At 41.8% G+C, this 248884-nt stretch overlaps 11 protein-coding genes and 2 long non-coding RNA genes across 47 annotated transcripts; 4 read left to right on the top strand and 9 right to left on the bottom strand.

Annotated features, from left to right (window-relative positions):
* The first annotated feature begins 4183 nt into the window (after positions 1–4183).
* On the top strand, positions 4184–10221 carry RPF1 (ribosome production factor 1 homolog). Its single transcript, XM_037403737.1, has 9 exons — positions 4184–4400; positions 4505–4561; positions 5571–5651; positions 6064–6159; positions 6833–6986; positions 7580–7662; positions 8533–8714; positions 8792–8918; positions 9790–10221. Exons 1-9 carry the CDS (start codon positions 4233–4235, stop codon positions 9829–9831), a joined length of 990 nt encoding a protein of 329 aa, XP_037259634.1. The 5' UTR covers positions 4184–4232; the 3' UTR covers positions 9832–10221.
* A 958-nt stretch (positions 10222–11179) lies between these two features.
* On the bottom strand, positions 11180–15029 carry GNG5 (G protein subunit gamma 5). The gene is made up of 3 exons (XM_037403738.1): positions 14818–15029; positions 13597–13752; positions 11180–11423 (listed from the first exon to the last, which is right to left on the bottom strand). Exons 1-2 carry the CDS (start codon positions 14896–14898, stop codon positions 13627–13629), a joined length of 207 nt encoding a protein of 68 aa, XP_037259635.1. The 5' UTR covers positions 14899–15029; the 3' UTR covers positions 11180–11423; positions 13597–13626.
* An 85-nt stretch (positions 15030–15114) lies between these two features.
* On the top strand, positions 15115–34303 carry SPATA1 (spermatogenesis associated 1). Its single transcript, XM_037403734.1, has 13 exons — positions 15115–16458; positions 17333–17439; positions 20978–21095; positions 23576–23629; positions 23728–24058; positions 24173–24421; positions 26106–26232; positions 26383–26428; positions 27414–27522; positions 28335–28460; positions 30287–30456; positions 32380–32478; positions 33309–34303. Exons 1-13 carry the CDS (start codon positions 16423–16425, stop codon positions 33411–33413), a joined length of 1677 nt encoding a protein of 558 aa, XP_037259631.1. The 5' UTR covers positions 15115–16422; the 3' UTR covers positions 33414–34303.
* A 3-nt stretch (positions 34304–34306) lies between these two features.
* On the bottom strand, positions 34307–41451 carry CTBS (chitobiase). The gene is made up of 8 exons (XM_037403736.1): positions 41305–41451; positions 40940–41078; positions 39757–39965; positions 38983–39154; positions 38320–38417; positions 37449–37610; positions 36230–36453; positions 34307–34625 (listed from the first exon to the last, which is right to left on the bottom strand). Exons 1-7 carry the CDS (start codon positions 41434–41436, stop codon positions 36244–36246), a joined length of 1122 nt encoding a protein of 373 aa, XP_037259633.1. The 5' UTR covers positions 41437–41451; the 3' UTR covers positions 34307–34625; positions 36230–36243.
* A 163-nt stretch (positions 41452–41614) lies between these two features.
* LOC119155496 (vitellogenin-2-like) lies at positions 41615–64853 on the bottom strand. Its single transcript, XM_037404254.1, has 35 exons — positions 64814–64853; positions 64432–64452; positions 64095–64246; positions 62070–62321; positions 61757–61918; positions 61455–61603; positions 60888–61038; positions 60624–60781; positions 60378–60543; positions 59755–59880; positions 58494–58712; positions 57863–58080; positions 57653–57750; positions 57105–57229; positions 56335–56436; positions 55611–55730; positions 55322–55511; positions 54901–54994; positions 53983–54168; positions 53630–53774; positions 52658–52886; positions 52394–52569; positions 51837–52142; positions 51441–51488; positions 51196–51282; positions 49443–49655; positions 49193–49335; positions 47716–47854; positions 46883–47018; positions 45544–45730; positions 44127–44218; positions 43549–43646; positions 43309–43468; positions 42032–42193; positions 41615–41898 (listed from the first exon to the last, which is right to left on the bottom strand). Exons 1-35 carry the CDS (start codon positions 64851–64853, stop codon positions 41783–41785), a joined length of 5166 nt encoding a protein of 1721 aa, XP_037260151.1. The 3' UTR covers positions 41615–41782.
* Positions 64854–68874: 4021 nt separating this feature from the next.
* On the bottom strand, positions 68875–92413 carry LOC119155580 (vitellogenin-2-like). The gene is made up of 35 exons (XM_037404393.1): positions 92344–92413; positions 92208–92228; positions 91951–92102; positions 90251–90502; positions 89633–89794; positions 89397–89545; positions 88662–88812; positions 88382–88539; positions 88123–88288; positions 87118–87243; positions 86544–86762; positions 85368–85585; positions 85111–85208; positions 84688–84812; positions 84476–84577; positions 83686–83805; positions 83410–83599; positions 81548–81641; positions 81251–81436; positions 80566–80710; positions 80222–80444; positions 79956–80131; positions 78945–79580; positions 78410–78460; positions 77399–77488; positions 76131–76343; positions 75900–76042; positions 75356–75494; positions 74700–74835; positions 74067–74253; positions 73648–73739; positions 72511–72608; positions 71609–71768; positions 70075–70236; positions 68875–69210 (listed from the first exon to the last, which is right to left on the bottom strand). The coding sequence occupies exons 1-35, from the start codon at positions 92411–92413 to the stop codon at positions 69092–69094; spliced, it is 5529 nt and encodes a 1842-aa protein (XP_037260290.1). The 3' UTR covers positions 68875–69091.
* A 4325-nt stretch (positions 92414–96738) lies between these two features.
* On the bottom strand, positions 96739–123257 carry LOC119155625 (SSX family member 2 interacting protein). Of its 14 annotated transcripts, XM_037404487.1 has the most exons (16): positions 122160–122373; positions 120877–120980; positions 117075–117175; positions 113645–113778; positions 112746–112912; positions 112288–112488; positions 110534–110644; positions 109214–109349; positions 107952–108027; positions 107706–107877; positions 104461–104608; positions 102859–102995; positions 102266–102439; positions 99926–100037; positions 97841–97940; positions 96739–97621 (listed from the first exon to the last, which is right to left on the bottom strand). In XM_037404487.1, exons 4-16 carry the CDS (start codon positions 113685–113687, stop codon positions 97540–97542), a joined length of 1659 nt encoding a protein of 552 aa, XP_037260384.1. In that variant the 5' UTR covers positions 113688–113778; positions 117075–117175; positions 120877–120980; positions 122160–122373; the 3' UTR covers positions 96739–97539. The 14 variants fall into 14 exon arrangements, with proteins under 14 accessions (XP_037260384.1, XP_037260387.1, XP_037260385.1 ...); XM_037404490.1 differs by lacking the exons at positions 120877–120980; positions 122160–122373 and adding an exon at positions 122605–122729; XM_037404488.1 differs by lacking the exon at positions 120877–120980.
* Positions 110622–125535, top strand: LOC119155627. The gene is made up of 3 exons (XR_005106774.1): positions 110622–112086; positions 117687–117698; positions 125523–125535. It is a non-coding gene; the product is annotated as an uncharacterized LOC119155627 (long non-coding RNA).
* A 28813-nt stretch (positions 125536–154348) lies between these two features.
* Positions 154349–175641, bottom strand: LPAR3 (lysophosphatidic acid receptor 3). The gene is made up of 4 exons (XM_037403808.1): positions 174720–175641; positions 166189–166710; positions 162747–163504; positions 154349–155114 (listed from the first exon to the last, which is right to left on the bottom strand). Exons 3-4 carry the CDS (start codon positions 163480–163482, stop codon positions 154765–154767), a joined length of 1086 nt encoding a protein of 361 aa, XP_037259705.1. The 5' UTR covers positions 163483–163504; positions 166189–166710; positions 174720–175641; the 3' UTR covers positions 154349–154764.
* A 130-nt stretch (positions 175642–175771) lies between these two features.
* MCOLN2 (mucolipin TRP cation channel 2) lies at positions 175772–197631 on the bottom strand. Of its 7 annotated transcripts, none has more exons than XM_037403800.1 (15): positions 197477–197536; positions 195019–195104; positions 194005–194164; positions 191825–191998; positions 188091–188235; positions 187456–187543; positions 187215–187311; positions 186681–186780; positions 185023–185138; positions 183517–183666; positions 182092–182193; positions 181850–181972; positions 179023–179229; positions 177554–177669; positions 175772–176148 (listed from the first exon to the last, which is right to left on the bottom strand). In XM_037403800.1, the coding sequence occupies exons 2-15, from the start codon at positions 195084–195086 to the stop codon at positions 176013–176015; spliced, it is 1782 nt and encodes a 593-aa protein (XP_037259697.1). In that variant the 5' UTR covers positions 195087–195104; positions 197477–197536; the 3' UTR covers positions 175772–176012. The 7 variants fall into 7 exon arrangements, with proteins under 7 accessions (XP_037259697.1, XP_037259698.1, XP_037259704.1 ...); XM_037403805.1 differs by lacking the exon at positions 175772–176148 and adding an exon at positions 176215–176322 and having other exon boundaries at positions 197477–197495; XM_037403801.1 differs by lacking the exon at positions 195019–195104 and having other exon boundaries at positions 197477–197631.
* A 3498-nt stretch (positions 197632–201129) lies between these two features.
* MCOLN3 (mucolipin TRP cation channel 3) lies at positions 201130–216353 on the bottom strand. Of its 9 annotated transcripts, none has more exons than XM_037403922.1 (14): positions 216140–216353; positions 214271–214357; positions 213462–213718; positions 211611–211778; positions 210916–211069; positions 210358–210442; positions 210181–210277; positions 209476–209575; positions 207373–207485; positions 207143–207292; positions 205086–205187; positions 204852–204974; positions 204115–204321; positions 201130–203807 (listed from the first exon to the last, which is right to left on the bottom strand). In XM_037403922.1, exons 2-14 carry the CDS (start codon positions 214320–214322, stop codon positions 203661–203663), a joined length of 1755 nt encoding a protein of 584 aa, XP_037259819.1. In that variant the 5' UTR covers positions 214323–214357; positions 216140–216353; the 3' UTR covers positions 201130–203660. The 9 variants fall into 9 exon arrangements, with proteins under 9 accessions (XP_037259819.1, XP_037259820.1, XP_037259818.1 ...); XM_037403923.1 differs by lacking the exon at positions 216140–216353 and adding an exon at positions 215421–216126; XM_037403921.1 differs by lacking the exon at positions 216140–216353 and adding an exon at positions 215015–215256.
* An 82-nt stretch (positions 216354–216435) lies between these two features.
* On the top strand, positions 216436–245699 carry DNAI3 (dynein axonemal intermediate chain 3). Of its 7 annotated transcripts, XM_037404591.1 has the most exons (23): positions 216438–216594; positions 222347–222478; positions 223824–223862; positions 227812–227993; positions 228507–228611; positions 229469–229618; positions 231094–231293; positions 231572–231688; positions 232394–232584; positions 233519–233643; positions 233743–233832; positions 234272–234361; positions 235072–235200; positions 237145–237218; positions 238592–238739; positions 239518–239605; positions 240553–240683; positions 241493–241556; positions 241961–242091; positions 242902–243106; positions 243537–243628; positions 244736–244869; positions 245456–245559. In XM_037404591.1, the coding sequence occupies exons 2-23, from the start codon at positions 222361–222363 to the stop codon at positions 245460–245462; spliced, it is 2610 nt and encodes an 869-aa protein (XP_037260488.1). In that variant the 5' UTR covers positions 216438–216594; positions 222347–222360; the 3' UTR covers positions 245463–245559. The 7 variants fall into 7 exon arrangements, with proteins under 7 accessions (XP_037260491.1, XP_037260487.1, XP_037260485.1 ...); XM_037404590.1 differs by lacking the exon at positions 244736–244869 and having other exon boundaries at positions 216437–216594; positions 245456–245699; XM_037404588.1 differs by lacking the exon at positions 245456–245559 and having other exon boundaries at positions 216437–216594; positions 244736–245437.
* On the bottom strand, positions 220173–231617 carry LOC119155673. Of its 2 annotated transcripts, none has more exons than XR_005106794.1 (3): positions 231547–231617; positions 229416–229478; positions 220173–221936 (listed from the first exon to the last, which is right to left on the bottom strand). It is a non-coding gene; the product is annotated as an uncharacterized LOC119155673 (long non-coding RNA). The 2 variants fall into 2 exon arrangements; XR_005106795.1 differs by lacking the exon at positions 220173–221936 and adding an exon at positions 222489–223554.
* Positions 245700–248884: the final 3185 nt, after the last annotated feature.

The following is a 248884-nucleotide window of genomic DNA, read 5'->3' on the forward strand; positions in this document are numbered from 1 at the left end:
TGGGCTCAAACACAGATTCCCCTGCCACACAGAGCGTCTCCTGCCACGCTCTGAATATTCCACCCTGGTGAGACCACGTTACCCTTTCTTCACTGTGCAAAAAGCCCAACAGAGCATCAGCCAGCAGTGTAAAAGGAACCAGACTCTTTAGCCCAGTGATGAGGGCACACACCTGAAGACTGAACCTGGTTACAATCGAGTCTCTACAGCTTGTTTCTGCTTTGCTGTGTAATTCTTTAAAGTAAACCACAGGGAAAGCATTGGGACCAGGCCAGGAATCCAACAGTCGTTACTTTCAGGAAGAGTGTGTCCCAGCCACTAGCTATTTGGTCCAGCATCTTCTTTATCTTATTCTGCACACAGCATTAGCTTCAGTCGGAAGAATTAAGACAGTTCTCACCTCTGAAAAACCTGCAGGCTTGCGGCTTGATTGTTCCATTGAAAGGGAAGCTGTTATTCTCAATCTCCAGAAGCTGGAAAGTCCTGTCTTCTGTATCAAATGTGAGTGCTTTAACTTTTGAACTACCAGTTAAGGAAACCTACTATCACTAACTACAGGGACTGCACAGTTAGTGCTGTCAGTCCCTGAGAATGCCTACCAGAGAGAGGCTGCAAGCAAGACTGTGAAGAATGTTTATTTTGAAGGGCCTGGTAAGGTTCTGACATGATCAAAGCTGTACTAACTGCTCTGCAGTCCCAAGGCTGAGGTGCTTACAGGCATAAAAAACCCCAGACCTTTGGGGTACAACTTTGGTATCTACACAGCGCCATGAAGGGATGGGAGACCTAGCTTTGAATGCAAGAATAAGAAGAGTACACTTGCCTCAGTTCAGCAGTCTGCTCCTGCCAGTTAGCCCTCCTGGGCGGCTCAGCAAAGGATGCCTGCTGCAGCTGCATGCATCCATACTGCAAGGCCCCAACTTGTATTTCTGCTCCACATTGCCTTGTGCTGCTTAAATGTGTGAGCTTCTCTGACTTAGCTTGCCTACCAGCATATAGCACTAACCTTTCAACAGTTTGGAGATATTTTTCACCGCCAGCAGAGTTCAGAGGGCTTAGGGATCCTGCAGAAGGTTTTGAGAGACATCAGTGTGGACCTGCACAAAGCTAAGCCTTGAGGGAAACTTGAGACACCTCACTTCTTACTCATGTTCTGTTGTGGACCTCGTGCGCCTTGGATTTCCCTTCTCCTCTCCAGGTTTTAGATGCATGACAATACTATCTCCAAGTGTTTTAAATTGGGGGCTTTTCTCCTAGAGGAAAACAGCCAGTTTTCCCTTGTCCTCTACTCTACTAACACACCAAGAATCCTTAGAACTCAGACATTACTTTACAGAAACTGTGCTCACGAATCTTGTGATCTTTACATGACTATATTACCGATTGGTGGTTATCCGTTTTAACAACAACCACAAAGAATTCTGGCACACTGATTCTGAGGGGAAATTGCTTTGCATGTTAACAAGACAACGTAACTACAGTCAAAATGAATCCATTTTAAAAACACATACAACAGCTTTTTTGGTTTTTCCAAGGGAAAATCAGTATTCCGTAGGAAGAAAGAAAGAAGCCTGTAAGGCTTATCTGTCTTTCTTTGGTTTGGAGCGCTGCATTTTCTGGGGCATTTTTTTTTCAGTGTAACAAAAGACAAGTAGTATGTCCTCTCTACCTTCAGGTAATGAAATTAAGAAAAAGAACCAGGACAAATAGGAAAATTGTTGGTTATTATATTAAAAAAAAAACCAACCAAAAAACCAAAGCAAACCAACTAAGAATTCTGTTTCTAATAAATTCTTAAATCCAGAGGCAGCTTCTCCTCTTTTCTTGTCTCCTTCCATAAATATTTTCGAACTTAATTTCCTTTCCCCGGATGAATTTTTGTCCTTTCCACTTAATCACAAAGTAATTTTCAGTTGTTTAAAATGGCAGAAAAGCAAAAAACCCCAAATGCTCATTGATACCACCCAAAATAATGCTTCCACTACCACAGCTGGGCCAGTGGTAATTTACAGAAAGGTTTCCTCCAAAATTCCTTAGTGCTGACATGGAATAAATGTCTTCATTCATCACTCTCCAGTGGAGAACTTACATGTTGGTTTACGCAGATCAAAGCTACTGGTGTTTTCTGTTTGGGTTTTTGTTGTTGTTGTTTTTTTTAACCAAGCAGCTTCTTCCAAAAGACGTTTCCTAGCAATGCTACATTAGCTGTAAAAAAAAAAAAAAAGAGTATCCTGGTCAAAATATTATTTGCACAGAACAGAGTTCATAGCTAAAATCAGCAAAAGACCCTGGTATTTTTTATAAAGAAATTCAACTAATACTATGCATGCATTTATTAGCTGGGCCTTCTCTTGAAGTTATAATTGTACCTTGTTAGTGATCTTATTTTTACCAAGTCCACGATGTGTTTCTGGTGTCTTTTTATTGCCCCTCCCCTGCCCTAGGAAGTTCTTGTATTATTGTGCATCATTATTTTGTTCCTGTCAGTCCTTGGAAGAAAAGTCTTTGAGTAATGTTAGGAGGTTGTCCTCCCTCTTGCTGGGAGGGAGAAAGATAATTCCACACATAAGCATTCAGTGAGCTTCACACAATTATGCTGCACATCAGTTTGCAATGATCCCAGCAAAACCACTGTTGCAAACTGGAACTACAAATAACTTAGAACTCCCTATTAGCTCTGCCAACAGCAGTGATGAAAATCTCTGCTAATGACTTTTAGAGATACACTTGCAATCTCTGATGTTTGAATCAGCTAGTGAAATGAAGTTACAGAAAGTCCTTGGTTAACATATTCTCAACTAATCCCCCAAACTTTAATTACCATGGAAACTACTTATCCTTAAGGCACTCAGGGTAGCTGAATATTTTCTCATGACAAAAATTGGAGTAAGGCCAGAAAATATAGGATTGTGCATAATGAGCCTTTGATCATTCATTTACATCTGTGTTAAGTAGAAATAACCTCAGTGAAGCAAGTTGTGTTACTGAGTCCAATTCATTTATAGGACAGAAGCTGGTTTGAGACACTGTCTAGCTCAGGTTATTTCTAGATTTTTTTCCATTATTTTCATGCATTTATGTTAACACATTTCTTTATTCACTTTTCTAGGAAGAGAAACTTAGGAATGCAAAATAGTATTTGTATATAAAAATAGTAGACATATTCCAAGCTTTGAGACAATCTTTGGGAGAAATGGAATGAATCAGTCCCACTGAGGCTCAGCATTTTGCAGTCTCAGATTAAAAATACTTCAAATGTAGCCCAGGCCCCCTAGAATCCCCGAGTACTCAATTTCTATGAAACAGAGTATAGTCTTCATGCTGCAGCAAAGCTGGCATATGTCTAAACCAGCAAATCAGCTCAGGAACAGAAAACTTCATTTCTAGCTTTACAGAAATTACATCTCTTTTAATTGGTTGTAGGGGTTCTCATTTCATCTTAACCTAAGTTTTGACCGGCTTTAATGGAATGGAAGGGATTTTCAGGAACATTACCATCAAAAAACCCCTATGGTTCCTTTTAAGCAGGTGCTCCCCACAGCTTAACTCCCTGAGCAAGTATCTGAATGTGAACGTGCACATGGGAAAATACTGCTGGGTCCGGTGTTACTATCATTGCTGTAAATCCATTGGCGTGTGATGTTTGTCCAAAGCTGCACATTTGGGTACTGTTAACCCTGATTATAAGTTACACACGGTGGTAATCTGTATCGCTCTCATCTTATCTGAAGGTCTGTAGCCTGCTGAGCAAGTAGCTTAGCCACTTCGCAGGTCCCCGCACCGCACAACAGGCTGTGCCGGTCGCCCCGCCGGGCGCACCCCTCACGGCCGCGGCCAGCGCCGGGCTCCGCGCCCCTGCGCCGGCGGTGGACGGTGCTGGGCCCTTCCGTGACTCGCCATACAACCACCGCCGCCAAGGCCCTGCCGCCTCTCGGCGCACCGAGCGCTGCGGCACTCGGCTCACAAGGCCTGCTTGCTGCCAACGGCCTCCCCGCAGCCGCCCCGAGGCGCGGAGCCGCCCCGCCAGCCCGCTCCCCCGGCCCCGCCCCCGGCCCGCGGCCCCGCCCCCCGGCCCGCTCCCCCCGGCCGCCCCGCCCCCGCCCCGCCCGGCCGCCGGCCCCGCCCATGCGCGGCAGGAGCCCGTGCCGGCGGCGCAGGCGCAGCGCCCGCTCTCCCGGCAGGCGGGGCCGGAGGTCAAGGGTGAGGGGTCAGCTCCTGCCTGGCGCGGCGGCATGGCCGGCGGCGGTGGCGGCAGCGGCCCGGTGGGCTCTGCGGCGGGGGATGGAGCGCTGCCGGCCCCAGAGCGGGTTCTCTTCCCGCCTACCTTCAGCGTGTCCGAGATCAAGAACAAGCAGCGGCGGCACTTCATGTTCCTTCGCTGGAAGCAGCAGCAGAGGAAGGTGGGGGAGGGCCCTCCGCGGCGGCCGCTACCGGCAGGCGAGGGGGTGCGGGGGCCGGCCGGGCGGCGGGTCTAGCTAACGGATGGCTCTCTCTTTCCCACTAGGAGAAACTGGCCGCCAAGAAGAAGCGGAGAAAGGAGCGAGAAGCCCTCGGAGACAAAGTAAGGGCCCCGGCGGCAGCGTGCGGCGGCCCCGTGCGGTGGCGAGGCCGAGGCGCCGCCGGCAGCGGGGAGAGCCCGCCCTGCCGGGGTGCTGCAGCGCAGCCCGGGCGGGGGGCCCTTCCGTGTCGTGAGTGAAGCGGTTTCTCCGCAAACCTCGGTGAAGTGGAGCAGTGGCTGGGTGCTCGTTGGCCGTTGGGAGCCTTCAGCGGCACGGTGTTGTGTAGCGGCGTCCAGCCGCCGAGCTTAGACACCTTGTGGGTGCTGCGTTAAATGACGCCGTAACGGGGCAGCGTGAGTTTTAAGCTAACAATGGCATAAAAGCAGGCCCTTCCTGAAAACTGTCCTCTGTCCAATGTAAGTGCTGTGTTGAGGTTATTGGGATTTATACTCAGATGAGTAATTTCTGAGAAATTCAGACAATTGGATCTGACCAAACCTTGCCCAGACCAGTTGCCTTCTTGTTTCCAAGCCTAGCTGTGAACAAACATTTTCCTTCTTTTCCTGAACTGTTTCAAAAGCACATTAATAGTTGAAGACAGTTCTGAGTTCCTTTATTATCATAATCTCACAAGAGTAGTGTAAGTCAGCAGGGTAAACATAGGCTATTAGTTGTTAGGTTGTAGATGTCAAGGCTAAATTGTGTTGCTGTTGAAAGTGTAGCTTCTTTATTCCATGGAAGAGAAGTGGATAGGTAGTTCCCCTCTTTTTTCTTTTTTTTTTTTTGTTTGCTTGTTTTGTTTTGGAACCCCATTTCTTAATTGGACTGAAATTAAGTGGTGTCATTCTTCTAGTGATGCTTCTTGTCCATGTGATGCTCTCTGGTGTCCCAATACCCATGCATACTTTTAATCAAGGTGATATTGTAACTTCTTTTTTAAAAGCTAGCCTGAAATAAATAATACTTCAGTTCTGTGAAGGAATATACACAGTATCATGGTAGTATGAATACATTTCCCAATATACTTAAAAATTGCATGAGTGTTGTATGTTATAAATCTGTTTATTTTAGGCACCTCCAAAAGCCGTACCAAAGACTATTGAAAATCAGAGAGTGTATGACGAAACAACTGTAGATCCCAATGATGAAGAGGTAACTGCTGAATTTCTACACATGCTGTTGTTAACCCTTTTTCCCCCCCCCCCCAAGAAGGGACATAAAATGGATTCGTGAAACTTAACATTCACCACTTATGTTAAGGTATTGATGAATTATGTTTTACATGAGATGGACTCACAAAGAGGTGATGTCATCCTTTCATTATCTGCATTAGATAATTGCCTTTTGCATTACTGTTATTGATAGTAAAATCTGCCAATGTTCATCACACTAGATTCTTAAAAATGTAGAAACCACCTGTCTTGTGATTATTAATTATAGGATAGAACTTGTGAATTGGAATTTTTCCTACTCAAGCCATTTTTATCAGAATTTAGATCAGATGAAACGTTTGTTCTTCAATTATTTCATATATGGTAGATTAACAAGACTTCTGTTCTTCCAGGTTGCTTTTGATGAAGCAACTGATGAATTTGCACCATACTTCAACAGACAGACAGTTCCCAAGATTCTTATTACAACATCAGACAGGCCTCGCGGAGTACGTATATTTTACTTGGAGAGTTCTGAGCAGTCAACTGGTTATAAGATACCGAGGTTTTCGTATTATGATTGGTAAATCAAAGCTGAAAATAATAGCTTTCACATGGCTTTTTTCTGCTGTTGTATTTAGTGAACTGTCAATAACTTTGTGTAAGTATGTAATCTGTTAGTGTCTCAAGCACTGTTTGTTTCCTTCATAGCAAAAACCAACCTCATGCATATATTCTTGTATGCAAATGATTGTGTTACCGAACTGGGGAGGTGACCAACTTTTGTGAAAACCATAAAAGAAGTGGTTTTAAAAATAGGAAAAAGTACACAGCAAACAGTTTACCTGGAAACTCAGACATTAGTACCTGAAGTAATAGTTTAAAATGTTACAAGCTTTTTGTAAACCAATGTCCTTAATGAGTCTGGAGGTTATGCTTGTAGAATTTTCCTGCTTTTCTATGATTGAGGGAGGGGAAAAAATCCTTTTAAAAAAAAAAAACAAAAAAGTCCCTGGTGTGCTGCAGTCTTTAATGCAGATAGTTTTGGGTTTTTTTCATTGGTTGTACTGGAAGTAATATATCATCAGGGAGTGCAGTTGGAACGAGCAACCCTCCATCCCCCTAATACTTGAATTTGGCACTGTATTTACTGAACTGTAATTTTACTCACCTGTTTTGCAGAGAACAGTGAGATTCTGTGAACAGTTGGCTACTGTTATACCCAACTCGCATGTCTACTATCGAAGAGGACTGGCTTTGAAAAGAATTATTCCACAGTGTATTGCAAGGGACTTTACGGATTTAATTGTCATTAATGAAGATCGCAAAATACCAAGTATCCTTTGTGTATTTATTAAAGTAGATATACTGGCTCTGGACCTATTGGGGAAAGAAAGTAATTCTGTGGTGTGCATCAAAGATCTACTTTATTCTGGATTTTTTCTCTTTACTGTGCAGCTTACAGCGTAACTATAGAGTTAAAAATCACTGGGCCAACTTGAATATCTGATGGCTAATGGAACTTGGAATTATTGAAAAAAGCGTTGGCTTTTTTTTTAGTTTGTAATATATGGGTAAACATTGTTATTATTTCAGTAAATTTAATGGTTTGATTAATTAACAAGTTCTTCTGACCAGGAAGTCCCATTTAGTTTTGCTGACTAGATAAAATATTACTAATTAATAACTGAGAAAGCTATAGAAGGTAACTTAGGTTAGCTATGGAAACTAAATTTAGTGGACATACTTCAGGACACTAGTTAACCAGTTTATGAATGTATGTTCAAAAATATAATGAAACTTTGTAAATCGGGCATAGATTGTGGCTGTAACACGCTAATGTAATATTGCAATTCACAGAAGATGTTGCTCTGTGAATTACAGGTTGAATTTTACCAGCTTTTTTTTTTTTTTTAACTTGGTGAACAGATGGTCTGGTTTTAAGTCATCTGCCTGATGGTCCAACTGCTCATTTTAGAATGAGTAGTGTCCGTTTGCGTAAAGAAATAAAGGTGAGACTCCAACAAAATTTATTAACCCCCTCCCCCCAAGGGGTAAGTCTGTTGATGTATGATAAATACATTCAGTCTACTTGAACTGTCAAAACTGGTTGCATTTTTGTATGATTCAGCTGATAGTGTACAGGTGTTTTTTTTCATAAGCTAACAGGAGGCCAAAGACTAGTATATTCTGCCTCCATAAGCAGCATATTTCCATTTTCATAGTTATTTGCTGAATTTAACTGTCTGCCAAGTATTTTTATAGTCGTGCCAATAAATAGCAGTTGATAACCTACATCAGTAGGGAATTCCCAATGTACAGCATACACGCAACAGGGTATATAAAAATCAGCAGTATAAAAGATATCAATAGATATAGTTCCTAGTCTTGAATAAAACCTAGTTTTTCTTAATTCTTACAGCCCTGTTACCTCTTCTGTAGTAAAATGGATTTTGTTTTCTCTTATGAAATAAGTAATTTTTAAACTTAATCTGTTTTTATTGAAGAAGAATCCCTTACGCTCTTAGTTAGTATTAGTATAGAGAGAAGACTCCTGTGACAGGTAGACTGCATTATTTGCTATAACAGGTGCTGCCAGGAGTGGGAATTGGTGCAGGAGAGAGGAAATGTAAAATTATTTATTTGTGCTTTTTCAGTTTATGTTGTTGAACCAAGGATCCTTATGTTACCAGCTGCTCCTTCACTTGTGTATGAACTTAAGTTGTGAAAAAATAATTCGAGCATGTTATCACTGTGTTTAAAAGAAACTGGCTCTGCTTGTCTTCCCTCTACTTTATTTCAAACTCTTTCTTTGATAATGTATTAAAATTCTTTTGCGTTTGATCTATTTTTTGCATTTTTACCTATTACTTTCATTTCAGCGAAGAGGGAAAGACCCCACAGAACACGTACCCGAAGTAATCCTGAATAATTTCACAACGCGACTTGGCCATTCTATTGGTCGCATGTTTGCTGCTCTCTTCCCACATGATCCTCAGTTCATTGGAAGACAAGTAGCTACATTTCACAATCAGCGAGACTACATCTTTTTCAGATTCCACAGGTGACATTTTCCACAAAACTTACAAATGAGAGGGGTTTTGTAACTTACTTCCTAATTATTTTTTTTCCTTGCCCAAGATATATCTTCAAGAGTGAAAAGAAAGTGGGAATTCAAGAACTTGGACCGCGTTTTACATTAAAGCTGAGGTCTCTTCAAAAAGGAACCTTTGATTCCAAATTTGGAGAATATGAATGGATTCATAAGGTAGGTCTAATAAGAATAGCCCTGCTTGGGAAGGGAGAATAAATCTGACATGAAATGTAACTGCAAATCTTCACCTAAAAAGTGGTATAAATGCAGTTCTCAATACAGAAGTGTTTAACTGAAATATTTAGAGGTATATTTTAAGAAATACGCAAAGCAGAAGCATTCTGCTACATTGCAAGTCAAAAATAGCAAGGATGATGAATATCAATATATCATGACTACTTATTTGCAGAATGTAATTTCTTTAGCATATACAGATATAACCAAATGTGAGAAATATTCCCTTGATATAAGCTACTCTTGGAAGCCTAGTAAACTTGACTAGAGCTATTTTTGTGCAAGAATCATAATGTAAAAATGATTAAGCTATTGACGCAAATGTCACTTCTTAATAGTGAATGGGAAGTAACACTGACCTCTGCACATGTTTCAATGTGTTTCATTTTGAAAAGAAATGGAAGTGTTTCGAATGAAAGGAATGTTACTTGAGGCAGTGATGAATTACTTTCCCAGTCATTTTTACCATGGAATTGCAGTTGATTGGCAAAACTTAGTAGTGAGTATCCAAGCTACACCAGAAGGAAAATTCTAATACTCTTGGTGTAGTCCATGAAAAAGATAATCTTGTTTGTTTTAAAGACAGTTAAGTCTACTCTGAGTAGACAGAGAACTGCTACATGTTCTTTAGTTCTAAATCACTAATCTCTAACTCTTGAACCTTGTTAGTCTTGAAAAGCTGACTATAGAGTCAACTACACAGCAACTGTGACATGTCGCTGCCTACCCTACTATGAATTGGAGCGGTCATCCTTGTTTGTATTCTGTTGCACAAATTTGCTGATAAATAATTTTTTCTTCTAAATTTCAGCGTCGAGAAATGGACACAAGCAGAAGAAAATTTCACTTATAAGGGACAGTTATCTGCAAATTGCTGGTGACCAGAAATGTAACTGCATTGAACTATGGATTATCTTGGACTCCTAACTAATGATAACGATACTGAACAGTATCTATCTACAGAAAAACAAACTGCAAACATTAAAACTTTCTACAGAAGCAGATCAAGTAGGATGCATCTTTCTTCCTAATTTTGTAGCTAAATCCAACATCACAAGGATGTGCCCCTTCTTCCAGTTTAGCAGGAGAAACTATGGCAATGTCAGAGAAGCCTGTAATTCAGTTATCACCAAGTATTTGCCATAAATATAGCACAACAGCAGATAAATTCCACTTTGCGACATCAAAGACAGTGTTTTGGTTAAAGATATTCTTAAAATAAAGTATTTTGTTATACAGCTCTTTTTTTCTGTGAAGCAGTTAAACCCAGGTGTCTTCCATTAATCATGTAAGACATAAATATTTTAAATCTCTTTCTAATTTATGGTATGCGGTTCCCTAACAGTATGGTGATAAAAATAGTCTCCTATCTAGAGAGCATTGAGAAGGTTGTATGCAATCCAGGAAGTCTGTGGTATTTTGTTTCATTAACATCTTGCATAAAACAGCCATGTTGCTGAAGTTAGAAAAATATGCTTGACTCCTACAGGTATCTCTTATGTGAATGTTGTGTTTGGAAGAGGTATATACCAAAAGCAGTTAAAAAGAAATAAACACCAATGAGAGAGAATTCATAAGGCCAGTTTACAGGAAGTACATGAAGCTATCATCTTATCTGAAACCGCTGCTCAGTTGAACAGGTGAGGTCTTTGAGCAGGGGTTTTCCCATTAGAATCTTTAAAATGCTTCTTCAGCCTCAGCTGTACTCAAGTTGGTATTACCTGCAGAATAAAATACCATTCTGCCTTAAGTTTGCACATTCACTGGCATCTGAAAAAGCTAAGTTTTCCTTGTTTTCCTTTCTTTTCATATGCTTTTTCACATTTACCTAAAGAGTAGGATGGTTCATAGAGTAAGTCATCTACTAGGATAGATTTACTCTTTAAGATAAAGAGTAATTCAGTTACTCTTTGTCTTTATTTGATGCCTATGATACAGAACAGCTGTATAGTTTAATTCTAAACTAACAGCCAAAAAAATGTTTTCCTGTTCTATTTTTATGATGCTTCGAAGTATAGTATTGATGAAGCCTCATTGTTCTGTAAGCCTACCAACCCCAGGAAAACTTTGCAGCAGCACAGAATATTTAAAGTTAGACTCTTGTATATGCTTTCCAGCTGCTGCAGAGTGAGGCAGTAACGGGTGAGGTGTCAAGATACCCAGAAGTTAATCAGCTTATTATAGTAATTTCAAGACCAGGCTAACTCAAGACACTTTTATTTTTTGCTTGGCATATAAAACTGATTCCCTTATGAAACAGAAGTACTGTAACTAGCATACAGTTCATTTGGAGAGGTAGATGGTAAGAGGTTTGACGACAGTAGCAATTTTATAGTTAGATTTGGCACATTAAAGCTAAGCTTTTGTACAGACTTCAAACCAGGCCACTCCTTGAGGCACTCTGCCCATACACACATCAGCAGCTAGGAAAAGATGCTAAAAGGTCTGAAAAACAAACAAAAAAATGTAGTTAGAAAAGTATCAACGCTAAATGAATCAACTGTATGTCTAAGAACATGTACTTCAGAGTATGCCATGGACAGCTATTTAGGAAAAAAAAAAGCCTTTCTACAGCTGTTTTGTAGAACTACTAGTTTATAAAATAAGCTTTCAAAACCATTAAGCTATCACCAAGGGTGCAAGAAGATAATCAAAGCCATTACAAAAGAACTGAAGCATAGCAATTTGACTTCCAGGAGACACAACGTGAAAGGACAGAAAAAGTTGTGCCCAGTCACTTGGTGCCTACAGAAGTATCCGGCATTTACTTTGTCTTTGAAAAGCAGGGAGAGTCTGTGTAACTTAAGAAATTACACTTCCTCTTTACTCCACAGAGGTGGTGCTGACTGCAAACATCAAGTCTGTTGGCTCACTGTGAAAACACCGGGATTACAAATAAGAAATTGCCTATTTTGAGGAAGTGCTTGCAAGGGATACAGTGAAGGAAAAATTTTCCATATAGGTAGTATAACTAAAGCTGCTGTTCTAGCGACTCTTGCCTGTAACGGCAGCAGAAACAAGTGCCCCTTCCAAAATCAAAGAAAGGAAAGATAAAGGCTGTAACTGAGAAAGAAAAATACTAAGCCTTTTATGCCCTGTGTGGGCCCATGCTCATGTGAGATGGAGGAAACGTTATTTCCTGACATCCGCACCCAGGAATTATTAGATCTTGGCAAACCTCAGTGAGGAACTGTATGTGTCACCGATTAAAGTACAGTTTATTTGGCTTTTTATAGGTTATCAGCCTAATGCTTACAGATTAACTGGTTTCTTCCTTGAATTACTGCTCAAAGCTGAAGCTACAGTAGTGTGGACACAAGTCAGTGTCCAAGAATATCTTTTAATACACAACAGAAATAACTTCAAAAGATACAGGAACTCGAAAGCACATTTCAGTTACACTGCTGCAATTCATTGATCAAAACAATGGGGGAAGTGGTTTTGCTTGTTATAAAGTTACTGTTACTACTCTGTCTTCACTAGCATGAACCACTTTGTTTATACCCCAACCTTTTGGAAGCTTTCTACAGGCTGCTTGAGGGCAGGACGATTTTAACAACTCAGTCTGACTGTGGTCCTCCTTCTATAAAGCTGCCTAAATAACACAATTTAATCTAGCAAACTACAATTCTTTGGGTGATGTAAGTCAGCTACAAACCCAGAATTCCTCAAGGTTAAGCCTTGCTATGAGGTTTCTAAGGATTGTGAACTATGGGTAACTATGTATCAGGTGCTTTGAAATGTATATGCTTTCACCCCCAATGGATCAAAGTCAAGGGGCAATGGGGAGGAGGGACACAGTAAAATTATTATGTATTTACTGCGGGCAAAATATCAAGTTACTGTGACTGTCAGTCTTGGTAAGACTACTGTGGATCTAAAGCTCACCTTTCTAAATAGGTTAGCCTAAAATCTAATTACCAGAATTTTCAAGGAATGCCAGATTAGCGGTCTTCTTAGTGACAGCAGTAGGGCTAATGAAACCATAGAAGTTTTGGAATGAAAATCCAAAGGAGTATTCAGCTGCTTCTAGTTAATTTAAACTGCTACCCATGTAGTAGCTTATTTGAGTGAGTATGGGCCCTGATACAATTCTTGGACTACATACTTTTTTCTTTTGGTTTAGAGGGCGTGTGGACAGTGCTCTTGGAGACCACCACTAACCTATCTTTGGAAGTGCTCTTTAAAAATGTAAGAACAAAAGTCTGCTTTATCTGCCACAATCAGGATTCACCACGTGTGATGTCAGGCATGCAATCCTACGTGGAAAAAAAGGGCATTAATACTCTTACACAGAAGGAAGATACAGCAGCATTACTGTACAACCAGGTTAGTCCAAATAGCAGGTCAGTAGTAGCTGGTACCACTACTACTTTGCTGCACCAACAGAAACTGGCAAAAGCCCTGCAACAGCTAAATGCTGCTCATAATACTTACGAACAGCATGTGTCCAGTACAGAGCTACAACCAGAGGAAGGGCCCAAAATGGGGATCTAGACCAACACCAGCTGCAGAAGTCAGATGTCTCTTCGGAATACTTTTAATACAGGGCAGTCCCATTTAAAGCCAGCTATTTTTAATGACAGAACAGTTTATGAACAGTAATTCAAGAACTTACCACTGAAAGATACTGAAGTAGTTCACATAATTACAAAAATGAACAAACTTTCTGGGGTCTGAATGGATTTGTACTTGATGATACTCCTGTCAGTAGGGGATCATGCTGTGCATTCTGCAGGCAGAACTGCTTCAAGTCTGCTGCAGCCTGAGAAACCTGGTCATAATAAAAGTTGGCATTAGAATTCACTGAACAGTCTTTATTGAGGATGTAACTACAGCAAACAGTATAAAGCACACTGCTAAATGATTCTGCAATACAGCTTACATAGATTGTATACAACAGTTTCATTGCAATTTTTTGGTTTCTTAAAAGAGAAGAAATTGTGGATACTAGAGTAAGAATTTGTTTGGAAAGTTTTCATGTTAAACTTAAAAGCCTGAAGGGCGAGGGATGAGCAACATCTTGGAAATGGCTTTGTTAAATGTAAGATTCTTGCTCTAGCATGAATCATTTAAAAATGCAGCCTGTTGTTTAAGATGCTCTACTGAACTGAGCTGGCATTTTATCTCCCTTTGGATAGCCATACTTATGAGGTGATAGCACACGGGGGGTGGGGTGGGGTGTTGGCAGGCTGTACCGACCTAGAAACAGAACAGTAAAAAATGCTTCGTCTTTTATTTGCTGCAACTCTGAACGCATAAAAACCGAACGCTCAAAGATTCAGAAAGTTGCGTCTTCCCTGGCATCCCGTACCCGCAGTTTGCCGAGTCTCTCTGGCTGGACCGGGCGCGCCCTCGCCCCGAGAGCGCCCCAGCGGCACCCGGCGGGCAGCGTCCCCATTTCCCAGCGCCAGGCCCAGGCCCGCCGCGGCAACCTGCTGCGCCCCCGGCCCGGCGGCCCCTCCAGCAGCCCGGCGGCAGGAGCCGCTCCCGGGGTGAGGGGTGAGGGAGCGCGGGGCGCAGCCGTCCCCCGGGGTCCCCGAGCGGCGGCAGGAAGCCAGGACGGGCCGGACCGGGCCCCGGGGAGGCGACGGGACGGGACGCAGCTGCGCAGCCGCCCCGGGGTCGGCTCAGCCGGGGAGGCCCGACGGAGCCCCGGGGTAAAGCCCGGGAGCGGGACGCCAGCGCCAAGGAGGGTCGCTGGGGCGGGGCTGCTCGGAGCTGGCGGTCCCGGCCCCTGACCCGCCGGGCGGCCTCCGAGGAGCGCGGCGGGGCGCCGTCCCCGGGGCGCTGTAATGGCGGCGCGTCCGCCCCGTCCCGTCCCGTCCCCGCTTCTCACCTTGACGCGAGTCACGCTGGCCTCCAGGCGCAGCTGCTGCACCACCTTCTTCATGGCCGCCACGTTGGAGGAGCCCGACATGGCGGGAGCGGTGGCGGCCACGGCAAGCGGCGCCACACCCAGCCCCAACTTCCCGGCGCGTCCCGAACTCCCCGGCCCGCCGGCGCCTGCGCAACCGGGGCCGGGGCCGCCGCGGAAGGCGCTGCGGGGCGGGCGGCGGGGCCGGGCCCCCAGCGCGGCTGCCCCCTCGCCGGCGGGTGTGGGTGCCCGCGAAGGGGGGGGCGCCGGGAAGCACAGAGATGAGGCACACACACACACACACCCGCCATTTAACTACAGAGCGAGTTAAAAGAGAAGGCGATGTGAAGACCCAGGTGGCAAATCATGGTGGTTGTATCCAGCAGGTTACTAGTCTGGAGGTTACCTTGAGGTGTAATGAATGAAGTTACTAACTTTGCTCTTGCCAGCGTGTTGGGGCCTCGGCTGCGGGCTGGAGGCGATGGGTGTTTGCTGCAGGGAGCGTCTGCGCGGGAATGACAAGAGCATGAAGCCCCAGGGCGGGGGGCTGCCATGCTGTAACACGAAGTGCAACATCCCATGGGCATGCAGGGGCTAGTGGGAAAAACCTGTGCCGTGATCTGCTGCAGCCTTGGCTGGGAATAACTGGAGAAGCAGTGGGATGTTACGGTCGGGTCATGCGTGAGAGCTCGTTGTGGTGGATTTGTGAAAAGGCCAGTAAAGACGCGCGCCATTTTAAGTAGGCACCTCCCACTGAGGCGAGGTTCTACCGCAGGGAGCCAGGGCAAGGCCTGGGAGGCACCTGGGAGGGCTGGTCACTTGTGCTGGTGCAGAGGTAAATCAGGTGTGGCAGAGGTAGGGGGAGAGCTGCCAAGGTGACCAGGAGGGCAGTGAGGGCGTTTGGCCACCTGGAAGCCGGAATGGGGTTTGTAACCTGTGAGGTGCTGGAAGAGCCTTCAAAGTGGGAGCGCTGAGGAAAGGCACAAGGTCAGGGCAGAGCCATGGTTTGTAGTTGATGAAAGGATTTTTCTGATGTGGTCACCCAGCGCTGTGGGGTTTCCTTGGAATGCTGCGTTTGGCCAGCACGGTGTGCCGTGTGTGTGGCTGGGCTTGGCACAGCAGCTGTCCCTTTATCAGAGACAAACCCAGGCCCTGCAAGGGTCCCCTTTGGTGGGATTTAGGTCTGCGTCTTTAGGAAAACAGTACAATTGTGTAGAAAGTGACAGACAACCCAAGTATTTCATGAAAGGGGGGAAAATGTTAAGAGGGAATACTCCAGGGTAGACCTTTCGGAGGTGCAGGGCTGTGACTTAGCAGTTCCCCAGTTACTTAGGTGATACTGGCTTGCGTGGAAGGTGTGGCTGAGTCTGTTTGTCTGCAATAAGCTGGAAGCTTTCTGCCTCAGCACAGAAACAACCTTTCCCATTTTCACCAACGGAAAGAACAGTAAATGAAAATAAAGGGTGTTAATGGATAACTCCTCTCGTAACAGATTATCATGAAACTCATTCTTAAATAAATGTTTTGATCAAAAAGAAAGTTAGAAACTCCACCTGGCATTCACTGTGATCAAGTACAGGGACCAAGATGTCGTTCAGTCAAATGAGACCTCGAACATCACAGGTGAGAAATTTTTTACTTTTCCATAAAGACTTTTTAGATTTCACAAATAAAAAATATTAAAATAAGTGACACTGTACCATTTCTAGGGGACCTGAGGGGGAAAAAATGTGCTTTCAACATAGTATATATAGAAAGCATTCTTTTCTAGTTAATATTTAGTAACTCAACAATTGCAGAATTATTTAATATGGTTTATTTGCATGGTTTCTAGTTTTAGAGAAGTGTATCATCCTTGACAATACCATCTGATTTTCATTAAATATATCAAGACCTAGACATTAACAGTCCCACAACTACCACAGGTTTGAACACTAAGTGAGTCTTGCTCAGAGCAGTCTTAGTTACCCTTTTTGCAGACATCAAAAGGAGCATTTCTGTGCTTCCAAGGTAGCTAATATTATTAACAACTGTCAGAAATACTTTGAGGTTTTTTTTCTTGCTGGCAAGGTCAAGTCCTCGTGCTGTTTATATCAAGCTTTCAGTGCTTTGCATCTTTTGTCAGATGAACAATGGTAGGATTTCAGCTGAAGTATTCTTGTAACCATGACGCGCTCCAGAGTATGTTTTTGGTAAGCTCAGCCCGTTGCTGTCACAGTGACATACAGCAGTAGCACAGGCTCTCTTTTCTCCCATTTCCATTGTTTCACTTTTTCTATTGTGACTTATTTTAATGCTGTCAGCTAGCATTTGATCACAAATTGCTCTACTCATTGATTTTCTCACTATCTAGTCATTGTCAGATAGAGCTGCATTCTTCTAGTCCATGTGCTATCAAAGAAGCCATTTCTGCCCCTAGAAATTCGAAGCCTGCCTAAACAAAACAAAGCATATAGAAGAGGGTATCTACAGCTATGATCATCTGTTCTTTATTTAGTTGGTGGAGCTCCATGTTTTTTATGTCCCAGAAGAAGTGTGGAACTTCAAGCTGAATACAGTTCCTGTAGCTCTTACTAGCAAATTCATCTCAGCTGGGTTTATAAGGTGAGTATAGTCTTAGGCTTCATGTAGGTGTAAGGTCCTCTCCATTGTCCTTCAGTCATTTAGTTCAGCTGTTGCTCTACAGAATGCAATTACATCTGTCAGAGGAGACTTGTTCTCTAATAATTTCTGGAGGGTAAGTGGTGCCGATGGCTAGCATTATGCTTATTTGGACTGTGTCAAGCTCAGCTGCATTGCAGCCCACGGTGTAGGCCATTGAAACACTTTCAGAGCAGTGCTAGTATTTCTGCGGAATAATTTTATGTTGTAAAATCACAGTCTTGTATTTTTTCTGTCTCCTTGAGCCTCGTTATCAAAGTCTTGAATTCTTTTCAGCAGCGGGCCAGCTTCAGGGCAGTGTGGCTTGATGAAGATGGGATAGCCTGTCAGTTCCCAGGAACAGGGATATGTCAGTCTGAGCTCTCTCAGTCCAAAGAAGGAGCTTAAGCCATGTTTCTCAAGGGGAAGCATTACAGCCCATACAACCACCAACATATCTTCCTTCTTCTTCAGTCGTATTTCTGAAAGGTTGCCCACAACACCATGTGCTATATTTGCTCTCCAGTAGCTACTTAGAAGACTTACTGAAAGAATACCTCAGTTCGTAGTCCTAGGCCCAAACCTGGCACAGAGTTTCTGTTTTAATCTTTCGTAACTTTGAAAGTTTGTTTTATACTCCTAAACACTTTACTTACAAAACCTGTATGTATATAGTGTGGTAAGAAATTGAAGAAAAATCAAATAATGTAAAGATGCATATTGAAACAGCTTTTATGTACACCTTGTCTGCTCCTGTGCAAAACCTGTCAGCTTAGCTTAAACTGCAGGGTATATGGGTTTTAACTAATATAAACTTAGGCTTATATTGTCCATTTAGGACAGTATATTGCACCGCTGAAAAGACTGACAGCAGTAGAGGCATATAGGGCAGAATGTATTCATTCTTGCAGGTTCTTTTGTTGAAAGGCTGCTCAAAACCAGAGGAAATAAGTGCATGTATCTGTTCTGTTTGCTATTCTAGTCTCCAGCAGAGGTGCAAAATACATGGATGGAGTGGGAACTAGATCATTTCATGCGATTGGACATCTGTCACCGCCTGCTCTTCTCTAGTTTATTTCACTAAGTCTCAATTCTGATGCGTCAACTTAAATTAGGATTCTCATTGATTTCAGTGGGTTTATATCTGTCTGGGTATTTGTTGCTTGCTAATGAGTCTTAAATAATTGCTAATTAACTATTCTATGGGTACTACACAATGCTGCGGTACGTTAGCATTACAAATAACTAACTAGCACCCGGCCAGTGTACCAGTCTTTAAAAAACAAAAAATGTTTTTAAAAATGTCTTATTATAATCCAGGAGGGGGAACAGCAGACTTGCTGGTACTAATGCTGTTTGGCCGTTGTTGATAGCACTGTCCAGTCAGCTTGACAATCCTAGTACTGTCTGAGTCAGCTTAACAAAGGATTCCTAGGTCTAAGTACAGGCTGCTTCCATTAATCATGAATTACAGGGAAATATTAAGTGTGTAATTATTTATGGCCCTGAGTTCTTGTTCCCATGAGCTTGATTTCTCAGCCTCTGTGATCTTTTATTTATTCCTCATTCCTCACCACAGAAGTCATACTTGTGTTATTTCTAGATGAGATGGCTGCAGTGAACTCTAGTTTGCATTGCTTTTAAAGGAGCACCCTGAAGCAAATGACTGTGATATGACTAGTCTTCTGCTAGCCAGTGGCTGCAAGTAAGAAATATAATACTATATGTTCCTAGAAGCTGCACTGGCAAATAATTTTTAGATAAATTCCTGTCCTATGTCTCAGGTTCTGTATACCCAGATACTTTTCTTCCAGGATACCCTGTAGTTGCCTCAATGTTTTCCCTACTGTTTATAAATGTCTTAGATTCAGTTTTCCTTTGCTGGTTTGGACAGACTTTATCAGTGAAGTATGTGCAGTGTTAGAACTGCCTCTGAAAGAGCTTGCATTTATTGTGTTTTAGAAGACCATTCAAAAGGTATATCTTCTCTGAGACATCAGCTTGAAGTAATGATACTGAATGAGAGGTCTTAGAGTTATAGATCATCTCACTTCTCACATAAGACCTTGGAAGGATGAGTATTGAATTATGTATCCAACTTTCATGTATTTCTTTATACATTTGAAATAGATGACATTAGGGCTAATATTTGCAGCAAGCGTGGGCCAAAAGTAGCTGGGGAAGAAATAAACAGTAGCAGAATCTACAGGGACCAAGCAGTGTAACCTGGATGTGTCCGCTCTGCAGACTTTGGCTTCCTCGGCTGCATGCCTGTGCTCCAAGGCAGATTTATGATCTTCAGGAGGGTCCTCAAAGTCCAGGGTGTTTGAAATAATGTGAGGGAAGCACTGTATCCCACTGAAGTACTGTGTTTATGAAATGAAACTGATGGTGTTTTTACACACCTGCAATGTGAAATGAAGGTATATAGGGGTGTTTGAAAGTGCAAACGAACCCTGAAAGGTTGATGTTGAAGACCTGTCCAGGGCGAAGGAATGGCACGTTCCTGTCTATACTGCTTACTGAGAATGGCACATGCTATCCCCCAAGCTGTGTCTGTGCATTGCTTGAAGGGTGATAGCTGCCTGGGTAGCTATCGTGCTAGGTCCTGCTAAGTAGTATACTGACACTTAATCAGCATGGGTGATTAACAGTCTCAGGCCTGAATTTGTTCCCCGGTTTATTCGGCATGGCAGCATAGGAGGAATTAGAATTGTTTATGCTGTGCTGCAGAGCTTTTATGTGCCTCTTGCACATTTGGTTTTATTCTGCAGAGATGCTTTTTATTCTACAGTGATTTTTATCTCATTACTAAGCTCATTACTTTAATATTTGCATGGTTTTCAGTAGTACGTTAAATGATGCAATTCATATTTGCATCAGCTCTCTCATCCTCAAACTATGGTGGAAGTGTTCACTCTGCAGCATTTGTTTTTTGATTTAAAATACATTTGCATGTATGCATGCACATACCCAACTGTAAATTTGTGTTGGAGAAGACAAAATCCAAGGAATGTGCCTGCTACTTGAAGTGGATGGTGGTGAAGTCTCATCTAGCCCATAGTGCTTGAATGGATATGTTCTACAGTCCTGGACCAGCCCTGTGAAACCTTGTCACCTATGTGGAAATGCATGACTGTAGTTTCCAATGTTTTTGTTATTCATCTGCAGATGAGCAAGAGCATTCTGAAGGATTCGTTTTCAAATTTCAGCTACTTCCACATTCTTCCTTTGTATGGGGTTCCTAAAATATAAATATTGCTAGTTAATGTAATGACAGCCCTTGTAATACAGTCTACCATAACGTGATACAATGTTCTGACTTTACCATACCAAGACTCTCTGGCCTGTATGTAATTAGGTTCAGTTCTAGGACATAATTTCCAATTTTTGTTATTCTCTCCACGCAAGCCAGCATGTATGTAGCATTATCTTCCCCCTCTTACTAACTAGCCATCATTATTTGATCTTACAGATGTATTAATGAATAACAACATTCTAGGGTGTCTCCTCACATCACATTAAGAGTGCTGCGGGAGAGGCTGGGAGAGTACCTGGGTGGAGTTGCAGTTGCAGATAAATTCAAATTTCTAAAATGCATTGGGAAAAGACTAGCAGTGGTAAGTTAATTATTTTTTTTTTATTGCTATTCTGCTTTATCATGTAAACTGCAGATTTCATTCCTGCAGATTAGATAGTATCAAATAAAAGATGACTTTAGGAGCTCTGTTAGCATTTGTTTTTAAACACGCTGGAGCATAAGCTCTTGTCAGAGCACATCTACTTCCCCAAATAAAAAGGCACAGTTGGACAGGTATATTAGGAACATCCTTTAAAGTATCACATGTAATTAGTTGCCATCCAGTGAAAAGATGCTAGTTTTGATAAGTCAAATGATTAAATATGACAAGTCTGGTTGCATGAAAAAAAAATATATATTCCCCTAAGGTCATTATTCCCAGTACATGGTTAGGGAATATGGCAATTGAAGAATTTGCAATGGAAGCTGAGTAAGTCAGAGTTCCTCTAACGGTTCCCACTGTGACCTGCCCAAGAACCTGTAACAAATCAGTCTCTGAATGAGAACTTCTCTGGATGTACATCTGTGTTCCACTAATTAGCCCAGTAATACAGCCTAAGATGTACGTAATCAAAAACCTACATCTCTGAATCATAACTGTTCCTCACATTGGTTCCTTGTATATTTATATCTTACAAACTATAGCTAAAGATTAAAGAAACTTGAAAATCAGTCCAACTGAAAGTTTGTTCTTGTAGTACACAAAGACTTAAATCATGTACATAAGCATAGAATACTTTTGTCTCTCATTTCACCTGTTCCTCATGGATTTGGAAATTAATTACAAGCTGGAAATTTGATGTCGTTCTTTATTTGCAGTGGAGTTATCACTAAAATTACTCACACAGAAGACTAAAATAAATACTAAGTAATATGCAAAAACTAGGTAGAAAAACATGCAGAAAAACTTGAAGACTTTGACACAATCTAAATCTGAAAATGTGTGTGTCTTCGAAGAATTCAGGCCTTTTTAACTGGATGATAATAAGTAAGATGGTATATTTTCTGAATATACAGATAGTTTTGAGGTAAATGGAGGAATTTTCCAGCTTCCTTTAGAATGTCATCAAATTAATAAAACATTTGACTTCAAGTGGAATTAAAAATATCGGTAGATACAAGTGAAAATATGTAGTGGCAAATTAAAGATATAATTTTAATTTGGGGTATTTACTATTGCTTGATGTTTATAACAAAGTGTAAAGCAATAAACCAAATAACTGATTTATTTGTTGTTTAGGGTCATGGTAACCTCATGAATTACATTTCCATGATCAAATATTTGTTGAGTGGAGGGGGGGGGGTTCCACCCCGTCTTCTGTTTCACAACAGTGACAATGTAAGCAGCACTGAGAGCTGTACCCTACTTGCAAGTAAGGGTCTTGAATGTGATTTTAGTTTGTTTATTTTTCAGTTAATTTGCTCTTCCTTTTCTTGCATATAGCCCATGTCTCTGACAGTGAATCAGTGGCACTGCCCAGCCATTACTGAGAATAGAATTTGGCCCCATGTTTAGTTCAATTTCATTATTTAAGTGTAAGCTAAGATTTATTTTTTTTCCTGTCAGAGCACATCTTTCAAATAAACAATGCTTATCTTGGACTTTGTTTTTAGATGACTTAAACTCTGAAAGTATATATCACACAAAGACTATTAGGATAAACAATAAATACAGAAGACATAGGAGAGTAATTGTCGCGACGGAGGGAAGACACAGTCACTCAATATGAGTGATCAGCAGACTTCGTTTATTGTCTCTTACAGTCACCTTTTATGCCTTCTTATAATTAGCTCATACATATTACAAAAGTTAAGCTCATTATTGGTTAGTTGCCTAAATACCAAGCCCGCCCCTAGTTTCTCTTCTGTAGTTTTCTGTTCCCACCTGCAACATTCTTTTCCCACCAAAATCTTCCTCTTACTGTGTAACAAGGACAGCCAAAGACAGTGTATTTTGCTTTACTTCAGATAAGCTGAGAGCGATGTGCATTTTTGTCCAGCCAGCTGGACTATGTCTATGTGACCCTTTTCAGCTAGTCAGTTATCCACAAGTAATAGGTATTTTCTTTTTATATACATTAATTATTTTGCAGTATTCTGTGAGGCGAATAGAAAAGATTTACGTAAGAATCAGCATTTCTATTCAGATTCAGCTTAAAGCAACTTTTGGTAAAGAAAGTCAAAGACTTTCTTCTGCTGTGACTGTTGGATCATGTCCTTTGAACCATAACATAAAGTGCAAAGGATAAAAAAAAAAGAATTATTCAGTATATCCATGTACTCGTGTGGGTCTGATTGAAATTTTTGAAACATAGACAAAATAAAGTTTCAGTGCCATGTTAGAAAACAGGATAGTAGTCTATGTTTCTTCTTCCCCATGAGGCCACTACAAAAGATAGTGCTGGTTATGAAAAAACATAGTATGTAAAAGTGGTGATAGAACACAGAAATTAAGTGATATGCAACATTATTGATAAAAAATTATTTTATTGGTTATGCTTCCATTCTTTATCTTCCGAGGTGAAAGCAAAGCAAGAAACAGAACTGGAACTGAAGTCATTTGTTCCTCCTTACGTATGTATTGAATGGCTTTTAAGGCATAATTTTCAGAAACTTTTTACATTTTACATTTCCTCTTTTGTCCTGTCTGATGAATATGCTGCATATTATAGGCACTTTATCCTGAATTATATTTATTACCTGGAGTGGAATACTTTGAAGATGTTTATCCGTTATCAGCATCAACTCAACAAAGACATCACTTTAATGGAGAAGCTAATAGTTTTAGTTATGGATCAAGGTTATCCAGTCTTCCTCAACCAAAACCTGAAAAAAGCAAACAATTTTTAGAAAGTATACAGAACAGTTACCAGCTAGAAAATCAGGAAGTGCACAGATCTGTGGAACGGGGGGAGAAAAAACCTGTTCCAGTTTTGCACACAAAACATAAGCAAGATCATAACAACAGGATTCAAGAAAAACTAATACAGTTTAGAGAAAAAGGTTAGTTTAACCAATGTACTGCAGGAGGATGATGGAGGAGGAGAGGAATAAATATTATGGTTAAAATTTACAATAAAATAATATTTCTCTTTTCTAATATCAATTACTATGCAGATCAAAATGGATCCAATGGATCTCTCTTCACACCAAGTCATTCAAATCCTGCAGACCGGGAGTCTGGAAAGAGTGATATAGTATTACAGACCGCTCAGCAAAATCATCTCAGCCAAGATCAAGGAGAGCGTAACACTCCTGAGTGGAATGAGAAAGCCAAACGAACCACTCCCACTCTTCATGTAAACCTCAGTGATGAACAAGGCCAGAATAACCAAACACCCCCAAATCACGTTAAATATCAAAAGGGTACAACTGTTCATTGTCATCTTTTTGCTAAAGAATGCATTTTAGAAAGTTGGCAGAGTAAAGCTAAGTTTTAAGAAATTTAAAGCATGAGTTGGAATATTGCTGTCAAAACAGTATTCTAATTTCTTTAATAATGATGATGTATTTCAAACAGCTGTAGTTTCACTTTGGATTAGTCCTTTATCACTGTGTACTGATATAAGGAAACACTTTACTATAGTTGACACACTTGTCTAATCTTATTTATATGAAAAAAATTACGAAGCAGCTACTGTAAAGATGTACGATAATGATCTCATAATTCAACAGCAATTTTAAATGAAAAAAATCTTGTTATCAGTATATCAGGGAAGCATTTATTCACTTACACTTCCGTTGTCATCTTATCCATGGCTACATTACTACTGAAGAGGAAATGTTTCCTCCCCTCCCTCCCATATAGTGTTTATTTATATGCATTCCTAAAACTGAGAGGTGAAAGAACTCTTTGAACAGGCTACAGTGAAAATACTACAAAAGTATTAACTAGAGAACAGTTCTTTGCAAAATAGAAAATGTTGTTTGGAAGAGATCTATTAACTGCTATTTCCTTTAAAATGGAGCGTCTTATGGATACTGAGGGCCATTAAATCCCCAAATGGTTATATAATGGTATATAATAGAATGTTAACATTCTTCTATTTTTAGTGATCACCAATAAAGAAATGACTGACATATTTAAGTTTGAGTGACTACTGCTGTATTTTCATCAAGATTATAATGTAAATTGGTTTTCAGGAAATAATTTTGAAAGACAAGTCTTAATATTTGAGTAGAATTTTGTAGTTAATGTAAAAAAGGTGACCTTTATCCTATTGCAAATTTTTAATGAGTAATTATTAAATAAGGCAATATTCTATTTTTCATCGGTATGGGCACCTTACAGATTTAATTAGAATGATTTTCTGGATATCCAGCACTTTGAGGAAGAAAACAAAATTCAGATAGTGTGTTCTTTGAGATGTGCCTGGAGAATGTATTAGAAAAGGCTTTCGTAGATGACTTTTCAGTAATTTCATTTTTCAGTCATAATATATCAAAACCAGCTTTATCCCTCCATCGTCATGTTAACTGATACTAAGTATGAGACTTCTTAATATACAAATATATATGTAAATAACTGAAAATTTTCCATAACTTGATTTTGAATTATGAAGATTGTAGGATTTTGTACTAGCAAAGGTAAAGTCTGTCAGCAATTTTCTTTTGAAATATTTATTGTACATATTTTAAAGCAGATAACATTTATTCATTAACATTTAAATGCAAAACATTTTGTTCTCCCTTTCTTGCTAGCTCCAGTTTGTAGGGGATCTTCAGTTTCTGAAAGACAGAAAGTGTTACATACAGAATTAGTTTAGGGAAGATGAAATAATTAAGTGGTTTCTTTATCTGTGATAATGTTTCTTGTAGTAATTGCCAGAATTCGTTAGGTACAAATTCTCAAAACAGATATCTTTTTTGTTTTTCACTTCATTTCTTTTTCTGTTATTTATACATTTCTAAGCCCCAGAGGTATCATTATTTATTGAATCGATTCACTGAATTTCTAATACATGTTGGAAAGTCCAGGCATTGACAGTCAAAACAGCTTGAATTTTGAGAGTGTAATCTATATTTTTTAATCATCGCTGTCCTTTCACAGAACTAACAAACATGGAAAATAATGACCACCAGAAAGATACTGAACTAAGAAGAGACAGAATACAGGGTTCTGGAATTATTAAAATAATGGAAGACCAAACCACAGAATATGCACACAAAAAACAAAGGTTAGTAAATAATGATTCTACTAAAATAACAGATAATATCAATGCATACTTAGAAAATTATTTTACAGACTTCAACTATATGAAAGAAAATGGGGGAAAAACCAATTTCATTACATTAATTTTCACTTACTGCTTTGATTTTATCTCTAGTTTCCAGCAATACAGAACTAACAAGTCTATAGATGATCCTGATGAGGTATGTTTTTAAAGATAAAATATTCCTAGTAATATTGAGCAATAAACATAGTCCTCCAGATAGAAATATTCTTATTTTATAAGACAGGTAACTCATTAGGAATATGAAATACTCAAATGTAGACTTGAGAGCAATTGAGAAAAGTTAATTTATGCACTGCTACTTAGCAGATTTACTAATGAAAAATCAACTATATTTGTAAACAATTAAATCATCGAAGTTATACCTCTGGTTATAATTCAACAGAAACTACAGTTTCAGTCTCAGTCTTACTAATGTTACCTGAATTCTGTCTACAGTTTCTTGACAGTAACATTTTATCGGTTTTGTCTGTGACGTTTTTATAGTTCTGTATTTCCTATAGGACAAATTTGTCTTTCAAGCCAAGCAAAACTTCTGATAAAAACTATAAAATCCTTTAAGACATAGATATGATATAGTCATAGTATTAGATTAAGAACATGTTTAGGAAAACTCAGCACCCACGTGCAATTGTACAGTGTAACAGCCATCACTATTAACTGTGAGCCTTTGAGCTCTTGTGCAGAAGTGGTTGTAGTGGAGTCTTATGAAAATAATAATGGAATGGAAACTCTGCTATTGTAAATTTTAGTTCAGACTTTGGCAGTCCAGGCTTTGTAAGCAATGAGCCAGGTGGCAGTTTTAAGGCCCGTTATTTCTAGTGTTGCATGGGTGTGTCAGTAACTTGTGGGGTTATAGGCATGAACAAGAACATTAGGAACAGTCTACATTTTTGCCTGTATGTTCTCTGTGATGTAAGGGTTCAGTGTTATGATTTTATTTGCAGAGGTCCAGCTGTTTGTAATTTGGCAATCATTTGTGCTGGTAACAGAATAAAAAAGCTTATATGCAGAATTCAAATTCAGCCCTCCCATTCACTCAGGCCACTTTCAGGGTATATGTCTTATGTAACTATTGAGGATTATGGGTTATGTCCTTATAGTTGTATCTTTTGATTCTATAGGCAGATGAAAACAAGAAAAATCATCTTACTTGTCCAAAAGAATATATTTCACCTCCTAGTCCACCTTTTTTGGCACTTCCTATGATTCCAGCTCAGGTTCCTGCAACAAGTGAGTATATGACTCCAAAAAGTTGCAGTGAAATGAATGGTTAATCAAGACTGAATAGTTAATCAAGACAGAAATACCTACTTTATAAAATATTTTGTACATACATTCATTGACAGTATTGTTACAAATCTTAATTTGTGGCTGGAAAATTCCAGGCATTTATAAATGCATGGGCTATTCATGGAACATGGCAGGTTCCCAGTGCTAGAAAACCCAGATTGTGGACTTGGGGATGGAAGGAGAAAAGGAGGGAGATGGGATGAAATACTGCAGGCTCAAGTGAGAATGTAGCAAAGAAAGCCGCTAGAAGTATTGCTGAGGATCCTCTACTGTGGTGGAGGGGAACAGTGAGAAAGTGAGTGATTGACCCATTGATGCACTCTAGTGAAAGTCTGAGATGCTATCCTCCCTATGACAGCAAGATTTTGCCACAGTTTATATCACGAAGTATTTTGAGCAGGAAATAATCTTTGGGAGGCTTTTTTGGCTTCCTGTGGCAAGAGTTTTCAATGTATGAAGTGTATACATATCTTGAATATATAGTGTTAGTGATACATTGTCTAGACATATAAGAGGGTGTTTACTTGTTTGTATGTATGTGTGTCTGGATGCATGCTGGATTTCTCACTTTTTCCCAATGCACCAGCCATTTTGAAAAGTTAGAGATAGTTTATTAGAATAAAATCATTTCCACTGCCTGTTCTGACAGGGCTTTTGGCATGATTTGTGATGGGTGCATTACAAAAATCTTGATTGATCCTTCCTATTTACAGTATCCAAATGCTTGCTAAACACAATTATAATTTCTTTAGAAAACGGGATGGTAGAACAATTGCAACAAATGAAGAAAGACAGAAGGCACATGGAAAAAACTAGAGAAGAGCTGATGAAAAAAGCTAAAAGGTTACTGGAACAAAATAAGCTGAGGAGATACCACGGTACACTTTTATTATGGAATTTGGAATGATTGAGAAATGACACTGAAACCAATGTGAAAAACTTTGTCTCCTTGTCAGTGAGCTTAATTACAGAGAGAGCAGTTTGCTAACCCGTAGCTCCGAGAAGGCTCATCTGTATAACAGCGTGCTGAAAAGGTTCAAGGTTGCAGCGTTTCCTTCCAGTTTTTTTGTGGCAGTCTTACAAAGCTAAAAATAGCCTGTTTTTTATAAACCTTTCAGGTTGTGCCCCATGTACATACAGTGCCCAGAGAGCTACCGCAGGTCGCTTTGCTGTTAGAGGCCCAGGGCAGCTGCCATATTCTAAGCCTACCTTTAGCTGGTGCTTGACAGAGGTTTTCGGTGTGGCGATAGGGGTTCTAGTTAAATTGCCAGCGTAATACTTTTTGTTCCTCCTGTCTAATGGTATTAAGCTTATGGCATGCAATTTACAAGCCTGTCATGACAAGCTTGACAACCCTTGTTTTTTAACAAGGAAAAAATCTCATTGAAATCCCACTCAAATTTTCTTCATAAAATTATTTTCAGGTTTATACTTAAACTATCCTCCCGAGTCACATTCCAGTTATAGAGATGAGGTTTAATCACTGGTGTTTGAAGAGCGTTCTCTTCGTACTTAAATACAGCTAAATCTCTAGGAGTCTCAACTGTTATTTGCAGCTTTGTAGAAAGAAGACAAGCCAATTCTTCCAGTTATTCTCTAAGGACATGGCTACGCTGCATTCTGCAGCATGGCGAGGCTGCATTTTAAAAAGACCAAACCTGGGTACTTGAAGCAGTGAATCTGTACTAGCATGGAGCTGCAAGGCAGGATAATTTGCCTTGCTGAGATAAGCCCTAAATGGCTCCTGTGTTGTCTTAAATTATGGTATCCAATTAGGTAAAGTTTATTTCACAAGGATTCAAACAGCTTCTGCAGGTTCTTTAAGGAATGTCTTTATCTATGAATTATTTTTATCAGACCTGTACATTTTCTTAAGTAAGTGCATTTGTAAACATTTCTTCACAAGTTATGAAGGGACGAGCATATTCTGTAGGGACAGCAATGCAGTCTTTATTTAATATCCTCCAAAGATTGCCATGCTGACAGCCATTCTCGGTTACATACTGTATAGTCCTCCAACACCTAGGTTCTTTTGGGTAAGTTTCTGAGAAGCAGTTGTCCTGATTTCCTAAAATGTGCCTTGAAAGAAGGGATCATTTAAAACACTTTGCAGACGAGTGGACAGATGTATGTGGCCATAAGACCGCCACACCAGCCAGGGCGGATTTATGGGCCAGTTGTTGATAGCACATTAACAACGTAGGAGGAATCATATTTAAGTGTAAAGGTAAATAGCCGTTTCCCATAATCTTGGGACTTCTGTACAAAACTCAGCTGTTCAGAATCTTTGGCCCTGCAGAGCTCAAGTTTTGCGTAAATCTACAGTGCTAAATATTCTGCTACAGTAAAGCAGCGGACTTCAGACTGGTGGGCATACCAGTCTTTGCAGGTCTGGAGCACTTACAGTGCAGGTGAATGACAGCCAGGCTGAATGAAATTTTTGTTTTGGACCTTGTGTTGTATCTTGGTGGGCATACAAAGCCTCTTGTTGCAGGTGATTGCGTGAAAATTCAGTTGCATTTGTAGTGAATGTCATTTTAATGGAGATTTTTCACTAAGTGCTTTTTTAAAAGAAACCTACTGCCATGTTTTAATGTGTGCATTGGCCAACTTAATCTTGTGAGATCAGTTGGTCATTACTGTATTCAACAGACTTTACCATAAGGTGAAAAAGACCAAACGGTATTACTGTTTTCCTTTGTAGTTCGTGAGGAATGGAAAAAGAAGTACTTTGAAACTAAGAAAGCTACGGTTTCACTGGAAGATGCTTTAAACAAACTGCGACGAGATGTAGAGCTTTATCACCAGAAATTACTCTTGCAATTGAGAGCCAGAGATAGCCGGAAACAACCAAGCAACGTGACAAACTCCAAGGTATTTGTTTGTATTATTTAATCTCTTTTTTTTACACAGCTTGGGTTTTTTTAAAGTAACAAATTTGTCACCAAAAAAATGATGACTTGTAAACTAGCTTTAACAGCCAAATATCTTGTAATGATCTGAAGTATAAAATTCCTTCAGCCCATTCTTTTCAAAAAGACTGAAGAAGTGCTTGAGTCTTTGTCTTTGTATAATACCTTCTCATAACAAAAGCCCCTTTTGTTCAGTATGATTAATGAATTTTTCAGTTCTATATTGTTCTCATCATCCCAAATTTGACATACAGCTGTAATGAATTCTAGTTTGGAGGACAAGAAATGTGTCTGAGCCTTTTGGGGTGGTTGCACATCAACTATTGTGCAACTGTAAGTCTCACATTATGCTGTTGGTGTCAAATCAGAGAGGAATTAAAAAAAAGAAAAGAGAAAAGGAGGAAACACCTCTCCCAATAATTATATATGCTAATTTTATTAATATGTTAATGGAAGCAAGTCTGTTGGCAAATCTGGAGCTAGACTAGGAAGAATAATTGTCCCTTTCTTGTATCTGAAAGGTGGGAGAGTGTACGTACAATCTAGAAGTGTATATTATATACAAACGTGTATTATTTGAGCTATCTTAATATAAATATCTACAATATAAAAATATTAATAAGGTTGGTATTACATTATATTACAAGCTATATTTAGGTGTGTTATTCCTCCTTTTGGGAGGGGTATCAGTTGGGGTTTTTTAGGTCTCTCTGGCTAGACACCAAGAAGCCTTATGTGAACAGATATGCACAGCTTAACATGCATACGGCAGTTACTTATTGGCTAGCACACACAGAAGATAGCTAAGATTTAATGAGCTTTTAGACTAAGGATAAGTATGCTCGCCACCCCTTGTAAGCAACGTGCTGGCCAGGGAGGCGTCAGTCAGGTAGGAAGAGTCAGGCGTTGGGGAACAGATCCCGCTGTCACTGGTTTCCCATCTTCCACCAGCTTTGTCCTCACTGGTGACTCAGCCCAATGACAGGGTGATTCCTCGGTAGCCCCCACCTAGTCTGACAGCACTGCCAGGTTTTTTTCTGCATGACCGTGTACCTTTCATGCTTTCTCAGTGGTCTGTGCCACGGTTACATGGCTGTGCAGTGGCAGAGCTGGGAATTCGACCCCTGTACGCAGGCAGCTACATCGCTGGGTGGGGAGAAGCTTACAGCAGGAGCTCAGAGATGAGAGGCTACAGATACTAATGACTCCTTGTATGGGCAACTTTATCACATAATTTGCTTCAGCTAGCACTTTAATAGCATTTTTAAAGGCTTGGAACATCAAGAAACTACCATGTACACCCCCACCCCTCAGCGTTACAGACTTGAGGGGGCCATGGCTTACACAAGCGGAGTTTCAGAACCTATATTTTGAAAGTAGAAATTTTACTTTTACAGGTTAATTCAAAGATAGGCCCACCCACAGCTATGGCTGAAGTGACGTGCTGTATGACCAGGAGATTATCTGCCCTAAACATTACATGAGTGTAGCAATCTCATCAGTAAATGTTACTGTGACAGAGTGATGCTAGGCCTGTGAAGGAAAAAAAGTCCGATTTGAAGTATGCCTTTTTATTATAAGTGGGGAGTAGCCATAAAATATAATTGCAAAACAGTGTGCTGTGACTTGGGAGATCTGATCTGGAGCTGAACTTCCCAAAGCAGCAGGGAGTGGAAAAAACTCTGCACCCAGCTGAAGGGCGCTGCCCTCTCTGGGAGAGGAGACTGCTCATAGATGAGAGACAGCCCAGTGCACATCAAGGACTGGGAAAAAAGCAGGGGAGTTAAGAGTTTAGAGGATTTTTTTCTGAGTGGTGAAGTAACACCCAATGAATAAAGAGGTGCGCTAATGCCACTCTTTAAAGTTTTGTTGTTTTTTCATACAGAATTACACAATCATACGGATTACTACAGTGCAGCATGAACTCGATCAACTGAGAAAGAAGGTGGATGATACAAAAATGAAACTCATAACAGAAATTAAGGTACTCTGCCTTTTAATTAAAACAGTTAAAACATTACTATGTGTAAAAAGCTTAGATCTTCTCAAACATTAGATGATGTAAATACTTGCTAAACAAACAGCTCTTGTTTTATGCTGTTAAGTTTTATGGTGTTAGTTGTCACAACTTTATCACTTGAGCCAAATTACTCCAGAACACTAGGGTATTAGATGATTTTGAACGCATTTCAAGCAACTTAGATTTTTCAAGGTACTATATAAGCTAAGCTTCACAATCTCATAAAATTCCCATTTCACTCAAAAGGTAATTGAAGGAACATACTTGGTGAGGCACTGATCAGTCGTAGACCATGGCTAAGGAAAAAAAATGGTATAAAAAGGAAAAAAAAAAAACTTTTTAAACAGATGGCCATCTTAATCTGCTTTATTCCATACCAGTGCTGCCTGTGGCTCCCGTTCGAAGGACAATGATAGTATAGGCCTTCGCATTGGATAGCTTTTCAGCTCTGAATACTTGGAACAGGAGTCCTCCACATTACAGAAATTGCCCATGCCCCTGTTTACTGGGTAATTTAGGGTGGATGTACTCGCTACACCTCCTCCATTGTATAACAAGGAATGGAAAGAACAATGTATTTCATACCTGTCTCTTAAAACCACCAAGGCAAAGTACAGGAGAAAGTAGTGCTAGAATTAGGCTATCTAATTAGACGTGTAAAATTTTACAGATGAAAAGATATATCCTTTATTCAGCCATCCTGTATAAAATTCAACCTTAGTTATATAAACCTATATGCATTTCAACTCCAAAACTTTCTTAAATTGCAATTCCTTAAATTACTTGTTCTGCAGATGAGAAAGCAGGCAGCAGCTGATTTACAAGCACTGAGGGCGGAACTGACACAGAAGAAGATTCATTCAGCTTTAGTTCTCCAGTCCAGAAAATCAAGAATTTAACAGGATGGTGTGACTTCAATATCTGTAAAGTCTACAGGAGCTCTTTAATGTATGTAGAAGATCAGAATTTCATAGCATTTGTTTGAGTGCCCTTGAAGTTACCTTGTAAAAAGACATCAACTATATAAATGTTGTGGAATTTGTATACTAGGCTACTGAGGTACTGCAGCTCACTTCTTTTTAAATCTCACTATGAGATCAGTCAGCTACTTAAACATAGTTTAACCTAGTAATGTGCCTGAAACAAAGGTAAGTTATTTTAAAAGTGCAAATTAGTGAATTGTGTAATATCAGATTGGTGTGCTGATGTCCTTTCATCAACAAAATACCTGCTAAGCAAATAAACCTATTAATCTGTAATCCCCTGTTCTTATTTTCAGGCACACACACTAAATTTTTTGGAAAGTTATTACATTACATCTTCTGTAGAACTATAGCAATTTACTGTTTGTAATGTACAGAACTTCACCTATTTACTGAAGTATATTTTTGTCATTATATGTCTTATCTATAAATTACCAATGTATTATTACCATATTATTAAGAAGTATGAACAAAATCTCAGATAATCTCACCTTATTTCATGTCTAGCTGGTTTTGTTCCCTCTATTACCAGGAAAGCCACGTGAACATTAACATTCTTCTGCATTAAGTGAAAGAGGCAAGCTTTGTCTTCGACAAGCAGTAATGATGATACTGCTCCAACCTACAGTATTGTATATTCTGTTCTTTAAGTTCAAGCTCATGCATGTGCTTAGATAATACTCCTTCTGAAAGAGTAATCAGAAACCTCTTCTTGATAGTAACTTTTTTCTAGCTCTCCTCTTTGCCTCTTTGCAGTACCACATGTTATGTGAAGCAGAACAATAACATGCCAGGAATTAGTCAGCTAAAAAGTTGACAAGGCTGTATTTATTACTGGAAGTGAAACACTCATGGGAAATCAAAAATAAGGTAAAATAATTATGCAACTCTCCAAAGGACTAACTTCCAAATGTCTTGAGTCAAACCACCCATTATCCAATTTGTTTTCTTAAAGATAGGATTTAACAAAAAATTAGTGTTTTTTAACAAAGTATTAGCTAAAATATCAAATGAATTATTAAAACTACAGCTGCTTTTACTCAGTTCAGGATTGGATCCTACATCCTGTATTTCAGAACTGTGTCTTAAGACACAGGAGCAGGCAACTAGTTACCGGAATATCTGAAGCTAAAAAAGAAAAAAGAAAAAAAGCAACGCATAATTCTTGACTGCTACAGGACAGAGTTTTATAATAAAGTCATGTGGCCTTCAGTTAAGATTTTGTAAGTCAGGTCATCCACACCAGAAGACCTCTCAATTTCACAAGTATCTTATTTCACAGTATTTTAGCATAGTAATGCAAATTCTGAAGTACCTGTATGTCAAATTTATCAGTTTATCCTAAAACCTACGGATCAGAGTTTTAGTGAAAAGCCCTCTGATTTTCCAAGGGATTTTTTTTCTTTATGTGAGAGCAGTAGGCTTAACTTCTGCTTTCCATCACCTGCCGTATCAAGCAGTCAGACACTCATATTTAGTCTTCCAGTCACCTCCTCAGCAGCCATTATGGTAGTGCTGCTATTCTGTGGTGTTTTCCTGGTAACTATTTAGCAAGAGAAAAAAACAAACCAAACAGAAAAAAAACCCTCATAACTGACTACATATATCTAATTAAATAAATTGTTTAATTAATGGAGTCACTTAAGCAGGACGCAGTTGCGCTTTAATTTGATTGTGAAACAGTTCTGAGAAGCAGCGTGGGCTGTAAGCTGTGGAACAAGTAAAGCATAAACAGACAACACTGTTTACCAACCTTAGTGAAGACAGCATCTTATTTAACAAACACTCCTGTAAACACCAGTCAATCCTTCCATCACTACAGCTATTTTTAAAAAGTTACACAGTTTCTGTAGGCAAATTATTGTACGAAAAATAGAACTGGAAAGAAAAATATAACTACGTATTATTTCAGAGGCAGCACCACATAAAAACAAACAGCAGGCTACTGAATGAACCTTAAAGTATGTGGAAAAAGACATACGCAGTTCATTAAATAAGCCTCTGAGTTCTAATTTTTTGGTTTGAAATGGAAGAAAACATCATCCAAATCCTTTCCATATTAATGCTCCTTCTTCACGATAAGGTCTAAGATTTTTGGCTTTTGAAAGTAAGGAATTTACGTGATACATAAACACAATGAAACTGGAGTTTACTGAATATTCCTCTCTAACAAGTCTGACAGAAATCTTACTGGCAACAACTACATGTTACATAATTTCTTCAATGTATGAAATATTTTAATCTTCAGAAGAGTAACCAAGTATGAGCACAAGTTTCACCAAGCCGTGTGTAAGCAACAATCTAGCTCTCCAGTGTTTAACCTGATTCAAGAGTGACTTAGCTGAAATACAGGTTGGGGTGGGAAGTCAGAAAGCTGAGACTGCACCGTCAGACACCCGAACGAATACTGGCTGCACCAGGCAGCCCAGCCTTAGCAAAGGATCGGTATGAGATGGCCCCTGTAAATCCACCACTTGGTGTTACTTGTTACCAGATACACACTGCGTTCAAGCTTTAACCAACTTAGCGTAGTTGTGAAAAATGAAAAAGATGAGCAGTCTTTTAAAAAAAAAAGCTGCTGAAGCAACATTGGAACTTTTTGAAGAACAAAAAATATGGCTTTGCATATACAAAGTAAGAAGATGAATTTGGCTAGCTCTCCAAGTTTTGTAACCGTGGTATATTTATGTAAGTCAAAATCTATGATAGTATAAGCTATAATAAAAAATTACCAATTTTCATCAATCTAAATCAAGGGTTCACGTAGTTCTTCCGGGGTCAGGGCTTGCCACATGGCTTCAGTTTGTTGTTCTGCTACAGTTTCCCTGGAATAGTCAAGACTATTTCCATTCCACATGCCAATGCCCCTTAGACCTCGGTTCTTCACATATGCTGCTTTTAGAGAGATGCTGCGGGGATCATCATACCATACTTGGTGGAAGTGACCAAGAGAATCCTAGAAAAACATTTAAACACTAGCATCAGTATCTACCTATCTATATAAACATGACACATTAAATTTCATTGAGTTTTGATTACATGTTCTGTTGAATGCAGTGAGAAGTACAATTAAAAATCTATGTAGATTTACGTAATACTTTCCTGATTTACAAATTATTTTTCACATGGGACAATTAAAATTTTTAAGCCACCTACTTGGCTATTTTTTCACTTGTGGAATCTAAGTTATAAAACACATTTTATAAAACGTTTTAACTGAAGTTAGATGAAAAGACTTTGCTAGTTTGTCCTTCAATAATTTTTTAAAACACAGCTAAAATCTCAGATACACTAACCTAACAGGTGAATTTCATTAGAGATTTTTTTCAGCAATGAAGAGTTTTAGAGGAGGTAATAACATTTTGTCAAATTCTTGTTGCTTTGACCTGATGATTGCTTGCAACACCTTTTAAGCATCTACATGTGAAATTTAAAATTATGTCTAAAGAAACAAGATGAAATGCATACACAGAGCTGTTCATGTAGGCACAATAATTAATGGACTCTTTCACTATGTCTGTGTAAAAACCAATTGCAGACGAGAGTATGCATGCAAGCCACTGGGTTAGAAAAACTTACGAGCATTTTCAGAATCTGTTTTAGTTTAAATCTGTCATCAACTCATAAAAGTAACTATAATAGTGAAGCATGGAGCTATAGGATTTCTTTGTGTCAAAACATCCTTTGTGACATGATACAGTCTCTTAAGAAAAGCGCGAAATAATGAAGATCTTTATTACTACTGTAGGCTTCAGTCACTGCACCCCTCTTTCAGACTAGAAATTCAAGACAGGGAAATCCAGCCATCCTTTACTACACACACACACACACACACACACACGAAAAGAAGTAAAAACCATAAATGGAAGAATCTAAACCCTGAAAACTTTCTCATCAAAAAACTATGGTTCATGAACACTTACTCCACAACATGATGATAGAGACACTTACCTTGTATTCATAAAATGGAGACTTCTGTACCTCATCCCAGAGCACCCCTGAAAGAGAACTGTTCACCTGCTTCATGATTGCTCCATAGGGGACCTGGTGCCCTGCAGCATCACTGCAAGGAGCCCCACGGAAAGGTATTTTGGAAAGAGAACAAACATGATCCTGGAAAAAAAAGCAGAAGGCATGAGTTTCACTTTATATAGATTTATAGAACTCTAAAATGGCAATACAGCCAAGAACAAAGTCACAAAAGGCACTAGGGTTTCAAAAATCCCAAATCTTCAAGTATCTGTGGTATACATACGATTTGTAGACAGAAGTAAAGTAAAACAGTTAAATTTTATTCACTCTGTATTAATACAGGATTTGACATCATATATGACGGACATCATGCAATTTATAACATTGTCTTGTCTTTTCCACTTTTAATTTACTCTTACATTTTCTGTAAGTATAATGTTGTTTAAGACTCCATTGCTTATCCGTAAGCTGCTATACTTTTTAACAGTCATAGTTTCACTGTGGTTTGTTGCACCTAGTCTTTAAGCAGTGAGCTTAGTGATGGTGTTGAGAAGACAGATTACAAGTGTGGACATCATCTCTTCTTGTAACACCTATAGCTCTTTAGTCAGATATGCCAATTGGGTATCATGGGGTTCAAGTTGCCTAGGGAGAGATAAAATGCCTCATTTGGTAACACACAGTTATCAGCCAAGCAGAAGTCTCTGTCTTGAGTCTCAGCTTTATGTTCTTCTGCATCAGACAGACCACAGTATTTCCTAATCCAAGAACAGGATCACCAAAAATCTAGCTGTCTCTTTCCAAGGAAAAAATGAACAGTACAATTGCTAATGACTAATCTTCAACTTACCTCAGATAGGTTTTGGCAGACATAGTCGTAGCCATACCAGGGGACGCCCATCACAAGCTTCTTAGGATCAATGCCCATAGTAATGTACTCTTCATAAGCTAGTTTTGAAGGAAATAAAAATTAAGATACATTATTGCATTTTCCCCATGCTTTTTATTCTTACAACTAATCTAGAGCCAGAGCCGCCAATACAGAACTTGCATGATGCCCAGACAGAAGTGAAGGTACAAGCTCTTCTTTACCTCCCACCTACATACTCCTAGTCTTGCTCTATTCAGATCCTAGTAACTGCTCTAGTTGCTCACACTTAAAACCAGCTGCCCACAGCAGCAGTTCAGAAGAATGAGAGAAATGTTTCAGATTCTTTGCAAGCCCAGGCAAATACCATTGCTTTGGCTGCTGTTCGTTATTCTGAAAGTGTTCTTCCCAATAGTAGGGGCTAGACAATTAAGTTACAAGTAACAATACACAACTACTAAAGGTCTATCTGTAGTGTCATAAGGATCCGGGATAGTATTTTCACATCAGGACAACCACGTATCTGAACACACTTGAAAGCCTTAATACAACCAACAAACTTGTCTAAGAAAAGGCAATCTTTTCTATCTATTCATGTGAACAAATGGAAATGTTCTGACTCCTGGGCAGGCGTTTTGTCCTCACCAGCTAAAGTCTGCAGGTAAGGAGCATTGGCTTTCGCAATACAGTCTGTCCAGATCTGGCTCTGTTCATCATAGGACATCACAAATAAGAAGTCACAGGCATGTGCAATCCCAGTGTAGTTGTAGCACCTTCTATCTATGCATGCCGGAGACCAAGCCACATCAAATGTTACCTGAAGGAAAAATGCACAACTTTTAGTAGTGTGTATGGCACTTAGGCGCCCTTGTTTTCTCTTTAAGAAAAGCTTACTTTTAAAGACAGTATTTCCCAAATGCTGCACCGCATTTAACATAGAGCGATACAAATGAACTGATAAACATTGAACAGTGAGTGCCCTTACTAGTGAATACAAAACACCGAAGAAATTAAAATATAACACGAAAAGCATCTGATCGAAAATATGAAGCATGATGCAAATCCTTAAAACTTTAGTGATGGGTTTACCAAAACATTGTCAAGCTTTTGCACCAGAAGGCTCTATTTGCCCTACTTTAAAAGACTTACTAAGCCATACTAATAACTGCCAGCTCACAACAAGGCAGTACCATTGTATCTACAAATCTCAGCAAAACATTTCTTCCATTTAAATTAACAGAGATCAAAAAGAATGATTCTTATGATAGCATATCATAGCTAACATTCATAATTAAGCATGCATGAAAATATCATGCTTTAGATCTGCACAAATTTTTTCATATTCATATGCTAAACAGCATTCTTGAAACTCCTTGCATTTCATAAAGTTAGTATTTGTATAAAGTACATTATTACTACCTGTGATCCTGGTATTTCTCTGTGAAAAGCATCTGTAGTTTCTTTGACAAGCTCTGTTAATGCATAATACTCGGGGGAGGTTTCATTCACTTCTTGCTCTATATCTATGTTAATTCCATCCATATACTGGTTTTTTGCAAGGTCCACCTGTTGGGATATCCATGCCGCTCTTTTAGCAGGATCAACAATTTCCTTAAGAGGTACATCACCTAGAGAAGAGGCCTTGAAGAGTCAGCATGTATTTGCACCACAGTAATAGTAAGGAGGAAAGGTTTGCCTTTACTAAACTAACAAACAGAACCACAAAATAAAAAGCCTCCACATCCATACTGGTAAAATACAAAGGAGTTAATTTTTTTTCCCCCAAGTGTAATTTTGAGAACCCACCCCAGAAGAGATTACCAAGCTTCCTTAGACAGCAATGTTTAAAATTAGAGTTCCTTTGGGATTTTTTTCTGTAATTTTAATCTCCTTACTTCTACGTAGTATTCTTTTAGCCACTGTAAACTATCATGCTTGAAATAAACGTACCTTCAGTATTTCCACAGAGCCAGAGAGACTGTCTCGCTGTTCCGATAAACATAACTGTTACGCTTAACCTTTGTGCTTTCCACATTGTGGTCCTGGATTCTGTTTATGCCTCAACAGAGCCGAACCCTGATTAGATCACATAAGCTGTAAGGGACTTTGTCTTTCTAATCAGCATTTGTGCCTGCACAGAGGTCGCCAGTACTCATGTTTTAAAATTCAGCCATTTCCTAATACAGAGGGATTGACTGAAGTGGAAAGTACTGAAAATTACTGGAAGTCCCTTCCCCTACCCCATCTTTTGGGTACTTTGCCAGAATGCAGACTCAAATAGGCATCTTCTACAGGACCTTCCATTCCTCCCTGCTCCTCCACAGCTGTGACGTTCCCCGTTACAGGACTTCTATTAGGTATCACCCGAATGGTTTTGTTACTTCTGTGGCAGAAGCCACTGCTGCTTTTCAATACCCTGCATACCAGCAGGTGCAAAAGGCCAAGGCATTACAGTCCTGTGTGCTTTATTCCCTAATTAATCCTCTTACTCATTTTGATACTGGGCATACAGGCAAATGTGAAGTGTCAAGGTGTTACAGCGCTCTGTGTGTGTTCTTATCCGTGGTACCCCACAAACGCCCACGGGCTCACACGAACCGACCTTTCAGGACCACCCTGGCGCCTCTGGAGTGCGCCTGGCACACCAGCTCGGGGTCGTACTTCCCGAAAGCTGCCACCGTGGTGACTTTCGACCAGTCGTAGGATTTCCAGGCATCCGTTCCCACATCGAACACGAAGACCTGGAAAAGGGGTAACAAGCACCCTCGTTAGCTCCGAGCGACTCCCGCCCCCCTGCCTCTGGGAAAGGGGCCCTGCCCGCGCTGCCCGGCGCTCCGACAGCCGCCACGGCCGGCACCGGGCTGGGCCCCGGTAACGCAGGCAAATGAAACCCGCCGGCGGCGCCGCGCCTCCCCCCGGGCCGCTCTCCCCAGGCCCCGCGGCCCAGCGCCGCCGCGGGACGCGCACCTCGAAGCCGCCGGTGCCCGTGACGGGGTGGCAGAGGCGCGGGTCCCGGCAGGGGCACGCAGCGGCGGCCGGGCCGCCCAGCAGCTGCAGCAGCCCGAGCGGCAGCAGCCACCGGCCCCACGGCCACCCCATGGCGCGCCGCCGCCTCCGAGCGGGGCCGGCCGGGCCGGGCCTGAGCTCCGCCCGCAGCGGCGCCCGGGCAGGCGGTGTCGGGCGGGGCGGCCAGCGGGGCCCAGCGTAGGGGAGCCGGTTGGTCGGAGAGACACGATCGTGACCGACTGCTTTTACAGAGCAACGGTTTATTAAAGGGCCAAGCCCGGCGAGGGGTGCCCAGAATTATTTTCGAGATCTGCAGAAGAACTAGAGAAGAACGATGGCCTGGAGGGAACGGGGCCTCCTCCTCAGTGTCCCAGCCCACCCGGCCACCGGTGGCAGCCAGGGGCGAGCGGGCCCGGTGAAGCGGGTGTCATGGCAGGCATCACGGCGGGCATGACTGCCGCTGGCAGGAGCACGCGGTGTGAGCGGGAACCGTGCTCACGATGTCCTCTGATTTCTGGCCCAGCCTAGCCTGCCCTTCCAGGCTGAGAGCAGAGTCTGTGAAGCAGAAAGAAGAGGTCGTGTGATGTATATTTTCCATACATACATTCCGCCAGCCCCGCGGCTTCCCACAGAAGTGCAGCCAGACATGGCGGCCGTGCTGGGCGCAGGTATCCCTCTGCAGACTCACCGGGCGGGACGCAGTGGAAGCCCACGGAGACGGGAACAGCCGTGGTTGCTGAACAGCCTTCCACGCAGCGTAGAACCGGCTCCACAGAGAAGCATTTTGCTGCCGCCTTCTCAAACGCAACAGGCTTCTCGATATTGACAGATTTACGCTGCAGCTTGCAAGCTACAAAAATGGATTCTCTTAAAGCACCTACAGAATTCACGTGAATAACTTTTTTGACTTAGTTTGCAGAATAAGCAGCAGCTAAGACCAATGGATGCACCAAGTGACACAGGCTACGTGGATTAATTAGCCAATTTGATTGAAGTCTATTTTCTGCCAATGGCTTAGGCTGTGGGAAAGTCAGGCATGTGGGAAACAGTTCCAAGGACAGAGGCTTGCCAGATAGGACCTAGGTAGAACATAGTGTCCAAATCCAGAAAAGATGCACGTGAAAACCTTGCTCAGCTGATACTCAACTTTACCCAAACTATGACGACACTTCACCTGGGGGCAGTAGCGGCACCTAGACATCCATGTATCCGCTTCTGTGCTGTGCCTAGCATCACATCTGGTTTGCCATGGCTGAGTAGCTTAGTTCTTAAGCCTCAGTGATCCAGGTTTTGCTAGACCAGTTACCCCAGGGGAGCTTGATCTACGACTGTATTATAAAAATACCACCACATGTCCAGAGGGTCGGTTTCCACACAAAAGGAGGTGCACCCCAATGTTACCAATACATTCATGTTGCTTTTATATAGGACCCAGATGGTAAGAACAACCATTCCCAGGCTGAAAGTTTCAGAGGAAGTCCATCTTCAGACTGAGGAAAATAAACCGGGTATTTCCCACCTCAGATGCCCTCCACTTTGATAGCCAGGGCTAGTTTTTAAATTTTTTTCTGGGAAACTAAAAGTCTGGAAATGATAGAATGGAAATAAAGAATGAAACTATTAAGGATGACATAAAATGTCTTTTTCCAACAGTCAAACTACCTACTTTTCATACTAACTTATCATCTTAGGGAGTTTTAAGTTTATAATTTTATCTGGAAGACACAAACTTCAGGTAACTACATAGTGTGTAAGAAGCTGATATAAAAATGTAACAAACCTAGAATCTGCAGTGAAATACCAAACTCAGGAAAGCCAGATTTATTTTTTTTTTCAGCCTATGACCACTAATCACAGAAACGGTGAAAAATAAGATGATTGTGCTACAATTAATGTAACTCATCTATTCGTGTGACCAATTAATTCGTCACAGGCAAAGACATTAATATGTTAGAATCTTAGTACCTCCAGCACAGGGGTCTTCTGAGATGATCCAGGACTGACCAAAACTCACTGCATCTTTAGCTAAATATCCACTGGGCATTTGATATTCCCTTTCCTTCTCAGCATCATATTTTCCACATATACCACATGTTTTTCCAGCCATCCAGAAGGAAACCCGAATCTTTGAAGAAGCAAAGAAAAGACGCACTTAAATGTTTTTCTTCTCAAAATAAAAACACTGAAAATAGTTTTAAAAAATACCTCAAGACTATGCCCGTCATAATATAGTTTATCTATGCCATAATCAGGGGCTTTTAGTGACAGGCCTTCCTTTTCGCTGCTGATCAGCATGCTTGCATCTGCAACAAAAAAAGCAAAAAAGGGATTTCTTTTAAAAGGAACTTAATGTTTTAGTGTCCAACCTGAATCACTTGTTAAATTGCTGGGTACTTAATGCAGGCTGTAATTTATCTTGAAAGAGGTGGGGGAAATGAAAAAGATCATACTATTCCCTGGCCTAGAACAAGACAAAGCCCTGCGACAAGGGTGGCCGTGGCCAGGGGACATCCAGATGCTCGTTCTGTGGGTCTCTGTGATCAGCACAAGAAACCACAGCCCTGCATTATTTGGTTTGCACAAAGACATGCAGGATCAGCGTCTCTTTCTCTGCTCAGCTTTCTTGCAACCCCCTATGAAAGCTAGCATGAAGGTATGTTAAAATCACCTAATTGTTTCTCAAATTATGGTGATCTTTATCTTGAGAGGTGTTTGCAGGATCACATCCTCTCCTTCTTCAAAAGGTCAGGAAAGATTAAAAAAAATGTAAAGATAAGTCTTACCAGAATTAGATGTGTATGGAACATCTGTTGGGGCTTGAACACCATTAATCTTCAACTGGATGAGTCCATTGGAAACATACATGTCAACCTCGCTGTAAGTAAAGGAAATGAGTATAAACAAATGTTTGTCCTTTGCCCTACTCAGCTCAAAATTTCAAGTCCTGGTAGAAACAACACTGCAGGATGCTTATATCATTTTCGCATGAGACACCTGCTACTCTTTGGGAGGAAGATTGCGAGCGCCCAGGGAAGTGTGCCGGGAGGACTGCTCACAAAACATCTTTCCCTGGCTTTACTCATCTCTGAGTGTCTGCTTGTGGCCACAGTTCAGGCAGGAAGATACCAGGCTATAGGGACCCTTGCTGTGGAACAATGTAATTGCTATTACATTTGCATAAATTGAAAGTGCTTTACATTTCAAAGGAAGATTGGATTCCCTACGGTGGTTCTCTTACAGCCTGAATAGTCTGTGTATTGTAGTGTTTTCTTCAGAGCAGTGTTTGCTCTAATGAAGAAATATGAAGCTCAAGCACATCAAAAGCACTTCCATGCAGTTGTGTGAAATGATTAGGAATGATACAGTGACGAGGAATGTCTTTATCACAAAAGATACAGCCTATAAAACAAGTATCCTTCGGTTCTTCCACAAAACACATGCAGGGAATGCTAGTTTCTCTCTCTTTTTCTAACGTTATGGCATGGCACAGTCAGGCACACAATTTTCAGAACTAAATAATTACCTGTAATGAAACCTTACAGATCAAAGTCCATTTGTGCACTTTGAAGAATACTCCCTACAATGATTTTGGTATGCATAATCCCGTACATCTTCGAGTATAAAACTATACTTTTAAAGAAGAACCTATGATGGCAGAGGCGATTGCTCCAAGATGAAACAATGTGTGTCTTAAATGAATTTCATATAGATTAGAACATTATGCACCAACTAAAAGTATGACTTAAGAGAGTGCCTCTAATCTGGGATAAGTAATTCCCTTTTCAGCTGTGTCCACTTCTCAACATCTCTGCTGAGATGATTTTGGGTGCTAATTAGTTCTAATTATTAGCTTAGCGTAGGAGGCCAGACTAAATTATTACAGTAGTCACTTGTGGATTTATAGTTTATGTGTCTACCTAATTACAAAGAACTGAAATGAGATGGTTAAATGCTAACAAATTAATGAAGAATTTTGGGCAATAAAGACTTTAGGTTACTGTGAACCTCAGATATATTTCAGAAGCACTTTTGAAAGACAAAGTCCCAAATCCCAGTGACACTCCTAGAAATCTTTCCATTGACACTGTTAATTTTTGCGTGCGTCTTACGCTAGCACTAACTTGCCCTAACAATCTGGTCTTCACAATTATAGCATATTCAGCTTGACATCTATTTTTCATTAAGTTTGCAATTACTTACTGGTTGGCGAGTCTGACATTTATTGCTGTAAGGTCAGCAGACTCTTCAAGTCTTTTCGTCATCACCAGGAATTTCAGTTCTGAACTACAGTCCTGTACCAAGACATGGTAACAATTTGCAGGCATTGAATAGTTAAATGTAACGCCATTGAAGGTTGTGAACGTGTTCTGGAAAACTGAACAACGAGCTAAAAAAAAACCCAAACAAAACCAATCAGTCAAAAGCAAGCCTTTTGTACTTTATATAAGACAGTTATTCTATTTTAGATTTGTAATTAAAAAAAAAAACCCAAATATTTTCTGGTTTTACCTATTCTCACGTAAAAGCAAAATGATTCCTTCAGATGAAAAAAGGGATTTGTAGTAATACAAAACAAAACTTTGCCAGTCCCCAGACATCAGTGCAACCCACTCATGATTCAGTCTCTGTGTTAGATAAATTCTGCTCACAGCTGGTGCTGGTGCAACTGTTTGTGGCCTTTTTGCTTTTGTAACTTTGTTGTAGTCAAAAGTATTTCTCAAATGTTGTTAATGATTCACATATTGACACCGGAGGAGATTCACTAAAATGCTGCTGCCTTTATTGAGTCATAACAAGGATTAGAAATAGTTAGAAGATGGGAGGAAAAAAAGCCACACTAGAATAAACTTCTCCTTTTTCACTGTAATGGTATTTTGATGGAAATCCTACCAGCTCTGATTAGAAATTATTTTACAGCAATTTTAACTAATATGGACTAGTTTTGGTGTTTACCAAAGAAATACACAGTTATGATATTAGCCCACTGACTTCAAGCAAAACGTGACTCCTTAACCCAGGATTACATAAAGCTTTTCCATTTAAAATTTACCCTAAGTAAGTATAATGGGATTAGCTCTTAATACAGCATTAATGAAACAATAATCCCTTCAAGTGCAGGATTTTAAATTAATGGGTATACTTTATACTTTTGTATCTGTTCTAGCTTCTACATAACAGCACTAATCAAGCAGAGCAGCCCAAATCTGAGATCACTTGGATGTCCCTCTCACTAATTTTGTAATGTTTTTTTCTTCACGAGCAACCTGTGCAGTGATCCTGAAATGGATGCATTTGAGAATGGATGCATTTGGAATCACTATTTGGCATGGAACTGAGTATTTAATCTTATTGATAAGTTTCCTTTGCTTTACATCTTTGTAGCCTCACAGATTTTCATACAGATGGGTTTATTTCTATCTGAAATCACCACACATTTTCTAAGTGAATGTAAAACAATTTCAAGTTATGTCCAAAGTATAAATCTTATTTCCAAAATCTGCAAGTCAACCAATGCTTGTGTAAACAGTTAATTGCTGACCTTCAATGTTTTCAATGATTGAAATTCTTGCTTGGGAAAAGACATTCCAGTCAGGGGGCGGCAGTGTTGAAATCGACCTGCTTGGACTTGAAGGGAATGGTAGGGGAAGCCTGATGGCTCGGTCGTAAATGGTGAGCTGAAAAGCAGTCAGAAAACAAACATGAATGTAAATGCAAAATACAGTGCAGAGATGAGAGATCATTTCCCTTTAATGTTCAAAGAGGACTGTACTGACTGATCCAGGGCTAGGTCAGAGCTAAAAAGAAGTCCTCTGGCTACAGCATGAAATAGCTCTACTGTTTGATGCATCTGCAACCTATAGAATAGCAGTGCTATAAATGAAGTTTGACATCCACCAGTTTGTAACCTTTTGGGGAGTTGTACATCACATCTGATCTCAATGCAAACAGTTTGCTTACCTGAGATGCCCACCCTCTCCTTGCCTATACATTGAGGGCTGCTATTGGGCTGTCATGCTTCTCTACAGCCTGGTTTTACTATCTTCCAGGATGCAGGAAAACCTATTATCTCCCTGAAGATTTGGGGAGGACTGGTCTTTTTAATAAGTTATTGTTAATGTGCCACCAATCATGATGGTTGTTTTGTAATCTGTTTCTTATTTTGTGTGTTTGCATGCTACATGAGAAAGAGAAATGTGTTGTAAGATATTTTCGTAATGGAACCAACTGTGTGAATGTAATATCTTTGTGGTGGGAGCTTCTTTATCTTTTAATAAATAAAAAAATCAAAAAATCAGTGGGTTAAAAAAGCTGTTAACCTTCGGTTTCATAAGCACTGAATGCCCCAGGATAAAAGATAATGGAAATAGTTACCTCGGGTACCTTGAGGACTACATCACAGGTTCTTGGAGATGTCAGAGCCATAACCAAGGTTGCCTGGCGAGAGGGACCATGCTGTTGCCTTTGGGAGTACCCAAGCACATAGGCAGCTCCTGGAAGAAACGAGTAGAACCTGGAAAAGGAAGGTATTAAAATGATCTGTCTTTGAAAACATTGCTTATTATTTGTTCAGGCAAAAATACCCCCATAAAGCAGTATGCATTCTGTGTCAGCCATGTTTTGTGTCAGGGTTTGCTAACACAAACCTTATGTGTTGTGTATGGGAGGAGGGACAAGCAGATTTTAACTGTTAGTGGGTTAAACAGTCTTCAGAAGACTGGATGACAGTGATATGAGAAGAAAAGTATATCCAACTTGTTTTAAATACATTCAGAGTCAAAAATAGGCACCAAGTACATAAAAACTGGAATACTAACATGCTGAAAAATAGATGACCGTGTATTAATGTGTGAGCCCTGCAGCGGTAACTTTTAGTAAGGATCCTTCACCCACTAAGAATGATTTGGCAGAGGCATCTCAATGATTTGGTTCCCTTACAGGCTTGGGACTCAAATAGAGAAATACAGAAAATATTCCTTTGAAAAAAGGCATAGTCTCAGAGCAGAAGAGAGGCGAGTTCTGTGGCGGTGCTCCAGGATAGCCAATTGGATGTTTTCATCCCCTCTAATAAGGGCAGATTAACAGCACTTCAGGTAATTCAATCTAATATAAAAAAGTTTTCCTCTTCAGTATACGTTTGTCAACCTGTGTGCCTTTAATGTGAAAGCTTGTGTGCCATGCATATTTAGATAATTGAGTTGCTGTATGCGTCTCTATTTTGTAGCACTATGGAAAAAGATTAGTCTTTGATATGCAATCAGTATGGTATTCTGGGCAAATGCATGTGTGAGTACAGGCTCTGTTGTATTCATTCATACATTGCACATGTATGGATAGACACATAAGTGAATGAATCCAGCAGTTACAGTTTTCTTACACTAAGTGTCACACAACATTTGCTATTTAGTGTGCAATAAGCCTTATGGGAAGTATTTGTATCATCTTCTTCCGAAGCCGGAGGCAAGGTGCCTACATTAGGAAATTCTTTTCCCTGTACAGTCAATAGAGACAGTCCTTCAGAGAATCAAGGTTAAGCTTCTGCCGTGAGCCTCCATCAGTTAGGAAGCATTGGGAGACCAGTTTCCTAATTCAGGCACTTTCAATTAAAAGTCTACAACAGATTAGTTGAATCCCATCAACCCCTTTGTTTCAAGCAGGTTTCCTGCCAACTAAAATGCACTATGCTTTGAGGGAGTAAATACACAGAGAAAACAGACACGTGTAATCTGATTTTATAATATGATACCAATTAAGGGAAATTCTTCCAGCTCAGAAGTTGCAGAACTGAATCTATAACTATCTAGAGCATTGACACAGGTGAATTTTTCAAAAATTAAAGTTAAAATCTCACCATTTTGCAGTTGTTCGGACCAGTGAAGGTACTTTTGGCCACTCCAGCTTCATCTGCATAGCTGGATAAGCAGCAAATTGCCCTGTTGCAATCTGAAGAGCAATCCGGTAGTCCTGGCAATCTTTACCCCATTTAAGAGAACCCTAGTAGAGGGGAATATATATATATATATATATATTCTTTTTTATAAAACATAGTTAAGATCATTAAATTTCATTTACTTTTGAGCTCATCGTTATTTTAAACTCACCGATACTTCATGGGAATTTATTACTGAAGCATCAGCACAGAGTTTCCATCTACTTGATCCTGTGATGCTTGAAACAAACATCTGCATCCTCGATCTCATGGGTTGTGTGTCAGTGTACAGCACAAGCTGTAATCCTGTCGGCTGCTCGTTTCTGTGGATGGCACGAAGGACTGCAGCCAGCATCGGTGGCTTGCTGTCTCCCAAGAATTTAGGCTTAAGTCAGTAGAAGGGAAGTAGAGACCAAAGGCATAAACAAAGCATTAAAATTACTCTATTAAAATGACAGATAAAAAGTATTTGTAAAGGAAAAGTTTCATTCAGAAGGTCTTTTTACATGACTTATGGGATAGCATCATAGATTGTTGCTTGATCTATTCGGTTCATATGCAGTTTTGCCATAGTCTTTCAAGGGTGCTGTCGTGACCTATGCAAGTAAAACAGTACTGCTGGGAAGCTTTTTGTAAAGTAATTTCAGTGTAACACAGGGAAGTGTGGAGCAGGACCCTACTGCAGAAAGAACCAGTATCACCCAGCTCAGCGCTGCTCTCCTACCAACCTGTAGTTTAGCTAGTAGTCTTTTTGATAAAATTTGTGTAACCACCTGTTTGAAACGGTGATAATTTGTATTGACGGAGGGACCTGTTCAGTGCAGGCCAAAACGTGGTACTTGCACAAGGAGCAGCACGTGCCCCCCCCATTCAAATTCAGGACCTGGTGCCCGGTGCTACCCGAGCCGTGGGGCAGGAGTCCCCACTGGGCCAGGGGGGAGCTGCCAGTGGGGTGAGATGTGGGACAGCAGGTCCCCCCTGTGCTGCTAAGTCCGGGTGACAGAGACTCACGGAAGGATCAGGTGAGACAGGGCTGGCGGCTTAGGGGGAATGGGGAAAGAGCAAGACTGTGGCTGAGGAGGGTGTGTGGGGTGAGAGCATTGGGGGAGACTGAGAGGGGTTCAGGGAAGTAGTAATGTGAAAAGATGGAAAAGAGAGGTGAATTCAAGTTACACAGAAGTGTGTGGGGGAGAAGGTAGATCTCGTTGCCTTTTTTCCCCACAAGCTACTTGCACTATCAGCTGGAAGCTGCTGGTGCAGAGGGGGTGCCCCAGCAAAGCAAGGTTTACTGTTTTGTAGGCATGTAGGTCACTGTGTGAAACGTGTGACATTTGCTTTGATAACATCTGCTCCAGATTCCATAATTCTTACAACCGTTCTTACAGAAGGATGAGGCACCATTAACTAACTATGTACCATGCTGTCCTTCCTGAATAAACACCGGGATTGCTCTCAAAGCTGAAGCTTTACTGCAAAATCAAGGTCTTTTCAAAGGCCTTGTACGGTCCTGCTAACATGAACAGAAGTACATGGCAGTGAAAACATAACGAACAAAAGTGGTAGAGTCTGAAATTTTCAGAGATATGCAATAAAAAAAATACCTGAAACCAGTTTCTGATCAAGCACATCAGCACTTCTAAAGTGTTCTCATTTTTATAGTGAATTGGTTATTGAGTAACACAAAGTTCAACATATACGGCAATACATTCCAGTTTCATTAAAAAACGTAGCCTGTATTGAGTGAATATAAAAAAAACATTCAACGGCCTTCCAACGTGCTCACCTCTATAAAACAGGAAACAATTTTCATTCTATATCATTACCTAATATGCTAAATCACTATATTTTTCCTACTCTGTTATAATAATACAATAACTGGAAATCCAAAGTAAATTATTTTATTTCTCGTAGATTATGATGCTCACCTGAGACATGGCTCTAGAGATGCCTTCATCACTAGCTGAAGAAGAGGAGAGGCTGATGCTGCTGTTCAGGACTTCTCTTCCTGGGCCCTGCAAAAGCAGAGAAACACCTTGAAGCAAGTTGTTTACCATTGGAAGTTGCAGAATTAATTTCTCATATTCTTACTCTCAGAGAACTAAGCTCTAAGTGCAGCAAAGCTAGTGAGAGCAGTTGTAGGCCCTGCTCACCGTATAAGCAGTAAATGTACCTGTTTGTCTGCTGGCTTGAACCAAAACTGGTAAACAGGTGGATTTCCCTGTGAAAACAGCATGTAAGAAGACCTAAGAGAAGGCAAAGAACTAACTTTTGACAAATGCATTAAAAAAAAATAATCAGTATTGAGTATGGAAAGAAGGCAAAACAAAATAAAATTCTTAAAACATTTTAAACCGAAATCCTCCGAAATGTGAAATGCTTCAGAGAACCAACGAGGTTAAAAAGGGGAAAAAGCTCTGCTAAGCGGTTACCTTGTCTGTCCTGCAGCAAACAGCCACCCTTAACAGTCTGGTTTTCTTTCATTGGTCCATACTCTATGGGTACAATGTCCTGATGCACAAAAATGTTCACTACAAGAAATATTGAAAGGTCCAGCGTGGGGAATTACCTGTTGGTTGGAATATTCACTGTCCCCACTGCAGTGCTGGGCTCCAGAGCGGTCTCCTCTGCTGCTGCTGCAGATGTTACTGCTAGCAGAGCTGACACTGCTGCTGCTGCCACGCTTCTTCCCAGATTGCCTTATTTCATCTTTCTTGTGTTCATTTCCAGGCTTTTTACCATCAACAGATGAAGCAGTGGAAGAGGAGGATGAACTGGAGAGGGGGTGTGCACTGGGCTCTGCCCAGACATTTGTCACTGCAGGCTTGTCGTTTCTGTGAATACGTTTCTTACGGCGCCGTGTTTTATTTGCGACCTCCAAAAACAGTTCAAAGCATTATGAATTCATAGCTTGTTCTGTTACATTTCTCTGGGTGTCAGACAAGCTGCTCACCACAGGCTTTCAATGAAATACAATTTCCCAGCCCTGCACACTGCGCCAGAACTCACCTAGACCCATTCCTCCCAGCTGGAATCCCTGCTTACCCACCCCAGTTTTCCACACTGGAAATGCTTGCCTTCATTTATAGGAAAGTATTTCCCTCTCTGATGCTCAGAGTCTCTTACCTGAAACACATTTTCAATGCCTAGAATCTTCTTCAGTTTAGCTTGAATGTCCTTGTACAGAGATGTCTTATCCTCTTCCTTAGACCCTGAGGTTGGTCCATCAGTTATTTTGGAAGCTGCTTTGGATCCTGCCTGAACCTCCAGCTGTATTTTGTCGATGTCAGCATCTGTATTAACTGAAGTCAAGATACTTAGATTGCAGGGTTGTTCTGCTTGAGCAGACTTCACAGAGATTGACCGAAAAGCTTGTTGTCATGACTGTACCTGGCTTCAAAATTATTTTGGCTTCAAGTTCTCCAACTAATTTGTGCAGGTAGGTATTTCTTAAGAAAGCAGAACTTCGTGACTTTAGGCTGAGACAAGCAGAACATCCCAAACTCTCAAATTTTCCACAGAAGAGGTGTGTGTAAGATCTTCCTCCTACACTGTAGTGATGTGCCTCTTCTGAACCTTGCTGGTATCCTTTGGATATCACACTAGGAGTATTGCTTTGCTACATTAAACAAAAATATGGCAAATAAAGGTATTTTCTACAAAAAAATTGTCACAGCTCCTAAAGTCTTTCCTCCTATTAATGAAGAGAATGATGACAGTCCTGTTTAAAATTAGAGATCTAAGCATGGGACGTGGTGCTGTGTGGAAGAGGGCTGCTTTCCTGCCCAACTTTTCCCAGGCAGTGTTTCACAAACACGCTTCCCAACGAGAACCTGCCGGGCTCTTTGAGGGGCTATCCTTCTGCATCAGTGTTGGGTTACTAGCCCTCCTGTTGCAAGCCAACCTAGCCTTCCCACCCAAGCCTCAGAAGCTGAAGAGCACATAAGAGAACGGGCTTCTGCGATCCGCTGCAGGGATTACCTCAGGATTTGGAAGAAAAACATATACCCTGCCCAAGAGCCATCTTTTCCGCACGGCTCTGGCTTGGGGGGGGAGGGATATTGTTCAAAGGATATGAATTTCACACACCCTCCCTATGACTGTAAATATACAGGAAGACATGCTGCCAAAGCAACCCTACCTGCGTGAGATGGTCATTCACAGTCTGCTCACTCTCATCATGTCTTGAACCCACGGGGACTTACGTTAGGCTTGGTTTGGGGTACGCGAGGCACCCGTTGAATCCCACAGTTTGTGTGCCTGTGACCTGGCTAGCCAGCGGCTGTGCTGGGGGGTCAGCCCCTGCGAGGAGCTCTCTGTTCGCTACCTGTCTGCAGTACAGATGGCGAGAGGCCTCCTTACCTTCCAGCTGCCAGGTCCCGAGGCTCTTTCTAATGGCTGAAATGGCTGGTCGGAGGTACTTGGTACTTCTTCTTTGGGGAGAAGCTGGGATTTCTTTTCGGAATCTACTTCTCCCATGTTCCTTGAAATAGCATAAACTTCAGTCCTGTAGAAGCGATAAATGTGACACAAGTAATGCCTTCCGATTTTGCTTACCTGTCTTTGCTGGTGCAAAAAAAGACAGAACTAAGCTTTATCTAGTTGCTGAAGTATGGCAGACCCTAACAAGGAGATGTATGTCTATGATTTTATAACGGGAAGCTCATGAACAGTAGTAACACCTAACAAGCAAAATGCAACAAGCTCTTCTGTACCTCACAGCTGCGAGCTCAACCTCCTGATCGCAGGGAAGCATTTCCATTTTCAAATTTTTCTCTTTCATATTTATCCTGGCATCAAAATTCATTGTAGTGTTGGCACTGAACTCTGCATGAAATTCAAGACCACTTTGAAAATATTGTGTATTAATCCCCATCATTGCAATCACATGAAAATACGCCCTAAAAGAGTGGAAACAAAAACATGCATAATCACAGATTAATATGCACATATTTAACTTTGAAATGCAAAATTACGTTTTCACACTGTTCTGTTTCTTTTAAGAGCCACTACTGATGGATGAAGAGATGTAGCACAACAGGATAAAAAATGCTGAAGTGCCCCTGGAAAAGGTGAAGGGATTTATCTGATGAACAAAGCTAACGTGGACTTTCTCACTGCTTTGTCACCAATATATTGCTTGAGGACAAGCTAATGCTAGAATTTTCTAGCTTCAGATTTTCCTAGGTTATCATTATCATTGTTATCATTGTTATTATTATCGTTATTAGTACTTTTGCAGATCCAGAAGCGTTTCCCTTTTTCCCCCGAAATCCCCCCAGCTTGTGCCAGGTGGTGATGGGATTCTATGTTGAACTTGTAAAAACCTGTTCATAAGCAAACACATCTTCACAGCTCAGTGTCTTTAGTCACTGAACAGATACAAACGCAAGCATTTTCAGCAATGGCAGAACAGCACAGCACCCTGTAGGATACAGCACGCATTGCTGTTCGCAGGGTCGTAAAGCATCAGGTGACTGCGTCGCTTTCTCACAGCTTCACTGCTCTGGACTAGCACAGCCGTCCCAAACCTGGGGCAAGTAAGACCCCTATATGGCAACATGCAATCACGTATCTATTTCAAATATAAATATAAATGCTTGTGTGTAAGTGAAAATATATGTAATTTTTACTTTGGCTTGATGTCAGCATGAATATCCATGTTGGTTTCCAACAACTGTGAAGGTCTAAAATTGTCAGATAATGGTGGTGATATCTGTATATTCACTGCAAAAGACAGGAATTATATGAACAGAGAAACAATAAATGCTGGCAATACAATGTTTTCAGTAAGCACAGTAGTTAACACACAGGCAGTGCTTCTGCATTTTGAAATACTTTATGTGTTTATTTAAAGATTGCTACTCCAAATGAATTATACAAATATGTCTGAGGTAGAACGTGCTAATTCTCAAACCATTTGGAGGTAGCTGAACACTGATGTTTCCACATTACAAGAGCATTTTTCAAGATTATAGAGGGATTTAATTTCAGCAGAGGGATTGGACCCCCAGTTATTGTGGGGAACCGCTAGGTCTGGAGTCCCAAGCTCACCGTTGGCGGCAGCCTGGGCCAGCGCAGTGCCACACAGGCTGAGCTCCAGTGGCACACCCACCACCGTGGGGACAACGTGCCGCAGCTCACCCACCAGCACCGGCAGGATCCACTGGCCTGAAACACCTTGCTGGACCTCTTCCACCACTTTTTTCACCATTGGCTGCCAGTTTGACGATCCAGTTAGACTCTGAAAACAGAGAAATAGGTTATGTGATTATGTGAGAAGAGACAGGGAGGGGAAATTATTCAGCACCACAGACAGAAAAGACAACAGCCTTGTCAGTACCGTCATGGTCTGCTGAATGGCATCTTTATCAATGTCAACAAAAGCGATCTCTTGGCCCAGTACTTTGGCATAAATGGACACCAGAGGGTCTTCGGGAGGCAGTTCCTTCCATCCCAGAAGCTGTGGTGTTAAGGAGAGACGGAGAGAAAGGGAAGAAGCAGATAGTGTCACGTAAAATACAGTAATGTATTAGCAAAGTGCAGATCCCATCTGAATGATGCTAGCCATGGTTGCTTAGCCAAAAAACAAACAGACGTCTTACAGGTCTGAACCTATGTGGCCTTTCTTATGCTGCATAACTGACTTCAGTGGGAGGTTCCCCACATAAGGATGAGGTAAGAACTTGGTGATTTCTGCTACTGGAGTGGGTGACACGCTAGGACTCATGAACAAAAATCTTAGTCGATAATAATTTTAAAAGAGAAGACCAATCACATACCGTGTTTTAACAGACATTTTATAATGTGAATTTTGGTTCCCTATCACCATCATCATCATTTCTTGTACTGTACATTAAGGGCTAAAACATGTTGAGTGAAAAGGTGGCATCTGTTGACAGCGTTAAGTACAGTACAAGTACATTTTTCCACAACCAAACAGGAAGACTGACTCCTTGCTCACTGAAGCATCAAAGGGATGGCTTGGTGGGTGGGTGGGCTATGCGGCCCGAGAGCTAGCAGGACTGCGTATTGCAAACAGATCAGAAGGGTGTGTAGAGACATACCGTTTTACCGAGCTCCTTCAGCGTCTTGTATGTATCATATTCAGCAAAGGGAATATTCTGCTTCCTGATCAGCTGGGTCAGGCTTTGTGACCAGACACCCACCTGCAGGAAACGGAGGCAGCTGTTACAGCCCGAGTACAAGAGAGCCCAGGAAAACCTTTGTACCCCTTGTCACGCTCACTAAGGCCACTCTAAATACATACTGGATGAAGCCATTGCACTTATAAGGCTACGTCTACCTGGCAGATGGCTGCAGGCTATGGCTGCAGATGCTGAGAATGTGCTAAACCAGCTTTGAATTAGTCAGCAGGGATAATTCTAGGCAGCACGGAGCTCAGCCCAGGCTGCAAAGCTTGCCCGAGATTCTGAGTAAATACCTGCATGCTGTTACATGGGGCTTCACACTGCCCTGGCTGCAGTGCTGGCTGAAATTTAATTTCAGATGCTACTTCCCTGTACTTATGCAAAATACCAGAGATGCTGTGTGACTTAGGCAAGCAGATGAATGTACTGCTGAGCAAGCTTTCCTCTACTCTTCTACATTTTTGTGCCTATAGTGCGTGTGTTCAATGATGAATGTATGTGTCAAGAAGCCCAAATAAAAGAAGCCGCCTATGTAAAATCATAATCATTATCTAAATTTTCTCTTCCACATCCGCCCTCACAGTCAGAGATGGAGTTAAACACTACATCACAGTCCAAATGTCTTAACAAGTAATACTATCTGTAGCTGGCTTGCACCTAGCTAGCCGTTTTAGATAAATACTTACCTCGATAATATCTGTTGCAGTATCTGCATAATATCCTCTCACTTTTGTGATTATATCAGATGGAAATGCAGTGCTGGGACTGTTCATTAGATAGACCCTCCAAATGGCACCAGCCTGATGTTCAGCTGTCACAGGAATGAAAAGCAGCAGAGGTTTTGGTTAGGGTCTCTGAGGTGCCTGGTGCATGTAAGCAACCTCAGGTATGTGCTATAGATCACAAGAGGTTCTGCCAGGATTCAGTCCCATAAGTCTTCAAGTTTGCAACCTCAAGAGGAGAACTTTGTTCTAGGACAGAGTCAACATGACCACAGCAACTGGAGGAGGAGGCCTAAATCCACGTGCAAGCTCCGCTTTCCCCACCAGATACCCAGAGAGTGGTAGAACATCCTCAGGGGGTTTTGCATGTTAGGATGCTCTTGTGCTTTTTCTGTTTCAGGAGTGCACTAAACTCGCAGCCTGTGATTGGATTTTGGATGAAGATCACTGAATGGAATAGAGGCATTTGGCTACGTAAGGTGAAGCGGTGAACCAGGGCACCTGGTACTCACAGGAATAATCTCCGATGTGAATGACCTTGCTGTAACGATAGCTCAGCTTGTCAAGCCTGGGGCTCAGTAGTTTAATGGCAATGTTGCAGGCAGCAGATCTGAGTAATGAAGAGTTACAACCGTATGAAGATAGTTGAGTGCGACCAAATTCTTAGAAAACTGCAAGGAAAAAAATTTGCTACTAAAGAATGTGCTTCTTCCTCTACTTACAGATTATAGAGCTGTGGGATCCTGCCCACTGCCAAAGCCTTCATGTGTGAATACGTGAAACTGGCTACTTGTAAGCTGGGCTCTGTCAGCAGCGAGCTGGCCATCGCCGTTACGGCTGGAAGACCAGGCTTCGTTTCAAAGAGGACAACACAAGCCACCATTCGGACTTTAGGAGCAAGAGTGATGTCCATAAAGACCTGGAGGGCGATGTCTCTTACCTAGAGGAGGAAGATACGACCTGTGAGTACCTCACAGCTTCTCAGTGAGAAGTGGCTCCTAAACTGTGCACGCGTGACCTGCGGTGAATAGGGAACAAAACCCTAAACAGAGACTTGAGCGTGGGACCCACCACCGAAAATTAAGATATCTGTGGGCACACAGTGGATGGGGCTGGAAGAAACAGCCATTAGTAATGGTCCCAGTGTCACAGCGACTAAAGCAACCTCTTTCCCAGGATATCAGCAAGGATGGGGTGATGTCAGGAGTTTTCAGTGTGAGCAAGAGGAAGACCAGCAACTGAGAAATCTGCCCAGAGCTGCTAATGTTACCCGATAGCTTTTATATTCCCGATCATGAAGTCAACCCAAACCATACCCTCTAAGACATTTCTTTAAATAATGATTTCAGTTACTTTTTTAGGGTCTTTTCTGGCAATTTTCCTCAAGGCCAGCACAGCATCAGCATGAATTCTGTTTGGTAATGAAGCGGCAGCCGGGGAAAATGTGGGCAAAAACTTCAGGATGTGTTTGGTACTGGCCAGCTCTCCTGCATTGCCAATGGCTTTCAGGGCCAAGGCCATGTCTTTGGCATCATCTTTGCTGGTGGCTTCAGTAGCAAGGTCATGGAGTGGCTGAAAACAGAGCAGATTGTGTTAATCTTGTAATAAGGCCTAAAATATGTAAAAATGCATAAAAATATGCATTGCCATAGCAAGCAAAACAACTACTGATGCAAAACCCAGAATAAAGCTATTCAGAATTTTCTTCCAGGAAAAATCTCACCATAGTTATCAGGATGCCAAATGTGGAACATACAAGCAAACTTGATTTTCTCCTTACACAGTGCTGTAGTTGATTTTGAATTGTGCCTGAGCACAGGAGATAATCCTGGGTGGATGCCTGTACCTGGGAGTCTGTTGCAAGTTCCAGAGCAGCCCCGAGCCGACGCGGGGTTCGGTCATTCCCTGGGACACCCCCACTAGCCCTTGCAGCCTGCAGCCCCCAGCGGCTGCGGGGCAGCAGTATTGCACTTGCATATTTTTCACTTCCTATAGCAACAGCAAGCTTACTTAAACAGTTTTGCTGTTCTGAGAAGACAAATTACCATTCTAGCGGCTTGGGTTTGTTTCAGTCTTTTGGGGAAGATTCAAGCACGTCAAAGGCCAGCAGGCCATCTCAGTGCTGTGGTCCTTCTGAGCGAGGAGCCAGAGCTGCACAGCCGAAGGACAACGTCCTGAGTATTTCTGACAGTTATAAGCAGTTTTGGAAGCCCTAACCTGTGACACACCTACAGCTTTGCCTGTATTCACACCTTAGTGCCTTTTTAATATTGTTAAGTACACTCTATCTAGTGTAAAAGTAGAGAGAGGAGTCATAATGATTTTGCTTTAATCCTGAATTTGTTATGCCTAAACTAGTTTCAGGATGTTTACAGGATCCATTATCACCATGGGCTTCTACCACTTCCATTTGAAATTCTGAACTGCTAAGATCAGATTTTTCAAAGGCATCGGCTCGGTGTTTCATTCTGTCTTTGCAATTTTACAGACAATCACAGCTAAGAGCGAGGCATGCGAACAGCAAGTTACCCAATTGCCAGCATTATGAGAGCTAAATTAGAGGCTTTTGAAAAATTACCTCACTCTTTATAAATACAGAAAGAGAGACACCTACCCGAAGAAGTTCATTTGGACAGAGTGAAGTCTGAGCACAGTATTTATTTACCATGCTACCATATCCCAGGTAAACAATTATCCGATGCATTGGTGCTTTCTGGATTTGGGGACAGGTCAGAAAAGTCTGCAGAAGAAAGAAGCAGCAGTCTTTAATGTTTCTAGTAATTAGAGCTGGTATTTAGTGAAAATTACATTTGAGAAATAAATAGATAAAATTGCTTTGGATTTTTCCTAAATGTTTTCAGAAGTTAACCCAAATGTTAGTCACTCAGCTACAATAAAAGTGAGTAGACTCGCTCCAATTATACTCTATGCACTTTAGAATTTGGGTACATGATACTCTTTTCTTGAGTTTGTCTATTTGTTTTTTAAAAGGTAATTTTGGCAAAAATAAATAAATAGCCATTTCTTAAGATTTGTGGGTTTTAACATCAAATACCAAAACCATTAAAAAATACTGGCAACAAGTGGTTGGGAACATTTTCTGAAGCGTTCCCCAGTTCTGTTAATACCTTTTACAAATTTTGAAGAATATGTGTTGCATCTTTCACTTATAATCCGTTGATTTCACCTTTAAAAAGGAGTGAGAGGGAAATAGAAAGAAGGATGATCTGTACTCACTGAGGCAACTTCTAGGGTTTGTTTGTTGGGTGTAACGAAATGGAAGGCGAGAGAGAGAGCCGCAGATGCTTCCCAGATGTTCAGCTGCTCATCGTGAATTTTTTGCTTCAGGAACCTGAACGTGTCAGTAGCTCCAGCAGCACAGATGGCGCTGAGGAACCAGTGTCTGCCAGGGAGAGGAGGATTCATTATCCCCATTTCCCAGTATGCCTCCGATCAGAAATCCTGGCTGAAGGGAACAGTTACCTGTAGGGAAGGTCGCTGGCAAACTGCACCCACAAAGATTCAATGTGATCGAGGGTCGCTACACGAAAAAGCTGGACCATTTGTAAGAACTTGACTGAAGCTTCTTTAGTGGCTCCTTCTTCATTATCCTGAACTAGTTGCCGCAGTGTTTCTGTTAACTGTGGGAAAGATCAGAGAGCTGGAAGGATTCATGTCTAAAATAATTGTGATGACTTATTAACCTTATAAATAATGAAAAAAGTATGAGAAGTAAGCCTCTAATACCTGTAAATCTGGATTTTTAATCCTTATTAGAGGAACCGGCATCTGGAGTAGCTCTCCTGAGAAATGATAACGGAGACTCCCCTGGTTTTGCAGCTGAGTTTTTGGTGCACTGACAGGAGCCCTTTTAATGTCGACCAAAGACAGTTCTTGTCTTCAAGGGAAAGAACAAAATGCGTCACTAGCCTCGAACGTCACCGTGTGCGTGGACGCTTATAGCGGCTGCTGCGGGCTGAGCATTGACCACAGAAGAATCGTGCCCTTCTCTGTTCATGCATTGCATAGAATTATCTGGAAATGTCATAGGACTGGCGAGAGCTTTCATTAGAGTTTGCCAAAGTCTCTGAGAAGTTGGACAAATGTTACAGGTGGCCCAGCAAAGCCCCCAAAGAGCAGGGCATCAGACCTGGCTGTGCATCCCGAGGGATACACTGTGCTTTGGCCCTTTGCACCCCGCAGGCCAGATGCTTCTTGTTAACTCACAAATCGACAGTAAATATGTTTCTGGCATCTCCTGCTGGCTCTGATAATCACAGCCACGCTAAGGACGTGCACCAGGGAAGTGCCTACCTTGCCTCCATCACTGCTGCCCCGTCAGGCTCATTGAAGGGAGAGATGTGGTACACCTGCTCGGATGTAGCAGACGTCATCAAGGTCCCGCTGCCATCATACTTCATCTTGTAAGTGAACATCACCGTGCCCCTAATGTTTCTGGCTTTCTAGAAGTGCAAAGAGACCCATTCAGAAAGACAAAGGAGTGGTAGTAAATTAGCACAGACAAGTCAAATTCCCTGCTAGCATCAGCGCAACACGTGAGTGTTCAGCAGTGGCTTATGCCCAAGCGTGGCAGCAGGTCACTGTGCTGCTCATACCAGGGGGCAGGTGGGGCAGGGGCGGATGTATGCCATTCCCATGTTCTTCACTGCTTTCTCCTGGCAGTTTGTCAGGTCCTTGCTTTTGGAAACGGTAACACGGTTATTCTTGCTGTCATCCTGGATAATGTATCTGGTTTGGCAGATGCCTTCAATCCCAGCCTGTGAGCGTTGATTAAACACAATGAACTTTCCACTTGAAACAGGAATAAACAGGTCAAAGAAAATTGCCTGGGAAGTGTATGTACAGGCAAGTTACTCTAAGACAGTAAAATGAGAATAACAATGAAATCCGAATGGAAAAAAAACAAACCTCCTGGAGTTCATACACATTTTGTGACTTTTTGATGGTCATCTGCATCATGTTCAGAATCCCTCTCACTAGATTAGTGCAGAGGATGGGACAGTCCCCAGGGGTGAAAATAGTTCCAACCCTTCCTGCAGCATATTCAAACTTAAAGGCTTGGCTGAAGCACGCAGCGATTGTCTCTGTGAGCCTCGAAGATGGAGTGAAGGGGTCCGTGGGCCAGAAGCCATTGTATTCCTCCAGCTTTGGGGATCGAATCTGTGAATAAAGTTAGGAAAAACGTTCATCCTATTCACTGTCAGTTTGAAATAGTGCAATAACAGGGAAACTGGGCACTTCCAAACCATGGCAGGATACAAGCCACTTGTCCAACACTGCAGAAAATGTTTTCCTCCCCAGGTTCCTGTGCTGGGCCTGGGAAGCATCCTTGAAAGTGCATTTTCCATGAAGGATTTGTGCCAGAGAAATAAGATTGTGCAAGCAACATTCAAAACTTCAGCAAGTCTGGTGAAGCCTGCTAGGTGAGCGAAACACTGCCTGCCAGCAGTCTGTACAGAAAGAACACTCACCCGGTTTCCCCAGGTGTCTGGTGAGATCTCCCTTCATCCTGCAAGGCAGCTGAGCCGCTGTTCAAGCTGCCTGCCTAAGCACACGGGGACTATTTTGGCTCCTGCTCCAAGTCCAGCACATCCCAGCACGCCAAAGCTGCGGCCCAGCTGATGGGGAAGGAGAGGTGACCGCAGGACCTCACGCAGGAGGTGGCCCCGTGGGATGTGATGTCTCTCTGGAAGCAGCTGTCATCATTTTGAGCTTACCAAGCTGTAAAGCTTGTGCCCAAGTCCTTGACTGCTACCTAGTGGGAAACACGTGCCTGCATGCATGTGCCTATCTAGCCACATACACGCACCCCCCTGCACACAGAAGTACGTGTTGCTGTGTGTTCTCTGCAGGGGAATGGTGTGGGTTCAGTGCTCTGTTTTATTTTAGGCATTTATAATCAATGCTGTAAGGGTGACTTGCCTCTTGTCACATTTCCTCAGATTAAATCCTACTCAAGACTATCATCTGCAATTGCTGAAGTTACAGCAGCTCTAGCAAGGTTACACAGAGCCTGCAATTGCAGCAGTGCGTAAAGCTTGATAACAAGCACTCCTTCACGCTGTTTCAGGAATATATGCACACTTACACAGATCTGAGTAAACTTCTAGGATGAACGCTAAGGGTACCTCTTACAGCTTTCTCCCCACGTGGTGTCTTCTAGATCCCTTTTCTGTGGTCTTTCGTTCCATGCCAGTATTTTAAGCTGTTTGATTTAGTCTTTTCAGTGAGTAACAGCGCTTCCAGATTTGATATCATTATGCTAAGCACAAGCATTACCTTTGGAATTCTTCACGTTTGAATTAACGCCTATGTGAAGAATATCAAAAGGAAGATAGTGGAGACAGATGGGACTTTCTCATGCGATAGGTGAATTCCAGCACCGAGCTTTTCTTAGGCTACGGACCAGGTTGAAAAACTGGGTATTACATGCTTGAATTCTTATTTTCATACTCAAGCTTAGCATAGGAAAACTACCTTAAGGACATTTCTTTAAAGAACCTAAGGAGACGAACCTAAGGCAGCTTTAGTCAAGGGGGCTCAAGTGCTGATGGCAGCAGAGCCAGAGCAGGTCCAGCTCCCCAGCTGAAGGCGTGGGCTGCGGGGAAGCCTGTGCTGCTGTCTGTAGGTCACAGCTGGTGGCTCAAAGCAGTTTGGCTGCAGCTACAGACACTCCAGTGGCGCCCTTGGCTTTCCCCCAGCACAGCTCGGGGGCTTGGGGCGCAAAGCCCAGCACCTATGCCCGCACTGGGGAAACCATCCCTGCCCAAGCAAGGCTGCTTGCTCTGACGTGGGGTCATCTCAGCACCGTGAAGGGCCCCAAGCGTTCGTGTGAGCTCTCATCACTCTTACTTATTTTGCCAGCCGGGAGGTATGAATTGAGTGCCTGAGGCTGCATGGCGTGGGTGGGTTCCCACACCCACGGCGATTTACCTGGAGAAGATGGATGCTGCGAGACACGTGGCTGATCTCCAGCTTGCAGGTCAGCCTCAGCCCTGCCATTGCCAGGCCCCTGCCGGGCAGCCCGTGCAGGATGAAGCTCTCGTAGCCATACAGGTAGGTTTTCCCGGTATGAAAAATGGGGTCTATTTAAAAAAATATAAGAGAAACACCTGCTTTGCTATGACTGTTGCAATGTTATTCACAAGAACCATCCCAGCAAAGAAGGGTGAGGCTGCTACTGCTGCAAAGGAGGCACAAGCAGTGGGCAAGGCACGGCCGCAGGGAAGGGCAGCGTGGGAGCTGCTCGTTGGGGTGGGAGCGCACTTACCGAGGTCCTGCCTCTGGCCCCCTGTGTGGGAAGAAAGAGAAGGATGCGTGAGAACCCCCCCCACATCTGTGGATCCCTTCATTTATTATTCATTTATTCAGTGTGCTAATGGTTGGCAAACAACTAGTAATGGGCTGCTGGGGCGCACCCCACACCCCCACAACTCCAAGCCCCCACCAGCCCTGCTCACTAGCTGCAGCTTGCTGGGCTTTATCCCTGCTGCCAAGCTAGGCACAGAAATCCAATAGTTTACAGCCAAAGTCATAAAAGAGCCTCAGCAAATTAAGCTGTAAATATCCCTGACAGGCCCTGAGGAGATGCAGTTTGCTTCGGACCGCCGTGGCCATCGTGGCTCAGCAGTGCTGGTAGAGCTTCAACTTACCCACGAGGGCGAGCACCAGGGCCAGGATGAGTCCCTTCATGCTAAAAGTGACTGAAGACTGCAGGGGAAAATGAGCAGCTTTTATAGAAGAATTATTAACAGGCACAGTGAATTTTGTTGAGTTGTCAACTTTTTATCAACCACTCAAACCCTCTGAGGGAGAGGGCGTCAAGGACAAGGTGCTGGCTGTTATTGCTGAGCCAAAAACATCACACACTTTTGTTCTCACTTCACCAACTGAACATACTGAAAGTACCTTTTGAAACAAGTGCTCAGAAGTATTAAAATATTGTTAAAGCCAAAATATTTATTAAGAAAAACTACTGATTATCCTTATCCGCTGGAAGCACCCAGTGCTATTGCAGTCTGTGCTGACTTTGCCCAGGTTATCCTGACCTGACCACAAGGCACACAGCTTATCTAACTGATAGTGCCCCAACAAAATTGTGTAAAAAACCCCAGCAGCCCTCCTGTGACACCGTGCCAATACCTACCCTGCTGGAAGCAGGACAGGCTGTCACTCACAACACTGCTCTCTGGGAACAGGGACTTCACCCAGTAACACAAACCTCCCATCTTTGCCACAAAGGCCATGGCTAAACGCTGCTGATGTTCCTCCTTCCCTCATCTGCTTTGTCTTACAGGGCTAATGCATGAGCCCCTTTCAGCTGTGTGATTAGCCATAGACAGGTGTTGGTGAGGCTGACAGCTGAACCTCGCCTAGGTGAACCTGCTTTAGCAGGAGGGTGGACTAGGTGATCTCTAGAGGTCCCCTCCAGCTCTGACCATTCTGTGACAGGCACTGTAGACACAAAGTTCCTGGTTTACCAAGGCATACAAAGTGGTTCACCCAAACTCATTTCACATCACACAACGAGGGGCAGCATCTGCACCCCATGGTGGATGCCCCTTCTCCCATCGGTGAGCGTTTTCCTTGTCCCTTTGGAGGCAGCCCTGCAGGTCCCTCAGGCTCCTGTTGGCTCCAGGCTTGGCTTGGTCCCTGGGGTCCCCCAGCCGGGGTCCAGAGCTGGGCTCAGCCGGAGCGGATGGGGCCACCAGCACTGCTCCCACCAGGAACCTGCACGAGGAGAGCTATGGCAGCCCCGGTGCTGAGGGGTTCACAGTGGTGCTGCGTAGCCACCATTTGCCCACCAACCTTCTCCTCTGTGGGTGGGGAACCACAGCTGCTGCCCAGCTCACTGCGGAATGGGACAGCTTATCACCGACAGGTCAGTGGCTCCTATTCAAGACAGCTTAATTTTCATAATGCTCTTTCGCTGATGGGGTTTTAGAATTGGCAGTTGGGATATAATTTATAATGTTTAACAAACTATGGATTTTGTTCCTAGATCAAAGATTGCATCTGTAGGGAAAAAAAAATATAATTTTGAAGCATGGCAAATACTTCACTGTGCTTTTACCAACGCTATGTTCTGGTCCCGTTGCTTTTAACACCTTCCCTTGTGAAACTGATGGCACATGACAGAAAATCCAAGCTGTTAACTAGTGGGTTGTGTCATGTCTTTGAAGATTTGGTAAATGTAGCTGAAGGATTTGAGTATATAGCTACCGGTGACCGGTAATTAAGGCTCAAGAGCTAATATGTTATGGGATAACTATACGCAGCTGCACAGGTTTCTTTTTAAAAAAAAAAACCACACACACCCACACACCCCCTTGCAGGCAGTGAGGCCTGGAGGTCAGTGGCAGTGCAAGCAGAAGAGCACTGCTGTGATAGTGGATTAAATGCAACAGCACTTGTATTCAGTGTCACAAAATTATAACGCTATATCGCTAAAATACCACACTATAACAGGACGCCACAAACCATAACACTCCTCAACATAAGGCACAGCCCCGGGAGCTGTGTGGGCTGTGCCTGGCTGCAAGGGCAGGGTCTCCCCAGAACCCCCAGCCTGGGACTTGCAGACCCTCACCCCCTCTTTGGGCAGCAAATGCTGCATCCCCGGTCAGCCCAGCCGTGCTGCTGCCACAGGCCGGGATCTCCTGTCCTTCTGCTCCAGGTGCAGGCAAAACCTCTTGGGGGTTTCTTTACGGAACTGAACCCTCTTATTTTCTAGATCGTTTCTCCGCTATGTCAAGAACAGCTTCAGTTGCCAGCCTGTCCCCTCATACACGCACAGCCCTTTAATGCGTCATATTTCTCTGAAGGATATAACCTGAATTAGAGCGAGAAAGGAACAAAACAAAAATCCTAAGAAAATTGTGAGGGTGACAAACAACTTTGCTGTGCCCAGGACGTGCCCTGGACAGCATTTCTTCTGAGCTGTGCTCAGCTCCCCGCAGCGGCAGTGGGGGAGAGGGGCAGAGGCCGGCTGGGCCCCCCGGGTGCCTGGCTGCCATGGTGGCTGGGTCCCCTGCCAGGGCGTCACTGCGGAGCTCCTCGCACCTGAGCACGGGGGCTGGGGGGTGAGAGTCACCCCAAAACTGTGCTCCAGCCTCGGCACGTTGGGAGGAGAGGGGCCCTGTGGGCTGGCACCGCCGGAGCTGGGAGCTCGTGCCAGAGCCCCCCTGGGGAGCCCAGCTCAGGGGGTCATGCAAAGCCCCAGCTTCAGCCTCAGGGGTTACCGGGAAGCTTGTGCTTCCCATGACTGCTCTGCTTGACTTCCAGGCAAGCAGCAAACCCACCAGCTCATCGCTTTACTGCTGCTGCCAGGTAGTGCCCAAACACTGCCTGCTGGCAGCTCCCCAGCACACCCAGCAGCAGGCACCACGACAGCACTTAAACTGTATGTAACTGTATATTTATACCTGCCTTTCAAACATACTCCTTTTGGTACTACAGACATTACCTTTCCAAACTAGAAAACTTACATCCAGACAACAAAACTCATGTACTTGCATCCATTGAAGGTACCAAAGCTGCTGGGGAAAGTAAAATGACACAGAACGTTCTCAACTGTTTTCAAAAACAGGCAAGCGATTACCCCTCCACCCGACATGGTAAATGCCATTTTTCTTCTTTGGTTTCTACTGATTTTAAGAACCAAATAATATGCTTTTATTTTAATTAATTTACTGGAGATCTACATTTTTAACAATTGAGTAGGATCACATTCTGCTTTGCATTGACAAATGTAGATATAAAAAATGTGTGTGTTCAGTCAGTAATAAAAATGGCTGGATGTATGTGTATTAATTGGGAGGACACTGATGAATTAAGGCAGATAAACTTAAGTACAATACCATTTCTATTGAAATTTGTGCAAAACTCCTGATGACTTAAGCTGCCAAAAATCTCACTGACATCACTCTTTATGTCTATACCATCTCCTAAGGCACTTCTCTGAAAAACAAATTCACCCAGCACATATACTCAGCCTGCAAGCACAGCCTTAGGGGCAAGCAGAAGACATTTTCCAGATCTGCTGGAATCCTCTGGGCTCCAGCACCCGCAGCAGATGAGCGCGTCCCTCACTGTGCCCACACAGACCTGCAGCGGGTGGGCAGGAGGCAGAGCCCACCTGCTGATGGTGGCCACAGCTGGGCACGGGGGTGGGAGCATCTCACCCAAAGTGCAAAGGACCAGCTCTGCTCCGGACCCTTTGGCAAGTGGTAAACTTGGGTACCTCTACCATGTCCTGTTCAAAGGCCCCTGATTTGCACTAGCTTCTGCATGTGGTGCATCAGAAACAGTGTGTCCTTGACTCCCTCAGGGCAGCCTTGTCCAGTGCCATGAGATTCAGGCTTATCCCCTGACCTTGCTGTTCCCTAGGGCCAGCGCTGGCACACCATGCAGTTATTGCAGAGCACCGCAACAGCATTGCTGCTGTGGAGGGTGCTGCATCACACAGAGGTGATCAGTTCCTTTGCTGGTGCGCAGGATCCCAGCATTGGGGAAGAAAGTACTGGGGGAAACAAGGAGGAACCTGCTACCACAGCTACCCAGCTATACCCCCGAAGGGGCCTGACATGGACACATGCCTGGTGCGCAGAAGATGGTCACAGATACCAAAATTCTACAAAATGGGGGGTGAGGACAAGCAACAGTGACCTTCTCTTTCAATAACCAGTAAAATAAGGAAGCCTTCATAATTTTTTCCATGCGTGGATTTATTACGAAATCAGGTACTTTAAGGGCAATCATAACAGTTTCTATAATAATAAAGTTTAATACTTTAAATTACTTGGGAAGATTCCACACGTCCTTAAACACTTAATTTAGTATCTTTATTATTCCTTAAGATGAGTTTTCTTACACCACACAATAAAAACATTAAAGCATTTCTGGTTTTTCCCGTGCTGTGATGTACAGCTTCATGCAGTGCAGTCTTCGTCCTCGCAAGAACATGCTATGTGTGCATCAACAGTGTCCTGCATGTCCTCTGACTTCTGGTCAAACTTTGTCTGTTTGTCCATCAGGCTGGTAGCTGAATCTGATGGGCAACAAGAAATGAAAAGTAAACAGTATGCTTCATAAGTAGTTTTGCAAGGTACAGCATTTCCCATGCACTAGTCATTAATTACAGAAGGCTTGGCTTCTCACTGGCTTACATATTTATACTTGTCTAAGTCACACAGAGATGTTCTAGGAGAACCACTTAATTAATAAAGCAGTTCTACCTTGGAAACTACTACTTCCGTCTAGAATTTTATTAATAACACATTTAGGAAAGGATATTATGGTCTTAAAGGGAAAACAAACATGGAAAACAGACACAAACCTATAATCTATATGATCTATATCTACCTTAGCTAAACTCTTACAATCTACAATATACCTACAAAAAAAGACATCCTCCTATATCACTGCACTTGGGTGCAGAAATCCCACCCACACCTGCCCTTCTATTGCCTAAATCAGCTCAGTGAAAAAGGATCATGACCAAAGGCAGTGATATATTAAAATATAGGAGGTAAGGATCCCCGTCTCAGGGTGCTGCACATGATCAGTGGCTGAATCCTCTCGGGCTGCAATACATGGCTTTTCAGCTGCTGCTGACTGTGCTGTTTGCCTGCCCTTACCTTGTTAGCTCAAAGCACCATGAAGGGGAGTTCAGTATAGATTTTAAATTCCAGTATAATGAAAAACTTAAAATTACAACAGAAAAACACTTATCTTGCTAAAGGAAGTTTTACGTATTAATGACAACAGGGAAAGGTCTTCAGTCAATAGCACAGGAAGTCAACCCTGCCTGTGGAGGTGTTATTCATATGTTTCAAGTGGAATAACCGTGTCAAGGCACAATCTATTCAGACTTTTGTGCAGCCCCTGTTCAGTAGAATTTCCGTTGGCTTACCAGCTGGGAGACAGTGGAAACCAACAGTGACTGGAGTAGTCTTGGTGGCGGAGCATCCTTTCATGCAGCGCAGCACGGGCTCTGTAGAATAGCACTTGGACTCTACACCCACCAGCTGAACCGTCTTCTCAAGCTTCACAAACGAGCGTCGCAGTTTACAGGCTGTAACACATCATCGGTGATAGTTTAGGTGCTGACATTCAAAAATCTTCAGATCTCCAACTGCCAACGCTGCCAATTTGCAAACAACTTTCCTCTGTGAAAACTGTATTTTGGTCATAAGTGAAGCAGTATCACTCACTGATAAGCTTTTCAAATCAGCTAATTAGATATGGAGCTATGGAAAGTCAATTTCAAATGCAACTGGTTTATTTCTAGATTAACATGTAGAAACGTAGCCTGATGTACTTTCTAAAAAACGGTTTTCAAAGCAAACCAGCTTACTGGATAGCTACAAAACCACATTGGAAAGTGTTGAATACTCAGCAGTGGAAATAAAGGCGGTGTTTCTAACCAAATAAAAATAGTCACTAAAGAATTACACTATTACCACTGTCATTCAGATACAGAATTGCTGCAGAGAGAGACCAAAAGTCATTGCTGCCAGCCAGTAATATTGATCACATTTTGCATTCACAGGATGAGCAGCTGCAAGTGTGTGAGAAGCTAAATGGGCCACAATCTACCCTTGACTATAAGTTTCATTCTCTGAAATTCCAGCCTTTTCCACTATATGTGGTCACTACCAACTGTGGGAATGTTATTGGGTATATGCAACGTTATATCTATCTGAAGCAAGTTTGATGCTCAGTATTCTTGACAAAGACATAGAGTAACAGTTAATGCACAGCTAAACACGTAGAAGCCATCTCTAGGGACCGAGGAAGTCCTTCCCACCAGGACAAGTCTTTTCACAAAGGCAGCTGTGCCTGTCCTTGCAGCACTGTAGGATGTTCTTGCATCATAACTTCAGCGGGGAGCATCAGCACACCATCAGATCCTAATCTACTGAAGCACTTAAAATACAGCTTTTTTATTTCAACCGTGTAATTAAGTCCCTGGAACTGCTCATGCACTTGAATGCTTTGCTTGGCAGGTTGCACTGGTTCAAAAATCAGGTGCTTAGCCATGGTAATAATTACTAATCTCCATCTGATTTTTTTGATGGGTCAAATGCTGGATATTGATGTCTGGAAAATGCTGTTGTGCTTAAATCAAAGCATTACGTGTGAATTTATCCTCTTAACATTTTTTTCTGGTCTTCTAAAACACTTCAAAACTGAAACAAAGATTTTGTTTCCGCTTGGTCATTTAATTTCAACTGACTTGTGTATTTTGTCTTGATTAACTTGTAACTTCTAATTTATTTCTAAATGGGCAAGTAATTTTAAAACTTATATATAAACTTGATAATGAATCCTTATAAAATGCTTTGTATTTCCAAATTGTTCACAGATTTAAAATTTTCTAAACAGATTCTACATTTTCTAAAGAACTGCAGTATATTATATTAAATTTATTGGAGCTTGCATACCTCCTGTACAAGGCTTTTCTTCCAAAATCCAAGAATGTCCAAAGCTCACTGCATCTTTAGCTAGATATCCGTTGGGCATCCGATATTCCTGTTCACATTCTGCATCATATTTTCCACACATTCCACACATTTTCCCTGCCATCCATAAAGCAACTTGAATCTTTGAGAAAAAAAAGTCAAAACCATTTCAAGTTAGCAAAAGTAATACCTATGGAACAGACCTCTGCTATGCAGGTCCCTTCTAGTATTCGTTAATGCACAAACATTTAAAAACTCTTTAGTAGGAATTCAAAAGGGTCTGACAGCCAGATGCCAAACTCCCGTGGTGCTGCAGCATCTTTGACTGTTACAGCCTTTAAAACCTACTGTGCCAGTCTGGTATGTTATTAATAGTCCAAACTATTAATACAATAAATCTTTTGTCTGAGGGATGTTTTCATAGTACGGGTGATAGATACAGTATGGTTTGCCAATTTCTTACATTCCTATTTCACATTACTTTTAATGCAGCCTTTAAAGCATTTATTCGTCTTAAAAGAATGGCTGCAATTTTGCTGATTTGAAGAATTATACAGCTGTAAGAATAGTGGACAGGAGCTGAAAACTCATTTTTCTTGCCAATGCACTGCTGACGCAGTGTGTGTACGCTCACAGCCCATTTTCCAACACACACCTGTACTGCAAGAATAAGGTATTTTTGTCAGTGAAAGATTCTTACATCTCCTGCCTAGAAATAAAGAGCACCGCTGTGCAATGCTGTAGTGTCGCTTCCCTTTGGGGTTTTTTGGGCCCTGCACACATCTGGATTTGCCACTATATACTCTTACACTCATACATGAAGATTTAAGGGAACCTTATGGAAATTTCTCAACACCCAAGCTTATGAAGAGGAATATCAATACCCTGAATGTGTATCCATCAAAGTACAATTTATCAATGCCATAGGCTGGGGCAACAAGTACAAGCCCTTGCTTTTCACTGTGGATCCACAGAGGAGCACCTAGAAGAAAACAAAATAAAACAAAGCAAAACCAAAACAGACCCAACCTAGCTTTTTTAAGAAAGAAAAAAGCAACTGTCATGTTTCTAAAATGTTCTTCTCCTTCAAACTCCTCCATTGTTCTATTCAAGAAAGAAAACAGGCAGCAAAACAATATAGAAGTGTGTATATACAGAAAACAGGTGTTTGTAAAACGTTGGAAAACAATTTTAATGATCACAGATTTATTCATCATTGCATTATTAACATATTCACATTTATTTCTAGAAATGATTACAGAGCTGTCTATAGTATCTGTATAGTTGTGCAGATATACAGGGCCCTGAGTACCCTATATGTGACACAGTGACACTGTGACTGTCACTGCAGCCATTTCTAGCACAATTACTGCTTCCCATGTGCGTAACAAATAGGACAGAGCTTAGCACTGGCAGATGCTAACCCAATTTCAGCAAGATTTAGCCTGATTCATATACCACAGCTCCACAGTCAGGAGCTACCTGCATTGTGTATAGCCCCTGACTGCACAGCACAGGATGTAACTAGGTCCTCCTGTACCTTTCACAAAAAAAACCCCAAACTATTTCTGCTTTGAGAGAAGCAAGCAGGCTCTTTTAGCAGTTCTCCATATTTATTGCCTGCAGGTTTCAGAATGCTAGCCAGATCTATACCTAAAAATGAAGTTAAGAAAAACAGTGATATAGTGTGGTGAATTTTACAAAAGCTCTACTTCAAAAAGTTTTAATCAAACAAGATTTTACAGCATAACCAAAACATTTCTCAAATTTGGAACTCCAGCAGGAGCTGCAGCAATGTATGAAAAGGAGTGACCTTCATGTTAGTTAAATCTTGCTTAGTTAGGCCACTTCAAGAGCTTCACTCTCTAATCAGTCTTTCTAAATGTAAATGAGTAAAATACATGTTCTTAAGTGTTACTCTTACAACCAAAGGTAGAAATACTGATGGAATCTCTTTGATAGAGTCTTTCTTTCTCCTAAAACATATGTGACACTGAAACAACAGATGGTGCATCACTTACCAACAGATATGTAGGAAACATTCGTCGTGGGGCTTTCAACCCCATCTACCAGCAGTTTCACCTGTCCGTTTGCAGGACGCATATCAATTTCACTGTTAAGGAGAAGAGCGTTCGTACCCTGTTTGTATCACATTTACACGCACACAGTGACAAAGGCATTTTCCTGTTCACTAAATATCACTGGTCACAGCATAAGATTATTTCAGCCCCTTAAATTCCATCGGGGGTATTCTTGTCACCCAAGATGCAGGATAACATCATCAGCATCATATTCAACATGCACGGAAAGTAAATAAGGGAAATGCTGGAATCCCCTGGGCTGCTAACCATTGCAGTAAAGCTCAGAACTAAGCTCCTCTCACGTTAAACGTGGACGATGCAGTCCCTCACGCTCCCAGCATCTGGCAGGAGTTACTTACTGACTGCCAAGCTTGATGTTGATTGCTTTCAAGTTCATAGCTTTTTCAGCATTCCTCATCATCACCAGGAACTTCAGGTCAGAGCTGCAATCCTGAGCCATGATGTGGTAGCAGTTTGCCGGCATTGTATAGTTAAACTGAACTTCATTAAAGGTTGTGATCTTGTTGTGGGAAACTGAGCAGTAAGCTGGTTAAATAAAATGCCAGTGAGTATTTGCTCTTCCATAAAAGAAAGTCAGGAAATGGCATATATTTATTTTTAGTGCTATATTATTGTAGCTTCATATTTTTTTCCACTATGTGATTTTTTTTTTATGGATTACAGGGTCTTTTGACTACTAAACAACCATAAATTCTAAACAAGGCATGGAAAATGTACTCCTCTGTCTAACAAAAAATAATTGCCAGAAAGTTTAAATGTTATCAACTCAGATAACTGGTATCTTGCTCCCTGAAAGGCTGATAATTTCTGTACTATATGCACAATATTCTCTCCCAGCTGAACCATCCTTGCATTATGACAGCACATTTCCTAATTAAGTGGAGACAAATAATCACAGAAAAATTCAGAAAGTGCTCAAGTAATTTGGGAGACTGAGGATATCATGCTTCTGAACCCGGTTAGACCCTGACCTTTCAAATTCTCAAGCACAGCAGAGGGGGCTTCAGCAAAGATATTCCAGATGGGAGGCTGCAGCTCTGAAGCTGGTATCCTTGGACCTACAGGGAGTGACAGGGGAAGCCTCATGGCTTTTTCATAGAGGATGATCTGAAAAGGAATCCAAAAGCACATTCAAAATACATTTCTGCCAGGTATTCACAGCAAACAGCTGAGGTCAGCTTTTTCTCTTCTTTGATTTCAATTTCTTCTACTTTGGTTGACAAAGACATTACATGAACGCAACTCATCTGCCTCGCTGTCCATGAGCTTTTTGCTTCTGCTTACAGTTTTCTCTCACGGTGTGGGCCATCATTCAGGTATTATTTGGGAGAGAATTAGTTACTCCCCTTCAAAGGTGGTTAGGTGAGCATGTATGGAGCTACTACAGATGGAAACTCATGTCATTATGAGTACCCACTTTTTCCATGAACAAAATCACTCTATGAATATTCTTGGATGTAATATGAAAAGGCTGAGAATAAACACAAATTTTTTTCATCATTTGCACCCAAACAGATGCTTACTTAATTTTTCTTTCTCTGTAATTAAGCCACTGTAATTAAAATGCAACAGTCTCACTTTTCTACTAGGAAAAAATAGGAGAGTGATAATAATATTTCATAATTACATCGGGAAGCTTGATAACAACATCACATGTCCTTGGAGAAGTTAGAGCCACGATCACCCTGGCTTGTCGAGAAGGATTCTTGTCTGTTTTTTCAGAGAACCCCAGCATAAATGCAGCCCCAGGGACAAACTTGTAAAACCTTCAAAAATTCAAATCAGAAAGATCTGGTGAAATAGAGAAGCAAAAAGCAGCACACATCCCAACCAGGCTGTCTCACACGTGTGTGTAAGTAGCACAAAGAGTCTTCAGGATCACTGGCTAGGTCCCCATGATCACTCTCGGTGCTATTGATCAAGTGATCAGTGAAAGGAACGATCTGTTCCTCAGGTTTTAGTAATTATGTCCGGTACAAACAATTACCATACATCAGAACAGGATGGCTATGATCTCCCACTCAGCTTTTATGTCCAAAGGCAGTACCCAGGCAGATCAGAGAATAAAATAACAGCCAGTATTTTAACCACCAGAACCTCATGGGGGGATGCTGATTTTTCCCCAGTTGACAGATACGACAAATGAGTGTCACCAAAGACTAAAACCTCACCATTCTGCTATGGATCTGACACTTGAGGGCACCTTAGGCCACTCCAGTTTCACTTGTACAGCAGGGTGGGCAGCAAACCGCCCAGTTACCAGCTCAGCTGAAATCTTGTAGTCCTGGCAATTCCGGCCCCATTTCAGGTAAGCCTGTCACGGAGAAGGAAATTGTCCATTTTCAAATGCTTGGAACATTCATGTGATGCATACAGCTGTATATAACTATTTTGAGCCTTACCGTTGCCTTGTGAGCATTGAGGACTGAGGCATCAGCACAGAGCTTCCACTTGCTTGAATCTGTGAGATTTGATACAAATACCTGCACCTGGGGCCTGATGGAGTCAGTATCAGCATATACCACAAGCTGGAGGCCTCCTATCTTCTTGTCGTTACGAATGCCGTAAAGAAAACCAGCTAATACTGGTGGTTTAACATCTCCCAAAAACTTAGGCTGAGAAGAAGGGGGAGAAATTACACAAAGAATATAATTATAAAACAGTTACCATGGAACATTTCAGATGCAAGATCTAGATGAATAAATGAAAAATAAGCAACTGAACTGCAAATACATACCAGCATATGCATCACACACATACACATGCCTATAAACTCTCATGCATATGTCTTTAGTGCGCATGTGCCTCTGCATGCACAGATGGATTTATCACTGTATTTTATATGAGCCAAAATTTGTGCCACTTTCTGAGCTACAGCTGTTACTGTGGGAATATTCCTTTCATTAGGGTACAGTAATGACTGATTTGGGCTTCATTGTGAATACCCATATATTTGCCTGTCAATGAAAGAAAGCGGTTCAATGTGACTAACAACATCAGCTGTCCGTGGTACTCATCACTCCTCCTCACAGCAGTAGCACCCCCCAGCTAGTGTCCTCCTGTTCATCTCTGGTCAGTCTGCTGGCCTTCACCTCACACCTGAGCTGTGAGTTCTGTGGGGCAGGCAGGTTTGCACAGCACCCTAGCACAAAATATAATTCAGGACGTTGTCTTCAATGTCCCCCCTTGACAGCAGGGCCTGCAATTCCTTTCCTCCGTTGTTAGACTTCACCTCATCACTTGCATCAGAGAGCAAGGCTGCAGGCATTGGGCTGGGTGGTAGCAAGGGGCCAAGGTGCTGCATGTCACCTCTGGAGCATGCCTTCTGCTGAGTCTTAGCCTCAGTCCCCCACCACCACCACCTTGCACCGGCACCACAGCACCTCAGCTTCCCTCCTGGTTGCAGAGTCACAAGATCAGCCTCTGCAGGCATCTGTGGGGTGAGATTCCCCTGTGAGGGTTGTGGTGCAAGATGCAGGAAGGATGCTCACCTCACTGCAGAGGATTGTGTGGGAACGATGGTGCGTGTCTCACTCTTGATTGATACCTGAGACGTGAGAGGCTGGTATTCCTCTCTTCCCGTTATCCTAACTGCACAATTACTGCAAATGCACAGCCACGCTGCCATTCTTCCAAGCTGTCAAAACCCCCTAAAAATGGTGAAACTAACCCGGGAAGCAGCTTCAGATGAGGCATGACTGGATCCAGTAGAGGAGTATGTGCTACTAAATTGGTCAGCTGGGACCTTCTGTTTTGGGAACTGCAAGAAGAAAACACATCATGCTCAAGAGGGGAACTTAAAAGTGTGATTGAAGAAATTGCACTAGGCAGTGCTGCAAATTCTCCCTGTCATGGCATTTGGTGTTGGTAAACTTGTTTTCCAACCCTGAGCAGCTCAATAACTTGCAATATGCTTGGTCCTGCTTAGCACATGTGATCTGGCTCTGAAAAATCATGTTTCCCCAAATACATCTGACCTCTCAGAAGAGACAAATAAGCAACACGTCTACATGAGAATTCCCTGTGTGAAAAAACAATGGACCAGAGCAAGCCAAATTGAACCAGCCTCTCAATCCAATATGAAAGACCAGAACTGGTTCATTTTACTTCTGGAGGGGCCTGGTCAGCTGGAGGATGTACTGAATGGACCAACTATATGGGAAGTGCCAACTGAACAGACACACACAGCTGAACTTTTCACTTTTTGAGGAACACTAATATCAAGTACACTGCTCCTGACTGGCACATGCCCTAGTAAGAGTCTTCTGCTAAACTAAAGCACCATAAAACAAAGCATCCTCCCATGTTTGTCAGCGTCACTATCCCAGTGTGTACCAACAGTGATTCCAACCCAGGAAGCCAGGTGATCAAAGCCAGTCAAATGACCCAAGCCCTTGATGGTAGGATCTTTGTTCCTCCAAAGTGTGTGTGTCCCCAGTCTTGGTACTGCTCTGGTAGAGCTTTGCATCTACTCGGAGGGCCACAAATGGCACCATGTGCACAACAAAGAAGAACACACTTTGTCTTTATGCATTTCGGAAGAACAGCCACAGTTGATTTGGTGTTCTAAACGTTATCAGTACTGTAATTTGCCTGAACAAAGACAACAACTTGCCTTTAAGGTTTCCATTTGACTCATGACAGATTCCATACTTAATTTACTAAGGAAAGAAAAACTCACCTCTTGTCTATGCGCTGATCTAAAGCGATACTGATAAATCTCATGCTCTTCCTTTGAAAATGATAAAAACAAGAAGATGAAGTCTCAGAAGAAAGGAAATGCTGCAATTACATTGAAATCTGAGCACTGGGAATTAAGTAAGGATTTTACTCATCATTCATACATAGTTCTGTATGCTTAGTCACAAGCACATAACGCAAGACCTGAAGTAGTTTATGCAAAGCATTAATGTTCCTATTGCAAAATAAAGACAGAAATATGCAATGCCTATTGACAGAAAGCAGTAAATTGGCAAAAAAATGGTTCTGTGCCTATAACAAAAGTTTCAACAAACTTGTAGAAACTTTTGGAATGCTTTGAAGTAGATATCTGAGCCAATGATTGCAGGTGTGCTTGCAGAATAGATTTTGCAATTTTATGTTGCTAAAATTTACTGTGTCAGCTCATAATTTCCAGATTTATGATGCAAAGCCAGCTGCCATCAGGAATGTGATTCATGAACATTAGCAGCATTGGTCAATTTACTGACAGTTACCCATATTTCGGAATACGTGCTTCTGCTGCTGCCATCTTTCAGATGTCCTGAATGATGCCCATGGCTATGGTGACTCGATGACTCACTGCTGCTACTACTGCTGCTGCTGCTGCTGCCATTCAGATACCTTGAGTGATGCCCATGGCTATGGTGACTCTTGCTGCTGCTGCTACTGCTACTACTACTACCTTTGCTACTGCTGCTGCTGCTACTACTACTACTGCTCTTGCTGCTGCTGCTACTACTACTACTGCTCTTGCTGCTGCTGCTGCCACTGCTCTTGCTGCTGCTGCTGCCACTGCTCCTACTGCTGCTGCTCTTGCTGCTGCTGCTGCTACTACTGCTGCTGCTCCTCCTACTGCTGCTGCTCCTACTACTGCTGCCACTACTGCTGCTCTTGCTGCTCTTTGCATCTTTGTTTTTTTCTTGCTTTACTTGATCATTCTCATCTTCACCCATGGCTTTTTTACGATCAGAAGCAGCAGCAGATGATGAAGAAGAAGAGACAGCTGAGGAGGCAGACGATGAGCTCGAGGGATTTTTTGTATTGGGGTCTGTCCCAGTCTCTGTTTCTGTTAGCATAGTGTTTCCTTTCTTAGAAGGTTGCTTCTTCTGTTGTCGTGTTTTATTTGCAACCTGAAAAAACAGTTTAAAGAGAAGTGCAAGAGAGGGGATACATCTGTTTTTATATTTACAATGTAAAATTTCTCTGAGTGTTAGACAAGCTGCTCACACTGGCCTTTCAAGGAATGACAACTTCTCCGGCTCACTCACTGCAGAAGCTGTAGATCTCCCTTTAAATCCACCCTGCTTAGCTGAAATCTAGCCCAGCATGGAGGATCAGCCCCAGCTGGATGCACCTCACAGGATCAGTCCCACCAGATGTGGCACTGGCACCTTTCAAACTAGCCCTATCCCTGCTTTCCCGCACCAGCTTTCCACAATAAACTTCAAATTCTTGATTTCATTTGTGGGAAAATACTCCCCCCTCCCACACTTAAAGTCTCTTACCTTGAACACATTGTCAATGCCTAGAATCTTCTTCAGTTTCGCTTGAATGTCCTCATATGGAGATGACTCATCCTCTTCCTCAGACTCTGAGTTTACCACATGAATTACTTTGGAAGCTGCTCTGGATCCTGCCTGAATCTCCAGCTGAATTTTGTCAATATCGGCATCTGTTTCAACTACACACCAATTGCACACATTAGAAGGTTATACTGCTCCAAATAGCACTGACAAATCTAAGATGACAAGGCTTGTGCTCAGTATTGTACCTGGCATCAAGACTATTTTAGCTTCATGTTCTCCAATTAATCTGTGCAAATACGTGTTTTTTAGGAAACTGGCATCTCGTGACCTTCTGGAAAAGCAGAGCTGACAACCAATATGATGCATTTTGATGCAAATGTCTTGTTTACGAGTTTTGCTTCTTACACCATGGCGAAGATCCTCTTGAGAGCTGTAGGCATGTTTCCTTGGCATGCTGTCAGCTCCTTGCTGCATTGGAGATGAGTATATGAATACCACTGGGAGCATATCATAGGCAAGGGTAAAACTGCAGACATATGTATCACAGGGAAGGCAAATATTACTGTGTAAGCAAAAAGGAATAGGTTACCACTGTGAAATCTTCACTGGAAGCTCTCTCTGATGGTTTGAAAGGTTCTTCCACAATATCAGATGAAGCATCTCCTGGGAGAATTGAGGTCCTCTTTTCAACACCTAGTTCTCCTATATTTCTTGATACAGCAAAAGCCTTGTGTCTGTTGAGATATGTGGAAAAAAAATATTAATTTTTCTGACCCTTTGTCTTTGGATTAACCTGTCAGTATCATGTGAGAGCACAGAGTTATGTTGTTTGAACGAATTGTTCAAACATTCAGGGACTGTATATGCAACTGTAAGTATAAATATTATTAAAGACAAATAAGAGTTCATGACAAACACCGGTTCCTTATTTCACACAAATTTTTCAAAATCTGGATAAATTTAAACAAATTTCCAAATCATGAAAGACATTAATTTAAAAATAAAAATTAAAAAACCTTAAAAGACAATAAAATAATCAACAAATAAAAATTAGAACCACAAAATAATAAACAGATTAAAAATTAAACTGCCGAATAATGTAGGTAACATTTGACTTCTAACTCCCTTATTTCTCTTCCTTTCTCTTTATCCCAAAGGTTCTGCTACACGCTGAAAAGTCACTCTGCCTGTTTGGAAACATCTGTAGAGGTCAGTGGGTAGTGAACTCTGTAAGGTTTCAGTGACAGAAGTATTCTGAAGCAATGCTACCATACCTTCCAACCACTATCTCAGTTTCCTCATGGCATGGATTTGTTTCGATCTTAGCATTTTTCAGTTTCATGTCTACCTTGGCATCAAACTTCATTGGCACTCTTGTCAGGACCTTGCCTTGGAGTTCAACAGCATGCTGGAAGTATTCTGTGTTGACACCCATTGTTGCGACCGTATATACGTACAAACTGAAACAGAGCGAAGGGTCAGGTGTAAGAAAGGCGCTCCTTTTAAACATCTGGTTCTGCCTTTCCATAACCCACCTCCATCCTATGTCAAGCCTTAGAAACCTGCCGTACCTTGGGTTTATATCAGACCGGATCTGCATGGTGGATTCAAGCAACTGGGAAGGTCTAAAATCTCCAGTTAAAGGGGGGGTCATCTTTCCATCAACTGCAAACAACAGAACAACAATTAGACATGGTAAAAATGAAGGAAAGGATTTGAATTTAAGCAAGACACGTTTTCAGGAAAAGGTAATATTTTTTGTTAATACAACAAGCATGGCTGGAGAACAAGACAGACTTTGGGGTACATGAGATCTTTTATGAGTCAAAAAAATACTGAAAATATACAGAAAGCTTGTTCTGTAGGCAAAGGTCCTGATGCAACATATTGAAAATGGAAATAAAAATACAGTAAGAGAATAAAGAGCTGACCCAAATCGAAATTTGTGTATTAGTACAATATTAAAATTTCAGAAATGCGAGGGGTCAGAAGACAGAGTGAATGGTGGGCAACCAGGCTAGACAAACCCTGATGTTTCTTCACAGCAAGTGTGAATATCTTTCTTGTACTGCAGACCCAAAACTGGACATTGTAGTCCAGATGCAGCCCCAGATCTGCTAAACAGAGGGGGGAAGTAATTTCCATGCTAGCTGTGCCCTCGCTGCTGCAGCCGGTGATGCAGTTTGCCTTACCACCACCAGAGCACACTGCTGGGTCACCAGACCAGCTTGTCCTCAGACCTCCCTGGCCCTTTCCTGTCTGGGCATCGCCCAGCCGACACACTTGCATGGGTTACTCCATCCCAGGTGAAGAACTTTGCATTGCCTTTGTCACTCTCATCACACCTCTGTCAGGCCAACCTCTCCAGCCTGTCAGGGTCCCCTGGGTGGCAGCCTGGCCACCCCAGTGCAGTGACTGCTCCCACCAATTCAACGTCATCATTGACATGGATTTCCTGAGGGTGCCTTCTTTTCAAAAGTTCAGGTTGTTAAAAGAGACAATGAACAAGTACTAATGACAGAGAAGTGACGCTCATACAGGGCACTGATTAGACTTTCATCTGCTGACTACTCTTATAGACCAGCAGTCCAGACAGCCTTCAATCACCTTGTAGCCCATCCATCGAATCCATACCTCCCCATCCTGGCTACAAGGATGTTATTTAAGAAAAAAACAAGCAACCAAACAAACAAAAACAAAACAAAAAAAACCCCAACCAACAAAAAAACCACCCACGAAACAAGGGCCAGGGGTTCAAAGATGTCATTAAAACAAACTAACAAACCAAAAACCAAGAGCAGTGAGAAGTGGACACATATGAGGCTTCTGTAAAGAGCACAAGTACTTGTACTTCACCCTTCATTCCTTATGTGGGGACAGCAGAAGCAAGGGTCAGTTCTGGCTAAATTAAAAGTTTGCTGTACAACAAGCAGTATGATCACTGAATTAACTTCATTATAAGTATTTGTACTTTTATATTTGTTCTTTTAAAACAGAGCTCTGTCGCTTTTCACAAGCCCTCTTCTCTTCCTGCCTTCTCTAATGTTACTGGTAGATCTCTTTGGATTGTCTTCTATTTTCTTCTCTAAATGTCCATTGAATCCTGCTCAGCCTGTGCATGCGTCTCTCAGGAGTACCCCCTTCTGCCCACGCCTGTGTCAGCTCCCCAGGCAGCTCTCATTTTTTGTGGTTTCTCTCTCTGGTTTCCCACATTCTCCCCTCACCTTCTCTGTCTCCAGTCCATGCAAAGATGAGGCAGAAATCGGCTGTGTCCAGCTTCTCTTCAAACATCTTCACTACCTCCCCTCCGCTACAAAAATTAGATCTTTTTCTAATTTCCTGTTTTTCCACATCTTTCTCTAGCCCCTCTTAGCTTGTCCCTCTCATCCCCTGCTCAGACCTCTCACAACTGATCTCATACTTCTCAACTCACCGCTGGCTGCCACCCGGGCCAGAGCAGTGGTGTACAACCCGTACTCCAGTGGCAGACCAGTGCAGGTGGGAGTGATGTATCGCAGCTCTCCCAGCCACACCGGCTGGGTCCATTGCCCTGCAATGCCATTGCGGATCTGACTGGCGATTCTCTTCATCAGCGTGTTCCTGTCAGCAGGTTCTAGCACAGTCTGCAGTAAAACAGAGATCCAAGAGGTTGGGATATAAAAGTATGATAGTGTCAAAACTTGCAAATAAAAGTAGGGGTCCCTGGTACCTTCATAGCCTGCTGCAGGACTTCCTTATTGACGTTGATGTAGGCCAGCTCTTGGCCAAATAGTTTCAAGTAGGCCGATACCAAGGGAGTTTCTGTTGGCAGCTCCTTCCATCCCAGCAGCTAGGGAAGAGATCAAGAAACAAGCAAAGTTCCTTAATGCAACACTTTATAAACGGTAATTCAGCAGGGTGGCTAAGCCCGTCCTGACCCAGCTGCAGCCTTCCACTGCTGCTTGTTTTTCCTCGCTGCTTTGTAAACAGCACAGCGTCAATAATTCAGACGTTCCCCCACCACCGAGATGCCCACGAAGGGCCTCCTGGGCAGTGTTTTGTGTTCTGATGCTGTAACACTTACACAGAGGGTCTGGGTCATTAGTGCCACTAAACCCAAGTTCGAAAGCACAGCAACAAATCACCTTTTCTCTCGAAGACAAAGAAATATCCTCGTAAATTAAGTGAGGTAGATGAAGGCAGGGAGGAGGAAGCCTGCCAGGCATGAGACCCACACTGTGCTGCAATGCGCGCATCCCCCCTCTCCTCCCCTGCTCCTTCTGCAGCCACCCATGGCGTGGGGAGGAGGCAGGGCCAGAGCAAGAACCCGCAGAAGCTATCGCAGCCATGGCAGGAGTGACGTTGCCTGCAGCCCTGCTGCAGATCTCTCTCTCACAACAATACTCGCGCTGACTGCTAGGCGGGTAGCTTACCTTCTGAGACAGGGCTTAACTAGTAGGACAAGCCTCACTAAATACCCCTTCATATAACCCACGCATTGCATTACTGAAAATACCTACAGCTTTTCCAATCTCCTTTATCTTTTTGTATGTGGGATATTCAGCAAACGGGATATTTTGTTTCTTGATGACATCTGTGATGCCTTCCACGCGGACACCAACCTACCAAAACAGCATGAGAAGGAGCAGACTGAAACTTACTCACAGAGATGAAACTTTGTGGTCAATTTTAATTTTACTTGGCTTTATTATTGATTTAGGTAAATATTTACCTCCACCAAATCAGCCACTGTCCCTGCAGAATACGCCATCAGCTTGGAAATGATTGCTGACGGGAACATCGTTCCTGGGCTGTTCATAACAAAGACATCTCCAGCAGCACCGATTTTATAGTTATCTATGGCAAAAAGAAAAAAAGGACACATCTTTTTTTCTAACCATTCTACTTATCATTCAAGATGATATTTCTGCAGCTTTTTCGTTGTCAGCTCTAAGATATATCATTACATAAATTTTAACTGTTTAGGCCCAAAAGAATAAATGGCTATTCATGCACTTTTAAATACGTGACTGTCACATTTAATACAAGTTATTATTGAAGCACAGAATGACATGTTTCTCCAAAGGGCTTAATGTTTCTTAAGAATGATTTCTGAAGTGAGAGTTCTGTGGTCACTGAAACACTTTTAACTCACCAAAGTAACCACCAACGCGCATGACCTTGCTATACCGATAGCTCAGTCTGTCCAGTTTGGGGGCCAGCAGTTTAATGGCAATATTGCAAGCTGAAGATCTAAACAAAATAAAAGAGGTAATAATATCCAGAAGTAAGCTGCATCGCATCAGAATATAAACTGAATTCAGTTTGTCAGCATGTGCAGTGCTCACCGACAAGAATGTAACAATTTTGTATTTGCAGAAGGTCACCCACTCGGTTCCTGTCGCCACTTACATGTTGTATATGTACGGCAGCCTGCTCTTCGACAAAGCCTTCATGTGGGAATACACGAAACTGGCCACTTGCAAATTGGTCTCCTTCATTGCCACGTTAGCTATCGTTGTTATTAAAGGAAGGGCAGGCCTTGCCTCAAAGATAACAGCACAAGCCATCATTCGCACTTCGGAGGGAAGCGACTGGTCTGCAAGGATCTGGATGAGATACCCCTGCACCTGCAGAGAGAAAGCAGTGTGGAATCAGCAAAAATTGAGGCTTTTTTTGGCAGACTGGATCCACATGTAACCTGCAAGAAATACAGGAGAGGGGGTCATCAACCCTGAAAGAAGGGTTTCCTGATAATTTTTACTGCATGGTTCTACATAATTTTATTAAGAAACTGGAGTGGGCCATGGAGCAACAGGCCCATGGAGAAGGGCAGGGACTGAATGCAAAGCAAATGTCTGTGTACTGATGTATTGGGTCAGCCCACCACAATCAAAAATACATCAGCATAGCTTTTTTGCATTAAAATTTTTTGACATTCAAAGACTGGTGAGTAACTTTGGAAGAAACAATTGCAGGTATTAAGACAGATTCATTCTTTGGAGTAGCTCCACTGACTCTGTGAACACGCTTCACTGTTTCAGACCATTTCTAAAAGGGGAGCTCAGCAGCTCCCCAAAGACAGTCTGAGTCGATGCTGTGTCATATAGCTCCTATAGCTAAACCACCAGAGAGGTAGGAGTCTTGCCTATGCTCACCGTGCCAGCAACCTCAGCAGGAGGTCAGTGGTGATTCATCCAAGCCCAGTTAGGGGAAGGGTCTAAAAGAGGCAGAGCAACATCGATGTTTTGCTTCCGAGGTCCATAGAAAGTGTCCCTCCTCCTGACTATTGAGGCAGTTTAAATTATATGTCTGACTTTTATTTCCACCATATATAACTAGCACAGGACTTAATTGGTTATGACAGATGACTGAAGTAACACTGCTGATATCCTTCTGGAAGCTTCCTACTGACCAATAATTACAACAGCTTAGCAGAAAACACCAGCTGAAATATAAAAATGTATTGTGTTGTTCTTAGAAAAAATTCTGTGCTGAATCCACACACGATACCTTTAAATTCATTACCCTTACAATATATATTCTCTAATTCATTAAGTACAGAAATCCCTGACAGATCCTACTTACTGTTTTGGGATCCTTCCAAGCTATTTTTCTCAAGGCCATTATGGCATCAATCTGAATGTGGATGGGGATATCAGAAGCACTGGATGAAGATATGGGAAGAAACTTCAGAATCCTCTTGATGCTGCCTGGTTCTCCCATGTTGCCAATGCACTTCAGAGCTAATTTCATTTTGTCTTCACGGCCCCTGCTGATCGCTTCATCTGCCAGGTCATGGATGGGCTATAGACAAAGCACAGCTCAATCTTCTTTTCCTAATGTATAGATTGTCCACAGTGTTCCCCCTACCCACTGAAAAGCCAATCACAATAATGAAACTGGGTTTAATAAAATCATTCAGTGATTTTTTTTATCTCTCTCTCTCAGGATTTTACTTTACAATGCAAAACCTGTGTTTTCAATCATGAAGCAAATATCTACATTAATAAAAACATTCATTGCCTTTGTTCTGAAGGAGACCTATGAAATGTGCCTTTGTAAGCCCAATTGTCATTTTTATACTGTATCCTCAAAGAATTAAGCTAATGTAATGAACACTACTAAGCTATTAAGAACAACCTGACAAAAAGCCACCTACCTGAAGAGCTTCTTTAGGACATGTTGAGGTCTGAGAACAGTATCTATTGACCACAGAACTATATCCCAAGCAGGCAACTTGCTGAAGCATAGGACTTTTCTGGATTCGAGAACTGGTCATTAAATCCTATGGGGGGAAAAAAGGGGGGAAATATTAATTTGCTATTTAATATAGTGTTTCACATTACTTTCAGAGCAGGAAAATCATCAGAGCTTATCTGAGGCGAGCAATTTCAGAACAATTATTGTTCACATCCAAACAAATTAAATCAGCTTGCAGACACTGTATTTGCAAGCTTCACTTAAGAGATTAATTCCCCACTAGTTTCAATATATGTAAGTTTACATAGCACCATTTTGATTTTCCTTAATTGAGCATAACACTGAATATATAAAGATTATGGGTAAACATCATTCTAGAAATGGAATATATGTGATATATATATATGAACAAAGTGCAAGTCAATTATGTTAATGATGCATTCTCATATCATATCCTTTTTTCCTATTTAAGAAGAAGAATATTGACTAGAGATGGCAAAAATCCTGTTCAGAATGAATGATTGATTATAGTGTCAAAATATTTGATGTTTGCACTAATACTTGCACTTGCAACACTTTCCAGGTCATAGGAATAGTTTGCAATTAAAAGAGCTATTCACATGACATACCACAGAAATCACCATTTTTTTCAGAAGTAAGATGTTGAAGTGGGTGAAGTTTTGTCTGCAGAAGGCATGACGTGATCCCAGCAAACTAAAACGGGAATTATTCTCAGAAGCTGTTATGAAAGAAGGGCTTTTATATCCACATAGTGAAACGAAGACACAAGACTGAACTCCTCTCCATATGTAATGCCAAAAGAAGTTAATGGCTCAACATTTGCACAAAATCGGTGTACGTGGGAGGAGAATCCAATCTCTAATGTTACTTAATAATCAAAGGTTGCCATCAATTATCATTCCTTGTGCTATCAGACAGGAAAGATTCACACGGATTTACTCACTGCTGCTATTGGAACAGTGTTCTCATCAGCTTTTGTTAAATGTAGAGCAAAAGAAACACTTAGAAGAGTCTGCAAGTAGGTAAGGTCATCATTGCGAATTCTGGTCTTAATGAATTTGAGTGCTTCTGTGGTGCCTGCCACAGAAACTGCACTCAGCAGCCAGCGCCTGCAAGGAGATTAAAAAAAAAAAAATCCTTAATTTTAGCTCTCAATTCTCCAAAAATTGAGAAGTTTCTTGTAAGTTGGTACAATGAAATACCTGTAGCGGGGTTTATCTGAAAATTGTCTCCAGACGGACTCAAGAGTATCAGCACTCATTATCCGGCAGAGCTGGACAATCTCCAAAAATCTATACGGAACATCATCATGGAAATCTTGTTGGTTATTCAGGACTATGTGTTGCAGTGTTTCTACTATCTGTTACAAAACACAAGAGAGAGGGCATACATCATTAAATGCTTTGGAATTCATGACTGTTATTCTTTTATTCATTATTTTTTTTATTAGGAAAGCAATTTGAAGACCTAAAAATACTATACCCGTTGTTCGGGGTTTTTTGTCTTGATTAGCTGCAGTGGCATCTGTGGCAATACTGATGGGAACTGGTAGCGAAGGCCTCCGTAGCTCTGCATGGAGATGTCCGGGCTGCTGCTCCGCTCGCTTCTCACTTCAACCAAGGTAAGTTGTTGTCTGTAGAGAGACGAGTGTTATGGCCAGAATGAATTAGCTGTCTTCCTCATCTGCCTTGGTGGTTTGTTTGTTCAGCAATACTGTGATGGTATCACTTCTATTATTCTTATCACAGTAAAATCTTAGAGTTTGTTAATGGATAAAGCCTTCTAATTGCAACAAAATAGTATTAGAGTTATCTACAATGACATTATTTCTGAGGAGAAGCTAAACTGCTGTCTTTGGAAAGAGAGCTACTGACAGTGTAATCTATGACCCTATTTCTATGTGCACCATCTTCCACCTGACACTACAAATTAGCCCTTTTTCAGGACAGAGTAGTAAAGTTGCATTCTTATGACATAAGCAAGAAAAAGAGCTTTTCTTCTTTTCTTCCATGTAATTGTAGTGCCAAGTTCACCAGGGTACAAATAAAGAATGGCTCACTGAATTTTTTGGAGTGCGGAAACCCCAGGTACGATTACTCATAGCTTTACCCAAGTGCTGTGGAGCCCAGTTCTCGTTTCACTTTAGTCGGGCAGGAAAGGGACTGCCAGAATCCATAATGATTCTCACCTGGTGAAGCAAGCCCGTGTCCTGCCTACCTTGCTTCCATGACAGCAACACCGGTGGGTTCACTGAACGGTGAGATCTGATACACCTGCTGCGACACCACCTCTGTGATCAGGGTACCGCCATCCGACTGCTTCAGTTTGTAGGAGAAAGCGGCGGTGCCTTTTACCAGCCTTTCTTTCTGGAGGAGGAAAAAGAGACCCAAAAAGTGAATGGGGACAGGACAGCCCTACTTGTAATCACAAAGATCTTTTCACATCTCACATACCATCATGTCAACAGGACAAGGATAGATGTAAGCCATTCCAACGCTCTTCTTCACTTTTTCCTGGCAATTGTTTTGGTCTACAGTTTTGGTAACCGAGACTCGGCTGTTCTTCCTGTCTTCCTGAATGACGTACCTCGTATGGCACACACCTCCGATTCCAGCCTGGCAGGTCAACACAGATAATGAGACTTACTGGTTGCATCAGGATTGTGCTGCATGAGAAGTTTTACTGAAAGAAGATTTTGAAGGAGCAGTATGAGGGTAAGGACCTCCTGAACAGTCTCAATTGTGTTTTGAAACCTGTTACCATCAACAGCGAACAAATAAAATGGATCAAGTAGCTGTATGAGGGAAGCCATATAACAAATACATTCATAGATAATTATTTTTTCTTCAAAGGACTGCATGTTAAGTCTTGAAGACAGATGTCTTAAAAAGAATCCAGCCCAGATTATCTGTTCAACACATACACACACATATTCTCCTACATCAATGAAAATCATCTTTTTTTGATGATGAACATTTGAAAGTAGATGCAAATAAACAGAAACTTGGAGGAAGAGCACCTAAAGAGGAACGTCCTTTCAGTAAAGTAGGTTTAGAATGGAAAACACAAACCTCTTGCAGTTCATACACATTCTGTGACTTTTTAATGGTTATCTGCATCATGTTCAGTATTCCCCTCACTATGTTAATACACATATCAGGGCAATCTTCTGGGCCATAAATGTTTCCAACCCGTCCACTACTGTATTCAAACTTGAAGGGCCGGGTAAAACATGAAGAAACCATCTGGGTGATTTTGGAAGATCGAGTAAATGGGTCCCTGTGCCAGATGCCATTGTATTCCTCAAACTGGGGAGAGCGGATCTAGGAGAAAATTAAGATACTTCTGTGAATAAAATTACTTTGGTACTAAATATGCAAACAGATTGGAAGAAATTAACATAATCCCTAGCTACATACTCTTTCTTTCCGAACACACACTTAGGAGTTCATTCTTTTGTCTCTTGAAAACACTATGGTAAAGCCAGTACAAACCCTGGGGCTCTACAAATTCTGTGAGCTCAGCAGATTATCATACAGAAGCAGTTAATGTACTGCTGTTAACTCCCAGGAACATTTTAAACATTTGATTTGTATTAACCCTATAGGGAGAAAGGCCGATTCAAAAAGTACTTTAAAAAATTAAAATAAAAATGTCTCCTTTTTTCAGCCTTGAAATAAATACTCTGCTTTAGGTGAAATTTAGCATTTAAAAAAGTTTCTATCAATCCAAGTGTTAAAAATTATAGGGGTTTTTTTATAAGTTTTATTTTAACTTGTCCCCTTCCAATTTATTTTTAATTAAACTAATTGCTATATTTGATTCATATTTCTCAAATGCTTAAATCAATCCAATCTTTTTTTAATAATGAACAATGTGTTTATAAACTTATATTTTTTATACTTATATTATTTATAAACAGAAGCAATTTCAGTCACTTTGGCAGGGTTGTTGCTGGTTTCAGTGCCTCAGAGCACAGCCTGGTGCACACCACGCAAGGATTTCAGGATGAAGGCTCCGGTGCGAGGTGCAATCCCTAGCCTGTAATTTTGCCACCTTGTCCGCATCAGTGAAGGAAGGTTACAGCTCAGCTACAGCTGCTGAGAGCTCTGTCACTGAACTCAGAGCCCGAACAAGCAGCTTGGATATGTAACTAAATCAAACAGACAAATAAAAGTATTTTTCTGAAATGTGTTTTGAATGGGTCAGGTCCTATCTCTATTGACATTAGCAGGAGTGTGATTTCACATGTACAGACCTTTTACTGCATTATCCAAACACTAAATATTACATGCTTTTTGATGCCTTTCATTTTTTTAATCGTGCTTTTGTCACTTTTTAAATCTATGTTTTTTAATTTGCCTGCCATTGCATGACAATGATTTTACTTACCCAAGTCCAGGCTTCCCACAGAAGCTGGAACTCTGTGTTGAGACTAGAATCAAATCTTAAACTCAGAGCAGGCTTGAGCGCCTTGAGTTAGAAATAACTGTTTTCTAAAAGAGCCTCTGATTTTGGCACCTCTATTTCTGACAAGAAGTCTTGCAGAGCACCTGCTACGATCAATTCCTACAACAAACATTCCTAAGTGACTGGATGCCAAATTACTCGTCACTTCTGAAACTTTAGCTTGACCATTCACTGACATCTACACGCTAAGTCTCCCGTTGGGTTTCCTACAGCTTCCCCAAACCACAGATCACCCAGGTGCAATTACGACTGCACTTTGTAGCTCGCTGTTGCACGGTACGTTTGGAAGACGACGCGTTACCTTGAGGAGGTAGGTGCTCTCTGACAGCCCGCTGATCTCTACTTTGCTGCTGAAGCGCACGCCGGCTTTGGCTAAACTCTTTTCTTGAAGCCCGTTCAAAACCCAGCCTTCATAGCTGTACAAGTGGCTCTTTCTGCCACCGAATCCAGGGTCTGTAGGGGATAAGAGCAGTTTTCACAATACTTGCAGGCACGTTCTAACAAATAGAAATCACAAGAAAGTCACCGAAAGAAGGTTATAGGAGGGAATTTACTTACCAATGTCAAGCTTCTGGCTACCTGCAAAAAGAGATAGAAAACCAGATGAGTAACACTCAGTCTAGATCCAATTGTTGCCACTGAACTTGAAGAAAATTTGGGAAAGAGAGATTAAGAAGGGGTATGTTAGGCTTACCTACAAGGGTGAGTGCTAGTGCCAGTATGATTCCCCTCATACTGAAGGTGAATGGGGCTCTGCCGGACATGGAGACACTTTTATGGAAGAAAGCTCAGGAACACGTGGCTGTGTTCTGCTGAATTCTCAAGTTTTTTATCAGTTTATGCAAACACTTCCCTTTTTGCAATCATACTTTCTCTTCAGATGGAATCATGGAAATAGAGTCATACCTTGGCATCCCACTGATTTTCTCATATAAGCCCTTTGCTGGATTGTTTAAAAGTTTCTGCTTATCCTAGTAAAACAATTTTACTAGGTCATTTACAACAAACACATTAATTTCCTAGATTGTGTCACGGCTGGCTGCTGTCATTTGCTCCTGCCATAGATTAAGTTGATTTTGCCCAGGTTGTGCTGACCTGACATCTGACCCAAGCTGTTATCTAATTGATAGCAGCCCAATTAACAAAGCAGAGTCAGTGTCACACACGTAAGGGTGTTCTTTCGCTTCCCTCAACATTGGTTTACAGCCATCCCTCTAGATAGGAGACGAAGACAGCTAAACCCTTGCTATTCTTGCAGTCACATGTGCACCAAAGCACATTTAATAACCTACCAAAAACCTGTACATATGGAACATATATATATGTTTAAACAAATCAGACTATCAGTGTGCCCTTTCAGCTCCGGTCACGCTGACCCAGAAAATTTTTAAATGAACAAAGATTTCATAAGCAATCTGTAAATATTTTATCTTCCAAGGTAAAGGCCAGCTAAATGTGAACAATTAAAAGCCACAGCCCCTCAGCAGCGGGCATGGGAGTGCAGGTCAGCTAGAACTTTTGCATTTCCTAAGGAGTCAAATACAAAATGCAGCCAAGTACCTGAACTGACGTGAGCTTGCAGCCAGCTTCATCACTAATTTGCTGTGACAGCCCAGGACCACACTCACACCAGTGTTCTGTTCTACAGATGTCCAGGGCACGGAGGCAAGTAGAGATGCACAAAACATGCTTTCCCCTTTTTGAGCATGGTAATAAGCTGGTAATCACAAAAAAGTAGGAATGAGTTCTGGTCAACCCTCCTGAAAAGTTACATAATCTTCCAAAGCGAGCTGGATGGTAACTGGATCACAAAAAAAGGCAAGAAAAATGCACAGGGGATTCTGAGTTGGAGGGTATTTCCAGAGGGGTAACTTCAGCAAAGCAATAAACCACAGCCTTTAAGTCACACAAAAAAATGAATCTGATTCTAATTGAACATCTACAACACACTGGTAATTCAGTCACTTTATTTCTCTTCCTACAATAGCTATGGTTGTAAGATTAACCACAGGAGTGAGATTTGTGGCAAATACTATTTTAACGACAAAAATGAACATGTATTTTCTATCTCAGAAGTTTCTACAGTCTCCCACTAGCAACTGCTCTTCCTGGGTTGTCAGCCCCACAAGTCTTGACTTCTTCAAACAGATTTCATCTGGGCTGTAAATCCATCTGGGGTTGTGCAGAAGACTTTTTTATTATTATTTTATTGGTGGGGGGCACACATAGGGAAAGGGACAACATTAGCCAGAAATGTCTCATTTTTCATTATTATCAATCTATTCTGTTAAAGGGAACAAACATGCTTTGCACCTCAAGTGATGAACTTTTCACTAGGATGTTGGCAAGCTCTTCCATACAATTGTAATTAACTTTTTATTGTTGAACATTTCTTTTAACAAATGCACCTGTTATGCTTTCCGCTTACTTGTATGCCTTGCACAACTCAAAGAAACATGAGTACTGTGTCAGTGTGAGAACTACAACACAGTGTCTACCATGGGATATTTTATTATTATTATTTTTAGCAACAGTGCAGCTTTGCTGGGCATAGTTAACATTAGAGGTCAGATGTATTGTCTGAAAGCAATAAACAAACAAACAGATAATTTGAGCCTTCTTTTGATATCAGGTTTTGAATCCAGCTGTATCAACTTTTCATCTACTCATATCCTCTCATTTACTTGTCTTGCAAATTACAGGGAGGGGGTAGAAGTAAAAGCAAGAGGTCTTGCGTGTCTTCACACACAAAAGCTTTGTGGTAACTGCAAATTAAAAACCAGAAAAAAGCAACACAAGTAATAGCTAAGCTAATTTCACATGCACAGCATTGCCAGAACCCTGTATATATTGCTATTTTCCTTTCAATAACAACATGTTTAAACTGGTATTATCTTGGGGATTAATTAGTCACCTTAGCCTAGTTGAAGCGTACGTAGAATAATCCCTGTGAAAAAGCTAGAACATGGTCTGATTTTATTTTTATACGCATGGAAATATTTTTGTCCAAGTCTGCAGAAGCTGATGGAAGCAGTTGTTCAAATTAGGAGCAGAGCTGTTTTCTATGGAAAAGTTTACTGAAGTTTTCATTTGTTGATATTTTTTTTTTTTTTTTTTTTTTTGCTATAGTCAGTTTTGCAAAAGCTGTATTTTATCATCCTCAGCCACTGGGGATGAAAGGGAAAAAGTAACAGCTGTAATTAATCCTGGAAAGTAAATTCTCATACCTAATCAGACCAATATTTATAAGTTAAGCCTTGTCTCATCAAGTAGCAAGAGAAAGAAGCAATGCATCTTACATTTAAAGATTTTGTGAAATAAAACACCACAGTTTAAGATGAACTAGTCATCTTTTCAATATCACGTATAGGTAGCTAATAACCGTACGTGTGCCAGTCCCTGGCAGTCAGTGCTCCCTGTTCCTTCCCAAGTAGGTATGCAGGCCACTCGCTCTGTTATCTCAGATACACACCTGTGTGCAGCGACACACCTGTGCTGCATTCCTGCAAGCACTCTCTCCCTTTGCTCTCCAACAATCTCCGAGTAAGATCCTAAAGCTGTTTCCAACACAGTCAAAGTATTACATCTCCACATTACCAACCAGACCACCCGCAGTATTCGTACCATTATTAGCAGTAGCTTCAGATTAAAAAGCTCCAATTGAAGATCACTGCCTATAGAGCAACCCAAAGCCTCTAGGCATGCTTCCTTTCTTTACAAGGACAGGACTGAATCTATACCCCAGACTTCCAGTCCAGGTCAGCTCAGGACTCTGCTGCATGCACGCTTCTAGCACAGCTGGTTCCTCCACGGAGGCATTCAAATAAATTTCCACTTCTACAGGGTACAGAATGTTAAAGCAAGATTAGTACAAGATGTGTTGATTGCCTAATCATCAAGAGGCAAAAAAAGATTAAAAAGATAAAATTTTGCTCTTCAAAGGCAAGTAGAGAAGTCCAACTGAGCGGAACGCATGCGGGTGTCCCCCCGAGCCCAGGACTGCCTCGGGACAGCAGCAGCCCCTAGTGGCACAGTGACCCTGCCTTCGCTACGGGCCACCGCCTGGAGGCACCTCCCGGCCCGAGGAGAAGGAGCCTACTTGTACAGTAAAGCTGTCCCACGCAATCGGCGATATGTTACGGCTTTTTTCACTTTACATCTTCACCTATTTTGAATTCTTACATTTATTCTTCCATCGCTAATATTCAGGCAAGAGCTGCCCGTGGGGAAGGTGCGAGCCCAACTGTAGCTGTATGCTGCTAAACCCTTCTAGCAGATGGCACAACCGGGGTCACCCATTTATTGAGGGGGAACTGGAGAGACAAATAAAAAGAAATGTTATCTGTATTGTCTTTCCAACCTGACTACCTATGAAACAAAAAGCTGACCAAGAATATAATGATAGAGGCTGCTGCTTCCTTCCGGGTGCTATGTGAGAACCATCCAGGCATCCTCTGCAGTTTGCATTGGCTACTACTTTGTCTCAAGCTGTAACTCCACATACAGACCTGATCAGCAGAAATTGCAGTTTTCTGTCTTAGCTTCTTGGAGAACTCCAGTTTCTTCCCTTTATGTTATTCCACTGCTGTTTTTCCCTCAAGTAGCCCAATTACTCCATTAGTCCAATCACTCCGTTACATCTAATTCTAACAATAACGGGCAGAGCAGCAATGCATTTTCAGTGAAGCATTCTAACCTTCAGAGTTAATCTCCTTCCTATGACCCTGAGAAAGGCAGAAGTTTCTTGGGCATCTTCCAAAAGGTCGGTTACACTAGGATCAGAGCTACACACATGCATTTGCAGATGCATGAAAACCCAACAAGAGACAAGGTAGATTTCTAATGGACAAGAGCAGCATGCACCGAGTCAGGTGAAGGAGACTTTGAAACATATCTTACCTCTACCTGGCTATTTTTATTATAAACACAAACAGATTTCCCAAAGGCTACATCAAAAGATATTTGGAGTCAATTAAAAAGGAAAAGTTAACAAAATACAAAACCAGCATCAGATGTATTGACATAGCATACAGCCCTACAACAATGATAGCTTAGAAGTTTAGCACACACAACACAGAACCAGGGTTTCTTAGAATAGAATTACACATTTATTTATCACATTTGAAATAATTTAGTTCCTGACTGAACCATTGAAAGTTCTAATGCATCTGTAAACTGAGTGTCACTATAAAACAATTTTAAATGCCATGTAAAATATTATGTATGCACATGTTTCATTTAATGGTTTCCCAGCATAACCACTTTGCCTATTTACAAATATATAAAGATTTTGCACTTTAAGTCATCTGAAATATCAAAGAGGTATTTTCAAATCACACAATAAATATAGAACCTGTTTTGTTAAAAATCTACAGTATACTGTACATTCAAGTTGAGGCAAAAAAAGATTTAATGCCAGTTACATTTGAGACAAATGAATGTTTACAATAATTAAACAATTTCTAAAAGTGCTCTATCTCTGCCTGTGATGAAAGGTAACATTAGGATCCAATATCTCATTGCAGTCAAAGTTTCAGACCATTGCTTCATTCACAGAATCAGAGCTTCTGTAACTAGAAAAAATATCAAAGCTTGTATATATTTCTAAGTTGTCTTCTTTCAAGGGTTGCAAGAAAGAGGCAAAAAATGGTCTAAAAAATAAAAGCCATGTGCACGCACATACACACACACGCCACAATTCAGATCACCACATAATCCTCTAGAAGAATGATCAAACTCACAGCATTCTGTTTCACTTTAGAATAATTTATGAACAAATCTCTAACAAAAACCCCAGCAGGCAACCCTAGGGAGTCTAAGGCAGTTGTTCTATGTGCAAGCTTCTACATAGCAGAGTGCCAACTCCAGAGTCTTCCCACGACTTTGTGCATTACTCAGCTTCTTCTTTGTCGCTTTCCACCCACTGATTTGGCTTGCTATCTGCAGCAGGTTTTTTTGATGCAGCACTGGAACTGGGAAAAAGAGAATGTTACAAAGCAATAAATTGTGCTTCAGATAAATAGCATAAAACCAGTACTGTGTGTCTAATATTGTTCTGCTAGATATCAATCATAAGCCTTAGATTAGGCTTTTTAAGTTATCATAACTTAGTCTCTGTACTCTATATAGTTTACCACTATAGAAATAACTATCTGCAACATCATTTCTGATACTTGTTATATGTAACATACCGAGATGTCTGGCAAGGTTCTGCTGAAACAGGACCACTCAACATACAGTGAGGTTTTCTTTGAGATGTAGATTTCACTAACCTATTGTCTTGGTCAGAACCTGAGAGAGACACACATCATCAGTTAAGCTACAGTACAGCTGAAAAAATTTGAGGGACTTGCTTCTATATATCTTCTGCTTTAAAAAAAACACCCCAAACATTTTATGGCATGTCTATAATAAATCTTATTGTTGTAGATCTGTGGTAACATTTTATAAATACACTTACTACTACTGAATGAAGTAATGGTTAAAATTATGATTCTAAATTTGAAAGTGAAGTATCTACATCCACAAGCACTGCTGCAAGTAGTCATGTTGAAGTCAAGTTTAGAGTCACTCAAATGTAAAGTATTTGCTTTACAATTATTAAAGCTTTTTATTCCTTTAGTAGAAACTCCTCCAGCATGCATATACAGTAATTAACATCAACATGAAACATACAACCTTGTCAGAGTACAGGAAAAAATGAAAAGCAGTAAGTTAGATGCCTTAGCATTTATATGAACTTAACCACCACTGAAATCAATGGAAAGACATGGCCAAACTTGGCAGGGCCAGATCAACCCCCACTAACTATTCCTCACATGTAGATTTCAAATCTTTCATATGAAGTGGAAAAAAAACATAGAATGATTCTGTGTTGTACAGTATTCATCCTCGCACTACAGAATTAAAAGATTTTGGACAAGTGTCATGAAAAAGGAAAATTTAACCTTAAGATAATTCTAACGGTAACCTGTAGAGTAATATCCAAGTTGAGTATGATCCTCAGTGTGGCAGACATTTGTTTTTATTGCTATTATCCAGTAGCTTAATATTAGGATATGTAAGATAGAAGAATGCCATTTAGAAGAGAAAATAATGGCTTTAAATACATCCAGAAACACTTGAATTTGGAAAAAGGCAATTACAAATCAAAAGCTTAGGTGAACAATGAATGTTAAACCGATCTCAGGTTGCTCACAGATCACTAGATCAAGTCATTCTTCATGAGCAACAGCCAAACAATCTAAGTTCTGTTCCTAAAAATAAAGGTCTTCCTATTGTGGAAGAACATTTAATTTCTTACTTACAGAAGCACTACAGGAATTGCAACAAGCAGAACCCAGAACATGAGGCAGGCTACTTTATCTAAACAAGAATACAAATTCAAGCTATCTTTACTTGCCAGGTGTTTCACACATTTATCTTTAAATGTTGGCTGCCACAACAAGAGTCTATTTAACAGAGATTGCTGTTAGTTTTTCCTCCCTTATCCCTTCCCCCCTCCCCTAGAAAGTATTGAAGACTCAGTGGTAAAGACCAAAACACTGCACATGCATATTCAGGCATGAGGGGATGAGAAATAAAAGTTCCAACTGGAAAGGGGGGGGGTGGGGTGGGGTGGAATTGTAGAGGGAAGTAAAAAAATACTTTCATTAAAAACAATGTTTTAAAATACATCATACAGCCATAGTTTTGTTATCTTTTCTGAAGAAATTCTTCCTTTATGAAGATTTGAATTTTAAAATTCAATTGCATATTGCTCAAATGTTTTCATTATGCTCTTTTCACTATTTCTTTTTCCAAATTATTTTTAACTTAATATGTATGTATGTTACCTCATCTCAAATAACTAATGCTGCCATCTCCACATTATGATGTTCTTGTTTCCAAAACTTGTTTCTAATCTAGACAGGTCTCCATAGGTCATGATTTCCTTAACTCCCTTGGCAATTAATATGCTCACATTTAATTTACTTCAGTAATTCTAGAAGTTCCCTGTTCTTAACAGCTGTGCTGTCAGGTACCCAACATTGACCAGATCACTTAATATAAATGGATTACATCATTTATTGTGAGGGAGGGAGTTATCACTATCCCCTTCTTTTAACAAGAAATCTTGAACCATCAGTTACCCTGACAGATAGAGACATACAGATATATGATAAAATTTCTCTTGCAAAGATTTGGAGGTTTAAAAGGGTTTTTTTTCTTATTTGCATATTCTAACTGAAAGGGAGGGGAAACATGTAAGAACATAATTTGAACCAAATACTTGCTTCCTAGGAAGGCACTTGGAGTTGCCACGTTTTCAGAGTGCTTGTAATCAGTAGACATACTTAAGAACTGTTGCTTCAGCCACGCTCCTCTATCTTCTTCAAATGCCTTTCTCTAGGAAAGGAAATGACAGTTTACACTTACGACCACAGGAACAAGCTTAGTCCACATTAAAGTAATGCTATTCTAAGAACGCAGAAGTTGTAACGTGTCCACATAATTAAGGACAGCCAGAAGTTTAACACAAGATTACAGTCATGTGAGCAAGCTTTGGATGCAACAAGGATTAGCTAAGGAGGTTATTTATTCACAAGCCAAACATCATGGTTTGTTTCACAGAGGTCTGACTAATCTTCTCATTTTACTGTTCTCCAGTCTAGTGACACAGTGTCTTATCACTGCCTCCTAAACTCCCCTTCCCCCCTCAGTGTAGCACCACCTCTTGGAGGCAGCTCCCATTTCTGGGTGGCTGCCAGTAAGGATTACTGCTTAAACCTCAATCCTGAGCCTTCTCTGAAAAGTGATGTTGAAAATAGCACTGATTACTTCCTTCTGAAACTGGGGCAGAAAGAAAAGGGTTGCTTCATTTTCCTATCACTCTGAGCACAGATGATGAAAATAATGGCTGAAAGACAACCTCCAAAATATCCAACGGCTCTGTGGAACCAACCTACTTCACCTCCAAAACCCATCAATGAAGCAGGACACCCCCATCACAAAGTTATTTCTACCGTGTCAGTAGAAAATAGAGCAAGCTGAACTCCAATGCCCAGTTTCAAACACATCTACAAAGCTTACAGCATTGCTTCTCTTTTCATACTTAAGCATTTTAACAAGCAGAAGCATGGATAGTTATGCTTATGCTGCAACGTAGTCCTATACATTTCTGGACAAACAATTATCACTTATCACTCAAGACTTTCAAAGCTGAATTCCAGGTCCAACATGATATTCACAAATTCATTAAAACACAAATAAAGTTAAATGAAAAGTTGAAGACCGCTTATCTGTATGTAGTAGTCTGAGTCAGTATTTGTCACCATGTGAACTACTGCCGTGACAGTATCTCAAGTAAAATCCGAAGTATTTTATGTTCTTTACAATAAGTTTTACAACATAAGAATAAAAAAAAACCTGTCTTGAGTCAGACAAGTTGTCCATCTAGCTCAGTATTCTGTCTTCAACAGTGGCCACAAGAGATGCTATTTATGAGATCACATAAACCTGGCCACTTTCTGCAGTGCATTCCCTCAGATGTTCCAGCCCCAAAAGCCTTTTGATTAGGTATGTTGGAAGGCACACTTGTCCCCTGCTTTTAGTACCACATCTGTAGATGTGTTGTCCATGAGCTTCGGCAATTGTTTTTTTAACCTGCTGGGATTGATGGCCTTCACAATCTCCTGTGGCAGCAAAATCCAGATGTCAACTCCCTGATACATAAAGTAAGTCTAAACCATACCCAGCAAAGGCGGTAATTTCAAGCACTCTCCGTGAGCTCCCTCTAGTCTTAATCTAGAGAGATTTAGTGAACAGCAGTACTGCTTTCATCTGACCAATTGAGTCCACAGTTTTATAAATTTTAAATCACATCCCACTCCAACTTTCTGCTCCACATGTCAAAGCAAGCAGTTCTGTGAATAATAAATCTAAAGTCCATTTCTTTTTTAATTCAATGGCTTTTTTCCTGCCATATATACTACTATAGTTCCACAACATCATCATGACCGCCTTTCCCTGCAAAACTTGTAAACTCCTTCACGTTCTAAGCCCTAACTGTTGCTAGACCAAAGGACACAGATGATAGAACTCAGACACATCTACTCTGACTGCCTTCCAGTATGTGTGCTTACTGGCCACCTTTACTGTAAGAACAGAACAGATAATGACCCTAAGGGAAAGGCAGCAATTACTTTGATTTCTGCAACAGTCACTGGTTTTCATGAAAGCTTAGGAATTAAGTACCTTTAATAATGCAACCCAGCAATGAAGTCTGACTGAAATTTGCATAGGTCTTGCTTTTGTGGCAAGCCAAACTTAAGCAACATCTAATAAAGGATTTAGTGAAAAAATGGACTGATTTTTGGAAGTACTTAAATATTTAAAAAGCTAAAACAAGAAATCAGCCATTCCAGATGTGGCTACTGTATTTTCCAACACACACAAACCCCTTTTTTAAATGGTAACAATGATCTGCAATGACCAAAGGTAAATTCTCTGCAGTATGGGAATAGTCTTCCTCTATAGATGTTGGCAAACAGATATTGTTTGTCAGCTGCACTTTAGTGTGTACAACTACTTAACAATTGTAACTCATCTTTCATAGGAGTTCCCTTTCCTGATACCTCAAGTCCTAATCTAATAGCAGCTTCTGTGAAACTTCTTCGTTCTTTCTCAAAATTCTTTTTTTGTTCTCGGAATAGTCTCCATTCTTCCTGAAGACGCTCTCTTTCTTCCAACAAATAGCAGTCCTGTAGTAACAGAGTGGTGTCATCGTCACATGGAGACATAAGCTGCTGCTGCACATGTAAAGCAACAAAAGACACAAACATTAATTTGGGATGGTTAAGAGATGCAGTATTTCCACAGGTTCAGTTTTATTAGAACAATTATTCTATATGTTTAATATGGAAACCATGTAGTAAGTATCAAGTTGGTGGCTGGTGGGGGCAGAGTTTCACATGGCAAGCAAGTGTCCCTGTTCAGGCAGCTGACCTCTACCTTCCTCACCTTTTTTTAATCCCCCAAAATTATTCCTACCAGGATTACAAGTTCATTGAATTACTAAACAACCCACCAGCACACCTGTACTCACAACAACAATTAAGATATTTAAACAGCATTATCAAAGAATGTAGGAAGGCTCAGAGGTGAGAAGCTTGGCACAACAAAACACAAAAAAGCTTAGATTCAGTTGAGAAAAAATAAAGCCTGCTACCTGTAAGAGCTGTTGCTGAGTTTTGATCATTTCTTTACATTGCTGAATCTCTAACTCCAGCTTTTCAGTTTCCAGCTCGTGGTCTTCCCTTGAAATGACATCTTTTTCATCCAAAGCGCCTGAATGTACACGTGACACTAAGGAGGGGAGGAAAAGGAAAAAGCCTACTTAAACAAAAAAGTTCCTCACATCAGGGACTCACCACTACAGTGAAAGGTTTCCATCCATATTTGTTTCATCCTGACAGAGACATACACAATGGATTGAAAAGCACTTAGACATGAGATCCAGAATTGGTGCTATGCATGTAATTACGCACAAAACCCAGTTCAGAAAAAATAGCAATGAAAACATAGCTGTTTCACATTCCTCAAGGTAAATCAAGCATCTGTGCTGCAGTAATTATCACACAAACCCCCCTACTTGTTTAAGCTGTATTTAAAAGAAAAAAATAAAACTGAAGACTTTTCACTGACATGCTGTTAACCTATTCTTCTGAGCCCATTTTTGAAGGGCTTGTGTGTTCATAAATATATGACAGTAACTATATTTGTCACAGATATAAAAAGAAATCTCTTCCTTTGAGTCCTGCGAAGGACAAACAGAGCTAGCAAACATTGTGTGCATATTTCCATCCCAGTAAGGGAATGAATTAGAGAGGAATAAAGTGTATTTTGTGTAATTACATACTGCTTTATTTAATTCCACGCATAGCTATCACAGTGATTAATAAGACAAGTTTTTATCCCCTGATGCCGTTTCTTGAACATTAATTGAATCCTAAAGGACTAGACTATGGCCATCTCTAACTCCAAAGCCCAAAAAGGTGGCTCCAAGAAAACAGCAAATACTTGGAACATTTTTCCTGATTTTTACAACTGGTTTTTTTTCAGTTAGTTACATCAAATCAAGCAATACTCAGAACTAGTGTTCTTAAAAATCTTTTCTATGGTATAAACATTCTCATAGACCGTCTGCTCTTTTATTTGCAATTGCATGTGTGACCTCCTCAGTCTTATTCTTGACTGCAAATATCCTTGTGGTAGCAAGAACATTTGCTTGCATGGGAAGATAATACTAGGAAAGAATTTTATGTATTTTTAGCCATCTTTTAATGCTGTTTAACAGCTGGAAATGAGAACAGCCCAGCACCATACCATCAGCCAGTTCACTTCAGAATGCCACAAGCAGCCTCAGAGGTATGGATGGGGCAAGCCTAGATGCTTGAAAGGGATTTACATATTTTGCATCTGATTACCTCAGATCATTACAACTGCATTACTTGAACATCCTAAAAAGGTGGTGAAATGCAACAAACATTAGAGGCATATACTTTCAAAAGAAAAATTATTTCTTCAGAAAGTTGCTGTTTACTGTGTCAAGTTATAATCATGTCCTTTTCCCATGATATCAGGCTTGATATGCCATTTCTTCCTTAACTACCTACAATTAAAACTCACACAGGAAAATGCCCTTTCTGAAAAAGTCTACCAGGTCACAATTCCTTTTAGCTTCAATGGTCAGTAAAGTAAGTCTTAAGAGGGCAATACCAAATGGCATCAGTAGCATTTTATATGTACATGTAATCCAGTTAAACATCACCTTGGTTATCCAGCTTTTCAACATGATTTTTCAGCATTCTCCATTGTTTTCTAATGCTGTTGGTAAGCTGCTCTCTGACAGTTTCACAGGACAGTTCCCACATATTCTCTTTTAACTCTCCAATATCTTCCTCCAGATCTGACAGCACCTGTTGAAGCAGAAACAAGCAGCTCCAAATCACTCCACCACTCCAAATACACACATTTATTTAAATATTTACATGGCTTTAATATACTGAAGAGAAGAAAAATGCTTATGTACAGTAAAGATTTTTCCATCCAGGGAAATCTGACTGTCAGGGAGTTCAGTTCCCTGACAGCATCATGTTGAAGAGACAGAAGTGACCTGTTACACTCTCTCTGTGGTGGGTTTTGAGGGCTATCAACTAGCAAGACCGACTCACACATCTTCAAGCTAGATAAGTTCAGACTGCTGACCTCCACTGTCAAACTTAAGTGGTAGCTGTCCATAAACCCACTACACGGCACCAACAGGATGTAAGACAAAGATTTTCTCCTGTTGAGCATTGATTTGTCCCCGCTTTTTTTCCTCCCTGATAAAGACAACCACACTCACAACACATTGAAGGTTGAGTGGAACTAGCACCTCCCTCTCCCCCTTGCATTTTACACTACAGTTCAAATATCAAACCCAAAAGCCATCTTGACTAGCTAAGATGCAAGTCTAAATGATAGAAGACTAGGCCAAGACAGTTCAGCAGATTTAAACTGACAAGCCATAGCTGTTTGAATACCTGGCATGAACACTTCACTTCTCAAGCATCTAAACCATTCTATATAATCCCCTTTATTTACAAGTAGATAAGATAAATAGGATGGGAAGTATAAAATCAAGAACTTCAAAAGGCAAGTAAATCACTTACACATGGATCACAGGAGATCTTGAGGAGAAAAACAAATATAGAGAACAAGCCCGGGTTTTTTGGGTTGGGGTTTTTGTGGTTGGTCAGCTTAAGAGTTATGTCAGTTCACAAAAAACATCTTATTCCTTTACTTATATTTATATATGCTAATGCAATGAAAGCCCAGTCTGGAGTAGGCCTCTGGATAGTACTGTATTATGACAGTCTGGCTGGTTTCATGGCTGTTATTTTGTAATGGGAAGGAAAATAATAAATGGTATGTATACATCACTAGCTGCCAACCTCCATATTGATTCTTAGAAGGAAACACATACTTTGAATTCACATTTCTAAGTAGAAATGCAGTGTTTGGGTGTTTTTTTATTCTACAAGGGATTCAGTAAGAATTCACGCTTCAGGCCAAAATGTTAAAAGGGCCACAAACAAGCATGAACTATCGGATGCAATGTTTTAGATATTCACAAAGCAAACTAGTACTGCTAAACAAAACTAATCCATGTAAAACTTATGTATTTAAAACTTAGTCTGTCCCACAACATAATTTCTGCAAAACCACAATTTTTGTCAGTATTCTTCCTTTTTATATTTGACAAATGTGGAAAAAACTGAGCAGTATACCTATAATGATAAAAAAACTGTCCCCAGTTTTATAGTGCCATGAAATTGATTTTTTTAGATTAAATGGAAGAACATCCAGAAAAAAACAAACCACCAAAAACCCCCACACCCCTGCTGAAATAACTGAAGACTTGCATCTAATAAGTGCTTCTATTATTATTCTGCTAATAGAAATTACTGTGTAGTAATTAGTTGCTCTGCTTAATTGGTACTATTACAAGAGAACCAAACAGAAGTTTCAGTACAGGCTTTTAATATTTTTTTTATTAGTCTATTAATGCTACAACAGTTAAATACTTGTTTAATCACCCAAGAACAGTGTATTTCAGAGCACCAGGTCCCAGTTTTTCCTCAAGTTCGTTCAAATGTTTACAAAGAGCCCATTCCCACAGCTGAATTTTCACCAATGTACTGAAGTTTGTGCCAAGCCCTCCTGGCCTCATTGGAATCCTAAAAGCAGAAGGACCACTTATTTTCTAGTATAAATTATACCCAACACCCATGACTGAAGATCACTTCTTATTGCTGAACTGGAGTAATAATTAGATCTACCGATTATCTGCATGATGAACTTTTGAGGTAAAGATTAACACATTGCACATTACTGACTGCTTCACCAAATACATATGAGAGTCACTCTGTGTGGTATAGGGGGCAGGTCATCCAGTGACATTGAGAAAAGTTTATTCACATCTTACAAAGAATTGGCCAGAAAGCCTAGAGCTTTTCTTCACAGCACATTCTGGGGCTTGACAAATGCACCTGAGATTGCTCAGAAATAAAGGACATAGTACAGCACTTGAGCAGGACAGCGGACCTTCTGAAATGGCAAGTACTAGATTCCACCGAATTGGCACGCTCTGGAAGACTCCATCTACACATATTCTTATGTACCAACCTGTACCATTTACTGTAATAAAAATGTTTCATACTTTGTTCTGTGGACTACCCATATTGTCTTAATAGCCTATTACTACTACGCCATCAATCTTGAATAATCCCTGGAATCTAGCCTTTATGCACATTTTTCTGTATTTCAACTTTCTTACGCCCAGGGACACTTTTTTCTCCCATTGCTAAGCAAAAGCTCAGCAAACTTTTTAGGTTACTCCCCACTTCACTCCGATATCAAAACAGAGCTGCAACTCTAGCTGGGAATCATCATAATAAACAAACTCTGATAAACAGTGAATGTGCAGTCTACTGTTCCATGAAAATAAAATAGCCTGTGTAAACAAAGAAATATTTTAAATGTGGAATCAGACACCCACAAACCATTTTACTTTTGAAATCAAACTTCTTCCTGGAACATACCAGCAGCTCTGTAAAAGGAATTAAGAGCTACTCTAAGCCACATACTATAGGAGCACACCTTAATTATATTTTCTCCACCCTCACAGACTCTATAGAAAGCCCAATTTATTTGCATAAGCACCTTGAAAACTAGCATCAACACCTTTGGATTTTATCTGCCTTCCCTATTAACTGCATCATTATGTGAAGTTACAAGTGTAGCTAATGCATTTTAAATTAATTCAAAGTATACTTTCAAGCTTTCCATTAACTGACTGGGAAGAATACACTGGGTATTGTTCAGACAGTAGAACATTTAAACATGGAGGAATTTCAAGCACAGCACAGGATGTGCAATCCACTGCAAGTCTCAAAAGTTTACTTTTTTAAAATTATCAGATTACTCCAGCACTAAACTACCATTCAGATTTAATTTTAACTGAATACTTACTGGCCCATCTTCAGACCTTTCTTTAGGTTTCTGTTTCTGTGGTGGGAGAAGTGAAATAATCTCTTTCTTCATCTGCTGAAGAACTTTTTTCAGCTCAGCATTTTCCATCAAAAGCTGTTTTTGGCGTTGTTCATAATCACTTAATAGAACTTTGTACATCTCCTCTTCATTTCTGGAAGAGGAAGTCTTAGAGTAACAACATAACAGGTGTAATATATGCTTCAATTAATGTTCTGAGACAACTACCTGGCATCTGTCTTATCAGTCCTCCATGCACTTCTCTTCCCATCAGCTCTACCAACATAATTTAGCACTTCCATAGCTACAAACAAAAAGGATATTTCAAAGCGTGAAACGACATGCAAACATATGAATATTTAGATGACACTGCATTTAAATATTTGTATTTACACGTAACTATTGTCAAGAGACCACATTACCCAAGTATCTCCCTCAGTCTTCAGACCCATATGAAACCACATTTCTCTGCTCAAAGTAAGAATAAGATAGTCAAAGAAAGAAAATAATTTGTATTTGGAAACTCAGAGGGATTTATTCTCACCCTATCTTTTTTTTTTTTTAATACATTTCTTAATGACACCACCATCCCTATTTCAACCTTTACATCGCTGTTGTGTCAACTCTAACCTCTCTTCTGGCAATAATGCCAGTTTTATCTCCAGTTTAGATTAAGCAGCTTCCTGATGCTTCACAAGCACTATGCACTACATGCTGGCAAACAGCTGAGGGTTTTGGCAGTGGCAAGAGGGATAAAAGAGGAAGAGCAGGACTCACCTTCCACTGGAGATAAACAATATAAATACTCTAAGGTCAGATAGGTGAACCAAAAGGAGCAGATATTTTTGTTTACTTAACACTGATACTTGTTTCCAGCAACACACCACAAAAAGCTATACTTTAAACAGCACTCATGAATGTCTTGTGCCTCCCAAAAATTGTGTTCAACATATGAGTACTCATATGATAAAGGCAATTTCTTCCTCATTTTTACATAGCACTAGATACTATGTCTACCTTGTGTTACTTCTCTACAATTTCTCATCCCTTGTTAACACAAATAGTCTACAGTATCTCAAAGAAAGAGCTTATGCAGTGTTCCTTCCTGACTGCAGCTGGGGGGCATAATAGTGTTTATGCCACTACCCAAAGTCATACGATGGTAGCAGCAGCCAGAAAGTAGAGGAGTGACAGCTCTACCTTAGGAATAGATTCTGAATAATTCTCTCTAGTAAAAGAAAAAAAAAAATCATTTACTAGAGATACTAATTTCTTTGTGCTTGGAGAACAATCTTATGGAAAACAATATAAAAGTTTTAGCCTTACACAGTCAGCTGACATGAAATACTACATCTTACATAACACACTAACATCTGAAAAAAAAAAAAATCTACAGCAGGGCCATATTAAAGATGGCCAGAACCAGGATTTAAGCATTTTTAACATATAGAATACACCACTCTTCTACAGTAAAATTCAGAGCAACTTACTTATCTTTTTGTCCTTTTTGTTCATGACTAATTGATGTAAACGTTCCTTTAATTTGTTATACTCTCTCTCTTTCCTCTTCATATCATGATTGTACTGTGTAGCTCTACTTGAAATTATGTTCTGTAGCTTCTGTACCTAAAAGCAACCCCACAAAAACCATGCTTCTTCAACAAACATACACACAAATCTTTTCAGAAAGCCAAAAAACGTGAAGCAAAATGACACTTCTATTAAACTGTACTTTTGGTGAAAGGAAGTGACAAGAGAAATTGGGAGAAGTCTCCCAGTCTGTGGGGATTTAGTTTCTTCTCTGAAGAAACCAACATCATAAGCAACATTTAACACTAGCTCCTCTGAACTCATGTTCTGGTAATTCACATTACCTTGTTCAATAAAGGTATTTGAAGGAGGTTGAGAAAGATATCTTTTTTGCTTTCAATTACTAATGTTCAGGATGCACTTTAATTCTAAAGTATGCTTGTTAGGTTTACACTAAAAAAAAACCACACTCTTTTGGACAGGAGGATGCTGGAAGACAGATTATTCCGTTTGGCCTAAAAGAACATTAAAACTTACCATAAAGCACATACTTGGCCTGTACTATCAATACCTGGGGTTGTTTTTAAGGTTAAACTGACAATTCAAAAAACCTAACAAACATACAGTACATTCAATATTTCAAGCTGGAACTTTAGGATGCTCACCATATAGGGATAGTGCCGTGATAAACATATTCATAAAGTTGTCTATGAACACAAGAACACTCACAGAAACTTAGGAGTTATGTAACATACAGTGTTGGGGAAGGCACACACTGGAAACAAAACCCAAATTGAACAGTGTCTTGGATTTCAAAGTGTTTTCTGATCTTCGTTCTTCCAAGACTCCCAAGTTTAATGAGACTGTGCTTTTGGGCTGAGTTTCCCCTTACCTACCTTCTTTTGGGTCTTTTGCTCCCCTCTACAGTATAAACAAAAGAGAAAGTTCCTATATGCCAACATTTGAGGAATTAACTGAATCCTATTGCTCCCTCCCATTTTTTGGTATTTTAAAATATTCGGAGATAACGCTATGCTCAAAAGTACAGAAAGCCTCAGAAAGCTGCACATGTGCATTTCTGCAGTACTCTCTAGTACTGTTATAACTTGGACCCATCCCTTACAGAACCTATTTGTCCATATATAACATTTCAGTTTCACTGCGGTGAAAGACATTTACCAACAAGAAAGCATCTTAAGTGAATAATTGCAAGACTTCTTACAAAAAACATAGATTGAATATCTGTGTGATGACTTGTGTTAATGTACACAACAACTCACTTCATCCTTTTCATTTTTAAGTAACTGGTGCAAATTTCGGTTCTTGCTTTGCAGTTGTCTGTCTCTTTCCTGAAGTCCAACTATTTCCCTTTTAGATGATTCCAGCTGTTCCTAGAAAGAGTGTTGATAATTCAGTATCATTAAGAATTAATAGCAAAGGATGAAAAAAAAAAACCAAAACCCAGCAACAACAAACCAAACCACCAGACCACCCAAACCAAACTACTAAGCCACCTCACTTGAGGTAAGTTCGCCTATGTATTTAATCTGATGTTTGGGGGATGATCTTGCATTCTCAATGACAAGTTAATTCTATTTTCTTGAGCAAGAAATATGATTCTACAGTACAGGAAACAAATATTTGGCTTGCTATTTAACAGATGTTATCCTATGCAGTTGTTACTTTTTCAGTAAGTCAGGATTCTGTAAGTATATCTATACTGTGAGAATGAGGTATATACTAAGCAAACTGTATGAATTTGGGACTACAGTTTCACTGGAATGTTTGTTAGATAATGAAGGGAACAATTAAAAGAGATATGCAGACTGCGACCATACCAAAGCAAACAGGATATTTAATGTATACATTAATGTAATACAATATTAGGCAGGTGATCTCATTCTAACAAGTTGTGCAAAACTAGCCTTTTAGAAATATTTTCACAAACAGAGCCAAACACTACATACAAACTCTTTTTCTTCACATGCAGAAAGCTACAAGTATGCAGAGATATTTAAGCAACAAGAACTAAGCAAACCACATCGAAATATAGGTAACACATTAGTGGAAGGCAAGAGGATTACTGCATGGTATCTGAAAGAATGTACACTATAAACCTTACAAGCTAAATTAAATACCCTGGGATTGAAGTAGTACTAAAAAGTTTTCTACCACCACCCCCCCTCACTTTAAAGCCATTTGTCTAGGCAAAGTAATTGGGGTGTTCTGGAACTAATATTTAATGTTTGCATAAAAATGAATGCAATATCAGCGGGAGTACTATTATTTTCATCATCTACAGCAGTATTTGTCAAGGAGATAGTGCTGACCAACGCTAGCAAAGAGCAAGCCTAAAAGGCCCCAAATCACACACTGAGTTTTTTTCTTGACAGAAAGGCAGAGACACTAATATGACTGCACATACAGGTACCCATGAAGTAGCATAGACTGAACTTCCAATGTATCAGCTACTCCAGTGATTGGCTTTGTGATAAAATGAAGCTTATAACTTCAGGTTTGACACTAGCTTCTGAGCAAGAAGACTTTGTCATCAGCTATCCAAGGAATACAACAAAAAAAAGGAAAAAGCTACATATACAAAGAAAGACCGATAACCCCCCTGTAACACACACTAGAAATACTACCTACACTTTTACTGGTTACAATTACATTGTGAATTTATCTTTTAGAGCTGGACATATCGTTTTAAGTGATACTGAAGGATACGAACTGAAGCATTTAACATTTTTACCCACAGCATGCATTAACACTTCCAATCCAAACAGTCTTCACTTCCTTGATTGACAAGGCCATAATTCTAAATAAATTTTCAGTTCTCATTAACTCATATTTTGTTGACTTTAAGGAATTTTCAACTGGAAAAAAAAAAGACTTCAAAATATACCCCAAAATACACATAAACAACTGCAGATTAGTACTGGGGAGAAAGGCAAAACCAGTCACTGTTAAGAATGTACAGTATCTGTTAAACATAAGTGCTGCATAATATCGGTGGATTTATCTCGTTTTCTACCTTTAGTTTAGTATAGCAGTTCTGTAAGTGATCCATATCACTACCCAGTTTCAGATGCTGCATTTCTACTTCTTCCTGAGCTCGAAGGTTCTTGTGCTGCAGTACAAGCAATTCATTCATGCAATTTATGATAGATATTAAATTTAATTCTTTTCCTTTGGACTCGGCATAAATAGAAGGAAAGCCCAATGTTGTCAATTCCTGGTAAAAGACAAGGTGGGATGGAAATAAATAACTGGATCAATCTCTCACAGTTCTCCAAAAGAGAGAAACAATATCTGGTGAAATCCTGGGGGAGGGGGGGGGAAGGGGAAAGAGGGAGAATAATCCTACTCCCCACCAACTTTGACTTCTAAGCATTGAGAAAGAAGCCTTCTTAATCCAGTGAATCTTTACTACCACAACTGATTTAATGTCCCCTTCACACAACCTCCAATAAACAAGAAAATTTGGCTTACCCTATTGAGATAGGATATACTCTGTTCAATATTCTCTTCTGTGCAGAAGGCACTATAAAAGCTGTGCATGCTTTTAGATGAAGGCAGTGGCAAGCATAGCACTTGTGAGTTCATGCTTGGGCAAGATATCTTTTTTTCTGAGGTATATTGAAAAATATTTTTGCTATCTAAAAGTTAAAAACATCAAGAAACAAGTCAGAGTTAGTACTTTAGGACACATCACATACCAAAAAAATCAAATCCCTATTACATTATTACTTACAGAAGTTTACAATCCTAGCACTTAATGTCATTCTAGGTGAAATTCTAAGCAATTCACAATAAAAAGATGATAAGCTTCCACTGAAGATTTAAAGACTCTATAACATTAAGGTATTATATCTTTCAAATTTTACTCATCTGCCAAGAAAACACTGGCCAAACTTTCTACCCAATTGGCTTGCTACAACAGGAATTTTTTTTTTTACACAAGTACACAAACTATGTATTTGGCGAGAATTTTTGTAGAATGTGTAATATCCTTACTCATATTAAGTATACTGTAATTTACTCTTCCACTAGACAGAATTAGGCAAGATATTTACTCCTTTAATAAACTTGTAAAAAATAAGGCAAAATAATACAGAACAAGTAAAGAAACCCCTGAAAGATATCCTAAAAGATGCAATTTAAAAAAGCATGACTGAAAAGACTTGGATCCTTTATATATATGTGAAAAGACAGTATTTTACAGTAGCATTTCTGTAATCACTCAATCTAAAAAAGCACTTTAAGTACTACCTATTACTTAACATTCTGCTTAACTACTCAAGTGTCATGCACAGAAGTCCAATCTCTCTTTAGCAGCTATTACTGGAAAAATTAACAAATCCACTAAATTACAAATATTACCAGCTTACCTGATGACAGCACTGGCACAGTAATAGTCTTCCAATCTCCCATAGCAACAAAGACAGGCAGGGTACCTGAGCAACTGGTTCAGCAGTGAAGTATTTAGTATAATTGCTGGCAACGTATGTTACGTAGGCATCTCCTAAAATAGGAAGAGCATTTTAGATTAACAATAGCGGCTAATACAGCTAAAAGATTAAACCAGTCATAGGAGAGCAACTATTGGACTTAAGCCACATGAAATTCTTCTACTTCTTTACACAGTATTTGGAACACAGTAAGCACAGCAAATATTACTCTGTAAAAATAATGCATCTGTCTATATTCAGTTAACCTTAAACTTAACTAAGTCTTGTAAACCATTAACTAAAGCCAAAATGCCATGCACACATGAAAATAATGAAGACTCACACTGCAGATAACATACATTAGAGAAAACAGCAAGCCAAATATTAAGTATTTTCCTGCCATATGACCAGGAAGCAATTTTGTTAAGGTAAACATATGTGAAGTTTTAACATGAATCTGAGTGGGATTATTAAAAAGAAGGATAAAAAAAGGCTGTAGAGGAGGTATATTGGCAGAGAGAGGACAAAGGAACTTCTGAATGTTTAACTATTTAAGTTTAACTTATACCTTTAGCTATAGTACCTTTCCCTGGCAAGTTGCTTGCTTTACAGAATTTCTAAGATTGTTGAAGAAAGCAAACAGCAGAAGCTTTACCCCACACAGCCACCCAGTACAGCACCAGCCCTCTAGAAACCAAAGGAAAGTCACACACTCATAAGAAAGAAGAAACTGTCCCCTCACCTTATCTCTACCACACAGTAAGAAAGCACATAATAGCATTAGAGTTACCACACTGCTGGAAACTTAAAATCCAGCTTGGATGTTTAAGATTCAGACAGTGCAACCCATCAGCCATCATTTGAACAATGATACTTCAGGGAAACAAACTTTCCTCCTGACAGGAAAGGCGGCCCCCTTTTTTCAATTAACACCTTGGAACAAAACCTCAAGTCAGTTTTAGATGGACTCCGTAGACTTGTAGAGCACAGGGATGTTTTCCCCTAACCCCTGGTTAATATCCCAGTAAACACACTCTGGGCAAGCAACTTCTAAATTTCTGACACTAAACTCCTGTATTTTTATCACTATAGAGAAAACTGTCATTTGTGGGGAAACAAAGAAGAGCCAGGAAAAGCGTGCTGTGTTATCCGTAAGGTCTCTTAAAGATTCTTACTGTCTGTGTTCTCAGTAGCATTTCAACACAGAACACTGTGTCCAAAGTAACACCAAGTTTTTAAAGTATCATACTGGTACACAGCCATGTCACAGAATGCTCAGCACTAGAAAATAAAATATCCACCTGGATGAATATTTCTCCAGGTTCATAAATTTGAAAAAAGGAAAACAGTTATTCCTCAGATAACTTGAAGGCCCTACAACTGAGATAACGTATCAGAAAGTACATGTAAGGCATCAAGTCTAGTGGCTGTTCTTGTTTAAGAAATGGGTTTTCCTGCTTCCTCTTAGCCCATATTCATTTATGCATATTTTACTGCTCACCCCCAATAAAGCCAACATGTCCACAAACAAATAGGGTGAAGGTTCAGATTCTAAAGACAAGAAATGACTTCATAGTAGAAATCTGCAAGGCAATTTTTTCCACCCATCCAAAATAACTGTGCTTTTAAAAATGGAATTCAAAGTCAAGACTAAGGATTAAGAGGACACACTTCTTACATGTTAATTTGTTGGATCTATCAGATAGAGAAATCTGCAAACATAAGGAAATAAGGCAGCAAATTAAGCTACAAGTATATTCTCATTAATGGCATTGCAATCTTGCATTCTAGTAAGGTATTTCAAAAGATATTTAAGAAACTCAAGACACACAAATTCCATTAAGGACTGTTGGAAAGTCCACAAAAATACTACTCTTATTTCAGATATGTCATTACTTTCAAATAAACTGGCTTTTGTTCTCTAAGAGGCTGCACACCCATTAAGAGATCTGATCACCCAAATTCCCTCAATTTATCGTATTACCAACCCACAGGTCTCTCTACACTGACAATACTATTCTGACACAGTATCTATCATCCCAAACAACGCTGGGCTAGAAGCAGGAACAGCACTAGTACAGGTGTGGGGATGCAATGATTCTCTAAATCTGAGCCCTGCAAGCCACATGCAGATGCTTTATCAAGACTACTCTCTAGTGACATGCTGTTTCTAGTACACCAACAAGACACAAAGAAAATTAACACAAACCCAGGCTCCAAAGGATGTCTAGTGAAGACGGAAAAAGCAAGAACGTATAGGCAGTCCAATAAAATCCAGATGATGCAACTATATTCTTACATTAATCTACCTTGAAGGCTTTAGAGACTTTGTCTTAAATCGACCACTTGCAGTACACTGCATGCTGTTTAATACATCAGATTAAAAACCTCCCTCAGTAATTTCAAGGTTTGGAAAGCAGCAAACCCAAAAAAACTTTCTTCAGCTGTTAAACCACTAACCCAAAATATCTTATTTTGTTATGGGTCAAACAAGTGCAGTAGCTTTGAAGCAGTAATAATTTCAGAAAGTGGTCAGTATTTTATATTTGAATCATCTTTATATACTGTATTGAGAATTAAAATCAGATGGGCAGAACAAGACAATCCCATGTCAGCTGCAAAAGGGAATGCTATAAGCCTTTAGTCCAAGATCATCTCATCAGTCCCACATGGCTTCTATTGCCAGTTCGGGACCTTAGCAGTGATTGCTAAAGCTACCTAGTGATTAAGACCCATCAGATCATTTCCTTCCCTGTCTAGGCAGTCCCTCTGGAGCAAAACAGCTCAATATAGCCTCACTAAGGTATGCAAGAACTAAAGATGAGCATTCCTGATGAAGACAGCATGGACGCAAAAAATAATTTGGATACACCATATTCAGAAGGGACTCTTCACCTTTAGTATACTACAACACTCGAACCACCGTAACACAGGAAACATTCACATAGGAGTTACACATTTTCCTCTTCTAAGCAGTAATTTGTGTAATTTCAGAAGAATAATAAAATACTACGTAAGATTGAGAAGTACTTTAAAGGATCACCCAGACTACCCTAGTTCACACAGAAAGGCTTTCACCAAACAAAAGCAGGGAGAAGGTTTTGTGGGGTTTTGGTTGGGTTTTTTCTTCCCTCCTCCTTAAGCCCCAGCTGGGAAAACATGCCATACAGGAAAAAAAAAAAAAGTAATTCAAGTTCTACTGTTTCCCAGCATCCCATAGTAATGTCAAAAATCTGACTGACTGCAGGGTGGAGAGAGAAGAACCACTGAACAGCCAAAACTGCTCTACTTAATGATTTTTCCTTCTATGCCCATTCTCTGTACAGCAGGATTTGTTGCAGTTACCTCACCAACAGGTTTGATAACTTACCCCCAAAGAACTGTAACAACCCAATGCTTGCTAGATGTAATTCTGCTAGTTGGCAGTATCGCTTCCTATTCCAAGTGAGAAATTCCCAGAGCAGACAAGACCTAGGTGGATTGTCAAAAAATGAACCTTTGAGACCCAATTTCAAATGTGTGAACATAATGGCAGAGCCATCTCACTGCAAATAGAAATCTAAACCTCAAACAAAACAAAAAAACCCTAAGCTACTTGCATTAAAAATCACAGAGAGCTTGATTAATACCAAGGAAGCAGTAATCAAACTGCAGCATTCAAGTGCTTGCTGGAACACGTGAAGTACAAAAAAACCCAATGAACTTTAAAAAAGCTGTCATGGTAATAACATACCATAATTTAATTCTTAGAAAGGCACCTGGGGAATTTTTTGACAAAAAGTCTACAGGAATAATTCCACCAACTCCTACATGATTCACTAACAAACACTTCTTTCTTTTCAAGAAAAAGTTTAGATGAAAAATCAAAAATAGTACATTTCACAAACCCAGAGAGCTGAAAGCAGCTATTCTTAAAATGACTGGTTTGTGTTTTGGGGGACAGGGGAGGGATTGACAATGAATGTGCTAAGATTCAAGACAGAAATCTGATTAAGTAAGCCTGAGCTTAGACCATATCATAACTCAAGCATGACAAGCAGTCTCAGCATGACAAGTTATCACAGACAAGGAAGACTATAAGTTGTACACAACACAGTATACTTAGAATTTCTAAATATCATGCTTAAACTTGAAAAGAAGTAGTTGTAACTGCATTTGTAAAACTCATTCTATCAGAAGAGAATCGCTTGTCAGAACACTGTGCTGTGATCATATTACACCATCTGGTCATCTCTAACCTACACAGGGTGTAACACAAATGGGAAATGCAGTATCTAGTAACCCAGAACTCCACCCCCCAAGCAGAGAAGATAGGGAAAAGCAGTTTTTGGAGAGGTAATTTCTACTTGCCCCAATACTGCAATGTCTTGGGAAAGCGTTTTTAAAAAGTATCAACCAGAAATTGTCAAATAAACATTCCTTCTCTGTATATTTCAAATAGTTTCAAAACCAGGTTGTGACACACGTGTGTTTCAACTTGTAAAACCGTAGGGGGGGGCGGCAGCGGGGAGGGCATAGTTAGCCTTTACTTGAAGGGTAGTATGATTCCTTCTAGTAAAATTATGTCCCAAAAGGAGCTGTGAATGTGCTTAGAGCCTTTACATTCGTCTAGTAATCCACAGATGGCTTTATCCAGATAGACACAAAGACACAGACTATGCAAATTTAGGGTATACTCCAGCCATGACACTGTAGGTTTATGACATTATCAGGGATCTATTTGTAAAACATATACTTGTTTTAGTTCTTGTAATCACCACAAGAGTCCATGAATTCCCCCCCCCCTAGAGTTTTGACACTTATTCTCTCTATACAGCTGTTTTAATAACATAGTTTACAGTTATCACTAATATGCATATGCTATCCAGTGATAACTGGAGAGCTGAAAGAATTTCTTTATCTAAAGATCTATTACAGTTTTAGTGACCTATATTTAATATCTCAAGAGCCATCATTAAAGTTACAATTGAAGCAGATCCCACATCTTTTCTCCCACATTTATAAGACTGGGGCACTTCAATTGTTATTCTATTAACTGCAACATGGGGGTGGTGAAATCCCTCTGCTTACCCACACTCTACAGGAACTTTAAGCAAAGTCAAATTTCCAGCTAAACATCTCAGTATTGTCAAAAGTAAGGTGAAAAGTCAATTCAAACCACTGATACCAGAGGAATTTTAACAGTGTGCTTAAGGGTAAATGTTGCAACTACGTATCCATGACATGGCCAAGCTGTACAACATTGTATTACTTAGTTTAACTACCAGTAGAACGCTGCACTGTATAGTTCAGCTACTAAGCAGCTAAGAACCTGTCTGAAACCAAGATACAAGCCCAAAGCACTGAAACAGGGCCAGAAGAAGAGGTCATGAAAAGGACGAGAAGAGGAAGAGGATGAAGATGTCCCAAACCAGAGGGCCCGTGACCCATTAGACCACACATGCGTAGCAAGAGTGTAAATATGTTAAGTAGTTCATGGAACCGTAATGAATATGCTAATAGTTTCTCAGAAATGTCATTAATATGTATAGATCAGCCATATAAAAATAAACAGTGAACAAAGTCGGTATGCACATTGGGCAGAACTTATCCCCCGCGCATCCAACACCAAAAATAAAGAATGCCTGCTTTCTAACACTCCAAACCAGGTATTAGAGAGTTTGGTCTCTTTTTTTTTTTGGTATCACCACCCAGTGTGTGCATATTAAGTCTCTGCTTCATTATGAGCGTATCATACTCAAAATCCCAACTACCTTTTTCCTCTCCTTTTTACTTAAAAAGCAAATAAACTAAAAAAAACCAACAGTTTTAAGAATATGCTTATTTTATCTCCTCAACATGTGTAGCCACACAAGAATATACTCTCACATCTGATAAAAATACAGCATTTGATGACTGTTCTGTCACAGTCTTTGCCTCAAACACTCAGGTTACAAGGAAAATAATCTGATCTACTACCTCAAGATTCAACTCTACCTTTTAAATACACAGATGACTGAAATTCTGTTAATGCAATCACTGCAAATTGAAACACATGGCAATGTTTAATCTGGCTCCCAAATTCCTACCCCATTTTGAACTAACACTGGATCTTCACATTAGCATCTTCCTATTACTAAACAATAGCACTATTTTTGTTAATATTCAAAATCGTATTCCACTGTTTGCATTCACAAACTACTTAATGCATGTAGCTGGAGCAGAACATTCTGCTACCAAACATCCCCACATCAGATACCCAAGAGGAAAACCTCAGGAACAGTCTTGTGCAGTTCCTTCTCCTTTTCCTGAGATCAGCTTTAGCCAAAATTTATAGCTTGGCTGTCTCTGCAAGGAGATGATTTTAAAGGAAAGAAAAAAGCAAAACCAGACTACAGCCTTACTAGATCCTGAGGCTGGTAGTATTTATTGGTTAGAGCCAGAACTAGTATTCCAGATCTCATAAGTGATGAGACTTACAAGCTTCAGTAGCATATAACCTGCAAGTTAAATCAGGCATGAAATGGAAGATGGTAACTAACTAATTTCTTTAGACTGCCAGGGAGTTCAAAGACTGTTCTCATGTAAATTCTAGGTTTCTAATGAGCAACACAGAAGTGTCACAGAGCAGAATTGGTAACTGCAAATAAACAGGACTCGTGAAGCTTCAGCATGCCTTCTGTGGAAGGAAGGAACACTAACAAGTCTGCCTTCGTGCTCTGGAAGAAGGAATGAGCTAACATACCTGGGCAAGACAGCATAACTGGATTTCCAGAAAAATTTTCACCATGTTACATACCAAAAGCTCTTAAGCTATGATGTCAGGGGATTTATTAATGACCAATTAAAGATGGGGAAGGGCAAAGTGTGGGAGTAAATTAAAGGGTGAGGAGAGGATATGAAAGTATATCATATGAAAGTCCTAAAGATACAAAACTTAGGGTCTCAATGGGTCTGTGCAGGCATCTCTGTTGTTCAATAAATTTAAAAACGTGATGAGTTAAGTGAGAAAGCCTGTGTATTCTACAGAGTTATTCAGAAAAATAAACACCCAGATTGAACGGCAAGAACTGCAGAAAATTGTGTTTATGAACATGGAGTTTCAGCCACTGATTTTTGTCATCCATTTGCTTAGTATGAGGACAAACTAACACAACGGAAAAAAAAAGAAAAGAGACAATTCTGCTACATACTTAAACCAACAGCCTCTAGTTAGGTATTATCATGCAGGAAGAGATCCCAGGGTCACTATGATTAGTCATCTGGAAATAACAGCTCACAGGCAGTTAACAGAACACTGGTGAGGAGGACAGAAGAGAGATCATCATGATGCCTCTATATGAACATTAAGCTTACGTATTACATATGTAATATTACATGCAGGTACAACCTTCTCTGTACACAAGGCATAACAGAGCTAAAAATGGTGCAAGAAGGTCAACCAACATTTTCATACAAGAAACTAATAAGCTACGACTTTTCAACTAGAAGAGGAAAGAGCTACATAAATAGGACAAACATACAGAAAGCAATTATTAATTGCTTCTTTTAACACAACAGTTATGCAGAATTAAATGAAACATTCAGCACAAAAGCTAGAAAATGAGAGCATTTTTTTCCCCCCATATAAAACACAGCTAATTGTGGACTCACATCACCATGAGGTGCTGTGAACTCCAGCTATATAAACAGACTCCAATTAATTAAAAAACATCCATCGGCAACTGTTTAAATTTAAAGAGAGATACAACCTCTGCTCAGAAATCCTTCAGCTCCAGACCGCAGTATACTGGAAGGATACACAGATAAAAGCACTGCTGTACAACCAACCTGCACTCAGGGTCTTTCCCTTTGCATCTGCTGCCAGCCACTTTCAGAGACAAAATACTGACCTCAATGAGCCTAGTATTACCCTCTCCTACGCTCTCTCCAGCCCAAATGATAACTGACCATAGTACCACAGCTTCCCCCCCCCCCCCCCAAAAAAAAAAACAACAACCAACCAACCACAAAACAAAAAACATGAAACAAAAATAACGTCTTCCCACCTGAATGCTTATAATCTGAGATTTCCATTAGTGGTATCTTAGGTCTCCTTGCCAAGTTCACTACGTAAATTTTCCTAATACATTCACGTTTTACTTCGCATGCCTCCTATTTTAAGTCATTGCCCCGAAATTCCTACCATACCTCTGGAGCATATGGAGCCCCGTGTAACTGTTTCATTGACAGCACAGAAAGCAGCAGTGTGTTCCACATAAATAGGGGGTGCAGCACATACTACAAAGTGATCTCACACTACGATTTGCTCTTCAAATTGAAATAGGCTTTGCTGCAAATTAAAAATATTTTTAAACAAAATAAAAACAAAACCAAAATCCTTCATGGAACCTGTACTCCACATCACGTGAAACTACTGGCAAAACCCGAGCGGCCACCAATTCGCAGACTCGGTAGGAAGCTTCACGGCTCTCACCTCTTCGAGCACCCACCGCTTGTAGCTTCAGAGATCAACAAGCCGCCGGGCCTTCCCGCGGGAGGGCCGGCCCAGCCCCGCCGCCCGCCCCGCTCTCCCCGTCCCTGCGGATCAGCCGGAGCCTGGCCGGGAATAGCACATGTCAAACCCGCGCCGCCGCCGCGGCCAGCCAGGCCGGCCCCCGCACGCAGCCCGCCGCGGCCCGGGCGCCCCCGGGCGAGCCCCGAGCGCTGCCGCGCTCCCCTCAGCCGCCCCGCTGCGGGCCGCCCCCGGCGCGGCCCCGGTACCTCAGCGCTGCGGCGCGCTCCCGCTCCCCGCGCGGCCCGCCCCCTCGCCAACGGCCGCCGAGCGCCCGTTACCCGCCGCGCCTCACAGGCGGGACGCGGCCCCCGCGGGACCCCCCTCCCGCGCCGCCGGTGAGGGGAAGGAGGAGCCCCGGCACCACCTGCTGCCGGCGCGGCGGGAGAGAGGGGAGGCGGCTCCCGAGCGAGCTCAGCTCCGCTCCGCTCCGCGCCCCGCAGCTGCCGCCACGCCGACCGCCGGCCGCGCCCCGCGGGGTTAACCCGCCCGGCGCCGCACACCCCCGCCCCGGCGCCGCTGCCATTGGCCGCGCAGTTGCTAGGAGACCTTCCACAGCGGCCTGCACCGCCCCGGCGGGCCGGGGCCCGCAGCCGCGCAGGTGCCGCGGCCGCGCTGTGTCGGCATCTGCTCCGCCGGTGAGGCAGGGCCCGGCCCGGGCGCGGTGGCTGGGCGCCTGGCACCTGTTGGCAGGTCCCGAGGGCGGGGGGGCAGGTGGCGGCGCAGGCCGCGCTGCTGCGGCGCCGGTGAGGGGCGGGGAGAGAGCGAGCTCCGTCTGGCTGGGGGAGCCCCCGCGGGGCCGGGCCCGCCGCCGCCGCGCCGCACGTACGCTGGGAGCTGTGCCTCCTTACCTAATGCTCGGCCCAGAACGTCAGCGCCTTTCACGGAGGACAGCGTTCGCAAGTTTTTAAAAAGATCCGTCATTAAATACCAGCCCTTACGTTTGACTGCGCGTTGCTACTTTGATTTTTCCTCCCCGCAGGCAATTTCTGCGGCTGTACGCAAAAGCACGAGAAGTCCTCTGCGTCACGTTATTCCGCTAGCCCAGAATCACGTCTCTGTAGAATACACTTTAAAGAAGGCGGCTTCATAGTTGATCTCAAGAGCTGTTTGGTGCTGTCTGAAACAAAGGTATTGCTGATTCAAGCCATCAGCTTACACCAGGAATTCCTGGCAGTCACCCAGAGCCAGTTTTGCCCAGACATCACAAAAATGCCTCCCTGTGCGACCTCGGGTATCTGCCAGCCCTCCCCGCGGCCGGCAGCGGCGGTGGAGGAGCACCGAGGCACCCAGCCTGGCACATGCCTTATTGCCCACACTACATCAGTTAAATTGTCTAGCATTCCCTGGCTAAATATGCAAGGCTTTTAATAAAATTGCTCCTTAGAACCCACTATGATTGAGTAATCACGATGCATAGGTTTTGATTACTTTCACTATTGGGGTTTGCAAGACTGCAGCCTTCGCTGACTCGGTGACATCCTCATTGACTTTTCTTGACACCTACCACCCTCACACCCCAGTACAACAAATTCTGCAGTCATGTGTATCTATACCTGCAATATCTAATTCTCAGTCCTGTGCGTTGCTGTAGGTTTGTTGACATCTCACATGTCCTTATATATTTTGGTAAAGGAGAATAGGTCAGATTTTACGTTGCCTTTCATAATTTGAAATTTTCATCCTAATTTCTTTCCAGGTTAAAAACCAGTAATTTTCAATATTATCAACCTTATTCTGGTTTCTTTTTTTAAGATTAGGTCACCAGAACAGGTTCTGCTGAGTAGAATAACATTTTTAATACAGTAAACATTTTAATTTCTAGTGACTAATGATTCTTTAAAGAGTATTCAGCTCCGTTCTCTGTAAACTTACCTTTATTGGTCCAATATTCTCTTTACATTCAGCTTTGAGGCAAGAATCCTGTTGGAGGCCTCGGTGCAAATAATCACAAACATGTGAACACAAGTAGAGTGAAGAGACTGAGGATTATTTTTGTCAATTTGTTCAAAAACTAGGGTGTTATAGTCCAGGTCAGGAAATAATAATTATTGACAGAAAAGAGGCTTAAAATGCAGTAGACAGGATGGCTGTTGACAGGAAAGCCACCATCATAGAGAAATAGCGGCAACTGGGATATAAAATATTTATTTTCTAACAGATTATATAGTAATATACCCTTTCATAAGTTCAGTTATTTGCCCAAGTTGACAATTTTTATTATTTTTCTGTATTTTCAGTGTAAGAAAGTGCTAATACAGGGTACAGGCCATACATTAGCATTTCCACTGTTAGGGTTACCACACAGACAAAGCAATATTCTGTGGCGTGCAACAAGGGATGCAATCACAAAAGAAAATGTCTTGTAGGTTTTCCTGCCACAAACATAGCTGTGATAAACTTCCTTACATTTCTAAAATGCTGCCTGCTGTACTTCCAGTTTCTTTTTCATTCAACATTTCTGGTTTTCAAAGGTCAGCTTGAGAATGTAAAAAGGCCGAATAAGGTCAAAATCAGCCTTTCAAAATTCTCACTAAAATTTAACTCCCAGGAATGAAATATACTCCTGTCATCAAGACTGGGAGTAAAGCTGTATCTCTCATTTATGGGTAAACCAGCCAGGCAGATAAAAAAGGCTTACGTAGGGTTAGTAAACTGACCGTTTCTTACTGTGTGGGAAGCAGACTCCAGCGGCTAGCAGAAATACTGATTATTTTTTTAGCTTTTAGTACCTTTGCAATAACAGAAATAAATATTTTAATAACTACATTCTTTTTAGGTCATAGGAAATAATTACTCTCAGTGCAGAAGTAATGTTTCATTTTATGACTCAGGTTAATTGCAGAGAATTTGGACCTTTATACTGTAGCTTTGCTGCAGGTGCACTCTTAGGAGGAAGCAGACTTACACAGAATGTAATACACTAGTGGTAATGGCAAGTGGGACAACAGACTCTGTTCACAGGAAGGATTAAACTCCTGGGGCTTTAAAAGATAATACATGGGGTGGGTGGTGCTGAATTGCCTTTGTCCATTTGATCTTGGCAGCTGTTCCTGAAGTTGATGCTATTCAAAAGAGAACTCCCCAAGCACTTTGCTGTGCATCATGGATTGGGTTTGGTTTATGGATTTTTTTTTTAAAGGGCTGGCCAGGAAAGGAGAAGTCTTTGTGGGATGCATTCAGGCAAGTTTCAGAGGAAATTTTACCTTATGAAAAACTGTAGCCCAACGCAGTTCTTTATTGATAATGCACCAGTTGGTGTAATATAGTCTTCATAAACCACAGTGAGAATTAAAATACACTTTTCTGAAATGGTTCAAAACAAGGTGGCATCTAGGTAGGATTTGGGGGAGACACCAGAGCCATTGGAAGTTTTGGTTCCTAAGAGGAAAACATCAAGTATTTCTTGTGCTGTCTTGAGTAACATCATAAATACCCTGTAATGGATGTCAGGTCTTTGACATTAACACAAATTTAAAAAGTACAACTGCTTAAACAGTTTATTCCTTCTTTACTTAGATTTGCTTGAATCTAATTGATAGAATTATCTGGAGACTCACTTTATTTTGCTTTACAATTCAGCAGTTTAGAAAAAAACTTTTGTTATTTTATAGCCGTTCCTCTTTGTGATATAGACCATTATCCTTAAAATTTATTTTAGTCCCATTTTTCTTATAGACATGGTTCAGAGGATAAAATTAATAGAGAAATTTTGAAGATGTGTTCATCATTTCTTTGTAATCCTTCGCTAAAAAGTGGGATTAAGAATTATAATGGGGAAAACATTAAAGAACCAGAGGACACTAGATGCTTTGGAAAATGAGATATGCAAAATACCTCTAAAAACTCAAATTCAAGCTGGATTAAACTGTAACATGGACAGGAGGGCAAACAGACTCCTACAATTCAGAGAGAGATGGACTGATCCACAGTTTGTTTGCATTTCAATTCAAACTCATCTTCTTAAGTACATTCAAAAGCGCTGTTTGCTGGAGTGGTTTCTATAGCAGTGTCCTGCTTCATTACAAGTCAGCAGGGCTGACGAACCATGGACTAGCAGAAGCTCATTAAAATGTCTGATCCTGTTATGCAATAGGCCAGTGGCAGCCTGTGACTCCTTTATTGTCTCCTGAGGTAAGAACTGTGTCTCCACAAAGCCCGACTCATGGGGTTTTCACGTCTTTTTGTGGAAATGCATAAAAATAACCTCATAAGCCAGTCTGTGGGTTGCACTGTGTGCTGGTAAGCACTTTAAGGTCTGTTCCCGGTTCCAGTTCACACATTAGAAGCTTCAGTCATGCAGTGATCTTAACAGGTATCTCTGGAGCCCATTGGAGGCTCCGAAGATGCAGAGACCTACAGCAGGATTTAGGTGGACTTTACACACTTAAGCCCACCTGTGTGATCCAGTCTCTTTCTCTCTCCCCCCTGCCTCACTACAGGAAAGTTACTTGGCTCGGTATCTAAGAGACATTCAACTGTTGTCTGAAAGTTCCCTCTGCTTTTGCACTTGGACTGTGACATTTCAGGCTAATCTCTGTTCGATTACAAAAAGTGGAGAAAAAGATGCCTGTCTTTCCCCAGGGGTTTGACCAAGTACACCAACAGTCACAAAAATATCCCTGGGATGAGATGGTGTTGCTGCCTGGTCAGAGCATCCCCCACCCAAGTCTTTGTGCCAAACCAGTGCCATGAAAATCAAACGAAGCATCAGGGATCCAAGGCGATGCAACACAAAAAGGACGCTGACTCCATAGCAAAGAAACTACAGCCAAAACTTCTGAACAGGATTGCCTCAGGTTGAGTGACAACATGCCACTAAACCACAGGCTATCACTGTTTCACTGCTCCTCCCAGATTTGTCTACACTGTTATGCTTTTGTATGGGCCCTGTTTTATGTTGCACCCTTGTCTGAGTCAGTTCAGCTCACTAACTATTTAATTTTTCAGTTGGGCTGCTGTTCCAACAGCTTAGCACGTGAATTGGCTCACAGAGGGTTCCACATAGGCTAGAGCCTGTTCAAGACAATCCAGGGGAGGAGGGAGGGAAAATAAAGAATGGGGAGAGGAACAAGACTTCACGTTTTTAGTGTCAACGAGACATCATCTCTTCCCTCACATTTCTGTCTCTGCAACCTTATTTCTGGATAAAGATCAGAGCAGTTATTCACCTCATTTGACTGTCTCCATGCATGATACAGGCACCATAGGCACCTAAATTTTCCTTTCCATTCTGGGACGCAGGTGCCAGGTAAGCTTTTACTTGATTTACCCCAAATACCTTTGGAGGAGGGTAAAACATCAGATGGCCACAATGCCTGCAGCAACTCAAGTTCACTTCTGAAATCTTTCAGACTCTACTAGTTCAAGGGACTAATTCCATGAGGTGAGCAGCGCAGACAATGCCATTTAATTCAACCTGTGTTGAAGGGTTTCGGTGATGCAAATACTTCACAAAATTTTTTTATCTTAGTAGCTATAGCAATTTGTGCCATGAAACAGTTGTTCCTCTTCCCACCCTGTCCTGTGCTACACATACACCATCTTCAAAGAATACATACAATATTTTGCATGTCTGCTTTAATCTCCATCTGGAAAAGCTTCACAAAAATTTGTTCAACATCACACACTCATGAAACGTCATGAAATCACTGTAGGCATGGCTAAACATGACTGAATCTTGTGCATTTAACTGCTCTCCTTTGTTCAGACAATCATTATTTTGGACAGATATTGGGCAAGTGTCATTACCAAACACTAAGGTGCCCAAAAGTGTTTGAAATTGTTGTAACGTGTCCGTAAAGTGGGAAGAGCGAAAAGTAGCATCAGGGAAATGAAAAGAAGCCCCCACAGCTTGTGAAAAGCTGCACAATAACATTTCAGGGGAAAGTGGTGAATGAAGGGTGTTAGCGTGGCGTCCACAGGAACAGTCTCTGGTTTATCTGACTTCTCCCCAGTCATGAAAACAAGACTTTTTTTATTGTCAGGAAATATGTATGTCTGCATTGTTGTTCAGCACCCCAAAATAACACACACAACCCCAGACTCCAAAGAGCTATCAGATAAAAAGACTGGTATCACAATTTTTAAACACATGGGAACTGAGGCACCAAAGTATTAGGTGTGTTTTCAGGGAAGTCTGTTCCACAACCAAGGGCTGTATTTTATGATTTTAGCTCCAGTTTCAGGTCATGAGGACATTAAATTGCAATAGAAATATGCCCTGGCCCTCTCACTTGAGTTTACCGTTCATTTTGCACTCCTATGGAGCAGCATGAGCCTCAGAGCTACCAAGAGTGACGTAAGTACATATAAACACATAAGTACAAATCTTCTCCTTCCATGAGAAAGTTTACTGCAGCATCATTTATTAACTGTAAAAAGAATTATACGTGTGTCAGAAGAGAAGAATTAAAGCTTTCACCCAGTGCCACTATCAACCATACAGTGACATATTTAGGCGAAAAAAAAAAATCTAGAATTATATTTTTCCACAGTACAGCCCTTTCAGTCTGAGACCCACAAAGTAACACTGTCAGAAAAGCAACACAACAGAATGATTTTAATCCTGTCTCTCCAACTGGTCTTTGACTGGCTTGTGAGCAATTAAATACAGTTATCCACAGTGAACACAGCTGATACTCCAGTTTTTAAGTGTCCTCAGCTGCAACTAGCTTATAGTAATATCTCTCCCAAGAGAGGTACTGCATGTCATGTCACCGGAGTATAGTCTGAGCTAGGGTGAGTTTACTGCTTAAAGACACTTAAATTGACATCCTTTCTTTTTTTCTTTCAGGATGAGCTCAGAAAAAGCATAAGGAAACAATTGCATATGCGATTCTATGTCACCCCCCGGTTTTGCAAGTGTTGATGCATGAGTGCCTATGTACAACTTACACTTCATGTACACAAATACCATTCATCACCTGTTAGAGAAAAAAGTAAATATCAGGACAGATTACCAGCTGAAAGGAAACTATTTTGCAAAAATGCAATATTCAAGTTAATAGCTTAAAAATAAATTCAAAAAGTTATTTAAAATAAATTTTAAGGCAGCAATATGGAAGTGAGTATCTCTCAGCTCTGCCAAGACGTGCTGTCTCTGCAGATAGCTAGCATGACTCCTGCACGCTGTGCCTCCATCAAAAAAGCAAAGACAGAACTAAAAAAGAAGAAAATACTTTAAAATCTAAATGTTTAAAGATAATGAGAAAATCTTGGTAATGTGAGTGGTTTTCTTCTTAGTTCTTAATCTGAAAACTGCACAAAGAAACTTCTCATTCACTCGCACAGGCAGTTTAAACATGACAAATACAGCTGGCATAATAGCTCTCTGTCCAGAACTGGAAAAACAACGATGAGTAACTTGTTCTTACAGGTGTCTAGGGAAATAGTTTAAGAAAGGTTTTATGTTATTTGAAGAAATAAAGTCAGCTGCTTTAAAAACAGATTGAGGCCAAACAAATGGATCTTTTAAAATGTCCTTAAGTGAAATAACTTTTGAAAAATTGTTATCAGGGGTTGCATTCCAGCAAATGCCTGAACATCCCAGTCTGTAAGCTTAGGTTATTTCTTTGAATGTCTGTAGGAACAACGTCTAATATTGTATGCTGTGGGCATGGTAACAACTCTGGTACGCACCTCTTCTGTTACTGTCTAGGCTGTGATGTGTGAGACCAGGGCACTGATTGTTACTATATCAGATCCCTTTTAAATGAAAACTGGCATTCTACATTGTATGCTTGACTTTACAAGAAGTTAAGGAGTGCCCTTTAGAAATGAAGCCAAAGAAATCATTTTAAGCAGCCAGGGTGGAACATAAAAGGAACCCACGGTATTAACCAACCAATCAAACAAACAAAAAGGCCTTTTTTTCAAATACGTAGTATTAAGAAGCATGGTAGGAAGCTTTTTTGTCATATTGAAATCACTTCAACTGCTGAAAATGACAAAAGAAAAAATACAAGCCACAGAGAAGATTTGGTTTAGATTCAATTATAAAGTATGCTGTCATTTTGGTCTCCAAATCCACATAGATGACAGTCACCTATCCCTGGTGACTGAAGCCCACTTGCTGGATTTTGAAAGGCAGTTACAAAATTAGGTTAGGGATCCCTCAGCTAGAATAAAGCAATCTTGATTTTAATTTCAGACATCCAGTATGTGTGTGAAATTGCCAATAGAAGGGACGTGTGTGTTTCATAAGAAAAGGAGCAGCTATATTTCCCTTTTATGCTACCTATAGGGGAAAACATCTTTTTAGGGCTACAGTTAGGTGCCAGTATGTAACACAATTGTCTGTACTGCAAAGTTTTAACGCAAAGGATTTAACACATTACTACCTGCAGTTGTCACCTTCACCTCTTGCTGGAGGTGACTGCCTCTGAATATCAACTAGAGCAGCTGGGAGGAACACCTATTCCTTACTGACTGAGTTGTCTCCTGGAAAAGAAAAACCCCGACACTACAGCTGCACAGCAGAGGCAGCAAGGGATGAACAGTGTCCGTGTGTAGAGAGCTTGCACGGAGAGTGCCTGAAGAAAAGCGGGGAGCAGAGGGGCTCACAAGCGGCATTGTTGTGCATGCCTTCTGTTACTGGTGCAGGGTCAGTGCCAGCTCCAAGTGGGAATTTAATCAGGGAAAGCACCAGTGTGAAATAATACCCAGACCTGGTGTCACAGGCTGCAGGTGCGTTAGGCTTCGGGGCAGCACTGCACGCTGCGGCTTACCGCAGGGGTGAAAGGCAAACCCTTTCCTGCCAGGGGCAAAGCTGCGGAGCCACGGTGCGATCCCGGGAGCGCCTCAGGGGTTTCCCGTGGCCTTCAACAGATCATAGATCTTGCAGAGTTGCACACGCAGATCTGAGGATGGTGAGAAATACATCGATCCATGTCCCATAATTCTGCAGAGCAAGACAGAATCAGTCTGGTTTCAAATACATATATACATTTTAAAATGTTAAAACCAGTGAAAAGCTTTTAAAAGCGAGGTAACACAAACCCACTCATTTAGAGAAAAATTTGCATTTTTTTACATTGTTTTCTTCTATTCTCAAGGTCTCTCTGACATTCAACTCCAAGCTTACTACTGACAGAGGCTCTGAGCTCCACGCAGCCTGTCAGCGGGGGACCACGGTGCCAGGGGGCGGGGTGGGGGGGGTTAAGCCACTCACCAGCCATCTGCCCGACCAGCTACCCTGTTCAGGTCTCCGGTTTGCTGGCGGCCAATGTTAGGTCATTCATCTCTTCCTCTTTTCCTGAATAATGCCTGAATATTCTGCATGAGCAGAATGTGGATTTGAAACCGCTCTTCTTGGGTGAAAAGATGGGGGTAGCTTGCCAGGGCCCTTGAGAGGTGAGGCTGGTGCTGTGGTTCCTGCTGAGAAGGGGCTCTGAGCAAGGAGGAAAGTCAATTCTAAACGCAGTAAAAGCCATTAACAATTTCAAATCTAACTGCTTGTTTTTTGCAGAAAATTGCACGTACAAGCGCTATTTAAACTCCCCTCTTCAGGGGTAGTAAGCCAGCCAGAGGATGGCAACACACTTTATTTCAGTGGAACAATAGTGGCATCCAGTGGTCAGTCACAGCAAAATTCAAAGTACTCCTTCCCCAGGGTTCACTGGGCACCTCATATTCTGTCCTTGATTGCTTTTTTTTTTCGGGTGGTGGGAAATAATACTCTGACTTGAAAATGGGGTGTATTTGCACCTCAGTGGAAAGAATACAATATATTTTCTGAAGTCCAACAATTAATAAGTTAATTCTCTGTGGCCCTATTGCAGTTGGCAAGTAATTGTAGGATAGGCAGAGTTGGCTTTAGTGCAAACTCATTTGATCTAAAGGCCCTGTTCTTGTGAGACCAAGAATGAGGTCAAAGAAACTGTAACATATTGCTGCAGCCATGTTCTGTTTGGTTCCTTTGATTGTGTAGAAAAAGATCTGCGTGCACCTTTATAAATCACCAGAAATAATACTTTGGTTGCTACAAACCCTTGGAAACTTATTTTTGCGATATCACTGAAGTGAGTTGCATTGTGTCTCCTTACTAGCCATCACTTATGAAAATATCATTGCATTGTATAGCTTTATACCACTTCTTCCTAGACTGAAAGTAAGTTTTAAGAGGATAACATGATTTGTCAAATTTGGGTTTAGAGTCTCACCTTTAAATTGGGCGGGGAGAGCTTCCATTCTCACCAGGCTGATCATCTTAATGCCCATCACCTCTCCTGCACAGAAAAGAAAGGGGGTGTTTACTCCACCAGACCTCCAAGTAGCTCGTTTACATCCATTTTCTGCTATTCCATTTAGATTTCAGCTAAAGCAATGAGCCAAACCCCCTACTTGGTAATGACAAAAGTGTCTATGCAGTCTCGTTTCTGCAGGAACCAAAACACTGTAAATGAGATGCTGCAATACCTCAGGAAAGAAATGCAATAAAATTCCACTAAAATCTTGTAACAAGCATAATATTTTTTCCCCTCAGATATACTCCTGATAACTTAAAAGTTTAAAGATTCATACAGGGTATGTAGTTTTGAGTTTTACGTCTTTACAGTCATTAGATATTTGCATATCAACCAGGGAGAAAACAAAATACTTAGAATTCTGGATTCAGATCTCTGCGCTGTAGATATTGATACATCACCCATGATTCCCACAAGTAATTGTGAATGCTCCGAATAGTTTATCTTTCCCATTTCCACCTTAAAAAATAAATACAGTTTTTAATTTCAGTCCAAGTAACATCATAAAATATATATCAAAGGTTTCCATCTGACTGTTTTGATACCATTCATCTCTGGCCTAAATATAATTTCTACAGGCTTTAGCCTGTTACAGGTTTATACATTGCCTTAATGACAACATTTGTGCTACTTTTCAAATACAGAAATACAACAAATTAAAATTACGTGTTGTGACATCTGACAGAGAGAAATGAAGCAAACTTCATTGAGAAGTTCAGGAAAGTTTACTACCTTTTAACTTAACTCTGTGTCTGTTGCATGACAGAAAGGGCATCACGTGGGGTGGGGGGAGCGTGGGGAAACTTGTTCTGTTGTGGTTAGTAGATGCTTTCTGCCTAACTACTGTCTACTACCTCCAATGTTTTGTGCATTTTATGTAGACTTATGAAATTTCCAATTCTGATTTTGTGCAGATTTTGTGCCCACCCTGCTTCTTTTTCCCCTCCCTCTTTCAAATTTTTGGTCCCAGCTCAGTCCCCATTGAAGTAAATGTAAAGACTCCCACTGACGGCAGTGGGAATTGGATTAGATCTCTAAAAAAACAATTACATGCCTAATTGCTCTTTACTGCTCACTTAAAAATGCATTCTTTGAAACACTACCAATATTTGTAAAGGCTGAGTTTAATGTGCTGAACTATTTAGGTTATTTGGAGACCTATTTTCCACCAGTGCCCAGGGATTTAAATAAATGCTATAAAAGTGTTATTTACATTCTGCATTTATAACAGAAGTGTTTCTATTGCATCATTATTCTTCATAGTGATTTTGCTCTCAGTGCCAAAAATGCTTTGCTGCTTTGAAGCCAGTGAGAGATCTGCCATTGCTTTCATTCAAACTGAAGCTGGGAGCTAACACGAGGAAAAGGGGATGCAGGTTCCAGGTCATTCTGAAAGAGAGATGAGTCTCGTGAAAGACTCTTCCTAGAGCCCTGTACTAACTGTCTCTTCAGGAGATCACCGTTACCTTGTCCACTCCAGTCCTCAATAAAAGACCATGTGTTAGTTTGGTGGTGCCAGTAAATAGCACTGAAAGTGGCGGTGCTGATTTGACAGTGGCTTGGAGAACTTTAACCATATTATTCTGCAAGTGGCAGTCTGCACCAGCTCAGCTCTCTAAGTCGCAATCCTGACTCTGAAATACAAGCCCCATACAGAAGTGGGTGTGCAAAGATTATGCAGAAATTAATTAATCACCAGAGATCCTTTACTCCGAGGCTGAAAAAAGTAGTCACTGAAGGAAAACAGTGCAATACTCTTCCTATAAAATCTACTTGAAAGAAACAATATAATTAAAATAAGCCTGAGTTTGACAAGCATGGCCTGGAGGAAGACTGTAAGATCTGAATTTGGCTGCATGCCCAATGACTTTTACTACAGAAGTGCTGGCTTCCTTCATTACCAGCATCTCCCCTGAATGCGCAAACCCAATCCCTGCCACAGAGATCCTTCTAACTATAACGGACAAAGTTTAGGCATCTTTTTAAACAAATACAGCAGGAACTCTCTGCATAGGCTTGGAAATAATTCTGAGTAATGCTGTTAGGCTCCATCAGGAGGCAAGTCTGATTTTGGGAAATGAATTAAGGTGGTTACAGAATATTCTTTTTAACTTGACAGAGGATTGACAAAGGACATGTTCAAAGCAAATAGCCTCAAAACCCATTTATCCACCCACAAAACATCTGATCAGTAAATAGAAATAAGCACACCATAAGTATACAAATTAAGGTGGAGAGTACCTACACACTGTTAATTTCAACATAATATGTTTGCAGATCCTCTAAGAGAGCCAGGTTTTTCCAGGAATTAAAAGCATACATCTCATTTTGCTGTAATATATTGATATTCTCACTTCTCAGATTTAAAAGCATTTTAAGATCATATCTTAATATGCTACAGTAATGAAAAAACCACAATCGTTTCTGGTGCACAATATTGTTCCTCAAGAACTGATACTAGAGTAAAAAAATTGCTTTTCTGCTAATCTGATAAAGGTAAATAATTTAAGAGCAGCCTATTAAAATATCTTCAGGTTAAGGTTAGCATATGAGCACTTTGGTTTTGTAGGACTCTTGGTAAGCGTCGAAGGTTTTTCAACAAAACCATGGGCTGAGAAGATTAGTTTCTAACTCTCATTTTCTTTGTTTGCAGCCCTGCATTTCACCCTGTGACTACAGCCACAGTTTTTCCCTAAAAGCTTTAATTTTTTTACCGTTTAAATTCTCACAGTCAAGTTTATCTTCATAGCATAATTTTCCTTGCCACTATTGTTTGCTTAGTAAGATGTTACTACGATGCTACAGGCAAACATTTTCAGTACAACTAAGAACACTGTGAAACTAGGGCAAAGCTAGAAATCACTGAACACAGCAAAATGAAAGGACGTTAATGTTGGACATAATTATATTGAACTTTATCATCTATTGTAATGGCAATGGATCAAGCAAACACTTCTGGACTAATGGAAAGCGGTTGTGCAACAGGACAGCCACGGTAAAAGGAATGGTCAGTTGTGTCCATGCGCCTGGTTAGTTAAAGCAAACAATCCTCCCACTCAAATCCATTTTCTCAGTGGCGTTGTCCCTGTTGCTGGGTCGGGGTGGTATCTAACCACGGCAGCGCTGTGGTCAGTATGTGCAAGACAAATGGGAGGGTTACATTTGACCAGATAATTCAAATACAAACACAAACATAACACTGCTATAAAATAAAACCAACAAAGACTATATTCCACAAGCTGAGACGTTATTATTTCTACTACTACCTAATGTCACCCCAGCAATTTTTCAATATAAGCAGTGATGATTTTAGAGCCCATTGCCCAGCTTTCAGTGAGCTCAGGTTGATTTCCATGGCAACGGGAGATGCAGCTGTTTGCGAAGTTGTCAGAGGGCTGCAGGATTCGGTTCCTGTGCTGAGCATGGCTGAAGGCAATCCAACAGTGGCAGTCCACACATTTTTAGTAACTAAGTCTCCACCGCAGTGCTTTTACCTAAATGGAACAGAGAAATAAATATGCTGTTGATGGCCTGTGGGGCTTTTGTTGTTGTACATTTTGTCTTTTTAAGGTTTTCATTAAATAAGTCCTTTTAAGGAACGTTTATCAACTAGGAAATTCCAATACCTGCATTGTAATTATACCACAAGCCTTTGCATTCAGAAACTTTACCTGATTTTTTTTTATTTTTTTTTTTTAAGTGAAGTGCTTCCTCCTTTTACCCTCAGCTCTGACTTGCTCCTGGCATTTGGTGTGGGGTGACAGCCTCAAAGAGTCAGCACAGCCCTCCGAAGGTACGCACTCTGCATGTGCTGCTTATGGGCTGAACAGCAGCCGGACGTAGCTGTGGCCCTTGGAGCCATGTGTGGCTGCCACAGGGTATGTCCTGTCCCTTCTCTGACAGCCAAACAGCTGCTGCAGCTCACAGTCCTGCATACTAACCCAAGCTGAAACCCTTCACGGTCTAGGTTAACACACCAGGTTGTAAAAGGCAGCAGCCAGGGTGGAGCTGTACCTGCCTTTCAGCCACATCTCCCACCAAGATATTCATCCATGGCATGGGCCAGGCAGTCACCCGGGGGCTGCAGTTTCACCGCTGCAGTAACGCCCCCCCTTCTGAACTGTGGCCATGAGCCCCGAGGGCACTGCTCCTTGCCAAAGGCTTCTGGCACACCCGCGCCTTCCCCAGCTCCTGCAACATGGCAACGATTGATGGTGCTGAGCATGCAACAAGCAATCAATGCGTTAGGCAGCTTTATGCTCCTAACAGGATTTTCTGCTTGCACAAGTACCAGAAACATAGCACAGCCTGCCCCTACTTTCAGCATATTGAATTATAAGGAACTAACTAGAAAAGTGCATGGGGAAGGTGGCATAATACTGTGCAACATATGGATGTTCTAGTTTGCCGTCCCCTAATTCTGTCTAGCATAAATAGGCTCATTTCCCACTGACATCAAGACTTGCTGTCTTAAAATATTTCATACTGAAATCTAAAAGTGGATCATGATCATCTCCTACATTATCGAACAAAAACTATTTGTCCAAAGCCAGGCAACATTCCCATAACAGCTCTTGCATATGCCATCAATCTTTTCCTAAAAAGAAATTTTTATCTCATTGCACTGACTGTTCTCTGATTCAGCAGAAGATTATTAGCAGGGCAGTGTGGAGAACATGCCCCTTGCAAACGCACGTGGCAAGAAATAGCTCAATCCTGGCTTGCAGCTTGGTCCAAACAATGCCAGAGCTGCCCCACACCTTGATTAGCTCACCTCCAGGTGAGAGAGGAGAGACCTGATGTTTAAGGGAGGCTGAAACTTGCCTCCTAAGTCACTCCCAGGCACTCTGCTTAGGATTCAGCTTGTAGTAGACATCCACCACCTCCAGCAGAGAGCTGTGTGTAATGCCACTGACCTGCAAGCACATCTGGGGGATGTGGGACCATGCTGACCACCTTTGTGCCATTGACAGTGTCTCTGTTCCTCCAGTTATTCATGTTCTGCCTCCAGATAAGGGACCTCGCTTGCTTCTCTGGCATGGACAGTCTCCTGAGGGTATGGGGGCTGAGCCTGAGATGGCAGGGAGACTCAACCGCGTTTGGTCCCCAGGATGCTCTGCCACACAGCCCAGCTGTAGCACAGAGCTGCACAAGCTCTGCTTTGCGATCAGACCACAGAACCACATAAGCATCCATGGTTTTTCATAGCAGAAAGAAGGTTCTCCGGGAAATGCCACACTCAGACATTCATATTTTGTGCATGCAGCTTTTTGCATGGAGTGAGAGAGAAGCCATGTCAGCTTTCAGTGAAATACCTCTTGAACGGCTGCTTTTCAAGTGGCCTGCTGTGTTGAATCCCTAATTGCACTAATGGACCTAACACACCAAGCTTCCTGGGGGAAGTGGGGAGAGCCACAGTGAGAGGATCATTTAGAATTAAACTGAACAAAGTGCTTAGGAATATACCGCTGGGAACAGCTCTGCCTGGGGGGTGGCAGTGGTCCATAGGTCCTATTCACCCTCTGCCTGTTTAAATCTCCAAGAGCACTTGTGTTCCCCTTAGCAGGCAAACCAAGACCCCACCTCACCTGGGGCTGTGGAGAGCAGCAAGGAGACAGCTCTGCACCACCACACAGCTCTGCACAGCACCCACTATCTCCCAGGGTGCAGGAGGGGTTTCCTATACTAGCAACCTCTCCTACCAGGACGTTCCTTGTAGCTTCATCCCATTCCACCCCACCTCACCCTACATATGAGGTGCTGGTGACAGAGCAGGGCTCACCACTCCCGGTCCTGGGGAGATGACCCTTAACAGCTCTGCCTTTTCTTTTTCTACAAGATTTGCTACTGGCAGTCATGAATCTCTGCAGATTTCCCAGCACAGCCTTGCACTAGCAGCACACTCAGTCCCGAAGAGGAGAGGCTCATGAGCGCTGTTGTTTCTTTGTGCCAGAAAACTGCAAATAAACAGGCAAACCTCTTATTTCCTAATGTACTCAAGCCTGATGGTTATTAACCAGATGTCTGCTATTTTTAGTATCTGTTTTAAGCTGTTTTCTGTAATTGTTCTGCTTGAGGTGGGAGAGTATAACGCACAGCTTGCTTTATGGTCCTGAGGTGATTTTTAATTGATGAGTGGCCTAGCACTCGTTGGATGCTTAGAGCTATCTTTTAATAATAAAACAGATTATTCCTGTATCTATGTCCCCTGCTGTAACTGGTAACTGCCTGATATTCATTTCCATAACTTTTTTTTTTTTTTAACTTGTGCAAAGAAAGAGGCAGGACCCCATTCCCGCAGGCTTGTGCTTTGGCTGAAACGCTGGCAGGCATTGAGACTCAGTGATCAACCTGTGTTTCAGTGTTCAAAGTAACTGTGTGGAAGGGGGTGTGGGGTTTGTTGTGCTGTGGTTGCTGTAGAATTATTTAAAAGGTATTTCATCCCAGGAAAGCAAACTTTAAAAAATGACAGAAAATCATGTCTTTCACGTTTTGCTCCAGTTACTTCTGCTCCTGTTTGTAACTGCAAATATTTATATGCAAGCCAAGATAGTTTATCCTTCATGCTTTCTTAATAGCAACATAACATTACTTGCAGATCTTCAGCCACACTCATACAGAGACATCAGCCTGCTTCAGGAAAGAGTTTAGCTGCTAACCTTTTCAGGAAGGACGGGAATAGTAACCTTATTACCTGCAGATAACGCCGCTGGGGACTGGCAGCGGAACCAGATGTGGAGTTTGGGAGCAGTCGTTGTGAGGTCCTGTGCTGTGGCTGCCAGCCTGCCTTCCTCCCACCTTACCCTGCAAAACGAGAAGGGGGAAAGTTTCACAGCCCTGGCCGGGTGTCTGCAGTAACACAGGAAAGCCCCAGAGCACAGCACTGGAAGAAACCTAAGATAATTCTTTCTAAATCGATACACCTAACCATAACTGGAGGCTCCCACATACACGCTTATCTGCTCTCTTTTTAAAACACTCAGTAATGGTGTTTATTCTCCCTAATGAGACAGGTCTAGTGCCCAGCTCAATTTCTTCAGCCTTTCCTCAGTGGTCATACTTTTTACAATTGCCAGATGCATTGCTGTCCTCTGGACACCTCCCACTTTGTCCGTAAAGTCCAACCTGGTGTTCCTGGATGTCCAAGCCACTGTAAAGCAAAACAAGATACCTGCCCCACCATGCTGCTGGTGCAATCATCCCATCAACATATCTCGGAAAACGACTTGTGCTTCTTTGCTTGCAACAGCCCAACACTAGTGTTTTATATCCAGTTTGCCACCCAGTATTTTTCACTGGTTTTTGTGATAGCCTTTTCTGGTTTTGCACTTGATTCTTCTTCCAAATGCAAGGCTTTCCTCACTATTTCATTAGCCTCATCTGAACCACGTGCCCAAAGCCATTGGGATGACAGCACAGGCAGGAATATCAGGCAGGTGAAGAGATGTGTATTGGGGAGGGAAAGGGCTGCATGAAAATATGATGATGGGAACAGAAAAAGCAGAGTGTGATGGAAAGGAACTAAAAATCAGAAACAGAATAAGAAATAGAAAAAGAAAACCTACAGAAGAAATGAAAAATCTGTCATGGGAAAGAAGAAAGAGAAGGAAATGAACAAAAGAAAAAGGTACAGAGAATGATGCTGAAAATAATGTAGAAGAATTACACAGAGATCCTTGAAAGAACAATGCAGGCAAGAAGGGAAACATGAAGTCTTACAGAACAAGAACTTTGTCCATTTTTAAGCTGTTATCAATCAACTTCAACCTGAATGAATGTTTATATCTAACAAGCAGCTGTTAGCTAGCCCTGACCTGCCCTGGGTAGTAAAATGAGCCCTAACAGTAAGATGTATTGAATGCTTTTCAAAGCTGCAGGACAGAGATGTGAATCATAGCTCAGAATGCAACATTTTAATTCTTGCCAAGAGAGGACAGAAAGTGGCCTGGAAATGTCCTTTACTATCAGCCTTGAAAAAAATAAACTTAGCCACTCTCAGATCTCCACAAGCCACTGGAGAACACTGTTCTCCCAGATGAAAGCTCAGGTGGTCCTTCCTTTTCTTTATTAAAAGAACAAACTTCTGGGGGGTATTTTCTCTAGACAATATGGCAAAATTACTGACAGCAAAGGCTCAAAGATAAGACCTCTGTACGTACAGTAAAATGTAAAGATATCTGTGCAAGTCAGTACTCAGGATTAGCAGGCACCCATACCCTTCAGGAGCAGGGATTGCCCAAGCAGTGCGATATTTGGTGGCTAAGAAGAGTGCTGAAAGCTAACAGTGCAGATGGGGTACTAACAGGCTGCACAGATGCTATTCAGTGTAAACATCGGAGAGGCCAAGAATTTCTCAAAACTCTTTCTCTGGGTTTTTTTGGGCCTTATTTTCCCTGTAAACTGAAAGGCAACTGCATTCAACTTTCTCCAGGGAAAGCCAAAGAGGTCTGCAACAGCAGTAGTGCTTGGAATCTGTGGCCGTAATCTCATATAACAGGAGGAACCCTCAGGAGAGATGCATAGCTGATTCAAGGCCTGTGTGCATCACAGAGCACCTTAAATAAGGTTTCTTATGAGTTTTATGCAATGTCAAATGCACTTTGATAGCCTGTGTACAGATGTTATCCCCTCCCATGCAGATACACGCAGTAGGCTGACCCTAAAGGAGCAGCTCTGTGTGCACAGCAAAGGTGAATGCTGTACCTTGCCTCCAATAAACACCTTGTGTCTTTGCCTTTTGGTTTTTCAGTTGGGTTGGGTTTTTTTGTTTGTTTGTATGTTTGTTGGGGTTTTTTTTGGTTTGTGGGTTTTAGTTGGTTGGGTTTTTTTGGTTTGGTTGGTTGGTTTTTTTGCCATTTTGAAGCTGTTCTTTGGCTCTGGACAGCCCCTCCATGCACTACTTGGACTTCTCCACTACAGGACAACCTGAAGCTGCTCTTCACAGGAGGCAACTCACCTGGCTGGGTAGTTTGTGCAGCCTTTGAGGGTGCTGTGCACTGGGTGGACTTGCTCTGATGCTGTTGGTTGATGTACCCCTCACTTCTCCTTCCACATGTGGACAAAGGAAGGAACAATTAAACACCAGCCTTTCCCAGGTCTTATGTAGTACACTCCTTCCACCCCTGACTTGCAACTGCTGCTCCATTAGGTGGCATTTTGTCTCTCATACTTAGCAATCTTATGCCTCGCTCACCATCCCAGACTTCACCTCTTCCCCAAGATTGCCAGTGCTGAAGGTCTGTGCAACATCACTTGTTGCTGTAAAGAATTAGCTGGGGAGTCACCTCTGCAAGCTTTGCAGCAAAGGTGTATTAAAAGCAGTCACAGAGTCACTGAGGGGGTTCCCAAAGCATTGCTCAGTAAAATGGGAAAAAGTTTAGAAGACAAAAGAACTAATTTTCCTAGGCAAGCAATGCTGCAACTCTGAGGGGAGCTGGTAGATATTTAAAGCCCAATGGGGAAGTGACTAAAAGACCTTCAGCAGTCAGAAGAAAGGAGCACTCAGCAAACACTGGTGGTTTCATTCCCTCCTGTTTTAGCTTCAGCATCCTGCTTATAGGATTCAGGCTTTGAGGTGCCACATTAACCATACCAAAGCATCATCCCTGTGGATTGACAGTAAGACTCACACACATCCTTAGCTCAAAACACACAGCAGCAGTCCCAAAGTCAACATTTCCACACTTACTAGCACTATCCCTGGGATTTCCTATTCAGTCTGAGCCTTCTGCAGTAACTCGCAGCAGCTCCTGTTCCTGTTTCAAGGACACATTCACTTATAGGCACGCATGGTACCACACCATAGTGCTGAAGGAGAATGTAAAATTAGATAACACAATCCTGATAAGATACAGTTTTATAGAGGTTACAGTTTTCTAACTGGAAACCAGCCCTCTTATTTTTATTTCCCCCCTCACTAATATTTAAAAAAAAAAATCTCCCAGCCATTGGCTATTTTATTTCAGTGAAACATACTCATTATTTTCAAATTCAGAACTCAAGTCAATTTAGGCAGATCCATTAGGCCACAAACCCCTCTAAAGCTCTGGCCCCATGGCCTGGGGAGCGACTCAAGGCTCCTTCCGAGCTGATGCTCCACGTGGGCCCTTCCTGCCCCTTTTGTCACCACCTCCGTGGGGCAGGCACATGCTGTGGCTGTTAATTAACCCACAGTGCAGATTTGCACCCCCTCAGCTAGTGCAGGCGGGATGAGCAGGAGGAGTGGCAGCCCCTGGCACTGGCATTGCGCCGATCCCCTCCGAAGCGCAGCGGCAGGAGGGGCGCACCAGGTCCCCAGCCATGGTGGCTGCCCGAGGAGGAGAGGGGCCCGCTTGCCAGCCAGGCCAGCATCCCACTGGACCTCAGTGCCATATTAACCATTGCCAGGGGGACGAAGGCAGCCCAAACCTGCAGCTGCCTGCCCTTGCCGAGAGCTTAATCATTTTTAAGCTGGGAGAATGAATGCCATGACCTGCAATTATTCACCTTTTGTGTTGTTAGCTACGGCTCTCTGTGCTGTGCCAAATCACATGGTTTCAGACCGGTTCAGTGGTTGGAACCTTATCAACAGCCCCATCTTCCCACCCCTCTGCCTGCCCTCCCTCTACACCACCCTGTCACCCCCCTGCCCAGCCTCCAGAGAGGGGCTTCAAGTGGCTGGGCAGGATCAGCGCAACACGGAAAAGCCCCCCGGGATGGTGAGGGAGCCCTCAGGGCTGGCACGTGGCCAGTGGGCACCAAACAATGATGCCACCAAGGCGCTGGGCCGTCCCGGCAGGCGCCGGGTGAGGGGGGGCCCTGGGAGCACCATGTACCATGCAGGGAATATGCTGTGCCACCCCCTGGAGTGGCTCCTGCCAGCCGTCCCACAGCAGCACCAAGCGTACTAGGGCTGCTGGGGAAAGAGAAAGAAAAAAAACCCGCACACCAAAAATACACCATACCTGACAGTGGACTGCTGTTGCTGCCACCAGTAAGAGCCCAGGCCCCAGCACAACCCCGTCCTGCCTCTGGTTTTAGCCCTAAAGCATGCATTTCTCCAGCGCATTATTTACACACCCCCGGTCTTGGTCAGGGAGATGCCTGTGCAGTGCCAGGAGAGCCACCGGTGCTGCCGCCGTGTCTTCCAGCTGTGGTGGGACCAGGAGCTGCAGGGCACCGCTCCCCTCTGTGCCTCCGCCTGGGGCGGACCCAGCCCCAAGAGCAGCTGGTGGCCATCACAGCATCACCCCATCCCTGGTGGGCTCTGCTCGGGAGAACTCCTCGCCTCAGTGGTTTTCCAGGCAGGCTGAAGGACCAGTGGGTGCTGAGCCTGTGGGCACGGAGGTATTGGAGCAGGGATGGGGCGCCCGAGCCCCCTGCAACGCGCAGACACAGCCCTGCAGAACCTCTGGCTGTTTCCTCGTGGCAGGCCAAGGCTGTGGGGCTCCCTAGGGACACACAATCCATTAGGCAATGCTTGTTAATAGGAACACCTGCCTTCAAGAAGTCTTCAGAACTACTCAATTAATATAAACAATGTTTCATTTAATTTGTTGTCCCAATTATCACTCATATTTAAGCGCGCTATTCACTATGGAATTGTAATTTTCACTTCTAATGATACACAGGACTTAGTTCAGGACATCTCTTGCTTCACGAGCTATGCTTATAATTTCCCTTTCAATTTGACATGAAGTCACTGGGCTTGTACAGAAGCTAGGAGATGGGCTTGGCCCAAGTGATTCCTTTTTACCCTGTGTGAAGCAGTCCGGTCGTAGGTGCTGTCTCCCAGGGTTGGGGAACAGCCACACAGAATGCTGAGGCCAGATTTACACAGAGGGTTATTATATATTTGTACATGAGTTGTAAACAAGAACGTAACATTGTTTAAACCAGGAATAAACAAATAATTGTACTTATAGATGCGTCCCACCTCCCTCCTATGCAGGAGTAAAAATCCAGAGGTGCTATAAATAGCAATATTCCTAAAATCACATCCAAAGAAAGTTTTATTGTTACAAAACTTGGCTTATCTTCAGTGGTATCAGGGTTTAGTACTTTTTGAAGAAGACTAAATAAGACCTTTGACAGCTGCTACTGTCAGACAGTGGTATTTCTGCTGCTGGAACCATGGCATTTAACAGATGGAAAAGCAGATAACGTAATAATATAGCATTCACAAGTAACATTTCAGAAGCGGTAGTCACGGTCTTTAAATAAGACTGAGCAAAGCAGAGCGGAGACAACTTTGCTCCTGGATCAAAGCAAGCTCCAGCTGCTTCAACTTTGACAATGTCAAAAATGTTCCTTAAAAACTACAGGGACAAAAATTTAACTCCCCATAACTGGAAAGATGCGTTGGTGCCTGCGGGCTCTCCAGGGAGAGCAGTGGTGCAAAGACCCTGCAGGAGGGTTAGGAACTGGCCGCAGCACGCTGACTGACTGGGACCACCAGGACTCCTCCAGAGGCCACCCTCCAGCTCTCCTCCTCTCTTCCAAAACATGGCAGGGATTGTAAGGAGCTCCCAGCTGCATTTGGAGGGCAGGCAGTTCCAGGCACTGTGGCATCTCAGGAAGCCCAAGGTCCTCATCCTCCCAGCAACGTCTCCCACTTTAACCTATGCAGAAGAGAGGTAAACAGAAAGTGAGCAGAATACAGCAGTGCCACCCCCTCACAGAGAACATTTTTAGTTCACCATTCATAAAGACAACACATCACAAGAGCATTGCTTGTCCCCCAGCCAGCCATGGAGACCAAATAAAGCACTAGCAAAAACCCACTTTGCTGGGCTGGGTGAGGCACCTGTTGTGTCATCTTTGGCGTGTTGATATGAATACATGCTGGATCCAGCTTGCCTTATGAAATAATAGCTCACTCAATCTTCATTATGGGACTAAATGAATCAAGAGCCCTTCAGGGCAGCTCCTGATGGAGCCTGTTGCTGCCATTTGTATCAAATCAGTCACTATCGGCCCACAGGAAATTATCGTAGCAAGTCAAAATACTCGGCGTGACTGCCGCAGGGGAGGACAAACTGCTCATACCAAATCCAAGTGTTATCGCTTCCCTGGCACCTCTCCTAATCAACATTTGTCTTTATTTGCTGAAAGCTCTTTGCGCTTCAACTCTGAAGCTCGCGTTGCTGCTGCAAAAGGTGAGGAGGGACAGAGGCCAAGAGAAGAGGGGACAGAGAGAAGTGAATTGCCGTCCACCAGGGACTCCTGTCTGGCAACCCTCAGCAAGTCATTCAGGCTTAAATCCCTTGAGATATTGAGGTGTCATCTCTTACTACTCCTTTAAGCTTCCTACCCTCGTCTCTGGGTGCTGAATGCCAATGCCTGGTCCTGCTGCCCCTGAGCGTGGCCGCTGAGGCTCTGAACACCCGCAGCACCACTGGGATGGCCCACTCCCGCTCAGATGAAAAGGCCTCACAACCACAGCTGTTAGCTGAACAGCCCAATGAAGAGACAATAGCATCAGGTTTAGTTAGAGGAGCAGCCACACAGGGAATCTCCCGTGACCATCTGCTTCCCCTGAGGCTCCCTCAGGTAGATCAGTCTGTGATCTCTGGCACATTTGAACCACTCCCACCGGACACAAAGGTCTCAGGATTCACACACAGAAGCAAATCCTCAAGCTGCTTTGCAAAACCTCTGAAATTTGGCCATCACGAAGTGAAGAGACCATGCACAAGCCAGGCAAGCATGGGAGCCTGATTTTCCTTCATTTATAACCGTGTGTTTACAGGTGGACTCACAGCTCTTCGCTACCCATCCTGCTACCTTTTGGAGAAACACAAGCCTTATTCACACTCCTGCAGAGAGTCAAACCTACTTCACCTCAATAATTCCTTAATGATCTTGTTGGCTATAAAATGGGATAAAGATAGCAGATTCCAGTATTTTCCTGGCACTGACTAGGTGAGATGAGTAGAGACACAGTAGTGGTGGGATATCAGGGTCCTAGGGGGTTGCTGCAAAGCAGCTTTGGGGATTGACTTCATCCTCCCCCAGGGAGCCCTCACCTACGCACAGGCAAGCAAAAAGTTGCATCCATGACTTACACAGCTTGAACCAGAGAACCGTTTATCCTGATTGCTGAATGGAATGAGGCATGTGCAGCTGTATTGCTTTTTGCCTGCTTAGTGCCTCACAGTTCTGAAATCATCACTTTCAGTAAAACTTCCTGAGAGGAAGAGATCTAAAGATATTGCCACACCAACAGGTTTTGGGGAAAGTTGGGTAGAGGAGAGTCTGCTCTCGCCTCCACCAGAGGAAGGACCATGGGGGGTTCCCCAGATGCCACTGGGGAAAGGGGGCACAAAGACTTGCCAGAAAGTCTCCAGCCAGAGCTCACGCCATGTTCAGCAGAAGTTCCTCTGTTCTCGGGCTTTCATTTGTTTCTGTGAATCAGCAAAGCTCCTGGTGCCCATGGAGACAGAAATGTGGGGTGGAGCTTTGCTGGGGGAAGGGGTTCAGGAGATCACCCTCCAGCCCTGATCTCCCGTGCTGGGAAGGAGCTGAATGCGTGTGGCAGCTTTGCTCCAGTTCAGAGAAGAAATCAATTAGAGAACAGTTTTCTTCAGTTCTGCAGTTCAGAGAACTCACCAGTTAACCATCTAGGACTCCCAACTCAAGTTCCAATTGTGAAAATCAGTCATAAGCTTAGGATCTATTTTAATTTTGCTGAAGTATTATTCTCCAATGTTTTTAACTAATATATGCAAACATAATATTTTTTTTCATTGTTGTTATTCTGACCTTTCAAAAACCCAAGACTAAAATCTCTGCTCAACCATATTTATTTCTTTTTGTGGCTCTCTGGTCTGTGAAATTGGAGGGTTGCTCTAGGACCCAATACTGCTGGAATTTATCTGTTTAGAGAAAACTGTGGTTTAATCTATGCTTTGAAGAACAAAGCAGTACACACAAAAAATTACATGGACTGTGCAAAGAGATTATAAAGGAGAAAATAGGCCAAAACTACATAGGGAAAATTTGGGATATAATCCAACATTGTACATCTGTGCTTATGGGTCCAAGTGTTTCCTCTTTAAAATCAACAGTTGTGCCTGCGAGGGAATGGTGTGCGAGAGCAGCCAGGCTGCCACAGCTGTGCCTCTTGGCGAAGGGGCAGTTCCCCATACAGCAGAAACTTACAGTCTGAAACGAGACGTTAAATGCCCTCATCTCACAAATGCCAAGACACCTGGGACTCCTTCCACAGAAAAAGGTCTACTGAAAGCAATGCAACTGCACAGAAAGTTAAAGCTAAGCATGTGGGTGAGCAGTTGTGAGTTCACGGTCTGTGGGCCCTTTATCCCTATAGGCACAAAACCTTAAGTTTCTAATTAAATTAACTCTTTCATACCTGTGGGAAAATCCCAGCCCAGTATCACAGAGTGTGCTGTACAAACAAATACACTGACATTCATAGCAATTGATGCATTAACTGGGATTTGAATAGAATCATTTAAGCATTAATAATATTTCCATCTCTGGAGGTCAAGCCTTTTCACTCTCATGCACTTTGACATCCATTAGTAACTGAACATATTTCTAATGGAAACCTAATTAAAGCCAACATACCAAGCATTTGTTTGCATGAATACAAATGGAAGCTGGAGATAAAATTCACCCTACAGTACTGAGACAGTCTAGCATATGCAAGAGAATCTTAACATTTAGGGTCAAGATAGTAGATATATATTCTTAACTATTACGTATACGAAATGTAATGCTGGGTGAGACCAACAACAATGCTTGCAGGCCAGTATCCCATCTCCTTCCACAGCAGCTTTAGGAGGAAAGCTAAAGAACCTCTCTAGATGAGCAGCACATCCCCAGGAGATCCCCTACCAAAACCCCAAGCAATTACTTGTGCTCAGAAACACAACTTCCTTGTTTTCATATATACCAAAGCAAGTCAGGTAAACTAAAGGTTAGAGAAGATAAGTATGCTTACCTACTCCTGGCCTACAGATATGCCAAATTGGGTTTGGGGTTTTTTTTGTTTATTTTGTCATGGCTTTTTTAGTGGGAATTTCTGTTCACTTGTTTTGGGGATTTTTTTTTAGAGAAGTTAGACCATATCTATAGTTTCAATGAAGTTAACATTTAAGTTAAAATACAGCTATTGATGACAACAGATTAATAAGTGATTTGAACTTATTCTGCATGTTAATTTTCTTACAGGGCTGTACATCAGGGTACTAAGTGCACGGCTGGGATACTAGTAAAGGCTAGTTCAGAAAAAACATCCTATTCCTAGCACAGTTGTCCATGGTAAACATAGCAGATGTTAGCCTGAAAATTATTTCAACACACACAGGAGACAATGCACGGATGCATATACAGACAGTTCAAAACAGCATACCTATGGGCTGCAAAATAGCACTTCTAAGTAGGTTGGAAGAAAACAGATGCTTCTGCCTGCTGCAGTGAAAGAACACTCTCAGTATTATAAAAAGATGTATAAAAGAAGCCCAGGGACCAATTACTACTTGAAAGATAAAGCAGGATGTTTCGAAGAATGGCTCAAAACATAGAAGTGTCTAACTCCTTATCTTCCGAGAGACCTTGGAGAGAGGGGGGAAGACCATCGTGACCTAATTCCTTGTTTCCAGATGGACTTTTTTACTTTCCCTCTGATAGAAGCATGCCTAGTCACTGCCAAATGTAGCATTCAAAGTGGACTGTATTTTACAAAGATTTCTAGAAAACAAATCATCTACAAGACTCTATATAATGAACAGAGGAAATAATAGAGCTGCTAGCTCACTACAAGTGGAAAATTTCTCTAGTTACTAGCAACATATATCACTCAGGGTTATTTTTCAGACCCCACTACAGTTCACCATATGGTCTCACAAATGGCTGCACCAGCATAAGGAGGGAGTGGGTGCAAGGGGGAAAGTAGGATTACTTCTTTCAAGTGATTTAAAACATTTTAATTCATTGGAATTATAGGCTAAGTTAAATAGCAGTATTTCCCTGCCACCTTCTTTTCAACATTTCCATATATTCTCACTTTTTGGCCCTAATCATGCAAGCTACAGTTGCTTTGGGCCAGACCAAAGGCTGACCCTGCACTGCAACTGCTAGGATAGTGGCCAATAGCCAGGAAAGAGCATAAGAAATATGACAAGTTTAAAACGACCCTTCCTCCACTAGCTTCCAATAACTAGTAGTTTAGAAACATTCATACAGAGTTCACAAAAAATGCGAAAGAGTCATAGAAGTATTGCTCCTATAGTTAACTGTTACTTAGAAGAAAGTTTTAGGGGGAGGTGGGGGAAGAGTATAAATATATATAAAATACAGATCTGGTGAGAGAAAGGCACCATCATTAACATAGCTGCAGTAGCTGTTGCCGTTCACAAATACATGCACAAGCTGTCATATGCACAAATACAGATGTATTTCACCAGTCTGCAGTAATTACTTAAAAAAAAAAAAAACACAAAAAACACAACAAAAAAACCCCCAAAGAACAAAAAAACCCAGAAAACTATACTGAGGGAAAAGTAGTCATGGTAAGGCATCCCCAAAGCAGTGGAGAAGCCACACTTAAGAGCCGCTCAAGCTGTAGCGATTTGGCTGCTGTCCCAGAGGGACTCATCACCCACACCACCTAGGTCAAACTGACAGTACAGATACTAGAGAAACTTCTCTCCCACGCACACAGTTATTAAACAATGATCAGTCTAGCTGCTTATCCAGAAAGATTCAAAAGCTCTATCGTGTAAGATAAAACCCCATTGTTCCCGGCTTTTAGTAGTAATTCTCTGAAAAGCATCTCTAATGATTGTGACCACAGAGGCTTTACAGGAGAGCTAGCCGCAGAGGACAGACCTACATCTTTGCCCTGGGAAAAGCCGTGGAGCGTTTCTTCCTGGACACACTGATCAACTGGAAAAGCAACTTTGGTTCAGGAGACAAGCAGCTGGAGAGGGGAAAGGGAGGAGAATATCACAAAGGGTTTCAAACCGTAATTGCTGTAAAGATGTTGTGTTAGAAGTTAGTTTGCTACTTACTGCAGTGCAGCAGCCCCCAAGGCACTCTCGGACACAGAGAGGCCTCCAGCATCACCAGGAGCACGCAAAACCTTGCAACTATCCACCTTAATGGTAATTCTACCCTTGCCTCCCTCTGCCTCTTAAGAATTAACACCCTTGGATTTCTGTGGGTGTTCACCCTAAAGCCTTCACCAAAAGAACAAATTTCATCTCACCCATCAGTACGCTGGCATATGTAAATAGAGGCAGGCACATGCAAAGTCAACAGATACCAATATCTCTTATTCTGGGATATTAGTGAAAAGGGCAACAGAGAAACACTGTAGAACTTGCCTTCACCAACTGCACTTTGCTTTTTTGCCTTTTTTTTTTTTTTACCTAAGTACAAATAATGTTTTCCTTGAGACAAACTATTCTGATAAATGTTTATGGAGTTCAAAAAAAAAAAATCCCTGCTACACAAGTAGCTGGATGTTTAGACAATTTGATGTAGGAAACATTATACAGTCTCTGTTGTAGCAGTTTGTAGGAAAGTTTGATGCAAGATCAGTTTGCTGTTCCACTTGTGTCACATTGTAATTTATAGTAGTAGGCAATGAGGTAGCAGCTCTGAGGGAAGCATCATGCTGCAATAGAGGACATGTCACTGCAAATAATGCCATTCACAGAGCACCAGTTCGTCAGCTTTTGGAGGCTGGTTGGTTGGCTTTGTTAGGTTTTTTTTTTCTTCAGATGAGGCAACAAAAGGATTAAGAGTGCAGACCTCAAATTCTCCCACTTTCTTATAGCAGAATGATTTATAGCACCTCTCAGATCTTAATCCAGACCAGGAGTTCGCTGTATGAGATGCTCAATAAACAATGCAGTCCTTCACCTTTACAGGAGTCACCTCTTCCTGCTTACCTGGAAAAAACATCCACATGCAGCTATTTTGCAGCCCAAATGTCAAGCTCTGCAGGAGACCTAGTATTTTCTCCACTGCTGCAGATGTTCCAGATCTTCACCCAAGCTCTCTTCAGGGCCTGACTCAACCAAGTATTACACTGCCTAGTATTGCTAGTAAACACGAAAATTTTATTAAAACATCCCTCCCTCCACCAGCCCACCCCATGGTAACATGGAACAACGTTTCCCCATCTTCATTATTATCTGCAGTTCGATCGGGTTTAGCCTGGATGTATCTGTGGAAACAAGTAAAAGTAACAGCAGCCATTTACAGCTGACTTTAGTGACAGGTAATATTCAACCACCATCTGAATAGGAAACAAGTATTTTATTTTGAAGTAGCATTTTATTTCCCATTAGCTTTGTATTTGGAGCTTCTGCCTAGCTAACAGAAACGGCGCACTACAGGTAGGGACAGGAATGCTTGCATGCCGTGCCTCTGCAATGCCACCTGCATCGGGTTTGGCATGGCAAGGTTTGGTGGCAGGAGGGGCTGCAAGGGTGGCTTCTGTGAGAAGCTGCCAGAAGCTTCCACCATGTCCAATGGACCCAATGCCAGCTGGCTCTGAGATGGACCCACTGCTGGCCGAGGCCGAGCCCATCAGCAACAGTGGTAGCATCTTTGTGACAGCATATTAAAAAAGGGGAAAAGTTACTGCACAACAATTGCAGTGAAGAGAAGAGTAAAACTATGTGAGAGCAACAGCTCTGCAGACACCAGAGCCAGCACAGAGGGGTGGGGGGGCTCCAGGTGCTGGAGCAGAGATTCCCCCCAGCCCATGGTGAAGCCCCCAGTGAGGCAGGCTGTGCCCCTCGGCCCTCAGAGGTTCACAGTGGAGCAGATCCCACCTGCAGCCCAGGGAGGACCCCGTGCCGGAGCAGGGGGATGCCCGAAGGAGGCTGTGACCCCACGGGCAGCCTGTGCTGGAGCAGGGTCCTGGCAGGACCCATGGAGAGAGGAGCCCAGGCTGGAGCGGGTCTGCTGGCAGGGCTTGTGACCCCACGGGGGACCCACGCTGCAGCAGTCTGTTGCTGAAGGATTGAACCCTGTGGAAGGGATCAGTGCTGGAGCAGTTTGTGAAGGACTGCAGCCCACAGAAAGAAGTCACATTGGAGAATCTTGTGGAAAACTGTCTCCTGTGGGAGGGACCCCACACGGGAGCAGGGGAATTGCGAGGAGTCCTCTGCACTGTCCCTCTGCACTGCTTGGCAGGGGAGGAGGAAGAGAAAATTGGGACTGAAGCCTGGGAAGAAGGGATGGGTTGGGGGGAAGGTGTTTTTAAGATTTTATTTCTCATTATCCTACTCTGATTTGACTGGTAATAAATTAATTTAATTTTCCTCAAGTCGAGCCTGTTTTGCACATGATAGTAATCGGTGAATGATCTCTCCCTGTCCTTATCTCAACCCACAATGCTTTCAATATATTTTCCCTCCCCTGTCCAGCTGAGGAGGAGGACTGACAGAACAGCTTTGGTGGGCACCTGGCATCCAGCCCCAGTCAACCCACCACACCGCTGGCTCTAGAAAGCACCACTCTACATACTTCACAGAAACACCAAAATAATGAAGTAGTATTTGCACAAGAAGATTGCATTATAATGGCAAAACGTGTAAACCTTTTTAGCATTACCCAAACGCAGCATCTACCTTGAATGTTAGGCCACGTGCCTACAAAGTAACTTGTGTTATGGGAGAGCTCCCTAAACAGGGGCTTGCTGTGTTTGTAAGCCAAGGCTCGCTGTGTAATCACCCAGCACCTTCTACAGAACTGCAACTTGGCCTTTGAGCCAAGTGCTGGCTCTGCTTTGACCAACACAGTCTGGATATCGACATGCAAGTTGCACCAGAGGAAGAATTTGCCTAAACCACAGCTGATCGTTATCTTTCAGACTCACACAACATGCTCTTGGTGTTGTTCTCTGACAATTCCGAGTGGCCAAAACTTCCAAAATTTTCCAGAGTGACCTCTGGTCATCATCACCTGCTTCAATACCAGGGATCAGACTTTCTAACACAAGTAACTCCTCCTGAAATTAAGATGGGTAGCAGGGAACTCACCGCTGTTGAAACCAGACAGCAGGAGCCAGGTTTTTAGAGTAGTAAGAAAATTACATTCCAATTTTTCATTGAAAAGTTTAAATTGAAAAACTTTACCCTAGGGCTTTAAATTGCCGGATGCTCCATCAGAGCATACTCCATAAGTAGAACTTCAGCTTTTGGGGCTGCGGCTGCATCGACACTAGACTTGGTTAGTCACAATGCTGAAAGCCCTTCATTGCTTGCTGTTCCTCACGTACCTTCTGGTAATATCAGCTTAAAAATCAGAGGCTAAACATAGTCCAGACAAGGTCAGACAATCAATGCACACTGTAATCTTGCAGGGGTTTAGGCTGGTTTCATGCTTTTCTCCTGTAAATTAATTTGTATTTACAATAGCTTGATTGAACCTGTATGTATGTATACTTAAACTTCCCTTAAAAATTTGCCCTCTTAAAACGGTGTTTTGGATTTCATTTCCCTCAGTGGCAGAGCAGCTGAATTGGGGTGAGCACACCCATCTGCTGTTATCTGGGGAAGTAAGAAATGAGCATAATGAACACAGCCACACCACTCTTCAGTTAACCCACCTCAACACCTGCCTGCACAACAGCAGCAGAGTGCACTGTATGTCCGTGCAGCTTCCACCCCACCATGGCAGTGATACTGGCTTTGCTGGGACATACTCACGCACACCGGTGTCAGGTCTGGGCTTCCCATCACAGCCAGGTTTCTGGCATAGTTTTAATAAACCATCAAATTACCTATTTTGAAAGCAAGATAAGGATGAGGAAGAGAGTAGGTAAGTGTGAAACATTTCATGAACTTAGTAAACCAAGAAAACAGGTCACAATTCTGTCCAACCAAGCCTATGATCCTCCTCAAGATGCACAGAAACTGTTCAAACCAGAAGTACTCAGTGAATGCCAAGCCTGCACAGTAAGGCAGGTTTATTCTCTCTGCAGGAGCTTAAGGAGGATCTTGCTACACTGCTTACATTTTGTTTCCACACACAAGAAGTCTCTGAGATGTATTTATTCCATTCATACAAAAAAACAATTTCATGTACTTAAAAGAAAAAAAAAAAAGAGAAAAAGACGGCAGCACAGAAAGTTTTCTTCATTACAAAGCGTTTTTTCCATCAGGCAATTATTTATAAGAACTTTTGTTAACACTGGAGTTTAGACTCTGGAACAAAGTGGATATATTGTTTACTAGCTTTGCCAGTCAATCTTCTCTTACAAAACCTCTCCCTTCCCCCTCTCCTTTTCCAGCCAAGTCAGTCCCTTGAATAGCTCAGGAGTTTCCTTTGTCACCAAGATCTCCTTTTCCACAAATTGTCCCCTGAATAATGCCATCTTCAATGTAGTGCCCTGAGTTATCTGTGCTCCTGCAGAGAACTGTCGAGGGGATGCGCGATGAGCGCCTGTCCTGGGTCTTATCCTCAGAGGAGCAGCAAATCATCCTTTTCATGGTACCCCACATCTCGTCATCTTTGTATGAATAAATTATTGGATTCATGACAGAGTTCATCAGGGCCAGGAGAAGAAACCACCTTTTAACGTTCTGAATCCCACAGTAGGTGCAGTTCAGACCATCAAGCAGTAAGACAACCAGGCCAGGGGTCCAGCAGACAACAAAGGCACCTAGATATAGAGAGAAAAAAGAAAGAAAAAAAAGACTTCAAACTGCTGGAGATTTGGGGTGTTCTGCATCTTACAACATTATTTGGTTCATCACAATTCTACACAAAAATGATAAAAGCAGGAGAGGACAAAATTCTAATGACAGTAGCAAAATTCTGTCTACTGCTTCTCTTGCCAAGCCCTGAGCATGAGGCAGGGCAGCTCTCAGAAGGCTGCAGGGAGCAAGAACACAGCTGCTAACAGCATCAGCTCAAACACAAGTGGGAAAAGGCCATCGCAACAGCGATTCGCCCACGCTGATAAACAAACAAGAGCTCTGGAGCATTAACAAGTAGAGAACTGGTGCTCTGAGCACAGACTGCCTCTCTTCATCTTTCTCTCATGTGCTGGAGGAGAATCATAGAACCACAGAATCATTTAGTTTGGAAAAGACTTTTAAGATCATCAAGCCCAACTGGTAACCCTGGACTGCCAAGTCCATCACTAAACCCATGTCCCTAAGCACCGCATCTATGCATTTTTTAAACACCTCCAGAGAAGATGACTCCACCACGTCCCTGGGCAGCTTGCTCCAGTGCTTGACCACCCTTTCAGTGGAGAAATTTTTCCTAATATCCAATCTAAGGCTCCGCATCATAACTTAAGGCTGTTTCCTCTTGTCCTGTCACTTGTTATCTGGGGGAAGGGACCGACCCCCACCTGCCTGCAGCCTCCCCTCAGGGAGCTGTAGAGAGCAGTAAGGTGTCCCATCCCCCCTCCAGTCTCCTTCTCTCCAAACTAAAACAACCCCAGTTCCTTCAGCTGCTCCTCGTAAGACTTGTGTTCCAGAGCCTTCAGCAGCTTCATTGCCCTTCCCTGGACACGCTCCAGCACCTCAACATCCCTCTTGCAGTGAGGGGCCCAAGCTGCACACAGTGTTTGAGGTGCAGCCTCACCAGTGCTGAGCACCAGGGGCAACCACTGCCCTGATACCATGTGGCACATTTCTTCCACTGCCACAATACGATCCAAAGAAGAGACGAGTCTTCTGCCACACTCCAGATGACTCTGCAGAGCTATGGGCACACTGCCTAATTCACAGAACAAGAGTCATATAATTTGAACACGTCCTGGCTGCAAAACTCCACAGCTGGTGTAGGATGCCTGCCACTGCCTGCGACACACCAGCCCTGCCAGCCCCCCGGCCAGAGCAGCAGCCCACCCCTCTCCCCTGCTCCCCCCCCAGGCTGTGCACGCTGGATGCTTGAGCCCCAGCAACTCAGATCCAGGAAACAAACTCAGTTGTAACAGAAAAGAGAGAAAGAAACAAATAGATGAGTCAGCAAAGATGAACCAAGGGATGTAGCAGCCAGGGCAAAGAAATGAAGCAAAGAACAGAACAAAAAGGAAAAGAAAAAAAAAAAGACAAAAAGGAGAAAGGATGAGGAAGTAAGAGTTTAGTGATAGGGGAACAAGAAAACTCTGCAAAAGAGGTATTTCCCCAAAACACATCAAGAAACCACAGGACAAGCCCAGGAGCAGCAGAGTTTTCCTTGTGTTTCAGCTGCGAGGCAGGAATAACAGCCACAGGGTGCTAATAAAAGCTGAAAGAGGCAGACAGACACCTCTCCCACCAGCCCTGTGCAAAAAAAAATACTTATTAAAGAAAGAAAGGGGGAATAAGAGAGATCTTAGAGTGAAGACAACATGAAAAAAGCAAAAAAGCCACAGCTTAGAAGGAAGTTCAATATTGCGCTTACATCCTTTCACGTTACTGTACATCCCCACCATACAGGCAGGGGCGTGGGCAGGACTGGTGGGGAGGGGGAACACCGTGACCAAACACAGCCTTGGCCATGAGCCTGGTGGGCCCCGAACTGCCCCGGCTGCCCTCCCACCTCCCCCGGCACCGCAGCCTGGCATGCCTCGCCTTCAGCCCGAGGAAGGAGTAGCCATATGCATGATAATACTAACTTAGCACAAGCCACAATTGCTGTCTGACATACAAAAATAGAAAATTACAACTCTGTACAACAGTCGGAGTTTCAACAACGCACTGAGGAAATTCCAATCATTTGTGACAGTAGTTTCCCCTTTTATGGGCTTAGAAAAAAATAATCAAACAAATAAGGATGATAGCAGCCACATGCTACAAAGCTCTCCTGGGGGTGTTGGTATCTGTTCATCAATTTTAGTAGGGAAAACAAGTCCAGCTCAGGGTTTTTTAAGCCACTGGTTTTCCCCTAACTGAGCTGTGCAAGCAAGCGGTGGGAGGGCAGCCTGGCTTATGGCAGGACCCAGGCAGTGCCGGCTGGAGCCAGGACTCGGCAGCACCTCAGGCATCCCATCCCATCCCATCGGCTGTGCTGTGCACACGGGTTGACCGCACGGCACCGGGCACTTCTCCTCATTGGGGATTTTAATGGATGCTGTGCCCATGTGATTGGCACGCCATAATGGTATATAAAGTGAATTCATGTGATTTAGTAAGCATTAGGATTGCTGCAAAATGTATCTAGGACAAGGTATTGCAGAGCTTGCTGCAAATCTGTGCTCCTGGAGTCCAGACAAAATCCAACCAACAGATAATGTTCCAGTCAATATTGAAGAGAACAGAAAAGCGAGACCATCTCCTTCAGGAACTGCATTTTCTACTCTTCTGTACCAAGATTTTTGTGATGCTGCTAAGTGCTGATTTCATGGTGTTAGTTTTGAGATACCGGTTAACATCAGTAACATTCCTCCATTGCCCACTGGCATCGGGAGCTGCAAGCTGCTACCACAATGCTTATTTTCTCTGGTCAGTCTCTATATTACACACAGATTTGCTCCAGCATGCTGAGTAAGCAGTTATGACACCAACTCTCATGGTCTATAATGGAGAAAATATTGTCCTGATTTATTGCCCTGGGGTTCACCAGCAAACCCTATCTGTTTTAACAAGCAGTGGAATTGGCCCACCCAAACAACAATACGGTGTCTAGCTGAGTGTCTCGGTAAGTATTTGGATGGAGAGCTTTCATTAGCCACCAAGGGTCATGGGCAAAGTCACCAATACACCAGCTCCATGCAGAAATTAAGAGAGTGACAAACCCTCCTTAGAACAAGCACCGAAAGCATTTTGACCCCTTGTACCACAAAGCATGCAAAGTTCAACCATGCTTTCAGGGACATCAGCAGGAGAGGAAAGAGACCCCAGAACCACATTTAACAAAAGATACAGAAATCTCTCCTTCAAACAAAACCCCAAGATTGCAGGTAGGATTGCTCCATGAACTTCTAGCACATATCCCTGTCCACCTACACAGGCAAAACCCTAAAAGGTCTCAGTGGCAAAAGTAAGGGAAGATAAAAGACATCTGCAGACATCTCTCTGCACATTCCTCCTCCGGCACGACTGAAGACAAGGACAGGGAGCAGTGCAGACAGTGTCGGTTACTGCCTAATGCTTTCACAGGGTGTTGTTTCAACTCCATCAAAAATACATTTTGCTGTGTGTGGAGACAACACAAGCGATTCACACCCTGCTCTTAGCACTGCAGAGATGAAAGCAAGGCATGGCTCAGACTCTCAATCTTGCTCGGATTTTGCTATTTTTACCATGGAGCTTTCAAAGGGAACCATAGTTAAGCATAAATATATACCTTTGTCTTGGCACTTTGGTGATTTTCTTGTTTGCAGACTTTTTACCCCGTAGGAGCTCCTCTCATGACAAAGTGCCACACTCCAAAAGCAATTTTGTTTCTGGAACTCTCTAAAATTCACCGAAGTTATGTGAAATGTTGCCTGGATGCAACATGGATCAAAAGAACCGCTCTGAGCGTTCCCACCAGATTATGGGAGATCCGGTGTCACAACGCCTTGAGGTTAGTTTGAGGATGTTCCATTAGATTTAAACACGGGTTTTCTTGTAGGTTACATCATCTCTGCTTGAAAGTGAATTTCTGTGTACCTGGAAGCACTACTCATGCTTCAGCAGCACCACATCATAAAATTCTGCACATCAAAGCTGTCCCTAAGCATGCCAACACTGAGGTGAAAAAAAAAAAGGGGGGAGGGGGGAAAGAAGCACAGTAGCTTCCAGTTGCCTTTGCCACACCGTACACCCAAGTTAAAACAGCAAGTTACCAATTAAACTATAAATTCACTGAAACTGAAAATCATCCGCCCCAAAGCTGCTATTTCAGCAGAAATTGGACTTCTAAGTTCAGATGAGCTAACACATACATGCCACCTGAAAATCACGTACCCATGCGGCCACCCTCCTTCAAAGTTACAGTCAGAGGCTTAGCTAGGACCATGCCACGAGGTCAGCTAAGATGACTTCAGCCCCTTTTGCCAGGTTTCACATCTTCCCATTTCAACCAGATAGCTTCCTATGGTTTAGCATGCCAAAGGGAAAGCCTTGCTGCTATCCTGCGATGGACCACTTCAGGTGTCGCAGTAGAAAATGGCAGATGACAGGGACCTGAGTCCCAGCCTCTGGAAGGGGCCATCCAAGCCCAAAGGGTGGTGCAAGAAGCCTCCTGCAGCTGTGATCACCATGAATCCAGAGTCACACTGAAACCCAGATCCCCCCACCTCCTAGCTGTAAGAGCACAGAAGGAGAAGACCCAGCTAGGACAGCGATGTCTGTGGAGGGGCAGCCAGCCGCAGGTCTGGCCTCCCCAGGAAGGGGAGGGGTGCAGACAGGAGGAGCAGCGTGCCAGCACCACACAGCTACATGCAGCCACCTTCCACACTGCAGCAGGATGTTGTCCTGAACCTCCTACGAAACTAACAAAGCACATTAACAAGAATTCTGGTTCTCATCATGCTTCATCCGGCAACAGAGCATCTTGGAATCGCTTTTAGTAAAGACCGTACCAGGCATGTGCCCCAAAGCACTTTCAGGTGTTTTGGAACAAACCATTAAAAATAACTGCCTTGGGCAAAATCCACATGCTGCATGTAGCTGTAGGTTGCTGCATCAGTGAATGTAAGCAGAATTGTGGAAGAATCACTTTGGTCACTTGGTGACTCGTTTGGTAACTGGAAAGCCCAGAAAACATACTATTCAGTTTCTAACACATTTTGCCGTGTGCTTGAATGGCTTAGCCAGAATACGCATTTCAAACTGTTTGAAAAAAATAAATTCTCATTCCTAGAAATAAACATTTATAAAAAGCCTCTCAGAGTCAAAATCTGGAGAACTGATATGAAGGTACATGCCAAGATCCACTTCCTCTGACACAGGAGTTTGGGGTAGATCCTGCACCCAGCAACACACGCACTAACTGGACTTCTTTGGGAGCAGGCTCTGTTTTGGTTTTGCTTTTGACTGACAGAGTAAATACACAAAATCATGATCTCTAAAGTAGCACTCAGGCTAAGTTGAATTTGCCTAGCCCAGTATACAGTATCATTAAATGCTTTGCCCGAATTATAGTTTAACCTGGTGGCTGAAAAGCCACGTTCTGCAAGTAAGAGAAAGCTAATGCTGGTCTTTAAATCAGCCCATAGCCCTAAGGCCCCTCTCCCTAGTAAAAGATAGAATAAGCTGAAAATGAAGTTTGAAGCGGGGTTTATGTCCACACAGCAGCACAGCTGTGGTAAGCACCGAAAACCTGCACAGGCTAAAGGACCACAAGGGATTAGTAAACAGTGGCCACGGTCACCGCCCTTCCAACTCCTACGCCAGCCACGCAGGTGTCCTGCCCAGCACGCAGACCACCTCTCTGCTCCGACCTGCAAACACGCACGGATGCCCTGACAGCTAACAATGTCATTCCAGCGCTCACTCAGCACCCTCCAAATTTGGCTTATACAAAACCAAAGCAATATTAACTATAAATATACATATAAATTAGGCATGACTATGTATCACAATTTATTTTCATGTGACTTCCCAGAAAGCAGCCTGCAGTTCTGCTTTCAATAGAAAGGCTCAGAGAATTGCTTTTTAAACATGCTTTTCTTTTTGTCTCTTTCCAATGCAGCAGTTAACAAAAGTCTACCCAATGCTTATGCATTAGGGCAAGATCATATTTGGAGCAATTCCATTTTCCTGCATGGATTTTCTCCTTCCGGGTGGATGGGTTAAGTTTCCCTGCACAAGAGCTTCAGGCAGGGTGAAAGATCAAATCTTGTCCCTGCAAGTCAAGGGGGAAGGACAGGAACAACCACTACGTTGTCTCTCTATAGGTGCCATAAAGTCAAGGAGGAAAAGAAAAGGACAGTTGGAAAGAGATTGAGAAGGGAAAGGCCCTGCCAGTGGACATGCCAATTGCAGAAGACACAGGAGTATAAGTGAGAACTTTGTACTTGCTTGAACCATCAATCCACTTTCTTTTCTGAGGTCAGGCACTGTAAAGTTTAACTGATCACAGCTTCTAAAGCATCGTAAAACATTATTTGGTAGACAAAGGCATTGTGTACTACAGCACTATTATTTCAGAAAGAAAGAAAAAAAAAGAAAAAATAAGAAGCAGGTACCAGACTGCAAACAGCATACATAGACCGTAAGGGGAAGAAAGTGTCCTCAGCCTGAACTTCCTACCATGGCAACTCCTACCTCCATGAAAAGTGGCACTTTTCTCCCAGAGCTCTCTAGCACTACCATGCTGCACAACTGTGTCCCAGGTATGCATAGACAACAGCTTTCCCAAAAACTCCAGCTTTTCCATGCTAGCTCACACAATATCAGAACAGTTGTCAGAGTGGTACGGCCTTATTTGTGGTTTTAGAGTCCCCAGCTCCACAAGCACCCCAGCGTACCCCCACTTCCACCCACACCGAGCTACACAAACCATGCTCATGCAGTGCCTGGCTTCCAGAAAACACTTTGCTCCGATTCAAGTCTTCCCAGGGAAAACTGACTGCTACAGCTAGTATTTTGTTCCAATGATCAATCATCCACTATGTGCATCTCTAATATAATAAACAGCTACATCACAACTAGCTGATGAGGTGATCTGAGATGCCCAAACATCATCAGTGTCTCTAGGGCAGAATCCAGGTCAAATCTCACGTTATGAGCTAGGGATCCAAGGCCATACTGTATCATCACTTGAAAGTATTTCGCACTGTGCAATCTTCACAGAATGAAAATTCATTTTCCCCTTACAAGACAAAATGTCCTGTCAATGTCACAGACCCACCAGGCATCCTCTCCTTTCACCAGGGAAGGTGCATTTCCAGGGAGAAGTCATTTGTATGTTTAGAAAACAGCCAAGAGGAAGAAGTGCAAAGAAAACTACCCACATCCAGCCATAGCGTTCATGGCCTTCTACAGATATTAAAGAATATTATTTTGAAAACATTCTGCTAGGCAGTTGTGAATCTTCACAAGGCTTTCTCCAAAGTGATTTTGTGTTCTGGCCCCACCCCCCAAAAAACCCTGCAGATAATTTTTCTTCTGCATGTTGACCAGTCCTCTACTTTGCATTTCTGTATGGTGCAACACTTATTTCACTATGTAAAGCAGAGCAAAGTCTAAATGCCTCCAGCACTTAAAAGTCTGGTGAGGGTGATTTTGTTTTCTTTTGGGTTTAGATGGTTAGGTTTGGGGGTTTTTGCTTTGTATTAAAACAAAGCCCAAAACAAGCAACAACAAACCAACAACTTATTCATTGGCACTGCCAGCCTTCCATACGATGGTTTGTAATCTCTTACCTAAGAGAGTCATGACAGTCTTCATAAGCTTCACAGGGGTTCTCCTGCGGCTAATGGATCCACTAGTGTGTGACGACAAGACATTAGTTTTCCTCTGAACATACATGTAGATTCTTATGTAAACCACCACCATAATGAAGAAGACAACTAGGTTTAAGACACTCCAGAACACCAGGTAACTTCTGCTGTAAATAGGTGCCAGGGATGAGCAGGCACTAATGTCACAGAGGCAGTTCCAACCCAGGGTAGGAACTGCACCCATGAAAATAGCAATGGCCCAAATGGATATAATTAAAAAAGTGACTCGCTTCTTCGTGAGATTACTGTGGATCTTCATCCGCATTATCGACATATGCCGCTCAACAGCTATGACGAGGAGATTCACCAGGGAAGCTGTCAGGCTGGTGTCCAGAAGACCCTGACGCAAAAACCAGCGGTTAACAGTTAATGTCTTAGACACTGGGCCAGTGTTGAACATCAAGAAGACGTAGGCTATTCCAGCAAAAAAGTCTGCAGCAGCTAAGTTGGCCAGGAGATAGTAAAAGGGAAAATGAAACCTCTTGTTCTTGACCACAGCTGCTATGACCAATGAATTTGAAATGAAAATGAAGAGGCAGAAAAATGTCCCAAAACACAGAACAACAATAAGCTGTGGCCCTGTCCACTCATCTACGGTGTCAGTGTTTGTCTTGTTATAGAAAAAGTCCATGCGCTTATCATAGTAGCATTCGTTCATCCTGGATTAAAGCCCCTGCATCCTAGGAAGGGTAGAAGGGAAAAAAGAAAGAAGGATTAAAATTCAACCACTGGTCCTTGCTTCAACCACCATACCTAACAGTTGTTGGGGTTTTTTTTGGGGGTGGGGTGGGACAGGGATGCAAGAAGGTATATATCTGGAGGCCTTAAGTAAAAACTCATATTGTACAGAGTTAAGGCAGAAGGAGATATTCTGTCCACTGGAGGACTGCGGTGCACGATGCTTGGATGAATCATGGATTTTTAACAAGACTTACTTGCTTACAAAACCCCAGCACAGTCCCTTTGCACTAGCAGTCATACTGCACAGGCAACAAAGTGGAAATTAAGAGGTTAAAAGCAACTTTCTGGAGGTCACAAAGAGAATCTGAGCAACGGCCAAGCCATTCTTGCTCTGAAATCCTGCTTGAGCCACAGACCCATCATTATTTCCATTTCCTAAAGTATCCAGTCAGGACAGGGAAACATAAATCATAAATCTTCCACTTTACTGACTAAGCAATAAAATGCCTATTACTGGAAAAAATATTTTTTGGTTTTTCAATTATACATTAATAAATGTAAAAGTGTACGTATATAAGGTGCTACAGGAATATATATTCTGAGCACATGCTTGTTCCTTACTGCAGGATTTAAGTAAATGTCCTGAAAACGGAAAAAAATATTCTGTGTATTTGACTACTCTAAAGCCAGGGATTATTTTATTGGGCTGTCAACCAGAGCCCTGTGAGCACCACACAGTCCACTTATCTTCAAAACCAAAACACAGGTCCCTACCCAGGCACAGGACAGAGGAAGCCCCAGCAACAGCAGTAGTGCCGGGGCTTTTCCTTATACCCGCTCGGCACTATTTTGGACACAGGGCTCTTAAACACGATGGAAGGGGAATCTGTGTTCCAAATTACATCACACCAGCTACTCTGAGGTCAATGTCAGCTGCCTTAGCAATTTTACTGCCTTTACTATGAACCAAACTGAACTTCAACTAATTTACACAGGCAGATCTGACACCAATTATTCATGCTGGCCAGACTCCAGGCAGGGTCTCTCAGCCTAGCAGGGAGAGTTTGTGTCTGATCATCACTAGCCCTCACGCTCTCCGTCAGTATCTACATAAGGGTTTTAACAACGACTTCATGAACAGATATTGTATACTTTTAGCAAAACCTAGGAACCCAACCATGGCACAAGATCCTAATCACGTTAGATATTATACAGAACAGCAAACCTGTGACTGACTGCAAGGACAGAGAGGAGGAAGTAGCAGGATACAAAGCTGCAAGAGAGGCAGCAGCACTAATAGCTTTTGTAAAGCACTTTGTGAGCCTCAGCCTGTCACGAGTGCCAGTGACGGACTGAATGAGGCTGAAAAGAAAAAATACACCTAGAAGTGGTTACAGGCAGAACCATACAAAAAAGTACAAGCTTTTCTGCTCTGCAGCTAAAATTGATCACAGATAAAGATCAGGTTCACTTAGTCTGTTATTACCCTGTGGTTACTTAACAGTTATATCTCATCACTCCAGGGACCGGGAAACTCATTAAGCAATTGCCAGCAAGCTGGCTAACAAGCCACATTTCTATTAAAGGTTCCTTCTGAGTTTTAAGAGAAAAAGGTTAATCTTCTGGCATATAAGTTACTGCATGAGAGAAATAACACAAATGGCATATTTGTATTATCTGATTTTAAACCAACTTGCACTATTCCATGATTAATATTTTTAAAGTTGGGGGGTTTTTTAATATTTCATTTTTCTGAATTTGCTCCATAGCCTTTTTTGCTTGGTTCCCACCCTACATCTAGTAGTCAACATGAAAGCAGGCCACTTGACATCGTTGACCATTTTATTACCCTCAAGAACCTAGGCAGCTACTTCTTTTATAGAATATTACTTAAAGCATCAAATTCAAGTACATAGTCAGAACTAAGAACAATTACTTAAGGATAAGAAGTGGAAGGAAACCAGGAAATCATCCCTTGTGCTGAAATATTACAGAGCACCCCTTCATCTATAAAAAAGCCTCAGCAACTCAGATCCACCGCAGAGAGTCACCCGGAATGCAGCGCCTGCCACTCCCTGTTCAGGGCAATATGGCAGAGTGGGGCAGTCGGCACATGCCCCGTTCTCACCTAGGAAGTACTCAACAAAAGTCAAATTCATTCTGCAAATACCCAGAAGTCACGGAGGAGCTGCAGACAACAGCTACTCGAGCAGCCAGGCGCGGGGACCACCACCAGCCGAGGTGGCTCTGCCCTCACCCACCGAGGCAGTACGGGACTTGCTGGGCTTGACATGAAGCTTTTACAGAACAGCCCAAATGCCTGCAAATAGAAGCAGCATTTTGGGCAAGAATGGCAGAGAAAAAAGAAAAAAAAAAAAGAAAAAAAATCTGTGAAAATTATAGGGAAGGTTTTCTGAACATGCTGTATCTTACTGTGTAATCATCTCAGCAGATGAAGCTCTTTTATTTGCAGCGACAGGAAAGATCTGCAGATACTTTTTGCATCTCATCTGGAGAACAAGCTTAAAAGAAATCCAAAATACCAACTATGAACCCTTTCTAAATACTTCAGCTTATTGAGATCCCATCCTCATTCAAAGTAGTACCCCTCCCACCACCACAACAAAAAAAAAGTCATACACCCATAATTCTCCACTGAAATAATCACACTGCAAGCACTCACTGTCATACAGCAGAGCTCAAATGATTTTGACAAAGATGTCTTGAGATGTTGAGATAAGGCAGGAGGGAGCAGAAAAGCATCCAGCTGAGGTCTCAGAGTCCCAGGGCAGACTTTGGAGGTGTCCAAATGGAAGCTGCAGGATGGTAGCTGAACTGGAGCTAGTCTGCATCCCAGTCCTCCAGAGCAGAGATGTAGCACTTGGCTGTCTGTACTAGCCTATGTACAAAAAGCACTTGTCATGCCAGGGTCCTTCCAGACAGTTTATTTCACACCTTCATTTTATTTTAAGTCCTTCCAGAAGAACTAGTCTGGCCTCAGGGGAGCTGGGCAGCTGTGACAGAGCTCTGCAGCTGTATCCTCAGTGGTCCTGCCCCAGTCCACACCAGGCACAAGAGATGTGTGATAGGATATCCCATATTTCCTGGCACGTCACAGTTTAACACATTGCAGGACTTTATTCTCCACGTCTTTTCTTCTGCAGCCAAATCAGAGATGTTTAACTTAATCAGGGCGGGTTTAAACCTAAAAGGAAAACAAACCACCCTTAAATATTACATATTTCAGAGTTGTTTATTAAGTACACACAGATGTGAAGATGCAAGCAAAATACTGTTCAAAGTTTTAAAGGTAATAGAAACTGAAATAGTAATGAAACAGGTAAACTGGTCAGCCCAGCTTTATAAAGACAATAGCCTTCTGGAACCTGCAGCAGGCAGCTCCCCAGTTCTGCTACTCACCTCATGAAGAATTACCTTCTTTTGCTTTGAAAGCGGCTCTCACAAGCTTGACACTTCTCATTTTTTATGGGAAAGGACAGCAAACAATCTCCAGTCACCTCTTCTATGCCACACTGTATTTTACAGCCCTCCATCTAGACCTCCAAAAGTTTGACAGCAGTAACCTCATATTGTGTATTCTACAGATGGGTTGAGTTATTAACCTGCCACAAGTTACTCACAAGCAAATACATCAAAACTTTGCAAATGCCAAAAGCATACTTCCGTCAAAAAGGTTCTTCTCCTTCCTTCAATATATTTAATTGCTTCAGTTCAACCATTAGTGGCTACAAAGATCAGAAACTGATGGACTGTGAAGTGTGTTTTCCTCTGCCACTCTGAATAAACATAAGCTTTGAGTGGGAGAAATCATCTGTTCCAAAAAAAATCTCAAAGGATTTGGTTCAGTTAAACTGATTTCAAATGCAAAAGCACACATTAAGAATCCTTCCCAATCCAGCACTTCTTGAGCTCTGTTTGTCTTAAAGACAGCTTGTATATTTGAATTAATTTTGAATTCCTCTAACTAAGTGCAACTTGGATCAAGTCAGAATGTGTCCTTCACCATTCTTAAAATAAAAGTCAAGAATTTGCATGAGTATATAAGAATATATTACACTAGCTACCTAAATAAAGAGTTAGTGAAATAAAATATCACCTCTTGTTTGGGACAAAAGCTTTAGCTAGTTGCAAGCTAACATGCTTTAATACTCAATTAATGCAAACTATTCAAGTGAATCTAGTTTGCTTCAAGAAAGTTACTAAAATCTGTGTATTTACAATGAAATTTAATTAATTAAATTTGGCCTCTAAACTAGCTCCGAGTTACTCGTTATTAATGCAGCCATTTCTGAAAGAAAACCCAGAGTGTTTTAACGAGAAGGTCATTACAAAATTTAGCCTGCGAGCCCTAATGTGATTCATGGCACACCCCACTGCTTTCCTGTCCATTAAAAACCAAGTTGTTTCAATGCATCGGCCACAACCTGATTGAAGGGCTGGCGTCAGTTTGGGGGACTTTGATGGCTTCTGCCCTGCTCCTGGATGAATGAATGCAAGGGTGGGGGGTGAACAGACAAGCCTGGCTTGGCACAGTGAGATACTGTGAGAGGATTTGAGCAGAGCTGGCAGGTGGGCTGCAAGGCCTGTGGAGCAGGACCAGCCCTATAGGGGTAAGCAGTGAAGTCCTACAGCAGGACTGAACGTTACCGTGGGTGAAGAGAGGCAGGTTTGCCCAGGCAGAACCCCAGCCTGGTTTGCTGCTGCTTTTCCTGAGCTGGCACAGGGATTTGTTACAGACGCTGCTCTTCAGAAAGCAGAGTTTATTGTGCTGACTGATTGCAGGCACTGATGGCAGAGCAAGGAGGCAAGTCACTTCACTCTCTTTGCATTCTAAGTGTTACTGCAGAGAGACATTAAGCAGCAGCATCTGCACATACTGCTTATAGGCTGCTTAAACTCATCCCACCAGCAGCAGACAGCCCTCAACAGAGCAGCGCGACAGCTTTGCCTGGTGGTGTGCAGCCTGTGCAGCCCTGGGCTCCCCGCAGCAGCGCTCCCACCTGCCTGCACCCCATGCCACAGGCAGGCACGCACACCCTCTGCCCCCTCCTCTGCTCCCACATAAACCCCTGGTGCCGATTTTATTTCTCTTGTTACTGAGCAGCACACTCTCAGCTCATACCCAAGAGAAAGGCAGAGGCAGCAGCAGGACGCCAGGGTGCTGGGCAGCCCAGCTACACATACAAGTAGTACCAGTTCATAAAGGGAATCAGTTCCTTGTTCCCCTCCACACCCTGCATACATGTGTGGCCACAGAGGAAAACACAGACAAACGATTGCACGGTAACCCAAGAAACCCATTCAGGTTACCTCAGCTTAAAAAGAAATACCAGGGCAGAAAAGGGTGTGTAACACAGCAGAGGCCAAAAACGTTAATATGTAACTGTAAGAAGGGGGTTTGTAAGGTAGGTACTCTGGTTTGCTTTTAATTCTTTTTAATAGTTAATTGATATAACCAAAATCAATTTAGAGAAACAAACTGAAAGGAAGCACATAACACAAAGTTATGCCCAAATATCTCAATCTAAAGGTGGTTTTTTTTATCCGCTACTATTAGAGGACACAACAGAAGCTGGCATTAGTTTAACAGGTTTTACAGAGAAAAATCATCTCAGAAGTAACTTCTACACTTTTAAGGAAACTCTGTGGGCAGCACCTGTACTTGGAACAGCATGCTACATGGTCCACTTAAAGGAACTGAGAATACCCTTTCTAAAATACAGGTTTACAAATTGGAAAAAAATTAAAAAATTCTACAGCTCAATAATTAAGTTCTTAATCCAGAGAACAAACTTATTAGCAAGATAATCTACTTATGATTGCTTGGTTATATATTTTCTTTGTAACTTAGATACCCCCAATTTCAGATAATTGGCTGGACTCAAATTGGGCACGCACAAGCAGTGTTACCCCATTATCTTGGTCTTCAGTGTCTTTTAGACTAAGGAGAGCAGAGCACCACATCCACTTCCACTCCATGCCTGCTTCATCTGCATAACGTTAACTTGATGGTTGATGGAATGTACAGCAGCACTCATGCTTCCACTGGGGTTCTGGTCATTTCCAGTAATAGCCCATTTTAATGACATCATCTTTTGGATGGAAAAGGGAAGGGAGCGGGGTGAAGGGAATCAAGATGAGTCTTTGACAACTTCGATGTATCAGCGGTAGAAGCGCCTGAAGTTGTTATATATCATATACCCTGCATGAAATACCAAGGCTATATGGTACAAGCAAAAGAATCTTAAGTAGTATTAAGCCTATCAAAAGTATAGAACCTCAAGACTAAATATTTAAGTTGCAGAGAGAAAGTAGTACCGCCAGCCACAGACCACAGCACTCTGTACACACAGACTGATAAGAGGCACACACAAAAAAAAATTGGTTGAGGCACCGAAGTGTCACCCTGCCCATGTAGGCGACAGTGCTGTTCCTCTGAGCTGCCGTAGACTGGCACAGGCAGCTGAACAGTGAGACACAGATACAGGGGCACCTACACCGAGGTGTTGCAAAGCTCAGGCTCCAGCTCCTGAAATCTTTTAGTACAGAGCTGCTCGACTGCACTAAATTGCTTTTTAAAGCTCTGACCCACTGCAGAAAGTTGTTAGGGACAGATACTAAGTAACTCACTAGTTACCACAAGTTTAGACTTCAGACTTCAGTAATTTAAGACTTTCTGAAATTATGGTTTACTAAATCTATATATGGAGTTCAAACTAAAAACTTCACTGCAAAGCTTTCATTTAGTCTCCTTTAAGTGTGGTTCTGGAAGGAGCTGGCAGGTCATCCTATAATGCGGAAACAGACACATTTAAAGTATTTAAAAGCCATTCAAACAGCCTGTACATTGTGAAACATGCTTAGAAGAAAATACCTGTTCTGCTTCTAAGCTAGGTTTTCCATTTCTGCAGAACTTGCAGGTCTGCTCCTCGACCACTACCAGCTCAATTTTATAGTTCAACAAATCAGCTTGCTTTCATGAAATCTCCAGCACACGCACACTATTTCAGCACTGTCACAACCAAGTGAACTTTTATTGTTTATTTTCAGCACACAGCTGATGAGGACCTGAATCATGCCACTGCTGATGAAAACAGGGCACCTGGCCGCACCCGATCTGGTAACAGATTCGGAGCCCCAGTTTGGAAGCAAACACTTCAGTGGAGCTGGTAGAAATGGTGGGCACCAAGAATTATTTGGTAGAGACTTAGAAGTGGACCTAACCGCCTAAAAGTAGAATCTAGGTATGTGAATCTTCAAGACTCTTATCTAAGAGGAACATGTCCTCTGTGATGTCACACCTTATACTTTAGAGATTTTATTTCACTCTCTGACAGCATAAAGACTGTGCTGGAGGATATTCCAGAACTGTGAACAGTCACAGCAGCACAGGCAGGTAAGGGCACAGTCAATCCAACTTGTCTGAAACTATAGTCTAGTATTCTGCAAAGAGCCAAACACACCTTGCAGCTTTATTTGCTGAAGCAGCTGCTGCTTCTCTATCGATTGTGCAAACTTGGTTGGTTGTTGGGTTGTTTGGGGGGTTTTTTGTTGTGTTTTTTTGTTGGTTGTTTTGTGGGTGGTTTTTTTTTTTTTTTACATTTCACTTCATTTTCAGTACACTGATGAACTCTGTGAAATCAGATTTTTCAACACCTAACTGGATTTGAGTGGTGCTTCCTACTACACCTCTTAAAATACCACAAGAACATGGAAGAAGCCACAGGCTCCGCAGAGCTTAAAGGGCAGAGCTGCACAAGGCACCCGAGCCACCTGCGGTGAGAAATGTCCTTTCCCCGCCACCCGCTGCCACCAGCGGAGCCGATGTACCCACCTCCACCAACACCGAGGCGGTACAACAGCACTGTTTCTTTCCTCTAGAAAAAAAACTAATCAAGAGATATAACACAAGTAATATCACTGTGTTTTTCAGTATTGTATACGTTAAGATGACACCTTGTGAAGAGCTCCCCAGCAGTGCCCCTGCCAGCCCCCGCGGCGCGTACTTACGGCCGGTGCCTCCGCAGGGCGCGATGCACATGCCAGTCCAGGGATGCGCAAACCCAGTGCCACCTGCATGAAGCTCACACTGTGCAGGTAGGAAGCGCCTATAGCTTTGTGTACGCGTACAGGTGGGCACAGAGCGGTGCCCGTGCTGCGGCAGCCCCGTAAGCGCCCCGGCAGCGCTGGGGGAGCCCCGGCGCGGCTCCCCGCTCACCGGCAAGGGCCGGGGCTGGCCGGCTCGGGGCACACGGCTTCACAAAGCCGCAGAAAGTTCCGCTCCGCCCGGCTGCGAGGGAAATCGCGAACAAACCGCGGCCGAGGCGTTCCCGTGGCGGCCCCGCCGCCGGCCCTGCCCCACTCCCCGGCCCCGCCGCCCGCCCCCGCCCCGCGTTAACCCGTACGCCGCTGCCAGCGGGAACCACATCTGTATTATTTTACGGATACGTCCGTTCCCGTCCCGTCCCCCCCCCGTCCCCCCCCCCCCCCGGGTGCGAAGGTTTGGCTCTCCCGAGCTGCGGGCAGAGCCCAGGCACGCAGGTCTGACCTTCGAGCAACCGAGAGCGGCAGAAAGCTAGAGGGCTGTGCTACCCGAAGAGCCCGCCAGGTCCATCGCCATCATCCACATTTTGGGAAGCAAAAGGCAGATAAAACCGCAGTAACTTCCATGACTGGGTCATGACAGCACAGGCAGGCACATGTTCTGCTTCCTTCCAGCATCATACATAGCTGTTCTTTTAAACATAGTACAAAACCAAGCAACCCAGACCCACCGCGCACCCAACGGCGGCACGGAAACCTGTAGCTTGGCTCAGCACCGAAGGGCAGGACCGTGCATACAGCTCGGCCACCAAGGGCAAGCCAAACTCAGACCTGGGAGCTGGTACAAGATCCAGGTTATCTTGAGACCACGATCACATGGATCTAACCATTACTACCTACCCTAATCAGTTACTGTGACCAGGTGTAGTGCCAAGGAGTACAGAGCTCCACACAGGTCTGCTCAGAGCTGGAGAATGGACAGAAGAAAACCTCAGCAGAAAGTCTCTGCTCCGCTCCTCAGAAGTCCTGATGATTATGGTGTGAAACCTGGACACAGTGTTAAAGACTAGATTGAGCCTTGGGTGAGAACATCATATACTTCGTTACATACAAAATGCCAGGCGGCCTCCGCTCCAGCAGCTTTTTCCCCGTTTTATCCACAAAGCCCCAAAGTACGAGCCCGAACTCTTATTAACCTTGTCCTCCTCACCTGAATGCTCACCTTGAAAATGGCTCAGGAAGCTTGCTGCTTCCCCTTCCTGCCCGTTTCCTTCTAATGCAACCTTCCCACCCACTTCTCTCCTCCTTTCATTAAGTCCTAAAGGCAATTAGCAAAAGCTTCATACTCCCAGGAAACAAGACAACCAGAAGTAACAGCTCATTTTCAGAACACTTTGCAAAACTTATGCTCCAGTTCTACTTCCATCACTGTGCATCACCTCCTCAGCAGTTGAAATGTCAGCAACCGTATTTAAATCTGTATCAATGCACGGATTTAAGAGACAACGTACATCAGATTTCCTGTTAAGTTTAACCTCCATGAAATAGAGAGCCAATGAGAAGCTCTAGCAAGTGGCCCTTATCTTTTTTCCAAGAGAAAAAAACCCCACAACACTAAACAGATGGTGAAGACACAGATTGGCTTCTACTACACAGTCACCTGCTCTAATATGCTAAGGCTGAAGCAGTGGTCTAGCCAGCAAGCATCTGAGTTTTTTTAATGTATTTTTTTTAATCAATACTGGACAAGAAAGCTTTGATTCTATTATAGAAAATAAGTCTTAAAATCAGTAAGAATAGGTATTTTCTACATTCCTTTGGTTGGTAATACTTTCCCCCTTAATCCCTGAGGATTCTCTCACAAACAAGCATTTATCTAAGCCATGGCTTTGGCAGGTCACACTCGATGCCCTACTAAATTGGAAAGGAGCAGCGAGTCAGAGCTTGGGGGCTCCTGCACAGTGGCTCACAGTGCCAAGGGGACGGGATGCATCTCACCTGCTTTAGGGAAGAGAGGCACTAGACCTCAGAAGGTCAAGAGCCTGTCACACTGTTCCTAAGTCAGAAAGTAATTCCACAACTTGCTGTCATACCTTAGATAGCACTGCACAAAAATTAAAGAGAAAAGAAAAAAAAAAAATCCAAGCCCAAGGACTTCTGCTGCTGCCATCAAGTGTTGGCAGTTCACAGCCACTAGCAGTAACGACATCTCACCTTCACAGAAGGGGCAGAACTGCACGGTCAGGCAAGAGCCCTTGGCAGCATGTACTGCCCAAGGTATCTGTATGCCCTACCAGGGCAACACATACTGAAAGATGTTATATGAGTAGTTACCCACTAACGTAGTATTAATTACCTGCTTCTTCTAGGTCCAAGTCTCTAATTTAAGATTTCTGTTAGTACTGGCAGAAGGTACAACACAATGCATTTTCAGATGTGCTGGATTTTGGTCCTGTTTACTAGGGAATTGTTTGATTCGGAAACAAGGCATTCCAGAAAGCCACCAGTAAAACAGCAGTAAACACAGAACACACCAGCATCTTACACATAATAAAGGCAAGACAGCGCACAGCATGGGCCAAGAAACTCTGCCAGCAATCAGTTAATGCTGATCACCTCTGTTGTCTGCAGAACACTTGGATTGTCCAGGGCTCCACAGCATACACTGCAAGACTAACACTGACTCCAACAAGTTCTGCACACGAACACTAGGAGAAAAACTGGCTCTTCTGTCCCAAGTGGAAGACAGTAATCCTCTGTCCTAGATTACACAGTTAGCATGTTTGATGAAAACAGTTACTGAAAATCTTTGCCAACAGTGTGAAATCTTGGTTATTGGTAACAATTTAATTTTTATCCACAAGCTGTAGTGACAGCTGAAGCCACAGGAAGGTATTGCGCAGGCTGGGATGGAAAGATTCTCTGTCCCAAAGACATTTCAGCAAGAGAAGCACTAAAATTTGCCGAGCCTAGATGCATAGAAATGTTGACATGAAAACCATCTCTCCTAGATATCTAGCTGTAGCCTAAGCAAGACAAAACGTCATTCCTTTCCAACAAAAAAAAAAAAAAAGAGCCAGGAAGGCAAATGCTAGGCAGGAAATATTTAAACGGCACACCTTTCCAGACCTCAGTCACCACTGCTCTTACCTGATGGCCAGAAACACTGATGGAGAGTCTGCAGTTACCAACCTCTCTTCTTCAAACATCCCAGAGTGGAAGCAGAGAATGAAAACAGACCTGTTAAAAAAACAGGTCTTTCAACCTACCAAAAAAGGTATGAATCCAGCACTGGTTTTTCCCACTGTCCAGTTTCTTGGGCAGGGAGGGGAAGAAGCTGCTACTCACCTTATTCATGCAAGGGCAGCATATCTAATTCCCTTCGCCATTTGAAACATCAAACCACCAGAACTTGCAGAGTCCACCATTAGTATTCAAGAACACGTATCAATCCCATGTCCTAGTCAATATACTCTGACTGAAGTGAACATCAGCTGCTACAGGTGTGGGTTTGGTTTTTTTACGGAGCAGATAGCCCCATTCAAAGTGGGGCACCTAATATAACAGTCTGCCCACCCAGGAACAGTCAGTAGCACTAGAAGTTTTCAGAACTACCTGGTTAACACATACACAGTACTATACTGGAAGTGCTTTAGAGCTACAGAAAGTGCTCTACTGTCATTGAAAAGGAGTTTATGAAGATCTAAGGGAAAAATACAGTACTTTACAGATGACCACCCCAAAGACACCTAGAAAAATCAGCTGCCAGACTCAGTTGTTACACATTTTCTTCCAATTAACATGTGCTTGAAATGGAAGTATTTAGGCAAGCCAACTCCATGGCATTGTTTTTGCCATAATCTGTCCTCCAGGATATAGCAACACAACAATGCAATACCCAAAAAAAACCAACCCCAACAACAACAAAAAAAAGCAATAAACTTCTTATTCTTCACACGATGCTTGCCATGGAAGTTTCCAACCACACAAGAAAAGAGTTTACATATAGCTAAAGTAGTAATTTCAACTTAGACACAGTACATACCAAATATTGTATGCATAATAGAAAAGACTTACAGCCAAAAAAAAAAAGCTTTTGCTTTTAGTAAAGCTCTTGAAGAAAATACTGTGATCTATACAAGGTTTGCATTAAAATGATACACAAGGGGGAGAATAGCAGTTATTTCACACTTTCGTGCAGCTTTGTAGTTTTACAAAAATTTATTTCAGGGAAATGGAGTTGTACCACATAGAAGTTACAGGCTGAATGCATCACTTTAAGTGAAGAACTCCTCCCTTCTTCTCGATTACCTTTTATTTAGTATTTTTAACATGGAATATTTTTTTTAAATTGTAAATTTTTCTTAGTAACAACAGCTTATTCAGGGCCACCTTCTTTCCTCCTAGATGTGATTAGCAAAACAGAGCTCCCACGGACAATGCTCAAGGATCAGCCTTTAACATGACAGACATTGCGGCAAGAACACAGAGTTCTTCACAGCTCTCTTCCAGATGCAGCTTCTTGGCTCTCCTCCTGGTCAGCCAGCTGATGTCACAGCAGCTTTTCTTCTGAAAACACCTTAATTAGGTAAGATTAGTCTGTTCACAACGAGGCAGGTCCAGATAGTGAGTTTCATTGCAATCTGGAGAATTATTCTTCTCCGTACAACTATGCTTTCTTAGCATGTATTAGTTGTGAATTTTAATGTATAACCATCAATTAATAAGTATCAAGCTGTCATCACTCTGTTGTCTGCAAAAAACAAACCCACAATTTTTAATTCAGCAAGAAATGCAATAGGAAGCGTTTACCCATACAAGTTGGGTTTTAATCCTCTGTTCTGTGCTCTCCTATTTCAGCATACAGCTCCAACACCTGCACTGGGACAATCAAGCAGAAACTGCTATAGTAGCAAAACCTCTAGGTTTTTACTCCAGCTACTAGGCTTGAGCCCTCAATACTCTGCAGCATGTTACTGTAAAGCATATTTATTACACTCAAGCAGACAGAAGTCTCTGATCCTGCACAATGACTTGGATGTGAAACCTGAAGCTGTACCTGGCTGGAGTTCCTGTTAACTAGCTGGCCTTCAAGCATCCACAGCAACTGCTGGGATACCTGCCCATCATCATCTCACATACTCCTTTTGGCTATGAGGTTTCCATCTACCAGAGTAGATCAAAAGTATAAAGTTGTATTTCACAAAAGCCTCAGTATCTAAGTAGACAAGTTCCGTACTGCTAAAACAGGATTTGTTACACCAGTCAGGATTGAGTAAGTGTTCACATTCAGCTCTATTCCTCCTCCCAAAGCCTGGCTTCCTTGCACAGTGCCCACAACCAGGTTTTCTCAGAAACAGAATTCAAAGAGTCAACTTCCAGACCAGCAAGCACCAGGCGAGATGTTCATCTCTCACCAACACAAGCTCAAAAACACTGCTAAGACCTCCAAAGGCCTGAGTTTGGTCACAACCAGACATTTACAAGTGTGTTTCCCAATATTCTGACCTATGTTATTGAACCAGTTTGCCTCACAGGCACAGCATAGCTTCAGGATTAAGTACTGGTCCCCTGGCCGAATTGCATTCTCTTACTTTCTGCTACAACTCTCAGCCTAGCTGTGGAAAAGCTTGCTGGAAATAGGAGACTGGCAGAACCCTATGAAGCGGACTTAGCTTGCTTCTGACTCCTCAGCAGTTCCATGTTATACTCTGCAGTCCTTCCATCAGCTTCCACCAGTTTCTGCATGGTAATTTCCCTATGAGCAAAACACTTAAAACATGCATTTAAGCTCAGAATGGCTGCTCCTGCACTATCAGCAGACTAAAGATCCAACACAAAGTAAAGCACAAGAGGAACAACAATGTCCAAATATTCCACAGGCTGAATTCTGGGTGCTCCAGCATTTGTGAAACAGCACTTTGCAGTGAGAAGCTAACTTGCATACTTCTGAGAAAAACACTCAGTAAAAACACCCTACTGACCTCCTACAGCAGCAGATGAATGGCATGGAAGTTTCTTCTTTTCTGTAACCAACAGTGCCATGGTCTTTCAGAAATTCATGTAGATCTGTTACTGGAAACCCACTTTGTTGGTATTTCTGAAAGAGAATGTGTTTCATTTGCAACACACAAGAAGTTACCAGGCATGATGTGTTCTAAAACTTCCTCTAGAATGTGATACTCAAAACCAGAGTACTTTGTTCACTTGTTCAGTGTTGCTGTAGGAAGAAAAAAAAAACACCATCCAATCCCATCCTAGAAACACCACATATGTAGTTGATGGAATAAAGCAATCTAAGTGACATAAAATGTAAGAGAATCTGTGACCAACATTAATTTTGTTTGCTATCCATAAGACCAAGAAAGTGATCTCAAATCATACTGACACTGATCCTCCCTTGTTCACACGAGCTGCTTCACTCACTGTGGGCGCCCTGGGCTCATTTTCTATAGCCACCCCAATGCTAGATTTGAAGGGCCCTAATGTGGATATTCAGCATTGCAGGCTGAAGAAATGCTCTGCAAAACACTAGTTCTGCACATTGGAACAGCTCCTCATTGATCCACATGAGTGCTTGGAAGGATGAATAACAGGGAAACATTTCACGGGTCAGACCATGCAATAAACTCAGAAGCAGAGACAGTTAAGTTTTATTTCGAGATGCTTAGAAAGTGGAGCTTTTGCTTGGCCTGGAAGCTGCAATTCATGCCAGACTAGCCTGATTCTGCTGGCCTGTTTATCTGATACTAAGACAAGAAAAAGGAATGAGAGCCAAAGAGCATGATCCACATTGCCTTCCCCCTGGTTACTGCAGCTACCAGGAGCACAAAGGGGACACAGTACTAGAGGACAAGAACAAAAGGTAATTACTGAAAACTTAGTTTCACTTTCAGCCAGTTTGTACTGGAAATGGATGGCACAATTTTAACTTGAACAAGAAGTAGCGCGTCTTTTGGAAGACACTTCCTTTTAACCACACGTTTCCAAGCAGCTCGTTAAGCAAGCCTGGACACTTAAATGAGTTTAGAGTTATCTGCTTGGCCTTTGCCACGCTACTGCCAAGGGGATATTCCCTGAGATGCCAGAAAACTCTTCCTGACCTCAGCTTCTGGTGCCATAAGAAACATTCACTTCCAACATGACTTACCCAGCTCTGTTTTCCTAAAAAACTGACTCTTTCCACTCATCCCTCCACTTACCTTTTGGAAGCCAGGTGAAGCAGCAGGAAATACAAAACAGGGATACACACTAAGGATTATCTTCCAAACCAATTATTGCTTAGTCATTTGTATGACTACCCAGTCATCCCCCCAGTTTCACAACAGGCTAAGCTAAGAGACTTTAATAGTCTCACCAGTCATCATAACTAATGCTAGAGACAGTATCTTACTGAGTGATTAACAAGAATCAATACAAAACTGATCAGAAGCATAGCAGAAAAATGTTTTACCTTGATGGTGTCATAGGAGTCAGTAATGAGTGCAATAAAAAGGCTGAGGATCATGTATATGAACAGACTAATGAAGGAATACAGATATAGCCGACTGAACACCCACACCAGGGTGCTCTTCTGCTGGATTTGAGCAAACGTTGCAAACATATCATCACCGTTGACCAAAGAAAACAGACACTCAGCCACTGTGTTCAGATCTTCAAACTAGAAAACAACAAGTACAAATTATTGACAGAATGTGAAGAACAGTCACCCAGATTAAATGGAGAGTGAAAAAAGGGTTATAAAAACAAAAGTAAATTTTGGTTTTGTTTTGTGTGTTTGTTTAAAAAAAAGTTTTGCTCATTGCAGAATTAAAAAGCCAACCCCATCAATCAAATGCTACCACACTTTCTTTCCTGTACATTCAGGCCAAAACATACACATTAGTAATAGATCCATGTAGAAATATAATCTTGGCTAAGCATTATATATTGACATCAGAAATAAAAGATTAACAAAAAATAAACTTCTTGTGCTCAACATGCAATACAGTCAATAACTGACCAGCACTGAAAGTTTAAGTTACCGAATTTTAAGCAATTTTAGACCTGCAGGAAAATATCATCCCATTTGCCAAAGCACAGATAATGCGATTCCACAGAATCTATACAGTAAATCAGTGGTGGTGCACTGGGAACAAAATGCACATTCTCTGGTTTCCCAGCTCGGCCGCATTACTAGATTATGGGTAATCAATCAATACTGTATTAAGGAATTGGAGACAGCATATAGCCTTCAGAGCTTGAACGATCTAAACTAGATTTGTCTTGCAACAACATCATCTACCTGTCATTCAGAAAGCCTTCCGAGTTGTAGGTACGAACTATAGCTGTATTGTGAACCTACTGAAGCAGACCCTGGACAAAAACATGGTTTCATTTCAAGGACATTCTCTGAAATTCCCAGCTCCATTTCCCCAGGCTGGAACATTCCCTGAGGCTAAATTCCATTCAACCACCAGGTAAGCACACTTCCCACTCTTGCTCCACCCCTCTAAAGAACTGGATTTGTTAACTATACTTTATTGGACAATATGAATTAACACACAATGTTTTAATGTAGTTATTATCAATGAAGTAACACAACTACACTCACTTGGACTGCAGTCCTATATTGAAAACAAGAGGTGAAGTAGCATACACTTGTAAGGAGAACACAGTTGTACAAGAATAGTAGGTCTGGGTTTAACTATGGCGCTTTTTTATTTACTCTTAGTATGCGTTTTTAGAGCTAGTATGAAACCCAGCAGTATGTTATCTGGGAAGAAGTGGTGCATGACACAGGTAGTTTTTGAGCAACCCATGAGTTTCGATGCACTGACACAAAGACGGACCTGCGAAGGGCTGCTCACCTATAGCCCCTGGATCAACGTAACAAAACGCAGGATTCCCACTCCCTCTCCCTGGCTGTAGTAGAGGAAGGAAAAGCAACATACATATTCCCCTGGTTTTGAACATAGGGACTTGGCTCCTGCATACCTGCAGAGCAGGGAAAGCCCTTCCCATGTGTTACTGGGGGCACTGGTGCAGCAGGAGAGCCTGGCAAGCCCAGCCACGGGCTTGGGCAGCACTGACTTTCAGCGGGGAGCTGTCAGAACACCCCCCCCAGCTGCGCTGGCTTTCCTCCACAGTGATCGGTGACACTAGCAAGAGGTAACATTTTCATAGATAAGCACATTGACTACACCTCCTTCTGCTCAGATAATTAACGTACTTGCTGCAGGGAAGTTACAACAGTATTTACGCTGTGCTTGTTATAAATAATTGAGCCTCTGGCATGACTAAGGATCACGCAGCATCCAGCATCCCACAGAAATGTATTGTCACCAACTTAAAACATGAAAACGTGTGGATTGAATACCTACATTTCTCAAAGGAGCAAATTACATTATGTTAGAGGAATCCAAGCTCTGGGGAAACAAGAAGCTGAAAAAGCGCACTGCAGCATGTGTCTGTTAAGACTGTATACTGTCACCAACAAACAAGAAGTCATACATTTGTTACTCATCAATGGACATCTAGAATATCACAACAGGAACCTGCCTTTTTTCAAACTGTCACATAGAGCATCCACCAAAGGGCGGGGGGGGGCAGGGGGGAGCTTTACAGTTGTTTTTGCTTGTGTTTTGGAATGTATGAAGCCTTACTCCTGTACCCATGTTTCAGACAAGATGACCTACCAGGCACATACTCTGGTATTAACCTTAAGAAACAAAACAAAACACCCCACCCCCCCCAACATCCACGAAAATCCAAAGCAAAACACCCCACAACACACACCCCCACAGGAAGCCAAGTAAACGAGACAAGCACTCATCCAGCCCTTTATGAGTCAAGACTTAGGAGCTGAAGTCATACGGCACCAGAAAGATTTGGAAAAACAAAGTCAAAGCCAAAAGATTCCCAGGAACAGTAACTGAACTAGTTGGTGCATCTTCAAACCCCACTGAACCGGGATTGCCAGGAGAGGGCGAGAGAGACGGTGCAACGCGCTTGTGGTCTCCAGCCAGACATCGCCTGGATAAACCATCCACTCTTCACAAACCCAGCCTTGTGCTGGGGATTACATCGAGTTCAAGCACACAGTGAAAGCAAGAACAGTTATTTTGTTAAAAGAAGCAGGTGGCAGGAGGTACATATGGAAATGGAAACGCTCCCGTGTTCTTCACGTTACACTTTTTAAACAGAAACTTGAATTTAAGATCCACTTCTGTTGTTATAACTAGGAACTATACACAGATATGTGTCATTAAAGCAGAAAAAGAGTAAAACTACTGATGTACCTTTTCATGGTAAGGTCCGAGGACAATCCAGCCACAGAAAGTATAGCCAAGATAAATCATTCCAGCACAACAACAAAACCTTAGCACTTTGGGCAATGACGCCTGCATAGTCAAAATGAGCACCTACAAGTCAGGGTGGAGGAACAGAGAAGCGGAAAAAAGCCACAAGTTAAAGAGACCTGAATAAGAGTGACAGACATAAATATATGCTTTAATCGTTAAATATTTGACTCCTGCCTTACATTGTAGGTTTGAAAATATCCCAGGTATCTGATGACTCCAACCCAGACAAACAAAGTTGATGTTCCAAGTAAAATGCTGCAGACATCGTAACTTGTGAGGTTCTGAGGGATCCAAACAGAGCAGGTGGTCAAGTTACAAAGCAGTAGGTATGCCAACTTGACAGCTATTCAAGTTCCAGCAGCTCAAACAAACAAAGCAGGGCAAGCCAATAGTGAAGGGATGTTGCTACATCACAAAAATCAGACCAAAGTGAACAGCAGTTATTTACTGAGATCGCTCATAAGCAATAGTGCTGCAAATGAAAGCATATCTACGCTGATATTCTTGAAGTTTTGCACGAAGTCTGGAGCAACTAAAGACCTTACTTTGGTTGCAACAGTTTTAGAATTAGACTGAATACCTCCAAGTTTTTGTTTAAATTAGGTTAATATATGCAATCATTAAGCAAGCAAGCTCTCATTCACTATTTAGAAAAGCATGAGCCTTTATTTAAATGAAAAAGTAAGCCTCAGGACTACAGCTCTTTCCATGCTACATGTGTTTACATCTCTGAATGCAACAGGCTGGCAGCTCTTTGGAGCCCAAACATCATTTTTACTACCAGTGAAGTTTATAACCAATTCTACTTGCATTTTACTTCAGAAAGCTAGAACTGGTTGCAATAAGCATGAGATACCCATCTAGCTCAAGATTTCCTACCCTCATCCCCCCACCTCACCATGCAGCTGGAGGTTCTCAGGTGCCTCCCCTGAAGGCCACTCTGGGCATCTGCCCTTTGAGCCTTAGCACACAAGGCAGGAGCAGCACACTACTGACCCTGTTTTTCCCAGAACACAAAGTTTAGTGAACACATGAATTGTTGACATAATGCTCTATTTAAACAATTAAAAAAAAACCACAACCAAAAAACCTAACTCCAAAATCCCCCTGAAGAGTTGCCAGCTGGACAAAGCATATTGATTTCATCAAGCCCAGACGGGGAGGTCAAGGACTAGCAGGTGACACTGTGCCTGTAGCTCAGAGAGCCATCAAGACCCCTGTTTTATCCAAGGAGATGACTCTTGGTGCCTTTGTACAACGTACCATTTCTGTAAGAAGCTGTAACAACCCAAGTTGTTGTTAGACAGCTCCTAACAAAAAAAAAACCACACACAACCCAGGTCCTATACCAGGGATTAGGTGTCTTAGCACTGTGGAAGTAAGATGTTTGAATTGCTTACACGGTCTTACTGAAAGCCTTTGGGGAAAAGGGACTGAAACCACTTATTAGTCAACCTAGCACTAGGAACTGAAGTAGTAAGAACCAGCAAAAGTAAAAAATGAGCTATCATAGTTACTAGTCTTCTTGTTATTTGTCCAAGTTTAAACACATTACACTTGGTTGCAACAAGACTAGTATTTTATCTGAAGTATTAAACACTCACCTTGGCTTTTATTTCCATTTTTAGGATCGACCCAATGATTGTCATCACATCACTGATAATTACCAGGACATACCACCCATTTATGAACTCCAGGCGATCAGCGTGACAGACATGACGCTTATATTTCTCCAAGAAGAAGTTCACAAATCTCTATAGACAAATATTTAGGTGTTTAGTTACAGGTCACCTTAGATGAAAATTATGTACAGATGCTCCAGTAGTGCAGCAGTGCTTAAGTTTCACATACCCCCTTTTCCTATAGTATTCATCAGAATACTAGATTAAAACCCACTCAATAGCAACAGAAATAAGAAGAAAATTAAGATTGGTTTAGGCCAGTGAAAGCCAGCTTCCCACAGAAGAGCTAACTTCATAGCCAATCCCTACTAGCCTAACCATGACCTGTCAGCCCCTTTTTAACACCCTTCACAAAAGTTTCTATCCACCTCCAACAGAGCAAAGCCACCCAACTGAAGGAGTGAAAGAAAATTAATAACTCAAATACAACTCTAAGGTGAGAGCGCTCACTTCCAAGAGGGCAGACAATAGCACATCTCACTCCCAACACTGCCTACCTGCTTTCACTTGCTCTTTTTGCTCATGAATAAATGCTGATGTCCCTATTCCTGACAGGAGTTTAACAATGCCTTTGCTGAATTGTGTCCTCCTCACCCTTGTCTTGTTTACAAGCTACCAAAAGGATATATTGAACAAGATCAGCAAGTACCTGTACTTCCATATCCCACCTACCCCACGCTCTTCTCTCATAAGCTGTGCGCTTGCAAAGTTTGTGTCAATTAATGGTTATAAAGCCGTCACATCTCAGAGCCTCGCTGTTTTTTCTGCATCAGTATTTGGACCAGAAGAGCTGACTCTGCTCACATGAAGCTCTGCAAGCAGCTTTAGATGAAGTTGGACAGGGCTAGTCTCAGTCCACCAATGAGGGTGAGCAGGGAAGGTGACAGCAGACTGATCAGGGATTGCGGCAGGAGAAGGAAAGAAGAACTGAAAGAGGGTACTTCCAGCCCCAGAAAGACCAAAAAAACCCCAGCCAGTTAGACTCTATGCCATACTTTACATTTTCTCCAGTTAGAGCTGGCTTTGAGGGATGTTTAGATGGCATTAGTTTATGTCCAGACCTCTATGGGAATTCTACTCTGAAACCAGGGAAGGAAGAATTCATGTTTTGAAGGTACAAGGTGTGTTGGCTGTTAGCAGCCCAAAGACTCAGAAGTCTTTTTTTGCGTAAAATCCTGGACAAAGAAAAGTCTCCTTTTTCCATTGAGAGACATAATGAAATTCTTTCTCACTTACAGCACTACACAAACAGCTAGAAACACTTCATAGACATCTACACATCCTTTCCAGAGATTGCTGACTTCCTATTATAGCTATCTCCTGCAACAGATTTTACTACTCAATGTTTCAGAACACGTCATTTCACAAGACTAGTGACAAACAAGACAGAGACAAAGCAAGCATTGAGATTGCCAGCACTGTCCTTACCTTTTGTAGTCTCAAGGCAAGAACGATGGATCGTGTGCAGAGAATGAGAGAAGCAGAACAACTTAAAATGACAAACCCATCAAAGACTAGAATATATTGAGTGTTCTTCTGCAGAACTGTAAAGAGTCAAGGAAAGGATGTAGAGTTAGTCTTTTCACATCTCTCTCAGCACAAATTGCTACAAGATATTTAGCATTTAAACACTCTCAACCCATAAATAGATGGGTTAAGAAATATTCTTCCTGCAAGCATACCTTGAGCTTAACAGACCAGAGAATTCCATGAAAACAGCTATGGAAATTGGGCCACAAGAGTGAAAAGCATGTTCACTTTCTTCAAAATAAACCCCAAATGGGTGTATTAATACAGGTGACCCCCTTTTCCACTGTTTACCTGTCCGTCTGTGCTCAAACAGTGTTATGACTGCAGAGGGTAAGAGAAACACAGACTTTGGCCCATATCAACACTAAGTTAAAAAAACCAACCAAACCAAAAGATCCTGCCTTATTTCTTATGCCCTCACTGGCAATCAGAAACTTGTATGACTTTCTATACTATATTCTTTTCATCCGATGGTTTAGAAGCCATTATGTGAACCCAAATCAGGTGTTTTCCTTTGCTTACTCCTCTCAATTGTCCCTACCTTTTTCACAACATAGATTTTAACTATATGAAATAGGCAAACACCTATCTTTAACTGTTGCAATAGCACTTCACCTTACCTTTATTAAAGAATTATGCACGCTCCCTCAACTGGTTATTACATGCAAAATAAATTACTCAAGAACAGCTAGTTGAAAGACAGCCACAAGAAGTTATACATAGACACAAGCCTTAACACTTCATGGTTATTCAGAGTGTGCTCTAAGAGACCCCTTTAGTATCAGTACTCCGTGGTATTATCAGAGAAAAGCTGGCTTTGCCCAAGCAAAAGGCAAGCCAGTTGACATATTTGCTAATCAAGATCCTATATAGCACAGTGAAAACATTATTTCACCACAGTCCTTTACAGCAAGTCAACGCATGGGAGAAGCAGTTGCACAGTGCTCAGTCATAGCTACTATTGCTCTGAAGGGGCTTTTAGCATATATTCCTTAGCTATCAGACCAAGCCTTAACACTAGAAATACAAGGCAGATGCCACCCTTTGTTCATGCACATCATTAAATCTAGCAGCAGTGGTTAAAAAAAAAAAAAATCTCTACTTCCAGAAATAGTACACTTCAATTAGAGGAGAAAAAAACCCAACACAACAAAAAACTGAAAGCTGTAGAAGGTTTGAGTTAGGATTTACCATTGTTAGTGCATTAAAATTGTTTCAGTGATCTCAGAGCAGCAGAAAAATTAAAATCTATAGAAGAAACATTCACCCTCCTTCCAGGTACAGCTTGCTGCTAACACAGAGCACTAATACAGAGATGCCCATGTCACCTCATTTCAATACCCTCATGAAAAGGAATTATTTCGCAGCTCTTAATTACAAAGAGGTAATGAGTTGCATCAGGCAAGGGGTTTTGGTGGGGGTTTTTGTCTTGTTTTAAGGGCGGGAAAGGGAAGGACAGAATGGGGAATATCTTGCTGGACAAACTGTTATAGAGCAGGGGAAGCGATGGGAGTTGCCCAACACTTATCACGCAACCACACATGTGCCATACTTACCAGAGCTAAATATGTGCCAGTCCTTGCACTCTTGAATATCAGTGTCACTATCAAAATAGATTTTCATTTTTCCACTCTGAGCTCTATTATTGAAAGTTATCTGGGAACACAGAAGTATATCAGAAACAGAAGTAGCAAAATTTCATTCCAGAAAACAAATCCTGCTAACTGCAATATTTGTTAGTCAGGTAAGCTTTAAGAACACTGTCACCCTAAATGGTGGCGTAGACATAACTTGCGGATGTGACCCATACTGCATAAAAAGCAGTATTCCAAGAGGCCAAGCTTCAAGTTTAACCTTTAGAAGAATAATACTTATTCCTTTCTCAGGTTATGAAGTTACCAGCTGGAATACCACAAAACATTGTGCAGTGGCAACACCATTTCAGAAGCCTTTGGGAAGGAGGAGTAAGGGCCAGGACATGCTCAGCTGCTTCTCTCTTGCTGTCTAGATACAAGGACGATACCTACCCCTTAGCTTAAGCTTTTATTATACATAGAGCATTGGAAGTGCCATACACCATATTCACTTACAGTATTTTGAAATGCATAGCAGTCAGGCAATTCACGGGCATGGATTGTCTGTAGAGCAATGCCTTTCAGCTTGAAGGAGATTTCAACCTGTATAAGCCTGCATGTTTTAAAAAGCACATAAGTATATTTAAATACACACAAAAAAAGATACATACACCAACTGCATGAATCAGAATCCATCATATAATATATATGAAAGGACAAGTTGAAATAAAAAAAAATTCCCCCCACCCCACTTTACCTGTAAAATTCAAGATTGAAAAAAGAGGAGTTCAGCTTCTGTTCAGCCTTCTTACTGGCTAGCTCCTGTGGCTTTAAAAAGATACATTCTGGAGAGAGAAGAGAAAAAGCTGTAGTCTTAAAAACTTAGGAAACAGCATAAAACTGACTTAACTAGAAAACAGACAACGAGTCCTAATCAGGCAAAATGTTAATTCTGAGCAAGCCTATCCATACAGAGATCCAGCCAGTGGGATCAGAAGCAGGTTCATGTACTTACTCCAGAGTAGCTAGCAGCCAAGACAGCTCCAAGAGGCGGTAAGGGCACCCACCCGCTGAAGGTACAGACCGACCAGCACCCCAGATTCTGTACCTGAACTTTGGGGTGTGGGGGGTGTGTGTGTGAAAAAAATCCCCCCCCCCCAAAAAAAAAATCATCAACCAAACAGAACAACCTGCTAATGACATCTTCCTATAGTTTAGGAACGACAGCTGTCATTTCTGGGCAGGTACTAAACACCAAGGAGGAAACAGGCAGGAGGCATGGTAACATCCCTGCTATTGCCACACAAAGCTATTGGTTTTAAGCTTTACTGATTTAGCATTAGAATAGTAGTACTCCATAGCAAGACATTTTTTAATACAACAGTACCATACCTGTTTCAGTAGAAACATCTATGTTCAGCGTATCATTGGAATGAAGCATTGTGCTTTTCTTATACTGTTGTTTACAGATTTTTAAACCCGATCCATCATGTTCATAACCAAGCGTCCCCAGGGATATGTTCTTTAATTGCTTGTACTAGTTTAAAAACAAAACAGAAGCAGAAGTTAGAGTCATCTTTTTTTGCATTAGATAGTAACTTGCAATCTCAGAGTTATGCACATCAATATTGCTTTTTACATTTAAAAAAACAAAAACCCCCATTTATTTCCACATAAAGTCTGTAAACTGAGAGTGGGTATCTCATGGGAAGCTAAGAGGGCTGCTGGACACTAATTATTAGTGATTTGCATCCTGGTGACACAGTGGCTGGCAGCCCCATACCTACTGGGCTGCCTGCAAACGATTACCCATGTGCCAGCCAGCAAGCCAGCAGACAGCTTTTAATTAGATGCCTGGCAGCAACTTCAATGCTGTATTTATTGCTACTAACCATACACACTCCAGGGATATCTCATGTGTTCACCTCATGAAGGCGTTAGTTTTCACATCACTTGACAGTTGATTGCTTTACATACAATCCAAATCACAGTTCTTATCAAATCCACCCCCACAGCAAACCCGAAGCTGTTCCCTGTGCAACTACAGAAGAGGAAAGCCATGCGTCCGCTATATAACCAGCGACCAAGGAACATACACAGAGCTTGAGCAGCCTCCAGAAGTAATTTAACCCACCTGCTTTACACAAGCACCAAAGCAACGGCAAACACACCTGTGAGAAACTTGCTTTCTTTTTCCACTTACTCTAAACACATACAAAGAAGGTGACTTGTGCCGTAAGATAAGCTTGAAAACAAGGACTAGAAGTGGAAGTGACTAAAGCTATGCCAAGCCAAGCACTGTCCACGCATGGATCAGCCCTGAGCACCACTGAAGAACTCCATTCAAGGCCAGTCCTCCCCCAGCTTGCCTTCCACACGTCCTTGGTGTCTGCTGGAAGCAAGACAGATCCTCTGATCCCTGGAGTCACACCTTGCAGCCCTGCACAAGCAAGGCAAACCCTGGGGCACAGCTCTCCCTGTGGTTCCTGGCTCCTGAACAGCTGAGCAATCAAGGACTAACCATGCAGGCAGCTGCCTGACAGCTCAGCTTTGCACCAGCTAACATCGTCCAAGAGCAGCCAGCCAGACCCATGGCCCTTTGAGGAAGAAGGCATAAGCATCTAGATATTCTTCAGATGTCATCAATACCTCACCTAGTGAAAGGGCTCAGGGCAGTGCACAGCACTGGTCTGCTCCGAGGGAAGCATCTAGCTTCCCAAGAGACCCAATATAAATAAACATGGGAGGTCAGAGAAAGTTTCCCATGCCTTAACTATCCAGCTGACTTTGATATAGATTAAACCCTTTTTCCCTTAAACATAGATTTTGTTATTATGCACCATTCCGTGTCATCTTATTTCCTCCTTCCTATGGGCATTACAGCCACTAGCTCATCTTGCGGGGTACAAAATCCCAGCAGTCATTAATAACCACATGCTCCACATCCAAAAGGAACTACCATGTTTCCACCCAAAGCTCTGCCTCACAGTGTCACTACTAGTCTTCACAGCTGAGCTTGCAACAAGTTTAGACAGCCCTGGAGAAAAGCACAGCCTCTGTACCATCAGAACGTTATCTTCAACTCAGAGTAAACTAAGGAAGCCAAGTCTAACTAAGGCAGGTCGAGTGAGTGGGAACAGTCACCACTCCACTCTGAGGACACCTCCAGATCACTGCACCCAACAGCTGTTGCTCCATCCACGTGCTCTTTCGGGCTCTGCCTGACTGACAGCACAACACGTGGCTCTGGGCTGCTCACAGGCCGCTTTCAAGCAATACTATGCAGCAGTAAAAGCAAATTTCCATTTATACATTTCTAAGCAGCCTCAGACACAGAGCAGCCAGCAGAACATCCCAGTCCCACAGGCACTGCTGCAGGGCAGGGTACAAGTGTAACAACTCCACACAGCTTCTTCGCAGTAGAAACTTCCCAAATTGGACCCAGGAAAGGAGCAAGGAAGAGCTGCACACTCTTCAAAGTGGAAAAGTATGTTTGTTTGGGTTTTTGTAGGGTGTTTTTATTTGCTTGTTGGTAGGGTATTTTCCCCAAAGAGTGAAAATATCCCAGTGGTACATTACACTAAGCCTAAAATTTTTTTTTTTTTTTAACAACTCTGCTTTGCTGTGCCCTATTACCACCTTACACAACATCATAACCTTCTGCTCGCCCCACCTCCCAGCTGCACAGTTTAAACTAAAACGCAAAACACCAAAACCTACGGCTTCTAGCTGCCCAGCTCAAAATAAAAAAGCCTTACTTTTAGCTTAGGATCACCTGGTTTGGCTCTTCCTAGAGAGCATCCTTGAAAATAATTTAAAAAAAAAACAGAAAAAAAAAGCAACACCATAATGTTCACCTGGAGGCACACTTTTTGAAGTCTTACATATGATGAAAAGCCTCAGGAACTCCATATGACACTAAAGAACCCAGATTACACAAGTTTAATCTCCTTAAAGGATATGTCTACATTTATAAAACATAGACATTTTATGAAGAGACCTTTTTCTGATGCCTGTATCACACATTGGCTCATTCTTGATGATATAAAGCTATTATTTCTCTACTGTCTTCTATCTGGACTTCACCTCAGCCTTAGTGCCTACAAAAGAAGGAGAGTGAGACAAAGCAAGCAAGGAAGAAAGAAAAAAAAAAACAAACATAGTTTTATAGCAGAAATAGTGGCAATATTGAGAGGTCAAAGCAAGGCTGAGAAGACTACTTCAACGCTTATTTAACATACCAGGACCGAGTCTTGGCCATGTCCCGCACAGCGGAGACAGCTGATGGTTTGATCTGTGGATGGCTCTGCTGTAGCTTAGAGGAGATGGCAGAGCAGGAGCAGCCGCAGGTGGGTGCATGTTTAGGAAGGAGATATAGCCTTCACACCACGCCTGACTGACAGCAGCAAAACTGCTTTAAACCAACTGCCAGAGTTTAAACGGAGTTTAACAGTTCCCAAGGAAAACAAAAGGTGATTTAAAGCCACTTTCCATTCATCCAGCATGAATTGTTTCTGGGCTTATCAGCATCCACAAACACAAGAGATGTTTCATTTTACACACACACTGTCATCTCGTGACTTTCAATATATCAATATTAGACACAAAAATGCTTACTGAATTTTCATCCTAGGCTTATTCACTTTCTTCCCATGATTGTAAAAAGGAACCTGTTCTTTAAAATACCACCCCCCTAACCAAGGCAAGTGCCCCTACACTCCTGGATGTATGATAGTCCCCATTTTGAAGCCTCTGGCACTCACTACAATGCTGCAACTCAGTATAGCTGTAAGCAAAATATTTTTAAATACCATGCATAGGTATGTTCAGGTCCATAGCTCTTCAAAGTAAGACCTAAACAAAGGTTCCAGTTCATGCAAGATGACCGATTTTCAAACTTGCTGGCTTTCAGTACTACACACTACCCAAGTAAAATTTTGGTTTGTATTCTTCTCCAAGAGACAAAAACACAGACAACAACAAACTTCAGGACACCCCACCTACAGTGATTTGCTGAAATATCAAAACTGAAATCCAAGAATGGAGACAGAAACCCAGAGCCTTAGCAGAAGCTTACGATGAACAGTGTCAAAGCCAAAGCTACAGCTGTAAACACACACACTTACCTGATTAATAACATAAAAAATGCTATCATAAGCATCCTGTTGTGTATATATACTGCAGCTGTAGTCATCTTCATCAACTCCAGAATAGCCTTTCAGGAATAGGTGTTTAAAAGCAACAGTGTTTTCCTCTTTGAATGAGACCACCAACTGGTTACTCAAACCAAAAAAAATAAGCTGACAAGAAAAAAAAAACACAACCAAATTTGAATTGTGAACACCAGTCAAGCAGCAACATTTTGGGAACAGCTTTGACTTTAAGTGCCTGTGACTATAACCCTGCTACAACAGGAGCAAAGAATCTGTTGACTAATGCCATAAGACTACTAAAGTCAAGGTCACCACATGCAGGGCAAGGGAAACAGAAATCTAAGTCTCCTACCAATTCCAAAAATTACAGGCAGCAACTGAACAGCCAGCTAGATCACTGCCACCTTTCACACATCCTGGACCAACAACTCTAACTGGGATTTGCCAGAACTTTTGTTGAGGATGCAAATGGCAGAAAAGCTAACCTGACAGCACAGCCTGCTACCCCAGAAATGCCCTGCTTTGCTATGGGACAAATTCCTGCACCTTCTTCCTACCCCTGACACAGCACAGGATTAGAGCAAACCTATGTGGGACCCCACAGAAACAAAAAGCATCACCTGCCTGACCCAGGTGCTGGTTAAGGAGGCTGTAATAAGCAGCAGCCAGCAGAGTTACTACTCAGGATTTGTGTTGCCCTACTGTTTGGATGCTCCCATTTCCCACCAGCACTAAGGAAAATGTATAAATGGAGCCTAGAAGCTAGAGACTCAAGCAGCAAGAGTTTCTTCACTAGTAGCAGGAAGATATCCCAAGCACCAAATAGCTAATCCTTCAGCCTAGGTTTAAACTACTTACTAACAGCAAATGTGAAACTGTCCCATTACTGCACGGAGCTTCCAAGCGCTGCAAGTAACCAGCAGAAGTAGGGAAGAAGCAAGAGTGAGAAACTACAAGCAAAAGAAATGTAAACTTAGAAACCTCTCAAAGCAAAAAGGAAGCTCCACTAACATCTAAATTCCTTCATTCAAAACAATGCAAACTGGAAAGCACACCTATTTTTTCCCCTTCACTGGAATACATCATCTTTTGATCCAGAAAGAATTGCTTGGAGATGGGGCACCCTTTCTTCATAGCTTATGCTGCCCGCTGCCTCCTTCCCCACCTCCACTTTAATACACTCCCTGTTCTCAGCAGCCCTGTCACCATGGGTCGCAATGGTGCCAGCACTAGTGTAAATAGCTTATTTTAGCTAGTCTGGCCCAGAGAGCCCGACCACGGCATCCTGCTTGTGCCTGCAGCCAGAGCCCCAGCAGGACACCAGCATGGCACAGCCCCAGCACCAGCTGCAGAAGCCAGGAGAGGAAGAGCAGGAGCTGCCAACACCCCGCAGGCACACCTAAGCCACCTTCATTCTAGAGGGCGAGTCAAACACAAACCTGGAACCTGCAAGTCTGTTTTTAGGAGCTGTTTGCAGACTGTCAGATGTCAGTCCTACATCTCAAAGGTCCAGAAGAGCAATTTCTACTTTCAGAAGTGTCCCACTTCGCTCCCCTCAACCTCCAGTCACCATTTCTTAGTGGACTGTAAAATAACCAACTGCACTGTGATACCAATGCACTTTAAAAACACCCTCTGCCTCTGCCTATCTAGGGACCGACTGTTTGAAATTCATCATTTGATGACAGAAGCAAGGGGCACATCTCATTCCTGTAGCCCAGCCATCACCAGAGACCACAGTACATGTTCTTCACATTACTGACCAGATTTCAAAAAAATATCACTTTTGAAACAGTCCAGTGAAGCTATAAACTCTGAATGTAACAGGAAGCAGAACACAGAGCAGTGGTGTGACAGCAAGCCTGAAGACAGCGTTGGATTTAGGGGGAAGAGTAATTTGCTTTAAAATGTGACCTTAAAACCAGCAAAATACCTGGAAAAATGCTGCCCCAAAGTCTCCCAGGAGGCTTTTGTAACTTAGTTTATGTTATTCTTCCCCCTCAACACGCCTTTCATAGTATTTTTTCTTTATGAAGCGGGACATTCAAGTCAGTAACAAATATCCAGGGATGGCAAAGGCCCAGAACTACAGACCCACTCCTCCTGCACACTATTGCTATGCTTTCTAAGAGCAAAAACAGAAGAAGGATTACCTGTGTAGTAACCATAAGTATCTTCAGAATCTGCAAAACCAGTTTCCACGGTATTTGATGTCTTGCTCTGTATTTTTCACATGGGTTCATGAAGTAAAACTTCAAATCCTCCTTCAGGGCCGCCTCTTTTAGATCTAAATCTGACTGAGCCATCATATTTCTGCCATAAATAACGTTAATTAGAAATCAACAGAATGCTTTGACAGACAAGTTCCTCATATTGCAGTTTCACCTCTGCTCACCACACGACATAAAAGGTCTGTAACAGTCTTCTGTTTGTTTTACAGCAAAATGCAAGAAATTTCCCTAAAATCACATCATTTAAAAAAAATAAAAATCATTCAATCACATTAGATCAAAACACAACACTTACACAACTGTTTCTCAGGAAACAGGCATTAAATAAAAGGATCTGTAACGCTAATAGGTTTAAGAAAGAAAGGCATGTAGACTTGCTAAGCATTTCAAATAGAGCCACTGTTAACACATTTCTCTGAATAACCCACATTCTACCATGAGAAAAGGTGTCTTCAAGACAGAGCAACCAGAGCAGGCTTCACAGCATGCTTCTTTTATGAACACACACCTTTAAGGGCTAAACTCATAGGCATTTATTTATTTAAATATCTAGGCATGTATAAATCCAACGAACAAGCACAGAGGACTTTTGTTATAAGCATCTTAAATCACTCTAAGTTTCCCCCTCTCAACTGAACGGGACATTGAAAAACTTTCCCCTTCTCCTAATCTTTTCAACCCTGTTTTCCAGTACCATAATTATCAGAACTTTCCTACTTCACACTAAGATCAGAACCAAACTTGTAATTTTTTTCCCCTCCCTCTACGTGTTAAGGTAGAGCAATCATATCTGAAACTGGCTACATTAGCCAATTATCAGCCCCATTTACCACCCAGAAAATTACTCCCCATGTTCTTAATTTTATAAAAGATAACATTTTCTCTCAAGGTCAAAACCAAAAGCATTTGATTTCAAGTTTTCAGATGCATTCTTACTTCTTTGAGTCCTCACTTGTCTGAAGTATACAGGTATTTAAGCCCAAAGCGCAGACTGCAAAGCACATTTGATTTGCTAGAACAAGCTGTCTCACAAGGAGAGAAACGAGAGTTAAAAAACACAGCAAAGTCTACAGACGCTGTGATGTTTCCTCATAAGAGGAAGTGAGAAAACAACAAAAAAAGTATTCTATTTTAACATTAGGAGTTCAAAGGTTATCTTGATTATACAGCCCTAAATCAATCATTCATGAAGATGACAGGTGGTGGGCTGATTTTTATTTTGAGACAGTTTCAAGAAAAACAAACTGCAGAGTACATCCCTATTTAAATTTATCATTAAAAACATACTGAACTAGTTTTAATAACGTTTCAGATATAAACACTTTGAAAAATTTAAAGACCTCTGACAGAAAAGCACATGATATAGCTGTGAGTGTCTAAGGAAACTGGTACATATGTACTTAAGTCCCGCACCGACACCCAAAGACAGCACTGCTCCTGTACCAGCTTCTCTTGAACAGGCAGAAGCATTTTCGTGGGTACACAGCAAACAGCACCTAACCCAAAGCAAAAGTCATAGCAGTAGGTGGGAAAGAAAGAGGAAATGGAGCAGGTTTAACCTGGATCTGGTCAGTATTTACAGCATGAAGGTATGACACAAGAACCACTCCAGGACCTGGGCAAAACCCTCCCCTAAGCTTCTAATAAAAGCACATCAGAACTGACAGAACTTAATAAATACATCAACCAAACTTTATAGCAAACACTGTTTCCTTTGATATTCAAATACATTTCACAGAAGATGAGGTTTTTTCCAAAGTTGGCTTTCAAGCCCCTACAGCTATTTTAAAAACTTGATGCTGAACAATAACAATACTTCCACTTTTACACAACCCTCACTTTAACTTTACAGGCTAGGGATTATTTCCACTGATGTCTTTAGCTTCCTTTATTAATTAGCTGTAGAAACTGTGAGTAGGAAGTTCAGCCAAGGAAAGCAACATACTTTTTCAACTTAAGATGAAGAGATTCAAGCCTGTATCACTGTTGGACTTTGTCTTCAAATAAAGAACAGGCATTCTCTGGTATAGTATTTAACAAATAATTCATTTGGCAATAGGTGAGATATGGCAATTGTTTTCCACTCCATTTGCTTCCAGGATAGATTCAAAATAACATCCGAACAAAGTACATTAAAACTGCAGAACTAGAAATGTCAACCAAAGTATTAAGGCAGCTAAAAAACTCGCAGTGATTAATGGTGACTTACTACATTTACTAACATCTAGCTCTACCAACTGCTTATTAGCCTAATCATCTAAAAATAATCCAAAGCACCTAGCTCAAGACAGAGTAACGGAGCAATTTGATTCAGACACTGCACTGTAATTAACATTGCTCAACAGGTTTCCATAGCACATTTTGTAAAGCACTGATACAAGCAAGTTTTGTGAATGCAGACCAGAGCTACTATGCATGCTTAAATACATATCTAAATGTCATCGAGTTGTGTGTTACAGATAGTAATTGTTACTAATTCAATTCTAAAAGCTGCATTCCTATAGCCACCACTGCATTGCAATACCGTATCTGGTAAGAAAACCTACTGTTCGGCTAACATGTTGCAGTGAGGCACTTTAAGCTCAGTGTTCTATTGAAGAAAGATGTGCTTCAACAGCAATGACTACGACTTACAGTTACCTACTTCGGAAATACGCTTTCAATACGTAGCTCTTCACCTAGCAGAAAAAAGCACCATTGAATCAAGTGGCTAAAAAGCCACAGAGCATAGATCCGCTTTTAAAAAGAAAAAAAAAAAAAAGGTAAATGAGCAATTCAGTAGAGGAGCAACACTAACAGTGTCCGTCAGAGCTCCGTATTAACGACACTTACCTGCTTGAGCTCTAGGTCTTAAAGAGGTATTAACCAGATGGGGGGGGGGGGGTGGAAAAAGATATCAAGAGAGTCACTGAGCTGAGTTCTACACATGAGACCGGGCAACCCCAGCTGCACCTTCACCGTCTTTCGCCAAGTTCAGGACTCGCCAGGGGCGGGCATCGCCCAGCGCTCTCTGCAGCGCGCCCCAAGAACGCCGAGGGACCCCCTCCCCGCCGAGGCTGCACCCCCACCGGCAGCGGGCAGGGCCCAGGGCACCCGCAGCTCCCCCGGGCCCGCGGGACGCACCGAGCCCCGGGGGGGGGGGGGGGGGGGGGGAAGGCAGGACCGACCCTGTGCGGCGGAGGTAGAGCCCGGCTCGGCGGTAACGGCCCCGGCTGGCGGCCCGCCCGGCTCCCCTTCGGAGGGCACCGCGGGAGCCCCGCGCCACCCGCCCCCGGTGCCGTTACCGCGGTCCCGCACGGCCGCCGTGCCCCGCCCGCGCCCCGGGGCGCCCCGCTCCCGCTCCCCGGGCGCGCTGACCCCGGCGGGCAGCGCCGCGCCCTCCCGCCCCGCTCACCCGCTGGCGGCGGCGCGCCCGCCGGGCAGGTACTTCAGGGAGATCTCCATGGGGCCGGGGGCGCGGGGCTGCGGCAGACCCTCGGCGGCGGGGAGCCGGCGCCGCCACCCGAGCGGCCTGGGCCGGGCAGCCCCGTCCCACCGCCCGCCAGCCCCGCGCCCGGCCGCGCCGCCTTTATGGGGCCCGGGCGGAGGAGGGCGCCCCGCCGGCCACGTGCCTGCGCCCGGCCACCGCAGGTGGGGCTGCCGCGGCCCCCTCCCCCCCCGCAGCCCCGCTCCCTCCGCAGCAGCCCCCTCCCCCCCCGCAGCCCCGCTCCCTCCGCAGCAGCCCCCTCCCCCCGCAGCAGCCCCCCTCCCCCCGGAGCAGCCCCCTCCCCCCCCCGCAGCAGCCCCCCTCCCCCGCAGCAGCAGCCCCCTCCCCCCCCGCCGCAGCCCCGTCCCCCCCCGCAGCAGCCCCCCTCCCCCGCAGCAGCCCCCCTCCCCCGCAGCAGCCCCCTCCCCCCGCAGCAGCCCCCTCCCCCCCGCAGCAGCAGCCCCCCTCCCCCGCAGCAGCCCCCCTCCCCCGCAGCAGCCCCCCTCCCCCCCCGCAGCAGCCCCCCTCCCCCCGCAGCAGCCCCGCTGCGCGGGCGCCGGGCGTGGGGCGCGGGGGCCGCGGGGCGGGTGCGGGGCCGGATCGGCTGCCACGGGGCTGGTGGCTCTGCAGGTCCGCAGGTCCCTCCGGGGACGTGCTGTAACGGGGTTAATGCAGACCCGCGTGTCCCCATCTCCAACGCGGGCTCATAAGGGGCCGCGCTGCAGCCCCCGGCCCGCGGCGGGTGGCCCCGTGGCGCTGCCGGCCTGCGCTCGATGGATGCTGCCCGTGGTAACAGTCACGTTGTTTAAGGAAGAAGAAGGAACAAAAGCCCAAACAAACATCAATGTGCAGTGACAAAATGAGCAGCAGGAGCGTGTGTCGGCTCGTGCATGGAAGTTTTCATAAGGCTTTCTCCGAAGCATCTGGTGTCAGCCACTGCCTCAGGCAGGAAGATGCTCCCAACAGGTGCGATCACAGTTTTGGTCTTGCACAGCAGCATCTGTTTTTCCCATCCTCTGCCAGAGATAAATTAATGCCTTTCCATATATTTTTTTTTATCAGAAAGGTATGACCATATCTGGACTTTTATTTCTTCCTCTTTTGCATGCACGCTCTTTACCTTGAGAATATGCTTTGGTCCAACATGGAAACTGGTAGTTAGAAAAAAGTATGGCCCCCACCTCTTTCTTCCCCTCGGTGTAATTTCATTCTGTTAAGAGATCTGAGCTCTGCTGAAAACAAGAAGTTCTCACTACCTGAGCATATGCAAAACATTGGCATGGAAATGAGCCTTGGTATGAAAACAGCTATTACCCAAGTTTAGGCCCCTGCATCTTATTTTCATGAGGAAATACTGACTATCAATACTTTTCAGGCAACTCTTTCCAGAGACCAGTGAGAATCAGAACAAAGGAATTCTCTTACCCCTCCACACCTTCTTGGGCAACACTGAAAGCCCTGTTTTCCATAGGATGGTGTTTTTAGGCATAATGAGTTTATCTGATGCTTTATCTACTTCTTTGCTCTCCCCACCTGCATTTTACAGTTCTGTCTGTGTCTGCTTAATTGTATCAGCATCAAGATACTGATGTCTCCAGGACGCAGCTTTACATGCCTTTCTAGCATTACTGAAGTTGAGATCACTGATACCGTTGAAGTCACAAGGTTTGTTTTAGAATAAGATCGTTGTCACACTTCTTGGTTCTTGGCTATGCAAGGCCATAACCAGCACATCATATATTGACATGAAATAAGATCAAAAAGCTCCACGACCACGCAGGCAACAGCAGCAACCACAGATCTCCTGGCTGAGGAGCTGTGCTGCACCTCAAATGCAGCCAGTAGGCTAGAAAACACAGCACTGACTGGTGAGGTCTCAGGTGAGCAAAATACTCAGGCAAATGAAAATCCGGAACACTGAGGATCAAGCAGGTCAAAAAACCGGACAGCAGGCGCTTAAATTGCCAGCAGCACTACTGAGGCAAATAATACATGTCTGAGTGTCTGGTTTTCTTGAAGAATGAAATATAGATAGGTGTCAGATAAGTAATACAAGCAGCATTTATTTTTCCAGTCAGAACAGGGCATTTTGAGCAGGTGTAAGCCAGGAACCTTTCAGGGTATTGCTCTTCTTTCCCCCATGTAACAGCCTGCACCCGTGGCCAGAAATATGCAATTGCTGCTCTGTTAACCTGTTAAGCAGTTGTCCCTTCTTTTCCTTCCACACCATCCTATCCTAGACTTTACATATCCTTCTACTTTTAGATAGCCCTCCCTCCTGGCTTCACACTGTGACCCTGCCCATTACTGTTTGGCATTCCTGATAGTGTTGAAAGTTGCCTTTCATCAACTCTTTCCTCCCCAAACCTACACAACGGTCAGCAATGCTCAATTAAAAGCCGTGCAGTCCAGCAGAAGTAGTAGAGTGTGGGTTTCCACTGAATTTCTGCACCTCAGTTGATTGACTTTTTAGCTGTAGCACAAGCACAGGTCATCACTTAAAGACCCTTAGCACAGATTGCACTGCAAAACAAGCTTCACAGTGAAGTTTGCCCTTCAGGCAACACAAACCAGTCTTCAGTGGAAGATTTCTCCTATTAGGAGTTGAAAGAATCTATACATGGTATCCTTTTCTACTTTGGCATCACCCATGATAGCTTTCCATGCATTATGCTCACAATGCAGGCTTCTATTGTGGTTTCTCCCTGCTTCTGTAAAACTTTGTAAGAATTTGATATTTTAGAGCTCTCTCAAATTTTGTTGAAATTTGTTGCCATTTTCCTAAGTTAACAGTCATCAAGCATATGCTCTGCCTCTTTTTTAAGTGAAATGAGACTACTACTTGCCTTATAACTTGTTGGCAAACAAAGTATTCCATACCTGTTTACAAAATGCACCTGCATTTTGAGCAGACTATTAATCTTAGCTTTCTCTTAACTCTGTGTGAGAAAGCCTTGCTAAGAAGTCAGCCTTCTGCATTTCAGGGATCCTAAAGTGCTTGCCATCCTTGTCAGAATTTCTTTCACAAACTATTTTAATACAACAGTGATGTGCACATTATATATTGAGCGTTGTTGGAGATCCATAAGGAGTTTAATGTGTCAACAGAAAATGCAGTCACTTAATAATTGCTTTCTGAGGCAAGATTGCCTTGAATCTCCTTGAAAAGCTTCAATCTTAGGGACTGTTGGAAGACAAGGACCTCAATACAGGAAACTTTCAGGTAATGTGAATAATCTGTTCTGCCTACACCTTGCACTTAGTTTGCTTTGCTGACTTTGAACTTCGTGCAATGTACAGGACCATTTTTAGTGTAAGGTTTAATACTTGCTTATTTGTTTCTATAGCAAACTGAAATGCTGTTAAACAGGATCAGCTGGGAACAAGTCCTTACCAGGGTCCACAGGAACTATCCTGACTACAGGAAACACAAGTTCGCACACTCTCCACACACTGTTTCATGCCAGCAATTGCATATTGCTCTTAACAAATAAATAAATAAATAAATAAAGCGCTCCTATATTCCTCTATTAACCTGGCAACATATTTACTCTTAAGATGGATACTGACGCACACAATACTTAATGCAGCTGAAAGTGTTTATTGTAGCACATTTATAATGTGTAAACCTTCAGAAAGAACATGATTAGTGTCCTCCACCTTTGTGCACAGCATTATACGTTGTCACACACAGCTATAGGAATGTTGCTCACAAATGCAAGTTATCTAAAACATGCTTCCCTTTGGTTTTCTATTTTGCTCCCAGAGTGAAAAGACTATAGAAAATAAGGCATCCACTAAATGGTATCATACTCAACAAAGTATATAAACTAAGTTGTCAAAACTGAACTTTTATAAGATCTAATGTTTCAGACAGCTACTAACAGTACCAGGTTATTAGGTTGGTGGGAAACATCCAATTTCTAAAGTGTGGACAGAGATGATGCTCAGAGATGTATCTTCTGTGTATTTGACTTAGTTTGCACTTCAGGTTAATGCCTGTGATACTGAGTGCTAGGTTGGTGTTCAAAGTTGCAGTTGTCCAGCGCTGTTTCTACTTACAGTTGAAAGTTACTGCATTTCTAATCTACTCATAATCTAGCCAAGTCTCTGAACACATACAGCTTTTTAATGCCCTTTGCATTCTAGTGCAATTTAACTGAGGAAACAAATAGAACAAAGCTAATAAAAAAACAACCCCCCAAAACCCCTGAACTAGCAGTGAGAGTGCCTAATCAGAAAGACTTGAAGTTTATCATAAGCTTCTTCCACAGGGTTACACTGTTTTTCAAGAAAAGCAAATTCAGTCTTTAGGTATAAGGTCTTCCACCAGCTCCACTGTCCAGTTCTTGCTATGTGTGCTGCTTTAAAGCCTCCATGACACAATCCCACAACCCATCAAATATGTTAACTACAACCTGTACAGGAAAGGAGAAAGAAGTTGTCAGGGGCGTGCATCAAAATAATAGTTTCATTATACAAGGAGCCTTAAAAATGCATTTGAACTATTTAATTACTAATGTGACATGCACTGGTAAGAAACTCCTATGAACCACCATAAAATATTTTGAACATGTGAAAGAATTAAGAGAAGCCTTGTGTGTCCTGTAGGACCGTATGACTATTTTAAGGAGCAGAAGCCCTAGAACAGGTAATGCAACATTCTGCTGAAGGTACTTATTTATTCCTGCAGATGATTTGTTTCAAAGTAAAACCGAAAGACCACTGTACAGAGCTAATGGAGCAATGGCCAGTATTCAAAGGTAACTGCAAAGTCAGCCCCTGGTCTAGCTTCTAGAGAAAGAAACACACCATTTCCAGATGAAAAAAATCTTTTAACACTAACATGCATATGGTAGGAGGCATGCATGTGGATCGAGGCATTTGGTACCAGGATAAAAATCATCAAAGAGCAGGTAATCCATTTAGGAAACAAGGCTCTGAAACAAGGCACTTAAATGCCTACAGCTCTTTTCAAGTCCAGGGTGCTGCTGGATGCCCAATGGTCCTGAAGAAAATTGCTTGAAAGTAACCAAATTTTCCTTTTCAAATGTTCTTCTAGAGTCCCGTGCCTCACAGTCAGTGGGAAAAGCATTAGTATTACATCCCCATCCTGTCCCAGCTCACGCTGGGTTTCTTACCTGGTTAAACTGAGAGGTGTGTGCAGAAAAGGAAATATTAACACGCCCATGCCCTTTACCCAGGAGCAAGATGCCCTGCTCTGCTTCGTCCGACACTTCCATCTCCAGTAAGGCACTCAGTCAGAACAGTGGCTCTCTGCTCTGGACTGGCTCACAGCAGGCTCTGTTGTCTCCCTATTCCAAAATACGTCCCCATCTCCTTCCCCTCATAAATATATTCTGTGTGGCATATAACAATATAGCACACCAGAAAAGTCCAATACAAGGAGCTACAAATACCTTTGATCTTTTCAGTCAAGCTGCAAATATTTCAAGGCTTCCCCACCAAGGGAGCCTTCAGCAAGCAAGACTCAGAGTTGCTGCCAGCCAGGTTAAATATAAACCACATATCCTGCAAGCAGTATTCCTGAAGGAACAAAACTTCAAGTAACTGAAGCATTAAGCTCTCCACAGCGAAAGTTAGGCAATGCTTTTCCAAGTGTTTTGGTAGTATCTTAAATTGCATGCTGTCTTAAAACCTTGGCAAGCTGATTTTGTCTCTAAGTTTCAGGCCTTCTACCATTTAAGTTGGGACACCTTACTGCACGTTATCACTAAAAAGTGGGTGAGAAGACACTGAATGAGTTCTGCAAGTTCTGCCTATTACAGTGAGCACAGGAAGTGTTAATGCTTACACATTATACATATGGGGTTCCCAAGTTACTGGATATATTACCTAACTTTCTGTACTGTTTTCATGTTAAGGGATTCTTGATTTAAAAGTACCCTAACCTCTCCTAAGGAGTTTGTTGGCTGCAGGCATTTTGCTAAAGTGCTCCATTCTAGAGCATTAGAAGTAGTTTGGGACATTTTTTTAGGGGGAGGTGGGCGTGGTATCCACTCCACTCCCCAAAATTTAAGTACTCTTCATAAACATTATACCAGGGACATTTTGTGGTGGGTTGCTTTTGCATATACCTTAATGTCTAATTTTAATATAGGTACATACCATTACAACAACAGAAGAGAGATGCAGAACTCTCCTCCTCTAACCTGTACCTTCCAGAGTTTGGTAAGTCTTTGCACTGAGATATAAATCTCTGAAGTTCTGTCTCCGGAAAGCCGTCTTGCTGGTAGTGCTAAAAATTGACATTTAGTTAAACATTTAACAAAGCTAAAACACACAACAATCCACATCCTCCCCAGACCACTTTTCAGATGTTGCTCTAGCCTGAAATCAGAGGATTCACAGAACAAAATATGAAGTTACTGCTTTTTGTCGATATTTAGCTTCTGTCAGAGCAGGAAATCAGACAGGCTTGTAAGAAAACTGAAGCAGGGAGGGATTAAAAACCTGTCTTCATCACTCTACAGCCTCAAGAGTAGCCATTACATTTATTCTTAATGCATTTTTACTGCAAACAAAAAGTAAGAGTCCATGCTTACCTTGACAGTTTCATACGTATCTGTAATAAGTGCAATGAAGAGACTCAGCACCATATAGATGAACAGACTGATGAAGGAGTAGAGGTAGATCCTACTGAATAACCAAACCAAGTAACTTTTCTGCTGCATTTTTGCAAAGGTGGCAAACATGTCATCTCCATTGATCAATGAAAAAAGGCATTCGGAAACCATGTTCAAAGAACGAAACTAGAGAGGAGGGAAGAAGACAAGTACATCCATCGCCACTTTATTTGGATCCAAAGACTGTACATAACACAAAGAAGATACACAGCTGATGACTGGCTGCCTCAGATCTCTTTTTACATCCAGGGTATGACAAGGTGGAAACAGTAAAACATTTGAGGAATGTAAACATGCACATTCAATTCAGGCAAGCCAATTTAACTTTTAAAAGGGATAAGGATAAAATCTCCAAAGCTTTAGTCTGACACCAGGGTTCTGCAAGATGAAAATTATTTCTCAAAATACCAGCATGTGATTGGGAGTCACAGCAGCTTCCACTTCTGACTCAGAGCTTTCATAACTCAAGGAAAGTCAGATTGAGTCATGGAAGTCAGACTCCTCAAACAAAGCAGCAGCATCATGTTGAAGATGCACTATTTTTATATTAAGGGAAGCCTTGACATGTAAACTTAGAAGACAACAGCAGTAATCTCTCATTTGTTTGGAATCCATTCTGTTATTCAAGTTGTCTTTTTTCATGTTAAGTATATTACCTTCACATGGTACGGTCCCAGTACAATCCATCCACAGAAACAATAGCCCAGGTAGATCATAGCAGCACAACAGCAGAACCTCATTACATTGGGTAATGCTGCTCGCAGTGTTAAGATGAGAAGCTGCACAAAGCAATGCAAACCGTTAGAATTCAACCAGACGTCTCTTCCAGTCCTCTTATAGCAACAAACAGAATAAATACCAACAGCATGAAGATCTCAGGAGATCCTTACATTATACTTCTGAAAGAAACCTAGGTAGCGAATGACTCCAAGCCACACAAGCATAGTGGATGTTCCTAGGAGTATGCTACAGACATCATAACTTGTCAGACTCTAAAAAACAGAAGGAAAAAAGAAATCAAATATTATAACAACTGACAGGCTCTACATTGTGACTCTCATTACTACAAAGATCTGTTAAGAAACATTGTTCCCCCTGGCAATCTCTTCCATTAAAAATTAGTTTCAGGCAATGTACATTAAAGAGCAGAAGTCCCACCAAAGAGCAAGGGCACTTTCAAGTGTAACTCATTTCACTTGCCTTTACATAGAGCAGTTTGTAAATAGCCTCTGACAAGACAAGCCTCATTTGGAAGACCTAGAGGGCAGCTGCACTGCAGGTACAGAGCCACCCCTCTGTGCCTGTCTCACTGGGACCTGCAGAATGGCACTGCAAACTATGCTGCTTCCAGACCCGTGGCAACTGCTTCTGGAATCTGCATTGACAGATTCCCCAGAGCTCAGGAATCTCTCCACTGCATCCCAACGGACCGTGTAGACATGACTTTAGAACCGCAGAGCAAAGAAGGTTCTTCCAGTACATAGGCAAAGCAGGTTTTAAAAAATAGCATGACTTGTCAGCAAAGCTCAGATAAACACTAAGGAGGATCTTGTTAGGTAGCCAGGAACTGTGAGGTGTAGAAAGTTATCAAGGACAAGACTAATTAGCTTCTAATTAATTCTAACTGGAACTTCATTTATATTTTATTGGCACTTCACTGGTTTTTTTCCACCTGTACACACTGGCCTGTTTCCATTTGAGTTAGCATATACCCTGTTCCCTGAACTGCAGCTCTGCTCTGAAACAGATCATGCCAGCTTACTTGAATAAGTTCTTACTATTTTGTGTTTTTATTCCTCTACGAGTTGGCTAATCTTTTATATCAGCGTAATTCATTTACAGCTTGACAAAACACAACTTTAGGCTACTTTAATATGAACTCGTTATTCAGCCACTGGTTTTCACACAGTAATATGGAACAAAATCTTGTTCTTATGGTCCACAAGTCTTGCAAAATTAAGTGAAACGTACCTGTAGAGAAGAGTTTTAGTAAAATTCTCTCTTAGAAAAATAACATACATAAATAAATGTATTTATATATATATAAGATACCGGAATCCCAAATGCAGGATCTTACTCCAGTCTTGTTCTCGTCTTCTCTTCTCCCAAAGCAGGATGGAGTTACCTCTTATCTTAGCCAACTTCCTCATAGCTTCTTTCTATTCCTAAGATCTGAGTTTATAGTTCCTAAGGTAAGATAAGGCAATTTGTACAGGGTGTTTATGATCGTCAAGCTGTCACCAGATGGATTTCAGACCCATCCCTTCATCACTACTGTCCAAAGTCTGCGGTGTTGCAATGTCACACTTCAAAGTCTGCTACAGATTCGGTGAAGAACAACATTATCTAAATATTAGAGTGCCTCAGCATAGCATATTGTAATAATTTTTCTTCCCTAATTCTGGCTGCACATTATATGTTTTAGAAAGACTTTTTTTCTATATCAAGTTTATTCTAGAAATGGAAGGCCCAGAACCTGGCTGTGACTGACCATTATGTACATGCTGGTAACCAGAAGCTGGAAAGGCAGCAAAGTGATGTTTAGGAGAGAGTCTCTGTGCTAGTTAGACACTAGTTAAATGGGGAACAGAAATTTAAATGCTAAATTTTAAAAAATCCATCAAACAAGCAAATATAAGTGGTCCTAAATAGGCAGGAGAGGAAGTCCACAGTCTTAACTTTCAGAGATGAAGTTCAGTTTATTCCTTGGAGTCACAAAGGAGCAATGATAATTGTAAGTATAATAACTAGTGATATCTGGAGTTTTTAAATCTCACAACTGGAAACTACACATTTCAGTTATAATTCCAGAGGAGAAGATAGGAGTTTTAAAATTTCATGCCACTCAGAATCAAGTATAGATGGCCTGAAGTCCTCCGAGATATTTAAACCTAGCTGGGACAGAAACAATCAGTTTTGCTTCCACCTGACAGTATGAAAAGCTTACCTTGGCTTGTATCTCCATCTTTAGAGTTGATCCAGCAATAGTTAGGACATCACTAATCATAATCAGGATATACCACCCATTGACAAATTCCATTTGATCACTGAAAGATACTTCTTTCTTATAATAATATAGGAAAAAGCTTACAAATTCCTAGGAGGAAGGAAGAAATAAAAAATTTAATGAGACTAAAACAAGATGTGAAGGCTTCCCAAGGAAAGAGTTATACCCACCCTTTGGAGCTGAACTCCTTTAACCACTGATCGTGTGCAAAGGACCAAGGAAGCCAGACAAGTCAATATCACAAAAGCATCGAAGATCATCATGTAATGAGTGTTCTTTTGTACTGCAAGGACAAAAATGTACATGTTTATAGTCTGATGCATTTCATCTTGCTGACCATCTTGAGTATTGAAGTAAGAGGCAAGTTTTGATGTTAACTATGATTATACAACTGAATTAAGAAAAATCTTAGCATTTTCCCCACAAAAGTTTATCTGACATATTGTCACAAGAGACACAAGTGCATCTGCACTACAGGTACCACTTCAGTTCATTTAGGAAGGTTGATACCACATCGAAAGCATACCAGAGCGTGAGTGCTTCTTAAAGCCCTGCAGAACTAGAGTGGGAGTTGCCCACTTTATAAGCACTGGAATGGCCTTTGCAGTGACAGAACTTATTAAAAAAAATTTAAAAAAAACATGTCTGGAACTTTAGAGTGTATATCTTCTCTTCCAGACCAGTATTTGACTATCAGATAGGTTTTCTGACCTAGAACAGTGCAGATAATTTGCAGTGCTGCTCAGCTAGCCAAGACCAACATTGAACTAGACAGGAGTTCACCATCACTTATGTTACTAAAATTCCTATTTTTCATCAACTAAATCTACAACTACACCTCTTTTGGGGTTTTATACCTATCATACTGCTGAAACTAGATGAGGCAGTATAAGGATTAGATTTTTAATGCTAAAAGAGTGATTGAGGAAAACAACTTAACGCTAAATTGGCAAGAAGGTGCAGCAATTCTCCCAAATTGGATACTGAAGTTCTAGTTGACATCACAAACTGCACTACTCAGAAAAAGCCCACCTACTTCTTGCTTATACCAAGGTTACTAATACATGTGCTGTTGCCATTTAAGTTAGTTTTGCCATGTAGTCCAGAACACCAACGACTTATTATTGTCCAATTGCAATCATTACCTTTGTATTTTCCCTTGGCTTTCAGAAGATAATACAGGGTACTCCAGGAAATTATTTTGAAAACTGTTATGGAGGCAATCTACATAGAAATCGAACGTGGATTATAAGGGAAGCCTGGTATCAAAACCGCCTTGCACTGCTAATCTGTTAGAGACAGCATGCCATCTGGTGTGCGTTTGTAACACAACAGCTAGCAAAGCTAGTTGATAAAAGGATATGCATTGCGTAAGTGGTGTGGTTTGTACTCTGTGATCCGTTTCGTTTAATTCCCCAAAATTAACTCCAGTCTGGATCTTTAAAAACAAACAAGCAAACCTATTTCACTTTTTTTTCACTACCAGCTCTTCATTTCCTAATGTAGGCATAGCAAAGGGGAAAGTAGCAAAGTAGAAAAATGGACCTGATTCATCCTATTGCTTATTTCAGCAAAAAATTAAAAATTAAGTGGAATTTAGAGTCCTGGAAAACTCCTGACTTTCAAAGAGATTGTTTTCTCTAATCAAAAAAGATCTCAGACAATGTTTTGACCAGACCAAAGAGCTGCCAAAAAAGGGTGCTCTTGTGAGTAACTGCTTAAGACAATATAACCATACTGGGTGTCTCAGTTACACCCAAATACACGCCAAACAACATTTAAGCAGCAGTCAGAAGTGTTTCCAGCCATTCCACTCTAGCAAGCCTTAGCAACAGTGCCTCCTTATCATCTTTCCCGGTGCTATGTCCTGAAATAAGAATGAATCAGTTTCAACTTTCCACTGCTATCATGTGTCCTTCTGTTGCCTGGTGCTAGAACAACAGTTCATGGCCCTGCCTTAAGCAATGAGCAGCGTAAGTTCGGTAGCCAAAGCTAGAAGGAAGCATGGTAACGTGTGGAAAAATATTGGTTTGACAGTGCCAATGGTGCAAGGTTTGAGAACTTCTAAGGAAAGCAATGGTGTGGCTGGGTTCCCAGGATTTCAGATCAGAGCTTGAAGAACATAATTGTTTAGAAAATCAGGTTTAGAGGGCACTCACTAGAAAATGTACGTCAAGAGTCCCTCATCTTTTAATAAAGAAAATGGTTAACAAATATTGTGCTAGTGTGACAAAAGTTTAGCATGAAAATTTGAACACATTTATGTCACTTACTTGATCCAGAAACATGCCAGTCTTTACATTCCCTGATCGCTATGTCGTTGTCTAGACTTATTTTAATTCTTCCACTGTGTGCTTTATTATCAAACACTATCTGTATTAACAACAACCAAAAAAAAAGTGCATGTCTTTAAAGTTAAACCATTACATATGTAGCATACTGTATTGCTAAGCTTGTATAATGATTCAGAACAATTCTCCTAGGGGAGAAGTTACAAACCTTGTTTAAGCTTAATGTAACTCCAGTTCATTCAAATAAATACTGTCAAAGTGAAAGACAAATCTGGTAAACCATGTATTTGCCACAAATTGCTTGATCAACTAGATACTAGGTGAAATTCTTTTGAACTACAGCCCCATTCCTCTATGATCTGAAAACAACCTTTCCTAGAAGCATCTCTCTAAAGAGAAGAGGTTTATCCTTTCATTGCACTTCAGATGAATTAGAGCGCAGAAGGCTGTAAGCCAAGTCAGTGCTTCAGGACCACACCACAAGCACCCAAAACTGAACCTCCCAGCCACAGCTGGTGGGTGTTTGGAGGGTACACTAGGCCATGACAGAGTAATCCAGGCACCGCTGGGGACCAGTCAGTGGTGCCCAGCACTTATCAGAAAACATCTGCACTGACTGTGTATGGTAAACCAGTGAGAACGATCTCTCATTTCGAACAGAAAGACACACAGCAGGCTTCCACGTACCCGCAGACTGAAATCGTAACAGTCAGGGAGCTCATGGTGACGAACGGTCTGGAGGTTGATTGCCTTCAGGTTGAACATGAGCTGCACCGTCACCAGTCTGCAACAGAGCTTCGGATTAGCTTTTCACAGGGAAAATGCATGAATACCCCAACACAGGGGGTGCTGATTCCTCCTCACCTGTGGAAATCCAGAGTGAAATTCAAATTGTGCTTTCCCACTGTTGTGCTGTCTAACGGCGACGTTGGCTCAATGTACAAGCAGTCTGCAATGGATAAGTACTGACAACAACATCTCATGGGTTATCGTGCCCTTTAACTGTATCTGCCTTTCCCATGCCCGAGGCTGTAAAGAGCTGTTGACTATACCAGACAAGATAGCGTGCTTAAGTGAGGAGTCATTTGGGAAGCTAGCTGACAAATACATTGGCTTCCCTCAATACCAGCCAAGTTACTCATCATGAATTCACAGGGAAGGCTCCTGAAATTAGCCCAGAATACAATATTAGATGTCCATCAGTGCTAACAGCTCATCACTTGTTTTGTGGCAGTGGACACGAAAGACTGTTACCTTGGAGGTGAGGGCTAGAGGTCAGTTATACAGTAGTTTTCTTACCAGTTTTGGCTGCTAGTAAATTCAATACAGATCATGTAATAGGACTACACAACACTGTGGGATTATTTTTTTCTTAAGAATTTATCCTCCCAAAGAACTGCTATAATAGATTAGGTTCATCACCAGTCACAATCTCTGGGTCTATATCAAAGGTGTCGTTTCCAGGACAGATGATTCCTCGCTTGTAGAACTGCTGACACACGGCCAGAGGTGTCTCTTCTGCTCCCTTCTTCTCATAAGCATGGTTTCCAATGGAGATGTTGGGCAGCTGTAAGTACTAAAGTTCAGAACAAACAGACACGCTGACTTATATGGCAACAAAACCGTTAATCTCTAAAAAAACCCCAAAACCAAAAACTAAACTGAGAGAAGTTTGGATCTGTGCCATAACCCATCTTTTTTATTTAAAAGGTCACCCAAAGAACTCTGAAAACTACACCACACTACAAGCAAGTCATCAAATACTTCAAGGTATTTGACAGAAACACAAAGTGCAGGACTTGGATCTAAATACCTTGTTGTGTATCATTTTTCTCTCTTTACAATCCTTACTGGAAAGCCTAATTTGTTACTTGCAAAGAACTCTGGCTCAAATCCAAGGGCTGCATTTAGTGCATAATTAGCATGTTGATTAGCTTTAAGGGTGTCACCACAAGTACAATCCTCTGGCAATGACAGGAAACCTAAGTGAGTTGACACTCTGGTCTTCAGCAACTGGCCCAGAAGTTCAATTTCAGACACCATCAGGGAAGGTGGAAAAAGAAAAGGTATCCAGGTAAAAAGCATATATATTGTATATGTTGCAGCAACATCCTTACCTGGTTTATTGCAAAGAATATCTGGTCATAGACATCTGTTTGTGTGTATACAGCATAGGTATCATCCATTCTGTCCGTGTATCCTTTCAGGAAGAGATGTTTGAATGCAACAGTGTTCTCTTCTTTGAAAGCAACCACCATTTGATTGCTCAATCCGAAAACAACCAGCTGAAAAAGACGTATTTCCTGTTCAAAGTTGGCTTCTGGATTAACATACAAGTCCTGTCCTACAAACAGCCACTCTTTTGTCATGATGGTAGATACGGCAGTTACACACAGGCTGCTTACTCCTTTTCACATCTGGTCAAAAGAAAGTTTGACTTTAAGGAAACAATGGGTTTCAAGAATGTTCCTTTAACATGTTTACCAGCATCTTGGCCAAGGACTCTCATTTTTGCAAAGAAAAGGATACCATCTCAAATTCAAGCTACCTATATAATGTTACACGTGCTTTGTGAGTTCAGCTTGACATTAATATGATTTGCCTTGGGGAATATCAGTGTCCCTCAGCCAAAAAGGCAGGACAGGACTTAACCAGACCCCACTTTGAAGTCCTTACTCCGGTGCACAAAAGGCGAATTGAGGACAACTTAGAAAACCAAACATCTCTTCCTCATGTTTCAGTGAAAGGTGCTTTGAGAATAACTGACCAAAACTGTGCTTGTAACAGGATAACCTCTAACTGTTCACGAAAAACATAAAACCCTCCTAGCTACTACCCAGGCTCTAAAAGGTTTCTAGAAAAATGTGATGTAGTGTTTGTGGGAGCTCACAATTCCCTTCAATGACTATTGTTTCACTAGTGTCAGGAGTGTTGTAAAGAAATTCATCAGAGATAAGTCTGAATCGGTAGTCTACAGATTAGTTTTATGGCCATGATGCATAGTGGATATGTAGGTTTTGGTAAGAATAATTCGGTTACAGAGATACTGAAATGCTTTGTGGGCGATCTCATCGTGCAGGCATGCAGGAATACACCAGCAAATCAACAGTGCTAGGATTGCATTACCTATGGGCAGATTTTCTCTGAAAAGGCTAAATCAGCATTAGTTTCTTTTTTATTTAGGTTCTTCCACCATCAATTTTTTTTTCTAGTTGCAAAATGGGACAGATGACAATCAGAGAATGATGATACATTTAAAACTGAAGCAGTAAGGGATACAAACATGCTGCCAGATGTATAGCAGGAGAACTATTCATGCAACTGTGGCAAACATGCTGACACCACCATAAAGGTAAACCACATGTGGGCAACTCTGAAGGACCATCATCTGAGGTATTAGAAAGGTTTTATAAAGGATCTTCATCCTCCTTGACCACAGAACTTAGACAAACAACTGTGTTTTGTGCAGCAGGTAAATGGGTTGTATGAAATTTCTGGTGTAAGGCTGGGTGAGAGGAAGAGTGGGGCAGAACTTCTGGGTTTTTTCCAATACAAGAGTGCGTATACCATACACAAGATACAAGGAAACATCACTAAAAGGCCACCAATTTCAGTTCGTATCACTGTGATATTGAAAGACAAGCCACTGTTTCTTCCCTTGAACACAAACACACCCAAAGTGGAGATGCTGGGGGGAACAGACGTATGATGCCATCTTTTGCAGGGGAAGGAAAAAAAAAAAGTAAAAACATGGTTTCTCTCATCTCTGTTCTTCGGAAAGATCTTTTTTTCAGTCAATATTTTTAGGAGAAAATTATGCCAGCTGAGATCTAAGATACATATATGCAACTACGACAGTTTTGTGTTCTATCCTCTGCCTTTCTCTGCACCGCACCATGAACAGCATTTGTCACCTGCATTCATTTGACTTCCCATGAGCTAAGAAGAGTCCCTGCTTCCATACTCACCTGAACGGTAACCATTGCTATTTTGAGTAGTTGAATCCCAAGTTTCCAAGGTTTCCTGCCCCGGGCCCAGAATTTCTCACATGGGTTCATGAAGAAGAATTTTAACTTCCTTCTAAGCTGGTCTTCCAAAAGCCCCTCCTGTGATACTGACAGGTGCTGTTTGTAGCTGCAAAGATTTTCATCATCGTAAGCACTGCAGCTGCTCACAGCCGCTTCAGGATTTTCCATTTCTGGAATGAAAAGAAGGTCCATGTCGGCTGGAAAACATGCAAGCATGAATACAGTAGCATCAGATCGGCCTGCACTGACAACCTGGACCCCAAAGATGTTTATCTTCTGTGAAAGGCACTTGCACACTACACTGAATTTAGGACCTACCTCATGATACTCCACATGTTCCGCAGAACCCAAAGAGAAGTCTGGACAAGCTCTTAAATTTGCAGATAGGATGTCACAACATTTATTTAATAGTGGAATTTCTGTCCCTTTGGAATTATGGAGTCACTTGCAGAAAACTTCATCATCTGTCCCTTGCCAACAACATTACATATGCAAGACATCCTGACTCATTTCCTTCTGAGGAGGATACTCCAGAAGAGTATCAAAAGCCTCTCATGAGCATTCACTTTTCTGGAAAACTTGCCTACTTCTGTAGCTAGTATTTTCCCCCAAATCTAAAAGCTTGCTGTCCAGTCCTTGAAAGAAATGGAATTTCCAAGACAGCCAGCAGCTTTCTTAGACATTACTATTACCATCATTCCCTCTTGGAAATGGGGACCCAGCATGCCAAATTGCAATCCACAAATTACCTGAGCACATTAACTTGTCATTTAGCAAGATTACATCTATTTCTTTGGCCATAAAAGACAGAATGCAAACCAATGGTGATCATGAACCTAACAAAAAGACCAAAAGGTAATTGTATTCAAGCACTGTGATTAGCTGAAGAGGCTCACATTTTAGATGAGTATGAGGGGAAAGATTAGAAGAGAACCTTATAAACACAATTTGAGACACTACTCTCTATAGTATTGAATGTGTTTAGACATTAATCTGTTGCTGACTTCACTGACTCACAAGTATGTTATAAATGCTTTAGAAAGTACTTAAGAGGTAGCCAGGAATATCTACTTCAAATAAAATATTGTTGACATTAAAACCAGAGGAGACAGGCTAAGTTGTGAATAAATGTAAAGATGCGCCATATGAGACAAGTCTATTTTAGTTTACCTAAGAAAATATAAGTCAAAGAAAAAATCATCACTAAGATTAATTTTTTAAAAAGTGTAGGTCACATGCCCCCCCAGCAGCCCACACACACCAGAACACCAGCCCGCTCTCAGACACGATGCCAGCCCTTCCATTTCCCCCGCTGTCAGAGGGAAAGAAAAGTTTTCAATCAGCAGTTTAATACTAAGAATAGGCCCATTAATAGGCTTAAAAATACGCCAGCTCCGCTTCTGTCAGGTCTCCATTGCCCTGTGGGATACAGCGTGCCACAGGTCCCACTCATTTATTTACAGCGGATCCGTCGCTTCTAAGTTAAGCCTTACTCTGATACTGCGATATTCGGGTCCACGGATGTGCTTGATTTAAAAATCAAAATAAAAAATTTTAAACCGTCTTGACCTCGGGGTATCGGCTTGAGCAGACGTTCCAGGCAAACATGACACACCGGCGGTATTTTCTCTTTAAGCCGGGCGGAGACCCCGCGGGTCCCGGCGCCCCCTGCCCGGCGCAGCGCTGCGGACGGGCACAGCCGGCACGGGGGTGGCGCCCCCGCCGCACGGCACCGGCCCTTCCCCGGCAGCCGCCGCTGCCCGCCCCGCCTGCCCGGCCCCGCGGAGCGCCGCAGGCCCCGCCCCGCCTCGGCGCCGGTGCACCCGTCCCGCAGCCGTGAGCTGCCCCCCGCGCCCCCCAGCACCGCTCCGTGCTTTTGGAGACAAGGCTCCGGCATACCTGCCGCCGGCTCACGTCGCTGCCGCGGGGGTCCCGCTGCTCCCTGGGCTCCCGCCCACGCAGGCAGCCGGGCCGGGGGCCGAGGGGGCGGCCGTGGGGGCCCGCTGCCCGTGTCCGCCCTCCCGGCTCCGCGGGGCAGGGCGGGGGGCTCCGCCGGCCTCCGCCAACCTCGCCGCAGCCCCGGGCCCGGGCCTCTGTCCCCGCCCGCCTGCCCCCTGCCGCGCCGGGCGGGCTCTCGGGCGGGGGGTGCCGGCTGCAGGTTTGTTAACTGGGGCTCCTGCGTCGGCAGAAAGAAAAGGCAGCGCGTGCCTTGTAATTAGCGGTGCCCCATCTCTAATGAAACCGCGCCGCTCAGGCCACAGCGCTGTATTGTGAAGAGCCGAGCGGGACGCCTGCCACGCTCGGGTCATCGCACTTAGGCGCAAGGAAGCCGTTACGGTTGTTGGCCGGGCTCCAAAGCGCCGCTCTCCTCGCCGGGCCGTGGCCGGCCTCAGCGCCCCGCGGCCACCAACCTGCGGGTCGCTGTCCGGGGGTACGGCCCGGGCCGCCGCCACTGCGCCCCGCCACCGGCGGGTGCCGCGGGGACACACGCAGGCGCTGGCGTGGAAAGAGACGGTAAAACAAGGGCGACGCAGACCCAGGGAGAGCAGCGGGCGTTTTAAGAGGGGGAACCTCCCGGCTGTAGAGAGAGAAATGGAAAACGGGTCCCTCCCGCTTACCACGAGCAGGGCGGGTGGTCCTTGGGGTGCCACCAAGGACCACACCACCAAGGACCAGCACTGGGTGCTCCGCAAACACAGCGGGAAAGGTACTCCGGGGCTCCCTGTGTGTTGCGTTGCAGCACAGCAAACGCAACTGCCTTTATGCATCAAAAGCGCGAAGGACGCTGCACACTCGTCCTCGTATCACCACATGGCACCGAATCACCCAAACCTCCTCCCCCGCGGGAGACGCCCCCCGCTGCCGCCCGCCGCGCCCAGCAGGCCCCGCGCCCCCGCGCAGCCCGCCGGCACCGGCACTCGTGGCGGAGGCGCCGCGGCCCCCGGCGCGGCGGGGCGGAGAAGCGGGCGGAGAAGCGGGGCGCCGCCTGCCCGTCGGAGGCGTCAGTCCCGGCCCGCCCCGGTACCCTGACAACGGCGCGGCGCCCGGACGCGGCGGGGCCGAGGCCGTGCAGGTAGGGGCGGCCGGGCGGGACGCGAAGGGGACCCGGCAGAGCGAGGGAGCGGGTGACAAGTGGCAGGCTGGAGAGCACGGGCGGCAGCCGGCAGGAACCGCGGCTTGGCCGGGCCGAGGCTGCGGCGCGGGGCCCGCGGCCTGCCCCGCGCGAGCCAGGCCGCCTCTTGACCGCGGCCCGCCCGGCTCTGCGCCCCCCGCGGCCCCCGCCGGCGGTAGGGGAGGGCGCCCGGCCGGGGCTGTGCCGGGGGCCGGGGAGCTGCCGCTGAGGGGACCCGGGCGGCTGCTGGCATTCCTCGCAACGTGGAGCCAAGCGCCCCGCAGCCCCACCGGCAAGGACCCTTCAGCGTCCACAAAGCACCTGCAATCCCACCCCCCGGCCCGGCCTCAGGACAGGATTTTGTTCTAACAGCCTGTCACATTCCAATGAAGGAATGATTACTCTTCCTACCTTTGCTTAAAAAATGATGTATAAAGCCTTATCAAGTGTAAACCTTTATGATACAACATTTCTGATTCAAAAGTCCTAACAAGGCACCCTACTCTGCTGTTTGCTTCCTGACAGGATGATGTTATGACAACTAAATATCACACGTTAAACATTGTAACTATTGAAGTACAGACCAAATAGTCAATTAATTTTAATTATATAGACCAGCTGTGCTGGCTCACACCACAAGTTCTGTCTGGACCAGTAAGAGCCAGGGCAGTTAGTATAACCTACTAAAGGTACACTTTCACTCTTGGCACCCTTTTTCCTTGGATTTGCAGCTTCATTTCTATAGCCAGAGGTTGGTTTTAGTAGCCCTCAATTTTTCGTCTTGTCAGTTTGCCCTGTTACTTTTTGAAATTGTACCCTTTGGCAGCTATCCTGCCCGCAGGCAGCATGCTCTGTAATCCAGCCACCTATTGTGCAATGAAATACCTCTGTGCTCCTTTTATTTGTTTTCAGTCTGTCCCTTGGTAAGCTCGTGATGCCAGCTAGATCTTGTGTTACGAAAGACCGTAAATAATCATCCCCTGGTCACTCTCTCCATGACTCTCATGATTTTATTGACTTCTTTCACATCCTCTTCAGTCCAGGCTAAAAAGAATCCTAGTTTATTCCTAGTACAAAACATGTTCCATATCTTCAGTCATCCATGTTACACCTTTTCAAATTCTATTCTGTTTCTCTTTGAATGGAAGAGAGAAACAGAACACAGCGTTATCCAATATTTTAATGTTTCTGTTCTGTTCTCTGTGCCTTTCTTATTAATTCTTAATGTATTGTACTTAACATCCCAGAGCCTGTAACTACCTCTACTGGTTTCTGTCAAGTAACAATATCTACACCTGGTTCAAGTAGGCCTACTTTAATAAAAAGCAGTATGTGTGAAATCAGGCACATTCAAACAGAACTATTCATAATGCTGAAATGATTTGGCAGTTGCCAAAACTTCAGCTTCACTCCCTACAGTTTATACGATGTTGTGTCCAAATATGCGCAAGCATTATTAATAATAAAAACTTCAGGTGTCTGTATTATTTGCTCTTCATGTAGAGCAAAGTAGAATAAATTTAATTATAGGAAACATTGTATTATGAATTTCTGGAGAGACTAGGTCATTCTCAAGGTGGTATTTTTAGCAAGTTCCTAAATGTTTACAGGCAGAAACGTGATTTTTAGCTTGATGGTGACACACACAAAAAACCAAGTAGCACATGTTTTCGATAATTTCCTTGTAATGCTTTTGTTAAATGGAAGAGCACTCAATTCTTACGCCAATCTAAATTGTAGTAAATTACAGTGCTAAATTAGTAAAGCACACAGGCTTGACCTTAAATCATTCAATTAGGCAACTAATGAATCATTCTGTGTCCTCAAACCAGACAGCATCTTTTGTAGTACTCATAGCTAATTAACTTTCCACTTTTGCAGTACCTAGCAACCTCACAGATTTGTTTTCTAATTGTAAATGTTTCAGTACATTAAATGATTAGGAGAACACTCTGATATTTTTTCTCTTGAGCCTAATGTTCAAAATATTACAGCCATCTATAAATAAACTAGGCTACAAAATGTTGAACAAAGTTGTCAATATTTACTTGGGCTTTACCAACTAAATAATGTAACACTGTATTCCTCTGAAAAATTGCTGAAAAAATAGACTGAACATATTTAATGCAGTTTTAATATTACCTACTTTTAAAAATAAAATATACAACAATACTTATGATGCTTTTCCAGAGCTATTCTTTTTTGTAGGCTTTGCACTCTTATATTATACAATTTAGGTTAATTTAAATGTTGTTTTCAAACTCTGCTCAATCATAGAATCATGAATTTATATAGGCATTAATGGAAAGGCATAATACGTTTGCATGTTTCTGGACAAATATATATATATATTAGAGTCCCCTCTAAATAAGCAATATAGAAATATCCCCAAGGACAGGAACCAACCACGGATTAAAGAAGTTGTCTTTTTTGTCATATTTTCAGACAGTCCTCTAATACAGACCCCAATTTTTTCATGGTTTTCTTGGTAGGATTTGGTACTTTGTGTAAAAACTTACGTAGTGAAAAAAACCAAATCCCTGAAAAGGTAACTTCTGAAAATACTAGCTTTTATCTTACACATTAAGAACCATTAGGATTTTTGTTCCTTTATTTAATTTTTGGAAGAGGGCGGTGCAAAAGATGGCTCTTCAGTACCTGTTTTAAAGTTCTTGATGCATTGGTTTCCTGCAGGGTGAGCTTGGGGGTTAGTAGCATAATCTTGTGTAAAAAACCAGCTTTGCATACATCATTTGTAAATGGCTATGGGTTTGATTATGTTTCCAGATAAGTTTTTAGAAGTTCTGCCTTTGCTTTCTTTGGAGGCCTTACATGTTTCCTAACAACTGACAATCATATGTCCACAGGACGACAAATGGGCAGAGGCGATACGGTATTAGGGGTATTGTGAAAGGAGATAATTACTTTGTACTTTTCTATCTGCTTTCCAGCTGGTGAGGTTCTGTGCATCACAGATGGAACCATGAACAGTCCTATTGATTTCTGTATTCATTTGCAACCCTTAAATGGGGATACTTTTTGTATTAACATACGCATGTACATACACACTCAAGTCACCGATGCCCCCTTTGCCAGCACTGCCCTTATATCTGTATAGTGCTGCGTGTACCTCTGCACCTGATTTTTTCAGTAAAGGAGGAGAAACTGCATTACTGGGAGACAATTTGCAGAAGCTTTAACTGGTTTTGTAAGTATAATATGCTTCAAGTCAGTTGAAGGAAAAGGGATGTTTTTACTTGCAAGTTACTGTACTAAACATAGGCATGTGACTTATCTCAGCCCTCTCAGTGTTTCCTCTATTCATGTGACTTAGGGTTTAGGTTACTCAGAAGAAAGAACTCAAAATTTCCAAATTGGCTTTGTTTCAGTGTATAATTAGGAAATGATGAAGTAAGACAACGTGACTGTAATATATATCTGGGATGGTTCATGTTGTCCTTCAACTAATTTCTAAAACGGCTGGCCTCTCCTCCTGTCCTAGAGGGCTATTTCTTCTATCCAGAGGCATCAAGGTTGGTTTCAAATTAGAGTAGTCACAGAACCCATTTATAAAAACGGGTCACACATTTTTTTTAATGTAAAATATACAAGGAGATGGATAAGAAATAGCTTTAGGTTGTTTTTTTTTAATAAGGGAAAATTCATCTCTTAACCATCTGAATTGACATGCACTCAAACTTAGGTAGCCCTCAGTGTTTCAGAACTATAAACTAAGTATATTGTTCAATGTAGACGCTCCTTTGAAAGACTGTAACTGGGAAAATATACCGAATGTTAGACATAAATATACTGTCAATGTTTGTAGTCCTGTATTTGACAAAACGACTGAGAATGAGGACAGAAAAAACTCCTAACTTTCTCCTTGTATTCATTATACGTGACTTGGTGTGTGTGTGTGTGTGTTAATCTTCCAAAAACATTATCCCTTGCAAGGCAAAAGTTTCAGAATTCTGAAACATTAGTCTGTTTTGCATTGTTATTATCATTGCTTTTTGGAAAAAGCAGATTAAATTGCTACAGTTCTTCAGATGGATTAATGAAGGGGGCTGTATTTGCCATAATGATGAAACAACAGAGAAATGCACAAACATCCCATGGATGCAGCTTGTCACCTGTGATCTGCAAGATTCAATATGATAGAGAAAAGAGCCTGAGGATTTATAGAGTATATTTTTCTGTCTTGCTTAGAGTGAAAAAGGAAAACACTTAATTGTAGTAAGTGTCAGACGCTGCTCCCATTAAAGTCAACAGCAAAATTTACCCTGAATTCATGGGAAGTTAGCATAGATCCCAAACCCAGGCTATACCACCAGGCATACATCCATGACCTATATCTTGCCATCAGTTGCCATCTGCAAACTAAAATTCAGATCAGAAGTTAAAATTGCATTGCTTGCTTCTGGAGTATTTGAGAACTGTGTTTCGAAACAGAAAAACACTGTTTCTCAATCTGGGAATGAAAGACCATCCCAAAGTCAGGGTGACCACTGAAATTGCAGACGCACAGGTCATGGTGTGTTTGCTTTAACACTCATGTTATTTTAGGCCTTTCATCAGGAAAGTGTCAAGATTGAACATTTATTTTATAAACTCACCTTTTCACCTTAAGCATCTTGACAGTAAATGTGCTGTTCACGTGTGTGGGCAGGCAGGCTGTAGCTCCTGTAAGAGTTCATCAGAAATAGTTGTCATGACACAGTTCCCGAAGGTGCTGTCTTTTTCTGTCCTGTAACCTGCTTCGCTTTTATTAGTGTTAAAATTATAATAGCATCCAAATACTGTAGGTGCTTTGTAGACATTTTAAAAAAATGGTTCCTCTCCCAGTCAGTTTAAAGTCTTAAAAAAAAAAGTGGGAACATGGGAGAGGGGCGATGTAAACAAATGGAGAGTCCCACTGTCCTTATCCCAATGGAATGCCTCTAGCTGTTGAATAATAACATCAAACCCTTTTTAATACCGCGAACAGAATTTGGACCATCCCCATGCAGTTGTTCTATCGGCACCTTCCACACGATGGTGCTGGCAGCGCATCTTGTGGCAGCGCGCTGTCCTGCCTGTACGGTGGGCAGGCTGCACGGCATTTCCTTCTTCCCAGTGGAACCGAGCCTTTTCTATGCTGCTGTTCTCATCCTTTATCCTTATTCCAGGTACTGGGAAGAAGGAGAGTCGATGAAACAAGAGTAGCCTTCTATACTGTATTGTCTTCGGTGTGTGGTTGCTACACATAATTATGCATACAACTTCCTAAATTTGTCCTCCACAGAGCTACACTGAAAAGTGAACTGGAAATAGAAAAGCACAGAAATGCTTTGTACAGTTGAGACTATGGTGTACACTTAAGGACGTTAGGACAAACATTTATAACTGGAGAATTTCCACCTGCACTCTTCCCACTGTAGCTCAGGTCCTTAGTTTTCTGTAAGGGAAACACCTATTCTCATTTAACCCTTCACTGTTTTGCATCATCGATTTCCATACTTAATCACCCCTGGACAGAAGTATTTCCATCATATTTCCACATAGCATATCAAAATACAGTTTATGATTTAAGATTATGGAACATACCTTTGGCAGTGTATGAAAATATTACTATAATGGTAAACTACATAAAGTCATGGACCAATTTTTTACTCGTAGATGGTGCATTCTGTTGCCTGTTTGAAGTTTATTGATGATATGTATCTTTATCTAGAGAAATCTGAAAAAATGTCAGAAAATCTCATATCCAGTGAGACCTCCTCAAAAGGTCCAAAAACCTCGGCAAAGAAACAGAAAGGTGAAAACAAAGCTAAGGAATCCTCAAAAGGAAAACGAACACAGCTTGGTACGTAAGGTACAGCAGCAATGAAACAGGCAGTAACCTGGTCTCACATGACAGCTACCTTAATTATTTTGGGCCCATGTATTTAGGTAAATGCGAGAGAAATAAGAATACGCTATTGTATATCAATGAGAGATCTACAATTACTGATTATGGGGTTTTAACTAATATATGGAACACAAGAAAGCTACATTGCAATATTTACACTCTGTCTTGGTAGTTTAGATGTAATAGTTTGTGGTGTCATAATAACAGTATTGAATGGGAAATTGGGAGGCTTCATATAAAGTGGGGAGATTCACAAAAGTTAACAGCCCAGAGAGAGCATCAGGCAGAGAGAGGTGTCCCCAGAAGCAGGAGTTCAGATGCTCAGGATCACACTGTAAAGGTACGATAATAGAGCCTGAAAATATACCAAAGTCTCACAACGTAATTTTGAAGTGCATTGTATTGTGTTTCTTCTGAGATGTGCTGACATACTGCCTCACTTGTGTCATTTAATAAGTGTATAGTTAATGAAGTGCAAGGCTAAAGAGTCTGCTATATACAAATATTTGTTTCCAGTGATTCATGCACGTTCTCAGAAAGGGTGGGCATGTACTCTTCCTTGGGTTTTGTTTCATGGATTATTTTTCTGTCATGACAGCCATCTTCCTGAAGTTGCTTTCACCTTTTAAACACCTTTTCCCTCCAGTTGATTAACAGCTGTGGTGCTGCAGAGAATATCCTGCACATCAGTGCTAATCTCTTCCTGTCCTACCTTGCTGCGAGGTTTGCAGATCCTCTCTCAGGAGCTGAAGAAAGCCCAGCTCCTGCAACACCCTGCCACCCAGAGCAAGCCTGCCCACCTCACCACTGTCAGAGGGCACTAACATCTGCTCCTACCTGCACACCTGCCAGTTCTGCTCCTGGCTGGTGTTTGTGAGCCTTGCCCGTTTCTCTCCTCTTCCCATGACTTGCAAAGGTTAACTGCCCCAGGCAGGTGCTATCAGGTAGCAGTCGCAGTTTTCAGCCATGGAAACTGCGGTGTGTGCCACAAGAGGACAGATTTCTTATGGCTTCTCTCTTATGCAGACCACCTGCTCAAAATAAAAATTAGTTTTAAAATCTCCATAGTTTCAAAATATGCTAACATCTCCTTAAAATAAAGGCCTATTTTAAAAGGCTTTGCACATTTCTTATACTAAATGCAAAGTGAATAGAAATTAATTTTTGTTTCCTTGTCACAGTTTAGTTTTAAATATAGAGAGACATTTTAAATATTGCCCCAACAAGGAAAGGACTGTATATTTAGAGTTACTTTGTTAGGAAGAAAAATGCCGGATAACAGAATGTTGTTATATTCCAGGTAAAAAAGATGAAGTTGATCTTTCAATGGCTGGTATAGGTAAGTGCTGTGTTGACTGGGCTTTAAAGTAATAGCTTTGGAATACTTCAAGCATTTTGAAGCTTCAATGTTACTGATGCCAGGGAAAGAAAAAGAAAGATTTTTTTATGAATGACAAAAAAAGAAACTATGAAGAAATGCAGCTATTACAGTAGTGATTCCATACCACTCTCCAAGTAGAGGGCAGTGCGACAAGGAATGCTGGAACAGGTAGGGGTTTGTAGAAGATGTTTTTATCTTGGGTCGAGAGGAGCTGAGATCAGGGGAAGTAAAAACCATCACAACAGAATTATAGGATGCAAAATGTTTACATTTAGTAGTAGTTAAGCAATTGAAAGAAACACTTGAAATATTATAATTTTTAAAGCTTTGATCTTTGTTAAATCATTAATAAATTTGGTAAGATGATTTTTAATCATAGATATCAATATACATTAACACCTTTTGCTTTGTAGGGGAAAAGATCTGCCATTTAAAAGTCACAAGATATCAAGCATTTCTTCTGGCTTATGTGCAAGTTTTAAGTGTGGCCATAGTTAAGAGCTAAAATATGAAATTATTTGAATTAAAGTATTCTTTTTTCTTAAACACCACCTAATTTTTAAATTTTTTTAACATTTCTGGTTGGATTTTTCTTCCGATTTGCGCTGTTCTTCCTCGGGTATAACTTACATTAATGTTGATGTCAATGTAAAAGTAATAATGGTTTACAGGAACAGCCCAAAGGGTTATCTTCTTAACTGACTTTTAACAGTACAGCTTTTATTGCTAAAAGCTAAAATAATGTGGTAACCTTTTTAAAGAAATTATAAATCACTTGTCTTCCTACATAATCCTATTAGCACACAGGTGGAAGTGAAAATTGCACTCCGATTAGCATCACTGAAATGGCTAAACTGCAATTAATGAAAACGGACAATAAATGATCCCTCAGATGGTGAAAGTACTACTTTAAAAAAAAGATTTATTTCGGTGGTGCTGGAGATACAGTTTTGTCAGAATTTTACCTCCACCTAGTGGCAAATAAGGTTAGAGTCATAATATCTAAACTTGCTAGAAACCTCTTGCTAAAAGCAGGAAAATAATGCTACTATATGCACACACTGCACAGATTTAAACTGTATACATGGTACCTCCTCAGCCTAAGAACTGCAAGTGTCTTTACTTCTCTAAGGGCTTCTTGGTCCTTTGTGAAGGACCATAGCACTAAGAGCTGTTGACTGTTGCAGATCATATGAGTAAAAATTGCTATTAGAAAAAACAATGTGAAGCCTCTGATTAGATGCTACGTACTTTTTACTGGAAAACAGCATTCAATAAAAATGTTCATAATAGTTAGAAATCCAGTATCAGCTTCTTGTGTTATATTATAGATTCTATAGTAGAGAACGTTATAATGTAGTATTCTAGAATATATAATTTTAGTCCATTAGACTAGAAGATGTACATATTTTAATTCTGAACATTATTTTGGTTTTAACTAGGACTTACAGCAATAGAGCATTGAAGAAAATGCACTTAGACTATCTGGCCTACTCTGCTCTCTCTCATAGTAATGTTGATGGTATTTTTGCTTAACTTTAATGCATGCTTGCATTGTTTCATTTGACATTGAAACCTACATCTCTTTGAAAGGATTTTTTTAGCGTTAGCATTTGTGAACAAGACTGTAGGCACAATTCAGCATTTTAAAAAATAACATCCTACAAACTTACTGAATAAACAACAGTTACTCCTGGTTAGGATTTTTGATGTATAAAAGAAAAAAATCTAATTCTGATGGGTTGAATTCTATTTATTTAAGCCATGGTAATGATCCAAAAAAAATTCACAGAAGAATCAGCAAAGTATAGATTTTCTATGGGTTCTAGCACTCCTAATTGCGCTAGCCACATAACCAACTCGGAGAACTGTGATACATACAAATTTCTTGTTCTTTTGCTCTCCTGTCCATTCTCTCTTGTGAGCCAGCTGTGTATGGCAGAGGGTGGAAGTTGCATTCTCTTCTGGTGCACAGCTCTAGGTTTCTATCCTCTTTCTATCCTATGAAATTTCATTTGCAAAAAAGAGGTCTAATTTTTTTTGCTCCATTATATTGAAATGTGAAGTGTGTCTGTAGTGTTGCAGTTTGTACTAGGGTTTGAGTCTGCTTCCTAACGACACCCTAATGGGGCCTCATGCCCTTGGCCAGGGTGACCTGGGGGTCCTGCAGATCAACTTCTGCGGTTCCTTAAAAGGATTAAATGTTGGTCTGCTGTTACCAACAGGGAGTTTGGACTGGCTGACTTGTAGAGTTCTTTCCCAATCAACATACCTATGATTCTGTGTTTTTTGGAAGCGTCCACAGAGCAATCCTGGAAATCCCTGAGATATCAAGAAGTAAAGTCATGCAGTATTGGCTAGAACTTGTGAAGAAAGTGAACTAATAGACTGTGCATGCTACAAATGGATTGTGCGCGCTACAAAATGACTAGTGAATGCTGAGTAAATGACACTTGGTGTAGTGCAGGGTGTAGCAGAAGCATCATGCATGTCATTAATTTTAGTGGATGACTACAACAGAGCAGATGCAGTGGAGGAGCAGCACTGAAAGATTTTAAAGGATAAATGTCAGCTTCATCAAACATTATGTATTATGTGATAGGCTTATGCAGAGATTTAGCTTCCCAAATGATAGAGATTAAGGAGGATTTATCATTTTGTCAGGCCTTGTTGGCTTAGGTTAAAGATGGCTTCTCAAAACATGCTGAGCCAGCTGGTCAGTATCATCACTTTAGAAGTATCCACTTCAGTTTAAGGCATACACAAAGAAAGATACCACAGGTGCCGGGAATTAAGATAAAATATTAAATAACTCAAAATGAGACAAAGGTGACAAAGTATCAGCTATTATCACAAAAGCCAGCCCACTGCAGTACATAAAAATCCCATGTATACATGTCCCTAAATCTTATACGCTTTCCAGTTTATCAAAAAGATGAACATTCAAAGTGACCATCTGCCAGCCTTCTCAGACCAAGTATAGTAGCTGCCATGGTAAGAGCATTCTTCACAAAGGCCGAGACAGAGGCTGCTAGCATGGCAGGACTGCAAAGGAGGAAAAGTCCCTTGGGCAGCAGGGTTCAGCTAGCTGGGCCTATAGTGCTCTTCATCACTTACAGCTGTTATGTAAGCTGGAAGGCAGAACGTGTAATATGGGAAGGACCAGTGTTCCTACATACAGCTGACACACACTTAACAAGAAGCACTGGCTATTACCTTCAGATTGAGTGTTTGCAAAGCACAGTTGATGGGGCACCTGACAGCACCCAGCCTCACTAAAGCCAATGAAGATAAGAGTGCCGGAGCCAGGATAAGGAATAGCTTGTTCTGAATTAATATGAATGATCACATGTGTAGAAAACAACAGCTATATATTCTCCAGCAAAGCTGAAAAGAAACATCTGGCTCAAATCTTAATGATCTTGCACTCTGAACTCAATGAGAGGAAGATGAAAGTCCAAAATCACAAAAGCGTCCTTACTTGTGAGGGTGTTGAAGCTTCATCTAGATTAAACATTGGCTTAAAATGGCACCACTCTACAGGAAAGGACTAGAGTATATTTATTCAAGGCTTTTATATGAGGCATGCAATTGTGTCCTTAATGTATTTAAAAGAGTCCATTTATAACTCTTCACTAAAGCTCTTAATCACCTGTTGATTGAGAGGAAAAAAACCCCCTCATACTAAGAGTAGCATATTCATTAAGTAGGAAGTGTTGGGTATTTTCCAAGATTAACAAAATGTAATATAATTTGTATTCCATGCCTTCAAAAATACCAAAAACTAAGCTGAGAGATTCAAAAGCATGCTGCTAGGAAACAGTAAAGACCCAGAGTTATTGAGGTATATGTTTATGTTTAAACAACGCTGAATTTGTTTATCAAGCAATTTTACTTTCTCTCATAGGCCACCCAGAAATCTTTCCTTTATTTTTCACTGCAAAGACCCAAGAAATTTTTAATTGCCGAGTTGATGAAGATGTCACAGAAGAAAATTGTTTCAAATTTATTAAAAAAGAGGACATCATTCAGGACCTGAAAACAAGAGCTACAATTTCTGATTTCCACCCCGTCAAAAAAGTTGTCCTAGTACGTAGCTTATTTCATTCTCACTTTAAGACTTCATGCTCTCTAAGTGTATATTCTTTTGATGATAAGGTCTGTCCCTGTTTGACTCTGTGTAAATACACTAATGCTGTAATATCCAAAGGCTCTCCAGGCACTTTTTTTTTTTTAAACTAACTGTAGATTGGAAGTATGCTAAAAGTAATGTAAATATTACTAGTTTTGATTCTGTGAACTGGCAGAACTTCACATATTTTGGCTTCTCCTATTTCATAGCCCATTTATTGAGAATTATTAAAACAGTTTCTTTTCTGTTTGATTCTCTGTATGAAGAAATTTTGTTTGGACCAGAAATTTTTATTACAAAATAAAATCCACCTGTTCTTTTCAATTAGTACATGAAAATCTCTGTTAAAACCACAAGATTAATCAAAGATAGTGAATTTACACTAGTACTGGCTCTGCCAGTCACAGGCTCATGTCTGTTTTTTATGTTATTTGTTTTCAGTTTTCCACTAATTGTTTTAATTAAAATAGGAATATCCAGGGGAAGAACTTTTGGTAGTTTTTGATGCAAAGTTCCAGTATGGGCAGAACTTTTACTTTGTTGCTTCTGAGGAAGCCAAGGAAAACTTTGTGAAGGTAAGAAAATCCAAGTGTCCCACAGCATTGTTCTATCTATGGATATTTCAGAATCTTGTCGCAAACATATACCCCAGGAATGGTATTGTATTCGTAAGCATCTGATGTGCTTGGCATGCCAGAATGTTTCTCTAAAGGTTAATCTGATCATGCAAAAATACCTGTATCACTGTAAAAATATCTTTTATACTGAGAAAGACTGAATTGAATTTCTGTATTTTACTTCAGAGTGCCAGTTTAACCCTCATAAGTATTAATTTTCTCTGCCAAGACCCAGGTCTCTAAGCAAGACATAAATATAAAAGATAATATATTGGGCGTCTTCAAAGAAATATTATACTTATTTCTCACAAAATGTATGTATATGCTTTTCAAATTATACTTCAAAATGTTCTTGAGTTCTAAATAACTCTAGATACATAGAAGATTTCCCCTCGTGCACTGCATCATAGGAGAAGGCTTACGGGTAGATTATATATTTTTTCAACATGAGTTTGCCACCCAGCATCAGTAGAAGTAACAGTAGAAAAGCAAATTGCAGCTCCAGGCAGGAGGGCCTAATGTAGATAATCACTATAAATTCTTTTTATAGAATAGTTATATGCTTTCAAGACAACAGTCTCTCTTTAGCAGTTAAATATTAAATATGTCATGTTTATTGGAAAATTCTAATGCACGAATGAATAAAATGGGACCTAACCCAAGCCTCCCCAGGGGCACAGTGTAGTCAGGCTTACTGCATTGAGACAGAAGTAAAGAACATGTAAATAAAGACTGAAAACTGGGTTTCTAGTTTATACTTACATTTCAGCAACAAATTTTTGAAAAGTACTATGTCTCACTGTCTGATATCATAGCCTCCAGAAACTGCAGAAGAAAAAGAAGAAGAAATCAGAGAGGAAACTCTGGAAATCCATCCTTATAAGCCTTGTATCCACAAACCTTGGGTTTCTCTTGGCAGCGAAAAGGAAGTTGAAGAGGAATCTGTTAAAGAGAGTGTTAAAAAGGTCAGACTCAACAAATGTTAGTCAATAAAATTAATATCAAAAAAACAAATTTATTTTAAGTTCCTTAAAAAAAAAATAAGTCAGGAAACTGAAAGTTGTAATTCTAGTTTTGTTTGAGGTCTTTCAAGAAAACAAATCAACTTCTAACAAAAACTGAAAGTGCTGGCAGAAACTTTTTTTTTTAAGACTCTGCTCTCCTTAAACTGTGCAAATAAGGCATGTGAGACTGCATTAGACATACTTACTTTTTAAGCTGTAAATTCAGAAGTCCTGATAATCTTTGGTCATTAGCATCTCTGCCACTTTTTGCTCAATTTACTATCTGGCCAGATTACAAACTGAGTCACTGTGATATTCTAAGGACCTAGTCCTGTTTCCATGGAGCCCAGTGAACTCTGTTCCATTATATGGATGGCATTTAAGCAGCGCGCAACACTTTTAACGGCTATTTACCTTGGATTAAATGTTATTGACTACAGGTTACAAGTTGACTTCACAGAAGGACATATTTGATTAACTACACCTACAGATTATCCTGAGAAAATTATATATCCAAAGCGTAGATCCACTCACAGCTGTCACCTAACGTGATGTGTAGGGCATCTCCAAACATTTAACTTTCCATCAGTGATTTTTACTCAATACCGAAATCCCTGTTCAGGGAAGACTGGCTAAGTTTTGATAGTTCTCAGCAACTGGACATCTTTCTTATACTTAAAAAGATGTCTGATTGTTCTAAAGGTAATTAACCATCACTAAATTTAACCCACATTCACAGTCCAAGTAATCTGTAATCTATCTTGCTGGCAAGGTCCACTCAGAAGTATTCTCAGCCTACATTCCTTTCCAGTTCTGTGGGAGGTGTTGGGAAAAACTACCTGGTTACGAATCCAAGACAAAGCAACACCTCTCTACTGCCTGAAATCAAGTGCCTCCCTCCCTTTTTGGGTAGAAGTTAAGCCACTTCCCTTTTTCATTCCCAGTTCATGCTATAAGAAAACTCACTCAGATTTTTGAGGATCCTCTTTGGGGTACTTTTCTGTCCCTAGGCACTTCAATGGAAGCTGAAATATCTCACCCAAAATTGAGAATTGCACTAAGAGGGAAGGGCTGAACATTTAAGTCTTGGAAGTCCAATGCAGTATTACATAAGACCTCATACAAATCAATCCTTTAATTAAAGGTGGAGTTTTGATACTGTATGAATTAGAAAATGTACTTATCTTACTAGCAGTAGTCCAAAAATGTTACCTAAAGGCAACTTCTTGTTTTAGAAATACAAATCTGTCTTCTATTACACATGTAGGTTGTTTATATGAGCACTTCAGAATTTCAAAATGCAGAAATATAAGTAAATTCAGCACAAAAATAAACCATAAAACTAATTCTACAATTACATGAATGTTGCCATCTTACAAAACAAACTCTCCAAAACCTCTCTCCTCTGCTAATTACAGAAATAATCTCTTTTCCAGATTAAGTATATGATTTCTCGAGTACGCAGAAAGTTTGGTGCACCAATTACATTTACTGATAAGAATGCTTCACATGTAAAAGACAGTTACATTGAATGCATGTCCTATCAAGAAAAAACTTTCAGTATTAAAATGCTTGAAAAAGATGTGGGCATACAAATGGTTCCAAAAATAAGAGAAGCTAGTACTCAGACAAAATGGTAAGTGTGAAAAGATATTTATCAGCTTGTTTATTAAGCTATGCACCATTTCTGATCTCAACTAAAGTCATGTAAATTAACTCTTCTGGAATTGCTCAGTTACAAACTGATCAAGAGAACAGAATCAGATACTCTGTTTGCAACTTTCTTCTTTCACTCTTTTCCAAAGAGTTTCTAGAAAAACTGAATATGCTTATCTTTTAATTTTACACATTACATGGGTTTCTGTCTTTGAAATTGTTTGTATACTTACATTCAGATTTATTCCAATTGGTTAGGACCAATCCAAAAAATGCAGCCACGCAGTATTTTCCTAGACAGTTGTCAAACAAAGAGAAAGAAGAGAGTCTGTCATCTGAGAAACTGAAAGAATTTCTTACTTCAGTACATTTAAGGTAAATTAATGCAGCAATACACGTTAAAGGCTACCTGAAATAATATATAATACAAGTGAGAACTCCTAGCCGAGTGGACCATTTATGTGGTCAAATACAGGTCACATATATAAAAAAATATAAATACATTGTTTCTTTTATACAAATAATATGCTTATATATAAAAATATATAATTTTGCTTATTAGCTTAATATTAACAAAGATTAACTTAAAATTTGTTTCTGTGAAAATTAACATGAAGTCTATGCCATATAAATATGAATGTTGGTTTAAATAGATGTTAGAACTGTTAGAGTTGATAGTGATACATCTTTTTGAACAAGCTGCAAAGCTGATCTTTCAAACGCTGCTCACTCAAGCAGAGGCTTACACAGAAGAGCAAAGGTGCTGTCCTACAGCCCTTAGTCACAAGACAAGTCCCACTTAGTGACACCTTTTGCACAAGAATTGGACAATTGCACTGTACTCAATCAACACAGAACTAGAGTTAAATTATTGTTACAATTAGTTATTTATATTTAAATGGAAGAGGGTTTCCTTACAGTGATCCATCACTGAGGAATTAACACTTTCTTTTTTTTACTACTGTAGTCATAATTTTATGTAAATCAAAAGTTGCCTCTTTACAGAAATATTTGCGATTCTACTACCGAGTAGTGACATCTGGATTACTGAAAGTGTTAACTGTTCTTTTCACAAAACAGAATGGAAATTGCATTGCAGCAAAATGAAATTATGAATGCTTTTTTTGATGACTGGAAGGCCCTAGCAGAAGATGAAAGCAGTTCTGGTGGCAAGCCAGATGTCTGTCTTAAAGCATACCAAACACTTACAGATCTGCACTATCTCAAGGACAGAACTATTAGCTGCGTTTGCTGGCATCCAACCATTTATGGTAACGCAGTTAAAATACTAATTTGAGACTTGAATGACACGTATTAATATGACAGCTATAAAATATGCATATTTCATAAAATTATCAGCTTTCAAATTTAAAAACAAATCAAATCTGATTTAGTGTATCTGTCTGAATTACTGATTTGAGATGAAGTGAAAAATGAGACAGACAAATTCTTTGTAGAGTTCAGACAGGCTATGCGAAGTCCCTCACGCTAACATATAAGCGGAGATCAGAGAAAAGGGAAATTTCTCCCTTAAGAAGCTCATTTAAGTGGGGCTGCAACTGTGCCAGGTTCTTCTGGTGGCTTTGCATACCATTGTTCTTCTCCCTGGTCCTCATAGCATGCCTAATGCTTGTGAGGAATGTTACAGCCACAACGGGACATGCCTCTGCTGAGTGCCAGGAAGTGTCAGGAGGCACACTGAACATCTCCTCCTGCTTCCCGCTGTGAATTATTGCTCTACACAGCCAGGCTTAACGGCACAATTAAGTCCTATATAAATGTCCTAGCTGCACAGCATACTAATAGCTATCACTGCAGTCTGTGTAGAAAATTAATTCAGCTACAAAAGATTTGATTTCATGATGGGTGGCAAGGACTATGTGCCTGTCACATCATTTCAGGTGCAGTACTACACCATTAAGGAGTAGTAGCAAAAAAGTTGAATTTGATCTTAATGCTTGGGTTCTATGACTCATTGTTAAATAACTTAAGTAACAAAAATAATTTCCTCAAAGTTGATCTGTAAAAAGAAAAATATAAATACATGATTGGGTGAGTTTGGGGGTTGTTGGTTGTTTGTTATTATTTTTTTTGTTTTGGTTTTTTTTTTCACTGTATTCAGAAGTTATAAGTCACTTAGAATAATTGAGTGTGTTGAAACTTGAATCGTGTCTTCTGAGAAAATTCATTTTCTCTCTCAATCAGGGATTATAGCAGTGTCAGCAAGAAAGCGGCATTCTTACAAAGAGCAAGTTAACCTTTCTGACAAATCATTGCTGCAGCAGTCACTAATACTTTTTTGGAGTTCTTTTGACCCTATCCACCCTCAGGTATTTAATTAGGAATTTTAAATACACTGAGTGTTTAAACAACAAGAGAACAATCAGTGCAAATGTGTTTCTCAACTATTTTGTTCTTTTTCATTTTAGTTAATGTTGGAGTGTCCTGAAGACATTTACTGCTTTCAGTTCAGTCCCAGTGATCCAAATATTATTGCTGGTGGCTGCATCAACGGACAGGTGTTAATTCTCTGTTTAAGAATAAAATCTGATGTTTCTGTATTTTCTTACAGTATAAAAACAAGGTTGAAGAGATGTACTCAACATCCATAGTAACACATAGCGTCACAAGACAGGTGTCACAGTCTCAGAAATTCTCTGATCCTGTACTGAAGTTTCATGTCATTATTCCATAGCTGAACCATTACTGTACGATGCTTCTTTGTAGTACTGATAAATAGGTCAAGGTGTAAAGACTTTTTTTTTTTTTTGTTGAGACAAATGTAGCCTTTCAACTAATTGCATCAGACTGAAGAGGCAATACTTTAAAGACTTCATTAGGTCTAGTACAGAGAGTGAATTTCTTATTTTTCCTTAAGCCTCCATGAATTGTGTTTGAAAAGATGCATATTAATATAAAAGATTAAATACTTTGTAATATACTCACTTCTCATTGTAGGTTGTACTGTGGGATATTTCTCAGCGTGAAGAAAAGCTGCAAAATGCAAAAACTTTTGCTGATGGAATCAAGATAACAGCTGTTAATATGGTAGATGCTTCCATTCCAAACATATTCTGGTACATCTGTATGTCTGTGGGGAAAAAGGGGTGATGGTATCCTGGCTCAAAACAGAGGAGCAGATAACCTTTGCACTGAGAGACTAGAAAGGATAAGAAACCTGATGAGTTCATGAAATAAACCCATTATCACAACGTAATTTCTGCCCGATTAGTCCATCTTAACAGCTTTACTGCATTTTGTGCAGACTTTGGCTTCAATAAGACTGTTCTTTAACGGGCACCAACATACACTCAGTTCTTGCCTTAGGAAGCCTATCAAACACATATAGCATTTGTTGTGAGTGTAATACTGAAAATTATTCCGGAATTTTATGGACAGAAAAAAGGTAGCTTGGAAGACGAGAAGAAGATTTCAGTGGAAGGAGATTATAAAGCGGATAAGTAGAAGAGACACTTCAGAGCAGAGGAGGAACTAGTAACATAAATGGATGTGCATATGCCTGTGGAGGCATGTTGGAATTCTTTTTAGAGCTTCATATCCAAAGGCCTGTTTTGATGCTTTCCATTTTTATTTTTATTTATCCAAAGGGAAGGTATTAGACCTCTAGAAAGTTCTATAAACTGATCTGAAATATGTGAAGAAGCATTAACAGCATGTAAAATAACCTTTTTTCTTTGACAGTTCTACTATCATTTTTTGGAAATACACTAAGATATCTCTTTTTAAAACATTTCTAGCCGTCACTTATGCAAGTCCAGCAGAGTAACACAGAGCCACCTCTAGTGAGATGCTGTGCAGTCTCTTCCATACAGTATAGTCATAAAAAACCAGTAACAGATATACATTGGCTCCCAGATTATTTTAAGGTGAGTTTAAAAATTCACTTTTCTTCTTTTGTTTTTCTATCTACAACCTCAGAAATCATAGTGTAAACTGAAGATAAAATACTAAAGATTCGATTTTTTGTAATAGCCTTCATTATTTCTCACTGCATTTTCTAAATATTAAATAATATGGTGCCACTTGTCCTGCTGTGCTTTACAGCTGTGCTGTGTTCTCAATCTGATATGAATCTGCTCTTACTGGAAAAAAAACCACTGTAGCTTTACTGAAAATTAGCATTCAAAATTACAATAAGCCTTCCGTATCTAAAATACGTTGAATTTCTACTTTGAGCAATCTAGCCTGCCACCAATAATTCAGAGAAATAATTTCAATTACCCAAATATCTAGGCACCCAAGAATTGTGTTACTGTAATTACCTTAATTCTTCTAGGTGCTGCCTGTGTACTCAAAACTTACATTTTCTATGATGATTTTAGAGCTCCATAGTACTTAGGGTCTATGTAGTTAAAGGGCTCAACACTATTACAGGAGTATTGGGTAATTTACCATCAAAATACTGCAAATCATTGCCCAAACCAATTTGAAATGAAAACGTAGTCAAATGCAAAATAATGACAGTAGAAGAGCAGGTCAAGAGGAAGAAAACTGAGATCTTTAGAAGGTTTATGAATGTATCAATAATTTTTAAAACAAATTTTTAAGACTTTATAGATACTGCAGGCCTTTGCAACATTACCAGAAAAGCGAGGAAAAGGGCGCACAAATATCATAATCAGCCTGATATAACGATTCATTATTAAATTATGCTGCAGTAGTACCACCCACGGATACTAATTGGTACCAGGCGTTTTACACAAAGAAAGGGACTGGATAGCAGAATGGTGTGGTTTTTTGTTGTTTGGGTGTGGGGGTTTTTTGCCAAGATTTAGGCTCAGAAAGCTGTTTTCATGTCCATGTGGGATAACAGATACAGGAGACCTGTGCTTGATAAATAACACTGGCAAAGGAATCGCTTTGTCAATGTCTAGCAACCTGTACTGGGACATACTTTTTGTTACATAAGCATGGAAGGTGTGTCGGCCTTTGCACAACATTACAGTTTTTACGGCACAGTTCCTAAAATTAGCAGTTTATTATTACATATCGATGAAAAAGTATTCAAAGTTATATCCAAAACCTAATTCAGTTTTGCGTGGTTCTGAGACTACCATTTTGACTCCAGGTAGGCAACTCATGAATGAAAATAAAAGTAGGATTTGGCCTAAAGAAAAAAAATAAAGTAGCTAAAACTTTGCCACGTAGTTGATAAGTACAGTTTTAGCCAAAATATATTTAGTCAGGGTCTAGCCTATAATCACTCATTCCCACCCTGACAACTTTCCTTTATTTTTCTGAAAAAAATAAAGGTATAAAGCAATGACTACTTGGTAAATGGTAAGTACTATAAAACCAGCAGAACCCCACATACACAAACTAAACTATTAATAACTAATATTTGAAGCCACTACTACCATCCTGCAGCGTGGTCTAGCTGAATGGTAAAAGAGATGACCTGTGGTGTAAACTAGACCAAGAGACAACACTCCCACTAGACTTAACTGTTTGAGATAAATTTCTCAATTATTTGCTTTTTGGTTAAGTTGGATTAAAAAACGTTGCAAACGTGGCAACCTAAGGAGGGCCTGACTTGCCGTGGTGCCAGCAAGTGTTTACCCTGCTGACTTAATATGAAATTTTAGGTGTTCAGCAGGCAAAACTGGTATCAGTTCACTTGAAGTACATTTGTAAAATAGCTTGACTTTATAACTACAAGTTAGTAAGTCCTGATTTGCAAACGTTACCCAAGCATAAACAGTGACTTTATTTCTAGAAGCCCATTTTACTTGTTTTAGTATTCACTTAGCAGAGTATGATTGTTTTGTCTCATCTTCAGTGCCTGTAATTATTATTACTGTTATTTTTAGGACAACCGAATGGGTGCTACTTTTGAAAACAGAGCTGAAATTTGCGTGCAGCTAGTAACCTGCTCTCCCGACTGGTATGTACAATACATACTCTGCAAGATGTTCCAGTTTCCATTGGAAAGCTTTACAGAGCTTGCTCCATGATTTAACTAGCATGCTCCTGGATTCCTATCAGCCTACCCTGAACAGCTGAAATTCTGTATGCAGAAGATAAGCACATCAAATTCATGGCCAGTTACACCCTTCACAGTAATGGCATTAAGGGTTCATTAACTGAAGAACCTCACACATAAACGTTTATATTCTGTGTATACCTTAAGAAGAGTGTTGATCACACATACACTAGCCTGGAGATCCATACCTTCACACTTACATTGATTATATGACTTGCACAAAAAGCTGTTAAATATTCTGAGACCACAGAAATACTGAAAACTATATTTACATTTGGAAATTTAGCTGGCAAAATTGTTCTGTGTGAATCTCTTCTTTTTTGGACTGAAGAGTCATGGCGGTTATGACCAGATATTATCCTGTGATAAAGGCTGGTGAGGGGGAAGAATACAAGAAGTGGAAATAAATGTTTAGCTTTCACGATAGCAAAAAGCTTAAAGCTTTAAAGATGCATGGCTGGGCTCAATCACGTATTTGCTAGTTACATCAAAAGGAGGGTCAGAGAGTGCAAAATTTGGTAATGATACAAAGTTATTTTCCCTAATCAAATACAGAGAAGGCTTCAAAGAATTAAGATAGAAGAATGATTACAGGTACAGTTGTTCATAAGTTTTCAGTGTAACGCAAGTAATGCACACAGAAAAAAATAATTTAAACTACTCACACATCAGGGCTCCAAATTAGAAGTATTCACCTAAAAGTAAGGGCAGGGAAGTCACTGTAATGGTATTCTTGAAAAGCAACTCCTGTTAGAAAACGGAAAGAGATTTCAGCAATGAGGAAAACTATCAGTCTGTATTAAATTCGGGAATGAATGTCCAGAGTAGAGCAACAGGAACAATCCAAGGGCTGAAAACTCCAATGAGATGACAGATTCATCCCAGTGAGTGGGACCATTTGACTTGAAAGTCACCAAATGGTATACACAAGAACTGGGGATGAGGTTCAATTTGGAATACTAGATTACCTGCTACAGAGTTCTGTCCAGTTTTCTCAGCTTCCAGGAATTTCACACAGTAACTTTCCCTAAGCGAACTATATGAATGCTATCTAGCTGCTTTGGTATAGATAACAACTGATGAAATAGCGAATAAAGGAACATATACCATAATTTACAAAAGCAGCAATTAGGTATCTAGCATTTGTCTGCTTTTCAGATTATCTATTACTACGTAAAGTTTGAAGATGAAAGGTTAAAAAAAAAAATAAAAGTGTGTGGCAAACTGATCTTTGAAACAAAAACAGGGAATAACATTATAAAATCATTTTGCAGCTCAATATTATTTTGGGATATTCCAGTCACCAAACTTCCTGAACAACCTTCATCTGAGAAAGTAAGAGAAGAGGAATTTTTTTATATGTCCCGTGATGTTCCAGACACTTTTAAACATCTAGATCTCTGCTGGAAGCCTCTCATAAAGGTACTGTGCACAAATACAGAACAAAAGGATCAAGCCAAACTGTAGATATGGCTAGAACTCCATAGGAATGTATTATTTTGCTACCCAACTCTTCAATTTTTTCCAGCAAATTGTGACTTCTTTGTGAATTTCCTTCAGATTATGAAATGAAAGACTTCAACATTCTTCTGAAACTTCAATAAAATTAATTTTGAAAAGCTAACTCACAAGAAACAGCATGACTGCCTCTTAAAAACTGCAGTAGAGGCAAAAGTAGTTATATGAATAGTGTAAGTTCCTGTCAGCCTTTTCTACCACTATGCTATCTCAGTGGGTCCCAAACTGTGAAACACAGTCACGGTCAACAGAACCATAATTACTGGCAACACAAAATTCAGTCTGATGAAAATGGTCATAGCAGTTTATGAAAAAAGTGAGGCTGAACATAATGCTGGGGAAAAAAAAAGAAAGAAAAAAAAGAAAAAGAAAACCGAAACTCCGTTGCTCTATGCTACTCAGAAAAGCTGCAGCTGGTACGGTTGTCAAACAAGCATGACCACTGGAGCTGGTTTTTTGCTAGAAACATGGCAAAATCCTCACAAGGAAAGGATAACACAAGAGAAGCCACGGGTTTGTATTTTCTCTGTGCTTGCATGTGAGGTGGCAGATATTGTTCATGGAGTATTACAAACACGCTCCAGACTGAAAAGACCTGTTCCACTACAGCAGAAAGTAATTTAGTCTTATACCTCCCAAGATCTGACAAAATGAGTTAGCAAATACATTTTCTTCTGAACAGATAAACCTGTGTGGAAGCGGTGCCAGCACAGAGTACGGTCCCGTCAGAATTAGTTTAAGGGAACTACATTATCATTACAAAACTCCAGGTAATATTTTTATTACACCTTACTGGGGAAAGTGTTTTTAATAAGCTTATATTTCAGTATATACATAATGAAAGCTGAGCAACAAAGTGTACGGCTAAATGCATCTGGGGAAAAAAGGTTTCTTAAATACACTGGTATTCACTGTGCGACATACATGTATTGACTCCAAAGATATGCACATGTATTGCATACAAAAAGACCAGCTCGTGTCCACAGTAACTCTGCCAGATTTCACTTAAGAGCCCATTCAGGTCCCCCACCCAGCCTCTTTATCCCTGAAACAGCCCTTACAGAATACTGTTTTCAGAAAAACAATCCTGGAGTAACAGTATATATTGTAGGTATTTCTGTAGTGCTTTGGATAGAGGTGTCACTTTTCGCTGCAGAATGTCAAGTTAGCGCTTCACCTTCCATAGCAGATCAGTTCTTACTGTGGTACTTTGTGGCAGGGACATGCTACTAACCCTTCTGTAAAGCTGGCAAGCTGACAGCCAGTAGCTGTGGTTGGAGTACCTGAAAGAGTGACTGCAAACCATGCCAAAAACCACCTCTCTGGCAGCTGAGCTGCTGTAGCATAGCTGCTCCCGTGCACGCTGTCACTGTTCCCTGGTGCAGAAAAGTTAGCTCCTGGCTGCAGCAGCGAAGGGGGATGCGTAAGGGCAGTTCCCATGGAGACACTACTGATGCTGTGTAAAACCGATGAACAGGACCAGGCTACTATAAGTGGTTGTCTGGGTATGGGAAGCAGTGACTTCAGAGCAGCTGCAGTGATGGGGAGATTCCACCAGGAAAGTTAACCTGCAGAACTGCCGCTTTCCTTGGCAGCATTCCTTCATCTCTCCTCTTGAAATCCCCTTTACGTGTGAGCTACCTTTATGAGTCGAAGGATTTGCTTGGACTGATAAATTTAAGCATATAATAAATAATGTGCCTCTATTGTTTCCCAGAGAAGGTACCATCTCTGAACACACTAGAAGTACCCACCAGAGAGAGCCCATACACAGAGATGAGTACTTCCTCAAGCAAAAACCTGAAAGCGCTAGAGAGCATCTCCACCAGCTTTTCTGTTGGAACTGAAGTAAGTGAAAATAGCAGATTACTAATGAAAATTTAATTCATGATATCTGAAAGACTAAATGATTAAATAAGTTTTCACAAGTGTATGAACTTGCACGTTTTCTTCAGGTGTTTAAAAACATCTTTCTGGACATGCCACATTTTACTCCCATTTTAATGCATTTATCCACATGCTTAAAATAATAAACCACCAATATTTTGTAGACTATGAATCTTTACTTCAAGGTTACTTCAGAATTAGAAGACGTTTCCAAAATATGCTGAACGTAACTACCTGTTGTCAGGAACGAACTAATACTTCCTTGTTCCAGAAGCAATAAGTACCATTTTTTTAGTTTCCCCAAATGTCAGGTAAAAACATTTATACTACATTTTCCCCCACAACGTATTTCTACTTTAGTAAGTCCCAGCCCTCTACCTACCCTACATATCTAAAATCCCAAAGTCTTTTCCAGTGTCGAGTTCATGTGGAAATGAAAATTTGGCTTCTAGCTACCTTTTTGCTTCCAGTCATGTTTTCCCCAAATACTGGAGCAAAACACTAACTGTAAAAACTGAGCACCTAATTCTGCAGGAAGGACTTTCTACATAACATCATGGTAAGTAAAGCTGTTTTGGCGATATGTAACTGAAAAATGCTGATCCAAAATTGTAGTGTTTTTCCAGTCATTAGCTGCAAATGTAGATTTTAATTTACTCAGAACATATTTAATGATGGCTATAATTAAGTCACAGCTTAAAAACAAGTCATTTTGGTATAAGCCACCAAGCTCTAATATTAGCATTTACTTCATTTTTCTGGCATCACAGGATGGCGAAATTGTTTATTCCGACTGGAAAATGGAAATTGATAGTGACTCAGCAAAACCAGTTAGTAAGTTCAAGTTTCTCAATACCTGCTTAAACCTTAATATATCACTAACTTTAAAGTATTTGCATCTATACCTTGTCTTTTTAGGGTTACAATAAGACTTACCTCACTGATGACACCAGGATTTAGCAGTACACCCTCAAAAGTGCAAGCAGTTTAGCTGTCATGACAGAATAGCAAAAGCCCTCTCCATTATCACAGGTGCATCACTAGTACCTATTGGCACAACTCATGGAAGTAACTATATAGTAACTCTATAGTAACTACCTTGCGAGCAAAAAAAAAAAGAGGCTAGTATCTTTGAAGCCTGTGGTGGATCCTGCGCTCATTTCCCCCTGCATAACTCCCATTGTGAAGATGACCACTAAAGCACTAATTAGAAGAAACTGCCTTTTTCGTTCCATTAGGTTGGAAGCACACTCAGAAGTATACCATCCACACTGAAACTATCACCACTCTCCAGAGATCGCCATTTTTTAAAGACATCATTCTAAGCATTGGAGGCCGGAATTTTGCCATTTGGAAAGAAGAGGTTACAGTAAGTTAACACAGTTGTAACATGATTGATAGATATACAAGACAACTATAATAGCCTCAGACTGTATTTTCAGAAATGTTTAAGTCATAAAGCTTCATAGTTTAGAAATAAATGGGGTACAAGGAAAGCATTTCCTTTTTCTTTACATCAGAAAACTATTTAAGTTTTGTAAACCTGTAGCAAAGCTTGTTTTGCAGAGCTCAGGTAGGAGGCACCTGAAGGAAACCTGGGTGACAGCTGGCAAAATTCCAGTGGTCCAGCCTGGCTACATGGCTACATGGAAACGCAATAAAAAAAAAAGCTTTGTAAACTTGCCTTTTATAGAAAAAAAAAATAAAAAATGAAGTGACCATCTTTAATTCCAACCTTGTGAAAACTGTAGCTTCTCAACAACTTAATTCTGCTGCTAGGGAAATGGAAGAATAAAGGCAATATGTGTGCTAAACAGGTCTGAAGAAACCTTATTTAGGACACAGTCTTTTCATCAGATGAAGACAAAGAAACATGGTTTTTTACATTTCTTCTCATGTAAGAATCCTGGTTAGCTGCACCTGGTAAAATCTGAAGACCACAGATTTTAACAGCAGATGACTTAATAGACTGAAGTGGGGAAGTAAAAAAACCTGATACATATATCTCACAATTCTCTTTATCTGCAGGCGATACCAGTTTTGCCATTGATACAACTTTAGTAACAGAAAAAATTTAAAATGTGAACATTCTCAAGTGATAGGAAAACTGAAGTAGTGAGTGGATAGCAATGTTTGATTGTTGGGTCTATCTTTTATTTGTTTTCCAAAAAAAATTAAGAATGGACCAATCCTTCAGTCAAGCTGCTCTGCAGGAAGATACACTGTGGGACAATGGTCCTTAACAAGACCAGGAATTTTCTTCCTTGGCAGAGATGATGGAAATATAGATATTTGGGACATACTGAAGAAAACTCATGAGCCATCTCACTTCCAGAACATCTCCAATTCAATGATCACTTTCATCAGCCCCTGGATTGCCTCACGTAAGTTGATGGTGATTGCACTTTACTGTGCCACTCTGTTTGCAAAATGGCCCATGACTCCAAGGCACACTTAATCCTGTTGGATGATCTTATATGATAGCATATTACAAGTACATACTTTTATATATAATCATATACTTGTACGCTGCACTCTCTATATAAAAAAAAATGCATACATCAGTTCTAAGTGTACTACCATAGCATAAGGCAACAGAAAACATTAAAAAAGGGTGGTTTGAAAAAGTATAAACTTTAAATGGAATTTCATTTCTTAAGAAAATGAGCAATAAGGCTGCCTTTTTGCTGCAGTGAACAATAAACCAAAGAGACCACAACAAAAATGATCCCTCTGTAGCTCGCGTTTGGGTGGAGGTATGCGTTACTGTTGGCATTTAGATTGTTTATATGTTTTTTGTCAAATATCTTTCAGCAAAGCAGCATTTTTTAGCTGCTTCTGATGACCTTGGAGTACTGCATGTTTTGGAAATTTGTCAGACACTAAGTCACCCTTCAAGGAATGAGGTTGGTAAGAATTTTTATTAATCTTTATCTTGAAAACACCCAGCACAGAAACAGGCCTGCCTGGAAAATCTTGCTTTCAAATGGATGGCAATTGGAGATCAGTATGGCCATGCTCTCCAAAGACCACCTGTAGCAAAGCTGGTTTTGCAGAGCTCAGGTAGGAGGCACCTGAAGGAAGCCTGGGTGACAGCTGGCAAAATTCCAGTGGTCCAACCTAGCTACATGGAAACGCAATAAAGAGTTCAGCATTTTTGGCCACATGCATAAGGTGACACCTGATTTCATGCATTAATACAATGCTATATAGTGCATAGTAATGTAAATATACTGAGTTTCTTTTTCTTTACACCTTCTTGTCTGCATTTGTGTCAGGTTTTTTTCCTGTAAATTTGGTAGTTCAATTTACATGTCTTAGTACCTGATTCTAGCTTAATTTAAGCACATTTTAAAAACTGTTACTAACATCATCACTCATTCATTCTCTTTTGAAATAACGACTATCTGTACCAAAGGGCCATGGGAACAGTTTTAATTTCTATTTCCACATAAATTTCAGTTGTTTTTTTCCCCTACCTCCCAGCCAAAGATCAAGCTAGTGTTTTCATCTCATCCAGTCTAGCAGTCTTGCCTGCTGCCTAGTCTTTTTACATCGCAAAATCTTCTTCCAATCCTATCCCAGTTTTATATTGTTTAAGTATGCACTTAAATAGTTTCTAAACATCCCATAAAGGTTTGCTGTGTGCAGAGCTACAGTACATAGCAATATAAGCCCAATATAACAACTACTTTGTACCTGAAGTTGGGTCAGTGAGGATTTGGACTGATTAGTGAAATCACTAACCTACAACTGGCTTAGTTATTTCAGCGCAGGTTCTTGAAAGATGATCTACTCAGAGTCAGTGTAATAAAAATTACTTAACCCCATGCATATTTGTATCCAAAATCAATTGGTTTCAATCCACATCTTCATATTGTTTTGCTGCAAATTATTCAGATAGAGATAGGTACATTCCCAGTATAGATAAACTAATAATACCTTTCAGATCATCAGCAATAATTCTGTGTCTTTGGGCATGTAATGACCCTTGTTTGTCATTGTGTTAATAGCACGCCAACATACTTGATTATTTTGAAAGAGAAGTCAAATATCTGAAGTACCGTGAACAAGAATTTCAAGAGTATCAAGAGTTTGAAGCCAAAACAGAATTGAAACAGAGCTGGAGGCACAGAGTGAGAAAACAGTATGTTATACTTGGAATTAAGAAAACCTTCTTTGTTTCTTTGGGTCTTTAAAACGCACCTGTTTTGCTAGGCAGGATTTCCCATAGTTCTTTCAAAAATCAGGATGCACAGAATCAGAACAGCTTAGCAGCTCCTTATTTCACGTTTACAATTCTTAGGAGAGGAACAGGTATTCCTAGTTCACATGAGTTCAGCTCTTGGTCAAGTGAAACTCCTGCAAGACTATTAGAGCCTATGGACATTTTAACAACTGTGAATTTGCTTTTCTTTTTACATCAGTTGCTCTTTCAAGAAATTATTTTGGCAACTTCCCTATAAATATTCCTCCTTCAAGCGAGAAAAGACTCCAGCCTTCCATCCTTTATTCACATAAGCAAAGTTTTGCCTGTCCATTCTTTGGTAAATGGTTTAATAATACCAACTAATCAACCAAGGAAATGACAATTCAGTTAATCTAGCCCTAGGTGATGCCTATTTTCAATGATTTGTGGTAACACTGATACTATCCACTGGAAAGCATTGGGGTTGCATACAGGTTTCAAAGCCTAACAGTGCATTATTGCCTGGTATGTTTTTTTCCTTCAGAGTATGACTACTCTACAGAAAACAAGAGAAGAGATGGAGGAGCAAGAAAATGCAGACTATACTGTGTTTCTGGACCTGGAGAAGCAGTTACTAATGGATTTAGGACAAGTAAAGGGTCAAGAAATACTTTCCTCAGATGCTTAGAGTCTGTTACCACCTTTAGAACCAGTGAGCTTTTTATTTCAGACCTCTTTATTTCAGCAGAACATGTTTAGCTTCAGAAATAAAGCATCTTGCAGTTAGAGATTATAGTTTCATTAACTTCGTTTGTTTGTTTACTCACAGCGTGGTTAGAAAGCAACCAGTTTGGGCACACTTATACAGTTATATATAATGCAGTTATAATGAATATTCTATCTGTTTACGTAATAGTTTTCAAAGTTCTGTGTCTGTCAGGACTCTATAAGCTGTAAAAATCTTAAATACAACTCAGCCAGTCAAACCAACATGCCAATATTCACGCCTCCAGCCTGCGTCCTCCTGCTCCCACCAGAGGGGAAGCCATTCTGCTCCAGTAGTTACACTCACATAGGCCACCCAGATTCTGCTACTCCACTCCAGCAAGCATCCCCTCCTTCATCCCCAAAGTATCCACACCTTTTGAAAACTTAGGGACAAGCAGTAGGGTGTTTTCTGAGATGTCCAGGATTTCCTGCTCTGGAGCTACAGTGACAGAGAGCACTCCAGGGTGAAGAATGCTCACCTGAGACTTGGCAGCTCAGGGGCATGGGGCTGCACATTGAAGGCAGAAGGGGTGGCCCGCAGGCACACGGGCACCTCAGGTGGCCACAGTGATCACAGGAACATAGATGGAAGGAACAATTCCTTATGCAAAGGCTCTACTCTCTCCTAAAGGATTTAAAGATAAAAACCAGACCCCAAATTGCTCTTTTTAATCAATGAGTTATTGCAGCTCACAAAGTATAGGAACAAAGGTATTTTTTTTACACTAAAGCTGATTTCATCATCAGCCAGCCTTGCTCTACCCACTACAACTTCCACAAGCAATTGTTTCCCCAATAGCATGTACAGTTACCTGGACTACAGCAGAGAAGAGAGATGGCCATCACTGCTACGAGAGGATCTATGCCAAGGAGATTGCCACAGTGCTCAAAAGGCATCATATAATGCTGCTGCTTATGCATCAACATCAGTGCTCCCTCCACAAAAGCAACCTGGTTCTGTTTTCTTATATGCAGCCACAAGAAATATTCACCATGCTATAAGGTCTTCACTTTGTTACTTACTTAAATGATAGAGGAGGCTCTTGCACCTCTGCTGAATCCATATGTTGATATACTAAGGGAGGAGCACAGAAATTTCTAAACAAATTGCAGGGGCTGCTGAACCAAAAGCACAGATCTGACCACACTATTCATAAACCCTTCAAGCTTCACAGGCTGAACCACTTTTACTCGGCATCATCAGATTAGGAAACAACTGTCACTTAAGCCTGCCTGGTGAATGCTTACAAACAGAAAATGAAAGCCATTAAAATATATCGTCCCCTCAAGGAAATCAGTATTATCTAGAACAAACTGCATTTACCAAGCACACTGCAGCTGCTGAATGTGCGCATTTCTGTTGAAAGATAATTATTCTTGAGAGAGATCAAATGGTGTTATATGGAAGTTTTAATATTTACCAGCATAAATGAGTAACAGCTTATGAATATTAATGTTCCTCCTGCATCTACAGAGAGGGCTCCTCCACGAGCCGTGTTCTGCTGGCTGCTGAGTCTCGACAGCCAGGTCAGATGCCAGGTAACTGAGCTGAGCCTGCCAAGCAGAAATTAAATCTGTCAGAGGCGGCCAGATTAAACTCGATACAGGTGAGTTCACTCTTTCCATGACTCACTGAACTGCCCGAGGGCCACAGACTCCTGTCAAACAAATGTCCATATGGTCACAGCGGACACTAAAGCACAAAAGATGACTGACACGTGGGAGATTCGCAGAGAGCATCTTTGGCTGATGAGCGATAGCCAGCCCCGGTGCTCTGCTTGGTCAGAGTAAAGCACAGCCGAGCACAGAGCAGGAGCACTGTGAGCCTCCCGAAACAAACACTGCACATTTGGTTTAGGCAGTGTTAAAAAGACGCCCCTCCAGCTTTCTACTGCCAGGATTTCCCCATCACTTTTACTGCTTTGATTGAAATTTAGTCAGATTTAAGAGAGGTTTGGTGCCACCAGATAGGACTTGGTTTGAAAAATAGTCTTGTTTGTTAGTGTATTATAGTAATAAACTACCTCTAAATTAAAACCTAGGAAAACACAACAAGCGCATCCCTACCACCTGCAGCAGTGTTTGCAGTCAGAGCTCAAATAGGAAGAGAACACAGCTCCTCTGCTAAATCAATATTTAACTAACAGCTGCTCCATACAGATATGTACATATCCCACAACCCACTAATTAAAAAGCTCAGCTCTCTTATCAGACCTGGTCTTTTGTTAGACCACCTCAGATCATCTTCCACAGATTTTTGATTAAAAAAGCCCCGCCACCGGCGCGCTGCCTGTGACCCAGCAGAGGCAGCAGCCTCCACACCAGCCTTGTTCCCCACCACAGAGGCACACTTGGGAGTTTTGATTAAGAAAGTATTCTGAAAAGAGACGGATTTCAGCTGGGTTTTACTAACAGTGAGGACAAGGCAACAGATCAGGGCTCTGCTGATCAGCTCCCCACACTCCCCAGAGCAAAGGAGTCTTGGGAGCCGCAGGAATCCCCCAGGGGCAAGGGAGCAGCCGTCCTCAGAGCCACTTCCCTCCTCATCTCTGTTCCCAAATAACACCAGAAACATGGGATTATACATCCCATCATGATCTTTTATCCTCTCTAATGCAATCCTAGACATTCAAATACCTGTAGGGTCAGCTTTGCATTATCTCATGGCAGGCTGTTCCACAGGTTAATTTTGCCTAGCAAATTTTATTGTTAAGACAAATTACGGTGTTTCCTGCATGGTCAAAAAAAAAAAATAATCAAATAGGATGAAAACAGATATTTTAAAACAAATGCATCAGTTACACAAAATGTAACACCAGTCCTCCTGCCACCCCAAATAACCATCTTTCAACTGTTGCCGGCTCCAGAACCTGAGCTAAAGACCTCTTACATCAAAATACATTTTTACTGTTAAGAAAGTCCTGAACCTTGGGATGGGGAGGAAGGTGAAGGGGTTAAGATCTGGCAGCAGAAGTACCAGATGTGTCTCTGGCTTATCAGATTTATAGATTTATTCTGTAAAAAAACCCAGTATCTACTTCTGTAGGGACAGCTCCCTCTATTTTTAGAACATGTCCAAATAGCGGCAGCTACATTTCTTGCCTGGCGCATTAACATGCACATATGTTACGCATTTGATAAAGACAAATGTAAAGATGTGAAGTTTCTGAGGATGTAGGTCCCCAGTGGCTTCAGCCAGCCCGAG

The sequence above is a fragment of the Falco rusticolus genome, chromosome 11 (assembly GCF_015220075.1).
Source record: "Falco rusticolus isolate bFalRus1 chromosome 11, bFalRus1.pri, whole genome shotgun sequence".
In the NCBI taxonomy this organism is placed as follows: Eukaryota; Metazoa; Chordata; class Aves; order Falconiformes; family Falconidae; genus Falco; species Falco rusticolus.

Excerpts from the sequence above, each read along its gene's own strand:
- RPF1 (XM_037403737.1), top strand. The coding sequence starts at position 4,233 with ATGGCCGGCGGCGGTGGCGGCAGCGGCCCGGTGGGCTCTGCGGCGGGG. Across the intron at positions 8,715-8,791 it reads ATCTTTTTCAGATTCCACAG|ATATATCTTCAAGAGTGAAA; the intron begins GTGACATTTTCC and ends TCCTTGCCCAAG. Across the intron at positions 8,919-9,789 it reads AATATGAATGGATTCATAAG|CGTCGAGAAATGGACACAAG; the intron begins GTAGGTCTAATA and ends TCTAAATTTCAG.
- GNG5 (XM_037403738.1), bottom strand. The coding sequence starts at position 14,898 with ATGTCGGGCTCCTCCAACGTGGCGGCCATGAAGAAGGTGGTGCAGCAG. Across the intron at positions 13,753-14,817 it reads CCAGCGTGACTCGCGTCAAG|GTTTCTCAGGCTGCAGCAGA; the intron begins GTGAGAAGCGGG and ends TATTATGACCAG.
- SPATA1 (XM_037403734.1), top strand. The coding sequence starts at position 16,423 with ATGTCGTTCAGTCAAATGAGACCTCGAACATCACAG. Across the intron at positions 24,422-26,105 it reads TCACGTTAAATATCAAAAGG|AACTAACAAACATGGAAAAT; the intron begins GTACAACTGTTC and ends GTCCTTTCACAG. Across the intron at positions 28,461-30,286 it reads TAAGCTGAGGAGATACCACG|TTCGTGAGGAATGGAAAAAG; the intron begins GTACACTTTTAT and ends TTTCCTTTGTAG.
- CTBS (XM_037403736.1), bottom strand. The coding sequence starts at position 41,436 with ATGGGGTGGCCGTGGGGCCGGTGGCTGCTGCCGCTCGGGCTGCTGCAG. Across the intron at positions 41,079-41,304 it reads CGGGCACCGGCGGCTTCGAG|GTCTTCGTGTTCGATGTGGG; the intron begins GTGCGCGTCCCG and ends CCCCTTTTCCAG. Across the intron at positions 39,155-39,756 it reads GAGAAATACCAGGATCACAG|GTAACATTTGATGTGGCTTG; the intron begins GTAGTAATAATG and ends TTTTTCCTTCAG.
- LOC119155496 (XM_037404254.1), bottom strand. The coding sequence starts at position 64,853 with ATGAAGGGACTCATCCTGGCCCTGGTGCTCGCCCTCGTGG. Across the intron at positions 57,751-57,862 it reads ATCCCACAGCTCTATAATCT|ATCTGCTGCCTGCAACATTG; the intron begins GTAAGTAGAGGA and ends TTCATTACTCAG. Across the intron at positions 41,899-42,031 it reads CTTCCACTGCGTCCCGCCCG|ACTCTGCTCTCAGCCTGGAA; the intron begins GTGAGTCTGCAG and ends TCTGCTTCACAG.
- LOC119155580 (XM_037404393.1), bottom strand. The coding sequence starts at position 92,413 with ATGTCCGGCAGAGCCCCATTCACCTTCAGTATGAGGGGAATCATACTG. Across the intron at positions 80,445-80,565 it reads CCAGTGAAGATTTCACAGTG|CAAGGAGCTGACAGCATGCC; the intron begins GTAACCTATTCC and ends TCTCCAATGCAG. Across the intron at positions 71,769-72,510 it reads TTGATGGATACACATTCAGG|ATTCAAGTTGCTTTATGGAT; the intron begins GTATTGATATTC and ends TTTTTCTCAAAG.
- LOC119155625 (XM_037404499.1), bottom strand. The coding sequence starts at position 113,687 with ATGGGAGATTGGAAGACTATTACTGTGCCAGTGCTGTCATCAG. Across the intron at positions 102,996-104,460 it reads TGAAAAGCTGGATAACCAAG|TGTCACGTGTACATTCAGGC; the intron begins GTGATGTTTAAC and ends TCCCCTCCTTAG. Across the intron at positions 97,622-97,840 it reads GAACCTTGCCAGACATCTCG|TTCCAGTGCTGCATCAAAAA; the intron begins GTATGTTACATA and ends TCTTTTTCCCAG.
- LPAR3 (XM_037403808.1), bottom strand. The coding sequence starts at position 163,482 with ATGAACGAATGCTACTATGATAAGCGCATGGACTTTTTCTATAACAAG. Across the intron at positions 155,115-162,746 it reads GACTGTCATGACTCTCTTAG|GTGCCTTTGTTGTCTGCTGG; the intron begins GTAAGAGATTAC and ends CTCTATATCTAG.
- MCOLN2 (XM_037403800.1), bottom strand. The coding sequence starts at position 195,086 with ATGTGCTTTGCAGTCTGCGCTTTGGGCTTAAATACCTGTATACTTCAG. Across the intron at positions 194,165-195,018 it reads ACAAGTGAGGACTCAAAGAA|AAATATGATGGCTCAGTCAG; the intron begins GTAAGAATGCAT and ends TATTTATGGCAG. Across the intron at positions 185,139-186,680 it reads CTGGCACATATTTAGCTCTG|TTCTGCAGAAGAACACTCAA; the intron begins GTAAGTATGGCA and ends GACTCTTTACAG.
- MCOLN3 (XM_037403922.1), bottom strand. The coding sequence starts at position 214,322 with ATGGCCAAAGAAATAGATGTAATCTTGCTAAATGACAAGTTAATGTGC. Across the intron at positions 204,322-204,851 it reads TGGGACCGTACCATGTGAAG|TTTCGTTCTTTGAACATGGT; the intron begins GTAATATACTTA and ends CCTCCTCTCTAG. Across the intron at positions 203,808-204,114 it reads ATACGTATGAAACTGTCAAG|CACTACCAGCAAGACGGCTT; the intron begins GTAAGCATGGAC and ends GTCAATTTTTAG.
- DNAI3 (XM_037404588.1), top strand. The coding sequence starts at position 222,361 with ATGTCAGAAAATCTCATATCCAGTGAGACCTCCTCAAAAGGTCCAAAA. Across the intron at positions 235,201-237,144 it reads GGCTCCCAGATTATTTTAAG|GACAACCGAATGGGTGCTAC; the intron begins GTGAGTTTAAAA and ends TGTTATTTTTAG. Across the intron at positions 242,092-242,901 it reads TTTGGAAAGAAGAGGTTACA|AATGGACCAATCCTTCAGTC; the intron begins GTAAGTTAACAC and ends AAAAAAATTAAG.